General features: G+C 38.4%; 5 protein-coding genes and 1 long non-coding RNA gene across 10 annotated transcripts; 4 read left to right on the top strand and 2 right to left on the bottom strand.

Moving 5' to 3' along the window:
- Positions 1-5,244: 5,244 nt before the first annotated feature.
- On the top strand, positions 5,245-92,159 carry LOC134532765 (activating signal cointegrator 1 complex subunit 3). The gene is made up of 35 exons (XM_063369595.1): positions 5,245-5,385; positions 6,971-7,147; positions 8,775-8,884; positions 10,389-10,540; positions 12,160-12,432; positions 12,706-12,846; positions 13,791-13,911; positions 14,414-14,588; positions 15,567-15,694; positions 17,220-17,365; positions 20,240-20,440; positions 21,798-21,990; positions 25,149-25,261; positions 27,126-27,374; positions 28,242-28,462; positions 29,550-29,655; positions 34,006-34,230; positions 37,220-37,339; positions 40,422-40,536; positions 40,958-41,094; positions 41,455-41,631; positions 42,967-43,192; positions 47,304-47,445; positions 57,805-57,916; positions 58,510-58,678; positions 59,049-59,269; positions 61,858-62,256; positions 63,045-63,164; positions 74,305-74,586; positions 75,015-75,506; positions 76,351-76,541; positions 79,715-79,883; positions 81,326-81,610; positions 82,541-82,898; positions 84,104-92,159. Exons 2-35 carry the CDS (start codon positions 7,014-7,016, stop codon positions 84,247-84,249), a joined length of 6,549 nt encoding a protein of 2,182 aa, XP_063225665.1. The 5' UTR covers positions 5,245-5,385; positions 6,971-7,013; the 3' UTR covers positions 84,250-92,159.
- On the bottom strand, positions 33,345-39,934 carry LOC134532770 (uncharacterized). Its single transcript, XR_010075179.1, has 2 exons — positions 39,188-39,934; positions 33,345-38,731 (listed from the first exon to the last, which is right to left on the bottom strand). It is a non-coding gene; the product is annotated as an uncharacterized LOC134532770 (long non-coding RNA).
- LOC134532767 (uncharacterized) lies at positions 43,200-46,931 on the top strand. The gene is made up of 2 exons (XM_063369602.1): positions 43,200-44,399; positions 44,821-46,931. The coding sequence occupies exons 1-2, from the start codon at positions 44,033-44,035 to the stop codon at positions 46,221-46,223; spliced, it is 1,770 nt and encodes a 589-aa protein (XP_063225672.1). The 5' UTR covers positions 43,200-44,032; the 3' UTR covers positions 46,224-46,931.
- On the bottom strand, positions 90,501-91,957 carry LOC134532769 (alpha-1,3/1,6-mannosyltransferase ALG2). The gene has a single exon (XM_063369604.1). It carries the CDS (start codon positions 91,955-91,957, stop codon positions 90,725-90,727), a length of 1,233 nt encoding a protein of 410 aa, XP_063225674.1. The 3' UTR covers positions 90,501-90,724.
- A 260-nt stretch (positions 92,160-92,419) lies between the features above and the next one.
- Positions 92,420-197,175, top strand: LOC134532768 (small ribosomal subunit protein uS9m). Its single transcript, XM_063369603.1, has 11 exons — positions 92,420-92,685; positions 94,466-94,607; positions 95,186-95,289; positions 95,708-95,881; positions 95,965-96,050; positions 98,722-98,797; positions 100,322-100,447; positions 100,763-100,805; positions 101,980-102,095; positions 194,605-194,767; positions 196,907-197,175. Exons 1-11 carry the CDS (start codon positions 92,581-92,583, stop codon positions 196,996-196,998), a joined length of 1,227 nt encoding a protein of 408 aa, XP_063225673.1. The 5' UTR covers positions 92,420-92,580; the 3' UTR covers positions 196,999-197,175.
- Positions 102,138-191,039, top strand: LOC134532766 (transient receptor potential channel pyrexia). 5 transcript variants are annotated; one of them, XM_063369601.1, is made up of 2 exons: positions 102,138-104,463; positions 186,887-191,039. In XM_063369601.1, exon 2 carries the CDS (start codon positions 186,932-186,934, stop codon positions 189,854-189,856), a length of 2,925 nt encoding a protein of 974 aa, XP_063225671.1. In that variant the 5' UTR covers positions 102,138-104,463; positions 186,887-186,931; the 3' UTR covers positions 189,857-191,039. The 5 variants fall into 5 exon arrangements, with proteins under 5 accessions (XP_063225671.1, XP_063225666.1, XP_063225667.1 ...); XM_063369596.1 differs by lacking the exon at positions 102,138-104,463 and adding an exon at positions 153,545-153,743; XM_063369597.1 differs by lacking the exon at positions 102,138-104,463 and adding an exon at positions 155,293-155,372.
- Positions 197,176-225,350: the final 28,175 nt, after the last annotated feature.

The following is a 225,350-nucleotide window of genomic DNA, read 5'->3' as shown; positions in this document are numbered from 1 at the left end:
ATCCCGTGTTTTGTATTGCTAACGTACGTTACCCGAATAACGAGTGCCACGTAACTTGTGCGCACCACCTTAATTCAGTGTATTTTTGTATCCCGTATTTTGTATTGCTAACTTACGTTACCCGAGTAACGAGTGCCACGTAACCTGTACGCGCCCCCTTAATTCAGTGTATTTTGTGTCCCGCCTTTGTGTTACGAAATTACGTTACCTACGTACCCAGTGAGACGTCTGAGACATAACAGCATCCGAGGCCACGTAACGCGGAACACAAACAATAAGGCGCCACGGAATAACAAGTAAAAACCCCCCGGGGACCTCTGTAGAGTGTTGTATCGTGTACGACTCGCTCCTCTGAATAAAAGGTACGACACCACCACCTCAACTCCACGTCTCTTATTTAAAATCATCTCACGCAACACCGCCGCCGGCCCTAGTGGGCCACGCATGGGCACATACATCCACGACCCCAAATTCACGACTAGAAACGAGCTAGTCTGGCGCCCACCCGGACAACACAGATCAAGAACCGCCTTTTCCCACTAGGAGCCACACCGGGACTCGAGCCCGAGACCCCGGACGACGGCAATTTGAACAGTTGTGCTTATCAGCAGTAGACAGGAACAGTTGCAAGGGGGTAGGGGCAATGGTGATAACCCCCACACACCTAACCATTTTTTAAAGCAAACAGCAGGCAAAGAAGTTCTGTTCCTCTCTCCCTCTTCCCGCCACGAGAAGATAATTACAGATAATATTTGACATAAATTTTGCATAATAATGTAATGAAATGAGAAAGAAGACAGGACAACGCCGATCTTGAAACATCAGCTGTGGAAACCCAACGTGCAGCCACCCTGCCTTATGGAGTCCTGCCTAATGCATTTCCATGCGGGTCGTGCTTGGTAATGGGTCTGGCCATCCACAGGTAAGTGTTACAGGGTTACAAAACCAAGTACAGGAATATATGCAGAAAGGGGGAAGAGAATCAATCCCCCACTGAAATCCTAAAAAAAATCTATTATTCCCACTAACAAATGGACTGATCTGTGTATTTAAAGTTATTATAACACTTTCTTAAACAAATAAAATTTAACAATTGATCCCGCCCGTCGGTGCTCCCTCTGATCGCACAGGCCGTTGTGTGTCCTCAACACCCGACTAGGATGTGTGCAAATAATGCGCCTGCGCGTGTCGTGTAGAGTGAGTTAGGGCAGTGTGCAAAACGCCTGGAAGTAATCCTGGCTTGCGGTGTTGTGTGACGCGCCCAGCCGGGTGTGGCATTGCGCTATCAAAACATAGTGCCCATGTAATTTAATGTCAGAAAAAAACTAAAACTTGTTATATCCTTAAAATTTTAATTAATAAAGAAATGTCGATTCAGACGCGTTTTCGTCATAACACTGGCCGTCACCATCTTCCCGCGTTCCGTATCCTTCCGCGGGAGGTCGAGCCCTCCATGGCCGGGTCGCCAGGGAGCGGTAGTTGGAGTCGAGCACTTATCAGGGCCTGCTGCCCTGTGCGCATGGAGCATTCATTCTCGCGCCAAAACCGACATTTAGTGTTCAATAGGTAAATTTTCTTAATCAGTTTTCATCCGCTCCATAGCTGGCCAAAACTGACCGTACAATGTTTCGTGCGTTTCTTAAATAATTGACTGTGGCTCAGACATGAGCATTTTCTTGTGTTATGTAATTTCACTTTGTTAAGAGTACAACACCAATGGGCCCACACTCCATGCTTTAGTAAATCAGTTAGGAGTCTGCACTTTTCCCATGCGGGGCTGCTCAGTAACTAAAGGCGTTCAGCGACATTTCTTAACGACTCAGTTTCTGGGATGTGCGGCGGTCGTGTGTGAGTTCTCCGTGCCTTCGGTACCGCCACATGTCCGCTACGCCACAGCGAGGACGGAACTCTTGTAACTATTTCCAATCCAACCTGAACTGTACTTTTTTAATGGATTCATTTCGCTCCTCAGAATGCTTCCATGTCAAGCTTTAGTCATACGGTGGTAATTCTATTGTTAGTTTCGGCCATCAGCCACATGCGTTGTCTGCCTGTGCCAAGGGCGTGTTAAGTGTGGAAGCATCCACCACATGTACTGATGTTGTACCGCCTGTGACAGTGAAGCCCGGTCTCCACCCCGCCAGTACCTTACCCCGCTGCGATACCGCACTCCTAGCCTAGCCTATGCAGGCTGACGCTGCCTCTCCCCCCCCCCTCCAAGGCCGGCCGCGGTCAACGACAGTTGACAACGGGTCATCAACTAGGACGGACGTGCCATTCCCCACGTTTCCCATCCGTTCAAAAACGGTCAGGTAATTACGTGCGTGTGTTCATTGTGTTCAGCCACCATATAGCCTAGGAGCTTAGTAGTGCACGCTGGGGCCGACGACCCACCACAACAACGGCTAGATGCTTTAAGACTAGCCTGGCGCCCTCCCGGAGAACAAACACCTCAACAGAAACACCAGCAACTACTAGGCTCACCCCGGGTATCGAGTTCAAGACCCCGGGTGATGGCAGTACTTTGCAAGTCCATAATTCTCTAGGTTAACTTATAGGCATTTTAATTATTTAGTCTTGTGTATTCACCTGCTCCGCCGTCTGATGAGTTCTTAACATTAGCCTCCTGACGCGTCACGCGCCGCTATCTTTCATATTGCTAGTCTCAGGACAGCCTGCAACCCCCTGTTGGGTATTTCGCTGCTTTTCGCAAGACGTTAATCAGTGCCGCCATTAGAGGGCTGCATGATGATGCGGCCAGTTGCATGACGGCTCCATGTACCATGTGAAGTGTTAATACATTCAGTTGTACTCAAGTGTTTTCTCTTAATCATCACAGCATCCTGGGTGGCCTAAACAGCCTGGGGGGTCCGTTTTCGATGCGTCCCTGCCTGCAGCCACGAGGCAAAGAACCCCGCCCTCGAGTTAAAATTCCACATTATAAATTCATTAATTCAGGAATCGGGCAATAGGGACGGCATCACAATATTATTTTCATCGAATACAGTGTTAAAATGTACAAATCATTTATATAAGAAAATTTAAAAAAAAATTTGCAGTCGCCCGGGTTCTCGTGTTCGAGACTCGGCGGTGTTCCTAGCGGGAAGGCTGTTCTCTTGCGGGGAAACGTGTCCGGGAGGGTGCCAGGCTAACGCGGTGGTTAGCCACGAGGTGGGTCGTGAGGTCCGAAAGCCCCTGCGTGGCCCACTAGGAACGGCGGCGGTGGTGATGAAGTGAGGGATCCCTAATGCTTGTTGCCTCACTGGCCCTACACAGCATAGGACGCTGATCCCTAACTGGGTTTTTGAGGTTCAGAAATAACGTACACGGCTTTGCACTGTCGTTCACACGTCGCGCACGGAGTGTGCGGAGTGGACTTTTAATTACGTCGGCAAATTACACTAACAATTACATTCACACGATTTTCCTACATAAAGTACACTGTCAATTATACACTAGGCGCTCTGACGCGCCGTCACTTACGTTACGTCCTCACGCCAGTCGCGGTGGAGGGAGAGTGTTTGATTAGAGTCGGCTAATCCCGTAATTGGTGAAAGACGACGCGCGGGCCCACCTGTGTGGACCGCGGCTCGCTATTAAATTAAGACACGTCTACGATTGGATGTAGCCAGTGCCTGTGCATCTGGCGATTAATTAAAAGTCTGTGGTGGTGGGAGTCGGCCCGTACCGTATATTGCACGGCCCCACGTAATGCGTTGTGTGGGGCGTGTTAAATTGACGCGGCTGGGTTAGGCCCTACACCGGAAAAGGACCGGGCAACACGGGGAGTAGTTAAAAAAAGGTTTCGGTTGTGACTATAATTACCAGATGGAAGTTCAGAGGAGACAAAGAGATTAGGGCTCTCTGTGGGACGTGCGTCCATCCCGGTCCGCGAGTCGCGCTGTACTGGCGTCTGGCCCTGGCGCGAGGGGAGGGGTGAGCTCCCTGTCGCGCCAGAGTTTCTAAAGTTCCGTTATTCGTAAAAAATTATGTTAATAATAAAAAGCAAGTGGCTCTAAATTCATACAATAAAACTTATTGATTAACTTAATATCTATATATGTTTTAGAAATTACATTTAATAAATTTGTATAAAATAAGTTTGAATTATCAGAGTCACACTAGAGACTGTTTGTTGCTTGATAACTACTCCAGTGGCGAATGATAAATGCTAATTTGGGCGGTTTGAGTTACGTAACATATTACACTATTGAATTCAGGCTGAAGGCCGCAAGGGTTGCACTCACAGCTGTTTTAGTAGAAAACTACACGTGAGTGATCCGGGCACTCCTAAGTCGCACTTGTGTTGCACGGTGTTGTTAATTCAAAGTGTCGGGTTCATTAAAGTTTAGTGAATTTACTGTGTACATGACTCGGTTTTCTTGCCGATTACGTTAAGGACGTGGATAATACCTAAGTCCTGCGGCGCTCGTCTGACTCGGGTGGGCTATGGCTAAGGGCGCGTTCCGTTAGCGGGGTCGGATACTGGCGGTTGTAGGTCGGGCTTTTGGGGTGGCCTTCGATCGGACGACGTCAAAATGTAATGAAAAGGGATTTTAACACATGAACTTCAATTAACAGCTACACATAATACCATGCATATGCATATGCATATATACACATATATATATACATAAACATACACACACGCGCGCGCACACACACACACACATACATATATATCAAACTATAAAAATGGCAAAATATTAAGTTATCAATCGTGTGATTCCAAAATTATAATGTATTTTTAAAGTCAAAACTATTTCTTTGTGTGACTATTAAAGTCTATAAAATTTATTCCAGAATATTTTTTATACCACGGAGATTTATTTAGCACACCAATACGCTTGATATGTCCCCCAGTGTTTATGTAAAAGAATGTAAAATAGGTCATTGCCACCACAGGAGATGATTTCGGCACTGACGTGCCTCAAGAATTTTAACTTGCAAAAAGTCTTCTCGATCAGTAAGCAACAGCTTAATTGTTGCAACCAAACATTGCACGAGCTTTCACAGCCATAATAAATAATCACAACGGCATAAAACTAGGGAATAAACGTAAATTCAAAATTGCCGAAATATCCTTATCGCAAATGCGCAACCACGGTAAGATCAGGCGCTGCCGCTAAAAATGCGCTGCTTAATTTGGCTCCCGCTTTTTCGATGTCTTTCCTATATTGGGCTACTATAATATTTTACACAAATTTATGTTTTTCTTGTTTCTAGGGTTAGGAAATTATTTTTAGTATAACGTGTATTTGGCATACCTGTTAGGATTATAGGTTATTTTTTTTGAAGTGCTATTGCTCCCGAAGTTGTAATATGTTAGAATTTTAAGATGATGACTGGTAATTTGATTAATTTTGTGCAGTGAGATATTGAATTGTAGGTATAAAATGTGCTTAATTTTAATTGATCTTTTAATTAGGTTAGAGTGTAAATGAAAATACTTTTTTTTCTGCTCATACTTGTGTCTAGTTTCAAATATAACATAAAAACAGTCCATATCGTTTATTGTGCTGTGTCCTGTTTCTTAAATAACATGTAAACTTATTTTTTTGTGGCAATCATTTTGATGCAATGCATGTAAACGTATAGTTTCTTGAATTTTAAATTTCTTTATACAATTCTTTTCGTTCGTATAACTTTTCAACCCCCCTAACAAGGCTAAAACAAAATTTTTTTTTCTTAACAATTTAAGGGTGGATATATGTGTTTAATTTATCAAATGTTGGGGGAAGACAGGCATTTAAATGGGACCTGGACAGGCTGGAGTGCAGGGCAGATAAGATTTGAATGGGTTTGGATGTCTGGAAGGTGAGTATTACGAAGTATTTTTAAGGAAACAGTCGTAGTGTGAGAAAAGTACTGCTGGTAGGGGTTGATAGGAGGGGAGGTCGATAGCTATAGGTACATATCGGGGGAGGGGCAGGTTGTTTATAAGTATCTGGGGTGGGAAGAGCAATAGTAGATGATGGGGTGCAAGGCAGTAGGACTGCTTGGGAGGGGCAGGTGGTAGAGAAGTAAAACTTACACCAGAGTGGTCTGGCCAATGCTTGAAGATGCAGCTGCAATATGGGACGCATACCTGGTAACAGAGATGAACGAGTTTGAGAAGGTGCAGCCAGAGCAGTAACATGGTATGTGTGGATGTGTGATGCACATACCAACATTGGTTGAGGCCACTGTGTAGGGTAGGAGGCAAATAAAAAGGCTGTTGAGGTTGTTCAGGGTAGTCATGGGTGGGCTGGAGACAGGTTGCAAATGGAGGCTTATAGAGAGAAGAGAGACCATGAATGAAAGCTTCAAAGGGATTCAAGGAAAGATTCAAAGGGAAGTTGGACAGAAAACAGGCCCTTTTTATTGTTGTTCTAGCAGGAAGTAGATCGAGCTTGACGGATAAATGAGAGGCAAAGAGGTGTGGAAGTTAAGGAGGAGATTCAAAGAAGTTTTGATTTTTTTATTGTGGGCACTTTTCTCAAAAAAAAAAAAAACATAATTTTATAATTGCATTTTTGATTTCGTATCATTCCTTTCTGATGATTCTCTTTAATGGCATCTCAGGTTTTAAAGTAGTTTACCATTTTGAACATTTGGTTGGGTTTGGTTAGTTACATTAAAAATATTGTAAAATCATTTGAAGTAGGTTAGGTTAGGTTAGGTTTGGTTTGCTACATTTAAAATACTGTTAAAACATGTGAATTGTTAGGTACATTTTTAAAACTGTAAAATCGTTTGAACTGTCCTTTAGGTTAGGTTAGTGTCATTTCCAATACTATAAATTGGTGTTAACCATTTATTAGGTTAGGTAAGTGATATTTAAAGTACTGAATAGCATTTTTTTTTGACAAGCAGTACTCAGAAAGACATATCCATTCATAAAAAGTTTTCCATTTTTTTTTTTTTTTTTTTAATTTTTAATTTTTAATTTTTAGAGACACTCCTTACAGATGAAATGTTTCTTTTTCAGAGGTTGACTAAATTTCATAGTAGAGTTTCCCAAAGTGGACATCATGGCTTCTGGGGAGCTCCCACGTCTCACGAGGTCAATCCGAGCTTTCTCTGACTTAGATCGCCATAACTTGAGAAAATTGAATGAAATTAATTTGGAACAACTTAAGAAGCAGAAAGCAAAGGAATTCAAAAGGTAACTTTTTTTGGTACTTATAATTTATTTTTTATATGCCAGTTTTTGGAACTTTTGTAATCTGCTTGTTTGTAACTCCATTAGTATCTTTGTTGGTGAACTGTGTAGTTTATGGATGCCATTTTGGTAAAAAGGATAAGTAGCAGAACCTTGGAACTCCTGAATACCCCCGTAATTGAAGCTCAGTGCATCTTTTGCCAACGTCACAATCCTTTTTTTCCCCTCCTCTATGCTTACCCAATTCCTGTAGCTTCAAAGGTGCGCGAGTTAATTCAGGGTTGTGTGGTTTGTATACACTGTTTGTTTTTGGTTAATTGTCCAAACTACATCTTTGACTCTGCTTTATGAAGGAGATCCACCTATTAAACTCCTTTCTTTTGAGAGCTAAGTAATTTTCTTTTCACATAATGCAGTTTTTTAAAACACCATGGTTTGACCAGTTTTGACTCTACAAGGTTCAGGCTATGCCAGCCACTCTAAACAGGAAATCAATGCTTGACTGGTAGACAACTTTTATTAGTGGATTATCAAATTGTAAATTCAACATTTTGATTGCTAGATGTGGTGATTTAAGTAATATAATGTTCAGTTGCATGTATTTATGTTATATTACAAATCAAGATGACATATAATTTTAGTTTGAGGGAAGGGCGAAAAGAAATGATAATGGCCTACAATTATTTTGAAATTTTTGTATTCAGCCCCGTACTATTATTTAAAGGTTGTTTGCCATCAGAGTTGACTGTTAAACCATGGTTTAAACCAAGTGGTTTTTATAAAAAAAGATTTTTTTTTTAATTGGAACATCGTAATTTTTTTAATGATATGTCCAGTTCTACTGTAATAACATATTTTACTTATTAATGTTTCTTGTGAATTACAGGAATTAAAAAAAAACATATAGTAATCAAGATTTTATTATTTAAATTATCTGAATTATCTAAATACATACTTCTCTAAAATTAAATTAATTGAATTAATTGGTCAATTGTAGTCTAAAGTGTAAAAGAAAAGAGGAAATAAATAAATTTATTATTAAAAGAAATCCTATTTTGTGTGAAATCCCTGACTACTGCAAATCCCCTTTGTATGGGGAACACCCATTCTATGGAGAATCCTCCTCCTGTGGGGAAATACCCTTTCTGTGGTTAAGTCCCAGTCAGTTCTTTGATGTTATAACTTTTCTAATTCAACATGAGTGGTATTAAGAGGGTTGTATGGCTTTCATTTGAACATGCTGAGAACCTAAATAACTAACATACATAATAAAAAAATTGGCTCAAACAAAAAAAACAAACAGATTGTTTGGTTTTTTAAAAAAACTAGTTTTTTTTCCCCCCAATCCTGCTGCCCTGAAATAGTTTTTCATTCATCTGAGTATTTAGATTTATAATTTTTTTTCCGTAAATTATGTAATTTGGTGTCAAATGCCATTTATTGTCAGGTCAAATCTAAAATTATCGTGAATCAAAAAAATGTCCATCGCATGTCAACTATGCATTGCAGTTGGCCAATAATCTGTAGATCACATGAAGGTTTGCGATGAAACACAAAATACGAGTACCTAGTAGAAATAGTAAAAACCCTCAATTTTTATGAATGTGGAAATATTCTTGATCTGTTTCAGTTCGCTAACATGGAATGATGTAAGAAATCGTATTGAGAAAGAAGTTGGACCTAAATCACCAGTTATGAAGCAGTTGAATGAAATTCGAAATATGGCAAAGGAGTTGACTGGTAGGTGGATAGTATGTGATTGTAGTTAGTGTCTTTGATGGATCAGCATTTCAATGGATAAAAAAAGTACTCAACTAGAAGTTGAGTTAAATAACTCCGTTTATACTTGAAAATAGAGATTTTCTCTTCATAGCAGTTTTTCATTGAATGCAGTATTCAATTTATGAATGGTTGAAACAGTTATAATTTACTGGCTGATTGTAAAGTTCAAGCTATTAACATTGGCCAGTCACTACATTGTTAGGCTGGCAGTTATTTACCCTACTTGTGAGTCCAAGGTTGTATTTATTTACCCCTAATTAAATAAATATATATATGTGAGCAAGTCTTTGATACTTGCCAGAGGTGTGTAACATATAATCTTCCGAAATGAGCAATTGCATGTGTTCTCATGTTGGAAGTACACTATAATATGAAACTCTGATATAAATTTAACATAAAATTCTATATAATAATGCTGAGTGTGATAAATATATACGCAAATTGTGTTCTCAACTACATTTCTTGACGCGAAATACTCTTAGTTTCCACACCCGCCACTAGAATTCATTGCCGGAGCAGCTACGTTGACTACTTGAGGATTCCATTTTACAGACAAAATTTTAAAGTATATAATGAAACTGCTCTGATAAAAGCGAAAAAGACTTGAAAAAATAGTAAATCCTGGCTTCAGACCTGATTTTCTACAAGGAATTTTATTACAACACTGCCCATCTCATTAATATTTTCTGCTTTTAGCACTGTCCTTGTTTTGGATTGCTGTAGTGTCGCTAGATAATGTCATAGACTACAGACATTTTATACACATGTTTATCAATATAATTTATTATTAAAAATTTTGGCCCTGCTTGAACATAGCAATTAATTTAATGTAATGTTTTGTTACTAATAGAGACCGACTGCTGCAAATAGTTTCTGCTGTGAAGTAGTAATTGGTGTTAAGCATTGAATTTTTTTCTTTCAAAATGAATACGTACAGCTTTAATGATACTGTCAATGGACACTATTTTATGGTCTTAAAATAATCAAAAAATAGCACAACAATAAAATATTAAATTAACTTTCGTCAACAATGGTACGCAAAATAAGATTTAAAATTTTAAACAGTAGGGTGTTATCAATCTAGCAACAGTGGGTGCAATTTACTCTGTTCTGCAAACTAAGAGTGAGAGACAGTGTAGCGAGTGACCATGATGCTATTATAAATCACAACCTTATTACTATTTTCCTGATGTTGTACAAATAGAAGATGACATTTAGAATACATCTGGTGCAGATTTTAAAAATAAAATTAATTTACAATACTTTAGTAGCGAAACTTCCGTAGGAATCGCAGTATAATAAAAATGATGACTCGGAACAGAGATAATCCAACATGCAGTGAAGTCAAACTGTGAGTTAGATTTATCTGAGGATTTTGTCATGAAATATGTAGATACCATAAATGGAATATAGGCTTGTACTTGTTGGATCACGGAGTAAGCTCCGGATGGATGCGTTCCAGGAGGCGACCAAAGCAAAGAGGTAGTCGACGAGGCGGCAGTGTTCCTGTTGCAGTCCTTTCTCGGTGAGAGGGTTGTGTCGCGCAAACTGCACCTTCTGCTGAAGCAGATGTTTGGCACCGTTTCTTCCAACATGGCCAATAAAGTTGTCAGCGTGAGTTAGTAAATAAATATCTTTTAAGTGGTCGTCAAAAATGGTCTTTGTGTCAGTGTGCCAGTTTCCGCAAGTCTGATTTGCAGCAGTATTAATGGCAAGAAATTTCATTTTATCTTCGCTAAACATTTTTTATGGAACTTAATATGTACAGAAATTAAAAAAAATAAAGCATGGCCATTATAAACATAATGAACGTATATGCTGAGGCAAAGCCAGAAAGGATAAAGCTTGAGGAGAGATGATAGCAGGTTATATGAAAATCTTATTTCTATGGTAATACACCTTCAATTTGTTTGTTTTGAGATACAATATTTTTAATTTAAATGAGCTGAAAATTCTGAGATACCTGAAATTGTGCAGTCCATGATTTTTTTAAAGAAATTTACCTTTCTTGCTTATGGATGATTTTATCAGCATGAAAGTTTAGGTAGCTTGAGTGACATGAGCCTCCTTTGTCAGCAATTAATGTGCCACACATCTATGAGTGTGATGTGTTAATTTGGGGATTTAGTTAGTAAATAGAATAAGAGTAAGGGTTTTCCTCTTTTATTTATTAGTAAAAATTCCATGTTAAGTGTAGTGTTGTATAATACGACTAGTTTGATTATTAGTGAAAATAAGTATTTATAAGTGATTGTAATCTAGCGGACAACCATAATGTCTTGTGGATAGAGGCAAGATTATGTGGTGGGTAGAGATAAATCCGAAATAACAATGGAAATTAAGTCAATACACTGCCAAACGCCAAAATAGAAGTCAATAGACAGCATAACAATGAAATGCAATGCAGGAACAATCATCTCATTTACCTCATTTTGTCTATTAAAATTTAGAATTTATTTCATAATTGTTTAGTTTAAGTTTTTATTTTAAAACATTATATTATATGTAATTTGGGAAAAGAAAATATATATATCTATTTTTTTATGTATGATTATTTTTCAAAGTAAAGTAAATGAAAGCAGTCTATAGCTAATGAAACACAGTCATGGCCAAAGGCCTACAGAGAAACTTCATAAGGAAATGTATGAGTTTAATTATTTTGGGCTTTTAACATTGCTTATTGATTGTTTAATTAATATAGTATTTAAATAATTAGGCAGTAACATAAATAAAAAATTGAATATATGTTGGCACCAGAAATAAACATAAACACACAATCAAATTTTTCCCCATTGCTTACAAAGTTATTTGTAGGTTTAGTAATTACAATATACCATTTTTTTGTTTTGATATTTGAGTAATTTTATTTATTAAATACTTGAAAAATAATGATAACAACAAAATGCATCAAAATATAAAATCATAAAATCTTGGTCAGGGTCAGTGCCTGGAACTTGACGACTAGCAGTTTTATTGACAATAGATTGGTCGGTTTTAACTACGTTGCTTTTAAAAATGTGCAGAATGGAAAAGGAGACTATCATAAAGCAAAGTATCACAGGTACACAACACGAACATGTGGAAGTTGTAAGTGTGGATAAAGTGGTAAATAAACAGGCCCAAGCTAGTAAGGCTAGCAGCATTAGTAAAACTGGGTGTGCCGACTCCATGCTAAAGTGACATAAGTACTATGTATTTGCACAAGCTGAAAGTGTTGGTGCTGGTTCCCCCAGTGTGTTTCCCAGGTGACACAGCAGTTGGATGACCAGCTGATCGAACTTCTGAAAAATGGTGAGCAAACCGAGCCTAAGAGGAAAATGTTTGGAGCAGAGATGGAGTATAATCCTGATGACCTTCGTGTCCCCTACATCGACACGAGTTTTCTGATCGACCTGAGTTCTCGCGTGGGTGTGAAAACAGTCAGAGAATTCTCGATGGACTATGACAACATGGCTGCATCTCTGTCTGCGAGGGAGGGGGTGAAGAAGCCACAGAAAAAGAATGGGGTGAGTGATAAAAACCAATAATTTAACAGCCAAAATATTAGTAGAAATATCCCAGATCAGTGTATTTTTGTGGTCTCAAATTTTGAATTTCCCATAAATTTTGTTTTAAATTCTGTGGAAAAAAAAACAATATTTTCTTTGATTAAGTGGAACATCAGTCTCTTTTTATTTTGAATAAATTAATTTCTAATTTCAGAAACTATTTAATGTTCATACTGTTAAGTATGTATCAAGTTAGGATTATTTGTATTAATACTAGTATTTCTTCCCCAGTTTGGGAGAGCGTGGCTTGAAACAGAGCTCACCAAATTCTACAGCACCCACAATCCTGTTGGTTTGTCCGTTGAGGAGTTTCTGGACTCCATCATAACTTTGCTGAAGTCTGGCCGCTCCAACAATGAGCTGCAGAACGAGGTATGAAGATGTGATTTTAGTTCGCTTTTGTGTTGGTGCTAGCAATTAAAAATGTATATTTTGGTACACATAATTGTGAGTATTCATATCAACTCTATTTTTCTAAAAGTGACCTGCATTTTTCTGTTAAGTGTGTACTTTTTATAAGTTTTTTTTCTGTTTGAAATCTAACAGGGAACCCTAGATAGTCTCTTAGCTGTTTGTTAAAATGTTTACAAACCGTAATCAAACATTGTAGTAGAACAATTTCATAAAGTCATAAAAAAAACAGACATGTTATGAAGCACATTCTAGCGGCAGGGTCTGATCTTACAACGTAAGCACATTTGTGAAAAGGTGTTACAGCTAAGTAAATTTGTACTTTCTAAGTGTTCAAAGTCATTTTTGACTCAGGTATTCAAAAATACAATTTTCTGAGTTCTATTCCCCCTCCTTTTATTTTTCCTCCTTCAGATGAGCACCTAGGTATTCTAGGAAATTAACTATTTTATCCTGTCTCATGTAATTATGTACAAAATAAACAATTTACAAAGGTTCAGGTTTAAAGTTAAGTATATTTCACTGTTAACAGTTGTATGATCTTTGTCCGTTTGTCATCATGTTTAAAGTTAGGTCATTTTTTATGATCTTTGTCAATATATTTTTGTAGATTGTGAAAACTTGTTTTGATTTTGAATACACTGTTTTCATACAAATGTATGGACTATAAATGCATTACTCTTTGACAACAATATTTCAATCGACGAGAGAAAATCTGTATCTATATTGCCCATTGTAATACAAGGGAATTTGAATTTCGTGGGTTTCATTCAGGCCTGAGTTTCCTATATTGTTCTACTACAATATTTGCCGTAATGCACACACAAAGATTTAATTTTTCAGTTTTTAAGTATGTGTCAAAATTTCTAGTGTTAGTGCAATTAATATATTTTTTTTTTTTTCAGCTGTTTGACTTACTGGGATTCAACATGTTTGAACTCATCCAGATTCTTTTGGAGCATCGAAATGATATAGTTCTGAGTGCCACAGTGGCAGAGGAGAAGAAGATGGTAGCCGTGAAAGCAGGTCAGAAAAAAACATTGTTTAAACGACGGCTGCCATGAGTTCTTGGCTAAATTCCATGCGTAATAAATGTTTTTGCCGTGTATGTATGAACATGTAATTCTTTAGTTGTTGAGCCTTTTAAATATTCACATGAATATTTAAATCTTAGTTTGTAGCATTTTGAAAGTAATAAATAGTAGTAACAAACAGTTTTGTGAATTGTGGTCACAATGAAGTTAATGTCAAAAACTCAGTAGGAACAAAATCTTTTTATAAATCTTTGTTCTTTATATTTTTGGGTATGTACCTTAGATAATGTATTCATCGTACAAACATCTATTGGAAGGAGAATTTCATCCTTTTTGGTGCTATCACTATCTACACCCTTCAGGAAATTTATTTTTGATGGTAGTACTTATTTTTGTGAACTTTATTTATGCATCGAAGCAGCCATCGTGCGCTGTAAGCTGACGGCGGCAACGCCGTTGGTGGTGGTTGGTAGTGCAGTGGTGTGTCCCGACAGCTTCCGAGACGGTCCAGAGGCCGGCCTGCTTGCAGCAGGTCGTGGTGCAGTCGGAGCAGGAGAAACTGCTCCTGAAGCAGGTGCGCAAGGAAGAGAAGAAGATGAACAAGTTCCTGAACAGAGACGACGGGGACGACGAACTGGAGTTCAACCCGGCCGAGCTGAGAGCTAAAAGGTTTGCCACTTGACCAATGTTTAGCTGTGCTTACGTTCTTCGAACGGTTCTTGCAGTGAGAAAGATCGATTTAACTTTTTTTTTATACAAGCCATTGTTTGTTACCTTACACTTTATGACATAAGAAACCTCAAAATGGACAAAAAAGGATGATCACACTAACACACAGATAAAAAACTGTATTTTCTATGTTGTGTATTTTTTTAATTTTTTGTCATCTACTGATTTTGGCTTGTTTCATCTTTTTGTATGTTCATCTTTTTTTGTCTGTTTTGAGGTTTATGATATATAGTATAACCAACAATGATATATGTCCAAAAAAATCTTAAATTAGCTGTTTTACATTTTTAGGCTTCCCTGATTTCCTTAAAAAGTCCCTTATTTGAATTTTTAGCGTAAGGGCCCTTGTATTTTACAATAGATCCTATAAAATGCCTTTATAAACATGTTATTCCATGAGTTATGAGTTGCATGAATTTTGTTTCCTCTTGTTTTGGGCTCTGCCAGCAAGCAAAGTTCACACAGGCAATATGTGAGTGTTTCGCAGTGCTGTGTGCGTAGCGCCTAAACTACACTTTGTGGCCTGCATTTTTTTGTCAGTGGTGAAGCAAAGGATTTTTGTAAGTGTAATTTTTGAATATTAATGTACATCTAAAGCTATTAAATTCTTAAGGGGCTTTTTTCTTGATATTTTTAATTTTAAGAAATACAAACCATGCTTAAGGTCATGAAAACTACAAGAAAACTCGATCACTTCTCTTTAATCAACACTATTTTGTTGGATGTGTTTTTATTTAATTTACTCACCAAAGGCTGTAAGTAATGGTGTTCTCAGCTAAAATTTAGCAGTTCGTTGTAATTGGTTATGTTGTTGGAGAACCAAAGAAAGTTGAAAGTAACATTAATGATTACACATCAAACACACTGAATGTGTATATATAGGCCATAAGTAAGTGTGTCTAACTCTTTATCTTCCAGAATAGAAGCTCTTTCCAAACCTAGTGGTTCAACGCTAATGCAATCAAAAAAGAAAATGCCTAAAGCGAAAGAGAAGGAAGTGTATCCAAATGTGTATGACTCTCAAAGTCAGGCTCAGAACACGTCAGGTAAGGATTATTTTCAGTTGGATTTAGTTTTGCATGTAAATTTTTTTTTTGTTGCTTGATTTGGTTTTTCATTTGAGAGATTTTTGTCAGTATTTTTTATAATGAGTTTCCATTGACTTAAAGAAAAAGTTAATTTTTTTAGAAGTCTGGTTATAACAACGGTAGATTCAATGAAGTGTTGTACTGTTTCACCTTTTTGTTTTACTATGGTGATACCATCATTTTAAAATAGGTAGGTACTTACTGTAATATTTCTAGGTTTTATATGTACAATTTATGTAATAAAATTGTGATGATGTTGATTAATAATAAAAATGTTTCACTTTGATCCTCAGGTAATTTTTTTTTTAATTTATAGATCAGGGTAAAACTTACATATGAATTTGGAAGGAAAAAAATCTGTCGCTTGATAAGTTTGTCTCTGTATACATAATTCTAAAACTACTGTAGTTATTTTGATAAAACGTTTTCAATCACCACCTTGAAGCGTACCCTAACAATACAATATATGCAATACAGATACCCTAGGTCATCTAATAGTTAATATTGAAATAAAACAAGTTAAATTTTACTACCATTCTTTCTGTGGGCACTGCAGCTTTATGTTCACATCTGTTTTTGTTATTTGCAGCATTTCAATTAAAATTTTGAGTTTAAATTTGTTATTGATTTTAAAATTTATATATAAGTTATTTTTCATATACGAAGAAACAAAGATTAGGTAATGAAAATATAATTTTATATGGCTAAGTTCATTATATCAGTTTGTTACAAAATTGAAACCTTAAGGAGGTAGTAGCCTAAATTATTTAGCTTTTATAATTTAGTGTTTTTTTTTTTCTCAATATTTTAAATAAATTCATATTATAACTATTGTTCATGTGTTAAATATGTTTTATAAATTTAATAAGTATTAATTTACTGGTTTTTAGAAACTTAAAGGCCAATTTTTATATCAACATCGTTTAATACAGTTTTAAATTAATTGTGTGTAGCTTTTTACATGAGAACATAATTTTTTGTATATCATTCATAAATCTATAAAAATAATTTTGTCTCACTCTTAGAAACCATAGTTTTTCAAGGGTTTTTGTGAAATCCAAATTTTTATTTATTTATGTGTGATATACAAAATATTAAGTAATCCATGTCAAAGGCTACACACACATGATACATTTATAACTGTATACAACACAATTGCATGCTCTTAGTTCATCTAGTGGCGACAAAAATTGGCCTTGGAATTTCTAAAAACTATTATATAAATTTTCATTAAATTTATAAAACATTTCATAAACAAGCAACAATAGTTATATTATGAATTTTTTTAAAATAATGAGAAGAAAAAGAAAACAAAAAAAAATTATGGAAGCTAAATAAATTAGGATACCATGAATAATGGTTGCAACTGCTAGCTTCATACATAATAAAACTGCCATTTTAATAAATTTCTGTGTATGCATACTGTAATGGGAAGTCAAATTATTGCACTGTATTTACAATTATGAATTGTGTATGATCATAGGGTTTGTGTCTGGTAAGAAGATGATGCTTCCTGCAAACGTGGATCGAAAGGATTCCAGACTGTGTGAAGAGGTTCATATTCCTGTTTCTGAACCAGCTCCTTTGGAGGTTGGCAACAAACGTGTGCCTATATCTGCGTTGGACGAGGTGGGTTGTGGCCAGTGTCGCCAACCTGGCGTGAGCATTGCGCTATATTCACTACCTGTAAAACAAATGCAATAAAGCAAATGCAAGTTTGTGTGTTAGTTTGTAATACGTTCTTGAAAACTAGTCCAATTTTTGAAATTCTTTCTCTGTCATAAAACTACATTATTCCAAATGGGCATAGGATTTATTCGATTTAAAAAAAAATTATAGTTTGTAAAATTCATAACTAAAATCAGGGAGGGGGGGGAGATCAAGTTTTCAGTGTTCTTGGCATACGCAGCTATAAAATTTCAGATATAACAAAATAACCATGTTAAGCTGGCACTGCCAGGCAGCCGGTTCGTGGTGCAAGTGAACATAATTCTTGAATCTTAATCCAGTCTTTTTGTAGTTATCTTTGCCGTCAGATTAGACATAGAATGATATGCATCAAATTAGGTTTTATATTTTATATGTTGTTTATGGTGCAAAGGGAAAGTTAAATCAAATTTTGTGACCTTGGCAGACAACCGTGTCATTGTCAAAAATCAAGAAAACCTTGAGAAATTATCTACCTTTTTTTAGTTTTTGTTGATTTTGACTCAGGAGGACTAATTTATCGGAAACAACTGTTCCATTTACTTTTGAAGTAGATTAAATTTACAACAATTTGAGACCATAACTGTAATTATATTGTCGCAGTTCTAGTGGTGTTCTCTCCTAGGTCTCCCTTTGGCCCTGGTAGGGTTGCATAGGGTTCCCTAGTGAGACAAGACCTCACTCTACGTCCAAATAATAGCTGAGACTGCCTACTCGGGTGGATGAGTCTGGTTGCTCAAGCTAGTGAATGTTCCGCGGGGGTGTCGGAGGGAAGGGCCTGATTATTTCAGGGGGATATCCCCATCGAGGGATTCCCTTCAGATGGTCCTCGGTGGCTCGTGATGCCTCTTTCTGGGGCTGCAGCCTAGTTGTGGGACTATTTCCCTGGCCAGTTGGAGTGGGGTTACCACCAACTGGGGTGTGGTGCGGAGGTACTGGCTGGAAGGGGGCTACAATGCTCTGGCGGCGGGCCGCTGCTGCTTGGTCTCGAGCCTTCTCGTAGACCCAGGGTGCCTTGTCAAGGGAGTCGCCCTCCACAGGAATGTACCTGGGGTAGCACGGGGGTATCGAGCTATTTCCTGGAGTTTTCCGGGAGCTCTTCTGGGATCCTCTCCGGGAGTAGGGCATTGGCGATGGTCGTCTTACCAGGAGTAGCTGAGATGGCTGCTGCGTCGGCGATGACCTCCTCCGGGTGTTGAAAGTTGTTGTCCAGGTGATGGCGGCAGTGAGGTTTCCCCTGGGATGGTCCCTCTCCCCGAAAGCACAAGTCACTCGGTTTGGAGAAACACCAGTTTATTCGGTACTGGCACGGGCCGACAGCCTTCCCTCTACAAACTATCTCTTATTTATCTGCGGCCTATAGGTAGGCAGATGCTATCACTCTCGCCCTATATACACTCGATTCGGCTGGTTCCGAACTCGCGAGCGACGCGGAAGACAGACTCCCGACGGCCGGCGTGGTTGAATCTTGGCTGGTGTTCGTGGTTAGCGAGGTGAGCCGGAGCTCGTCAACTAGCTGGCTGGAGTGGCGCGGTGAGCAAGCTCGGCAGCCTTGGTGCCTCCAGGACACCAACTGCCCTCCTGCCGCCGATCCATCATATTGCCATCCGGGGCAGTTAGTGTATGCGAGACCAGAAACCGAAGTTTCTATAACTCGCTTAGTGCATTGTAAATCAGGTGCACCCCACACTTTTGTAAAATCACCTGGATCAACGGGCGGGGCATGTGTCTTGTTGGATAAGTTTGGCACACGGGCCTGTGTGTGCGCTGGTAGGTTGTGTAATGCTATATAAATTACGTGTACCTAATTTGGCGGGGGAGAGAAGCTCCCCACCAGCTAGATCGGCTAGCTGGCGTGATGTAGTGTCATGTTGGTGTGCATTAGAGGCTTGATAGTGTGCTGTATTTGCAAGTGAACTAATTAAACTCGGGTGTGGCGTGTACTGTAAAGCTGTGCGGCCGGGCAGGCGGTGGTGGGTGAGGAGGGGGAGGCTGCGCCGCACCCGCTTGGCCTGGAGAGAGAGGGGTAGGTGAGGGGTGGTGGCCAGTAGGCAGCGGAGGGTGAGGAGGGGGAAGCTGCGCGCGCACTCGACTGGCCTGGCGAGAGAGGGGTAGGCGAGGGGTGGCGGCCGGTAGGAGTGTGCGCGCGCATTCGGGTGGTCGGCATGGCAACCAAGGACGCGGACGTGGTTGTCCTGACAACGGCGATGCGGCGGTGACAGCTGTCACGGCCGGCGGCGGCGGCGCGCACACGTGTTTAGGAAGAGAGGGGCTGACGGCTTCGTGATCATAGATGTGCGCGGCACGTCACACGTCAATATGACCGATAGTTTCGGAGATACAGCTTTTCAAAGATTGGCATATTATTTAAGTTACATAATGTTGAGAAAAATTTCATTTTCAGTAGATTTGTATTTCTGAAGGCCTAGATTATTGTTCGAAAACCCCCTCCCACCCATTCATTGTACTCATGTCTAATTTGATTGGACTATCAGTATTGGTTAAATAATTTTGAATTTGAAGGCTCTATACGAAAAAATTAATTGGAACTTATATTCAATTTTGTTATTAGGTTTTTATAGCAATTCTTGAAAGAAAATTCGCTGTGATAGAATTCATTAATTACCTTTGTGAAAAAGAGTACAGGTTGTAAGGAGAAAAATTTTGGTGTTTTAGAGTTGAAAATACATTGTGTTGAATACAGTTTTGATACAGACCTAACATAGAGAAGTTACTTTAATTTTTTTTTAAGGGGATTTAATGTTTTGGGGGCCTTAAATTTGATTCCTTTTACAGGTTGGCCAGATGGTGTTCGAAGGAGTGAAGTCCCTGAACAGGATACAGTCGGTTGTTTTCGAAACGGCGTACCGCACGAACGAGAACCTGCTGATCTGCGCCCCGACGGGAGCCGGCAAGACCAACGTGGCCCTGCTGACGGTGGTGCACCAGATCCGACAGCACATGGAGCACAGCGTCATCAAGAAGGACCAGTTCAAGGTGGGTAGCTGCGTGTGGCACCGCAGCTCTAGTAGTCAGCAGTACGACAGTGTGCCTGATGAAACCCCATGGTTTAGGTTCTTGGTGATGAAAGTACCTTATATTGGAAAGTTAGCATCTTTTCTTTTTGCTGTTTCCACTTTAAATGGAATGTTTTGGTGATTTCTGACAGGGGCTATTTTTGTTAATTTTCTCTTGTCTACCCTTTTAGTTTGTGATTAACTATAAATTAAACCTCTAACGTATTTGTAGATTTTTTTTTTTTTTAAAGTGAAATTTACATTAGTATTTTTTTTGTGGTTCTAATCTGAACAATCATTAACATTTTTTTTGCACAAAACTGTAATAGTGTTATTTGTAAGTATTTGAATATGTGAATATTTAGTTTTAGTTATCAAATATTTGGACTGTAATTATATAGTTTTAAATAAGTCGCATGAAAAAACTATACTTACAGTAATAGACACAAATGTATTATTTCATAGATGCAAATTTTTCAGCCCCTAATTATACTGAAATTTTGGTAAATTACAGAAATCCAAAATATTTACTTGATTTAAAAAATGCTTTAAAGTGAGAAATTTTTTTATTGAGGTACTTCTAGACAGTAGAACCTTGTTATAATGTTCTTGCTTAAAATGTTTTCCTGCTTATAATTTCATATTTTAAAGTCCCAACATTTTCCCCATAAGGGCAATGCATTTATTTCCTGCTGATAATTTTTGCTTTATGAATTTCAATAGAAAAAAACCTAGCTATCCCAACACCAATTAGCAATTCAACTGTGTTCCCAAATTCTGCTTCTATGACCACTTATTTTTTAGCTATGGGTTTCGTATAATTATCATCATTGCACTTACTGTATTAGCAAAATCACCCACGCCCTTGAATAAGCCTCGCAATCTTATTATTTAGACCATGAACAAAAATATTTGTAGTTGCAACAAAATTTTCAAAACAGATCATGTAACCATATCACCTACTATTTGTTTCTATTATATGTTCATTCTGGATTTAATTGTAGATAATTTTTTTTACTGTAAGAGATGTCTTCAGGTTTTGTTATTTAAGTTCACCTTATTGTTGCAATAAAAGTATTATTAGGTATTAATTGTATCAATATTTGCAGTATCATACTTTATATAAACTCGCAACTTTTAGGTTGGTTAGAAATACAGTCTAAGATCACAAAATGTTAATATGTCAGTTTTTGTTGAGGGAAAGGTGTGTATTTAGTTGAATCCCATATATATTTATGCCCATTTATTTATTTATGTAATTATTTGTAAATGTTTACCTTGGCATGTGCTCACCGGACTGGAAAACGAGCATGGAAGTAATGGGAGCGCTGTGGCAGATCGTGTACGTGGCGCCAATGAAAGCTCTGGCGGCGGAGATGACGCAGAACTTCAGCAAGAGGCTGGCCTGCCTGGGCGTGCTGGTGCGGGAGCTGACCGGCGACATGCAGCTCACCAAGACCGAGATCCTGCAGACCCAGATGCTCGTCACGACCCCGGAGAAGTGGGACGTGGTCACCAGGAAAGGGACGGGTGCGCTTCTGACTTACTTTGTCTTTACCTGCTTTTTTTTGTTTAGACCAGATTTTTTTAGATTTAATACAGCTTTTTTTTTTTATTACGTTCGTTATTTTGGTTCTTAGCATGTTCAAGCGAAAGCCATACAACATCCCGCTTTCTGCCACTCTTGTTGAAACAGAAAAGTTCTAACATTAAAGAACTCAAGTCCAGCAAATCTGCACATTTGACGGGACTTAAGAACACAGAAAGGGTATTTCCCCCACAGGAAGAGGATTCTCCATAGAATGTGTGTTTCACACAGAATGTAAATTTACAGTACAGTCAGAGATCTCCCACAGAATATGAATTAACTATTTGATACCTTTAATTTTAGAGGAGTATTTAGCTGGTTATAATTTACAACTTATTCAGAGCTAATTTAAAGGATAAGATCTTGTTTAGTGTATAATTTTTTTTGTTTCTGTAAATCACAAGAAACATTAATGAGCAAGCATCTGATTGATTTCAATTCTATGCATCATATCAATCAAGTTGTATTTGGTACACTCAGACATATGATGCCCTTGTAAGGCAACTTGAGGTTCCGTCCTTTTGCTACAGCATACAACCTTGTTGGAATATGTCATGGTTATCAACAATATTGGGTTTTTAAGAATGTGATTGTTGGATTTGTTGTATAAAGAACATTGTTGACATGAAAATAAACGATTTACTTCCTGAGTATGTTATGAAATAATAGGTGAGCAGTGCCAAAGTACAAAGACCTTAAAATGCATGATTTTACGCGGAAGTGTTCTTAGCATACTTGAGCATTGGTCAATGGTTCATTTAATTTATTGGGGCCTCAAGAATGGGCAGTTTTCATCTACATCAGCTTTCTGTTTTATTTCATATGCCTGCAAGGTTTTTTGCATGAGATAAATTATTGCAGTTAAATGCAGTTAGATTCATGGTGCTGGTGTTACAAATATGTCCGGGTTTTAATTAATTAAATCTCATTAAAGGGACAAGATTGTATGATGAATTGCGAGAAAACTGAAGTACACTAAAAATCATGTCAATACACACAATACTAACACGGAAATGCAAGATAATAAACCAGCTAGCACAGCTCTGCAACTAAAATCATGAAATCATCCAACAATTTTACAAAACTTAAATCAAATCACAAACATGTAAATATTTATTTAGTAAATTCAATTATTGTATTTTATTTAGCTTGAAGTTTGTATAAAAAAAGTTTTACAGAAAATTAATTTTATTTCGTTTGAGCTCACATCTGTTATTAGAAACACGTTTTACATAATGATACTGGCCAATGTTTTAAATTGACTAAACTTAGCCAATTAATTTTAATTTTTCTGAGTATTTCTGACCCAGACATCCTTACTACAAATTATTTTATTGTAAAAGTGCATCATGTAAATGCAGTCAAAATGTGACTATTTTGTTGAAATAGATATTGAGAAACTTTTTATTTTTGTATATGTTGATTAAAATAATACTATTTTGGATAAGGACAATGTATAAAAAAAAATTGCATTAAAATCTCTGGTTATAAAAACATAATTGACCTAAAAATAGACCCCTAAAATCTGGTCCCTACTGAGTTTTCTTTGTGTGATTCAAAACTTACAATATAAAAGTATTAACTCATATCGCTTTATTTATTTATTTATTTTTTTTGAGTTTTTCAATCACAAAAATAAAAAATTTCACGTACTTTTGCTTTAGAAAGTTTTAAGGATACATATACACTAGAGTCCCGTTATAGCGAGGTGTCACGGTTCCAGGTTTGATCCTCGCTATAACCGAATTGGACAAATTTTGGCCCCCAAAAATTAAATTAACTGAAAATAGCATAAAAATTGTGTTTAAACCTGTATAATTGAAAAATAACAGGTTATATTAACGAAATCTTAATTTCTGTGAGGAGATGTGTGAATTCTCTTTAAAACGATACCCCATAAGTACGGATGCGATCACCGATTGCGTCAAAATAACCAAAATACCCTACCACGCCACGTAAGTATAGCATCTCAGCCCGCGGCCGACGCAGCATTGTCCTGCTATCTATTGTCGACGCGGGCAGTCTGCTGGCGGCCATGTTGGTTAGGAATGTTGCTAACAGGTGGTGCTAGTGTAGCGCGACGATTTAATTCCTTACAAAAAAGCATGAGTGCGGCTGCGGCAACGCACGTACGCCTCAAACGAAATAGTCGCTGGAAAACTATACTTTTTTTCATTTAAAGAAACCTGTCAACTTTTTTAGAAAATAAATTTGGGATTAAACTCAAACCATCACCACCCCTTTCCCTGACAGATACCCCAACAACTGACAGAAACAAAAGTTACTCTCCTAGCGATTCGTAAATAAATACGGTAGTGCCTACTAGAGGTGTAAAAGTAACGAAAAAATGTGTACCCGTATGTATTCGTTACTATAACAATTAGTACTCGTTACTATCGTTACGTTTCTCGTTACTTCTGATACCGCATAACATGCTATGTTATGTTGCAGCAACGAATCCAGTCGTATTGAGTACGCGTACACTATGCCGTCGCGTAAATAATAATAAATAGATTATAAACAATTAACAATATTTGATAATTAATAGTTTTTGTTAACCAAGAAACAATTAAATCTCATTAGAGCGGCTTTTTAATATTATCTCTTTTAAGATAACAATAAAATAACGTGAAAATACGCGATTATAAAAACAAAAACATATTTCTAATATGTAAAAAATACTTTCTTACGTTGTTTCTGTTCCAATCTCAAATTTTGTCTACACACGGCAGACGGCACAGATAACTAACGGAAGTTTGATAAAAGAAAGAAAGGATGGGATTCTATTTTTAAAGCCACGCACTTAGGTGGCGACTGCAAGGCTGAAGAATGTGACAGGCGTCAACGGCAAGATGTCTAGTGGCGAGCGAGAGGGGTGGAGATAAAGCAGACAAATAACAAAAGCGCGCTTCAAGCGATCATGCCGTAAATTCCTCAAAAATACCTCGTTATAGCCGTGTTCTCGCTATTACCGTGCTCGCTATAACGAGATTCTACTGTACTTTTATTTAGGAACCATGAAATTAAATGGTTCAATAATAGGTATTTTTTTTCAAAAACATTTATTTGTGGTAGTATTAAGAGTTTTTAATGGTTGCAGGTGATGTTGCACTAACGAATCTTGTGAAACTTCTGATCATTGATGAAGTTCACTTGTTGCATGGTGACAGAGGACCGGTGGTGGAAGCGCTAGTGGCACGTACATTACGTCTGGTAAGTAACTGCATCACTTACATGGAAATTGTATTTTCACTTAAAAGTGGTAATATAACTTACAGCTGTGTTTGATAGTTGTAATTTTCCTAAAGGTTTTGTTTATTTTACTTAAAAAAAAAATTTAAAAAAAAATTCCCATCTTTAATTTTACTAGTTTACGTACTTTAAACTAATCTTCACCTTAAGTTTTTTAGTTTGCAGTATGTGTGATGGACGTAATTGAGTTAGAAGTAGTGGAAACAATAGCTTAATGTAACATGGTATTGTAATTATAAATGTTTTAATTTCAAAGCTCTTGGGAAATTCGCCATGAGATGAGATTGCTAATCATAGTGTGCTTTGATTGTGATTTCGATCTTTGTGAGGTTGTCAATTTATCACACAGTCAATGTTTTAATACTTGGATATTTATATAATTTTTTGAAGTGAAACTTCTTTAATTTTGGTAAGATAAATCGAAGTGATGACTCGTAGATTTTTAGTGAAAAGTTCTACACTTAGGATTGGGGTGCTAGATGGCGATGTATGGGAGAAGACAACAACTGTATGATTTTGCATATTTTTAGACGTAATGTTTGTTACGATTGTGAACATCCAGTGTATATTTAATTGTATTTTTTTTTGTCATTAAGATGATTATTGAAGTGTGAAGTTTTCATTCCAAATGTGTGTGGCGGGCAACCTTCTTTTTCTAACAGTGGAAGTACAAGTAGTTAGCTGTAATAATTGAAAGAATTGGCTGTTACATTTCAGGTTGGCCTGGCCAGGCAACTAAAATTAGTAACAAATTCCTGATACTTGGAAATTTGATCCTGTTGATATGTAATGAAATGACTTTGAAAATTTTTTAAAGTTAGTCTTTTCACCAAAGTTAGGAATAACAATTCATTAAATAAAAAAGTTTTTCCTCGAATTTTTTAAAATAAAATAGTTTTTAAGCGGTGTTTAGTTTTTTTACCCCTGCCAAAACATAGTAGCTCACAATTTATTAAATCCTTCAGTTAAAGTTTTTTTTTTAACTGAAGTACGTGACCTGGGACTCCATGTTCCGGTGGTTATCTCGTTCCCCCTAGACAGACACAGGTGCCAGGGGTAAAATTTCTCACTAGTACTAGCCAAAAATGATGAGAAAAAAAGGTTAGAATTCTACCTGGCTCTGACTAGCAGGTGTTAAATTATCCGTCACAACGTCTTGTGAAGATTTCAGTGAGTGCTGATGACGCAACCACATGCGGTGACAATCGATTGACAACTGGTTGGACGATGCAGCTACCTACCATTTACAAAGGTGGAAACAAAGCGAGGCAGCCCCATGGGCCAACCGACCAATTACAGCACACATGATAATATATGGAAAAAATATGCGCTTCTTCCAGTTTCAAGATCAGCTTTCAAAGTTTAACAGATACGAAAAATGTTCCATGAAATTATGAAGCGTCACATCACCCCACAGCATAGTTTGTCCTGATTAGCTGCCGGAATAGCGCCCATCAAACATTCTACTATATTGCTGCACAATCACATGCCTACGTGAAGGTTTAAAAGAAAAAAAGTCTTCTGGTATTGCAGTATCTCTGTATTTTGAAATACTACCTTCTGGAATTTGGAAGGATAGTAAACCAGAAAATGTCCAAAGGTAATTGACGCACATGTTAATTTAACAGACCAAACAAAGCCTGAAACATTTGACAAAAAAATTTTGAACCTAGCCTCTTAAAAAAATAATTAAATATTAAAACCATTGTAAATCTCACATTAAGAACTGGATTAAAGTCTATTGCTTCTGTGTTTTTCCTTCTTATATGTTATGCTCTCCACCCTAATCGATTAGAGGGGTGTCTGCTGGTGTGTGGCTTTACAGGTGGAGTCCTCGCAGAGCATGATCAGGATAGTCGGCCTGTCCGCCACTCTGCCCAACTACATAGACGTGGCTCGCTTCCTGCGGGTCAACCCGTACATCGGGCTGTTCTTCTTCGACTCGAGGTTCCGGCCGGTGCCCCTCAGCACCACCTTCGTCGGCGTCAAGGCGCTGAAGCCGCTGCAGCAGATGAGCGACATGGACATTGTTTGCTACGAGAAGGTGGTCGAGCAGGTGCAGAAGGGTCATCAGGTGCGTTTTTGCGTTCTGTCTGCGGTTTTCTTCTGGTGGCTCGGGCCGATACGTTGTCCGTCACCCTCTGGGAGGGAAAGGGAATACTTAGGTGTGCACGCTAAGAGTTGCTAAACTTAGATAGAGATGGTGTTGGCATATTGAGAAATAAAAAAATTAAATATATTTGGTTTATTACAGTTGTTACAATTAAATTATGCTTTTGACCATTTTTAAAAAAGTGAACATTAGAAAATTGACTGTATACTATACGTTACAGAAAAATTTTATTGGCTTATTTCAGTTTCCTCAAATTAACCATTAAAACAATAAGAAGTACTAATTTTATATACAAGCATTCTTATTTACCTTGAAATTATTACTAAAATCAAGATTTTTTTTAGTACAAAGCTCGTAAAATATACATGATCACATTCCGATGCTATCCAGTTGTTTGCTGAAGTTTTCAACCTTTTTTCGTGTTAGCATATTTGCAGCCGTCTGAATTATTTTTTTTACATCCCATGCCTTTTACTTTTTACATCTCATAAAAACAATTCCTTAACAGTACCAATACATTCAAACGGAATCCCACTGATGTGAAATGTATTCTTTCCTCATTCAGACCTGAGCTCGAAGACACTTGCAGTGCCAAGCACGAGGCATGACATTGTTGTATATTCCTAATAATGCCAATATTGCATTCTCCAGCTATAGCATTAATATTTAAAAACAGAATGCTGATTCAAATATGATTGAAGACTTGGGATTTTGAATTCCGAAGTTATAATTCACATGCATGTAGCGTCTTTTTTTTAGCAAGTGCTTCGAGACTTGCACACTGCTTTACAGATTGCTTCATTCAGGCCGTGATCATTTTGTTTGCAGGTGATGGTCTTCGTGCATGCGCGGAACGCGACCGTGCGTACCGCCACAGTCCTCAAGGAGATGGCCATGCAGAAGAACCAACTGTCCGTGTTCGAACCAGACACATCCTCTGCTGCTGGACTGGCGAGGAAGGCGTTGGGTAATTCTCGGAACAAGCAGTTGGCAGAACTGTTCCCGTATGGGTTTTCCGTGCATCATGCAGGGATGTTGAGAAGTGACAGGTGAGGTGTGAGGAACTTGTGTGTGTCACGTACTAATAATTAATAAACCATTGGGCACTGTAATAAGTGGCAGATATAAAGGGGAAGGGAGGGGGTGGGGGCTCATTTCCCCCCCTCCCCCAGAAGGGTAACATATGCACTGGATAATACAACTTCTTACACTAGATCCAGACTACCGGTGCCCATCCAGAAGTCAGTCCTGAGTCCGCCCCTGATTGTTATTGTGATGTGGCTTGCATGATAATTTTGGGGCTGTGGGCTTGTAATTGTTGACTTGGGCCATGGTATTATCAGACCACAGAACATATCCATTACTACTGCATGTTTGTGATTTGGGTAACACGCATACATTGCATTAGTATGACCTTGTAATGATAAATTGTAACCACTTATAGCAAAATGTAAGAAAAAAAGTATAGTGCTTCTGCAATGATTTTACTTGACATATCTAAACTATTTTTTTTCCATCGTAAATTGACTTCGAATACATTTCTCTATATAATGCTTAATGGAAGTGCATAGTGAATATGTAAGTATCTAAATATTTTTTTTTAAAACCGTATCATCTGCTCTGGTGTTATAATGTAATGAAAACAATGCTACTGCATAAATTATTTACACCTGTATGCACAATTCTCTCTACTGGTCAAGTTTAAAAAATCAAATAATTAATTCTATCATATTTGAGACTATTTACTTATTTAGGTTATTTACTATTCAGCAAATATGCATCTATGTAATATGAAAAAAATATATTAAAATGAGCAAAGTTTGTTGTTATCATATAATTTTTTTTTAATATGCCACTTAATCTGTACATTCTCAGAAGAAAATCTACTTCTCAATATACAGCAATAAAATGAAAATAATTTGAGACTATAATCAATTGTAATTGTTCCTATATATAAGATATACAAATGAGAATCATCTAAATATGTCCCTCTGTTCAACAGAATTAATTACCTATATCATTATTTATTTACTTATTTTTAGTTAATTATTCATTGAATTATGTATTTTATATTAATTGGTTATACATTTTTGTGACTTGTTTCAAAATTTATTGTAAATTAGTTTTTGCTTGCAGAAACTTGGTAGAGAAGTATTTTGGAAGTGGCCTCATCAAGGTACTGGTGTGTACTTCAACTCTAGCATGGGGTGTTAATCTTCCTGCCCATGCTGTGATTATAAGAGTAAGTAAACACTTATAGTAAACTTTTATTTTATGTGAGTGTGCCCTGTAGTCATATAAAATTAAAAAAACATATACAGTAGAACCCCGATTATCCGCGACTCGATCATCTGATTCGCGGATTAACCGCGATTTATGTCCATCAAGTCCAATTTTTTAGTTACATATAACTAGGGCCCCCTGAAAGTGGTAAATAAAATTTTCAGATTTCGTCATTAAAAATTACCAAAAGCGGTGTTAAAATTCACTTTTAAACACAAAAGCGGTGCTAAAATTCACTTAAAAACACAAAAGCGGTGCTAAAAACTAAAAAAAAAAAAAAAAGTGTGTGTTTTCGTAAATATATCTAAAATTATTTAAGTTAAATAATTTTACTTGAACCTACTCATTACTGAATACCCTAAACAAATAGGTTACATACATTTATATGACAATACTTTTGATTTAGACACTGATTATTAGTTCGTTCCCATAAACTAATCTGGAAAACTATTAATCCCTTTAACAAAATCGAGGACGCACCACAACGCCTAAATGCCAAATTGATCACAACGACGACAGCTAGAAAACTGCTGTGTACCACAACGCCAAAAGATGTCATTACAGGGCTGCCACAAAGGTTGGGTTAGGTTAGACTAGGTTAGGCAGGATAGGATAGGCTAGGTTAGGCTAGGCTAGGTTAGGTTAGGCTAGGTTAGGCTAGGCTAGGTTAGGTAAGGTAAGGTAATGTAGGTAAGGTAAGTAAGGTAAGGTTAGGTTTGATTGTGGTATTTAGGCGTTAAGGTACATTTAAGAAACACACACAAATTCATTCAGTTGTTATTTCGGCTTTGTGGTCAATTTTGACATTTGGCGTTATGTTATTTCCGCGTTGTTGTAAGGACCCAACAAAATCTTAAAAAACTGTTGGCCAACTAATCACCATCGTCACACCATTCGAAAATTAATGTTTGTTTACTTTTTTCCGCTTTTTGGCGCGATTTAATCTGCTTGATACTACGACGCTGTTCCAACTATATGCCAGCGCCCCTGGCTGACGTGATATGGCCACTCACGTAAGGCTGTTACAAACACCGTTCGCCCAATCATCTGCTTGCTTTTGTATTTATCCGGTGTCGCTGTTCCAAGCTGACGTCAGTGCCCCGAGCGGTGTGCGTACGCTTTAAAACTTCGCCTGTTTGTCTTATCTATCCAAACATTATGCCGGAAAGAAAAATAAACGCCGTAGTTTTGCGTATTTTTACAGTATATTTTTGGGTTTAACATTATAACGTGAGCGTGTGTAAGCTTTTGTTTGCTTTAGTGCATTTATGATTGTTTGGCGGCCATGTTGCGGTGTTTGTTTACCATTGACGAGACAAGTATTTTACCCAGTTTTTAAATTTCGCGTAAAAACACTGCGATTTCGCGTTTTAATACAAAATTTCGTGTAAAAACGCTGTGTTATGGCGATTTCGCGTAAAAACTGTATTTAACGGTGATTTCGCGTTTATCATCGTTTAATCGCGATCGCGAAAAGAACAGGCCCCTACATATAACCAATGATTCAAAATGTATGTAAATGTTAAAATACTTTGCAAAATGTATGTTGGTCAAAGTACTTTGACTCAGTTATGTTTATATACACAGAAAGTTAAAAAAAAAAAATACTAGTACATACATACGTATGTACATAATATTTTTGTGTTCCATGTTACGTGAATAGATTATACACTGGTGCGCGATTCCACGTCCGCATGACCGGACTGTACACTCCCGCGCGCAGCACGGCGCCGTGCCACAGAGATTACCCGGCGCATGGAGACAGTCCATTCCATTAGTGTACGTTGTTGAAGCGTCAAGGTGGTGATAATTTTATGTATTGTAACAGTGATCTGCATTCCGACGGATTATACCGTTGTGTTGTGCGGAAGTGTTGAGCGCAACATTTCATCATGTCATCAAATGAACAGAAAAGAAAGAGAGTGGTACTGTCCATCGACAGCAAAACAAAAATTATAGAAAGATTTCAGAGTGGAGAAACGATTGCAAACTTGCGACTGAGTTTAATGTCGGTAACACAACAGTGCGCGACATCATAAAAAATCGCGAAAAAATCCTTCAGTTTGCTTCACAGGCTGACACTTCAAGTGGATTAAATAAACGCAAGACGATGAACGAATCCACATTTAGCAGCTTGGACACTTGTTTGTTTGAATGGTTTCAACAGAAAAGGTCGGAGGGTGTAGCATTAAGTTGCGTAATTTTATCACAGCAGACGTAATTTTTTTAAAAAAACTAGGCTTCACAGAACAACCATTTTCTTGTTATATTACTTCTCCGTTATTTTATGAGCACCGACTGTACGGAAGTGTGTGTGTTGCAACTAGTGCTTGGCACGCAAGATAAATTCAGCCTATCACTTGCTGACGCGGCACAGTGATACGACGGTGTTTGTTTATTTCAAAACTCAGCTAAGAGTAAACGGAGAATAGATATAACGACCCCTCACGGTTCCCGAGATTAGGGTCGTTATAGAGAGGTGGTCGTTATAAGATTTCCGACCCATCTGCAACACTAAGTCATAATAGGCCGTTTTTGCACTAATTCCACGTTCAGCAAACTAAAAATAAAAAATCTAACATTTTAAATTCATAAAGGGGGATAAAAACACCGTGAATTATACGAGACAGAGACACCGTTTCAAAACCATCAAATCAAGTCTCAATGCACTGGTATGAAAAATCTTATCTCGAAAAGAATTTTAAAGGCAGTCGTTCTGTAAAACAATAACCAGCCCGATGGTGTTACTGACAACAGAGCAATGAGCGAAGTGTGGCAGCGTCGCTTACGGGCGATGAAAAGAATGCGTGACCTTGGCAGCTATCAGCTGTCTTGGGCCCTCGGAATGGCGGGCGGCTAGTCACACACCTCGGTGCAACAACGACTCGCGTGCCCACGTCTCCGCACACGAAAGACTTAAAAACCACTGCTGCCCAGCACTAAGCAGTCCGCTTCTATGTCAACAACGCACACGCACACAAAGCATGTGTATATATGTAATCTCCGAATGTCCACAGATGGCTGTCTGTGGGCTAATGACCTTTGAGGCAAGCATGACTCGGTTAATCGCGATTTTCGATTATCCGACTCACTCGTCCCCTTCATTAACACGGATAATCGGGGTTCTACTGTATATAATTTTGTTAATTTGTACATTTCATGGATTTTGTGATCATGCATACAGCTTCTAGACATCGGCTGATTGGGTATTTGTTTGATTTAAATGCTTTGCTCACACTAAATCCATCCAAAAGAATTAGATGGTTGTGTGTTTTTAAAAATTTTCATTATTCCAAATTTGACAAATGCTCTCATAAAGTGTCTTATGCAAATATGTAGTAACAATTGGATATGTAGTGTGTTTCATAATACTTTGTTAATGTTTGAAGTTAACATAACATAACTCTGGTTACTGTTTTAGGTGTTTCTGTTTTGATTCATGTAAAAAAAAAATGCCTTGGAGTTTTAAAGTTATTTACACATATTTGTTACTTTTCTTTGCTTGAAAGCTACCATGATTAATACGTAATACCTAATTTCTTTTAATCAAGCAGTTAAACATCCAGACATTCCTTGAATTTGTTAATACCTTTTATCATTTTCGGTTTTTTTATTTACTTGAAAAATGAAAAGTTGTCCAACACATCATAAGTTTTTTATAAGTTTATTGAGAAATGTTTTGTTAGAATATTTTTATGAAATTCTTACATGATTCATTTGCCTGAAATACACAATAAACTAAACCAAGGAAGTTAAGACATTGAACAAAAAAAAACCATTTACTAAAGAATTAAAATATTTCTGATTCTGTTGCAGCTGTATATTTAAACTTGCATCCTTCAGCAATGCTGACGAGCTATAAATGTTAGGTTGAAAAATTACACTTACAGCGTGAATGCATGCTATTACACTGACAGGAATAAACATTGTATAAATGAGTATGAACCAACATTTTGCAAAACAGGGTCACAAAAATTGAATCATGTTTTAGTAAAAATAACATAACTTGTAGTAAATGATGTTAGGAAGACCAAAAATTTAGGTAAAAAAATAATTCTACCTTGATTTTAACTGTGAAATGATAGCTACAATTTTAAGTGACTACGGTTTTGTAATTGACAAGTCAAAAAAATTGGAAATCCTAAGGCATGCCATAAAACCTTTACTTAGGTAAATTTCAGCTCTTCACCAGCTAACACTGTAGGGCAGCACTTAATATAGCAATTGGGTTACATTCACAATATATAATACAAGTGTTTGCTTTAATGTTACTAGTTTATGAATGCATGAAAATTTTTTTTTGTTACAGGGAACAGAGATTTATGATGCCAAGTATGGGTCCTTCGTGGACCTTGGAATATTGGATGTACTTCAGATATTTGGCCGTGCAGGGCGGCCGCAGTTCGACAAGTCTGGCCACGGCATCATCATCACGAGTCACGACAAACTGAGCCATTACTTGTCGCTTCTCACCAACCAGTTTCCCATCGAGAGCAACTTCATCAAGTTTCTGGCTGACAATCTCAATGCAGAGGTATTTATGTAGCTTTGTAGCAAGGCTTGGCTGATTTAAACCACAATTTAAACCAAGTGGTTTTTATAAAAAAAAAAAACCAAATTAAATTTTTAAATAGAATATCTTAACTTTCTTAATGAAAGTTCTAATTCCACTCTAATAAAAACACAAGTTTGCTAATATTAAGGTGGCTTGTGGTTTACTTAAACAAAATATTGTATACTAATCATGATCTTATCATTTAAATTATTTGACTTAAGTTGTAAATTATATCCAGCTAAATATTCCTCTAAATTTAAAAATATTAAATAGTTAATTCCTATTCTGTGGGAGATCCCAGACTATTGTAAATCCCCATTCCATGGGAAACACCCATTCTGTTGAGAATACTCTTCCAGGGAGGAAAGTACCCTTTCTGTGGTTAAGTCCCATCAGATGTGCAGATTTGCTGGACTTCAGTTCTTTGATGTTATAACTTTTCTGGTTCAGCATGAGTGGCAGAAAGTGGGATGTTGTATGGCTTTCATTTGATCATGATGAGAACCATAATAACTAACATAATAAGAAAATCTGGTTTCAAACCTAATAAACTTGGTTTAAACAAAAAATAACATAGGTGGTTTGGTTTTTTTTTTTTCAACCCCGGAAAAATAAGCCTGTGCTTTGTTGTGCAAGTGTGCCCTACTTAACTAAAACTGTGATGTTACTACTGAGGACCGCTCTTAAGGGCTGCTATCAAGAGTCTTATCACATCCAGGCATCATTGTGATTGCTTGTTGAATCGAATGCTGGTCTGTGCTGTTGAGTGGCGGACATTTGTCGTCATTGGCGGATTTTAGGGGTGAGCCGATGCCGATTGCCGATTATTAAGATCGGCCGATTTTGGTCATTTTGGTCATATGCATGATCGGCTTCATGCATGCCGATCCTTTTTGCCGATTACCGCTTTCTGAAGACAAAAAAATCTCTACGTAACACAAAAGGCGCCGACATATTTTTTGCTTCAGAACTGTTGCTTGACGTTTTAAAGTAACACTTACGTTACTTACGTGTTTTAATCTTTTCTTCAGAAAAAAAATTAAGTAAAGTTATTCTTAAAAAATAAACATATTCATGAAAAGTACGTTTGTTAAAAAATAGTAAACAAAAGCACACCAAATTGTTTAATAAGTCATGCATAGGGGCCTGTTCTTTTCGCGATCGCGATTAAACGACGATAAACGCGAAATCGCCATAACACAGCGTTTTTACACGAAATTTAATATTAAAACGCAAAATCGCAGTGTTTTTAAGCGAAATTTAAAAACTGGGTAAAATACTGTCTCGTCACTGATAAACAAACACCGCAACATGGCCGCCACTGAACATTAGTCATAAATGCACTAAAGCAAACAAAAGCTTACACACGCTCACGTTATAATGTTAAACTCAAAAATATACTGTAAAAATACGTAAAACTACGGCGTTTATTTTCCTTTCCGGCATAATGTTTGGATAGATAAGACAAACAGGCGAAGTTTTAAGGCCTACGTACACCGCTCGGGGCACTGACGTCACCTTGGAACAGCGACACCCGATAAATACAAAAGCACGCAGATGATTGGGCGAACGGTGGCGGTGTTTGGAACAGCCTTACGTGAGTGGCCATACCACGTCAGCTGGGGGCGCTGGCATATAGTTGGAACAGCGTCTTAATATCAAGCAGAAAGCATTTTAAATCGCGCCAAAAAGCGGAAAAATGTAAACAAACATTCATTTTCGAATGGTGTGACGATGATGATTAGTTGGTTAACAGTGTGTTATAGATTTTGTTTAAGGGATTAATAGATTTCCAGATTAGTTTATGGGAACAACTAATAATCAGTGTCTAAATCAAAAGTTTGTCATATAAATATATGTAACCTATTTGTTTAGGGTATTCAGTAATGAGTAGTTTCAAGTAAAATTATTTAACTTAAGTAATTTGGAGCACATTCATTTTCGAATTGTGTGACGATGATTTTTTAGTTGGTCAACAGTGTGTTATAGACTTTGTTAAAGGGGTTAATAGATTTCCAGATTAGTTTATGGGAACAACTAAAAATCAGTGTCTAAATCAAAAGTTTGTCATATAAATATATGTAACCTATTTGTTTAGGGTATTCAGTAATGAGTAGTTTCAAGTAAAATTATTTAACTTAAGTAATTCGGAGCATATTTTACAACCAACTTAAAAAAGCACTAATCGGTCAAAAAAATCGGCATGATCGGTACCACATTTCTGGCATCGGCATGATCGGCAAATGTGGTGATCGGCTCACCCCTAGCGGATTTAGAAGCTTGTGAAAGTTATGTTTTTGTCAGTTACTTTCTTTGGCTGCTTCTTGTAACAGGGAAAAGCGATTGGTCTAAATTATAATATACGATAATTCTATCAAGTGCAATTTGTGGTCAGAAAGGGACAGGATGTCTTTTATCTGCTCGACATGTACTATTGTCGCCTGTAACAAGTTAATATTTGCCATAAACTAAAGGTAGTCAGACATTAAATGCAAGAGCAATAACGAATTTTACAGTAAATAGGTGCTTGTAGCCAGTAAACATATATACTGACACGTAGGTGACCAATCTTTCATCTGTGCAGCTAGGAACTTGTATAAGTCTAATTCTTTGTTAAATGAGTGTTGATATTTGATTGTAAGCTAAAAATTTTAAAAATATTTCCTGTTGCTCTGGGTGTACATCTCACGTTTATCTGCAATCCATGTCTAATATCAGGATGAAATACATCTAGCTCCCCCCTAAAATCCTGAAGTTTGATGTAATATTTATCTGCCACTTCTTTCTATATATGTATAGGTATATTGATTCTATACTCCTTGCAACTCTCTCTTGTATTTTGTCATGAACATTGTTTCTAATTTTTTAGTTCTAAAGCCACTGTACATTTTATACAATAATAAATACAATTCAGTGTAATGTAGTGCTTGGTTACACTAGTTTTTATATACAATATGTGTGTTTCTAGGTCACCTTGGGAACAATTTCGAATGTCGATGAAGCTGTGCAGTGGTTGAGCTATACCTATCTCTTTGTACGAATGAGGATAAACCCCCAGGTGTATGGCTTAAATTACCAAGATGTTGTAGTAAGTAAACATAATAGATACATTTAAAAATTAGTTGTGCACCAAAACGTTTATGCTGATTCAGCAAATGGTGGTTCATAGTAATAGCTAAACAGTGATTCTTTAATAAGTTACTTTACTGTTGTTGGGACACTAATTATTCTTATTCCGGCACTACAATTTGTTTTGTCTATGAGAAGCCATGTTGTTTTGGCATGCTTGAGTTCTGTAAAGTACACAAAGGTTAGTGTTCTAATGGCAGATTACATAGTTGGAAAATGATTATTTTGGTGTGCTTAGTTATAAGTTGTTATTAATGTACTCCTGGCGGTAACGTCTGAATGTAACAATGGGGTACAAAGTTACTTTACACTTTTCAAAATGTAATGCATGTCTTCCATAAAGTTCTTTGCTAGAATAAAATTAACATAATTTAAGTAAATGTCCATTTGCGATACCAATATTTAAATGTAAACCCATATGATGCCAGACTTTACTTTCATATGTGTATACGTTTCTCAGTATAATATTATGTCATGAATCATGACCAAAAATAGTATACAGCATGAGTACAATCAAAATTATATTGTTTTATATGTTAATCAGTAACAAAAAAATAAATAGTAGTTTGGAATTAACTATTTTATGATTTTATGTTAGATCCTGAACATGAAAATTAATAACAACAGTACTAAATTTTAAATCATTGATTAAAGAAAAATGAATGCTTCAACTAGCTTGTAGCGTTTGTACTCTTAAAATCTCATTACTACTGAAATTTATTATATCAAACAAAAAATTTCTGTTCCTGGTGGTTATATTTAAACTATTTATGACATTGAGCAATTTGCATTAAATGTGAAATGCAATTTGCAGTAAACAAGAATAAACAAATTTCAACATACTTTGCCAATCAAAGAATCTAACTCTAAATCCTACAAGTACACGTCATTTGGTATAAGTGGTACTGAAGTTCTTAGAAGGTATGTAGTTAATGCACTCCTCCTGAGTGTATGGGTTCTGTAGTTTGATTATGACGCCGGCCAATGAGATCTCGTAGAGATCCTTCTACTGCTGTCTGCCAGGGATCACAGCAAACCTTGGTTCCTCGTAGCCTTACTTTTCTATGGGTAGTAACCCAATCTCGATGCGGACCCTCTGCTCCTGCGTGTAGCCATCTGCAGTTCTCAGCCGTTTGGGTTTCTAGTTGTTGCTGGATCTAGTTGATGACTCTCTGCTTCTTGATTTAACTGTAGTCACATCAAATCGTATTACGCCGTCATGGTCTGTTTCAAAATTTAATTATAGATTGTTGTATTAATATTTGACCTCTTCTATAGTTTGTTAGTCCTTTTTTTTTTTTTAATGATTTGTCTCAGATTTTAATCAATAAAACTGCAAACCAAAGTTCACCTGCAAAAGATTGTAGTCAATAATTTGGTTTTAATCTTGAGTAGGCTGTAGCCTACATGTTACAAACAGAGCTTGAAAGTGGACGTGAGAAATTATTACTCACATTCACACAAACCAAGTCTATCAGCCCTACTATCTAAACTATTACAAAAAAAAAAAAGATTGTAACTAACATAAACCATGGTTTTTAGGTAAACTTGAACATAATGTGTCAAACATTCAATAAATCCATGGTATTATACTAGGCATGTGCGAGAAAGACTTTTTTGAATTCGAGACGAGATCGAGAAAGCAATTTAAAAATTCTCGAGAATCGAGTCGAGATCGAGAAATCTGTACTTTAGTTAACAGGATAATATGATCCAAAAAAGTAAAACTCAATAATCTGACAAACATACATAATTATTCACTAATTTTATCAAGTATCCACAATTGCAATTGCAATTACAACTTTACCTTTACACTCAAGTTTATTTGCCTACTGTCGTATGTAAACATACGTTTTTGACTCCATAGTCTATACAGTTTTCTTGAGCCATGGACGGTACTTGATCATGAAAGTCTGAACATTCGCCACTATCGATATGTCACTATCGATACGGACCGCAATTTAAACATCATGTTGCTTGTTATATACTGCTGGCCGTGTGTATAACCTAAGGCCATAAAACAAAATGCAATCGCGGAAGAATTCTGCAGTCATGTTTATATTTTTATTTTTTACCGTACCGTTTTACGTTGATACTCTTGATATTGATACCGAAAATGATTTATTTTTAACTTTAATGTTGGTTTTATTAACGGAAAATAATCATTTTCTTCTGTAATTTAATGTGATAACCACAGCACAATTCATTGTTTACGTTTACCGTTTCATGTAGTGACTTGTGAACGGAAGTTGTTCGTTTTTAACTTTTTAATAATTTATCGTGTATACTATCGTAACAAGTATATTTTATTTTATTCGATCTACGTTACGTTGAAGATATGTTAATTATTTCAACACGCAACACAAAATGCTGCCTCAATATATTATATTACCTAACCTATTTCTTGTTTACAAAATTCTCGAAAATTCCGAGCCAAAAAAATTATCTCGAGACGAGATCGAGAAATTTTTTGTCTCGACTCGTTCTCGATGATGCCGAGACTCGCACATCACTATATTATACTGTAGCAATATGATGTATATTTGTGTACAGTAAATTTACAATGATGGATTAACAGCCTGTGAGATTGTAATTTCAAAACTAGGAATCTCACAAGTTGCAACAAGTTAATTTTTTTTATATTTCTATAATATTATAATGTATGATTGAAAGCAATATGTATTTATAAGTATAACAATATATATATATACATATATGTAAACAATTTAACCAAGAGAGTGCTGAAAAATGAAATGTGTACTTACCTCAATGGAAATTAATAACTAGTACTACCAACATAAAAAAAAAATATATTGCCTTATTCTGACATATGAAGGTCCAGCCCTTTGTTTGATTTCACAGAGACTGACCCATAAATGTTCCAATTTGAATGTATTATGGTTATTAATGCACATAGTAGTGTGTCTATTATACATAGAACATTGAGTTTTTACATTGATATAAAACATTTGTGACCAAGGAGTAAGACATGTGCCATAAAACATAAGACACTTAAAGTTGTGTTTTCTTCCCGATGGTAGGACGACCCAAGTTTGGAATTAAAGAGAAGAGAGCTGATAACCGCCGCTGCCCAAGCTCTGGACAAAGCACGCATGATTCGTTTCGACGTGCGCACAGGAAGTCTCAGTGCCACAGGTGAGCAGAAGTGCTGCAAACCAGTCTTGTGACGACTCCATGATTCACATAACTTGAAACATTTATTTTTACTCACTATATTATGGTATATCATGGTATATCATTTAAGCACGTATATTTGGTATACAGATTAGAAATATTTTAAGGTCTGTCCAGAAAGTATATTTCATTTTGACATAAAAAAAAAATTTCACAATTTTTAAGAAAATTATTTTGCGCATACTCAAAACTTTTTTTTGGGTTTAATTCCAACATATTTTATAACCAGTTTTACAAAACCTTCTGCAAAAAAAAAAAAACTACTATCAGAAAAGTGAATCTTTGTTTCATTGTAATCTCATTACGTACTGTCATTGGATACATTTATAAAATCATATTTGTACAGTACTGTTATAGAGTGTTTTATTTTTTTATTTTGCAGATTTGGGACGAACTGCAAGCCATTTCTACATAAAATATGACACCGTTGAAGTTTTCAATGATTTAATGTCTGATTGTTTGGATGACACTCAGATACTGGGAATGGTTTCACAGGCAACAGAGTTTGAACAGTTGAAGGTACTGTTTTGTGTACATTATGAAATTTTTTTTCAATAAATGTATTTAAAAATTACTTGTATAAATTAAGAGGCCTCATTGCTCTTGTAAACTGTTTTTGCTGCTGGAAGTGAATCACAGACTTATGTAGGGCACTGACACGTATTTACACTTTTGTTTAGCATCAGCTCAGTATCGTTTGCTCTCATGTGAGACTTGTAATGTTTACCTACAGTGTATTTTTAATAATAAATTTTTCTACAAGAAATCCAGAGATACTTCACGTAAAGCAGAAATTCTTTTCACTAAAAATGTAAACCTATAAAAAAAATCATGAGTCATTATCATGAGTCTGTCAGTGTTCATCTCCAATTTTTGAAGGTCCGTGATGATGAACTCGAAGAGTTGGATGAACTGCAACATACTAACTGTTCAACATCAGTTGCGGGAGGCAGCGAGAATCTGCATGGGAAAGTGAACATTTTGCTCCAGACTTTCCTGTCTCGTGGAAGAGTAAATTCATTCTCATTGGTGTCAGATTTGTCATACGTCACTCAGGTACATGTCCAATTAAAATTATAATGTTGCTTTGTTTTATAGTGCATTCTGATTGATAAAATGAGTGGGTATAATTTTTTTTTTTACAAAATTAAATTATATTGTGAATTAATTTGTAGACCATGATCAAGTCTTTCTTATAAATCTGTGCATGGGTACTAGTCTACCATTAGGTTATTAATGGTAACAGGTTATTTTTGTCATTGACTTAGAACTAATGTTCAGTACATTCTAATGATGAAGTTTACAAGCAATATTTTCAGAAGCAAAATAAAAGAGATAACATTCATATGAAATAAGGTTTGTTTATTTATTTATATTTGTTACATGCCCACCAATAGTCAGGGAGGGTTTTGGTGGGCACAATACATATAGCACACACAAATAACGACAAATGAGGTACTGCAGGTATGTAGACACATCACCCGCGTTGATACCACTATAGCTGAAAGGAAGTACCACAACAGGTAGGCACTTCTGTGATTGGCCAACATTAGTAAGTAGTGCATACCACATATCTGCAGTGACCACAACCAACATTACCAAACATAGTGACAGGACATATTACAATTACGTCAATATTAAATATAAAATCTGCAAGAAAACATTAAGAGATATAAGAAAGTGTTATATGCTGCAGCTATAGAAATATTATTACGGATATAATAAATTACAGTAACAACATTAGAATAATGAATTAGTAAATCAAAAGAGAGCATATCAAAATTTAATGGTAGATACAAATTAAATTCAATTTAAGATGAAAGTATAAAACATATTTAAACATCTGTAGTGAACTTTCATTACCATGTATCTGAAAAACCAACATTTTTGGTTCAATTTTTTAAAAGTACTTTATACTGAACTGCTTCTAAATATGAAACATCTTGTAGGGATCTGAAAGTATGTGCTTTAAAGTGAAAAATCCTTTGAGCTACTTTGTAATGAAGTTTCACTGTATTGGTAAATTGTCTATTTGCATCACCCTTGTATGTTCTAACAGATCTTACATTGAAACTTTTAAGTCCATTGAAGCCCCATTAATAAGTTTCTCAAGGTATTTGAAATTTTAGACTTATTAACAGAAAAACTTATTAAAATGGTAAAATTGTATGTATGTAAGTATAAGTAAAGTGCTATTTTTTTAAACTTACTATGGTGATTAGAAGGATTTTCTTAAGGTTTTAATGTATATTTGGAGTTTATATTGTCATAAGAGTGAGATTTTTATGTAATTTGATGTGCATCGCCATGACTCAAAATGTGGCATCACATGTGATGACTGAAGGATGTTTTTTTAATGTGTCACTGTTGTGGTTGGTTGGTGTCCTTCAGAATGCCGTGCGTATTGTGCGGGCCCTGTTCGAAGTGTACCTGCGGAGGAACAACCCTCTCGTGGCTGGTCGACTGCTCAAGATGAGCATCATGTTCGAGCAGCAGCAGTGGGCCGAGGAGAGCCCCATGAGACAGTTCCGCATCCTCGGTCCGGACATAATCGACAAGATTGAAAACCATCGCCTGTCTGTGGACAAGCTACGCGACATGGATGTTCGTGAGATAGGTACCAGGACAAGTACTTACTCTCCGGCGTTCGGTGGTTGTGTGGCCCAATCACTCTTCTGCTACTGAGTCGATCTGGGTTCAATTCCCAGCAGGGTTGACCAACACTTTTTTTTTGCCAGTGGAAAACATGGTGGACATTTCAGTTAGCCAGTGGAGTTCCATTTCTGCCACTGCCACAATACTTTCCATCACTCCACACATTATTGTCCTTGATTATAAATAGGGGCAGTGAAAAATGGTGAATGCGAAATCGCGAAATTTTTGTAAAACCCCTTTCAATTATCTGTACTGTATCTAAAAGTGAACTTAACCTATCCACAGCACACCTATACACATTTCGTTTTCGCGAAATCTTATTACCACCGCGAAATATACCGTCAAGGCGCGAAATATACCGTCAAGGCGCGAAATTGGCTACTTGGTAACGAAATTGCGAAATGCCTATCTAATTTAATTCGAAAATACGTTAAAATTATTAGCAGTGCATGAAATAACTTCCGTACATCGATACAATACTCGATGTAGCGGACTGTACACAAATGGGAACAGCTTTCCAGACAAAAGAATAACAAAAATCACGGAGGAATGGTATTGGTTGGAACAGAACTTTTTACGGGCGTGTATACCAAACAGAACAGCCCGCGAGTTGTTACCTTTGTTGTCCCTGTTCACGGGATGTAAAAAAATTAAACGTGTTTGCCAACTGGTTGTTGTGCTACCGCAGAATATTAAAAAAAATCGTAACATAACCTAATATAACGTAACACAACCTAAATGTAAATTATCTTGACTAACTCCTAAACAAACGTTTCGTTGTCAGTAAAAATTGTGCATAAACATGCCAAAGGTTTTAAGTGTATTTGAAAGGGCACGGGAGTATGAAAGTGAAGGGTTTTATGTGTTTGACAAACATAAAAAAGTTATGATGTGCAAGTACTGCAATGTAACAGTTGACTGGAAAAGGAAGGATAGCTGCGAAAAACATTGTAAACAAAGGTCTTCGCACAAAGTCAACAAGGATAATGGTGGCAACGGAGTGAAAAGACAGATAACAATTGTTGAAAATGTGTCTATGAACAAAAAACTCAAGGCCGAAAAAACTAAATTAGCGAAAGACACAGTGCGGGCTTTCGTGCAAGCAAACATCCCGCTTGAAAAACTGGACCATCCAGGACTGCGATCTTGGATGAATGAATACATTCCAGGTAAGTTAAGTAGAAGTGCCTCGTTACCACAATAAAAAATTTTCATGTATTTTGCATTTTTATTTTTTTTTTGAGTTTGCTAACAACCCAATTGTAGGTAATTTAAACTTTACTGCTACTTGTTATCATTCTGTCACATGCAAAATATTCTCAAATCACTTAAGTCTTTAAAATAACACCAACTGGTCATTATTTCATACTTGCTAATAATAAAAACTACTTATCTTTTTTCTATATTTCATCTCTGGTATTTCCATAATTTATTAATGTGCAAGGTAAATACGGGGCCTTTAAATTTCACAAGAGAAGTATGTAGTGCTAGTATCAAAACACATGGAAACAGGATTATTTTTCAAAAGTTTAGTTCAGAATGTGCGAAATCAATACAAATGGAGAAAATAAATATTTTTTTTATTTTTAGGGTCCGGTGACCTTCCACATTCATCTACCTTACGAAGCACTTACCTTGAAAGTTTGAAAGTTGAAGAGGAGGAGAAAATAAAAGAACTGGTGAAAGGGCAAGACATTGTTTTATTGTGTGACGAAACAACCAACAAGAAAGGACAGTGTGTGTTCGTCGTTCTATTTAAGATTATGTCAGCAAGCAGTGAACAAAAATTGCTTGTAGCTGGGACAAAAGTTTTGATGAATGCAAATTCGACAGAATGCTCACGAGCAATTGTTGATATATTGGTGAAATTTGATGTGAAATATGATAACGTAATTTCTTTCACTTGCGACTCGGCGAAGTACATGACAAAATGTGTTGACCTTTTGCACGTTTTGGTAAGTGACAAACTGCTACATATCCAGTGCTGGGCACACAAGCTCTGCCTGGTTGGCAATATTTGGGTGGCACAGCTTTCTGAACTGAATGAGTGTGTAATGAAAACCAAAATGTTTTTCTTGAATTCAAGGAAAAGGAAACACCACTATTTGCAGTTTCTGACGGTATCGTCCATTCACCCCAAATTGTTCCCATCTCCTGTTTTAACACGCTGGAATTCGTGGTTCCGTGCTGTGGAGTACATTGACACATACTTACCCCATCTTTTAGAATACTTCAAGACAGAAGATGCAGAAACTAGTGGAAGTTCAACAGAATATTACATGCAGATGTCTATGGACAAAGTTGCTGTTTTGCAATGTGAAGCAAGATTTGTAGTTGAGCACTGTAAATCAACTGTAGAATTGCTTGAGATTTTAGAGGGTTCGTCATATCCTTTTGCTCACAGGTTGCTAGGAAAACTTTGTGATTTGAAAACCAGTTTCAAATTGGCCAGTGATAATACTTTTCATCCTGCAACAACACAGATGCTGAACTCACAACTTTGCTTGAAATCTGCTGTTAGGGCTACTCTTGTTTCAACAGGACAAAAGTCTCTATTGAAGCTATCATCGTTGATTGCCAGTGATCCTGCCAAGGATTTTGTAGAGAGTATGAGTGCTTTATTTGATCCCAGAGAAATTGCTTGTAAGGGGCTAGAGGTTGACGCTGTTGAGTTGCAGAACAAGATTGAAAAACTTCCTTTCCTATCCCAGGTGCCTTTTCGACTTGTTCTAGAAGGCTACACTCAGACTAAACAGGCAGTCTTAAAATCAATTTCTAAGAACGTCGATATTCTTACCATCCTGCTGTCTTTAAAATCAGATTTCCCAGAGTATGCAACCAATGCTGTGAAGTGCCTGTGGATCCCTGTTTCCAATGTTGACAGTGAGAGGGCTTTTTCCATGTACAGCAACATCATGTCCGACAAGCGAACATCTTTGCGGGCTGATAACATTGAAGTTATGTTGGGAATGTGTTTTGGAGCTAGCCATTGAAGTCAAGGATTTTAAGTTTTTGTGTACTTGTGTTACTACCACAATTCAGTATTTTCACATGTTCTCTATTTCATTTTTGTCAGAAACAATGTAAACAGATTAAGAAGTCCATGTTAAGTTACTTAGTTTACTCTAAAAGTACTTTTGCAAATTATTCAAAAACATTGTAGCAGATTACTTCAAAAAAAATCAAGAGGATCCACAGTCACACTATGCACGCCACAAACCTGTGTTACAAGTTTTGCAAATTTTATAACACAATTTTTTAGATAGACTTTGGCTTATTTTATACCTACTGATAATTGTATTACATTTGGTCAAAAATATTAAGAAATTGTTTGAAATGATATGAAACAATTTTTTGGTAGGTGTACAGACACATCTTTGTTTAAACTGTATTTCGATTTTTCCATACAAATGGAATTATTATAATTTTTCAAAAGTAGTTGAAAAACACTGCAACATGGGCAACATGGCCTTAAAACTGTATACAAAATTTGAGGAAACAGTATGTGGGAAACCACAAAGCAGAGATATGACTAGAAGACTATATTCATTATATTCTTTATAAATTGTATTATAAATCTTAAATGTGTATTATTATGAATGTCTTGTGTAAAAAATTGTTATAATTGAATCTCATCGCTTATGAAATGAATAAAAATTATTCTAAATACATTGATTTTATTCAACGAAATTATCTTATAATACCGAAATTTTATAACGAAATCCTCTAGTTTATTCACCGAAATTGAAACATTTTATTTACCATTTTTCATTGCCCCTAATTATAAATAATGTTCACAAGATTTTAAGTTCCATTAAATATTTATTAGTGCATTATTAATTTAGTCTAATGATCTCAAAACACTCAAATTTAATGAGATATTAAGCATAATTCATTCATACTAAACCATTGCACAAGTATTTAAAAATGTCATTACAATATGTAACTGGATTCTTGTGATACTCAATTTTTTATTTGGGATTATATGGCAGTAAACTTATAACTTCAATTTCGATTTAAATAAATTGTGTGACATGTCCATGGTTCTCTAAATGTGTATTCAATCCTTCAAGGAACCCTGTTGCGCCATCCGAGAATGGGTCAAACGGTGAAGAAATGTGCAGAAGAGCTCCCAATGGTAGAAATGGAAGCCAGTATTCAACCAATCACTCGCTCTGTACTGCGGATAACGCTCCAGATCAGAGCTAATTTCAGGTTTGTTTTTCTTTTTTCTTTTTTTTGTTAGTGGACCTTGTACTGTAGGTTGGCAGAACCAGTTAGTTACCATTTGTGTACTGTTAGTTATTTGAAAAATGTAGACAAGGTATAAATAATTTCTTGCTAAGCTTTTCCACACTGTTATCATGTTATACCAGGGAGAAAATAACTAATTACAGGAAAGCTTCACTATAAAGAACACGAAGGGACCAAAAATAGTTGAGTTTGTTATACTGAAGTTCTTTATACTGAAACATAAGCATTGTTATAAATATGTATACCGTTAATACATGAAACATCTTAAGTGTACTAAGGTTCAGTATCTCAGTCATTAGTCTATGGCCGCTTGAAGAACCTGTTCACATACTCTCTGCTGATGCTTTGTCTATGGTCAGGAGACACATTGTAGGCAGAGCTGCCAACCTCAAATCACACCCATCAGTAATGACAATTATATGGAAAAAGTACATGTACGATAAATTTTTCCTGAGGAATTATGACACACACGAGATAAAATAAGGACAATAATATGCAAAAAAAAAAAGAAAAATGTAGGCCTATGCATATGAATACAATGAAAATTAATGAATCAAAGGAAAAAAAAAACGATTTGAACAATACAATCATCTGAATATGTAAGAAATGTCAATAATTTTACAGGAAATTTTCAACCTTCAATTCAAAGTATGCAAAGTTATACTTTTGAACAATTGTCTTTTTATTTGCTTCTTTTATCCTGGTTGGATAAGAACTGTCTTATAAACAAACAACAGAACTTGTAAACAATAACTCTGCGTTAGTTACTTTCGTTTCTTCAGATGTAGCGAAAAAAATACGATATGGATTTATTGCTCGTCATGACTATAAAATATTCCGCATGTTTATTTAATTCAATGTGCCCTCTACAGTCATCCCTTCCAACGTGTGCAATCGAAAAGTTACACATGCATACATTACAAAACGCATGGTGTTCCAAAACATTTGAAGACGACAAGCATCGTCATTCTTTTGAATATGTAGTTAGGTCTTAGGTCGAAAGTTTTGATGAATTGCGTTATTTTTTCTCTCCCCCATATACACTTTTGTTCTGTCACACGCTTCATTTCTACAACCGGCACTGAAGAACACAACACTATTGAAAAACGTAAAAAATTTCACGCCTGTAGACACGACAAAAACACTATGGACTGTGACCTGTGATGAAAAAAATGACTTTCAAAAAATAAATTAAAACACAGGTTAGCCAAAGTACCATACAAAATTTATCGTAATGTAAGTAGCCAAAAAAACGAAAAATCCGAGAATATGTACTAGTTGTATCGTACAACGGACGTAATACCATTCCAATATTATTTCAAAACACGAGAATTTATCTACTAATTTCGATAGTACGTGCGCACACATACTAGTTCCGTTATTGTTTTTGTTTACGTACACGCTGTTACGTTTGAATAAGAAAATTAAAAATAAAGAACAAGTTTTTGGATGGTAATTTTTTTCATAATTTGCCTCAAGGTTGTTCGTTCAAGTGAATATTTTTGTTTCACGAAGAAACGGACCGTCGTAAAATTCGTTAAGATGAAATAAAATTCAAGGTTATTATATACGTTTTTGGCGGGACCAAACAATGAGTTCGGTTAAGTGAAGTGTTCGTTTAACTGAAGTTCGTTGTACTGGTGCTTTCCTGTAATACACTTGAGTGCTACAGTTGACAAAATAGTTACACTAGATGATGAAGAGTCTTTTGCAAGAGTACTTTAATTTCTCAAGGTGTAAAATTAAATAATTTATCTGTACTGCAAGCTTTGTTGTGAGATATTTTATTATTGTAATATTAATATTTCATTATCATTTCCTGTATAGATATCTTAGTAAACGTCAGACTGTAGAGTTCAACATTAGATATAAATAAAGTAGTCAGGTTGCTTTTGGAACAAATATCTTATTAAAAACCAGTTTCCCATTAATTGTTACAGTTTTATTAGCATAATTGACCAAGTTAGAAATAAACTTTTATTATTTGTACTAAAAGTTAAATGAAGTTTAATGTAGCCAGTGTTTTAGCTATTTGGAACATTGAAATGTTTGCGCATAAAAATTACCATGAAACACAGTAAGTTAACCACATTTCTATAGGATACATAGAGAAAAAAACAGTTCAAAGAATTACCAGAAATATTTAAATACAAAATAGTTTTTAGTTGGTTGTTATGTAAAACATTATTAGCACCTCAATGTTAAATAGTTATCACTATATTGTTGTCATTTCCGATTTTACATAACTTCAAACATTCTATAACTTAAGTGGTATTTGCAATAGTATTATAATTAAATATAAATGTAACTTACTTCAACACACAAATTGCTAGTCAAGTGAGAGCATGAAATAGAGAATTACATCCCGTTATATGTATGTGCTAAATCATGAACACAAAGTAAATTAAATTATTTATTATGTAATTGATATTGAAATTAGAGTTAATTTCAACCAATTGCACACTAAGCAGTTATTTTTAAAAATATTTCCTTGTTCCAATGGTACATACCATTGCAGGTGAATTTTACTTACCGATAAAATATTTCACCTTCAATTGAGTCCTCTTGGTCTCAATGCTGCTGATGCTATCGATCAAACACAGGTGCCTTTCCTCTGTACCTGCTATTTTGAAGTATCAATACTAGGTAGACGATGGATTATTACTATTATTAGTCATTTGGGCGAACAATATTTAACTTTCACTGTCTTCAATTTTTGTACTGGATACAGTCACTGTAAGATTCTTTGTTGAATTCACGGTATCATAGTCGACCCAATATATTACGATTAGTGCCGTGATTGTCCAAATTATTCTCGCTACTTGAGTTCTTCAAGCAGTACTGTGTTTAGACAGACTCTTGCGAAGTACCAGTCAATTCATAATTCACTATTTTCGAATTCAAAACTTATTTAGTATCTGAATATTTCTTGTAAATCAAGTTCACTGTCATTTGATTATTTTATTAGGTAGCAAATTTCCATATAATGAATGTGCTTTCCTTTACAATTAAAACTTATCAATCTTCTTCTATAATGTCTGTTGGAATCTTCTTTAACATTATAAACCTTGAAAATTATTCCAAATGTTGGGGACTGTAATAAAACGTGACATTCTAGTTTGTAAACTGACCATAAACTAAAGTTCAAAACAATTGCTCCTGAATACCTCAATCGTCAGCAGTAAATGCTTGACTAATCAGAGTCCTCGTTACAAATCTTACATAATTCATTAAATACATTAAAATTAAAATTTACCCATGATTTAAAATATAAAAATAATTTATCTCCATGCAACAGTACAAAATTAAATCTCTGTGTGATTTTTATACCTTGATATAGTTTTATAAATTTATAATAAAAAAGTATAATACTTAGAGAATCACACAAATCAATTTCTATTCGTTGTCAATAATGTATTGAAAAAGCAAAGATATTCAGTAGGGCTGATCGGTTCCCACATTTTCAGTTCGGTTCGGCTCGGCTCGGTTTTTTGTTAAAAATGTCGGTTTTCGGTTCGGTTCGGTCACTACTTCAAAATTTTTCTTTGAGCTGTCATACCAAAAAAAAATTCCACTATAGTATTTGATTACTTGCAATATCTTGCAAAAGTTTAATTTCTTAGGGGAGTCACTTTCTCAGCAATATAAAAGTTATTTTCAACTACTATTTGTATTTATAAATAAGTTTATATGCTACTGAAACAACCATATGTGTAAAAAGGAACAGAACAAAACAGTTTAGAACATTAATAATTAGTATTACATTAACCTTGTTGCCAGCTTGAATTTATGAAATGTACTGGAATAAAATTCAATAGCAATAATGTGATTAAAAGCAATATACAAATAAAAACTTCCTACTGTAGCCTCTATGCCGGGAGTTAATGGACAAGCCAACATAAACAAACGTCTTAACCAAGAAAACGTCTTAACCTACCAGTGCATTAAAGGCAGAATGAATCATAATGACCATATTTTCAAAATACACAAGTAAAGTATTCATATTTAGTATGCGGTATTTACTAGGATTTTTTTTCCGTCACGTGCGTAACATCATGATCTTTGCGGAACACGGGCGGTATTATTTTTAATTCCTTCGTCACAGATGTTCATAGTTGCCTCCAATTACCAAGACGTAGTGGCAAAAAAGAATTTTTATTTTACGAGAAATCAAATACTCTAGACTATAACGACGCAAAGCCGCAATAATCACGCGCGAATAGTAAACAAACTACATCTGAAGGGTCTGACGACATGCACATTCATTCTCCCATTTGGAACGGAACTTGGAAGGCAACTAATCGATCCTAGCGCACGTATAGCGCATTCTGTGATGTGAAAATAGAACTGAGTGACGCCATGCGTCGTGAGCGCCCTGCAGAATACGGACGGAACTAAGCAATGCTACGGAACTTCTACCGTTTTAGCTTACGAACCGGAATTAAATAAATATTATTTTAGTAACGGAAGTGATATATCCTTTAAATAAGAAAAAACCATATATTTAAGAGAAAATAGTAGTATTCCGACAGAAACTTCCGACGTTAAACATAGGAAATAGTGAACTGTAAGAAACGCTTAGACTTTACTATCCCATGGTTAAAATGGCGAACATTAAGAGAATAGATGATTTAAACGTTTTATAGTGAAAAACTTAGCATGCGTCTTAAATGTGTTTTGATGTATTATGCAAGCGGTACGTTTTTTATCCAATATGAATGTTAAATACATTATTTGGTAGATACTTGAAGTTAGTTTTTAATGCCCTAATAAAAACCGAATCATCGGTTTTTTCTGGGAATTCGGTTCGGCTTCGGTTTTTACTAAAATGACCGAACCGAACCGAAAATTCGGTCAACCGATCAGCCCTAATATTCAGTATTACTAAGAAGTTAAAATATAGTTCAAACAAACAAATTCATAGAAGTAGTATTTAGGAACGTAAAGAATAATTGGGGGGGGGGGGGGGGGGGGGGTAAATATATATATTAGGGCTGTACGGGATAGGTAATTTTGGTTCGGGAAAAATTCGGGCGGGAAGCTATGATTTCCCTCGGGAAATGGGACGGGAACGGGAATTATTTAAAAGTGCAATTTGTATCCAAGCAAATTTATTTATTTAAAAAATGGGCTATCAAAACCATATCATTTTAACTTTTAAAAGCCATAGTATTAAAATAAAAATTTTGAAAAAATAAACAATACTATGAAATGCCTCCATTTTCGTGTATGAACACCAGTTCCTCTGTATGTTCTGAGGTAAGGGACATACGCTTGGGGGATACAATGTTCCCAGCAGAAGAAAACACACGTTCACTTGCTGTTTCTGTTGCAGGGATGCCTAAATACTGCATTGCAACTTTACACACGTTAGGTAACGCATCTTTTCCTTTTTCTCTCCACCACTTTAGGGGATCATCACTTCTTTGTATAACAGGCATACTGAAATAGCAATCAGTTTCTGATGACATGATCTGGTTACTTGATTCGCTCTCAGCAAGTTCGTCAAAAACACTCCAGAGAGAAGTAGAACTCTGTGCCAACTCACTGGTACCTGCAGTTGTTACTGAAAGAAAAAGAAACACCACATTCTTACACAATGCTATAGTGGCTTTTGTATAAATAAAATAACTAGGCCTACAAATAAATTAAACAATACCTGGTTGTGCCGTTGCCTGTGTGATTTCTTTTACTTTTTTATCCAGGTGGTTACGTGCCAAAAGTTTTTCTTCCGTTGGAATTACAACAGCCTTAAACCTCGGGTCTACTAACATTGCAGTATAGTATGGCTCTTTTCGATCGTAGCATGGAAATCGTGCTTGGAGAGCCAGAAGTACCTCATTTGCAAACTCCCATCCCTGTTTTGCATTGGTGTTGATGTAGGCCTTCAGACAATTTTTTAGAGAAAAAATGACCGGAATGACCATTGATGCTGATGGTGAACGTTCACCACAAAGTTGGGTTGTAGCATCATACAATGGTTGCAATATATTAATGTAAGAGCCAATAAGGTTCCATTCACTCAACTGCAGATTGTCCATGTTCAGTGTTGGTAAGTGACGAGAAAGAGGTATCTTGTTGTCAAACAATCTCTTCAGCATTAAAAACTCTGAATTCCATCTTGTCTGACAGTCTTGAATCAAGTTTAGTACCGGCAGATCTAGTTCTTCTTGAATTCGATGCAACTGTTCAGTTGCTCGCGCACTGTGTTTGTATCGTCCAACAATAGAACGTGACTTTTTCAGTACCTCTTTGATCTCACATGTTACTTTAACAGCATCTTGCAATACAAGCTGCAGTGTATGTGCAAAGCACTGCAGCTGCGTAAACTTAAGTTTGCATAGCGAAAGTCCCAACTTAAGGTTTCGTCCATTATCACTCACAATGTACATGTCCACTTTGTCCCCTGCATTTTCTAAGTCCCATTCATTGAAGCACTCTACTAGTTTCTCACTAATTGCTTCACCAGTGTGTCCACCAGGAAAGCTGTAACACCCTAAACAGTACTTCTTCATGTCAAAATCTTCAATAAAATGACATGTCAGCGACATGAATGCTTCGTTGCTAGCAGATGTCCACAAATCACAAGTGAATGATAAAGAAGCAATTTTGGATAAACTTATTGCATTGGCAATATGTTCAGACATTTTTGCCTTTGTTTTGTTGTACAGTTCAGGTATTACTCTTCTTGAAAAAGTGTTACGAGATGGCACTGAATAAAGTGGTTGAGCTATTTTAAGGACTTTTTGAAATTTATGATTTTCCACTGTACTGTATGGCAACATAGCATCAGCTATCCATTCCCCAATACAGTTCGTCAGTGAAATGGCCCTTTCATGTGTTGAAGGCCATTTGTAAGCTTCGTCTAAGCGAAGTTGCTTCTTTGTTGGTTCTAAAGTTTTTTCCCAAATATTTCCGCCTTTCCGTGTTGCTTCTATCTGTTCAAGTTCTTTTTTCAAATTTGGATGTTGCATCAGATGTCGAAGCAACCCAGATGTGCTACCAAAATTTGTTTTTAAAACCTTTTTGCATTGTTTACACTGTGCAGACACATTATCTGGCATTTTTTGGTAAAAAGACCAGATAGGAGTTTTTAATTTGGTGTGGCGACTTTCCATGATGAAATTCACGTACGTAAACACACACACCTTATGTAAAAAACTTCACACTAAAATACTCGCCAACACAGATAATATCACAATGCTTTTAAAACCGGAGTAAAATACATTGAATATCTTGTTCTGTAGAGAAAGGAACCTGAATCTCTGGCGCTCGGCTTTGTGTGTGGAACAGCATCGGTGACAAACTTTATGATATGTAAATATTTAGAAATAACATTTCACCACAGTTTCTCTCAACGCCTATCTTTGCTTTCACCGTCGTTTGCCCTAAACACCAAAATTATGAACGTTCAAATACATTTCGATGTAATATACATCAGTGTCGCCAACGTCTTTCCGCAATATTTCTTATTTGTTAAAACGAACATCACCGAACATGCACGAAGACGCCATATTTACAAGACTTTGAACGTTCACATCACCAAACGTTTTACTCATGGCCGTATGGTACACCTTGGCAAGTGGCACAAAAAAAAATGTTTACAATGGCAAACGAAGCTGAGAAATTGCCGTGGCCACCAACGCACGTAGTAAAGTAAACTAAATACAGTTTACACAATTCGCTTTACTTTTATTGTTCCGTCTAAACGTGTGTCACGGTTAGCTATAAAATGGAGCGCTAATGCAACATTAATTGCAGGAAATGCTTAGCATTAAACGGGAAAATAATGCATTAAAACTATAGGGAAAATAACGGTGCCAGTAAAAAAAATACGTTAATTACGCAAATTCGTATATCTCAGGTACGTAAAAATGAGGTTCTACTGTCATCACAGAAAACTTATGTTCCGTTACGAAGACACCTAAAGATAGGTTACGCAGTGATTTTATCAGAAAAATTATCAATATAAATTTTCGGGAAATATTACTTTCCCGAATAATTTCGGGAAAAATTCATTCCCGAAATTTCCCGAAAAATCGGGATCCCGCCCAGCTCTAGATATACATGTGTGTGTGTGTGTATATTAGTGATGGGTCGATTCCGATTCCGGAATTGGTCGGTCCCACCGATTCCACCATAATCGCGGGATTCAGAATACAATGATTTTGGAATCGACCATGACCGATTCCTGCATTGTTTTTGTAAGTTTGCAAAATACATCTCCCATGCAACGTAAGAAAATATTAAAATGTATGCAATTATAATTTTTAAACTACATAATAAAATCTTTTTTTACGGAACTGAGATTTACGAATTTCGGTGATTAACGTATTTATTTACTTGCACCGCCATTTTCCCTACAGTACAAATGCAGTATCTACTTTCCCGCTTTCAGCGAAAGCATTTTTCGGAAATTACTTTGCAGCAGCACTGCATTTAATAGTAAACCTTCAAAAATAATTTGACAAAACCATCAAATTTGTTTAAAGAAAATAATGTAAATTTTATTTACTAAACGTTAACTATTTGATCATGGCAGCTACGTTTTCCATTGTAAACAACTTAATTTTTTGTTTGTGCTACCTGCCACGGTAAACCATACGGCCATGAACCAAATCTTTGATGACGTGAACGTGAAAATTAAGATGTTTCACATCTCCGCACTTTAAACTTCAAAGAATTATAAATAAAATAATTTTTAAAGAGATTTTACCAAAATTCACACTGGATTACTGCGACCATATTAAAATAAGTTTAAAAGCAACATATCCAAATTGCTGTAAATCAGCATTATTGTGCGTGTTTAGCGATGCTCGTTTTACATTAGAAATATTTTGGAAAGGCAGTTGTCAAATCTGAATTTCCAAACATTGCTGCTGAAACGTTCGTAAATTTTTATTACTAAACATAAACTATCTTTGAAAGTAGTTGTGTTAGTTTAACAGAATTTTTTCCGATAAATTTCTGGAATGAAAATGTTAGCACGCGATTATTTGAAGAGTTTAAATATTTTGTGTAAGAATAGCTCACCATAAAATTGGAAATTTTGAGATGCTTAAACCTGCACAGATCTTTCTTACTAAAGAACAGAAAATTTATTTTCGTTTTACGGTTGTGAAGAACTGCAAGACTGGATGGATTTATTCTTTTCACCAAGTGAGATAATTAAGTTCTAGTTAATATATTAAAAGTAAGCATCTCTGACATTTTATTTTAGTGTGGTGCATATTTGCTTCCATCATAATGAGATAGTAAAGTTTTATTTTTACATTTCCCTCTTTTTATTTTTTTTCACCCTGGTCCCTTGAAATATGTTAAAACGAGGTTATATTGTCATTTTATTTGGATCATTTATAGTTGTGCTTGAAAATAAAATTCTTAACCTAACCGTACAAAACTTCTTTTTTTTTTACAGTAAATTAATTGAGTTGATAATGTAAAGTATCTAAAGTTGGTTAAGTTACAACATTATTTACAATTTACGTCATACGACATCTTTGATTATTGGCAGTGTTTGAACACGTGTTTTGTCTAATTATATGCAAGGTTAAAAGTCTAAATTGTGCTAGAAATTCAAGGTAGCGTAAACTTGATGGTAATGAACATGCTTTTTAACATTATATAAGCTGTATATAATGTTAATTTCTGCACAGAAAATTAAACACAAAGCAATTACATTTTTAAAAACTTAAACAACTTTTTTTTTCTGAGTATATTACTCTGTTGAACATTGTCAGATAAAAATTAAGGAATCGGAATCGGATTCGAAGAATCGACCCTTTAATTTAAGAATCAAAAATGGAATCGGAATCGGTATATTTTAGGAATCGGCCCAACACTAATATATATATATATACATACATACATACATACATACATACATACATACATACATACATACATACATACATACATACATACATACACACACATTAATACACAGCAAATATCCTGTAGTAACGTGACTAAAGAAATAATATTCCTCACAGTAACATATTTAAAAAAAAAATCCAAGATGACAGGGTACAAACCCCTGAACGTCCATTTTAATGATAAGTCCATACGACTGTTAACTTGGCGTTTCCAACAAAATCAGAAATACTTTGACTGATGAGCCACCCAAAATAATTTGCAACAAATTTGTATGGAAACACGTAGTGCATTTATGAATAGGTAACACCATTTGATCTCAAAATTGCTTACTTACTACTGATAGATTTTTTCTTGGAATGTATCTGCTTTGGTTTTTGAAGGAATTGTCATTTTTGTATTATCAGGTCTATGCTTATGAAGGTGATCTTTGTTTTTTGCTTCTAGGTGGAATGACAGATTTCACGGTAAAACTTCAGAAAATTTTTACATTTGGATTGAAGATCCCGTTACTAACTATATGTATCATTCAGAATTTTTCATTCTTACAAGGAAACAGGTATGCTTGAGTGATTGGTTTTAAAATTATACTGTTCTGAATTTTTTTTTCTTTCCAAAGATGTAATTGAAAGTAATTTAGTGTCACCCACTTGTAAAACAAAACAATGATCTTTTAATATAGGTAACAGGTGAGAGGTTTGTACATATATAGGCTATATAAAGTATTTTATGATCATCATCATGTTGGTTCTGTTAAGTCTGGCCTTTGAGGCCCGTCTACGATTGCAATAACCTATATTGTGTCCGATGGACACTGATCACTGATTGACCCATATCTAGTCCATATACATTGGTCAACTTGAACTTTTTGTCCCAATCTGTCCTTTGGTAGCATAGAAGAATGAACACTCGTAATATTTGCTGTTTCCGGTTCCAGTTTCAAAATATAAATGGAAAATAACAGACATTTATTAGCGTGATTACTTGCATTCTTAAAGATGCGGGCCCAGTGGTAATGATTACTTGCCCCATTAAAATTATGTGGGTTATTTCAGTTTTATTGATTGTCGAACTAAATTAAAAACTTTCTTTGTGGGTGATATACCAATAGATGGGTGCGTTGTTGTTCTAAGGGCAATATGTTTGTGGCAGGTGATGAAGCAAGAGGCCCAGGAGTTGGTTATGACCATCCCGCTGCTGGAGACGTTGCCGTCCCAGTACTACGTGAGAGCCATCAGCGGCAAGTGGCTGGGCTCGGAGACAGTGCTGCCGCTGACGTTTCAGCACCTCATTCTGCCGGAGAGCCACCCGCCACACACAGGTGCTCAGGTTTCCACATTTTCTACCCGGCACTCCTGTTGCCGAGGGCTTCGTCGGCCATCCAACACCTTGAGTTTTTTAATGAAAATTATAGAATTGGATGATTTTCACTTAAGAAAGAAACTGCAATTCTTTGTACTCGTGTTTTTGTACTGATTTTTGCACCTGTTGCTTTTGAATAAATTTTAAAAATTGTATCGAAGTTATTTCGGTTTTATCGTAATTCACTATATAATCTTGTTCGCTACTAATCCGGCATGGCCGTGGTCTCAAATGTGCTGGATTAAAGAACTTTCACTATTAAAAAATTGATGTGTTTGCGAGCTAAAGATGTCATGGCTCACCGAAGGCTGTGGGCATGCTGGTTTCAGATCTGCTGGAGCTGCAGCCTCTTCCGGTGTCGGTCCTGAACGACCCGGCGCTGGAGAAGCTCTACCCGTTCTCCCACTTCAACCCCATCCAGACGCAGATCTTCTTCTGCCTCTACCACACCGACAACAATGTGCTGCTGGGCGCTCCTACCGGCTCGGGCAAGACCATCGCCGCCGAGATAGCCATGTTCAGGGTGTTCAGCAAGTACCCGGGGAGGAAGGTAACAGTGTTGGTCGCCCCAGAGCACGGTAGTCGTGAATGTTGAACTCCTCGCTATTTGAACTTTTGTCCTCGATAGAAAAGAGTAGGAAACCTAAATTAAGTCACCAATCACAGTATAACCATGTTGCAGATTTGCACGAGTCTTCTCTTCGCGGTCCAGTTTACTATTTTTCATAACATTTTTGTCATTGAAGCAAAGAGAAGAGTGGCATTTTTTTGACAAGATTATTGGAATATTGAATAAAATAAAGCAACTTTCAACAGATACTGTTTGTTACATCAATCTCATTTACAGTAAATCCCTGATAAGAAGTTTGTCAAAGTACTTGTTAACAGGGAATTTTTATTGAAAAAGAGAGTTTTTCTGTAAATAGTAGGGATGGGATTTTCGAATCTTGGATTCGTCGAATATACCGAATCCTATGGATTCGAGGATTCGTAGGATCCGAGGTAGGATTCGAGGTGGGATTCGAAGTGGGTTTTTAAGAGTTTTAGGTAGTAATTGAAAATTGTAGTGCTGGCCGAAGTTCGAAAATTTCGAACCGAACCGAACCCTTACGTTCGGTTCGGTTCGAAACCTCTTAAAATATTTTCGAAAAACTGAACGTTCGTTTAAAAAAAAATATATACGTTTTTATAATTTTCTAACCCCCATTTGAGACCATTCACAAAACAACACAACAAAATTCCATTACTTGTAATATTCCGACTTTTATCGCATAATCGTCGCCTCAACAGTTTCAAGCGCAGACAAAATAAAAAAAAAATTTATTAATCGTCGCATAACTCGCATAGCATTTTTTCATATAGGCGCGCTTTGTTTTTTGTTTACTTTAGAGAATTTTGTATGCATTTCTCGTACTACGTAATATAAACTATAGTACAAATGCCAAAGGTATTGTATATTATACCTTTAACTATAGTGCGTGTACGAGAAGTGTTGTAAAATCACCAAAGATTACGTACCCCATACTTTAAACTAAAGCGCATGTACGAGAACACTCGTATTTCGGTAAAACTAACGTGATCAAGTTAACACAAGACAAATGCGGTAGAAAATGATTACGTAAATTAGGTACGTATTTTAAATTACTGGGATGTATTTATTTTCTTTGGCCTTTTTGGTTATAACAGTCAGGTACTGAAAATATTAATTTAATCTTGTTTATTAAAATTACTGGTCCAGTAAATTTTACAGTACGGTACTAAGTTGACTAGCGTAGTCGCGGCAGCCATCATTATTTCTCGTGTTTTCTTTTTTCCGACGCAAATTTCTATAACCACACTTCTTACGTTACGTTTACAATATAATTGTTCTTGAGGTGATTTGCGATGAGCAGGCTTACGTCGTTTAAGTTTTCCAAATGGAGAAAAGATAATGACGATCCAGATGACCCAGAACCACCCCAAAAAATGTCTAAGTTTCTTCTGACGAGCAGCATTCTTCCAAGAAAACAGCAACTGCAGTCAGCGGGTTTAGTAATGTAGGTAGATAGGTAACTTAATTCACATTTGACTTTTTTTTATGTCCTATTAAAAAGTTTTACTTATTAAAAATGTTAGGTTATGTCTACCACAAAAATATGTTATGTGGCCTTATGCTGAATGTTCGTCATCTTTATAATAATATATTTTTTTAAATGAAGGTTGGTGTACACTGAAAAAGGAAGATAGTCTTTTGGAAATTTAGATGGAACTTCTTCATGAATTAAAAGTATATGATTTTCTCTAAACTGTTTTCTTTCCTTCATTATTTTTTGTATAAACTTTACTTATAAAATGTTTAACAATGTTTTAATAAAGCTAAGCTATATAATGTTTTAATTTTACATATGGCTGGAGAACCTTTCTTTCTCACCATTCAGTTAAAGACCAAAATGCTGGTGGTCGGTTCATTTTAATTCAAAACAATTATTTATGTATGAGGTTCGGTTCGGCACGGTTCGAAATTTTTTTGCTATGGTTCGGTTCGAAACCAGAGAACTGAGGTTCATCCAGCTCTAGAAAATTGTATACCTAAACTATATTGTAAAGGTAACGGAAATAGCACAAACATAGATAAACTACGCTGTATTTTGTCAATTAGCATAACTACTCGATCATTTCCAACCTTCAATGATATAACATTGCAGAAAAAAACGTAACTTTTTTTAAATAGTGTCTGTTATACAAACATATTTTATTGAAAACATAGGAAGGATTAATTTAACAGAGAATTAGACCGATGAAAACTTACATGTGTGGTTTTTGAGGTTATTTGTCTCTATTTTATATCAGGCGTATACACTATGCACTTATTTTATAATTTTTATAAATACACATGTGCTTTTTTTAATACATAGGCCTATGTATTTTTTAAAATAAATGTGTGATTTTTTTAATAACATGTGAAGTTTAGTGTGGGACTGGGATTCGAGATTCGATGACAAACACTGAGGATTCGAACAAGGATTCGGATTCGACCAAAATGTGGATTCGTCCCATCCCTAGTAAATAGACAAAAATTTGTAAACTCTAGAGCCACTGTTACACTGCAATAGCGTGTAACAGTAGAGTTACGTTGCGAGAGCTTGTTCTTGTCGCCAGGTGGTGTACATAGCGCCTCTGAAGGCTCTGGTGCGGGAGCGCATCCAGGACTGGAAGGTGAAGCTGGAGCAGAAGCTGGGGCGCAAGGTGGTCGAGCTGACGGGAGACGTGAGTCCCGACGTGCGCGCCATCGCGGGCGCGGACGTGATCGTGACGACCCCGGAGAAGTGGGACGGCATCAGCCGCAGCTGGCAGACCCGCAGCTACGTGCAGGACGTGGCCCTGATAGTGATAGACGAGATCCACCTGCTCGGGGAGGACCGCGGGCCCGTGCTGGAGGTGATAGTGTCCCGCACCAACTTCATCGCGTCCCACACCTCGCGCTGCCTGCGGGTCGTCGGCCTTTCCACGGCGCTGGCCAACGCCAAGGACCTGGCCAACTGGCTGGGAATAGGACAGGTGAAAAGTTCGTTTTTAATGTGTTGCGACATATTTTATTGAAAATCATCATCATCTGAGTTTTACAACTTTTACTTTCACAATTACAGTTGTGAAGTGTGGTTACTGTCAGATTGGTGTCTCGACAATAAACATCAAAATATCACAATCCTAATGCTATTGCTGTAATTTTTTCACATAAATATGAAAGCCATTTTAAATTTAAAAAAACAAAAGATTCACAGGTTCAATCTGGACATTACAAATTCCCATTTGCCTGAGATCTATATGTTAGTGCACCAAAAATGTTTAGCTAAATTGTATTTGTTTTGATTTCTTATTATCTTAACAGCAAAAAATTTATATTTTTATAAAATTTTATTTTATTATTTGAAAAAATAAAATAAAAAATTTTAGATTTTAGTTTTTACTTAAAAATGTAGTTGTAAATACAAAATATATTTTAATTTTTATAATATGTTTGTGACTTTTTGTACTCTAAAAATGGGGTAAGTCTAACAATTGTTGACATTTTCTAGATTGACTTGATTTTTAGGGGCACCTTTGTTGTGACTTTAAAATTTGTTAATTTTAAATTCACTGATAAATTTATTTGTAGGAATTAAGACCAAACGACAAGCACAACTTAGAATCAAGTGAATAATGAAATGTGAAATTTTCAGCACTTATCAGAATTGGGAATTTCACATTGCTGTTTGTGATCTAGTGTTGTACATATATAACAAGCATCATGAGTTTTTTTTTCCTAATATTTGATTAGTTTGTTTATAAAAAGTGAATTGTTACAGATGGGTTTGTACAACTTCAGACCATCAGTACGTCCTGTCTCTCTTGAAGTTCATGTGCAAGGATTTCCTGGGAAGCATTACTGTCCTCGTATGGCCACCATGAACAAACCAACCTTTCAGGTATGAAAGCCTGAGAATGGTTTGTGTTATTGCAGACCTGCCAACTTGTACGATTCTGCCGTAATTTGTACGGGTAATTGCAGTTCTTACGTTTTTACGGGGAGCAGCATTAATTTTACGCATTTACGTTTCTGCTGGCCTGAAATTCTACATTGACTCACGGGCTAGCGTTTTCAATCTTGTGCCATAAAATAGTGTACTTGCATCGGTAAATACCATATTTACAGTTTATGTACCGTATTTGTGTTAGAACAGTGCCGTAAATGTCACGTACAATACCACAGTTTTGTAATGGTTTTTATGGCAAGAAGAAAGGAAGTACCGATTTTAACGTGCTGCAGGATTGTTTTAAACGCATTTTGTGGTACATGTACTGTAGTTTACAGTACAGAATACCATATATTTGCACTGACCCGGCGACATTTTTTTGCCGCACTTCCACAGTACTGTGTGCTGTGGTAAATACTTTCGAAATCGTTAGATTCAGACATCAGACATCGTAATTGTATACTGGAAAGTTGTATATGTGACAATGTGACGTCATTCATTCACTTTAAGTTAGTAACCTTTATCTATGGGATAAGGACACGGACCGCCCAGAGGCCACATGTTCGGACTGTTGTAGACGGGCCCGTCGTGTATGAGATTGCAGGTTATGCTCCACGCGTGTAGTGTTGTGTGTGATAACAAATAGTGGTTTGGTTTACATTAATTAAAAAACTATAGTGGTTCTGTGAAAGCAAAATATTTACGATACAGTTATGTTTGGTAGTGTATTTGAGTTTCACATACATTTCGTTGTGTAGTGAAGCAAGAAAAAAATAAAGTTGTTTGAGTCAAGACGTCGATTATTTTTCTTTTTTGTTGCATAAATATAGTACTTATGTGCCAACAAAAGGTATAAAATGTGTGATAAAAAGAAACAGTACGTTCAAGTGTTTAGATCGGCATACTCTACACAGTTTTCATGTATTCTGAAGTCGGAGAAAGGTGAGAAGCATGCGTTTTGTTCCGTCTGTCGCTGTGATATTAATATTTCTCATGGGGGCAAAAATGATATCACTAACCATATCAAGTGTGCGAAACATGTAAGCAATTTCAAATACCAACAGGAAAATAAAAAGATTAACACTTACTTTGGCACAAATAGTGTTGAAAATGAGGTTATTCAGGCTGAGTGTTTGTTCACTGGTTTTCTAGTAGAACACAACATACCCTTCAGTGTTGCAGATCATGTTGGCCCACTGCTTAGAAAAATGTTTCCTAAGTGTGATGTGGCTAAGCAATATAGCTGTGGTAGAACTAAGACAACTGCCATTGTGAATGAAATGGCTTTAGATGCAGTTTCTAATATTGTTGACTGTTTGCAAAATGGGCCATTTTGCCTTTCTACAGATGGTAGCACAGATTCTTGTTCCAAACTTTATCCCCTTGTGGTGACATATTTCGATCCAAAGAGCCAGTTAATTGTGAGTTCTTTGCTGTCGATTCCTACATTGCAGGGGGATTCCACAGGGAAAAATATTGGTGAACTGTTGCTCACAGAGCTCAAACGTTTGGAGGTGCCTTTTGAACATTGTGTAGCCTTTTGCTCTGATAATGCCCCTGTAATGGTTGTCGCTAAAAATGGTGTTGTTGCACTGTTAAAACAAAAACAGCAAAATTTAATATCAATTGGCTGCCTTTGTCATTTAGTTAACCTGGCAGCAGAGAAAGCATCAGCCAGCATTCCTGTGAAACTTGACGAGATAGTTGTAGATACCGTATTGGTCCGAATATAAGGCGACCATTTTTACATAAACGAGAGATGCAAAAATTGGAAGTCGCCTTATTTTCGCACCCAAGACGTCAGAACCGCAAACATTAGTTCCAAGCTGAAAGCTACAGTAGAAACATTGTTTAACAAAACGTTCACAATTTTTTATATTAACTAAAACTTTGTTACCTCACACGGGGAAAAACAATAAATCCACCTAATATTGCAGTAATTTACAATTGTTTGAAGTTGAAAATTAAAATATTTGTTCTTGAGTAAAAACGTGAATGTTGAAGCATCTCAAAATGGCAACCTTTTATTTCACAATTCATATTTGTACTTTGTGTACAATCGCGTGTTAACATTTACGGTAATTTATCTTCAGATTTTTAACTGAAATATTTGTACTAAAATATCACAGTTATTTTCAGAACGATTGTTTACGTTTACAAACATTTCGGATGTAATGTATGGAAATTCACGGCTGCCAACTGTCTTTCCACAATATTTCTTTGTTGTAAAACGAACATTGCCGAACACGCTCGAAGACGCCATATTAACAGGAATTTGGTACGTTGCTTCAAAAGCTATTTTAATAATCCACTCTTTATTTATGTAAAAACCTTTCATAATTATAATAGATTATTCTTTCAAATTCATAGAACAGACTCTCTCTGTCAGAGAGTAATATGGACAAATATACGCGGTCACGTAACCGAAGTTATTCATGGCCGTATGCTTCTTCATGTCAGCTAGCCACTTGTTTTGTTCCGGCAAGATGCATTCTTTGTTTGCTTTTTTTACGTTAAACACACTACTAAATAGTAATACACCTTGTTCTGTGGTAATACGTAGCTTAAGTCAAACGGAAAGTTAAATGCTGTATTTTAAGAGTGATTAATAGCCATTGTAAAAATTTTAAATTCGTAGATACAGTAAACTGTGAAAAATGAACAATCACACATCGGTGGAACGGCGGGGAACGAGCTCTAGACAAATAAACAGCTCTGAAGATGACAATTATGCAGCTTCATTAGAGTAAACACGAAAAAAATTCTAGTGTAATATTTAAAAGTGTAAATATTTTCTAATTGTTTTCTTTTGACTTTTAGGGTAGGCCATTCAAACTTATTTTAAATAAGTAAAGTGATAAATATAAATTAATTGTTATACATAAATGCAAAAACGATTTATCAACACAAAATGTATGTCTAATGAATTTTCACATTAATTTCTACCAAAAATTATTTTTACATTTGTTTGGCCTCCTGAAACTGCAGGTCGCCTTATATTCGGGGTCGCCTTATATTCGGGCCAATACGGTATTTACTACTATCTGGAAAAAAGTTCCAAGAGAAAGGACAAGCTTCAAAAATTCCAAGAGCTGCACAATAAGGAAACTAGAAAAATTTTGAAACATGTTTGCACGAGGTGGTTGACATTAGTTTCAAGTTTGGCAAGAGTTGTGGAGCAGTGGGAGCCACTTCTTAGTTTTTTCAACGAGGAAGTTAAGGTTACGAAATCTCAAAACTCTTTGTCATCATATAGAATTCCAAAGAAAGCTGCAATCTGCGATGCCAATCCTGGCCTAAGCACAAAGAAAATAAGCAAAAGAAAACCAGAAAGTGACGAGGGTACAAGTATGAAGAGGCAAAAATGTTCAACTGAAAAAAAATTGAAATCATCACCAAAAAGCACTATGACCATTCTCTCACGAGAAGAAAAACTTTTCATGTTCCTGTCATCGTCGTTAAACAAATCCTTTTGCATGTTTGTGTTAAGTGTCACTCCATTGTTTGACAAACTCAACTTAACTTTGCAGTCAGTCAGTCCACAAATTCACATATTGCAGAAGTTATTGTTGGATTTTTTGAAAGAGTTGTACTCAAGATTTGTGAAACCAAGTGCAGTAAAGAACATTAATTTGCTGGAAGTAAATTACCATGAAGAGACCAATCTGAAAGAAAGTGGTGACTTAGTTGTTGGATGTTCAACAGAAAGGATTGTCGCTACACTACCAGAAAAAGAAAAGAAAATATTTTTTTCTACAGTTCACAAATACTACATTTCTGCTTGTGATTATATAATTCACAAATTTCCGTTGAGAAATGAAATTCTTAAAAAGGCACAAGTTACTCAAATAGAGAATATTGAAAGAGCCAACTTCTGTGATGTTAAGTATTTCATTGACTTGTTCCCAATCATTTTACCTGTAAATGGTGGTGAATGCAGAGATGTTGCTGTAGATGAGTTGCAAAAACAGTTCACATCTTTGCAACTGGAAGATTTGTCAGCTGTTATTTCCAAGCAAGACAGAATTGATGCTGTTTGGTCACACATTGGTAGCATGAAGTCTGCAGACACGTCGTTGAAGTATGACAAGATTTCCAAAGTTATGTTGGCTGTTCTGTTAGTTCCACACAGTAATGCCGAATGTGAAAGAATTTTTAGTGTTGTTAAAAAAAATAAAACTTCATTCAGGTCATCTTTAAGTAATAATACAGTTCAAAACATCTCTGTTCTTAAGAGCACTTCATCTGAGTGTTACAACAGAAGTTATAGTGAAGACTTTGTGAAAAGAGCTAAGAGAGCAACAACACGTTATTTACAGAGCCAAAAGGAAAAACCAGCAGTTTGATTTTTGACATGTGAAATTTGTGCAATTACTTACTTATATGTGATGTTTTATGACTTGTGTAGGGTTATTTCAAATTTCAATTTTAAACTGTTTTCAGAAATTTTATAGTGTGCTAAGTTTGTTAAGGTTTTACAAGTGTTTGCAGTGGCATAATTTTAACTTGAGTGTGGCAAAATTCAGGGGGAAAAATAACAAACATCAACCAAAAGAGTGGTAGGTAAGTTGGTTTTCAAGAATTTTTAAAAGAAAAAGTGAATTTTATGTTAAGCATAAGAAAATTAAGTTTTTAAAATTATTTTTCATCTTGTTTGTTTAAATTATGGAGAATAGCATTCATTTGCATGATATGTGATGTTTGTGTGTAAATATGTGTTTTACATATGTTTCCCACTTATTTATGGTGAACAACTGGTGTGTATAACTGACATAAATGCCGCGACCTATTTACGCACTTTTTGGAAAATTTTAAAATCTTACTGATAAGCAACTTTACAAGTTGGCAGGTCTGTTATTGTTATTTTGCCGTGCAATTTAGCCTTCCTCGCTTTGCACTTTTTTAGTGATAGTTTATTTATTTGGAAAGGTTTCACTTACTCGTAAGGTTGCTTTTTTTTAAAACTTATTATCAGTGAAACGTAAATAATGCACGAAAGGTAACATACATTTTTAGTCTGCTTAAAACAAATTTGAGTTTTTTTCATTAATAACATTTAAAAAATTGGAAATCTGTGACATTAGAATTAAATTAGCTAATTGCACATTTCAAAATGCTATTGCTATTGGCAGATGAAAAAAAAAAAATATTTTTTTGACTTAGTACACAGTAATTTATACATTAAATTAATGTTTAATATGTGGTCATTTGTTTGCGACAGTTGTGAACTTTAAAATATAGTGCAAGAAATGCTTCATCTTATTTGGATGATGAGTCAACCTGAGGTTGAGAATCACAGAAAAAAATAAATAAATTTGCTGTCATATAATTGTTATTAAGATAAAATTATTTCATGTGTAAAGAATATTTTGGTTTTGTGGTGACATTTAACCACTTTCAGTAAAACAGTCTTGTGAGTTTCTCACTTTTTATATTAAAATTTTGGGATAGCTTCTGTGTTTGCCAGATACTTTAAGTTTTTATGGACTTACTTGTGCCCCAAAAATGATAACGTATTGTATGAGTTACCAGTTGAATTTGTCACTTAGCAGCGCAGTTTGACTATAATTTATTTTAAGGTCAAAGATGTGTAGCTCTTATATGTTTTATTAGTTGTGTACATCAACCATGATTCTAAAAATATATTTGTATTTAAAGTTGATTGTACAGAAATTTTCCTCAGTGTTTATGACATATTTCAAACATCTTAGTTTGTGTTTTATGAACATTTTACCATGGCCCTTTGTTTATGATTAATTTTGTTGATTTTATAACATCTAGAAATGAACACATGGAATAGGTTCTGTCGTGGTTATGTCAGAAAATAGTGGCAGTGCTCCAGTATTTAGTGCATACAAAGTGTCACTATGATTATACAATAATGTATCTTGGTTGGTTAAATTTTATGATGGTTCATATTGATGATATGTAGATGTAGGCTTTTTTTTTTCCAAGAATTTTTTAGGGATGGTTTTTTTACTTAAAACTTATTACCAAAAGGGGTGTGCGAAGCTTCGAGTATTCGAAGTCGAATCGAAGATATTTTTTTCCTTAGACTTTGGCTTCGACAAAAATAAACTTCGAGTGGAAAAGTCGAAGATTTTTGCCAGAAACGTTTGGCCCACTATTAGGATCAATATGTATATACTGCCAAAATATATTTGCGGCGGGTAATTTCCCGTTTATGTATACAGCAAATTCTCTCTAGTACGTCCCTCTTGTTAACGTACAATCCAGTATAACGTATAAAGCCGCCGGTCCCTTGTAACACCATGCAAATTAATAGGCATAATAAATATATAACGTACGTTTTTCAAAGCCCTGGATGGTAATTTCTCGTTAATATGTATCGTTTTGCCGATATTAATACACAAAATATTAAATATTTTCTCATTTCATTCACAATTCTATAGCTTTTTTAAACGACAGGTCTTGTGGAAATAGTTTACAGACTTTTCTTTAATTCGTTGAGTAAAATGGCAGTTGCAGTGCTGGTAACTGTGCGGATAGAAATTTCATTTGTATAAAAAAAATGTCCGTTTTTTGTGTGATTGGTGTAACAACATAACATTTATGCGGAATAATCAAGAGTTATAAATAAAAAAAACTTTTTTCAATTAAGAAAAAAATGATTAGATTATAATAATTATCCTACAAAATGTGTATTTTCGCATTTGAATTTGTAGCAATGGATATTGGCCGATGGCGGCCATATCTGGCTAGGTACATAAAACGTGGATTATATGATGGCCAACGACTACCTACTAATGCGTTTTTGTTACCGTTTGTTTTCTGTTACGATGACCTAACCTATAATTTGTTTGTAAACATCATTTCAGATTGACATCTTTCGCAATCGTACACATATGTAATACGTATAAAACATTTATTTAACAGATCTAGTGGCACGTTTCCGACGCTAGTGAACTTTTTGTGATGTTTCGTGAAGCTTGTTTAATGACAACGTGGATAACCTGTTTATATTTTTATATTTAGTGTATTACTGCAGCATATGTAGGTAGGCCTACCCGTGGAAGTTATGAGTACCTAAAAGCTTGTGGGTATCAGCATTGCAAAAAACTAGAGATTCTTACAGCTGTTGACAACTGCAAGAAAAAGTGTGATGTTGCAAAACGCTTTAATATTGCACCTACAACTCTGTCCACAATAGTAAAAGACAGAGCAAAAATTGAAGAAAATGCTGCAAAACTGCACCAGAAGAGGAAAATATATAGCAAATGTATCGATAGTGACCTTGACAAAAATCTTTTTGATTGGATTGTGCAAGCACGCTCTAATAACATACCCATCTCGGGCACAGCACTGCAAGAAAAAGCACGAATGGAGGCACTAAGGCTTGGAATTGACAATTTTCAAGCCTCAAATGGCTGGCTCACACGTTTCAAAGCCAGGTGGAATTTAACTTTACTAACCAAAACCAGATGAATGAATTTTACAAATTTTAAATAAATGAAAAGTACTTATTTTTCCTGTAGATTAAGACATTTAACAGTACACCAATCCCTCGCATAGCACGTCTTCAATTGATGCGAATTCAGTTAGCACGATGTAAATTATACTGCCCTAGTCTCGAATAGCACGTCTGTAAATTTCAGTTAGCACGAAATCGCCACAGGCTAAAAAAAATCTCGGAAACGACGCGACGTCAGGTATGGAATTCGAGGGGGGAAGAGTGGTTTGGAATGCGAGGGGAAAGAGATGCGCACGCAGATAAACAAACACCGGGCCGTACTGTTGATGCCCGGCCGCAGACCAGGCCCTACCGTTGATGCCCGGCTGCAGACCAGGCCGTACCGTACAGAAACCAAAGCAGATGAAATTGGACACGTTTTTTAAAAAAAAGCAAGATGATAGTGTTAATTTCACCCCAGAAAATATTTAACTAACTTTTATGTTTTGTATATGTACATATTGTACATACAGTAAACTCCCGGTATATCGCGCCCCGATTGATCGCAGAATCGGGTATATCGCGGGTCAAACCATGTCCCCCAGTCAGAAATGAATAATAATAATAATGGAATAAATGGTTGACAGCCGATTAGGATAATTTTGCGTTGTAACTAACAAACTAAGCATCGGGCAGAAAAAAGCCTAGGCGTAGAAAATGTCCGCAGTAAAATTCTAAACAAGATATCTCCGTACATTATTCCTCTATCTTGTAGGGTTTTCAAATTATGGTCCAATCCAGCCCAGTGATATTTTCTGAAACACTAGTTCTTAACGTCGCTTTATCTCACAAATGAAGCATCGGACAGGGGACCTGATAAAGCCCACCATCCAGCGACATTGTCCAGCGTGACTCGGCTAGGGATTGATGTTGGATAGGCTTGGTTGTCGGCAAGCGCTGGGTAGGGAGAGGCGAGCCGAGAACATGGAGAGAGGTAGAGATTAGAGCGGGCAGAAACACCAGGGGGAGTGGGGGAGGGAATGTGTTCACGCAGCACACAGGCAGAGCATGAGTCACTTGACTGAGCAGCGTCGCTGCGTAAAAGGCAAAATCAGGTAGTCCGGTGTTTAAAATTCCACTCCAGAATCTTAATTGGTACTTTACTGGACATCTGTATATAAATGTTTTGTTACAACTTAAACCTACAGACGTAATATTATTGGGTAATTCATTGTATTATACAAGTTCATCTTTTTACTTTGGTATAATGTTTTAACATTAAATAGTAAAGTAAATCGGCTAGCGTATTTTTAATCTTTGCCCAGGAATTCCCAGTGGTCCAATATTTACGTGAACCATACTGTACCACTTTTGCCGTGAGGTAGTAAACAAGTCCCGGAAATGTTTATGTGTAGCGGTCTCCCGACCTTTAAACAGAGGATGGGGAATATAACACTTGCCGATCCGAGCCACACACACTCAGCAACTCGACACAGCGTTTGGTGAAATAAGTAAAGACAAAGTTTAACACGGTTTTTAATACGGCGTCACTGATTGCGCTAAAATTAAATTGGCACAATTTTTGTTTCCCACATGTGACCATTTATAATTTACTGTAAGCATGGATAATAAAGTTTAACCACTTGACATGATAGACGATTCTTTATTTTTTATTGTACGAATGCTAGAATCGTTTTTTTCCTGTATCTGCGGCCTGCTTCTACAAAAGACAAGCTATCTGTAAGTAAATCTAGAATTTTTATTTTGTCAATCAAACTCGGTACTTTGCGATTCATATTCGGTTTGAAGTATCACTACGGCCTTTCTTTTTAGAAGACTTTGACCACAGAATCGTGTGTAACCGCACACACTGCACTTACTTTGTTACGGACACTGACGAAGCAGATACAGTGGCTAACACCACGAGACTGGCAGCAGCAGCTTGTGTGCCGCACGTGTGTATGGCGGCGTGTGGCGCGCTCGTAGGCCGTGCGACAAACTGTGCGCGGCACGCGGAAAAATAAAAACAATTCAACATTTAATATTTATCTTTAAAATTTATTATTTTTATTTTTTCACTCGTGTTTAGTGGAAACTGCGGATGCAAAGTCCGCACAAAGGCGGGCCGTCTATACTGTGCGTGCTTGCCGACCTATTAGAACACATGCGGTGTTTTATGCCTTTTGACCTTGGTCACATCGAAACATCGCGGTTATGCAACAACGCGGGTAAAAGTTATGTCCCCCGACAACCGCGTTAAATAGGGAGTGTACCCGTATTTTAATGTTATGTTTGTGCTCTAGGGAAAATCTAAATCTGTTTATCTGTTAACTGATTTGTTTACATAGCCGCTTTTATAAGAGGTGTGCATAACAAATTAAATGTTTACATATGGCTGTGTGTTTTAAAGTTATATAAAACCGGTTCTTAATTTCATAAAAGTGTTTTAATTTTGTTAAGTTTTAAACGTAATAACAAAGGATCCAGCTGCTTGCAACAGCAGGCAGACAGACACGCGCGCGTGTTGAAGGTCACGCCTGGGCGGGCAAGCCAACCTGCTGACTGACGGTAAATATGTTACCACTTATCTCCCGTTACACTGTGCCATGTTTTCTTTATCTAACCTATTCGGTGGTAGGCTTAAAAAGATAAATGATATGACATATGCATTTTCAAGTATTATTCTACGCATTTATATTATGTAAAGATTACTTCCCTACACATCTTGGAACACATTAAATAATTTAGCCTTATATTTATGGGGACTAATGCTTCAGAATACGCGATTTCGATTAACACGAACATTTTTAGGAACGAATTAGTCGTGCTAAGTGAGGGATTGGTGTACTTATGTAGTATACATACCTTTTTTAAAGATGTTTGGTACAATGGAATTTTCTTTAGTCTATATAATCATGATGAAACATATGTAACATTTTTTTAATATTAAAAATTATGTTATTTCAAATCCTTCGACTTCGATTTTCCTTCGACATTCCTTCGCACAATATAAGCTTCGCTTCGACTTCGCTTCGACTTCGCTTTGCATTTAAAAAGAGACCTTCGCACATGCCTACCAAATAAAACATTCTTGTTTTGTTGCATAGCTATAAAGTGAAAATATAGGATAAAAGGAGGGGAAAAAAAGAACATTTGCTACAGTATTTTAGAACTATGTAACATATTTTTTAAAACCTATTTTTTGCACTATTTTATCACTGCTTTTGGTCAGTTTTATTCACATTTTTTGTGGTGTTTACTAAAAAGCCTTAAGGTAATTCTTTTCCAAATGTTGTGGGTTTCTGTCTCTTATTGCTGCGGATGAGATATTAAAGATCAATTGTAGTGAGACCTCATTATAAATACATGACTTTCAAAGGATTTTTCACTTTCAAATTATGTATTTTTAGACTCCAAGATTTTTACATTTATTTACAGTTCAATCTAAAGTACTTTCATTATTAGGACTTAAAAATGTAGTTTTTTCCAGGTCTTGTATTCTTTGTTTATAAATGAGTTGAAGGAAAATTCATCTTAATTATGCTGAAAATTGATTGAAACCATGTTTATTGAAATTTCACACACAAAAAGTAACTTTGTGTATTTATTTATTTATTCACAGCTTGTGAGGGTGGTGTAAGCATGGCTCTTAATTTGGTATTTTTCTCTATGGTGGTGCAGGCCATTAGACAGTACTCGCCCTGCCAGCCGGTCCTGGTGTTCGTGTCGTCCCGGCGGCAGACCCGCCTCACGGCCCAGGACCTGGTGGCCTACCTCGCGGCGGAGGACAACCCCAAGCAGTGGCTGCACATGGACGACCACGAGATGGACCAGATACTCGGCAACATCCGCGACTCCTCTCTGAAGCTCTTCCTGGCCTTCGGGATAGGCATCCACCACGCCGGCCTGCAGGAGAAGGACCGCAAAACTGTTGAGGAACTGTTTGTCAACCAGAAAATTCAAGTGAGCCTTGCTTTTTTTATTAATTAATTTTTTATTTTTTTTTTTTTTTTTTTTTAAATATTTTAAAGCAGCTTGCCACTACCATTTAGGCATTTAAATTGATGTATATCTTCTTCTGGCACTGTGGTTTGAGACTGGATTCACATTCCAAAAGAGATGGTTTCAGATTCTGGTCCGGGCTTCCTGATTCCGGTTTTCCAAAGCCATTCGAGGCAAATACTGGGATGATTCTTTACAGTAGATTATGAATGATCCCTGTTGTAACATTGGTGGTGTGAGTGATGTTACAGTCTCTATTGAACTCATTGACAAGATACAAAATTATCAAATTCTGCTTTTGCTTGGACATCAGTGGATTGCTTTAATTTTCCTCTTTGTTTCACAGTAGTGTGTTAGCCTTGACAGGACGTGCTGTATGTTTGCCGCAGGTTCTGATCGCCACCGCCACCTTGGCGTGGGGCGTGAACTTCCCTGCGCACCTGGTGGTGGTCAAGGGCACGGAGTACTACGACGGCAAGACGCACCGCTACGCGGACATGCCCATCACGGACGTGCTGCAGATGATCGGCCGGGCGGGGCGGCCGCAGTACGACGACAGCGGCATCGCGGTGGTCCTGGTGCACGATGTCAAGAAGAACTTCTACAAGAAGTTCCTGTACGAACCGTTCCCGGTCGAGTCCAGCCTGCTGGAGGTGCTGCCCGACCACCTCAACGCGGAGATAGTGGCGGGCACCGTGCGCACGAAGCAGGCCCTGCTCAGCTACCTCACGTGGACGTACTTCTTCCGGCGGCTGCTCCGGAACCCCACCTACTACCACCTGGAGAGCCTGGACGAGACGCACATCCACTCCTTCCTGTCCGGCCTGGTCGACAGAGCCCTCGGGTCCCTGCTCGAGGCCTATTGCGTGACCATCGATGAGGTGAGCGCATCGAGGAAGGCCAAGACTGAAGGCTACAGTACTATCTACTCTACCTTACTTGGCTACAGCAGATAATAATAATAATAATAATCATCCATATATTAGTCTTAATATTATAACTTTTTTAATGTAAACTAAATTATGGTTTCTGTTGCACGAAGAGATGTGGACTGAAATAATTAGTGGATGCAACATTTGTAAACAACTATAGTTCGATTGAAAACGAGTCGCGATCGTAACCAACGTCCACTCACCACCATGTTGATTATGAGACTGTCCTCTTCCTGTGCGCAGGTGCACCAACCTACTTCCTGGCCACTCCAGAGTGACCATCCAAAATGCCCTGCAGGGCGGGAAGTTTGAAATGTTCAAAGTCTATTACACTAAACATTTTCAAACTAGTATATACACAACAAGTCGGAACAGTTTCAATAAACTTAAAATCAACTATTTTTGAAAACTTTCAATGTATTTTTTTTTTTAAACTTCTCCAGGCAAATTTTGTACTTTGAGCAGTCCATAGCTAATTATTTTCCCACAGTCCCTGGATTGTATTGTGTGTGTCTGTGTGTGTATGGAAAGAAAGAAGTAAATAAAGTTAAATTTGGCTTAATTTGTCTGAAAATTGATTAGCCCGGTCTTTGATTGTCCTAATATGTAAATGTTTTGTGAGTATACATAGTTTGTTATTTGTTCTCTGTTTTGTGAGTTTAAATAGTTCAAGTTTTGTGAAAATTTCAATAGGATGATTCTAATGTTATTTGTTTTCTTTAGTCATTGGTTTGCTCACTACACGTACTTTTTAATCTCAGCTGACACGTATTACTGATGTGTTTTCTTGCAGGATGAGCGAGGTATCCTGCCAACATCGATGGGCAAGATAGCATCTTTCTACTACCTGTCACATAAGACCATGTTGCACTTCCAAGAGAATTTGTCTCCGGATCTTAGCTTGGAGCAATTGCTACGTGTTTTGAGTGATGTGTATGAGTATGACCAGTTGCCTGTTCGGCACAATGAGGACATTCTCAATGGGTGAGTAATATACATGTTAGGCCTGTACGAAGCATCCACTGATTGAATCAAATCCAAGCTCTTTTTAATATTTGGTTTGACGTCACCATTAAATTTGCTATTCTTTTTATTTGAAGCTTCAAATGTGATGCAAAACTTCGAGATTGATGTGAAGCTTCACATTTGTTGTGTAGCTTTAAAACTCTGGATGCCTAAAATTCCCTGCTTCTCAATTATAAACCTGAATTTTATAATATGGAAACTGTGCTTTTTAATTTTGAAAGTGCAGATAATCGTAACTAAAGTAAAGAGTTGTTTGGTTGATATGATCAGCCACACTAATACAAGGAAACCCATTCACTATTGATTTTTACATTTTCCAGCGATTTTGATAATTTTTTGAAGGTACATTTGACATTTAAATCACTGTTAAAAATTCCATAAAGTATACTTCACATAACATTTTTTTTTTTACGTTTCTAAACTTTTGAGAGTATCGAAGATTTAGGATAATTGTCGCATGGTTAGTCATAGATGTGTAACACAAGGAAATTTATAAAAGCAATTAATTAGATATCAATTTCTTTCTGTTAGATCAACGATAGATAGTATCAGAGTACTTGGCCAAAGTAGTAATGTGGTGTGTGTAACAGCAAGTAGGTCTGTGCGAAGCTTCGACTAGGTCAGGGGTCGGCAACCTGCGGCTCGCGAGCCACATGCGGCTCTTTGGATGTGAAGCTGCGGCTCTTTAGTTCCATACACAAATATTATTTATTTTATAAAAAACATTTAAAAATCGTTATAAATCGATGAACGAGGATTAGGCACCATTTCTATCTGTCAGCCACTTGTACTCGCTTTCAACCGCACCCCTCCCCCGTGACACGCGTCGTCACTGTCGCCAGTCCGGCGGAAGCTCCGAATGACGCCGTCGTCGGATGTTTCTATGTAGGTTTGAATTTGCTTTCGACGCAAGACAGTTTGGCGTCTTCTGCAGTGCTTTGGCTGTGACGTATAGTTTGTTGTTTCAAGTAGAAGAATTACAAGTAAATTATCTTCTCAAAGGTATGTATGTACATATATATAATAATAAAAAAACCGAAGTAAAGGTAAGAAAAAATAGTTATTTTTGCAGAAGATATTCAGAGCGGTAAATTACTTCATTTTCAATTTCTAAAGCAATATCGCGATAAAACCAGTGCAACTGTTGACACGAATTACTTCATCACAGTTATAAAAAAAATTAAAGATGAATTTGCTGACAGATTTCAGCAATTCAAAAGCAACGAAACCGCTCTAGCATTCATAGTAAATCCTCTCAACACAAATAGTAACGAAATTCACATTGAGCCATTTGGAGTTGATACTGGATCTCTATAAATGCAATTGATCGATTTAAAAAGTAAAGCTTTGTGGAGTGGAAAATTTACAGAATTGAAAAGCAAGTTGGAAGAGTTGGAGGTCCAGAAATGTATGTACGTAACGCAACAAACGTGGACAGCTTTAAAAGAAATGCCGCGAGTTGAGGCACTTATATTCGACGCATGGAATAGTCTTCCAGATTGCTACAGTAAGATGAAGTTGGCATATGGAATGCTGACTATCTTTGGATCGACATATTCGTGCGAGCAAGCGTTCTCTTGCATTAATATATAATTAAAAGTAAACTAAGAAGCCAACTAACAAATGAAAATTTAGAGTCGTGTTTGAAACTTAAAACAACAAGTTATGAGCCAAATTTATCCAAACTTTCTAAAACCATGCAAAGCCAACGCTCCCATTGAATTTGTTTGTTCAAATGTATGCTATTGTTTTTTTTTTGTACAAATTACATTGTTTAGTAAAATTTAAATTTTCTACTTGAATAACCATGCAAAGCCATCGCCCCAATTGAATTTGTTTGCTCAATTGTTTGTTATTGAAGTACAAGTTAGTGTTGTAAGTAAATATTTAATTGTTTTAACTTCTTACTTAAATAATAAGTGATTATCTAATAATACCATATATATATTATCTAATTTGTTGTGAAAAAACACAACTTATATATGTATAAGTATATATTTTTCTTATGAATCAAAAGATTAGTTTTTTCATAAAAAAGCTTTATTTATGCAAGTACTAGCCTATTTATTGTTGGCAAGAAAAATATTTGTGGCTCTTCAAAAATTTTGAAATTTTGTAAATTGTATTTTTTGACTCTTCCGACTCAAAAGGTCGCCGACCCCTGGACTAGGTGAATTAATCAAAGGTCGTTTTAACACTTGCTTTGACTTTATCCGGAAATTTGATATTCTTTTTACTTGAAGATACCGTTGTGGTGCAAAGTTTCACTTCTGATGTGAATGCTCACATTTGTTGCAAAGCTTTATTAGAAGCCTAAGATTTGTTCATGAAAATATTTAGTTTTTTTTTTTTGTGTTGTATGTATATGTTTTGATTGACTAAAATTGGTTACTTAAAAAAATTAAAAGTTGACACTCCATTTGCTTTTATGAATGTTCTATATTAATATTATGAATAATTATTTTATAATTTTTATTGAATAATATACATAGGGCCCAATTAGTTAATCACTGAATCAGTTCATACATTACAGATGTTAAACAATTTTTTTAAACTTCAATCCTGTATTTTATAAGATAGTGTAATACAGCTTCATCCAGAACAGTATTTACAATTATGTATATTTGACTTATTGGTTATTTTAAAAATTCTGTTTGATGTTTGTTTTGCTTCATAAACTGTATTCACACAGGCAAAACAACAAGAAAGTGTTTCATCTAATTTTTTTTTATATTTTAGTATTTATTTTTTATAATGGGCTAGCTTTTTGTTCATTACAAATGTCAGTATGAATTTCACAACAAACTTTATGATGGTTTTAGTAATTCACATGACATTTGAAAATGCCTTAGTATTGTTATTTTTGAAATGGGCATAAATCTATGTTAGTCACATTTTTTATGGTTTGAAAATAATTATTTTTTGTGTGTTATTTTTTATTGCGTGAATAAAGTGGTTTACTTAAAAAATGGGAAGGGGGTACTCGGGTCTGCTTTTATGAATGCATAAAATTAATTTTATGCTTAGTATTTTATCATTTCTATTGAATGGTGTCTAACATAGGGTCCAGTTGGTTTTATCATCATTACAAATGTTAAAATTATATTCTGTACCTGCAACTTGTTTACCAGGGAGCTGGCGAAGCTGTGCCCCTTGCCGGTCGACTCTTACACGCTCGACTCGCCGCACACCAAGACTCTGCTCCTGCTGCAGGCCCACTTCTCGCGCCTGCAGCTGCCCATCACGGACTACTACACCGACCTCAAGTCCGTGCTCGACCAGTCAATGCGGATCATACAGGTGGGCTGGCCGGCGTAGGGCTTCCCTCCTGGGAGCTGAGTTGTAAGGTCATGCCGCTTCCTTCTCACCCAGGCAGCCCGGGTTTCATTTCCTGCAGGGTTGAAACGTGGTGGACATCGCATCCCCCACTCGTTCATTCCACCGATACTTTATTCTCGTCTCATCCTGCACCCGGACGTTGGTGAGATATTGAGGAGCCCGCCTAGACAGAGGTGTATTTGTGCTAGTAAGGCGGGATGATAAGTCCGACTGGTGCTTCTAGCGCGGTATCGCTTCTAAATGCAAGGGTGTGGATTGGCGGCATTCTGTATTCCTGTCGTGCATAGGACAACTATGAGATTTGAGTGGTAACTTTAACATATGTGGTGGAGAACTGACGATAAAGGTGTAATGCAAGTCTCTTCAGTGCTTTTAAGAATCTGTACCGGTTGTTTCATGCCTAATAATTATTTTGAAAATATGCATTTTAGTGATTTTCACTCTACTAATAATACAGTTTGAAACCGAAAACCAGAAACAACTACTCATCTTCCCTCAGCATAATCTGGAATACCTTTTTGTAAACGGATGCCATTGGTATATCTTGAACAGTTTTCAATTGGCGTGATTTTTTTTCTGAACCTCAGCATGTATTATTTGTGCCCAGGCAGGCAGGGTTGTTAAGTCATTAATACTTAAAAAATTCAAAAATATTTTCTTATTAACACTTGAGAAGTCAGGTAAATGGGTAATTATGATTTGTATTCAAAAATAAATAACCACGCTTATTGAAATATTGCAAAGTGAAAATGAAAGCTTTTTTTCTCATTGGTCCAATTTACTTTCCTTTTCAACACAATATGTCAGTGTAATTTTTTGAGAAAACTTCCGAAAAAGAATTGGGTATGTGGATCTGTAGTGAAGAAACATTTTTTTGTTTGTTTTTTTAAGAATTTTGACTTTCGTGACTTCCAAATATAAAATTTATGTTCTTTGGCAAGAAACAACAAAAGTTTCTTCATGTGTTTTAGTTCCAAGTTTGAGTGAAGAACAGCATTTAGTTGTGAGATGTCTTTTATTGCAAGTATTCAACAATTCATCTTTCAATTAGCACTTGTAATGATCATCTGTAAAATGCTGTGTACATAATGTGAGATTTTTTGTATTCCTCTTAACATCTCATCTGAATGTTTAAACCCATAATTGCAACAAATTCACGTCCTTCGGGAGTCAATGATCTTTGCTGTGGTGTTTCATTTTTACCAAACTATTTTTACACAATGTGTACCGGGCATAGCAGTCATTAAATATAATTTTAAACAGCAACTTCAATCAAAAAAATTTCACTTCAAATTCCCATATTAATCGTTATTTCTTAATGAAGGAATGGTCGATGCAGTTGCAGATGGTAGTTTTGAAGTAGGAACACTGATCGTTACCGCACAGTGTGGGTTGTGCGGCAGGCGATGATAGACACGTGCGCGGAGCGGGGCTGGCTGCCGGCGACGCTGCGCATGCAGCTGGTGATGCAGATGGTGGTCCAGGCGAGCTGGCACGACCAGTCGCCCCTGCTGACCCTGCCCCACCTGCAGTCCCACCACGCCCGCCTGCTGGAGCGGTCCCGGGAGCCGGCGCTCAGGGGCGCAGACGTCCGCACCCTGCCGGGCCTGCGCCACGCCTGCCAGAGGAACTACGAGGCCCTGGCCCGCGTCCTGCGGCCCGAGCTTGACGAGGGGCAGATAGAGCAGGTACAAGGGACAAGATCATACGTAGAGACCTGAAAAATTCGCGGGTTCATTACGTTTTATGCTAAAATTCAAATAATTATACCTTAGTGCTGCTTCTGCAATTGGTCCACTGTTAATCTGAGGACTTCGGGCCAATAAGTGTCGAATCACAGGCCACCCAGTCGAGACGACCCACAAGTCAGCAGCCAATGAACAGTTGGCATTTGCCCGTGTGTGTAGAGGATATTGGACTCGATCCTGGAGGTCATTGAACCCGCGATTTTTTCCGGCCTCTAATTATACGGTTTTATTTTTGGGCTGATTTCATTTTTTAAAAACAGGAGATTTCGGTGTTGTTAATTAATTTTTTTATGAATTCTGTAGGATATTGCTAAACAAGTATAGCACCTAAGTGATTTTAACTTTTTCAATATAATAGTTTTTAATAAGAATGTTTAACTATTCGGAACTATAAAAATTAAAAAAAAAAAAAGAAATTTGTGTGTTTGATAAATGTACAGTAATAATGTAAAACCGAGTTCCTAATAACAAATGCAAGATACATTTTGGTACAAATTTCCTGCTAAATAAATTACATTTATAGAATTAACTGTATTAGATTATTAGGCTTTTGTTATAAATGCTAATTAATTTAATGATTTTATTAACTTGCATTTTGATACGTGGTGCATTGACACTCTTTTAGTGTTATTTCAGTTTTTTTGCAATCCACTATTTGTGTAAACTTTTTCCTACGTATATAGTTGTATTGGAAATGCCAGGCTCGAAACAGAATAACCATCTGAACAAACAAAACGTTTGGCAGCACAGCCATGCAACCTGGCGGCCCAGGTTGACAGCTGGAATCCGCCTCGCCCTGACTGTGAAAGGAGAATGAACCGTGGATGTAGGAGCGGAGTCTGCAAGGATGTGTGTGCCGCGTGCCGACAGGTGCACAAGGTGCTGTGCGACATGCCGGTGGTGCACGTGGAGCTGAGCGTGCAGGGGGTGTGGGTGGACGGCAGCGCCCCCGAGCAGCGTCGCCTCGCCCTGCCCCAGGACAGGGACGACTGGCTGCCCCTGTGCCCGGACCAGGAGTACACGCTGCTGGTGGGGCTCTCGCGGGGCGGCCGCCGGCCCGACGGCTCGCGGGCGCACTGCCCCTTCTTCCCCCGCGGCAAGGACGAGGGCTGGTTCCTCACGCTGGGCAGCGTCGAGAGGGCGGAGCTGCTGGCCATGAAGCGGGTGCCCGCCTGGAGGGCCGGGCGCACCACGCAGCAGCTCTCCTTCTACACGCCCTTCAGGACGGGTGAGCCAACTCTTCGCGTGCAGACTACAAGCCCGGTGCACAACTGTTATTTCTAGATCAGTGTTTTTCAGATTAACTCTTTGAGGTCCAGATATCATTTTGGAAACTAATCCAATGGCCAAACTTATTAATATGAATAAATACTAAATTTCTTAGAAAGCTTTTTTAATGTGTAGGATAAAGTAGGATAACAAATAAACACAAATGTTGCATGTGCTGAAGAAACAAAAAAAAATAACTATCTTAAAACAGATTTAGAATTATTCTACATTTTCAAACAAAGCTGGATAGTACACAACTGTTTACCGGATAATATTTCTGTGTTGATAGACTGTTGAGGTATTCCGTACGAAACAATGCCACAGGCCGCCAATTACTCATACTTTTCTAGATAAGGCTCATTTCAAACAACTTTTGTGTTTGATCTTATTGTATATACAGTAACTCCCGATTATCCGCGAAATTTAGTGGCAGGGCCACCGCGGATATTGAAAATCGAGGATAATCTGCAAAAGAGCCGAAAATGGGAAACAAAACAGGAAACATTAATTTCAACTTAAAAATCTAAAAATTGATGTACAATAAAAATTACAATTAACAGTAAAATTTTTTAAATGATGCTAAAATTATAGTATTTTACTGAATAATTAACATACAATACATTTCAGTAATGTAAACAACATAAAAGTGCTTGGTACTTGCTTCGTAACAAGGATACAGTACTGTACGTACTCAGAGACTTCATTAGACACTGCGTGAGTTTCAAGAAGGCCTGTGGCGTTTTACTGCATACTGCACTCAATACACTCGACAGTAGAGTTCAAATTTGCTCACTTGTAATAAAATACAGATTTACATATGTGCTGTAGTTTTTCGTAGCATGCGCGGATAATCCACACCGCGGATCATCCGCCCGCGGATAATATGGAGTTTACTGTACTATGTACTGAAACATACTGTAGGATTAATTACTCATTTTGCGTCTGCCACCACATTGGTTATTTCTGGTATTCGAAAGACTGCTGGGAATTTCTGGTATTTGTAAATAACTACAGTTGGATTCACCCACTGTTAAATTACAAAAAACATGAAGCAGCTATAAATGAGTTCAGTAGGCAGTATGTTACGTTTCTTTGAATCAAGGCTAAAACTTTGCTAGTGCTCGTCGCACGGCAGCCAGAGTGAATGTGGGTGCGTTCCGGCAGGGCGAACGGTCCTCACGCTGTACCTGATGTCGGACTGCTACCTGGGCTGGGATCAGCAGTACAGCTTGCAGCTGGACGTTGTCCCTCCGTGTCTCTCGCGCGACTCGGTCAAGAGCCTCGGCCTGCCGTCTCCCGACAAGTGGTGAGCCGACGCCCGCTCGCTGCGATAGCAACTTGTGATAAAAGTTCCTGCCGTGTCACACTGACACGTTCTACGTGGCCTGTGAACCATGGTTCTAGCTGTGAAGCGTTTGCTCGTTGACTGCGATCCACAAAGATGTAAATTACCAAATTATTATTATTATTATTATTTACCTTTTGGGATAGCAATTTTTACAGCGGTTTAAGTATGTGCCCTTTTTCTAAAATAAATGTCGTGCAGAAAACGTGTTTTTTTTTTATGACTTCGCTGCAATATAATTTATGTTTAGAGCTGTTCAAATGGTGACTACAAGTCAGTTTCCAAAGTGTTCGATTTTAAATAGTGTATCATAAATTCAGAGTTGGTCGTTGTTGCAGGCAAAGTGATTTAATATGGAAACCCTTGCAGCATTCTATAAGCCAGTTACTGTATTTCCTCTACTAAGCCGCGACCATGGGTAAGCTTGGCATCCTTAATATTTATGTTATAACCAAAAATTTTGTTATGTAGAATAAGCCTTGTACTAACCTTTTCAAAACAGTACTTGGCAACCATATTTTAACATTTTTATTAAATGTTTATTCTGGACTAAAGCGTAGAAAATTTTAAGTCTCTTTAAGGTTTTCTTTAAAACAAATAGCATTATTGGTACTTGTGCTGGCGTCTGCGTGTTATTTTTTTCAGTATCCTGTATTATTGCAATCGTAAGAATCAATATTTACACTAAAACATTTAATGTTTAAGAACCAACTCTAAAAATATCTGGAAGTAAATATTTTATTAATGGATGAGCTGTGAATAACGTGTTTATTACGATAATAGGAGAACAAGTTTCTCAAATGTAAAATGGCTACCAACAGCTGTTGTTTTGTTTAATGCAGTGAACCACCTTAACATCTCTGCCACTAATGACCAATATCAGTGTTATGTTACAAAGATTATGAGCTAAATAAATTGTAAAATTGCTTTAGAAACAGACACTAAAATTCTCACCTTTAAAATACATTTTCATTGCAATACCACCTACATATATTCAAAAACAAATTTTGTTTCCCTACAGCCATGTATCAAATTCCAAGACAACATACTTCTTTCCCGCAGCACAATTTCCCATTTTCTCCGCTTCTTTAATCATTTTAAGTTATTCAGCTACCGTAAATGATTGAAACCACAATCCTTTAGTAATCATTGCAATGTCTTTCTTACAGATGCACTCTCTTAAACCACATGCAATGTTTCCACTTCCCGATAAACAACAGGAGATTTTAACCTTCGAGTTTGACAGAACTTATGGTATGCAGTATTGCCATGTGGCATTGTCAAGATTTGAATAAGCAGCGCACCATGCTTTTTCAACACACATTTTACAAAAAAATTGTGCGTGGCTTATTCTGGTGTTCTGTTAGTTAAATCTTTAGAAAGGACTAAAATTTTAGAGTGCAGTCAAAGGGGCAAAAGAAGAGGCTAATGACAATGAACCCAATGTGAAAATGGGAATGAAACTATGAGCAAATGGATGCCAAATTAGTTAAATTACTAATTATATAATTCTAATTCAGAATGTAGTGTTTTCAAACATAAAAAATGATAAGACTGTAAGTTTTGATATAATTATAACAAAAAACTTGAAATTATGGATACATGTTTGCAACTACTATTACAATACTAAAGTGCTAGCACATGTTAAACTAGCATTTGTTTTTGTGTACAGCAATTGTTCTTAATAAATACAAGTTTTTATATAGCAGTTTTTCAGGGGTATTAAATGAAATTCCATTAACATAAATTATTAGTCAATAGCCAATGTTTTTTGTAAGTTGCACAGTTGTAGTGTTCAATTGTGTTGGATATATGTATATCAGTTTGTTGAAAGTTCATATTTTATCATATTTTCAATGATAGTGGTCTCATTTACTGATACCTTTGGTTTTATTTTCTTGTCTTGCATTTAACATTTTATTGTTTATAATATATGTATATATGTTTCTTTTTAATATACTCATATTGGAAACCTGCAGAAAATGTTCCATTGCTAGAGGCAAGATTATAATTATGGTGAATAGTGATAAAACTGAATTAACCGAGAAATGGAAGTCAATATACCGCCAAACCGCAAAATGGAAGACAATACTACGCACTGAAATGGAAGGCAAAAACAAAATGCAGAATAATTCACCCCAATAACTTAATTTGTTTGTAAAATAATACAGAATTCATTAAATATATCTTTAACTTAGGCCTAAATACCGTATTGGTCCGAATATAAGGCGACCATTTTTACATAAACGAGAGATGCGAAAATTGGAAGTCGCCTTATTTTCGCACCCAAGACGTCAGCACCGCAAGCATTAGTTCCGAGCTGAAAGCTACAGTAGAAACATTGTTAAACAAAATGTTCACAATTTTTTATATTAACTAAAACCCACCCAATATTGCAGTAATTCACAATTGTTTAAAGTTGAAAATTAAAATATTTGTTCTTGAGTAAAAATGTGAATGTTGAAGCATCTCAAAATGGCAACCTTTTATTACACAATTCATATTTGTACTTTGTGTACAATTGCGTGTTAATATTTACGGTAATTTATTTTCAGATTTTTAACGAAATATTTGTACTAAAATATCACAGCTATTTTCAGAACAATTGTTTACATTTACAAACAGAAAATGTTAAGAACATTTCAGATGTAATGTTTGGAAATTCACGGCTGCCAACTGTCTTTCCACAATATTTCTTTGTTGTAAAACGAACATTGCCGAACACGCACGAAGACGCCATATTTACAGGAATTTGGTACGTTGCTTCAAAAGCTATTTTAATAGTTTCACAGTAATCCACTCTTTATTTATGTAAAAACCTTTCAAACAACATAATTATCATAGATTATTCTTTAAAATTCATAGGACAGAGACTCTGTCAGAGAGTAATATGGACAAATATTCGTGGTCACGTCACCGAAGTTATTCATGGCTGTATGCTTCACCATGGCAGCTAGCCACTTGTTTTGTTCCGGCAAGCTGCATTCTTTGTTTGCTTACTTACGTTTAACACACTACTAAATAGTAATACGTAGATTAAGTGTGTAATACTTAAAAATGTAAATATTTTCTAATTGTTTTCTTTTGACTTTTAGGGTAGGCCGTTCAAACCTTTTTTTAAATAAGTAATGTGATAAATATAAATTAATTGTTATACATAAATGCAAAAAGGATTTATCAACACAAAATGTATGTCTAATGAATTTTCACATTAATTTCGGCCAAAATTATTTTTACATTTGTTTGGCCTCCTGAAACTGCAGTTCGCCTTATATTTGGGCCAATACGGTATTATGTACAATGTAGTCTTCAAGCAATCAGTTTATTTCAGGGAATAAAATATATATGGTGATATTGTGGTTTTTTTTTCTTCTTCTAAATATATATAAAATTAATAGATTTTACAGTTATTATTCTATGAAAATGTTTGTTCTGAATAGTAGTGTATTTTACATTCACTTTGTTCTTTCAGCAGGTTTGTTTAAATATTTGCTTATAAAATTTTAAAATATCTTTTTTGGAATGTGTTTAAAAAAAGTGTCTATTTCAAACATAGTTTTTTTTAAATATTTATTTTTATTATTATTGTGCTGCCTAAAAAAATCAAGGCATGTGATGTAGTGTTGGGTCAATTTGAAGTCTTTGTTTGAGTTAATATGAGTTTTGTTCAGTTAACAGGATAGGTAGGATTTTTTTTTTTTTTTTCATTTTAAGGCCAAATTTTGTAGTTTCTTTTTGCTATGTTATTTTGATGAATGTTGCAATGAAATTACCATTCTATGTAAAATGAATATCCGAGTATCAGAGAAAAAAGGCGTTTTTTCTAAGAAACAAATCTTGATTTAGAGCATGCAAATTTTTAGCAATCAATTTTAATTTTTAAATGTTAAAATATTCTACCTGCTTGAAAGTATTTAGTGTTACTGTCTTGAATACAAGTGTGTTGTGTTGTGTTGTTGTCGTTTTTATTTTTAATTATTTTTTTTTTTTTAGAAAGAAGGAAAATTTAAGTATTTTGTAAACAATTTTCTTTAAGAATTGGATGTTATAAAAAATTTTCATTTGATTATAGAATATTTTTAAACATAAAGTTACAGTTCTTTATAGTGTACCTGAAAAATGAACCATTGAACGTAAGTTGCAGCCACAGTTTTGACAAGGTTGTTTCATTGATGTTCAGTAATCCAGAATGAGCACAATTTTTTAATCCTTGTCTGTACCTTGAGTGGTGTTTTCCTCATTTCATGGAACTTCCCATTTGTATGGAAGAAAGTGATAAACCATACGTCTATATGTTTGAGATTCCTGCACAATGATTTGGCATTCAAGTTTAATGTATGCAACATTGTGAGATGTTTAACATGAATACGACTGCCATGCTTATATTATTATTTTTGCTGTATAATTTTTGGAATAAGTTACTTCATGTATAACAATGTAATTGTTTGCAAGTAAAATTTTTCAAGAATAAATATATATTTCATTTTAATTTTGCTTAATGGGTTTGATTTTTGAATTCTGTTAAATTACCAGATATCACTGTAAGCATAATTTATTAAAAGTTATAACAGTTTAACTTTGTTCCCTCCACCTCACACTAAATGTCAACAAATCCACATGATGAAACTAATATGTTCATTGTCAAGATCGTTCTCAAGATAAAGAGCTTTGCTCATTTGTAAGTGTTGGTATATTTAGAGGCCTCTGTTATTTCAAACTGTAGCAATTATATTGAATGTTATAATCGTACTGTGTGTTGCGTGAAATACGTTGCTTCAAACATTTCAACAGATGAAGCAAAGTGAAGTTTAGTTGTGGGATAAGAAATCAAGGCGCCTGGCGCCCCTGCTAACCGTGGCAGGTTGTGTCCGATGCTGTGAACACCAACGTGGGCTGGAATGGCGAAGGCTGGACCAAGTGTCGGTCAAAACAAAGCAGGGTAGCCCTTAAAAAGGGGGTATTATTTTTAAATGCTATATGCGGAAAAATATCCAGCATGTAAATGAAATTGTTAACTTAACAGCTGAATTCAGCGGTATATCAAGAAGCCGTTTCTTTACCTTAATTTTTAAAAAAAAGTATCATGAAGAGATTGAAGCCAGTAAAAAAAAAAGGGAACATAAACTCAGTGTGTTATAAACACGTGATGGTTTACATAATGTCTGCTAAATGGTATAGTGTTGCATTGACAAATTATGATTAATAAGTAATAAAATAACTAATAGGTACATTGTAAATTCGACTGCTATTATGCCACGTCCTGAATATCTTGAGCGAGTACCAACTGCTGTGATATATTTGATTTGCAGTACACATTTTTGAATTAAAAGAAAACTGTAGAAATACTATTTGCTAGCACAAAAATTTGGTTTTGGTTGAAATAAATTGTTGCAAGATTTATTTGACTTGATTTATTACCCACCGTTATTACACAAATGATCTACAGAATCTAATTTCATCTACTGAAAATATTCCAATATAATTTATTGGTAAATGCTTGTAGTGCTTGTCGTAGGTTGCGAATGGTGCGTAGGCATGGCCACTTTGCGTCTGTAACCTGCTGGCCACGTACGGGTGTGTTCGTTTGAGAGGTCCGGTAAGGTAGAGAGAGCAAAGTATAGAGATATGTAGGCTGTAAACAGGCTCTAGACAGTGGAGAGGACTAGAGCCTAAAGCTTTCTGTTCAGCCTAATGTTTTAGAGGCCTCTGGGGCAAGGATTGGCTCAAAAAAATTTGGAAAATTTCCATTGCAAGGTAAACTAAATTATAGAATTGCAGGTTTTGAGGGGCAGAAATTATATGCAGGCAACAACTGGAAACTTGTTTTCTTAAAAATATTAATTCAGTAATTAAGAATTTTTTTTTATCATGAGAACCTACAGTTGCGAGAAAATTTTTTTTTAAAAATAAATACTAGTGCATAGTAAGTAAAAGATAAATGTAGAAAGGAGAGAGAATTAGCTGAGGTCACATGCTTTAATCAGCCATTTGGAGATCTTGCATTTAGACTTTTGCACTTTGTCAGAAGGTTCAAATGCATTAAGGTGACAGGTACTTGCTTTAAAATAAAGTAATTTACTAGTTATCAAACACCTTAAGGTCACCTTTGCTTGAAAATTTAGTTACATACCTAAAATCAACAGTTAATAGAATGTGCATACACCTTATGCATGTGATGTAAGGGTCTCCAGCTTTTAAAATTTATTAAAGATGTAGTTATCACTTAATGGTATAAATTTTATTGTTTTACATAAATGAATAACTATGACAAACACAACAATATTAACACTGCAACACGGTTTACAAATGTACATCCACAAATTAAAGTGACTTATCTCCAACAATTTCACATGGGTTTGTTAAAACACTATATCAAAAGATAACATTTTCAGTCATTTACCGGTAAAGGATTATTTTGGTAATTTAGGTTTTTCACATAGTTATTCACCTTTAGATTTCTTCTCCATTAAGCTTCCTACGACAGAATCCAACTTGTCTGTGAAAGCAGTAAAAGAGAAGAGAGACAACATCTTCTGTTTGCCTGCAGATCCCAACCTGGTACACAATTTCTCATCACGAGTACATTTCAACATGGCTGCAGAAAAACTGTCTTTCGAGGGATTGCACAGAAATCCTGTCTCACCATCTACGATGGTCTCTGTGGGTCCGCCACTGTTCACTGCAATGACTGGCTTTCCATAATACATGGCTTCCAGTGGTACAATTCCAAAGTGTTCATTAGATGGTGTGTACAGCAGACAGTCGCAACCACTGAGAAGGGAAACTTTTTCTGCATCAGAAGGTGACCTTAAGAAAGTGATGCTATCCTGAACATTAAGTTTCTCTGCATGGCTCAGCAACTCTTCGTAATATTCCACGTTTTCAGTAACTAGGGGATCATACCCTCCAGCCATAATCAAATGCACAAAGCTCTCCGAATCTTGTTGCCCTGTAGCCTCACTTTTCAAGGCATGAATTGCATCAATGGCCAGACCCAAGTTTTTCTTTCTCTCATAACGATTAATAGATAAAAATATAAAGGCATTCCCCAAGCTTTCATCATGAAGAACTGTTGCTAATGGTGAAGGTGTACACCTTTCAAAAAAGTCAGTGTTAATGGAAGGATATAGAATTTCTGGTGTGACTTTGATGCGCTTGAAAGTCTGCTTAAACACTTGTGCTGTAAATTTGCTGTTTACGAAAATTTTGCTTGCTTGGCCAGTTGTAACTTCCTCTAACCAGTTGAGTGGCGCTCTATATGCAGACTTCAATACACTTCCTGGCTGACTCAGCAGCTGGTCTGGAAAATGGCAATAAAACATAATGTGGGGCACCCACAGTTTTAAAATTGGCACGCAAACAGAAATGAGATCACAAAAAACGATGTCAGGTCGCAGATCACTGAAGAATAAATATATTGACACGTACAGCATGCGCAAGTAAGCGCACAGCGCAAAGAACTTTCCGAACAGGTGCCGTGGTAGCCAGTCTCCCACAACTGTAACATCGAGGGTGCCATCTTTTGTTTCGGTGAAACAATGGCTTGGGTCGTGGTGTGAAGTAACGAAATGTACAAAATGCCCTTTTTTCTTTAGAGCAAGAGCCGCGTCTACTACTAGCCTTTCGGCGCCCCCGATCCCCAGATCAGGGTGAAGAAATACAATGCGGGGCATCGTAACTAAACCAATCAACTGAAAATGCAAAAATAAATTAAATACATTCTTTTCAACTACGTAAAAATTAACTGCTTCCACAGTACTCTTCACAAAATGCACCTTGTGATCAGCAATGATACACGTCAACCGGTGATTAGGTGGCGAACTGACGTAAACAGTTTAACACGTCATGTTTACTTTAAAACAAAAGAAAACAAAAGACAAACTCGACAGCCGATACCATAGAACGAGAATTATGTAGACTGTTCAATTCTTTACCACAAACGTAAAGCTTTCAAAATAAGCTGACTGCCACACAGTTGCCCATCCAATCGCAAAGTAACTTTTCACTTGTCACGTATTAGCCTATATGAATATGTGTCACAAATATCGTAATAACATAATATGGGAAACACTGGACAATTAGAATTAGCACTACTGTTGTTTTCCACTTCACGCCGCCAGTTTCGCTAACATCACATGTTTAGCGTCTTTCTTACGAGTTTCCCATATTGTCCCTATTTCTATTACAATATTTGGTATCAATGGTGCGTTATAGTTCGTCGGCTGTTTTTTAATACCTAACCTTTAGTTAAATAAAAGCACAATGTATAAATAAATGTTTTTGAAACACAATTATAATGGCTTTGGTGAGCCGAAACTTTCTGAAAGCTGTGTCAAAGGCTGGGACATTTATGAATAGTGAAACAAGTTTAAAATGCATATCATCTTTAACACGTTTTAAGGTTTGTATTTGGGTTTTGTGTTTATGTGAAAGTAGATATTGTTTTGTAAATTCCGAGGTTATGTTACTTCTGACTGGACGCTTCAAAACCTACATTACTAACATCCAAACAAGCAGTGCATTTTAGAATTTTGGTAAAATTCTTGTGTCGCGGCTTTTACTTAAATTAAATAATAAAATTCGAAAAATACTTTTCTGGAACATTAAAGACGTTTATTTGTTCATCCTGAAAACGGCGGTTCTAAATTCCTACCGTTTTCTGGGAAAAAAAAAAAAATACAATATCTGTGCACTGACACGGCTGTCGCAATTTTTTGCTTTCGCATGTGGGTCAGTGTGTTTATGTTTTGGAGAATGGTTGATTAGGTTAGGTTAGCTACTTAAAAAAAAACTAAAACAATGACGATTAGTTAAGTTAGCATAACTACATTAAAAATACTCTCAAATATTTTTTATGGTTGCTTAGGAATTATGAATTGATGATATAGCAATCCTGACATTTCTTCCCAACCAAAAATACACACATGCTGCTTACCGTTATTGAAATGTAGACTTGGCCCAACTAATATTTTAATCTCAGGAGACATTATGTATCTGGGATTATTGGAGTAAAATAATTGGTTCTCTAGCGAAGAATACAACATTGCCTTTGGGCAGTTAAGTTCCTGGAATGAAGGTGGCGGGCTAAGTAAGATATAAATAGTAATTAGCCTGTCATGGGTCATAAAAGTCTATAGCAACCAGCTTAAAACAATGCATTTAATATGTAACAATTTGAATCCTTGGGTTTAACATCAATTCAACAATATAGTCAACATAATTTGGAGTCCAGCTCTGATATTGACCTTACTCTTCACACCAATAGATGGGGTGGGTGAGAATTATTCGTAAGAGCATTGTTATTACACAGGAGATGTTCAAATATTTTGTATTTGTCTGTGTAGAGATTAGACATAATGTGTGTCAGTTACAATGATATATGCTGTTGTGAAGACCAGTAAACATTTAACAAGTAGGGAACGCCACTAAGGTTTTTGGCTCTGACAGTACATTAGTTACCTGGTGTCTTTCTTGTAAGCTATAATGCCAATTCATTAGGTTGTGTGTCAGAAAAATAATATTATGACCTACCTATGTGGAAAATCCTAGCCAGATTTGTGAGATTCAATTTCGAAAAGTAAGAAATATTTACTATTTTTACATTTAATAAACAATGTACTTATGTACTTTAAAATCAATTTATAATTTATCTGAAAATAAATTTATTCTAAATGGGATCAAAGGTGGATTATTTGAATGTGGTAAACATAGCAGACATTGTTATGAACAGGTGCATTCTGTTAGTACTCCATTCTCATCTTATACCTTCACCATTTCTAATGACTTTATGTCAGAAAATCCTTGAGCTCTAATTCAATTACTAATTTGAAAAGAGTAATCAAGAAATATTTGTAGTTGTTTCTGAAAATTACTGGCGTGTCTGAAATAAATTAAAAAAAAAAAATCTTTTCAGGTATTTACTAAGAGTTGCCAGTCTAGAATATTTTCGATAGATAACTCTCGGCTCCTATTTTGTTTTTACTGTATCATTCTTAATGTAGGTAGCCTGCCTAATATATCGCTGTGTTTGTTTTGCTGGAATGTGACTCACAACAACATAATGCTAGTTATCATACAGTTTTGTTTATTAAATACTTTTTTTTATGTTGCAAGATATGCTGGGTACGTACTTTGACACAGGTTCTTTGTAGGTATCTGCTTGTGTTGTTTTTTTTTCCTAGGCTGGCCAGGATGTTTCGACATACAGCACGAAAGCTACTACCAAAGGTGACGAAAGCAAAATATTGCAGGACGAACCAGTCTTGAGGCAGGAGAAGACCAGCAAGGCCATGCGAGTCTATTTGGAACGAGCCAGTAAACACGGTAAAGCTCATTAAATAATTTGGATAGTAGCAGCTTTTTTGAAACAAGGCATATAATAACTTAAATAGGGAGAAAAAAATTCATTTGTTTAGAGAATTTGAATATTTTAAAAATGATATTACATGTTATAAGGTAATGCACAGTGTTTGGTGTTTTAAAATTTAAGATTGTAAAGTAACAACTGGGTGTGAAGGTGTAATAATTCATTATTTGTGTAGTAGATAGCCTAAGTATGTATTTTGTGCATTAGGTAGTCAATTTATAAACAGTATTTGTTTATTAGGTCTGTATCTTCAAAATTAATTTATGTAAAGACCTTTAGTTCTTACCTTGCTGATTATTTATTTGTTTATCTGTAGCTAGTGTACTTATTTAATGCAATTTCAGTACATAACATGTTGTCTTTTAAGAGACTGAACAGGTAGTGTAAAAAATCAACAATTACATTATTTCTAGCATCTATACATTTGTAATGTGAATTAATGCAGTGTTAGTTCGTACAATTGATTTATTTGTTAATTTTATTAACACTTACAATTTTTAACATTGTTTATACCATAATAAATTTAAAATTCCAGATGAATTCCTGAAACAGCAGTTGACAGATTACAATATTGGCAAACGGCACTTGGCCAATATGATGGGTGAAGATCCTGAAACTTTCACGCAAGAGGACATTGATGTAAGTCTAATGCTGTGATCACGCGAGTCTCTTAAATTTACATATTAGTTGGATAATTATATGCTACTTGTTTTAAACCATTTTATTTTATTGGAAGGGTAGAAATTTTATCATTGTTTTGCAATATTTTTTTGTCGTACGTTAAGTAATTTTTTTGGTTCTTTTGTAAGAAATTCTCTGTAGTATATTATCAGGGACATTTTTCTTCTCTGCTGAATTTTTGATGATATAAACACTCAATACAGACTTGAACTTGATACATTTGGCTTCTTTTGTTTAATATACTGGTAATTTTTAGTTATAATATAATCTCAGAAGGAGGGAGGCTATGATTGCTACTTACAGAATAATTTTGTTGTTTTCAGCATAGAAAACCACTTTCTACAAGTGGGCTGATGGGTGTTGTTTTGTGTTGCAGCGAGCCATACAGTACTTGTTCCCTTCTGGCTTGTTCGACCCACGGGCCAGGCCGCTGATGAAGCACCCCGATGTCGTCTTCCCGAAGAGGAAGGCGGCGGAGTTTGACGAGAGCGGGCGGCCGTTCCACTTCCTCTTCTACACCATCACGCCGGTCTACTACCAGCTGTTCCACGTGAGTTGCGGAACACTCCGTCTGCGAGCTGCGTGTGTGTCTTGTTTGCTGCTGATACCACACGCAGTGGCGCCTGCTTGCAGGATGTTGCCTGCCTCTTGGAAGAGCTGGACGACTTTGAAGACACCATGATACGGAAGCGGCTGCTCCCCGACCCAACCCAGACATTGTAAGTTCACAGTTTCATTGCCTGTCTCCCTCAATAACGAATGTGAGTGATAATTGACAAATAAAATTGGATGTTCACAACAAAACATTGCAGAGTAAACTGTTAAATAAGCACTTGCATTGAAAATAGATGTAGTAAGCAAATGCTCACATATTTTTTTTTTTTTACGTCATGGCACAGTTATTCTTTACACCCTGCATTCTGACCTGGATCAATGTTTAGCTGCGATGTATAAGAATTACTATTTTGTACTTAACAGCAGGATGTGTAGAGGTCAGGAAAGTCCTGAAAGTTACGGCAAAAAATCTAAACTGAAGGACTGGTCATGAAAGTCACGATAAATACTACCTGGAATAAGCAGTAACGGAGCTGGCATTAACGGAGTGGGAAGTTGCATTACTAATTTCCAGCTGCCTTTTGCTTATTTGCATTATTTTTTATGTCTCACTTCAGTTTATAGTGGCACATTCAGTATTATTTGTTGGAGTCTGTCCACTTACGGCTCTGTCTGACTCGCCACATTAATCCCCCCCCCCCCCTTCCTTTTTTTCCATTGTTTCTTTCATTCAAGGGCTATTTATAAAATTTTAACTCTTTACCTCTCTTTCATTTGTTGATCTGCCATAAATATTTTCAGCATACATTCACTTATTGTAATATCATCTACGTTGAAATGCATGCAAGTGATGATAATTAAGAAGATTTGCATGATATTTTACACCTAATTAATCACACTTGGTGAAATACTTCAGAATACGCAATTTCGGATATCACAAACAGTTTTAGGATTATATTAGTTGTGCTAAGTGAGGGATTGGTGTGCCTGTTATTCAAAATTGATGCATCTACGCTCATTTTAACTCAAGAGTGGTGTTATGTGTAGCCACATAAAATGAAAAAGCAAGGAGTTTGTAAGTATATAATGTTAGTATGTATTTTTGTTTTCTGATTTTTGATAATAGTTAGGAACAACATTATATAGTGAAGTGCAATAAAACTGAAATAACCCCGAAAAGCAACGTAAAACATGGCATAACACCCAAATGCAAGTTAATACACCCTAAACTAGCTTCGAAATGCAATAGTGTAGCATAAAATGAAGTAGCATTTAACCAAAAATTAAATCAAACCATAAAAAAAGGAATTTTTTGACAACTGAAGTTCAAGGTAGCCTATATCGTTATTTTGGAAAACAAATTGTACCAAAATAAATGGACAAGAAAAATTTTTTAATAATTTTATTTCGCATCTCATTGAATCACTTTTAAACCACAAATGCTCACTACTTTATTTAATTGTTCTGACCATTTGTTTTATACTACTTTATTAAAAATTAATGATATAATATAAATGTAAATTTTACCACTATTTTGATGGAGTAAGTACGTATTGCAAAATAGCTTTTACAAAAATAGAAACTATAACACTGAAATCCACTATTTTAAAAATGAAATAGGACTAGAAAAAAACCCATTAAATCATGTCTGTACTACTAATAGTACATAGTTCTGCATGCTGTTGGTACCCGGTTAGTTGATCACTGAGTATAGAGGGCTCTCTGTGAATCAAACTCTTATTTGTTCACCAGTCCGCAACAAACAAAAAACACTGACCTCAGCTTTTAAGGAAAGCAGCAGTTAGTAGAATGTCGTTAATACCTTTCATGCATTTATTTTAGTGTGGTTGTAATTTACTTTGTGTAAGCTATTATTTCTATACATTAATTATCTTTACATAAAGTATAATAATAATAATTTTAAAAAACTCTAATTTTTGCAATGAAAAGTATTTCTTGACAATGGATTACGTGCGGACATTTTAAAAATTAACATCTGACAGGTTGGTCATGAAAATATATTGATGTAAGTAACAAACACCCATGACCATGATTCTATTTTACTAATCTCTTTGTTTCTGAACTGTTTCTGTTCTGTCATTTGTCCACATTTCATGTAATGTTTTGGAGTTACAGATCAACTGGGTGCCACTCATTGGTTTGTATTTCACACTGAGTTTCACCCCATTCAACACAGCATTAGACTGAAGCATACACAGAATATTTTTTTTTTTTTTTTTAAAAAGGTTGGGGAGATTGGCTCACTTTGTCCACTGTTTGGTTGGTGGTAATGATAGATGTTTTAGGATTTCGGGGGAGGGGAGGAATATTTTCTCCCCCCTACCCTTCCCACTTGTACACTTCTGGCAATGGGTTGTGGAACCTTCACTAAAAAAAACACCTGTTTGACATAAGAACGTCATCTACACAAAGAAAGTTTTCACAGTCTCTTCGAAATAAGTAGTTTGGGACACAACTATTTGGCTAAAAGTTAGTCCACTTTTCCTGTTGCATGCTTGTGCTTAGTACTTTCATATGGCCAGTTAAAGTGGGTAGACAGAAAACTAATTGTTTTAGGATACACTTGTTGGAAAAATAAAAGAAAGGTTCAATAGCTTGGGTTATACATTACAAGTTTGTTTAATACTACGTGTCAAAAATACAGTATTTTTGGGTTTGTATCATTTTAATTTTACTGTACATGTATTGTTGAATTGCAGAACTACATGTATAGCTGGTACACACCAGACATGAAGAATGTATCTACAGCAGACAAATAGGTGTTTGTTCCCGTGTGATATGTAAGTACTCTGTTGTGTCTTTCTCTTGATTCAGGAATCTGTCTGGCTCACAGTGGGCTACGAGGGAACAGCTTGAAGTTATTCTGATTGAGCAGGTTTCAGAAAGAGCTGTGAGTAAAATTAAATGTGTAAATTTTATAGCTAATTTTGTATATATTTTTGGATGTGATTGTGGCGAAATGTTGAACTTTGTTAATGATTTGAATTCTATAAGTTATGTTCAGTAACTTCTGCTGTATGTGTCATGACCTGTTCACTAGCTAGTTGTTTGAAAATGATAAAGATAAAGAACACTGCCTAATTAGCTGTAAGATGAACTACGAACAGTTTGTTTTTTCATGTCATGACATTTCTTATGAATCATCAAACTAGTGTTTAAAAATGTGATTTGTATATGCCAACATTGAGAGAGATTGAGATAGAACATGAGTGGGACAGAGAAGGAGAGAGATTGTCAGTGAGAGAAATAAGTGTATGCAAAGAGAGATATGTCCAGGTTCAGGCACAAAAATTGAGACAGAAAGACATATAGAAAAATATTGACAGGTAATGAGAGTATCACTACAGATTAAGTGGTAGGCAGTTATATAAAAAACACCATGATTGTGGAATGCCACACTGTATGATTCTGTTTACTAAATTACAAAATAGTTTGGTGCACTGTTGAGTGATATTATATATGTACTGTGAAATCAAAAATAATATAAATTAAAAAACTAACCTAAAACATGAAGTATGGTTTAATGTACACACTTGAAGTTTCTTGCTGCAAATTGTTGAAGCATTTGATAAATGTATTTGTGCTTGATATGCACTTATTATTACATGTGTTTTAATTTTTTATGAAGGTAAAGATTAAATTCACTATTTGTAATGATGAATTTTGCTTTTTTATGCCACCATGAAATCTTGGCTATAATTATTTGTAAACTTAATGATGAAATTAGCTGATCTTTTTTTCCACTTGCTCAAGCTTTCTCCCTGTGTCAGCTTCTGGTAGTTTTTTTTTACTTACTGGTGATAGTAAACTGAAGTAAAAAATCAGATTAAATTGAGTAGCAATTCCAGTAACACACATGCTGCAGATAGTTGTGTGCGTTTGATGTCCGAACTCGAATAGCGTACCAATACGCCTGTTTCCACCCACCAGCATTCCTTTATCCTCCATGGACTCTATGCAGGCATGCCACGCAAACTCACTAGAGACTGATAATAAAGATATACATTAAATAAAAAAAAAAGATCTTTCATAAAGAGCACACATAAACAAAATATTGGTAGCTCTTGTATAGATATTAATATTTTGAATTCACCTTTCATTTCACATATTTTGTAGTCTACAAGAAAATTTGTTGGCCTATTCTGCACTCCCTCTAACACGGTGCTTGGGGAAAGATTCTCTCCCCCCCCCCCCCCCCCCCGCCATTGCCCCTTCAATCTTTCAGATCCGTCTCTGAGCGCATGATGAATCATATGAATAAATGTGATTACTGATGGGTGTGTTTGGTTGTTGGCAGCCCTGTGTTACTTTATTGAGAGTGATGTACTACCTTAAAAGTTATTTGCATTATATGACATTAATATTTTGCTTGTGTTTTACACTTATTCTGTTTTCTTTGTATTTTTTGTTTCAGTATAAAAACTTTGTGACTGTAATGGAACGCCTGTGTGAACACCCATATGCGTATCGGGTGAAAGACTTCATAGAGAAGTATAGGAAACCACTGATAAGCCAGGCGACCACACTCGACATCCCAAAAGTAAATATTAAATTTAAATAATAATGAATAGTGAATTCAGGTGCAGCTGGCTTTTCTTTATGACAAGAGTACTTATTACAGTGATTTATGTTTAAAATTTTATAAAATTATAAAACTTTTGACCAGGACTGCTGCATAAATGAGCTACTACAGGGAGGTTTGAAGTTAGCAAGTTCCCGGCTTGGTTGGTTGGGAAATAAGAATTCTCCAACTTGTTTGTATTGAACCAACTTGCAATTTTTTAATTAATAAATAATTTATGCTTGTAGTTAAAATTTTGCGAGACTGATAATTTCATTTATTTCTTTATTTTAGCCCCAATATGATGCAGATGGAAGGTCTTTTGTTACAATAAAAGGTGAGTGACCTAATTTTTTTCAAAACATTATCTGTACTATTCAGTAATTAACATATTCATATTCCTGACTAATGCAGTCAGAAGATTGTAAATCATTTCACTTAATGTTAATGTGTAGGTACCGTACCAAATTTCAACATATGTAAATGAATTCTTTTCATTAATTCAAGCAGATTTTAATGTTGTCCTTACTTTTATTAGTACTGATTACAGTTTTTACTACCGTCAAATTGTGTTAAGATAACCAATAATAAATTTAAAATATAAAACAGTCATGGGTGGTGCTGACGGGAAGAAAATTTTGTCATGGCTGATTCGGGAGAAGACTGTCTGCCCAACTCAAAGAGCAGGCCCATTACTTCTTGGCCAGCCAGACAGTCTGAACAGTGTGCGGCGAAGTGACACATGGATTGCACTGTATTGGGAACAAGGGGGAATGACAGGAGCATCCTGGGAGAAACTTACACAACGGTTGTGTCCATGCCACTCTCCGTTAAAAAAAAATTGTGGGCACATTCTTGCTTTTCCACTTGTTTGTTTTCTCACATATTCTCAGTATCTTGTCATTCCTTTTTTGTAATTATTTAAAGTCACTTAAGCCTCATATACCTATTTTTTTGCAGTAAAGCATTTATTAACATACTAATTGAAGTTTTTAAAATTATAATTTAATTAAATATTGTTAATCTTAAAATTTAAAATACTCAAGTTATTTAACACTTGCTTTGTAAATAAATTTTAGGTTGGTATCAAAATACATTTTGATTGATACTTAAATAGTGGTTCATATACTAGTTTTATTTTTCTGTTGTTTCTGTTATTTATTATGTGTTGTTTTTTGCTGTTATGATTTTGAAAATTGGTTTGAGTTGACATTAATGATAAATTTGTATACTTAATAAATGTATAATTAATTCAAATAAAGTTACGTACCTAGAAATAAAAATTTCAAATTAATACCAAACTGGGAAATATATTTGTCAAGTTGATAAATTAAATGTTCAGTTAAAAAAAAACACTGGTTAAAAAAATTCAATTACTTTTAACCACCCCTGAAATATAATACGTAGTTTATTGTGCTGTGAGTGGTTTATGTGTTGTGAATGTATTCTTGACTATACCTGCTAAACAAGCCTACTGTTGCAATGAGTTCATCAGTTTTGTTTGGATGCAGAGTGCCTTAGGAAGCGAGCGCGGGGAGAAGTGACTATGAGGTCTCCAGGCACGGGAAAGGTTGTCATTAACAATCGAGGTATAGATTATTTTGAAGATGACCAGCCAAGAGAACAGGTAAGACATTGTCCTGTTAGCTGATAGTGACTTGTATCTTAAATGATATTGTATCCTGTTGGTCAGCAGAGGTAACTTTATCAATCTGTGAACTTTCAGACTTAGTCTTACAAAAATAATAAATTAAATTAATATTGATACACATTGCCTGGTCTAGCGATACATTAATATTATTTGTGTGTTTTTTAAATCACTATATTAAGCTGTCAAAGTCTGAAAGTTTGCTGAAGGACCTGTCAAAAACATTTCTCTTTATCTTGAAAACAGTGTAAGTTGTGATAGATATGGTGTTAAGGCAACATCTGGAAGAGTCTTAATCCAGGCAAGATTGGGGGAAACTGGTATACATGGTTTCCAAATTGCTCCTTAGGTGACAGTGCAGCGGTGCATTAGTTGTGGTCACTATGCTTGCCACTAAATTACAGATCAATTCTTTTTGGACCTCAAGAGTTGTCTAGATGAAGGGGCATTTTTAGTCTATTAAATCAGTGGTTTGTTCGCTCTTGTGCAATCAAAAGTAAGGATTTTTTACAGACCCCGTTACTTCATCACCTTCGCCACTATCAGAAGGAAGAAAATTATTTGAATTATCACAAAATACCTCAAGAAAATTTTAAACAGTTAATGTACAAAAAAATTCTTTAATTCGTTAACTGTTACTAGTGTCCAGAATTATTTCTGGAAGCACATATCTAACCCAAGTTTAGTGTCACATCTGAAATTTGTAGCCCCAACATTTAATTTGATCACACATAACATTTACTATATTAGTTCAAATTAAGAGATTAAAGGTGAGATACAAAATATGAAAAATAAATTCCAAACGTTTTTTATTTATTAAATATAGTCACATGGCCCAAAATGTGCCAGTTGAACTGCACATGCACGAAGCATTGTTTGCTGCCAAGTCGGAAACATAAAACTTTCAAATACCCTCATTTTATCATTACTTACACACTATCAATTTTTATTGTTAGTGAAATTTAAGGACTTTTAAAGGTCCTTATTCAAATAAAGGCAAATAAAGGACCTTTTAAAAGGATATTAGGGAAGCTTACGAAGTGCCAATTGCTGGGAAGTAAGGAGTTTGGGTGAAGAGTGTCACACAACATTGGCCAGTGAAAGAGTCTTGTCTGTGCATCGGGCTGGCTGGTGTGCAAGTGGAAGGTGTTCGTGGAGTTTACTGCACAGTCTGTGCAACTGTGACTGTAGAACAAATAAATACTCTACTGCAAATGTTTCTGATAATAGTACTGATTGTGTTAGCTATTTAGTAAGTTGAGTAGTATCTGTATATCTTTTTCTGGAAATCACTCCATGGAAATTATGGATTGGTTTCTCCTTCATTCAAGACAAATGTTCGTTATCAAAGCATTCAAGCTCTTTGATTTGTGTGTATGTGTAGCCAATATTTGAAGACCTCACTGTCCGAGATGTGCAATAGGTAACTAAGGGATTCCATCCCATGGGGTAGAAATTGTAACTGCAGAGACTGAGACCTAGTTTTTTGAAGTAGTTTTGGCTCATCTGCTAGATAGTAGCGTTTACTTATGTAGCTACATTGATTTTGAAAAGTTATCAGGAATATATCCCAGTGAGAATTAATTTATTTTATTTTGATGGCCACATATTTTTGTGGTGTGGCATACCAGAAATTTTGCATATCATACAAATTTATATATTCACTCATTTTTTTTTTTTAAATTACAAAAACGCATTAAGTGCCTCTCACACAGTTAAATCTCTGTTTCTAAGCAATTAGTCAAGTAGTTAAATTAAATTTTTTTTAACACTTTGGATTTGAACCTCGAACTTTGAAGCTGTGTTTGCTCTGGTCTTGAACTACACTGTAGGACATGGCCAACTCATTTCCCAATAGTTTGTGTGTGATGCGCCTACAACGACAACGAAAGAGGCATAAATTACAATTAAAACTGCATATTTCTTTTTCACTCTCACGGTAGCGGTAGAGGAATTCGTAAACAATCGACTTTTGTTATGTATTCAATTGTGCGGCGAACAATAGATTGATTCGTTGAGGCAACTGTGGCCGGGAAGCGCAGTTGAAGAGGTTATTTGCAACAACGGAGTGAGTATTCTGGATGCCAGCGACTGTCCGCGTGTGCGTGGCGTCGCGCGTATCGACTAGCGACTATCGAGAGTCGCCGCGCGAGATCGACTCGGCGTCGGCTTGCGGCGCTGCCCGACGGGGACCGCGCTCGGGCAGTCGTGCGTTCGTCTCGCCCGAGAGAGCGTCTGTTGCCTGGGAGTCCACGCGTCCTGGCTGTCAATGAACCGACCTGGTGTCGACCGGCGGGGAAGATGAGGCGGTGTTGGCGCGGCTCCAGCGAAGTGATCGCTCGTTCAGGTAAGTGGATTAGTGTGCCGTGTGCCGATTGTGCACCGCGATTGCGTTTGATCATAAGTGTTTGGTGTTTTTTTTTTTTTGTATTCTCAAATGCGTGCACTTTAAAACATTCCTACCTAGCCGATTCTTTAATTTGCGGAAGGCAAAATATAGCGAATCTGGCATATATTTTTATTTTTAATAACCGATCCTTCGTTGTATATCTTTATTCTTGTTTAGTGATTCCCGAAAAGGGAAGAAAAAACTGACATGCACAAAAAAAGTTTTCGTTGAATTTTGTTTGCTATTGTTATAACTTACGTAAACGGAGAATATTATCTTTTGGTTGGTGGTAATATGTCACTGTCATAAGAAAATATCATTGTTACTTCTAGGATTACGAATATAATGCATAATACGCAATGAAAATTCACGAACGTGTATGATTTTTTTTTATAAATACACTCGTAAATTTTTGTCAAGTATAAGTTTGATACCTTATCATGACGAGGCCTTCTGTTAAGGTAAACACGTTGTGTATCTTCTAGTTGAGAGGTAAACAAAACAGGGTTGATTAATGAACACGCGATAATGAAGGCGGTAATGCGACTAAAAGGTTCGTGGCTAATCTGTCCAGCGCGGGTGCTTGTGGTTGTTGTGTGTTGACGCAGGCTTCTCGCGCGAGATCCGACGTGGCGTGAGCCTGGAAAGGAAGACGATAGTCGTTACAGAAGCGCGTGTTAACTTTTTGGCAGAGAGCACGCGCACTTTTCTTCCCCGCGGGCGCCGACCTGCGCGTCTATTGCAATTTTTCCGTTTATTCCGTCGTGACCTTTCGATGTCGATTCTGACATAGTGCCCGTTCGGCAATCAAAACAAATCAGTTTTACCGACAAGTGTTTGGAATGCTATTCCAAGTGCTCTATCGATACGATTCCCCATCACTTTTTCTTCTCCTTCCTTCTCCCGGTTCATCCGGACAAACAACATGGCGACACTAAACAACCGTCACATCTTCGTAATTTATCAGCTATTTATTTAAACTCTGCCTTTGCAAAACGGTAAGATACTGGAAAAAAAAAAAAAAAAAACGCGGAACAACATATGTTTATGAATAATTCCGTGTCGCAAACGATAGAAACATCTTGTGTTTGTTCAGCACGTAACAAGGGAAATTTAGAGTGAAGTTTCCCGCTGTATGCCGATAAATTATTCTACGTATGCGCACGTGTACATTTGGGTTGGAGGAAAATGGTATTCGTCGTACGAAAAATCTCGCGCAATTCACACAATGAGCATCTTGCAAGATTAAATGTTACACATTCACTTTATTATTTTTTGTGTCTAAATGTTATTAAAGTATAACAGTGTTTTGACGGTTACAAGGTGAATTCGTCGGATTAGCTTTTTAAAATTAAAAATAATAATAATACCGATGAACCAAAAATAAATATAAATATACACTTATTCTCAAGTTTTTTTCTGCATTTTATATAATAGTATATTATACTAACGAAAAGTATATCGACTGATTTAGCTCAGTTGATATGGTAACAGCATAACATGCTATAACTAATTTGTGAGATTGTCTTGGGTTAGATTCTTCAACAATTGTTTTTTTTATTCTATAAAATGGTTCAGGAAGTATTCATTTTCATTCACAAAAATAAAAACGAGAAAAAATGTATGTAAATAATATATACATTTTTCTCGTCTTTTAACCCCCCCCCCCCCCCTGAAATTTTAATGACGCAGTCTGCGTCGTTACCCCCCTTGTGGGCACCCCTGCTTTATCAATGCAATCTCAGGTAATCTCGCATAAAAAAAAACTCTTAACTTAATTGTTTTGAATAAATATGAAGACTTTTGAGCACAGTTTGAAACAAGAAATAATATTTTTAAATGTAAGTTTTGAAAATATTAATTAAAATATCAAATACGAAAATAATCGCTCTAAAAATATGAGTATGCTGATAAAGATATGCAATACAAGGTTAAAACTTTAACTTCTAGGTAGGTACCTTAAAATAATTTGAAGTCTTTAATTGTTTGAACAGAAATGAAACTTATTTAATTTCGAAAGAAAAAAAAAATTAAGGGGAGATTTGAACTTGCAAAACTATTTGTTGTGGTTACAACGCCATGAACCACTCTGCGACTTCTTAGGACGATGGAATGAGAAAACTATAGCTAATGCACGGAGTCGTTTACATTGGAATCATAGGTACGTAAACAGAAAATCGTAGGTGTATTTAAAATTTACTTTAAGAATGATGCAATTTAGCGTCTAAACAGTGAATGAGTGTACATCCAGCTTATAATGTAACCGTTGCAAACCACGCTCCGAAGCCGCCATGTTTGAAAGCGAGTTGGCGATCGTGAAGTCAAGATTCCGAGAGCCCAGTAGCAGTCGGGCCCCACACGCAACTTTGAATACCGAGCATGTGAAAAAAATGTTCCGAGAAATCGTCATTTCGCGATCGGGAACTCCTTTAAGAGAGAGCGACTCGGAACATAAACCCCCCTACCCCTCCTTCCCCCCTGGCCCCCTGGGACTTGCTCGGGTCGCGGGAGTCGAAAGAAGTCGCGCCTGTTAGGGCAATCACTCGCCAAATTGTCCATCACGCGTATAGTCCAGTGCAAAAGACGGTGCGAACCCTCGTGTTGCGGTGCGTGGGGAGGGCTGCTGCAGCTGTTGCTCCGTGTGTCGACGACCCCCTGTCGAGCCCCGGGCCGACTGGGGACCATGCACCACCTGAGAACAGGCGGCAAATTGAAAGAAGGAAAAAAAATTGGTTGTCTGTAAAGTCGGTTTACGGACGATAGTTTTAACGTGACAACGCCACAACAAAACATTGATGAAATGATCACATACTTTTATGAATAAAATTGAATCATTTTTTATTGAATTATCACTATTTCGTATGGATACAATGAAGGAGTGAAATGAAATCTACAATTTAATTGATAAATTTACTTTTATTTGCACTCATTAATTTAAAATGTTTAAGACTTTAACGAAGAGATTATTTTAACTATAACTTTTGTACATGTTTGCTATTTAACTTCTTCCAATCTGTGTTATTCTGTTAAGGATAGGACGATGATAGGAAAAGTAGGAAACGAATGGGAGTGTTTCAAGTTTAATGTGCCTCGAAAAAGTCAAAATCGATGGTGGTTCCAATCGAGTGGAAGAGAGATAGATGCGGCGCAAGCGTACAATGAGCGTAACGGGACAATGTGCGTAACAGGACACTTTTTCGTTCGTGCAGATGGAGTTCATAGATTTATTAGACGTCACGTCAAAAAAAAAAAAGCAGTTTTAACAACTTATTTATGTCAACCACGACCTTGCGTTTTCAACGATGGTCATGTTAAATTATTTAGAAATGATTAGAATATAAAAAATAAATAAGTACGAGAAGTTTCTTGTAACTAAATCGTAGTAAATTACGTTTTAAGTTGAATGACAAACATGTTATGTTACAAGAGCGTCGGTGGTAGAAGGGCTGGGACGGGGTCGTCGGCGGTTGCCCGGCTTGCCTGCCCTGGAACAGCCCCTGTTCACTCGAAAGCCAGCTTGTCCAGATTCTGGAAAGCCAGGGAATATACTTGAAATCCCCCGATTTGTGGTAATTTGTTGGAGAAATGTCATGCCCCAGCCTGCCATCAACCTGAATGTAAAAAAGTTTTTTTTTCCCCTTCAGATGGTGTTTTAGTCAATATTCATACACACTAAAAAATTGCATATGCGAAGTAATGTTAGATACTAAAAAAAAATTAAGTAGATGGTGAACTAAGCCAGCTATGGGTTGGCGGAGGTGGTTTTTTATTTATTTCTGAAATTTGCAAAATAAGTAAATCAATTAAATAAATTAACAGGAAAATTTGAAATTTTAGTCAAGGAAAGTCGGACAAGTTTTATTATTACAGAGTTGCGGGGCCGCCGTGTTAACGAACTCCATAATGTAAAAAGCAAACTTCCACTATTTGCCTGGCAACATTACGGTTTGTTAGGCTTCACTGCCGCTAAAACTATCGCCGCCGCCGTTAGTTGGAACTTTTCGAAAACAACGCCTAAAGTCTCAGTCTCACGCACCATGTTTATTCATTTCGTTATCTTGCTATTGCCAATATTTAAGGGCTTCACTGCAGATTCATGCCGCTATCTCTCTGGCAGTCCGTGTTTCGTCTCAAATGTTCTATTTCTGTTATCTGATAGCGGTAAAACGTCACGCAAGAGTTAGTGTCTACGAACACTTGCTTGACCTTCTTCAGCTCGAAGATATCGCTTGTTGAATATCTGGTTGAAATGTTGCTGCTCATCATGAAATGCGATGCGATAAGAGCGGTCATAATAAATGTACGGTAAAAATCCTTAAGCTAATAGCAGTTGGAAATGTAACTACCGCTGCCAGGGTCGGTTCCAGGGTAAGCCCAGCGCCCCGCGCTGCCATTTTTTAATTTTTCTTTGTCTAGTGTTATTTTAAAAAATATGGACATTAATGGGAAAAGAAAAATTAAAGTTTTGTTTTCTTGTAACTTAGTGTGCTGACACCCATTTCAATTTATAATTTCGTATTAGAAAAGAAAAAAAAACTCAAGATTTTTATTGCCACGTATAATGATGTGATTATACCGGAATTTCTATCTTAAGCATTTATAAAACTGACCTCAGAAAAATTTGCCAGGAAAGAATATTAAAAAAATCACAAGATAAATTGGCGGAAACATTATCAAAATTTAAGTTCCGGGTTGGGTTAAACATGTTTGAAAGAGTAATTTTTTTCTTCGATTTTCTAGAGGATGGCCTTCAAAAAGAGTCTAGGACTACTACTGACCGTCTGCGCTATGTATGCAATCGTTGTCTGCACGCCTGTCATCTAGACATCCCGCAATGCTTGCAACAGCATCTTGCTGCCTACCTTCCGGGAAAAGTATTTGTTTCACATCTGTATTTTATTTATTTTATTATTTTTTTTTAACTTCTTTAAGTGCCGTTTTCGTTCATACTTCCGCAGAAGATTGTTCAAACTTGTGATCCCCAGTCCGCAAACATTTCGACGTCGACGAATCGATTGGCCAATACTTTTCGAACATGTCGGGAGTTTATCTTCTGACTTGGTCGCACTTTTAAAGTTCTGTCTCCACACGAGTGGTCTAACTTTCGGACTTTGATGCAGCTGTACAGGAAGTAATCTATTGAAGTTTGGTCAGCATTGGTTGGTTATGCATGTCTTCATTAATTTTTTTTTTAAAATCAAGTTTATTACAATCTATCTGTCTTTGTCGAGGCACAAATTTAATTGTTTTGTCTCATCTGTAACTGGCCATTTTTTTAAAATCTTTTACGACATAAACTACAGAAACACAAGCAGTACCAGTATGAGATAATTTTAGGGTAATGTGCATGCCATCATATTTAATTTATGATATTTTATCTAAATTACAATAATTAAAAATAAGCGACACCTTGAGTCGTTTGGCCTGGCAGGCAGGCAGGCAGGCAAAGGTGGTTGTTGCATGCATGCTTCGTGGCATGCCTGCACACCAGCGTTGATGGGCTGTTGAGATAACTATGCGTCTATGTTTCCGACGAAGGTTGTTTTCTCGTAACACGATCTATCACGCCCAGCGGTTCGTCACAATGGCCGGGTACTCCCGGCAATGCTGCGGACCCTTGTTTAAAAGAATACACAGTATTTGTGGAATTATTTCCTATATTTGCAGTACGCAGCTGTATAGCACGCGGCATATCAGGATTACCGAGTTCCCACTTAAAAAGGAGAATGAAAAATTCCACGAGATAATTGATAGATAAAAAATATGTTCAATCGCACGAGAAAATTACATAAGGCGTGACTCGACTACTTCTATCTCTATGGTCTCGGGAAAAGTAAACATATAACAAGATTTACTGAATTCTATTTTCTATTAACTAAGCCAATCGCTGAAACAGCGTTTTTATTGTATTTAATTTTTTTTTAATTTTAGTTCAAATATGTGAAAGAATATTGCCGATCAGTTACACGTATTTTGTTATATGTCCACGAGTGACTTTTAATAAATAAATAAGTATTATAATGCGTCGTTAGAAAAAAAACCTATAGCATCTTAACAGTGTTTTCGTGATATTAGGAAATTGAAGAAAAAAATTGTCTACTTAAGCAATTGATTTCTTAGTTTAATTTTCGTGACATTTCTTAAAAAAAAAAAGAATATTATATATGTATACCTAATGATATCCGGTAGGCTGTTGTAAAAAAAATAAAGGTGGAGGCTCGATTTCCTTCTGAAACAAGATGAGCCTCAGTTAAGGCCATGTGGGTAGATACTAGCAGGCACTGGCCAGTAAACAGGAGGGATACTACATTTTTGCTTTCTTGGAGATGGAACAATAAAGTAAGTTAATGGTGACTTTAACAATAACCAAAGGAAGCACTATACATTTATAACGGGTTTCGCTTGGATTACAATACGAGCTAAACAATGCAAGGTTGGTTTAAGTGTTTGTTTATTGGAGGATGACCTTTTTCCACTGCGTTCATATGTTACATTGAAAAATACTTGAAGTTGTGAAGTTTTATTACAGCATAAGATTATAAGTAGCGATTAAAATACCTTTACAGCCTTACTAAGAACATTATACATTCAACTAGAACTTATGACCTTCTTATGACCTTGATGCATTAGGGGACAAGGGCACAAACTGGTGGTATGGATTAAAAACCTATATTACAATTTATATTGTCCAATGTTTAAGTTTTAAATTATTTATTTTTATCAAACACAGTTAAGAATGTAAAAAATGCTTTTAGTGAATTATTCTCTTGACATACTTTCAAACGTGGTGCTGGGATAGACATTGGTTAAAGCAAATAAAATTTACAATTTCAAAAGCTGATCCTAGAGAAGAAATAAGTGTGCAATTACTATGATTTTTCATCTAATTAAAATTATTTCTTCGTGCAAAAATATGTTGTTATGGCAAAACTAAAAGAACAAACGGTATAACAACTCTATGTTGTACAAATTTTGACAGTGATTGTTATCACGATGATTTTAACATTCGGTGTAGTGTTCTCAAGGCCAAGCCATTATTTGCAGGCGAAACACTTAAAAATGTGTTTCATAATATGTAACGTAAGTATTTAACAGGGTGATGGACTCGTATACTGTACCCATATCGTAATCTGATGGAAATTTCGAATGCATGAAATCCATGCACTTAATCTGCGTGTTTAAGTTTTTTTTTAATTGACGCTCCATTATTTATTTATTATGTCGTAATATAATGTCGAGAGGTGATGCAGTAAAACAACAGCGTAAATAAAGTTGAAACGTGCATTTTCTATGGTCCTATACATGGCTTAAACCTGCCTTGACGCTACCTTCCGTTTCTGCAAACGAATGATTGCATTTAAGTACCAATTTTTGTCTCGACGATATTTAAAGATGATTAAATTATCATGAGCAGCACCTGAAATATTTCAGACGAAAAATATTTGTCAAAAGTAATTTAACGATAGTAGTAAATGATGATAGCTTACGTCAGTTCAAATATAAGCATATAAACAGAATAAAGAATGTTTCCGTAACATTTACCACGAGAAACAATATAGTTAGACAATTATGCTTTTAAAATTAAGTAATGGTTGTTATATTTTAAAATTTCAGGCCAGTTTAAAAAACCAAAAAAAAATATATATATTATAATTTTCTGAATCGTTTTCGTTTACATTTGTTTATATACAATTGTGTCTCACAGGGCCTTGCCAACAAGTTTCTAAAAGGTTTCATGTTGGTGAGTTTTCTGAAAATGATTTTTTAAAACAATAAATGGTTTGAATTAAGTCCGTCGAAAACCCTCTGTTTTGTTTTCTACACTATTATTTTTTTTTGAAATATTATTTCTCTATCTACTTATTAAAACTTTTAACACTTGACTTAACTGAAAGACAACGCACAGCTTAAACCATTGGGTCTATAAGCATGAAATTTGGAGGAAATATTCCTTGAGTACCGTACCCTGGGGGTTGCACTAAAGAAGGCTCTTTTTTTTCTTTTTTTTTAAGTTACATCCCTAAAGGGATGAAAAGCGGTGGTAAAATTTGAATGAAGAAACTTTTTCTTTTTAGGTACAACGGTGACATTTTATAAATATACTCCTCAAAATAAATAAAATAACACGTGTTTCATTAGTTTTGAAAATTCATCTCCCAATGGAGGGTTTCGGGGGCTTTACAGATGAAAATTCCCCCCCCCCCCCTTTTTTTTTTCTTCAAGTAAATGCTCCACGGACTTTAAACTCGGCAGTGACGTTCCTTATATCACATATCCATCAACTGGGGGTGAGGATTTCCGAATATCAGCTCACAAGGGTAGTTTAACCCGGGCAAAGCTGAGAACTTCAGCTAGTTACTCTACTTGTATGAATTTTTTTAAGGAGTTAGTTATAATAAACTGAAATCGTACGTGTGTTTAGTACTTTTGGACGCGTATTTGTGTAAAAAAAGAATTGCAATAAAACATTTAATTTTTTGTAATGGAATTTTTTTTATTTATATTGATATTGAAAAATACCAAGTGGGCCATGAACTGGGTGTTGAAAAATGAAAAAAGCCATCCCGAAGGCCGCGGGTCGGGGGGCACCTGGTTGCCAGCCCTGTGTAGCACGTGCGAGGCAGCTGGCAACACCGGCGCCCCCCCCCCCCTCTCTTCACCCCGGGGATCTCTCCCTCCCCCCCTCGTGTGTCTTGTCTCCCTCGCTCCATGCACCGGGGTCCGGGCTGGGAACCACAGCGTGGGAAGTGCGCCCTCTATGCCTTGCTGAGTGCCGCGGTTCCGCCCCCCCCCCCCCCCCTCTTTAGCTCCTGTTCTCGTTTCCGCTGCGCCTCGCCTCCCCGCCCGAGAAGGTAACGAGTCGCAACTCAAATTCCCCCCCCCCCCTCATCCCTTAACCTAACCGAAACTAAGTGAATTTTTTGGGAGGGGTCAATGTTATGGAAAACTCCAGGTGCGTCCCAAGGTCGGAAGCCATGCAGAAAACGGCCACATGCTTTTGTTCAGCGATTGGCCAGCCACGGCAGCAATTGGTGCCATGACTCGACTCTCCTATCTTGGATCTAGGCCACGATTAGTTAAAGTTGGGCCGAGGTGAAACCTTCAGACACTGGGGAAAACCCTGGGCTCATTCATGCACGGTTAATTAAGCAAGCAGGTTCAATACAGGACGTGAAGAAGAGATGTTCAGGGCCTGAAAAGTTCCAACTAAGCTGGGGTCGGGAGCTCGCGTGTGGGTTGGTACCAGTGGCGTATGCGCCCCTGGCGGCGAGCCCAACCACTGGCAGTCGGCTCGTTTCGCAACTCAGTGCTTTAATTAGCGCTCTTATTTTCTATGAAATTCGGCGAGCATTGCGGTATTTATAGGCAACCTAACAACCTAAAAGTCGTTAACGTTGGCAACCTTGATTTTTTTTGTGGTCGTTCTTTGCTGGAAATATTCACTATAAATGTTTAAGATTATCTATTTTGCAATATTTATACATCATTCCATAAATTCTGAACTAAAAATGTTTGTAAAATTTCTTTTTTTATTTAAGAAACGATGTTTAAGAAATTTCAATTTTTTTCTTTATATTTAAATCTTAATTTATGATATTGGCATTTCGCAATCGCACAGTTTTTTTAGTGACCATATTATGTACATTCAGTTGCTCCCCTCTGTCCATGATAAGTCTTCCCGTAGAACGAATTTTTCACAGCCGAACTAAACATGTCGTCCTCATTTAATCATTCGACAGCTTTCGGGAAACGTTATTGTCTCAATTTTACGCAAACAAATTTTTTTAAACAGTTTGCAAAGAAAATTAGTTTTTTTTTTTTCACTTAAAGGCCGGATTCACAGTCTTAACGCAATAGAAAAGAAAAATTCCGTTAAGGTCCAAGTTATCTATGGATTATGCGACAGTCACATTTTGCCAAGAACATTATGTACCTCAGTAGATTGTTAGTTTATCGAGTTGAATCCGCTAAACTTCCTAGTTTGCTCCATAAAGTATTTTCATTGGAACAATGACGTAACACATTAGCATACGACTAAATAAAAAGATTAAAATAAAGAAATGGTACATTTTTTAAATAGGGAGTACGTCGAGGAAATTTGTTATAGCCTGTTCATCCCAAAAGTTATTACTGAAAGAAATTATTTTGAGTTGTGTGCACGGTGGAAAACTCTCACTATTGTATGAAGACATAACCTTTAGTTAAAATATTTATCGTGATATAAAAATATCTCGATTTTTTTTCCAGGCTTGTAAGTGATCCTAGTCGTGAGATCCCACTAATTGAACACTGCGATATTTGTTTGTGGTTGCATATCGTGATCTGGTTGTCTATACGTGTAGTACCTCAGCTGGAGAAATAAGACACGTGACATAACAATAGTTAACCTTGTCTCATTACTCAGAGCGATGGGCGTATATTCCCTGAAGGGGGAGGGGGTAGAGCCCCCCCCCCCCTGAAATTAAGAAGCCCTCCACTGTAGGGGTCTCGCTGGCCCTCTTATGCTTGCAAAATTCGGACCATGAAAAAGGGTTGATAAACAAAGTAATGTCAAAACTATATTCCACGTAAAACTTTCTGTACCTATATTTTTAATTTTTTTTTTTTGCGTATTGCATTTATATAGGTCAAAATAAGGGCAGCATACGACGTGAAAGCACCGTATCCAGAGACGTCGTGTCGGTTTACCCCTCGCATTTCCGTTGACCCTCCCTTGCAAATACTACCTATTTACGCCCCTGCCCAGAGCCGTAGAAGGGTGGTGGCAAAATCCCCGTCGTTCCGGGCACCAGAGCTGGCCGTTTGAATCACTAGATTCCTTTTTTTTAAATGCATGAGTTTACCCTGATAGTAGTACAAGTTTATTGCTGATATAGAAAAGTTCACGCAGTTCGCATTCACAGTCATGGCCACGGTAACGTTTACAATCTTTAATTTTTTTTTGAAATTGTATTTTTGAGAAATTTTTCATTAAACAGAAGGGAGGACGCCTAACAAAATTATCGGCCACCGGACCTTGGTTTCTCTCGATGACTCTGCTGGTGTCATTGGTGTTTGAGAATGTGGTGATGTAATCGCGCAATTCCAGTAGATTGTGGGTTAGGGTGGAGGGGAAGGGAGAGAGGTGGTTAATTTGATCGCTTTGTTTCCTCGTAGCGTACGTAGCCTGCGCATTGCTTCCTTCGTCGGCGTACGTAGCAATTTGTGCTCCTCGAATGTCCCTGAGCAGGAAACAAAGCCGCTTTTTCGGGGAAAAAGGCTGCCGTTATTCTCCTTCGTTCTTGTTGTTGTTTTTTTGCAGTTCCCCGGACATTGTTTTGCGACCATTACATCGTAACTCTAAATATTTAGACGTTTTGCGTGTGTTTGCGTCGGTAAACACTGTCGCCACACTGTGATTTCGCAACCTTCGGTGGTAACTCACAAGATTGTTCCTAGACATTGCAAGTCTGAAATTCATGCACTGTGTACTACACTCATGCAGTATTCTCCGCTTATTACCTGTGTTTTTTTTTTGTTTCAGCCATTCGTTGGCTCACTCATAAATAAATATGTCGCTTTAAAAAATTACAGTGTCCGCGATCGATGGTGTACCCCTATCAAATATCACACTGACAAATATCCCTGTAAATCATTCTTTCGGTGTTTTTGCTAGCTTGGGTATTATTCATTGATGATATCCAAATTATTTCAGTATGTCTTGAAATATATATTTTTTCATTTTCATCAGCGATCTACGGCGTGTGTCTTACGATAAAGAGAGACAGGAATTAACTCACTATAGCCCGTCCCACTCTTAGATTGCAGTACACGGCTTATGGCGCGCGCTGTTGCAATATCTCTAACACATTACGAATTTCAGGAGATGCGTGTCTTTGTATCTAATTTGGATCGAACAAGAAGCATTTTAAGAAATCATATCGTAATTTATAATATTTTATACTATTACACATATAAATTTGTAATAATGCCACTTTTATGTAAATTTCAAATAAAAACTACCTATTGTAGACGAAAATTTCTTATAGTTTTCTTTTCTGTTCTAAAAATCCCATATATAATTATATATATATCACATTTTCATGGGCCCGATAAATGCCGTATTTTTGGACAAGTCATGTCCAAAATGACAAATAAAATACGGTAATGGAAATTCTCGGTCGAGTAAGTTATGGGAAAAATCCGAACAGTTGGTTCGAAATGGGGAAGATTTTTTGAAAAACAGAAGAATCGCAACAACTCCCATAATATGAATAATATCGAATCCGTTTTAACGTATGATAACTCGGATTACCTAATTCCGAAAAATGTTTTCTAAATACATTTTTGATACGACCAGGCATAACTGCATGGGTTCAAAAAAATTTTCACCGGACAAAAAAACGTAACTGCCTTAGTAGACACCTTATAAAATCTGTTTAAATTGTTTGTAATAATATCATAATTATTTTCCAAAACTTTGTCTAAAACAATGTTTGATAAGATGCTTGGTGTTGAGAAGGATAGAAAAATAATTCAAAATTTTGTACCATTATCGCTATTGAATTCCTTCGTATTTATTTCATACATTTTACATATTATGTTAAAGAATCGATTATAATATTTTTTCTTGACTAAGGAAGCCATGTATTTGAAATTGCTTGTAGGACAGAACCCCACTTATCTAAACACACGACCCTGTTTCCTCTTACGACGGCAGCGCGCGCTCTTGTACTGATAAGACACATCTTTAACAGCTATTTCCACGGAAACTGTAGAAGCAATTGAGATGGGGCTGCTTTTAAAAACTAATTCAATTCATTGTGAACATTTTTCTCGCTTTCGTCCCCCATCTATCTTTAATAGAAAAATTTTTTTCCGCCGGTCAACTTTTTGATGTGTCAGTTTGTGAGAAAATGCATTTCAATATATTAAAAAAATTATTTAAGTGAAACCTGTACAGTTTTTGTCTTAACATTTGTTCGGTGGCGTCCTAAGGCATTAATTTACTAATAAAAAAAATCTGAATGAAATACACATGTAGGTTTTCTTTTTTTGATGTGAAACATATCGGAATACTTCAAAACAGTTCGCAGCGAATAAGTTATGTTTTTTAATTTTTTCGGACACTTAAAATATTGTTAAGTATTCAAAATAAGCATTACCTGATGCGTATTTTGATTCTATACAATATGAAAAAAAGCTTGGTCCAAAAATTAAAATTTTAAATTTCGTTTGATATTTGGCAACAACGCACGAAGAAACAAGGACAGTGCTAACGGCAATCGGCGTGTGTTAGAGAGAGAGAGAGAATGCGCCCATTTACTTCCACACTGCAATCTAAGAGTGGGATGCTCTATAGGCGAACTTTTTATAATTCAGTCTCATTTGTTATCCGTAATTATTACTTTTTTACTGTATCAATTTTAGGGTGCTGTAGTGCCTTACAAATTACTAGATAGATGGTGTTCTATCTAACGGCATAAATGAAGGCGGGTGTAGGGTTGTGGAAGTGTGGCCACGTTTTTGAAACCTGAAAATACCACTCAATTTTATTGAGAGAGAAAAAAAAATACTAGAAGTAAGGTTATAACTTTTTTAAAATGTATATTAGCTTGAATTTCAAGACTTTAACATCATATATGATGAAAAAACAAATATATATTTATTTATCATAACCTTTTTCATGTATATTTAAAGTGTGATTACAATTGTTAAAATTGTTGTTTTGCTAAGATGATTTTAAGAGAGAGAAAAATTAAAAAGTTCATCGAAAGATTTATTTCAGTAACGTTTTCATCCTCATTCTCAGTATGAAAAAAAAATGAGTTGCCTGAGCGTGCCAGTGCATTGTCACGTGAATGCCAGACTTAACCAGATCAAGGATCACGTCTCGTCCAGTCAATGAGATGTTAAAAATCAACACTCGTGTCGTATTGACATATAGGCTGTAACGTTACGCTGTAAACGAGAAAATTAAGTTAGAACGGTTAATTTTTTTTTATGGATATTTCCATTGGTGTTAGTGTGTGTATTTTTTTGAACTTTTTTTATTGTGTTTTTATTCTTAAGTTTTGTTTTAGATTGATATTTATCGTTGAAATGAATTATTGAAGTGCGAAGTTTCACTGCTAACGCGCGTGGTGACCACTCACCGATTTGTAATATTTTTTTAAGTTTTCCTTTTTTTAGTCGCGTTATGAAAAAACTATGAGAGTGAATTTTTACGATGCGCGTGCACCATGTAACTAAATTTACACAGGATGAAAAAAAAAAGTTACATACAAATAACAATTATATGTATACTTTTAAATCTTATACTTTAGTGATTGATGTTGATACTGGTCCATATAATTCAAAACCTTTATTTATTCTAAATATTAATTATATAAATTGTGTGTTTATAAACTTATTGAAGTGTATTTATGTGAGGTTATATCCCCGTATGCATAATTTATTTGCGTTATAAATTATTACATTAATATTTTATAAATAATTAAAATTAATAATTAGAATAAACTTTCAGTATATTTTATCTATATTCATTATTATTTTACTAAATATATAATTAATTTTATACACTTGTTCATATTGATTTTGAATCCTGAGATATAATTAATTTTTATTTGATAGAATTTATACTTTACCAACCGTAATTATATCACTTCAGTCCTATTATTTTATTTCTATTATATTTTATTTGCATTCAAAATTAAGGTTAGTTTTCGTTACGCCAAGTGGGTATAACTTATAGCGCGCGCGCCTGCCTCTTCATTGGGCGTGTACCAACCCCTGAGAACGAACTGCAGACGTGACGCATCGCCCGACTCGGGAAGTGCCGAAAGTACAGCTCGCGGCCGCCAGCGGCGCGACAATCGCCGGAAGCGGCCCGGCCATTGACATTGAGGGAGGGCCTGGGTCGGCAAGTGGCGGTGCCTTCCTGACCTCGCCACCCGCTAACAGTAGCAGGTCATACCGCCGACCTGCGCGTGCGCGCACGCAGCACCTGCGCCCGTCTGCATCGTGACGTCACGGGTGGCTCCAGGGCAGGGACCCCGCGCCAGATTATTTTTTATTCTATTTTACTTGTTTGTATAGTGTTCTCTTTAAAATTTTTGGGGAAAAAAAATTGGTTGTCTGTAAAGTCGGTTTACGGACGATAGTTTAACGTGACAACGTCATAACAAAACATTGATGAAATGATTGCATAGTTTTATGAATAAAATTGAATAATTTTTATTGAATTATCACTATTTTGTATGGATACAAAGAATGAGTGAAATGAAATCTACAATTTAATTGATAAATTTACTTTTATTTGCACTCATTAATTCAAATATGTTTATTACTTTAACGAAAGGATTATTTTATCTATAACATTTATTCATGTTTGTTATTTAACTTCTTCCAATCTGTGTTATTCTGTTAAGGATAGGAAAAGTAGGAAACGAATGGGAGTGTTTCAAGTTTAATGTGCCTCGAAAAAGTCAAATCGATGGTTGTTACAATCGAGTGGAAGAGAGATAGATGCGGCGCAAGCGTACAATGAGCGTAACGGAGCACATCGTAACGGGACAATGGGCATAACGGGACAATGTGCGTAACGGGACAATGTGCGTAACGGGACCATGTGCGTAACGGGACACTTTCGTGCGTGCAACCGGCGTTCATCGATTTATTAGATGTCACTTCAAAAAGAAAATTAAAAATGTATTAGCTTGTAAATTAAAGTGCTCCTCTTCAATAACCAGGTTGGCTTGAAAGTTCTGTTTGAAAGAGTAAAGATTTTTAATTTTCTTGGGGAGGCCCTCCCAGGGCCCCCGCAAAGCTCGGGCTGTTACTGCATTGCGTTTTTTGAATGATTCTTGCAGTGGGCAAGTTTCACCGCTGCGTTCGTCTGTTTGTCGCTGTATTGTTATCTGTTCTGGTTACTACTGTCTCGTCAGCGCGCTGTGTTCGTCTGTGTTGTAATTTTTTTTATGGCTAAATTGCTTCCACGGAATTTTAACAGTTAACATCAGATGGATTTGGTTTGTTCTCTGTGCGTTTATGTATTCATCTTTGTTGTCTATTCTTAATGGGTTTTATTCCTTTTCGTACAGTGTAAATAGCGCCATAACATTGTTTTAAATTGACATTATTGATGTGTAAACATCTTAGCTCACGGTATACGGCATTTGGCAGGAGTAATTTAGTGAAAAATGACAGTTGATGAACGGAAATTTGTCAAATATGGTGGACCCACGTGTAGCAACATAATAATGTGTATTGTTGCTTTCATAAACATTATGGGACATACCAAACATATTGGTATGCCAAACGATGGTGACAAGCAACGTTTACGATTCAGGCAGCAAATTCTAGCGGCGAGCGCAGAAAGTATGTGTGTGTGATTCGGATCCAGAATTTTTATTTTATTTAAAAGCTATTTTTTTTCCCTCAGTTTATTTGTAATGCTCGGCATTGTTTTAAAGTATTCTACGTTAAATTTCGTGCCCTAGTTTCGTATTATAAGTTTATTTGCAACATGAACAACATGAGAAGACATGAGATTGCTCGTTACCTAGGTTAGATGTGTACACATCACTGGCGACTGTTGAAAGACACGCTAGCATATTTTTCCCCGTCGTATTTCTCCTCTTGGGGGGCAGCGGTGGCGAGCGGTCTGACAACCCGTCTCCCACCCAGGCGATCCAAGGTTCGAACCTGGATTTTTCGTAAGGAGGCATCGTGCTTGTTTGCCGATGGGTTTTCGGAGGTTATTACTTTTCCCTCCCTCTCCTTTTGCTGCTTTGTAGTATGTGCCATCTACTTCTCATATGTCTATAACGAGCTCGGTTCCTACGATAGTTAAACCTTACTTAATTTGCAATTACATAGTGTGTTGTCTGGATGGCGAAGAACACACACAACCTGTATATTTGCTTTGTCGCACCATCTTCCCGTCTTGCTTTTCCGGCGGAGGCCATGGTCTGCTACCGTTACTGCTTCGTTCCCCAGGATCATGGCCTAGGCTAGCGCGGGCGCGAGTGAGTGCTCGGAGGAAATAACTTAGGAAAATACAACTTAGAACAGTCATAACTTAGAATTCTCGAGAAAAAAAAATTCTCATAACATTAGACCTGTCATAAGTTAGAAATACACGGCGTAGAACTGGCATAAGAAACACGTAACTTGGAAACACACATTTTTAAAACAGGCATAAGTTAGAAATTTATGTATTGTGTGTTTCTAAGTTACGACAGCAACCCAGTGCTCGGTCACGAGGTGTGAGTTTTGAGGTCGGAGGTGGTGGGATGTGTTAGGGAGAGGGCGAATGCGTCATCTCCTCCGGTAGCCGTAACCGTTTGCCACGCGGCGTTGGCCCGGCAGACCGCAAACCTGCCTGCTGGCTCTCACGGAAACACGCGCCACACACTTGACACCATTCAGGGGTCTCCTGGGCGTTCCTTTGTTCCCAGTAGCTCGGAAACTACTGTCATCCCGACGGAACTTCCAACTTACGGCGCACGTGTCAACACCCTTCATCACCCCAGAGATGATATTAGGTTGATAATTTAACGGCTCTATGTATTTTCTCTTACTCAGTGCATACTCTGTTCGAACTTGATGTATTGTTATAAGTTTCTTACTGCGTGGTTGATTCTTTCTGCCCCGTCCAACTCTTCTTACCTGGACCTTTTTCCCCTCTTGTCCAGTAGTTTTCTTGCTTGCTTTAATGCATGATTAATTAATCCCCGCATGGCCCGGCCCAGTGTTTTTCCTGGGTCACTTCAGTCTAGGCAACCTAAAGGGCGCCAGTCATGGCGCAGCCATGACAGGTCGATAAACCCCAATCAGAACATAATGCACGCGCCATTGTTCTGCATGGTTAAAACCCCGCATGCTAGAGAGTACAGACTTCGGCCTGAAACACACTTAGGTCCTCCTCTAACCTGGACCCCTCCCACACACACGTAGATTAACTTAGGCTAGGAAAAAAAAAATAATGAAAATTTTTTAATCAAGCTTCCCCATTGCAAGAACCATTCAAAGAAAACTGCATTTTCGTTATTTTTTTTTGGAGAAAACCGCAAAATAGGAAAATTTTGGTAAATTATCAAATTTTGATAATGTAAAATCAGGGGAAAGTTTGGGAAATTCGATTGCAGAGTTGCGTGAACAATCTGAAATGCAGTCCGTCGGGGACGGGCTTGGACTAGGCCGTTGCGCGGCACACGTCCGAGGGTGTCGACAGGAAATGAGACGCGGGGTCACGTCCGGGCGGGGCGGCGGTGGCCGCGAGAGCCCCCCGTCGACCCCTCCTTCGCCCCCGGGCGGGGTGTTAGCTCGTGCTCCGCGGTGGGTCGTCACCACAACGCCGAAATACCATAACGCCGAATGTCAAAATTGACCACAACGCCGACAGCTAGAAAACTGCTGTGTACCACAACGCCGAAATAACAACTGAATGAATTTGTGTGTTGTGTTTCTTAAATGTACCTTAACGCCGAAATACCACAATCAAACCTAACCTTACCTAACCTAAACTAACCTAACCTAACGTAATATAACCTAACCTAGCCTAGCCTAACCTAGTCTAACCTAGTCTAACCTAACCTAGTCTAACATTACCTAACCTTTGTGACAGTCCTGCAATGATATTTTTCGGCGATGTGGTAATTCGGCGTTGTGGTACACAGCAGTTTTTTAGCTGTCGGCGTTGTGGTCAATTTGGCATTTCGGCGTTGTGGTGCGTCCCCCTCCGCGGTTACCCGCGGTCCAGTGAGGTCATGCGCCTTAATAGCCCTATGTTGTGCTTCTTCTGATTTATTTTTCTGTTGGAAAAAAAATGTTGTTAGGTAGGTTAGGTGTATTACATAAATACATTTCTCGCAAAAATTTGTTCTTTGTTTTTCTCTTGGGAGTGTATGTTTTCTGACGTCTTGGGGATTTGTAATTAAAAATTAAAGTTTGGTAAGGTTTAAGTAAGTTAGCTAAATAATACTTTAAATAGTCGTTAAAGTATTATAATTCTCGCATGAAATAGTTGATATTAACTACCAAATTAATTGTTTGGTTGGATTAGGTGAGCAACATTTCAAATTATTAAAAAAATCGTGCTGTTCAACGTCTGTATGCCACACACAGAACGTTTGTTTGCCAATAGCAGTGCCATAAATATGTCATGGCGGACGCTGGTGAGGTTATTACCATTCTTATAGTTCTTATAGTACTTTGTATATGTGCGAGTTTCAATCCAGTTAAGTGTTTGATACTTCCTGACTAATTCATCAAAGTATGTACTGCATCCAACTACCGCTACGTTACAACTAATAATTTTTGAAGGAAAAAAAAAAGTATGTCTTCTGAAGTGAAAATTGTATTCATAGTGGGTTCGTATTCTTGACCGGACATACGCTGTGTCGTTAATTTGTAAACCGTCCCCTGATTAGTTTTCCAGGTATTAACTGCTCACATTAATAAGCATAATTAAACAAAATGAAGTCCAATTATTAAATATTTTATTATAAATTCCGTGGTTTAAAAAAATGTTATGTTTGTATGAAACATCAATCAAAATTTAAAATTATGAGCCAGTTTTCGTAAGCGTGAGAAGAAATATTCAGTTTTGTTTCTAAAACGAGTTTCAACATGCAGAAATAACTAGAGCAGTGTGTTGTTCATGTATTTCTCGGCCACTGGTTTTCCAAAGGATTATTTTGTAAAAGTACAAAAAAATTGGTTGTCTGTAAAGTCGGTTTACGGACGATAGTTTAACGTAACGTCGTAACACAACATTGATGAAATGATTGCATAGTTTTATGAATAAAATAGAATCATTTTTATTGAATTATCACTATTTTGTATGGATACAAAGAGAAATCTACAATTTAATTGATAAATTTACTTTTATTTGTACTCATTAATTCAAATTTCAAATATGTTTATTACTTTAACGAAGAGATTATTTTTACTATAACTTGTATACATGTTTTCTATTTAACATCTTACAATCTGTGTTATTCTGTTAAGGATACGAATGGGAGTGTTTCAAGTTTAATGTGCCTCGAAAAAGTCAAATCGATGGTTGTTCCAATCGAGTGGAAGAGAGATAGATGCGGCGCAAGCGTACAGTGAGCATAACGGGACACTTTTTCCGTGCGTACAGCCGGCGTTCATCGATTTATCAGACGTTGTCACGTCAATATTAAAACCACGTCTGTGCATTGGCGGGAGACGCGAGACGTGCAGCAGTGTAGCAGCGGCGGGGGTCGGCTCTTGCGCGCGCCCGGGCCCACCAGGTCACGGCCCTGGGCAGCCTCGCGCCTCATTGTGGCCGCAGAGTGCGCCTCAAGGCGACCCGGGGCGGCCGCCCGCCGAAGGTCTGGCGGCCACGTAGGACACGGCCAGCCCCTTGCTTCTAGGGAACGTAGCCCGAATTATCTACTCTCTTTCCCGTTTGATTTCGTCCGGACGGCGGGAACCGCGTCAGGCGACATTTAACTCGTATGTTAGTCATTTTTTTTTTGTGATCTTCGGAGGGGACATACCAAGCGTGTTGGTGTGATGAAACTTTATGATAGCGAAACCATCGCCTTAATGGTCACAACAATAAACAATTGCGACTTAAAACGTGCTTGACAACATTATAAGAAGAAAAAAAAGTTTTATGCGGATGTGCTTCTATCTCTAGTAGTTTTTTTTTCCCGTGAGAATTGTATCGATGGTTGCGAAACGTCCTCTAGAATGCGTTGGAACTAGTTTCTAGCCTAGCGCAGGGCACCGTTTGTTAAAAAGGTTGCCGATTTTTTTTCTTTTTTTTTTTTCTTCTTCTGGGATTCGGTTCGGACACGTCCCTTGATCCTTCGCCATCTTGATGGTTTGCATTACGAGTTGATCGTCCCAAGTTTTATCTCCTCAATCCTTTGCTCCTTGTGGCACGGTCTATACCTTCGGAGAAATTGCTGATGAATCACCGCGGGTCATTACGACCGCCATAATAAATTTTACAGTATGCAAATACCGACTGAAAAACGTGCCCTAAGCTACGTTATATGCCCCGTAGTACGAAATGTGTAACGCAGCCGGACTATGGCCCGCAGTGGCTATCACAACCCCCCCTCTCCCTTAAGAGCTATGGAAAAGATGCGATGATGCTGGCGATGGGTGGCGCCAGGCGGGCTGTGGTAGATCAGGATGTGGACCATTCGACAGTAGGCTAAGTCAGTTTGTGTTGCGGTATGCCGTGCAACGGAAGTGAAGGAATTTTGAATCCACGTGGAAACACCTCCAAATGACAAAGCTTTGAATCGGTGGCTGAATTATTTCATTTATTTTTTTAAATTTTGTAACCGTATAGCTTTTAACATTTTGTGCAAACATTTTGAATTTATGGTATATATTATGATTAAACTATACGAAAAATTGATTTCTTTCGGCAGGAACGACGTATGTGTTCCACTTCTTCCTCCGATGTTCTTCATCGGCCAGATAATTTTCTTTTCGCAACACTACCAGTTTCTCTGAATTTTTTTTTTCATTCACTGATTCAAGCCTTTTTCATCTGGAGGTTTTCTTCACTTGGTTACACCTTTAATCTTCATTTCTCCGCCATCTTGTGTTATAGTCACCGCTCAAGTTTCACAGTTGTCCTATGCACGACGCGACGAGAAGACTGCGCGCCAGTTCAGAGCTCGTACCGCGCTAGAAGCACCAGCGAGCGTCGCACTTGTCATCCCGTCTCGCCGACACAGATTCACTCCTGACTAGGCGGGCCCCTTGAAAACACTACGTACGCTGAGAAGATAATGAACATCCAGCACCTTGATGTCAGGGCCGCTGCAGGAACTGGCAGTTTAATTGTGGACACGAATCCGAAATCGTGTAATCGTGTAATCATCACCGGAGCTGAAATGGCGCCCATATCAAAGTTCACTCAGCTAATGTCTAAAGCTTTAAACTTTGTTTTAACATATTAAGATGCCACAGGTTTATATTCATTAAATACTAATTTTACGTTAACAGCTTAAGAAACCCAAATTGTGAAAATTAAAGGTTAGTAAATTATTGTGGTCTAAAAAAAGGCTGAAACCAAGATGGCTTCTTTACTCATACCAACGTGCTGGGGTTGGCCTAGATGGTGTGAAGGGGAAGAGGGAGGTGGGATGTAACATCATGCTTCACTGCTTCGTCTGCCCACCTCCATGAAGCACTCGGAGAGTGTTTGTAGTACTAGACTTCCCAAAAATACTCGAGGTGCCCGTTGAATTTTTGGGAGTTTGCATCGCCTTAAAGGCGTTTTGCTCACCATGATCTCGCCTTCCCGAGTATAAAAAAAAAAGGCAGCGAGAAGTGTTCGCTGTAAAAGCATTGTAAATGAAGTGTACATAGAGCTTTGAAAAAACTAAGCAAACAGACTTTTAGCGCGTCGTCATTTAGCTATTTGCTCAGGCCGGTGTTCTTTTATGGTGCTAGTGGCGGAAAACAGCTGAAAGGCAGAGGCGGAACTCTTGCGTCCCAAGGTCATAGTGGACTCCGCGAACAACTTGGACCACGAACCGGTGGACATGAATCGAGTCGGGCTACGGCTGCAGTGGACCCGTGTTCCGACGAGCTCGCCAGAACGACCAAACAACGCGAATGAAATGGAAGTGTTTACGCTGCCTGCAACCGCGACTCTGCAGATTACGCACGAACACGCCAGAACTTGTCTGTCGTTCAGACCAGTTCGATTTTTCGCATTTAGTTGTGACGTCCACGAGCTTGTTGTAAGTAAACCAATATGTCATAACAATGGACGTAGAAAAGTTAATTAGTCTTGTATTTCAAAACCTGTGTCTTGTGTGATATGCAAGAAAAATAAATTATATATTTGAACGTTTTATATGTGTTATTCTGAAATACTCATAAAACTTTAATGGTTGACTCGAAAGATCGTGAAAGAGCATTTGATACTCTTCTTTATCGTCTCTCGCAGCAAACATTCCGTTTACATGTTGTTTTTTTTCACTACTCATAAATAAGTACTTAAATATCGGACTTTCAAGGAAATGCGCATCGTCTATGGGTTCCATAATCGCTGGTAGATATAGTCGCCGCACGGTAAGTTCATACTTTTAGGAAGCCATGCTTCAAGCTGGGATCTATTTTCAAGGTGACTATGTATCCTTCCGCCAAATATCAACAATAACATTGCCATGTGGAAAACCATGTGACTACCACATGGCAATGTTTTGGTTGGGTAACTGTCAAATAGGGATGTAATTAATGGATAATAAAATTACACTGCAGTTTTTATAATTGGTTAAATGTCTGTAGAAAATGTCATAACACCATGTTTAATAATTCAAATATTAAATATAAAAAAATCTAAGCAAATTTTTATAGTTTAGAGTTTAAACCCAGCGTGGTGCTGTGTCTTCACATAATATCTATAAAAATTGATGTTAAGTTTTACTAAATAAATTTTGCTGCTTCGAGATTACTTTATCACAAAGTGCTATGGTTGAAAGCATGAAAATTATGTCAGTATCATTTATGAAGAATTTAACTTTAAGAAATTATTCAGTATGAGGTAGCTATGTAAACTGTTAGTTTCCAAAAGCCGTGAGTGCCAGGCACATCACTGCCATTACATCAAGAGGTCATTTGTGAATAGAAAATAACAAGTTAGGGTAAATATGTAGTTGGGCGGTATTTGCGAAAAAAAAATGTTAAAAATCCGAAAATACCTTTATTGTATGCTCTTCAACTTCCTCTTTTCATTAAAAGAGGCGGAGGTAAGAAATTCCAAATACTTTAGGAGATATAGAATTTTTAAATTTCATCACAATACCAGTGCATTGATGTGGCGATTATCATTGTTTCTTGTTTACGTACGAGTATCTACTTTTTTTTTTATTGGATAATGATGTCACGTGATTGTTCGTGATAGGCCAGAATTCAAACGAACCAATACGTGATTCTTTAGTTCATTTATTGTTTAAAACGGTGTTTAATTACCGCCTCCAACTTAGGTGGGTTTTTAACGTTTCTAATTTTAAAGTCTTATTTGTTATTTTGATATTGTTGCGCAGGTAATAAGTAACAAAAAAAAAACGTGAGTTATTACTGTGCATCCTTTGTTACGGGTTTGTTAGGTAAGGTCAGTTACATTATAAATAATTTAAAACTAAAGAATAATTAAAATTAATTCACATTATTTTTAAAGTCGGCTTAGTTTGAAAGTATTAGTAATGTAACTGACCTGACCTAATCAACCATTTTATTAATTACGCATTGACGATTCGCGTATTCACGAACACACGGCAAAATAACAAAAATGGCGTCGCTCGAATGGTTCCACAGGTCTTGTATTGCAAAATTAAAATTTTTTATATCTCCTAAAGTATTTGGAATTTCTTATCTCCGCCGCTTTTAATGAAAAGAGGAAGTTGAAGAGCATATAATAAAGGTATTTTCGGATTTTTAACATTTTTTTTTTCGCAAATACCACTCAACTACATATGATGAAATTTAAAAATTCTATATCTCCTAAATTATTTGGAATTTCTTACCGCCGCCACTTTTAATGAAAAGAGGACGTTGAAGAGCATAAAATAAAGGTATTTTCGGATTTTTAACTTTTTTTTTTCGCAAATACCGCCCAACTACATATTTACCGTTTTGTAATTAGAGGCATTATTTTCTATCAAGCAGAATAAATTTTAAATTCTAATTCTAAGTTATACATTAAACATTTCTGTAAGTGTGTATTTTTATGTGTCTATGTGGTTTGTCTCATATAAAAACTATATCACTTAAGTATGTACAATGCAGAAAAGAAATTGTTGCCATAAAAAACTTAACTTAAGAATCTGTAATAAAATAAATATATTAAATAAATCGAAACTCAGCAATAAATTATCACTACCATCAATATTATGTTATATCCTTAATGAAACTAATGTTTAAGAATCACATATAAACACAGCAGAGAAATTACATATCACTAAACACGTTATCCAGAACACCTGTAATTAAAAAGCATACATTAGCACATTTACCCTGAGCATATATTCAAATGCTGTATTTTTTTATGGTTACAGGTGTTAACAAAAAGTCATGACAACAACCTACGTAGAGTTGAATTTCTACTCAAGTTTTTTAAAATGCATTCTAATTATTGACAATTATGTTTCATAACCTAACCAAAATTTACCAAACCTAATTTCATGTAAATAAACCTCATTTGGGTTGGGTTGGGTTGGGTTAGGTTACATTATGTTGGTTGAGGATAGGTTATGTTAGGTTAGTATCTGTGTACATGCCCTTACATTTAAGATGTTTTGCTTGTGGGACATTATATACCTAATATATAAACGAAAATATAATAACGTGTCTGTTTGTAATTTGCCCGACATTCAAAACAAGAAAGCTGCGAGGAAGGTACTTTTACACTATTTTACAAACACGCCCCAACCTAACGGAACGTTTTCACGCACATACTTTCATAACGTGTTAATTAGTCACTCACTTTTTCACAGTCGTGACGCCCAGATCTAGAAGAAATGCTGTCATTTCTGCGACATCACCCTGTTCCAGTTGACCTGTATTCATTAACATCGTAACTCTTCGTGCCACGTTGATAATATCGTGCTGTTTCCTTCTTTACATTCAATTTAATAACCTAACAAACCGTAATAACTAACACAAAGTTACACTGTAAAAGTAATAGTTCACTACAAGTTACAATTAAGACAACCCTTTAAAATTAGAAAATTAATTAGTACACAAATACACTGGATGTTTTCGGAAAATCAGAAGTCGTTTTGAGCAAACAAGCGTTCAACATGGCTCGGGCCGACACACAGTTACGTAGGCGATTCATCCGCAACAGCTTGCAACGTCATCTGTAAACAAAATAACTTAACTTTCGTATATATTAAACAATATTACTCCAGGATCTGGAAGTAAACATATGTGAAACATTTTAAGCAATATTTATCGTTATTTCAGCTGTTCAAAATTACATACTAAGGAACTATTTCTTCAAGTGTGTAGCCAACATACCGATAAATATCGTTGCCACGCGTGTTTAAAAACTTACATATAAAATTAACAAATACAAATTATTTCAGTATTCATACACACGTACGGAAACGTAATAGCTTGATAAATTATGTCGTCCTATTTTGTTTATTTATTTGTCAAACAAATTGCACAATAGTAAACCAAATATTCTTAGTTCCATTTTTCAACAGTTCTTCCCAAAAGTACGAACTTACCGTGCGGCGACTATAGAAGCGAACTGATATCAGAACACGCCTGCACTGAAACCACTATGTTCTGACGAACAGATCTGAGCTATTCTGACGAACTCATTTTCGTGGAACACGCACCCACTGTAGCTGTAGCCTAACGAATGGCTTGGTGCTCGAACTCGCGATCATCGCCACATTATAGTAATGCCAGGGTATTGCTAGACGTATTGAACAATAGTTCTGATATTTAGTGTTTATTTTTTAACCTCTTGAACTTTTTTTCCAGCGAAGTTAATGCGAGTTGGATTAGCCTACGTGTTATTAACTACACTGTAAAAACTTTGTGAAAATTTATACATTCGTTTTTAGTGTATTTTTACATTTTGGTCGTGTAACTCGGAAAATATATACAATTTGTGTTTTTCTTACACATTCCTTGTGCAAAATTACTACTACCACATGTAATTTTACACCAAATGTAGGTTGATATACTAAAAGCTTAGCATTGGTGTAAAAATACGCATTTGTCGTGTAAATTAATAACTTTTCTGAAGTACTACACCCACAATTTCCTAGTAATATTTTACTCACATAAAGTAATATAACATGTTATGTTTTGATGATAATGCACCAACGAGGTGTTTGCAATTTCACTTATACTTCAAAACTCCTATATTTGCTCACTTTTATATCTGTAAAACATTCCTTGTGAAAAATTACATAACATCGTGTAGTTATACACCAAATGAAGGTGGATAATTTTTTTGTAGCGTCATTTTAAAAGACATTTTTTTTTGTAATTTTACAGCGATTCTTCTAGACAACCTAATTGTGATACAGGCACAAAATAAACAAATATAAATATTTTATTTCACTAACTTATGTGTTACGTAACACATTTTGATGCACGTGTGAAATTTCACATACAAGTTTTAAATTTATCAATGTCATATTTTTCTTTCAGTGCACTGTAGTTTTATTCACACATACAGAATTTCATTTCAAATTGAATAACATTTTTCTTCAGTTTAAATTTACAGCGAACAAGGAACTGCTAAAAAATACGATTTTATTTTATTATTCTGAAGGGGGGAAATTACATTTAATTTAAATATGTTACGAAAGTCATCTTCTCATTTCTTCGTTATATATATCGTGTTAAATGGTCTTGAGTTTAAGATGCTTGTCTCTTAAAGAAGGTTGTGGTTACGATCCTTCGATAGGTCACTCAGAGTATAGCTCAGATTATAGGAAGTGATTACTTAATCATCTAAAGCTATAAAATTTTTAAAAAAATGTGGAAGTAGTAAAAATTAACACGTTCATGGTTAGTGTAAATTTAATAAGTGCTGCCGTAAAATGAACTGACAGTTGTGGTACATTTACTAATACATGCAATTTTAAACTTCTATGAGTAGCCTACACAAACAGCTAGGCATATTTACCTAACGATAGCAATTGTAATTTTAGACTAAAATAATGCGGCAATTATTGTAATTTTTGTACCTACACCTGTTGGTGTATTTTTATTCTTGCACTTTTTATTTTTTTTATTTTTTTACGGTGCTGATATCAAGCAGGTTCCTACCTTTGCAGAGAATCGAACCGGTGCAGTTGGCCTGAGCGAGTGGATTGACCCGCCTCGTCAGGGGTGTATGTGTGTTAGTGAGGCGGGATGATAAGCGCGACGCTCGCTGGTGCTTCTAGCGCGGTATCGCCTCTAAGCACAAGGCTGTGAACTGACGCGCATTCTCCTCGTCGTCACAGGATAATTGTGAAATTTGAGCGGTGACCGTAACATTATATGGCCGGGAAATGAAGATAAAGGTTTATTGCAAGTCCCTTAAGTGCTTTCAAGAATCTGTACCGGTTGTTTCACGCCTAAAAATTACTCTGGAAAAATGCGTTTTAGCCATTTTAACTCTTCTAGAAATACAGTTCAAAAACTTAATCCGAAATCAAAAGAACTTTTCTGCCCTCAGGGAACTCTTAAATGCTTTTCGTAAACGGACCCCACTCTGGTATCTTGAGTAGTTTTGGAAATCGCGTTTTTCCTGAAGCTCTGCTCGCCGCGTGTGTGCCCGGGCGGGCGGGGGCCTTAGGACTCGGTCCCTGTTCAGGCGTGAGATCACAATAGGGCGAGTGGGGCGCGGGCAACAGTGTTGTGCCGCGACTTCCCGGTGAAGGCGACGACACGAAATCACGGGGCCAGCGCAGTTCGGTCCCCGCTCCTGCCCTTGGACCGCTTACGCGAGGTGGCCATTAACTGCCTGCTCCTTCCGGTTCCTTCTTCCCCTTCCCTTCTCCCGCCTGTCTTCTCTCGAGAAGCCTAAGATGTCCATCAAGTTCTGTCCCTGCCCGAACACGCCCGAATATTCACCTTCGGCCAACCTCGGGATTTGTTTTATTTTTGCGCGGGAAAAATGAATATCAAATATTAAAGGTGGTCGGTTAGGTTAGCTACATTAACCCTTTATCACCCAGCGTCCTATTTATAGGACACACTATCTTTGTCCTTGAATCTTAAACACCAGGAAACATGAGACAGCGTGCTGAGTCACATGAGTTCTAGAGACCTTAGTCATCATGTTTTCCACCCTTTGTTCCATATAGTTCGCAGTATTGTGCTGACAGTGAGGAAGTGAAGTCGCTCCTTTTTCTTATCGTGCACGCTCTTCTCTTAGGTATTATTTTTTGCTGATGTATTGGAGGTACGTTTATCTTTTTTTATTACTGATGTACTTATTATTGATGTAACTGTTTAAGAAAATGTGTAATTAATTTTTATTGGTTTTTATTTTCTGTAGATTTGAATATAAATACCAGTGTCCTATAAATATGATGCTGGGCGTTGCACATATTTTACACTTCACGGTGTCAAAATGGAAAAAATATATTTTTTTGTATTTTTTGCAGGGCAAAGTTACGAAAATGAGTCGCCAACAGTTTCGATCTATTGAAGAAGCGCTAGAGTATTTCTATTCCGATAAAATAGAAGAGGATTTAGCCGCTCTTCCTCCAGATGTTGACGAACTGACAGACGAAGAGACAATTGATGATGAAAATCTAGAAGCACCTTTTATTCAGGATATTGCAGGTAATATAGAAGTAATTATTCCGGAGGTAGAAGGGGAAAATGACATACCAACTGCTTTTTCGCCACAAGAGTCAAAAACAAAAAAGAAAAAGTTTGACAACCTAAACATAACTTGGGAAAAAAAGATTCCAGAATACACAAAGCTGCCTGAAGCAGGAAATTCATTTTTCAGACTTATTGAGTTAGTGAAGACTGACTTAGCAAATGCAACACCTTTAGAAATTTTTGAAAAGTTTTTTACAGAGGAAATCTTTGATTTTATTGTCGAAGAAACAATAAGGTATGCATGATTTAAGTATATCAACACAGGATAGAAAAATCTTTCTTGGGTTTCTTGTGTTGTCTGGGTACCATACGTTACCCAGTGAGTGGGATTACTGGCGTGAAGAAGAAGACTTAGGGTTAGATGTTGTTCGGAATGCTTTTAGCAGAAATGCATATTGCACAATCAAATCTCTCATTCACTTCCAGGATAATTCTAAAGCTGAGGACAACAAACATGATAAATCGTTCAAGGTAAAACCCCTTATTGATAAAATCAATGACAAATTCCAGCAGTATGGTATTTTCGAGAAATACTTGTCTATCGATGAAATGATAGTCAGATATTATGGCCACAATCCACTAAAGCAGTTTATAAGGTCAAAACCGATACGATTTGGTTACAAGTTATGGGCATTGTGTGGTGAAAGTGGATACTGTTATAAGTTTAGCCTTTACTGTGGCAAAGAACCTTCGGAAACATCTTCTGTTGGTCCACTCGGAAGTAAAGTTGTTATGAGTTTGTTATCTGCAGTTGAAGATCCTTCAAGTCACGTAGTTTTCTTTGACAACTTTTTCACAAGCCATTCACTTTTGATAGAGCTGCGGGAGAAAGGCTTTAGAGCTACTGGCACAATACGTGACAACAGAACAGCAAAGTGCCCTATAAAATCTACAAAGGAAATAGAGAAATCAGTACGAGGCTCATACGATTACCGTTTTGATACCAGTAATGAAATACTAGTTCTTCGTTGGAATGATAACAGATCTGTGACCTTGGCAACCAACTATGACACAGTAGAACCAATTTCATCTGCTTTACGGTGGAGTCGAGAAGCCAAGGAACGACGGCCTATTCCACAGCCTCTCCTGATAAAGTCTTATAATAAATACATGGAGGGAGTTGATCACCATGACTGGCTGTTGGAAAAGCATGGAATTGCTATACGAGGCAAGAAGTGGTATTGGTGCCTTGTAACTCGAGTAATTGATATGACAATCGTCAATGCTTTCATACTTTACCGTCTCATACATGGATCAAAGTCAATCTCAATAAAAGACTTCAGAAGATCTATAGCAGTAAAGTATCTAAAGCTAGGCCATGGGCAAAATGTCATGAAAGGTAGGCCATACTCCTTTCCCTCTACATCTAAGCCAGCAGTATCAGAGGATATTCGATTTGACAGGGAAGACCACATTATAGGGAAGAGAGAAAAGCAAAGACGTTGCCAATTCAGGGGATGCAAAGGAAAACCACTTACATTTTGTACAAAATGTGATGTTACATTATGTACAAGATGTTTTCCAAAATTTCACAACAAAAAGGAAAGCAGTAAGCCTAATTGACATTTTTCAGTGTACATGAACACACATGTTTTTTATGAACTAATCTGATGCTATAGGTCCTATATCTTGGAACACTTATCTGTATAAAGTTCAAAATATAAATGGTAAACTAATTCTGTCCAAACCAATTTTTGAAAAATTCATAAACAAATAAAAATTCTTATTTTTGGTACATTGTCACTCACTCTCTCTGTGTAATGCATTATTACTGTGATTCCATATTGTTGATGCACTTTTATTTATGTGAATTTGTACAAAATTATATGATTAGAATTTTTGTTATATTTTATATAGCTTAGTTTTTCGTATGTCGACTTTGTGTGCACAATGTGTATAAAATGTAATTTAAAACATTATTGTAGTTCCATAAAAGTGTAAAAAATATATATTTTTCACAGTTCTCCATAATTAGACTTAGTACAGCAAATTTTATAATGGACACATAAATTATTTTCTTATAGTATACGTAAAATTGTGTGCTTGAAATTGTTATTTAAAAAATTAGTTATACAAATAAAATAAATAATTTAAATGTTATAAGATTATTTTGTGAAAAAAAAAAATTACTGTGACTCACTTAAACCCAGCGTCATATTTATAGGACACCACTTTTTTCAAAAACTATAGCATATAATTTTTTTTTGTAAATTTATTCATGCTTAGGGGTGTAAATTATACCAGATATGTAAATTTTATAACTAATTTTCAAAAATAATTAATTTGGGCATTAATGGGTTAAAACACTTTAAAACACTATGGACGGTTAGTTAGGTTAGTATAGCTACATTAAAATAAACAGAGAAATATAAATATATATAAATGAACCCGAGGTTGGCCGAAGGTGAATATTCGGGCGTGTTCGGGCAGGGACAGAACTTGATGTACATCTTAGGCTTCCCGTCTTCTCTCACGCTCGCATGGTAACAGAGTCCTAGACCTCGCCATGAAACAATGTGCCAACATTTTTTGGGCAAATCATGCGCAACTGGTATGGTTGCACATGGCCGACTCCACTCATTGTGAAGGCCAGACGTCACTTTTGGAACTAGTACGAGGGCCAGATGTGTGTTCTGTTTAGTGATGTGTTTCATATATGTGGCAAGCGATAAAATAACAAAATAATAAGTCTTTAAAAAAGTTGTAATTACAAACAAGTATAAATAATTTAAAAAATCTCTTTCGGCATAGTTTACAGACGTAGGTAGATTTCGAAGTTCCTACTTATTCAAAAATGATCTGGAAACTTCTGGAATAATTAAAAAACTTAAATGTACATAAAATCGTAAATGTTCTCCAATATAAAAGAAAAATTCTCTTATCTTACACTGACCTTAACAGCTGTTGAATTGATTAAAATTAACTTAAACTTTTAGGCCCAACTTGTTTATTTTAAATCTACTTATCAGAATTAATTGAAGAGAATTTGGCGGCCTATGACTAGAAAATTGGAATTTTGATAAATCTGATCAGTCCGTAGGCTGGTTGGGGCATACACACTAGAGACTAATACCGAACAGCTTCATGATTTTTGTGTAAAAAAATCCGCAATCGTCACACAATTTAGGTAGATGGTAGCATGTATGTACAATATTAACTCTGTGTTTGTTTAAAATGTACGATACCAACTTTATACCAAGTATATTTTTTCTCCTCACAATTTTTTTCGCTATACAACATTATTGAGAAAATAAACCTCCAGTTCTTGAAATTTCCTAATAGAATTTATAAAAATAAAGGAAGAAAAAAAACTCTGCCCAATTTGTATTCCAGCCTTGAGAACTCACAGTTAATGTGTAAGAATGATCAAGGACGGATCTAGGCCTGCCTTTACCCAGAGCAGAAATTGTGATTAGAACCTCTCTCTCTTTCTCTGCCTTTCTCTTTCTCTCTTTCTCTCGCTTCCCCCTCCCCCTCCCCCTCCCCCTCCCCCTCCCCTTCCCCCCGTCCTTTTTACACATAAATATATGTACCAAGCATTTTTTTTGCATTCGTTTACATTTTTACATGTAAGATTTTAATTTTAATATTGTCAAATATCTCTGTTCAATTCATGATTTTTGATAATGAGCAAATCTGAATACTAGTAGATATTATATAATTATTTGTTTCTGTTTGCTTTCCATTTCACACATTTTGCAGACTACAAATAATTTTTCGGCCCATCCGGCCAACATTCCCCCTCCCCCCCTTCTTTGAGAATGATTAGAACTTCGCCGGGTTTTTCTTTCAATATATATATTTACATGCTTCAATGTCTACAGATTTCTTGCTGCTGATAAAAACTGAGATGGTGCAGTAAAAAAAAAAAAGATCTTACTAAGCTAATACCACGTATAAAAGCGATTATAATTACACGGACTAACTATTAACCAATTTATACATAACAGAAAGCGATTTTTTAGTATTATAATTAGATAACGAAGTAAATAATCCTGTATTTGAAATGAACTTTGCAGTGGTTGGTGACATTTTAGCGACTTTGTTAGGACTTTTTGAGCTGCAGTTGGCGTGTTGTTGGCAACCCTAGCGCACAGAGAGCGGCAAACATCCCCAGGCGGCCGCAAGGGAGCGCAGTGCGGCGCCTGTGCCCGCGGTTGTTTGCACGGAGACCATTGACAATATCCACAATATGTTTGCCTGCCAATTGAAAAACACGTTTCCGGCGGTTTCGGAAGACAACTTTCAAAATATCACGCACTTCACAAAATATTATTTCGAAACCTCTCGACATGGCCAAAAACACCCGTTTTTCAAGATGCTGTACACTGTAAAAAAAATTTAAATCACATAAAAAGATGTAGTAGTTTAAAATTTTTTGTCCTGTTATTTAAACAAACGTACTAAAAATTGTACTTTTTATTTTATTTATAAAATTGGCACATGCATTTTATACGTAAATTTACACAAAACAAGAGTAAAAATGCACCAGCAGCTATGACAATGTTACAAAATCCTAGCGATTAGTATTTTACCATTTCGAAATTATTTTTACTTAAAAAACGGTTTTGAAATAACTCTAACCTTATTGAGCTGATTTAACATATTACGTAATATTACATTATAATGTTATTAAAAACTGTAAGAATTTTGTTTTTGGTTGTACCCCGGTTTGGTTCGACAGCTGAACCACCGTGAGGTACATTGTGTTTCCGAGTGTGTACGGACATGCCATTTTCCTCAGATGAAAGGTGGGCTGGCGATGTGGAGTCACTCGTGTTTTCTCCTCGTAGTCTGTTTCGAGTTCCGTTCGCCCCGTTCTAGTTCCCTCGCGGGGAGAGCTACTTCTAGGAGGCCGCGGATAAAAGGTGGGGGGGGGGGGGGGAGGAAGAGATTCTCAAGGAGCTGGCGGATATTGCGGACCACGAGAGAGAGAGAGAGATGAAGAGATAAAGGAGAACCGAGAGAGGAGAGGAGAGAGAGAGAAAGCGGCGCGCCTGGCTGCAGTGGGGCCGTGGTCGCGCGCTTTTTGGCTATCCGCGACTAGGATTGTCGGACGTATACCATTATCTCGATGCTTGTGCCATTATCTCGAGCCTTGGGTGCCATGTATCCCAATGAAGCAGATTGGACTTCGCTGTAAACTATACAGGTATTTTTATTTATTTAATGAAATCTTTTTTATAGTAATGTAGGCTTTTTTTTCCCAGTTTGTTTTAGCCTGTGTGTTCTTAAGCCAAGGAGAGTGTCTCTTTTTAATACATTTTATTTGCATCTATGGTCAGCAGTATAACTTTCGACTATGAGCTTTGTTGTGTGCCGCTGTACCATCAATTAAGATGTCCTGTACTGTGATTGTAGTGACGACCTAACATCCTCGGTCCACAACATCATGGCCCCGTGAAAAAAAGAAAATAAGGGGGGGGGGGGGGGAAGTACAATACCCCAGGGGCCGGAAGTCAGGTGTGTCCGCTTGAGTTTCGAAGCGTTTTTTTTTTTTAATGTAGGACGAGTAGACGAAATGACACGGGTAAGGTTTGCAGTTATGGCAACTGTAACGTTTAACTGCGGGGTTTAGGAAATGGGGCTTGAAGCTCGGGGAAAATGTTTTGCCCCCGGGTCCGTAGTTTCTCTCGGCGGCCCTGCGACGACATCCACCACAGACGCACCAAGTCCTCTGGAGCCCGGGCCCGGCGGTGGCCCCTCGGCTTCCGGAACCTCGCACCGGGTCTCGCCCCGCGGCGGGATCGTGTGTGCGCTCGCGGCGCACCAAAGGCTGCGGCCGCCGCGTGGTCGTCGCCGCTCCTCGCCTCTCCTCCTAGCCTCTCCTCTCCTCGCCTCTCCTCTCCTCGCCTCTCTTCTCCTCGCATCTCCTCGCCTCTCCTCTCCTCGCCTCTCCTCTCCTCGCCTCTCCTCTCCTCGCCTCTCCTGCTCGCCTCTCCTTCCTCGCCTCTCCTCTCCTCGCCTTTCCCGCTCGCCTCTCCTCTCCTCGCCTCTCTTCTCCTCGCATCTCCTCGCCTCTCCTGCTCGCCTCTCCTCTCCTCGCCTTTCCTGCTCGCCTATCCTCTCCTCGCCTTTCCTGCTCGCCTATCCTCTCCTCGCCTCTCTTCTCCTCGCATCTCCTCGCCTCTCCTGCTCGCCTCTCCTCTCCTCGCCTCTCTTCTCCTCGCATCTCCTCGCCTCTCTTCTCCTCGCCTCTCCTCGCCTCTCCTCTCCTCGCCTCTCTTCTCCTCGCCTCTCCTCGCCTCTCCTCTCCTCGCCTCTCTTCTCCTCGAATCTCCTCGCCTCTCCTGCTCGCCTCTCCTCTCCTCGCCTCACCTCGCCTTTCCTGCTCGCCTCGCCTCGCCTCGCCTCTCCTCGCCTTTCCTGCTCGCCTATCCTCTCCTCGCCTCTCTTCTCCTCGCATCTCCTCGCCTCTCCTCGCCTCTCCTATCCTCGCCTCTCCTATCCTCGCCTCTCTTCTCCTCGCATCTCCTCGCCTCTCCTCGCCTCTCCTCGCCTCTCCTCGCCTCTCCTATCCTCGCCTCTCCTGCTCGCCTCTCCTCTCCTCGCCTCTCTTCTCCTCGCCTCTCCTGCTCGCCTCTCCTGCTCGCCTCTCCTCTCCTCGCCTTTCCTGCTCGCCTATCCTCTCCTCGCCTTTCTTCTCCTCGCATCTCCTCGCCTCTCCTCGCTTCTCCTGCTCGCCTCTCCGTGCCACACCGCGAGGCCGTCGACCACACCAGCTCGTCACAGCTCGACGGCGGGCGGAGGGGATAACGAATACAGAAGAGTTTCCTTTCGCATCGTGTCTTACAATTGTAGACCTCTACCGTGTACATTATTGCTAAGTTTTTATATTTATTTTTCCTGTTCAACTTAATTATTGAATATTTTGTTTTATCGTCAAGCGGATTATTTAAGTATTGAGTTTCACTTCTAACGTGTGTAGGGGGGTCAAGCACATATATATATATATATATATATATATATATATATATATATATATATACACGCTGGTGTTTGTGTGCAAAACCACAAAACCTGCGTGTGGACAGCTCGCAAGTTGTTGGCTCTTCTTTCGTTGTCTTTCTAACTGCGTGAGACGTGTGTCAACGTTGCGTTGCAGAAATTTCCAAAACCTTTGAATTAATGCGAAGTAGCTCTACAGCCCACGAGTCCAAGTTGAAGAAACACTTATTGCGACGTGACAGAGGGACGTGGGAAATTACAGGAGTGTCCTTCTGCAGGGCAGCTTGAGTGGTCGTATTCATACTACTGTAGCTTAACACATAGGTACTAATGGTGTAGCTACGTACGAAATAAAAGGTGGGTGCGGTTTGAAACATAACTTACTTGCCCACACCCGTGGAATGACTGGCTCTTTAACTCTCGGGTGTGGTATCGCAGTAAACGCGCAAGTCAGTTTTCACCCGTATCGTCTCATTAATTCTGCGTCTATTATTAAGTTTGTCCGTGCAGACGGGTTGTTCCAGGGCGCGCTCCTTTTCGCTGCCATGTTCACTCACCTGGAGACTTCGAGGGGGAGAATAGGTACCGTGGACGCCATATTGGTTTCAACAATTTTATGTCATTACTTTTTAATCGTTTAATATTTAGAGATATAAAAATACCATAACATAGTTTTATCAACATTAATAGTAATACACAACAAATATAAATACTAGAAGCCAATTACTTCCCAGCGTAGACCATTTGTAGCAGCCAGTGAATTAGCTTCAATTATTCAATTATTTATCTAAGTTCTTTGCATTTTCGAAGCCAAATTTTGTAAATCGATTCATAGAAAATTGTAATGGCCTACAAACTGATGATAGCAATATTGCGTCTCGGGTGTAAACTTGCCATCATTACACTTGTCTGTACAAAATTCTTCTATGATTTTTTAAATAAAGTTTACTTTTAGGGTGAAGGCTAAAAAGAACTTTTTAATGTATAAAAAATTCTTAACTGTTGCAAAGAGGTATAGGGAAGTGAGGGAGCCTTTATCTTTAATATTCAAGCATAATATGATAGGCTTGCCGCTTAAAGTTCCATACAGGTGCGCTTATCAACGCAAAGAATGCTCGTCAGTTGGATGCCCGGCGTTTAGAAGCTGTAAGGCGTGTGTTTTGCGAGCCAGTGTCGCACTTAGCGCCCCCTCGCTTGTAGAGCTCGTGCAACCAGGGAACTGTGTCCAACCCTAGCCGTCTGTGTCCAGCCCAAGGCGTCAGTTTCCAGCCCGAGGCATCTTGTGTCCAGCCCGAGGCATCTTGTGTCCAGCCCGAGGCATCTTGTGTCCAGCCCGAGGCATCTTGTGTCCAGCCCGAGGCATCTTGTGTCCAGCCCGAGGCATCTTGTGTCCAGCCCGAGGCATCTTGTGTCCAGCCCGAGGCATCTTGTGTCCAGCCCGAGGCATCTTGTGTCCAGCCCGAGGCATCTTGTGTCCAGCCCGAGGAATCTTGTGTCCAGCCCGAGGCATCTTGTGTCCAGCCCGAGGCGTCTTGTGTCCAGCCCGAGGCGTCTTGTGTCCAGCCCGAGGCGTCTTGTGTCCAGCCCGAGGCGTCTAGTGTCCAGCCCGAGGCGTCTAGTGTCCAGCCCGAGGCATCTTGTGTCCAGCCCGAGGAATCTTGTGTCCAGCCCGAGGCGTCTTGTGTCCAGCCCGAGGCGTCTTGTGTCCAGCCCGAGGCGTCTTGTGTCCAGCCCGAGGCGTCTTGTGTCCAGCCCAAGGCGTCTTGTGTCCAGCCCGAGGCATCTTGTGTCCAGCCCGAGGCATCTTGTGTCCAGCCCGAGGCGTCTTGTGTCCAGCCCGAGGCGTCTAGTGTCCAGCCCGAGACGTCTAGTGTCCAGCCCGAGGCGTCTAGTGTCCAGCCCGAGGCGTCTTGTGTCCAGCCCGAGGCGTCTTGTGTCCAGCCCGAGGCGTCTTGTGTCCAGCCCGAGGCGTCTTGTGTCCAGCCCGAGGCGTCTTGTGTCCAGCCCGAGGCATCTTGTGTCCAGCCCGAGGCGTCTTGTGTCCAGCCCGAGGCGTCTAGTGTCCAGCCCGAGGCATCTTGTGTCCAGCCCGAGGAATCTTGTGTCCAGCCCGAGGCATCTTGTGTCCAGCCCGAGGCGTCTTGTCTCCAGCCCGAGGCATCTTGTGTCCAGCCCGAGGCGTCTAGTGTCCAGCCCGAGACGTCTAGTGTCCAGCCCGAGGCGTCTAGTGTCCAGCCCGAGGCATCTTGTGTCCAGCCCAAGGCGTCTAGTGTCCAGTCCGAGGCGTCTAGTGTCCAGCCCGAGGCGTCTAGTGTCCAGCCCGAGGCGTCTTGTGTCCAGCCCGAGGAATCTTGTGTCCAGCCCGAGGCATCTTGTGTCCAGCCCGAGGCGTCTTGTGTCCAGCCCGAGGCATCTTGTGTCCAGCCCGAGGCGTCTAGTGTCCAGCCCGAGACGTCTAGTGTCCAGCCCGAGACGTCTAGTGTCCAGCCCGAGGCGTCTAGTGTCCAGCCCGAGGCATCTTGTGTCCAGCCCGAGGCGTCTTGTGTCCAGCCCGAGGCGTCTTGGGTCCAGCCCGAGGCGTCTTGTGTCCAGCCCGAGGCGTCTTGTGTCCAGCCCGAGGCGTCTAGTGTCCAGTCCGAGGCGTCTTGTGTCCAGTCCGAGGCGTCTAGTGTCCAGCCCGAGGCGTCTAGTGTCCAGCCCGAGGCGTCTAGTGTCCAGCCCGAGGCCTCTAGTGTCCAGCCCGAGGCGTCTAGTGTCCAGCCCGAGGCGTCTAGTGTCCAGTCCGAGGCGTCAGTGTCCAGTCCGAGGCGTCCGTGTCCAGCCCAAGGCATCTTGTGTCCAGCCCGAGGCGTCTAGTGTCCAGCCCGAGGCGTCTTGTGTCCAGCCCGAGGCGTCTAGTGTCCAGCCCGAGGCGTCTAGTGTCCAGTCCGAGGCGTCTAGTGTCCAGCCCGAGGCGTCTAGTGTCCAGCCCGAGGCATCTTGTGTCCAGCCCGAGGCGTCTAGTGTCCAGCCCGAGGCGTCTTGTGTCCAGCCCGAGGCGTCTAGTGTCCAGCCCGAGGCGTCTAGTGTCCAGCCCGAGTCATCTTGTGTCCAGCCCGAGGCGTCTAGTGTCCAGCCCGAGGCGTCTAGTGTCCAGCCCGAGGCGTCTAGTGTCCAGTCCGAGGCGTCTTGTGTCCGGCCCGAGGCGTCTAGTGTCCAGCCCGAGGCGTCTTGTGTCCTGCCCGAGGCGTCTTGTGTCCGTCCCGAGGCGTCTAGTGTCCAGCCCGAGGCGTCTAGTGTCCAGCCCGAGGCGTCTTGTGTCCGGCCCGAGGCGTCTTGTGTCCGGCCCGAGGCGTCTTGTGTCCGGCCCGAGGCGTCTTGTGTCCGGCCCGAGGCGTCTTGTGTCCGGCCCGAGGCGTCTTGTGTCCGGCCCGAGGCGTCTTGTGTCCGGCCCGAGGCGTCTTGTGTCCAGCCCGAGGCGTCTTGTGTCCAGCCCGAGGCGTCTTGTGTCCAGCCCGAGGCGTCTTGTGTCCAGCCCGAGGCATCTTGTGTCCAGCCCGAGGCATCTTGTGTCCAGCCCGAGGCATCTTGTGTCCAGCCCGAGGCATCTTGTGTCCAGCCCGAGGCATCTTGTGTCCAGCCCGAGGCGTCTTGTGTCCAGCCCGAGGCGTCTAGTGTCCAGCCCGAGGCGTCTAGTGTCCAGCCCGAGGCATCTTGTGTCCAGCCCGAGGAATCTTGTGTCCAGCCTGAGGCGTCTTGTGTCCAGCCCGAGGCGTCTTGTGTCCAGCCCGAGGCGTCTTGTGTCCAGCCCGAGGCGTCTTGTGTCCAGCCCGAGGCATCTTGTGTCCAGCCCGAGGCATCTTGTGTCCAGCCCGAGGCGTCTTGTGTCCAGCCCGAGGCGTCTTGTAACCAGCCCGAGGCGTCTAGTGTCCAGCCCGAGACGTCTAGTGTCCAGCCCGAGGCGTCTAGTGTCCAGCCCGAGGTGTCTTGTGTCCAGCCCGAGGCGTCTTGTGTCCAGCCCGAGGCGTCTTGTGTCCAGCCCGAGGCGTCTTGTGTCCAGCCCGAGGCATCTTGTGTCCAGCCCGAGGCGTCTTGTGTCCAGCCCGAGGCGTCTAGTGTCCAGCCCGAGGCATCTTGTGTCCAGCCCGAGGAATCTTGTGTCCAGCCCGAGGCATCTTGTGTCCAGCCCGAGGCGTCTTGTGTCCAGCCCGAGGCATCTTGTGTCCAGCCCGAGGCGTCTAGTGTCCAGCCCGAGACGTCTAGTGTCCAGCCCGAGGCGTCTAGTGTCCAGCCCGAGGCATCTTGTGTCCAGCCCGAGGCGTCTTGTGTCCAGCCCGAGGCGTCTAGTGTCCAGCCCGAGGCGTCTAGTGTCCAGCCCGAGGCCTCTAGTGTCCAGCCCGAGGCGTCTAGTGTCCAGCCCGAGGTGTCTAGTGTCCAGTCCGAGGCGTCAGTATCCAGTCCGAGGCGTCCGTGTCCAGCCCGAGGCATCTTGTGTCCAGCCCGAGGCGTCTTGTGTCCAGCCCGAGGCGTCTTGTGTCCAGCCCGAGGCGTCTAGTGTCCAGTCCGAGGCGTCTAGTGTCCAGTCCGAGGCGTCTAGTGTCCAGCCCGAGGCGTCTAGTGTCCAGCCCGAGGCGTCTTGTGTCCAGCCCGAGGCGTCTAGTGTCCAGCCCGAGGCGTCTAGTGTCCAGCCCGAGGCATCTTGTGTCCAGCCCGAGGAATCTTGTGTCCAGCCCGAGGCATCTTGTGTCCAGCCCGAGGCGTCTTGTGTCCAGCCCGAGGCATCTTGTGTCCAGCCCGAGGCGTCTAGTGTCCAGCCCGAGACGTCTAGTGTCCAGCCCGAGGCGTCTAGTGTCCAGCCCGAGGCATCTTGTGTCCAGCCCGAGGCGTCTTGTGTCCAGCCCGAGGCGTCTTGTGTCCAGCCCGAGGCGTCTTGTGTCCAGCCCGAGGCGTCTTGTGTCCAGTCCGAGGCGTCTAGTGTCCAGTCCGAGGCGTCTTGTGTCCAGTCCGAGGCGTCTAGTGTCCAGCCCGAGGCGTCTAGTGTCCAGCCCGAGGCGTCTAGTGTCCAGCCCGAGGCGTCTAGTGTCCAGCCCGAGGCCTCTAGTGTCCAGCCCGATATGTCTAGTGTCCAGTCCGAGGCGTCAGTATCCAGTCCGAGGCGTCCGTGTCCAGCCCGAGGCATCTTGTGTCCAGCCCGAGGCGTCTTGTGTCCAGCCCGAGGCGTCTTGTGTCCAGCCCGAGGCGTCTAGTGTCCAGCCCGAGGCGTCTAGTGTCCAGTCCGAGGCGTCTAGTGTCCAGCCCGAGGCGTCTAGTGTCCAGCCCGAGGCGTCTTGTGTCCAGCCCGAGGCGTCTAGTGTCCAGCCCGAGGCGTCTTGTGTCCAGCCCGAGGCGTCTAGTGTCCAGCCCGAGGCGTCTTGTGTCCAGCCCGAGTCATCTTGTGTCCAGCCCGAGGCATCTTGTGTCCAGCCCGAGGCGTCTTGTGTCCAGCCCGAGGCGTCTTGTGTCCAGCCCGAGGCGTCTGGTGTCCAGCCCGAGGCGTCTAGTGTCCAGCCCGAGACGTCTAGTGTCCAGCCCGAGGCATCTTGTGTCCAGCCCGAGGCGTCTTGTGTCCAGCCCGAGGCGTCTTGTGTCCAGCCCGAGGCGTCTTGTGTCCAGCCCGAGGCGTCTTGTGTCCAGCCCGAGGCGTCTTGTGTCCAGCCCGAGGCGTCTTGTGTCCAGCCCGAGGCGTCTTGTGTCCAGCCCGAGGCGTCTTGTGTCCAGCCCGAGGCGTCTTGTGTCCAGCCCGAGGCGTCTTGTGTCCAGCCCGAGGCGTCTTGTGTCCAGCCCGAGGCGTCTTGTGTCCAGCCCGAGGCGTCTTGTGTCCAGCCCGAGGCGTCTTGTGTCCAGCCCGAGGCGTCTAGTGTCCAGCCCGAGGCGTCTAGTGTCCAGCCCGAGGCGTCTAGTGTCCAGCCCGAGGCGTCTTGTGTCCAGCCCGAGGCGTCTAGTGTCCAGTCCGAGGCGTCTAGTGTCCAGCCCGAGGCGTCTAGTGTCCAGCCCGAGGCGTCTAGTGTCCAGCCCGTGGCGTCTAGTGTCCAGCCCGAGGCGTCTAGTGTCCAGCCCGAGGCGTCTAGTGTCCAGCCCGAGGCGTCTAGTGTCCAGCCCGAGGCGCCAGTGTCCAGTCCGAGGCGTCCGTGTCCAGCCCGAGGCGTCCGTGTCCAGCCCGAGGCGTCTTGTGTCCAGCCCGAGGCGTCTAGTGTCCAGTCCGAGGCGTCTAGTGTCCAGCCCGAGGCGTCTAGTGTCCAGCCCGAGGCGTCTTGTGTCCAGCCCGAGGCGTCTAGTGTCCAGCCCGAGGCGTCTTGTGTCCAGCCCGAGGCGTCTAGTGTCCAGCCCGAGGCGTCTAGTGTCCAGCCCGAGGCGTCTAGTGTCCAGTCCGAGGCGTCTTGTGTCCAGTCCGAGGCGTCTAGTGTCCAGCCCGAGGCGTCTAGTGTCCAGCCCTAGGCGTCTAGTGTCCAGCCCGAGGCCTCTAGTGTCCAGCCCGAGGCGTCTAGTGTCCAGCCCGAGGCGTCTAGTGTCCAGTCCGAGGCGTCAGTATCCAGTCCGAGGCGTCCGTGTCCAGCCCGAGGCATCTTGTGTCCAGCCCGAGGCGTCTTGTGTCCAGCCCGAGGCGTCTTGTGTCCAGCCCGAGGCGTCTAGTGTCCAGTCCGAGGCGTCTAGTGTCCAGCCCGAGGCGTCTAGTGTCCAGCCCGAGGCATCTTGTGTCCAGCCCGAGGCGTCTAGTGTCCAGCCCGAGGCGTCTTGTGTCCAGCCCGAGGCGTCTAGTGTCCAGCCCGAGGCGTCTTGTGTCCAGCCCGAGTCATCTTGTGTCCAGCCCGAGGCATCTTGTGTCCAGCCCGAGGCGTCTTGTGTCCAGCCCGAGGCATCTTGTGTCCAGCCCGAGGCGTCTAGTGTCCAGCCCGAGACGTCTAGTGTCCAGCCCGAGGCGTCTAGTGTCCAGCCCGAGGCATCTTGTGTCCAGCCCGAGGCGTCTTGTGTCCAGCCCGAGGCGTCTTGTGTCCAGCCCGAGGCGTCTTGTGTCCAGCCCGAGGCGTCTTGTGTCCAGCCCGAGGCGTAATGTGTCCAGCCCGAGGCGTCTTGTGTCCAGCCCGAGGCGTCTTGTGTCCAGCCCGAGGCCTCTTGTGTCCAGCCCGAGGCGTCTTGTGTCCAGCCCGAGGCGTCTTGTGTCCAGCCCGAGGCGTCTAGTGTCCAGCCCGAGGCGTCTAGTGTCCAGCCCGAGGCGTCTAGTGTCCAGCCCGAGGCGTCTTGTGTCCAGCCCGAGGCGTCTAGTGTCCAGTCCGAGGCGTCTTGTATCCAGTCCGAGGCGTCTAGTGTCCAGCCCGAGGCGTCTAGTGTCCAGCCCGTGGCGTCTAGTGTCCAGCCCGAGGCGTCTAGTGTCCAGCCCGAGGCGTCTAGTGTCCGGCCCGAGGCGTCTAGTGTCCGGCCCGAGGCGTCTTGTGTCCGGCCCGAGGCGTCTTGTGTCCGGCCCGAGGCGTCTAGTGTCCAGCCCGAGGCGTCTTGTGTCCAGCCCGAGGCGTCTTGTGTCCAGCCCGAGGCGTCTTGTGTCCGGCCCGAGGCGTCTTGTGTCCGGCCCGAGGCGTCTTGTGTCCGGCCCGAGGCGTCTTGTGTCCGGCCCGAGGCGTCTTGTGTCCGGCCCGAGGCGTCTTGTGTCCGGCCCGAGGCGTCTAGTGTCCAGCCCGAGGCGTCTTGTGTCCAGCCCGAGGCGTCTTGTGTCCAGCCCGAGGCGTCTTGTGTCCAGCCCGAGGCGTCTTGTGTCCAGCCCGAGGCGTCTTGTGTCCGGCCCGAGGCGTCTAGTGTCCGGCCCGAGGCGTCTTGTGTCCAGCCCGAGGCGTCTTGTGTCCAGCCCGAGGCGTCTTGTGTCCAGCCCGAGGCGTCTTGTGTCCAGCCCGAGGCGTCTTGTGTCCAGTCCGAGGCGTCTAGTGTCCAGTCCGAGGCGTCTTGTGTCCGGCCCGAGGCGTCTTGTGTCCGGCCCGAGGCGTCTTGTGTCCGGCCCGAGGCGTCTAGTGTCCAGCCCGAGGCGTCTAGTGTCCAGCCCGAGGCGTCTAGTGTCCGGCCCGAGGCGTCTTGTGTCCGGCCCGAGGCGTCTTGTGTCCGGCCCGAGGCGTCTTGAGTCCAGCCCGAGGCGTCTAGTGTCCAGCCCGAGGCGTCTAGTGTCCAGCCCGAGGCGTCTAGTGTCCAGCCCGAGGCGTCTAGTGTCCAGCCCGAGGCGTCTAGTGTCCAGCCCGAGGCGTCTTGTGTCCAGCCCGAGGCGTCTTGTGTCCGGCCCGAGGCGTCTAGTGTCCAGCCCGAGGCGTCTTGTGTCCAGCCCGAGGCGTCTTGTGTCCAGCCCGAGGCGTCTTGTGTCCAGCCCGAGGCGTCTTGTGTCCAGCCCGAGGCGTCTTGTGTCCAGCCCGAGGCGTCTTGTGTCCGGCCCGAGGCGTCTTGTGTCCGGCCCGAGGCGTCTAGTGTCCAGCCCGAGGCGTCTAGTGTCCAGCCCGAGGCGTCTTGTGTCCGGCCCGAGGCGTCTTGTGTCCATCCCAAGGCGTCGTGTGTCCATCCCAAGGCGTCGTGTGTCCATCCCAAGGCGTCGTGTGTCCATCCCAAGGCGTCTAGTGTCCAGCCCAAGGCGTCGTGTGAAACTGGCCTGGCTCCTCGGTGCTGCCGGCTCTGCCGAATCTCCCCGGCATGTGCGGGAACCTGGCGTGGCGGAGGAGGCCAGTCATCCCGGCCTCCTTCAACCCATTGCGCCGGGTTCTCTCTCCGCCGCGTGTTGCGTCACGGCGAGATGCCAGGTGCGCGTGCTGGCTGCCAGGAGGTCCGCGCTACGCACGATGATCGCACGGAATAATTGTGTACGTGATTTAATTTTTTTCTTTACATACGCCGTTGCTGGTTTGCACTGTATGTCATTGAGAAACCTCAATAACGGACTTAAAACTGAACATTTTACTACTGGCTCGCTGTAGGAAAGGTTTTGATGGAGATTAAAAACTGACGAAAACTAGCTTCTACTGCGCAGCTTAGGTCCCCCCCCCCCTCCCTTTTCCATCTTTGCGCCAGAGAGGGGAGTGACGGAACTTCTCTGTCGCAAAGAAGGGAGGGGGAAACCTAAGCTGCGCAGTAGAAGCTAGTTTTCGTCAGTTTTTAATCTCCATCAAAACCTTTCCTACAGCGAGCTAGTAGTACTTGTGCCCGGAACGTCGCAACTGTTCTGTGTTCGTTTGTGCTGTCGTCTGTTTAGTCGCATCGCTGTGTGTTCGCCTGTGGGTCTCTGTGTTGTTGTTTTGTCCTGATTATTTGTTTGGTATATCATTGTTGGGTTGTCCATTTTTTTTGTTTGTTTTAATTTATTGTATCGTCGTTACCATCCCACTAGATTCGTCTGTACTTGATATTTTTTTCTGATTAATTCATTCAATGGAATTAATTCTCTGTGCTATATATGCATTTAAATTTGTTTAAAGTTATTTTGTTTGGTTTTTTGCGTGTTTGCGTAATTGAACTTTTTGTCTGTTACTGAGGTTTCTCGATGGCGTACAGTGTAACCAGCAATGGCGTATGTAAAATAAAAGCGTGTTAATAAAAGGCGAACGAGTATTTCATTATTCGCCAGTGATCTGTAACATCTAAACTCGGTCACGAGTAAATTCGTGTGTTCTCATGTTGGAAATACACTTATAATACGAAACTCGGTCACGAAATTTAACGTACAATTTTTTTAAAATATAGCCGAGCTTGATAAATATACGCATATTATTTTCAACTATATCTTTGGAGGCGAATCAAACATTGTTTCCGCACCTACCGCTAGAATTCGCTGTCGGAGTAGTTACGTCGACTATCGAATCATTCGATTAGCATACCGAAAATTAAATTATATAACTACACGGTTCCAATTAAAACGAAGGAAAAAAAACCACTTGAAAAAATTGTAAACCCTGGCTTTGGACCTTATTTGCGACAAAGGAAGTTTAGTAAAATTCTGTCGATCTTGTCAAAATTCACTAAACAGTTAATACTGTTAAGTTTCCCTTTGTTTTGTGAACATTGGTTCGTACCATCCGCCACAGATGGCAGCGCCGTAGTTGTTACACATATTCATTCCTTGAAATCCGTAGCATTCATGAAACTACTCGCACCAAATGCCGTACCACCGAGAGCTAACAGATTGGTTGTCTGTAAAGTCGGTTTACGGACGATAGTTTAACGTGACAACGTCATAACAAAACATTGATGAAATGATTGCATACTTTTATGAATAAAATTGAATCATTTTTATTGAATTATCACTATTTTGTATGGATACAAAGAAGAAGTGAAATGAAATCTACAATTTAATTGATAAATTTACTTTTATTTGCACTCATTAATTCAAATATGTTTATTACTTTAACGAAGAGATTATTATTAAAACTATAACTTTTATACATGTTTGCTATTTAACTTTTTCCAATCTGTGTTATTCTGTTAAGGATAGGACGATGATAGGAAAAGTAGGAAACGAATGGGAGTGTTTCAAGTTTAATGTGCCTCGAAAAAGTCAAATCGATGATTGTTCCAATCGAGTGGAAGAGAGATAGATGCGGCGCAAGCGTACAATGAGCGTAACGGGACATAGCGTAAAGGGTCAATGTGCGTAACGGGACACTTTTTCGTGCGTGCAGCCGGCGTTCATCAATTTATTAGACGTCACGTCAAAAAAAAAATCTTCTCCATCGCAAGAACCATTTAAAGAGTGTTGCACGCGGATTGTCGGCTGTGTACCTGCAAGTCAGCAACCGCAACACCGTCGAGATTGTAAGAAAGTTCTTCCGACCTTTTTCAGTTCCATTGTGTAGTCTCTGTTGTGTCGACAGTTGACGTAACGACGTGGTGCCCCGTCATGACGACATGTGCTGACAGGGATCGTATACATTGCGGAGTTATGTCTCGACGTGTTGCGCTTGCATAGTGAGAGCACAGCTTTTTCGAGAACATGAACTTAAGTCTTTCTAATGACCGCTGATGAAAAAAAAAAAGCTATGAAACAAACGCGTTTCCGGCATGCTCGTCGCTGTAAACAAATAAACAAATCATTACTATTATTAATCATAATGCGCCAACCACCCGTCATTGTCTGTCACTCATTGAGTATCGGTCAACCAGCCATCCATCAACTGTCGTCACTAATCATTACTGCACATTACAAGCTGCAAACATCTGTCTCAGTCTTGATTTAGGAAGGACTGGAGAAAAATAATGGAGTTTTGAAGAAATAATTGTAATTTTACACCAATGCATGTGCGATATTGAATTTATATTTTACAAATAACTTAAAATAAATTGACACGTAGGGTAATATATAATAGGGGCTTCTGGGACAGGATTTGATGTGTGAATGGTGGATGGTTTCAATGACCGACCACCATGACTGCACGGCGGTCATATTGGATGAATTTGACATTTGACCTTTGACCTTGACCTTCATAATTTGCCTAAAATGGTATAAGAAGACTCATAATAGCCAAAAATTGTCAAAATTTGCCAAAAATTCGCCAAAATTTTCAGTTTTTAGGGGGAAAAAGCTATAAAAAAATTTCAAACCATCAAAATCTCACTATTTTGAGGGTCAAATTCCCATTTTGAGAGAAAATTTCCCGTTTTTATTCCCAAAAATTAATATTCGAATTGCCTTAAAAAAAACTAAAATCCCCCAAAGCGTTTTAAATTCCCCTTCGGCAGCCGCCCTAAGCCGCTGAGGCTATGATTTTGACCTTGGCCGCCATTGTTGAACTTTTCGTTACGGCCGACATCTTGAAAATCCGTATTTTTTAGGCTAAAAATTCGGGGGAAAAAAATTATCATAAAAAATCTAAAAACTTTAATAAAAAATCATTTTTCAATTTTAAAACTCGTCCGCCATCTCAAAATCCGTAATTTTTATCAATAGTTAAACTGTTTATCAACTAAAAAACACACACACCAACATCAACACATGCTCACGCACATATGCACATTAGCTGGCTCAGGAATTGATTTTTATAAAGACTTACACATATTAAAACCACTCAATAACTCACCCCAAAATAGCCCAGAATAATGTCTTTTTTTCCGTCGGAATTCTGGGGTTAAGATAACACAAATGCATTTAACCATCACCACCCCATGGCCAGTAGCTGCTGATTCGAATGCTGACCTACCCGTCACCGTTAATTCGTAAACACCAGTATATTCGAGAATTGAAATCGAGTCTAAAATAAATTTTGTCGGATGTTGTGATCCGTGTGGCATGAGTGGTGGCATCACGCTACCTCGAACACAATGAGCGCAGTTATCTATATCGACGTGCCTTCGAGTGGATATTTCAGCGTCATTTTGGTCGAAACGCTGCAATCGGGGTTAACAGCTCACACATAGCTGACAAATTTTTTCGCTTGCCTCCGCAAGTTTTTTTTTTTTTTTTATATTTGGAACGCAGACTTGTTAGCGTTATCGTCGTGCTTTTAGGTTATCGATGGAGAGAAAAAGAAAGATGACGTCAATCAAATTTTTTTTCCCTCCCATTCGGCCCGTGGTTGTTAATACGAGAACCATTCAGAATTTGTATCATTTCAGACTATGTTGAAAGAAAACTTTTGCAAAAAAAGAAGAAAAAAATGATTGGGTGTGGTGGTGGGGGGGGGGGGGAGTAAAATGACGTAACCGCCGCAGAAAGTCCCGGCGAGGGAAGTAGACGTCGGTCGGAGATACAGCAGCAGTTCTGTCGAGCGCGTAGAGGCGATACTGCCGCAGACGCGCCGGCTAGCCGTCGCCGTACAAGCCGCGACTCGCCGGCACCGCGACTCACCTTGGGTCGGGGAAGGGGAACGACCGCTGGGGGGCGCGTGTGTCCCCCGAGGGGGCGAAGCCCCGGGGTCGGAGGTCGGGGGGCTGACCGTCCGAGAGCGCGGAGTTAACGACCCGCCATCTCCGAGCGGGTGAGAGAAAAAAAATTTATGTTCATTGTTAAACCATTCGTCAAGAAATAATTTATAAACCTACAAAAAATATATTGTATCTTTGTACCTACAACGTATGGTTATGGTTTTTTTTTTGCATATATCAAATACGTTTTCAGATATAATACTGAGTATTACTTAACGGAGATTGGCGCATAATTTTTGTACTTTAATTGATCTTTCATTCCAGCATATTTTTTTTAAAAAACCCATGGAAAAGATGAATGAATATTCATTAATTGGATTATTTTGTTTTATTATGCTTATAAATGTGTGCAGTTAAAACTGGAAAGATATTCAGGGAAAGGTTTACAAATAATGTCTAACTTTTGGAGGTACTGGGACAACACAAAAGCATAAATGCGTGGGTAAGAATCGGAACCCAAAATTACTGCGAACATTATTTTATAGTGATAAAGTTGTTTTTTTACGTAAATGTAAAAATTTACAAATATCTGTAATTTTACGTGAATATTTATGTTCCATATACAAAAAAAAATATTACAGTGCATCGCTCAACAGGTGCGCTACCGTAGACCAGGGCTTATTTAACTTCTAACAGGATGTATGCAGATGACAAAAGACACGGAGACGTCCCAAAATAAACAGCAATGTTGCTGGAAGTCGCAAAACTTATATCTCCAACAGCCTTGTGTAACTCATATTTAAGGGCAAGCATATTTCGGCCAAAAGATACCGAGACTAGCTGTAAGTTAACATATTGTTACGATTTACCGTGGGTTCATAAAGGATAGCCCAATTAAAGATTTTATTACACACACAGTTTTATTGATGGCCACTTCTTATGTCACTTACAATTAATCTTATAAAATTGCCTAATAATCAATTGCACTTAAAAATGTTGCTTCACTAGTCACTCGTTTCTTATTACAATTATTATTACAATTATTATTACAATCCACACACCTCGCTGGGCTGCACCTCTGGCGCAACTCTTGCCGCAGTGCCCCTCGTGGATCTCAGCCGCGGGACTCCGTCGCCGCACTCCGCCGCCGCCGACGCACTTGCCTTCGCCGTGATCCCACTCGACGCCTCGCTCGGAACTTCGCTTGGAACTCCGCCGCGCCCGCGACACTATCGCCCGGAACTGAACTCTTCGCCCTGGAACCTTCGTCCAAGGACTTCGCCACTCTGCCGCACCCGCGGCACTATCGCCCCGAAAGCTCCGCTGCGGGAAGGTTCCCGCCTGAACTATCTCTCTGAACTCCACTCACTCACTCACTCACTCACTCACTGCACTAACGTCCTCGGGCATATATTTAGGCCCCGGCACAATTCCAGAACTCACGAGAGCGGCCGGGGCCAGTCGCGTCAATCCGCGCCGACACGATGGTAGAAATCTCTCGAAACACGTGTCGGCGCCTCGCGTAACTCCCAGCTGTCCGGTGTCAGTTACGTGTCAAAGGCAGGGCGCCGCGCGGGGAGGGGTGGGAAGGAGGGGGGGAAAGCGACAATCCATGTTATCTTCCAGGCGCGCGCGGCGCATATCTTGTTGCGGCAGTCGCCAGCCAGCTCTGCACCTGCATGTGTCCCGGCCAATGTCACGTTCGTAACTATATTGTAGCATAGTCTATGCTCCGTGATTGGGTGAGTTTGTTGCAGGTACTGCTCGGTCAGATAAGGCAATGGCTTCTCTCGCAGACGGCCGCCGATCACAAGGGAGAAACCGCTGGTGCGGATGTGCCTTGTTGCAATCTAATTGTCGTTCAGATTTTTTTTTTGATCCGTACTTCAGTTCATAGTCGTACGTTAATTATAAATAATAGTGGGAAGTGGGAAACTGTCCATCTTAAATCATGTTGAAACTATTTCTAAAAAGATCTTAGCAAAATGAATGTTTTTTTTTGTTAGAAGGTTATGAAAAAGTCCTGAAATTGGTTCACTAGTTATTTGTAGACATACTTTATCTTTCTTATTTATGTGTGTGTGTGTGTGTGTGTTGATTACATCATATTCCCGGCGGCTTCTCTAGTACCAACCAATTTGAAGCTGGTCACAAAAATCGTTAAAAGCATTTTTATAGCCCAAACCACAAACTGTAATGTCTAAATTGAATTGTTAATGTGTTTTTTTATTTAAATTTGTGATTAAAATTAAAAAAAATAATCCTTTAAATAACATGAGGTGGTAGAAATGATCTAGCTGTACTGTGAAGACCGTGTCGGGTTGCTAGTCAAGTGCGCACAGGTCAGTCGGTCGAGCGGGCGCCCCCCCCCCCCCCCTTCCCCTTGTGGCTGGTGGCGACGCGCTCTTTGGGAACCCCTGCTGTAGACTAACGATCAGATGGACTGTTTCTCGTATTCCGCGCGTGTTCCTATCAGTCACGTATGCGATGGAGCGAGGTGACGTGGAGGCGACTCTAATGGATTCGCGTTCTCATGGGACCGCTATCACGCTTTCGGTTTTTTTTTTTTTTTCCGTGGCTTACCTACCTCACCCCAGCAGGATTTGTTGAAAGATGGAGTCCAGTTGAATCATTATATATATATATATATATTTATGAGTAAGTGGTTTATAATTGGATTCAAAAATTACGATTGTCACATTAGTATCCCGGGGGATAGTGGACTTTTAGAACTCCGAAGTTTACACACAGCAATTTAAGAAATTATTGGGCTTGAGAAAATAAAACTGAACATTTTATATTTTGGTTTTTATTTGATTGTTTTAATACTTTGTCTTAAGTCAATTATTCGAAGAATACGTTAAAACAAGTCATAAATACGTATGATTAAGTATTTGAAGCACTCATGTCAAGTTTGTTTAAAATAAATGCTTACAAAAACATGTGTGCAAATCGTAATTAAATATAGAATACTTGGAAACACAATGCCGTATGATTTTGTGTGTGTGTGTGCAGTGCCGTGCACAGCCTTAAAAAGTGGGGGGTGAGGTTATAAAATTTCGCCCCCCCCCTTAACCACGTCATTATTAGGCTATTGAAGAAAAAAAATCAATAATAGACAAAAAGTTTTATTTTTAATATCAATACTTCAGTAATTTGACCATGTTGTTTGGTGTAAATTGTAAACATACACGTGTTGACAATTTTCCAATTTCTCCTATTGAAAAAGTAAGTTTTAAATATATTTTACAACGTTTAACCCTTTTTCAATAGTGTTAATAGTCCCAAAAGCAGAAATAGTATACTTTTAGCATATAATAATATTCTTCAATAAAATAAATTTATTTAAAAAAAATCCAACTTAACATTCTTCACTGTACTTATTTTTAAATCTTACAATGAAAATATTTTATGGATCATACCCCAAAATAAGATATAAATAAAAATTTCTTTTTGCAGAAGAACTGTATACATAAACTGAGAAATGTTTTCAGTGCAGGCGACGTGTCTTAATAGCAGCAAATTGCTCTATAACTGTATCAAAAGATAGGTTGCGAGCAATGTCACTTTCTATTGAGAGTATTGCCAGTCCAGATAACCGTTCTTGGGCAATGGTGGATCGCAAGTAGTTTTTGATGAGTTTCAGCTTGCTGAAACTTCTTTCGCACGTGGCTATTGAAACTGGAATAGTCAATAACAATTTACATGCCGTAAAGGATTCTGTGAAAGCTTCCTGCAAGTCATTGTTTACAATTATTTGAATTACATCTTTGGGTTTAGATTTTGGTGGAAGTTTGTCAGCCAGGATGTTTCTTAAAGAAATAAGCTCGGAATAGAGGCCACTGTCCAAGTCCCGCTCGTAATGTCTCGTCAGCTGTTCACAGGATTTCTGTAAATCATTGCTACTTAGTTTCATGAGTCGGCAGGGATACATGAATGAAAACATGTTTGCTACGTCTCTAAGGCCTTCAAATCTTTTGGAAAGGCTTACAATGATCCTGTCCAACATTCTGTTTTAGATATTAACTTCGAAAGCTTTATTATTGTCTGTAATTGGCTCATCTTTAGCTAACTCATCCGAAAATGATACCTTTCTACTTTGTCGTTTTTCGGAGAGTTGCACGGATACTCCCAATTTACTTGCAAGTTGTATGGCTTTAGCCATGAAACTGCTGAACTCATTTGCTTTCATATTCTGTATATTCTTGGTCGAAGACTGGAGAAGATCAGCCAGGGATGCCAACTTGGGGGTTTCCCCCCCCCAAATTTAGGGGGAACCAAGATGTAATGGGGTTTTTTAGGGGGTACATTTATTTAGGGGGCTTCTTTAAGGGGATTTTTTAGTGGGTACATTATTTAAGAATTTTTTTTAGGGCGTGAAATTTAAAGTGTATGTCTTGAAAACAAAGTGAAAAAAAGAACAGCAACACAAGTGGCGCTGGTGGCTGAATTTCGCACTACGACCAACAACAACTTGCTGGTCAAGAGAATTCATTTTTTTTACTTTTACCGTTCAACCGTTGTCTGGTTGAGGTTGTGTCCGTTAGTTTTTTTTGTACTCGCGAGTTTTATTGGATTGCAAAGTAAGTCGTTTGTTTTTCTGTGATGCCAAGGAATAAAAATAGAATAATAATTAATTATTCGTGTTCAAATATTTTCGAGAATGCCAAAAAAAAAAAAAACATCAATAAATATATACGAAATGTTAGGAGACCGATCCAGAACTTAAAGGTTAGTATACCTACATGTATTCTTTAAACTGAAATTAAATTCGTACATATATAAAATTGTAGATACTGATGTTAATTTTTCCAAATAATAATGCTCTGTTTGGGCAGAAAAAATAAGGAAATGTAAGGTTGAAAGGAAAATAATTTTAGCTCTCAAACAGGGTGTGCAATGAAAACTTTAGGGGTTTTTAATCGAAATCTATGGGGATTTGAAGTTGGTCCTAGGAGGGAACACTCTGTAGGAGTTGGCATCACTGAGATCAGCTGCAGTCAAAATATCACAATCTGCCTTTTGCAAGTATTTGCTTGTTATATTCAGCAACGTTAGGATGTTTTCCCATATAACAAGCATCACAATGAAATCAAATTTTGATATATGACTCAAAAGACCATCACAGTCACATTTCTCACTACCATCATTACTTTCTGACTTGGTGCACTTGAGAACATCAATGATTTTCGGCAGGGATTTTCGGAGATTGCGAATTGGAGCAAGTCGGCCTTCCCAACGTGTGGTGCAGACTTGTGCTCTGTTGTTGGAAGTGAGAGTTACCAGTATGGTGAATTACGTATGTGACGATGTAGAGAGACGTAATTAATATTAGTATTTGTTCTGTTGAGATGAGGTGGTTGTTGACTTTTAGTGCTTACAATGATTACTTTATCAGTTATTACATTAAATGAAACAGTTTTACAAAACTAATTAATTATCAAATTTATTATGAAAAGAAATAAAAAAGATAGCCATATGTACATACCTCCTTAATTTTTCGCCTCCTGTAGAAAATTTCGCCCCCTCTGTCGATTTGTGTGGGGGGAGAAAACACCCCCCAACCCCCCCACTAAGCACGGCACTGTGTGTGTGTGAGGCATGTCGGGCTATGATGGGGAGGATTATACATTATTGTAACCCACTAACGATAAAAAAAAATCCTTCCAAAATAATATCTCGGTAACCTATTGTAGTTAATTTGCTATAATTATTTTTCTGTTAGCGTTTTTTTTTTTTTTTTTTAAATCTTGGAATGGAGTCGTCGGGACTCCCCAGGTTACGTCCTTGACCCCAGGCAAATGCTGTGATATTAACTTGCTATATGCCATAGGACTCCTTTCTCAATATCCCCGGAACTGTATGGTCGAATGTTTCTGTATGTAATGAATGGCCTCGCAGTGAACGATACGTGTAGCACAACTGAAACACAATATATTACGAACCATGTAATCTTTGTAACCGGATCACGTGTTATTTGACGCGCCCTGAAGAACGAGAAAATCAATAGCAAAGGTATAAAAAGTGAGCTAGTCTTTCAGCACTCGCAAGAGATGTCAAACATCTAACCTCAGTGACGAGCAAATGCATGTGCTATCATGTTGCAAATTGACTTATAATACGAAACTCTGACACGATATTCAACGTAGAATTCTTTAAAACAATGCTGAGCGTGATAAATATACAATTGTTTTTTCAACTAAATGTTTGGTCGGACGCGAATCACACGTAGTTTCTCCACCCGCCGCTAGAATTCGTTGCCGGAGCAGCTACGTAGATTATAAAATCATTGGATTTGCAGAGCGAAAGGTTAAACTATATAATGGAACGGGGCTCTGGTAAAAGCTCAAAATAAATTTGAAAAAAATTGCTGAATCCCGTGTCTGGACCTGTTTTTCGACAGTAATTTTTATAAAAATACTGCCCATTTTTATAAAATTCACTAAACAGTTAATACTTTAAAAGTTTCCCTTTGGCTTTGTGAACTTTGGTTCGCGCCGTCCGCCACACATGGCATCACCGTGGTTACACATTTCCGTTCCACGAGACTTCTGTCACAGTCACTAAATGGCTCCCACCAAATGACATATTCCGAGAGCTAAGATGTTACACGTCAAAATGACACGAGCCAATCACGTGCTGTCCGGACAGGAGGTTCGTAAATCTGACGAGCAGCGGAGGAACTAAATGCGCCGACTTGTGTGTAGTCCCCCGCCCCTCCACCGAGCCGGGCTTTTCATTTTTTACTGTGAAAAGGATGGGCAACAATGGGGAAAATGAAGGATTAAACTTAAAGATTCTTGTGAAAATTAATTTTTTATCATAAAACCATATGATACAGTCGATAATTTTGGTTAAAAAAAATGTGATTTTCTTTTACTGTGCGAAATTTTATCGAGTGAAAAAGTGTTGTATGTAATAAAAAAAACATCATCGGGGCCTTCTGTGCACTTACCTTCTGGTGTTTTAAAAAGTTTTCGGAACACCACTTGGGAGCACGGGAGGCGGAAACGCAAGCCGAAGCGCGCGAGAAGTGTGTAGTTGGCCGACGTCAGGGTCGCGTGGTCGGTGACCCCAGCCACGTCCCAGACAACCACCCTGCCGAGCGGGACCACGGGGCCTGTTGCGCCCACGCCGAGTGGCGCGGGGCGATGTGGGCCGCGCGCCGTCTTCCCGCGCCGTCACCACACACACACGGCCAGTCGGTCGAGAGCTCTCAGTCCATCAGCCGAGTGTCGTGGCAGATGGCAGACATCATCGTTACACTCTTCGGTTGCTTTGCTATTTTTTTATTTTTTTTTTCTAACTAAAAAGTGCAACTGAAGTTGCAACACCCAAAGTTTCTTCCACATTCTACGATGGAACGATACATTCGACAGCAACAGGAAACCAGAAAAAAAAAACTGATCGTGTGTGGGGAAGGCTTCAGCACAGCCCAAAACTGAGAGTAGTTCTGACTGCTGTTCGTTCCTATCTGAGCATCTGGGCTGATCGTGTGTGCAGAGGGCCTCAATTCATTCCAAGCTGTCAGTTCGGACTGAGCAGTCCGTACTAGGAGGTGGACTGACCGGGGGGGGGGGGGGGGGGGGCTTTAGGTACCCACGTTTTGCTCTTGGCGTTCACGCAGCGTTACCTCAGGGTCTGCGGCAGTTATTTGAGAGGTCACTAACCAAACAAAAATATATTATAAATAGTTTTATCTCCAGTTTTTTTATTGTTTCCTTTATAAATATATAAACCTTTTTGTTCATACTTTCGTATACGTATCGTGTTTAATATGCCTAGTGTACAACATTAATACAGATGGAACTAAACACTAAACATTTCATGGGAATCCACGAGAAAGTTGTGCTTCAAGAAGGGACAGGGTGGCGCTGAAGTCAAAAGCAGTGGGAATATTGAAAACACTATTTTTTTCTTTTTCTTCTGGCCACAAGGAAGCATTGTTGGGAATATTGAGTTAGGAATTATAAGGAGACGGCTTGCTGTTACGTGGGTGAAGTCACTTATTAACCTCGCCGTCGCCATGTGGTTTCGCCCAAAACATTGCGGAAATGGTGCTTGACCATGACCAATGATGGTTAGAAAGCATGGATTAGAACTTTCGTTAAAAAAAACACAGTAACGTCAATAAACAAAGTAATTTAAAACTGTTTCCACACTGAAAACCCTGCACTTCAGCCAATGTTTTGGGCGTGTGAGCAATATGTCGCAATAATTAGCCGAAGGAATGAAAGGGGTTCACGCACTCACCATGTAACCATGCAGACATAGCTACCCCCTATTCGAAAGAGAAATGGCCTGGTCGTTGCTTGGCAACGGACCGGTTTGTTTGGACTCTCCCATTATCTCTGCATAAACCCATAAACCCGAGTCGGCATGCGCGGAAGTCCTGGGCAGACAACGGACAGAACCGATTCTTACCGCAGATTATCTGCTGTTTCCGCGTAGCCACAGTTCCAGTGATCGGCATTGTGCTCGGTTGTGGCTTTGAATATATATACTGTATAGAAGTCGCGAGTGGATAGGATTTACTCTACGTTTTTCAGGAGCGTATGATGAGCAGCTTGGGAACTTCACCGCTGCAGTGCGCTGCCGTAACGCCCTGTATCGTCTTAGTTGTTATTTACACGTTAGAGCGCAGCGCTGTCGCCTGCTGTCATACCCCGCACCCCTCATCCATCATTCACTGCAGCTCAACGTCGTTCAACGGGAGGGGGAAGGGGTGTTTGAATAGTTCGACACTTGTCCGCTAGGGACCACCACAAGTCGATGCCCTAGAGATGGTGGCGATTGCGGCGGTGAATTAACCAACTACCTCAAAACCGTATTAGAAATTTTAACCTGGGCTGGCGACTTCTATACAGTATATATATTCAAAGGTTGTGGCGTCGGTTTTCTCCGGTTGAAACACAGCCCGAGCACTCAACACAACACCACACCACACCACACCACACCACACCACACCACACATACAGGATGAGTCTTTGATTCGACCGACGAACTCCGGCTGCATAAGTTGAAAACCTCTATAGGATTTATGTTTTAAAGTGCTTCTCGAGTCTGGTATACGTCTTTTAAAGTTGGGCGTAGTAACGTGTCATTAAAGTATGTGGGAAATAAAGGTGTTACCCCCTAATTATTTCAATGAAATAATTTATCTGCAACTACAAATTTCGCGGTGGTTATCATCATTCGATTATACATAATTCGGACGCACAGTGTTCCATCTTAAATAATTTCTCTATTTTTACAATAAAATTTATGTTCAGCCTCAACTTCAAAGCAAGGCTCTTATATATATATTTTATCTGTTGAACCTGCAGCCGAAGTTGGATGGTTGAATTCAGATTCACCCTGTATTTAATGTAATACATATGTTCCTTTTACAAACATATTATTGAAAACTACTCTATTTAAATTGTGACTAGCGAATATAATTTTGTTTTGAATTTTTGAATTAATATTTAACTAATCTGTGGGCGTACATATGTTAAAATCTTACGTTAACGAACGTGTTACATTAAAAATAGGGTTGTTCTAAAATAATCAAATTCGTTAAACTTTTATTTTATGATCGTGCAAATATGTATTGTAATTTTTAGAATTTATATGTTTGTGATAAATCTGTAACTGTGGATGTCTCAGTCAAATCGGCATTGTTTGATTTATGGGTGTTTTCCGTGGTTTCCCGAGATCAGCTGCTGTGATGGCGTGGCGGATTCTTTCACAGTATCCCTGTTCTGTTACGAGGGTGTACCCGTGTTGGTTAGGCGCTCGCATGTGCTTCTAGCGCGGTGTCGCACCTGAACTGGCGTGCAGTCTTCTCGTCGTGCATGGAGCTATTGTGAAATTGTAGCGATGAGCATATCGTTATTTGGCGGAGAAATGAAGATAAATGTGTAATGCAAGTCCCTTGGGTGCTTTAAAGATCTTTAAGGGTGTTTCATTTCTAAAAAAAATTATTCTGAAAACACGTGTTATTAGCCTTTTTTCACTCTTCTAAAAATACATTTTCCCCCCCTCACAAATATTTATGTGCTCTTCGTAAACAGATGACACTCGGATATCTTGAGAAAATTTTAAATCGCGTGTGTTGTTTCTTCCGGAGCTCTGCACACCGCATGTGTGCCCGGGTAGGCGGGGGCTTTAAGCTGAGGAGTAGGAATCAAAGCGGGTGTTTGAACAGTGTTCGCGTGACGGTTACGCCCTACCCCGCGTTGCCAGGTACTGCAGCTGAAGAGGGCCGCTGCAGATGTGCAGTAGAGCGCTCACGAAGCGCGGCTGCAGAAGTGGCCCTCATTGGTGATTCCAGATTCTGTGCTGCGAATTAACAGGCCGACTGTGTGTCGGGGCGGTAGATAAAAGTGGAGGGGGAATTGCGCGGAAGGAATGCATCAGACCGGCAGTAATCTTTCAGTGATTATGGTTTAATAAGAAGAGACAACGAATGTTAATTTGACGTGCTTTAAAGCGCCCTTTTTTCTCTTTGATTTGAAAAAGAGAAAATAGCTGTCGTTAAGTCTCAATTGTCAAATGGAAGAGACAGGCACCGAAAGATACCATTTTGGTTTCAACAGTTCTTATGCCATAACAGATTTCTGTATATTCGTTTTCAATATGTGGTTTCGTTAAAGCATAGTAGGAATATAATTTAGTGGAATGCCTGAAGTTAAATAAAGTAAATTGTTTTCTCTGTGAAATCAGTGGCTTAGTATTGAAATGATTTTTAGCAACTGTAATATATATATACATATATATGTGTGTATATGTATATATAAACGTAATGTTATTTTATTTAATTCTTCATCAACAATAATGATTCAAACATCATTTTAAAGCTTATGTTCCCAGCTATCGACGAAAAATAAACAAATAATTTAAAATATATTTTCGTTAAAACATTGATTAAATATATATTATTTCTCAAATGTGTTTTCTTTTTGTGGAAATGCCATAACCCCCTTAATTCCTCATCAAAATTAATTATTCAAACATTTTATAGCCTTTGTTCTCCATTATTGACGAAAAATAGACAAATAGTTTAAAATTAATGTTTTCGTTAAAAAAAACGATTAAAAAACTTTTAATAAAAAGCATATTTTTGTTAGGAAAGCCATCTTGTTATGGAATTCCTAATGAAAATATTTTCAACTAATATGTGGGAGGCGCCATCTATTAAAAATATGTTTAGTTAACATAACATCTGTTATATTTTTTACATTCTATATGCAAGTGTAATCAATCACGCAAATCATTAAAATTAAATCAACGTATAGCATTATAAATTGTTATTTATAAACTATTTTATATTACTATTCGGTGTTTGATCACGATACTGGGCGAAATATTCGCACGGGTCAGCTAGTTGCTATTAATATAGACACTATGTTATGGTATCCTGTTAGGCCTTCTACATTAGTCTCATGAACTGTGAAAAATTCTGTCCATAGCCGGAATCAAGTGACGTCATTTTCGTACGCGAAGCAGCCTCGTGTAAAATCGCAGTGTTTGAAACAGCACGTTACCAAACTTATTCACCAGGAAACAGTGATCTTCAGTTGTCTTTGAACTTCCTGATTTAGAAGTGTGTGTGTAGTTTACAGTCACATGTATCTCTTTAGGGTCTCTGTGCAGGGGCAGACATTTATAGGATTATCTGAAGGAAAGGTTTGCGGTATTACATTTATCATTTCCGTTTCACAGTTACGATTTTGCAAGGGCAAGTAAGCCCCCTCGGTGAGGGGTTTTGAAATATATATATATAAAAAAAAGGGGGGGGGGCTGCCCCCCAAGATTTTACTCTCATATTTCTGTGTAGCGATGTAGGGACCGGAAAAATTCGTGGGTTCAATGACCTGCAGGATGAACTCCATAGTTCTACGTACACTCGGTCAAATGTCACCCACTCATTGGCTGCTGTCTTGTGAGACGTCCCAGCGAAGCAGCCTGTGATTCGATAAAGCTTTGGTTGGGTGTTTCTCATTGGCCCAGCGTCATCCAGGTGAGTTGTGAGCCAATAGCAGAGGCAGCACTGAGGTATAACTATTTGTATTTTAGCTTATCGCGAAATGAATTCGCGAATTTTTCCGGTCTCTACCAATCGCTGATAAATAAACAATGACCTGAGTTACGGCGTTTTAAATAAAGATAACACGTGATAGTTTCTCAATAAATATTCTTTAATATCATCTGCATTATTATCGATGCTCGCCTAGAAATTGCTGAAATATTTTTTTTTAACTGCTAGATTTGTCGAAGAAGCCACATGTATCACAGTCCAACCACAAAGTTTCAATCATGACTCAGCTCTTTTGGAATGAATGTACGTTTTGTCGTTATCGCTGTCATTAAGAGACGACCTGGGTGTTGACGTTTTTTTTTGTTAGTGTACGCATTCCTTTGTCTTCCCAGAAACAAGCAATGCGCTACCAGTGAAACTTAACACGCACCTGTTTATGATCAAATTAGCATGTCGCTCATTGCCAAACGTTTGCTTAAGCATTTCACGCAACGTAGCTACTTCGGCCATGAAGTGAATGAAAGGAACCGCAAGTTCATGGTCATTAGACTTGCGTCCAACAATAAAATGCTCCTCGAATGGACAGCGACATTTTTGGAATCACTCACACCCATCCGTGTCATGGGCGTCGCAACCGGGGGGGATGGGGGGGACACGTCCCCCCCAATAATAAAAGTCTTCAATTTCGTCCCCTCCAATAATATATTTAGTTTCTTAGTTATATTAAAAATATGATTTCTGTGATATAACCCATATGTTGCGCATGGTGCATTTAGTCCAATCGTGGTAATGTGAGCACTGTGTTTTTACAAATTTGTTCTCTAAAAATATTTTTTATAAAAAATATATTATATATTGCTACCAACTATAATTAGAATATTTAGGAAAGAAAAATGCCTAAAAACCACCTTTTTGCACCTTCAAACTCAAATTTTCCCGGGGGATATTCCTCAACAACTTAATCAATTGAAGTCCCCCCAAAAAATATATCCTTGCGACGCCCATACGTGTCGTAACGCGATGCGAGGATGGTGAAGTTTCGTATTGCACTAGGCTGTTTTCGTGGAAGTCCCTAATTCATCTTTTGGCCTGAGATGTGACTTAATTTTTAACAGAGCTTGTTCTTTTGCACTGTTTTGATGTATAACATCTAGCTCTCGGTATACGGCATACGGTAGTAAGACATGCATTCTGAAATTCCTACAAGTACGTAATAATTCCGAAATCCATTTGGAATTTTTCAGGTATTTTGATATAATTTTAAAATGTTGTGCTAGTTATTGAATTTTTTTGACAATAAAAATAAATAATATATATTCTAAATTTATGTACATATTTAAGTTTATTTGAATCTCTTTCAGAAAAATTTAATTATTTTACATTTTGCTGTCGAAATCCACACAGTTCCGAGAATTTTGAAAACCTGGCTAAAATTGAATAAATGTTCTGAAATAAATTAAATCCATATCATGTAGTAGCCAATAGCATTGCCTTGAAATCTTAAAAGTTTCAGTTCTGTTATCCATGTAATTCTTCTTTGAACAAAAATGTTAAAATGTATAAAACAATAATGTTGAAATGTATCTTTGGCAGCTAATTATGCCAAAAAAAAATTATAAATACAATGTTGTGAACACTAAGCTACTCATAAAGACTACAAGTTTAACAGTTAGTGTATAATTATATACTTTTTAAAATACCTGTAACAAATCAAACCGCCTAAGGTATCTTTTAAACGAATGCTAATTGTTCTAACACTAGGTAAAATTGGTATCTATGTAACTTTTATATATTCAAATGTGAAGGATATTAATTACACTATTTATCCTTGTATTGAAAAAAAATACATACGTGTGCTAACTAAATTTTTTATTGTCATTTACGTAACCCCTGTGACTGTTAGGCTCAGTTCATATAACATGCGGGCGGCTGACGAAGAAATTAATGTTGTAAGGCACAGTAAATAAATACTTGGAAAAATGACAGTTCCGTACTAAAAAAAAATATAACAAGAGTTTCCCGTTTGAGACAACGTCTGATAAATTTCTAACGGAAGTTGACGACATTACTTTTTTTTTTAGTTTTGTTATCGCGTCATTGTTTATAACGGGACCGGCGGTGACACATGGGGAACCGCCGGAACTGGACTGCCATCGATGAAAGAAAACGGCTTTCACACCAGTCACATAGCAGACACGACGAGGTCACGGCACATCATCGGCAAAGGAGTATGTGAGCTAATTTATCAGTACCAACTTAATAAAGAAACTACAGGGACTTGCCGACTAAAATCGAAGGAGTGCGCAAACAAACTTCACAGAATGGAAGTAAGTATTTAATTTAGAAATTGAGATTGAAACTTAAAAGTTTGAGATTGCTCGGACAAAAAAAATTGATAGTGTAACATATTTGAGGTTATCTGACCAAATTTATTTAATGGGGAAAATTGGAAGCCGTTTTCCGTCCGACTCTAGTGTCAAATATTGTTGGAGACAGATATATGACAAGTGTGCTAGGCCCTTAACTTCAAGTAGTGGTACATCACATTAACATGAGAAGTTCTTATGAAGAAGTAGAAGATATTGCGAATGATATTCCGTGTGACGAGTTTCAACTAAAATTTTGTCCACATGCTGGGTTCATAATATTAATATTATAAATCTGGGTATAAATTATACCTACAACTTGTTCCCTTATTAAACACGTAACTTCATATGAGATAATAAAATTAAAATCTGTTTATTTTATATTCGATTACGTTCAAGAAAAATACATTTTGAGTATGATCGCAATTATTAAATTAAAGACTTTAATTTGCATATTGTCAGTGTCCTGTGCTGCCACGCCAACTCACCGGTATTACTCAGATTGGTGAACACCGAGTGGCGGCTCGGAATGCAAATAACCGTCGAGATCCCAACGCCTGTATCAGGGTCGTACATTCCGAAGGGTTTCTTTTAAATGAAAAAAACTCACTGATGACGTGTTGGTCAAACCCACCCGCTAAATCCTAGGGCCTCATATTCCGCGGGTCCCTGATTGCGAACCTACAGATTTGGGCCCCTGACCTGAAGTTTTGAAGTTCAGTGTAAATTTTATTTGCGTTTATATTGAGTTTCACCCTACATGCATATCATTAGCGCGATATATATATATATATATATATATATATATATATATATATATATATATATATATAGAAAGTGAATAATAACGCTCTATAAGCGGGTTGAGTGTATGTAGTAGAGGACAGACATTATAATCTCATATCTTGTTCCCTTTTATACTGTTGCTGAAAATCCATTTTGTGATACCAACGCGGAATGTTTATAGCGGTATCCGGTTTCACGTTACTATTGCGTAATGTTTGATGTTTTTATTTTTAAAAAAATATTCAACTTGTACAGTATTGTCCAGTAGGCATGTTTCTGTTCTTAAAAAAATGTGTCAAAATATATAAATTAATGATTAGTCGCTAATCAGACAAAATTACGTGGGGAACTAATATGGTAAGAAGGGGTAGGCAAGAAATAATACGCAGAAAAACAAAAGAACGCGATTTGTTTTTGCTACTTCCTAAAACCATGTTCCCCGAAACTGTTTGCTCGTCCTAACACCAGTGCGTGAAAACCCGAGTTCGTAAAATTTCGCAGTGCTGGGAAAGAATTGTCTCTTCTGTTCGCGTAATTAGTGTTCCAAGTCGGTTGGCATAACCTGTGAGAGCGTTGATACGCAGAATCCCACTGTCCGTGTACACCTGCCGGCTTTGTCCTGAAGGGTAACTGCTACGTAATCTGCTAATATAGCTTCGGAATGTTGGGGTTGTTGGAGAGGGAGGCTCTTATGAGCCGAACCACCGTGTTTATTCTCGCCGCGAGTAGTTCCTGGAACAAGAGCCGCCGGCCTTGAGGGTCCGGGGATTCACCCGCCTCCTTGCCAGTCACGCTGTCGCCGGGTCTCGGGCATCGTCGACAGTCCCTCTCTCGCACACACTCAATCACACCTTTGAATATATATACTGTATAGAAGTCGCGAGTGGATAGGATTTACTCTACGTTTTTCAGAAGCGTATAATGAGCAGCTTGGGAACTTCACCGCTGCAGTGCGCTGTCGTAACGCCCTGTATCGTCTTAGTTGTTATTTACACGTTAGAGCGCAGCACTGTCGCCTGCTGTCATACCCCGCACCCCTCATCCATCATTCACTGCAGCTCAAGCTCGTTCAACGGGAGGGGGAAGGGGTGTTTGAAGAGTTCGACACTTGTCCGCTAGGGACCACCACAAGTCGATGCCCTAGAGATGGTGGCGATTGCGGCGGTGAATTAACCAACTACCTCAAAACCGTATTAGAAATTTTAACCTGGGCTGGCGTCTTCTATACAGTATATATATTCAAAGATCACACTCACTCTCTCTCACACTCACACTCTCTCACTCACACAATTTCTCTAACTCGCTGTCTCTCACTAACTCACTCTTACCCTCACACACTCTCTCACTAACTCACTCTTACCCTCACACACTCTCTCACTAACTCACTCTTATTCTCTCTCGAACTATCTCACACACACACTCACTCATTCACACATACTCATTCACAGATACTCATTCGCACTCATTCTCACACTCACTCTCACACACTCACTCACACACTCACACTCACTCTCACACACTCACTCTCACACACTCACTCTCACACACTCACTCTCACACACTCACTCTCACACACTCACTCTCACACACTCACTCTCACACACTCACTCTCACACACTCACTCTCACACACTCACTCTCACACACTCACTCTCACACTCTCACTCTCACACTCTCACACTCTCACTCTCACACTCTCACTCTCACACACTCTCTCATACTCTCTCTCTCATACTCTCTCATACTCACTCTCTCATACTCACTCTCACACTCACTCACTCTCACACTCACTCACTCTCACTCACTCTCACACTCACTCTCACACATTCACTCTCACCTCACACACATATATACATACATACACGTATATAATTTTCAGTATACTTCCGCCACACGCCTCGCCACGAACAGGGAGTGGCCACGGCTGCACGACTACGTGGTAACTAGGTGAAGCCGTTTTTTTTCTTTTCCTTCAACTAATTGTTGCGCCATATTGGTTACATGACAAAACATTGGGTGAAGTGTAATGTCTGCATGTGGAAACAGTTTTAAATTACTTTAAAAAAAATGAAATTGACTTTTTAACGATGGAGATTCTAATTCGTACTTACTAACCACCATCCGATGTTATCAAGCACCATTTCCGCAATGTTTCTTGGGATGAACAACGTGGCGATGGCGAGGTTAAAAAGTGACTTCAACTACGTCACAGCATGCCGTCTCCTGGCAATTCCCTACTCCAGAGCCACGAATCTAGTGACTAGTTAGACATGCGTCTAGCGAGGCGAAAACTAAAATTAAAAAAAATTAAGGTATTACCGTTTTCATATACAAAGCTTTTTATATCACGTTAAGCCAAGCCTCGGGCCTACCTAATTGTATGCCAGAGTTCTTTTATTCATTGATTATTTTTATTTATATATATTTTTACTGGTCTAATTTTTACATTTGGTTGACCATTTAAACCTTACTGTTAAATACATTAAAATGCAATTATTTACTTTTACTAATTAAAAAAATGGGTGTGTACTTATGTACGCGCGTGAGAAGTTATACTTCTTTGGCATCATTAAAAAATAGTTTTTAATTGTGTGCAAAGAATTAATTACAATAAAATAATAAAAGGGCTGGAAAAAGATAGTCACCACAGTCAATAAAGTTCAGTTTAAATTTGAAAAATTAAAAAAATAAAATTTAGAGAATAATAAATATACCTATGACATAATTTGTACTCAATATTATAAAATTCTTAGTTTTAAATATTTATTATTGATTATTTAATATTTTAAAAGAAAATAAATAATTGAATAATAAACTAAAAAAATTAATTTCAGTTTATTCATTTTTTAAATATTTATTATTTATTCAATTTAATAATATTAAAAATTAATATTTTAATTTGATGTTCGAATTTAATTTTTATCACATTTTTTTTATTAAATGTTTTTATTACATTTATTTCTTTATTTTGTAAATATTAAATAATAATATTTTAATTTATATCAATAAATAATACATACGGATAGTTAACCTCAATTATATTAGAGCACTGGAAAAAGTATATAAGCACAATTGTTTTTACTAATATTTACGAACAGTAAATAATATTAATCAAAATATTCCAGTTAAATCACTACTGAATATAATTTATTAGCACATATATAATTCGCACTTTTATGAAACTAAAACACGTGTTGTGAATGTAGAAACTAGAAACATGTGGATAAATATTATAAATATGAAAACAGTTATCAAATGCGACGAGCGTGCCAACATGCGCGACTAATAGAGGTTCTATTTCTATTTTGTTGGTAGCTTTTTTTCGAGACTTATTGAGCGGTTTAGCGGGCAGCTTCAACATGTTAATTTTGTGTTACAGTGATGCGTGCGCATCTTAAAATTTCACTTATCATTTTTTTCATAACGCGGCTAAAGAAGTATAACTTCAAAAATCATTTTATATTTTTATTTATATTTATTTGGCTTTAGGTGTTATCCAAAAGTTGAGGGCCATTAACAAAATGACATACATAATGCAAACATATGCAATAATATACAAAACACTATTACACAAAAAGCACGCTGTTAAAACAAACATGCAATTAAAAATTATACATATGATGACAATGCATTTGAATACCGAACAAACTGATGAACACATATGTATGAACAAAGTTCATAACACCAATTGTTTTAGTTTTTTTTACAGCTTTCCCAATATTATGAATAAAATTATATTTTATATTTTTTCAACGACACATACTAAAATAATTTATTATAATAGTTTTGAAATATCTTTGTTTATATTTTATTTCCAGTGAAAGGATCTAGATTTTAACAGTACCTAAGTATTATAATTTCCACACACCTATTTACTAAGTTATTATGTTTACTAATAATATTTAAAGTTACATTTATTATAGTATTATAATTTGGAATAATTAAGTCAGTCAGAGATATTATTTCTGAGCAGTCAAAATATTATAGAAAACAATCAGAAATAGTACATTGTTGGGAGAATACCTAATCGATAGAGAATTTATTTTAAAATCAGATAAAAATGTAGCATAGTCAAAAAGGATGTGAGTCTGAAATTTTTCATATATCAATGCAATTTCTTTCCTGTATATTTTCTAGTCTATTGGAGTCAGTAGTTGTAATTGAATTCCAGATTACAGAGCAGAATACAGAGATTAAGGTGAAGAATAAGTACCTACAGCAGAGAGTCAGATGTTGTTGCATAAAAAAGTAATGAATTTGTTAAGTCATAAAGTTCTTTATGTACTTCTAAGAAATCCAAATGCTGATGAAAATAAAAGTTTTGTTTCTAATATGACTCCTAGACTTTTATGTTGTACACACGCTTAATGCCTTTACTTGCGATATGATAGTTAATGGTAATTAAATATTTTTTTCTGGTGAAGATAATACAAAATAGTATTTTCATAGTTGACTAACTATGTTATAGCACCAGGCCTGAACAGCTGAAATATGTTGAAGGGCTACACAGTCATCTTTACTGCTTATGGTTTTGTACATTTTAGTGTCATCAGCGTACAGTAATACCTATATTTGAAATTTGTAATTGCACTTGTAATATCATTTATAAAAATAAATATTAAGGAGAGGTGGACATAGAGTACCGCCTTGCGGAATACCCGATGTTAACAGAAAATCTTGATGGTACCTAATCCATTAGCGACTCTATCTGAAAAAATATCGATTTGTGAGATAATGAGAGACCAGGCTAAGTGCTGCTGGTCAAAACCTAAACTGCATAATTTTTTAAGAATTATTTTTTTTGGCATGTATAAAATGCTTTATTCATATAAAATATATATAGCATTAGTTTGTTGTCTGGATGTTACATTATCGTTAACATAACTAGAAAAATTTGTTAGTGGATATTCCAGAATGAAACCCATGTTGTTTTTTTCAGAAATAATATTTTTCAGATGAAACTTAATTTGCCTTAATGTATTTTTTCCTAAAACTTTTTAAAAACTACACAACAAAGAATTAGGTCTGTAATTTATGTTTTTTTTTTTTTAAAGATAGGTATATTGCAATTTTCCATGCAGAGGGAAAAGTGGTATTTTGAAGACTATTGTTTCAAATGTGTTAATATTGGCGTGAACATGTTAATCCATCCTTTGATTATAAAATTAGTATACTATCAGATTTTTAATGGCCCACAATACTATACTTAGAGTAACTGTTGGAACCGATATATTGATAGACTGAAATAGTTGTGTCTTTTTGTTTGATGAATTTTGTGAACAAAGTGTTTACAAAAAAAATATTTTTGTAGTATTAGAATCTTGAATGATTCAGTAGTAGGTTTAAATTTTCCCGATGAACATTTTTCATAAAGTTTATATGTTTCCAGAATCTGTTATAGTAAATATACTCAAGAGTAACCCTATCAGCGTGCCACTATTTTTTGTCTGATTTTATTTTGTGTTTAACAAGTTTCTTATACATTTAATGAAAATGTTATTTAGGTTTAATTAGTTTACTTATTTAGTTTGAAAACCATATCGGATATTTTTTATGGTAGTATTTGGTCAGGAGTACATACTGGTTGATGATTGTTTGTGTGTTACTAGTTAAAAATGTAACAGTGAACAGTTTGGTTAAAAATATAAATCAATATAATAGCTCACATCTAATAAACTTATCCTAAGAGGTCTTATTATTTAATTAATAAATTACCAGTGTTTCATAAATGACCATATATGCTGGTCTAATTTTTTACTAGAATACACTGGTTTCATATATTAATTAATAAGAACATAAACCCTGACTTACAAAATAGAACTTACGTACACTACTATGCATTACTGCATTAGTTTGACTTTGTTTTCCAGCGGTTGGTTTCAGAAGTGTCCAGCTAAGCCTAGACCGACGGAGGTGCTCGTGGACTATACTTACGTCGGGGGTTTTCCACCTCTCTGTAGTCAACCAACCTTTGTTTTTCTTCAATCTTTGCATCCGTATTCTCCCATCTCGGATGTTAAACAGTCGAACTCTTCTGATTGTTTACTCAACTTCCTCCTAATGGTTTGTACAGAAAACAGTGCCGTCAAAATGACCCCGAGGACGCAGATCACACACAAATATATGTCTTTCCGAGTTCTATTTGTGTTTTTTTTTTTTGGTGGTGCTATGAACATACGCAAAGAAAAAGGAGTTGTGAAGGCCAAATAGTTTTAATCTGTTATGTTTTTGAAAGTAAATATTGGCGAAATCAAATACTAATTTGCTTGTAGGTTTTTTTTTGGGGCATGGTTATATTAATTATATGCAACGCTTGTTTAAATTAAATTATTAAATTTGATCTCATAGTCATTGTTTTAACAGTACGAATTACTTAGGGTATAATTAACATTTAGTTATCCCTACGATATTTATTACTCAAAATATATAATTTTTCATCGCTATAACTTTTTTTAATAATCGGTTATGTTCAGCAATATGTATATTTGAGCATTAAATGCCATTTATTTGGGTTAATAATGTTAACGAATGTTAATTTTTAATAAATAATATAGCTAAGTCAAACAAATCATTAGTTTATAATATCAGTCTTTGAATTATATCAATTGTTTTATTTATGCTACACTAACTATATCTATAGTACTTTATTTTATGAAATTTTATAACATTAGATTTTAGGATTCTCTCTTGCAGCTAACTACCTACCTACCTTGATAGAAAACATGCCTATATATTCTTGGTAGTTCACTGTGTTTACCATCAAAACAATTGCCTAACTAAAGCAGGCTACTAAATATCTCTGGTGTATGATACCTGGAATATAAAATACAGTTTAAGCACGTTTCAACTGGAAAGAGAAAGTTGGGAAGTGTGTTTAAATCCACTTAATATAGACGCCAGTCGGTAAAGGTTCGATCAGGATCCTGACACCACCAGAGTAAATCCTGGGAGAAAGGGGACGAGGAAGGGCGGGATTGTATCGGGCTGGATTCTGTGTCCACGCACTTATCGAGTAGGTATTTGGCATGGTCGTAAGGTGTACCTACTCAGCTAATACTGCATACTCGTTCTGTTCATTAAACGCTCTGTTCATTGTCTTCGCACGTATCTGCACTTGCACGGACCCGGTCGCGGGTTGCCTCTACTCTCTCTGGCTGCGAACCGGGGACTCCCAGCCCGAGTGCAGTGCTATAGGACATGCAGCCCGCTCTACGCTTGAAGCAACTAACAGTTGTACTAGCGCCCCAGGTGTCCACCAGGTGAGCTCCCGTCACTGCCTGCCCGACACGCCTCTATCGGCGACCAACACACACTCGCACTCACTCGCACACACTGCCTCACAATCAGTGGCGGATCCAGGATTTTGGTTTGGGAGGGGCTTGACCCAGCTGAGGCTAGGCTTTATCAAGGCAAACACTAAAACAACAGTGGACCCAGATGCTTTAGGAGGGGGCATGAGCCCCTTAGCCCCCCCCCCCTTCTGGATCCGCTACTGCTTACAATGAAACACCGTATTAGGCTAGGTTCCCTTACACCTGCTATTTTATTGCGCTCCGAAATTCACCAGATAAAAATAGCCAACAACGAATTCTAAAATTTGCAAAAATGCTACAAGCAAAATTAATCGATACCTTTTAAAAGCGTGTGCTTAAAAAAATTAACTCTTTCCATTTTTGTTTGAAAATCCTATCAGTACTGTATGTCCTCGCGACGCGATTAGACTAACGCAAACCACAACTGAATAAACGGTTTTCTTACTACGGCGCAATGTATTATATAATATATAGTAGTATAGTTTGGTTCCTCCTGGCACATGGCGCTGGTGCCGGGTGCTGACCGAGCTCTGACGTCACAGCGGCCATCTTGGATGACCTTGACTTTTGACCTTCAAAATTAGCCAAAATTTAGCCAAAAATCGCCAAAAATTTACTTTAAAAAAAAAAATTCCTCCAGAAATTCTCAAAAAATTCCACAATTCAAAAATTAGGATTTCGAAAAACCTCAAAATACTTTTTTGCCTTAGAAAGAACACGATGTCCTAAAAAAACGGCTTAAGCATCCATGTCTAAAGCCTCCGATAAGCCATTTCTAGGAATAAGGATACCATGACCGCCATCTTGGATTATGACGTCACAGTTGCAATTGAAATTGTTGCCCCCCTCAATAAAGAAGTTTCACTTCAAAAAACGTCAGTTAAGAAACACAATTCCCTATTAAAAAGTATTTATAATTCAGCTCTGAATGATAATGATAATGACATTGTGTTGTTGGTAGAGGAGGAATCCTTAGTGTGCAATGAGCGCATCGTAGGCCCTGTCCAGTGCTAGCTGGCCGGGCGGGTGTGCGGGAGCGCTCGTCCAGAAGGTTCCGGTTTCCGGGGCGTGGCGGTTGGCGACATTGCGGCGGTCACGTGACCCAGCCGGGCGGATCGCCGCCCGACCACACGTTACCTGCCGGCGGCAGACTGTTGCTATACCGTGAACCCGCGGTCTTTACCCGCGCGACGAACAAAAACAAACCATTGCATGCTCTCACGCTCACCAAACATACGGCAGCCATCGGTGCTTGCTGGTTTTATTTTTAATAGATATGTTTGAGAGGGTAATTTTTATATTCATTTTTTTTGACGTGACGTCTAATAAATCGATGAACGCCGGCTGCACGCACGAAAAAGTGTCCCGTTACGCTCATTGTACGCTTGCGCCGCATCTATCTCTCTTCCACTAGACTATTTATAAAGTGAAGTGCTTATTACAACAACAATTTCGGCAATAAAGGTTAATTATTCTTCCATTTTAAAAATCTGATTACTAGTATATTATCAAGTATTTATTCTTTTATTATTAAAATAAAATGATTCAATTTTATTCATAAGGTATGTAATCATTTCATCAATGTTTTGTTATGACGTCACGTTAAACTATCGTCCGTAAACCGACTTTACAGACAACCAATTTTTTTTTTTTTTAAACTTTCAATCACTGTGCGTAAACACATTTCAGAGTTTTCACAGTTGAATTTAGTAAACATAACCTTAAAAATACAAGATTAACGATATAATTACAAGCAGTTTAACCATCTTTTGAAAACAAACGACGCGTCTGTGACGCGATTGGAATAGTATTTCTAATCGTGAATTATGTTAAGTCCGCCATTTTTGTCGCGCTGACGTCATAGATTTTTTTTAACGAGGTTTTGTGAGAATTCACCAGTGTTTCGGTCGACGTCGCAGTTGCCATCTTCACAGTAGTAGTCTCCTGCACTGAGTGTCTTGGCCGTTTCTCGTAAGTTGGGTGGTCTGATCAGTGACTTCGTTTGCCAAACCGCCCAGCCAATCAGGAAACACTCATCTCTCTGCCAAGGTGATGATGACGACTGCAATTTCTACCGAAACGTTGGTGAACTCAGTCACTTTTGACGCGGCTTAAACACACAAGTCAAGAAACTTCTGGAATCTGAAAGTGAGCCACAGTTTTCTTAATTATTATTTATTTTATTGAGACGAGGTGACAAGAGACGGTAACTCACAGCAACATAGCCATGGTGCGTCGGGAAAAGTAATCGTCCGAAGCCTACTGCAGTGAATCATGTCAGCATTAGCCGTGATTCCAGATAACCGCGGAAAGCAGAAATTTATTTTATCCTACTTCATCGGCTAATTTTGTGTGAGTAAGATAAGGGGCCCGCCTCGTCAGGGGTGTATGTGTGTCAGTGAGGCGGGATAAGCGCGACGCTCCTTGATTCTTCTAGTGCGGTATCGCCTCTAAGCGCAAGACTCTGAACTGGCACAGTCTTATCGTCACAGGATAACTGTGAAACTTGAGCGTTGACCGTGACATTATATGGCGTAGAAATGAAGATAAAGGTATAATGCAAGGCCTTTAAGCGCTTTCAAGAATCTGTACCGGTTGTTTTACGCCCAAAAATTACTCTGAAACACGCTTTTTAGCCATTTTAACTCTTCTAAAAATACAGTTATAACTTAGTCAGAAATCGAAAGTTCTTTGCGGCCCTCAGCGAATTCTTAAATGTTTCTCGTAAGCAGACCCCACTCGGATAACTTGAGTAGTTTTGAAATCGCGTTTTTCCTGAAGCTCTGCACAACGTGTGTGTGCCCGGGTGGGCGGAGCCTTTAAGGCGTGCCCCCTGGTCTTCCACTTAACCACGTTACTCAGTGATTTAACGTAGCCTATGAGATATTAAAAACAATTACTGTCATTATTAAGCTTAAATTCATACCAAAGGAAAATATTTTTTTTAAAATTTACCTGATACTATAATTCTAATAACAATGTAACTAAAAAATGCATAAACTATTCTAAAAATACTAATACTTCTAATAATAAATCAGGTTGTCTTAAAGGGACTCGAACCCGCGTCGACCGGCGTGTGAGTCCAGTGTGTTACCACTGCGTCGCCTTGCTCCGTCCTGACACGAGAGACTACACTGTTTACGGTTGTGCGGGGGGAGACTTTTTTTTTTTTTTTTTTTTTTAGTTTTCTCACGCGCCATGTTCATTTTTTTTTCTTTCATTTTTTTCGACATTACTTTTGTTTAAGTGTTATTTATATTAAAAAAATTGACTTGATACCACCCTTGCATTTGCTGTTCTGCCACTAATGGGTATTTTCAACAGATATTCACTTGGTGTAATATCACGGGTGTAAAAAAGGCGCGCAAGTCTTTGTGGTTATCATCACCCATATTATGTTTCCGTAGATCGTTTTTTTTTTTTTTTTTTTTTTTTTTAGAGAGAGAGTTATAAGGTCTGAAACGCGTGTTTTAAATTTAAAATACCCGTAGAGATTCTTGCAAAGCACTCGAGAAATCTGCATTGCAGTTTTTCTAGGTTTCCCCGCTGTGTAGTATATAATGGCCACCGCTGAGATGTCAGAGTAGCGACGAGGAGACAGCGTGCCAGAAGCACCGCCTCACGGACACAGACACACCCCTGGCTGGGGGACAGCCTCTGCACTGACCAGTGGCGGATCCAGAGGTTCACCTCTAGGATTTCAGAATAGCCATAGAAACAATGTCTTAAAATTACTAAATTTGTATTTAATCTACTCAACACTACACATAACATCCAACCACCAGATTTTATGATCCTACAAGAAATGCATTAATAATGTTAAAATATGTTATTGGTTTCAGAAACAATCATTTTTGTCGGCAATATTAATGTAGCAGACAACTGGTTTTTCGGGGGAGGGAAAGGGGGGGGGGAGGGAGGGCACTTGCCTCTGCGAGTGAGAGAGTGTTTGGGTCTGGCTCCTCCGCCTACTGGAGGCGGGATTTCAGATTCAATAGGTTTTTTATTAATCACAAATTTTTCTCTTTACAGTTTTGGTATTTACAACAAGACACTCAAGCACCCAGTGCTCTTTTGCCTAATCTAAGTTTACATATATACACACACGCACACATATACATTTCTGATATGTTAGTTTAAAAAAAAACATGATTTTAATTAAAGGAAAATTTAAAAAACCTTTAGTGACAAGTGCGACTCTCGCAGGTGCATCGTTGCGCGCGCAGTCTTCTCGTCGTGGTGCGCGAGGGCAGCTCTGACGTTTTAGCGGTGACCTTAGCATTATAAAGCGGGGGGGAATGAACGTAAAGGTGTGATGCAAGTCCCTTTGAGAGCTCTCAATAATCTGTACCTGGTGTTTCCATGCCTAGAAAATTATTTTGAAAACTCGCGTTTTAGCAACTGTCACTCTTCTAAAAATACAGTTCAAAACTGTTTACGGAAACGTAATGGCTCGTCCGCTCTCAGCGTGTTGTCAAATGATTTTCGTAAACACACCCCGCTCCAATACCTTTAGCAATTTTTTTTAAATCGCGTTTTCTTTTTAATTTTATTTCTGAAACTCTGCACGTGTGTGCCCGGGTAGGCGCTCAAATGCGACTTGAAACACTCGGTCGGCGCCGTGCAAACTTTCACGCTCGGCATGTTTGAATACATAACTACAAATTTAATTTCATAATAACTTTATTTAATTACGTTTTAATTACAAGATTAGTTTCTGAAGAAAAAAAAAGGAATTGAGAAGGGGATGAAAAAAATTTCGGTAGAATTGTTTTGGTGATTTATTAAAAATGTTTTTAAAAGAAAGTAGAAGGAACATGAAGATAACTTTATGGCATTCTTTTTGCAGCGAGGTTTCTTGTATATCTGAAGACTACATTTTAAGTATTCCGTACCATGCCCAAGAGTATAGAATCCTTTCGTCTGTCCAAGGCTTCGATCCCGCAAGCCTGGGTAGTAATGGGCTACATGAAATTAAAATTTACACAGATAATGTATTGCCTTTACCCAAAACTAAAAATAGTACCTAAAATCTTGTAGAATTATTTAGCAATTCTATAACATTTTTATGCCCGTCATATGCCATATAACTAGGAACACTTTCATATTAAATGGTTTTCAAGGTTTATTTTTGTGTTCCACAACTGACGTATACAACTAACGGCATTGGTATTTTTTTTTTTTTAACAAATACATGATAGCAAAAAGATGGAAAATATGACTGGCGCTGAAGGAGCGACTACGGACGTGTATAGGACCTGGGCTTACGCTATTGGTGGGGGAAGTGGGAATTGCCTCCCCTCCCCCCTTTTCCGAAATTCTAAGAAATTTAAAAAATCAATGAGATTCACCGACAGAAGGAAATAATTTAAAAGTAAACAGCAGGGGAAAAGGTTCAACACCCCCCCCCCCCAGCTTTTTCGTGAATTAATTCTGCGTACTGAGACGCCGTGCCTTCTTCCAATCGACCTCCGTCTCTCGCGCCCGGACTAGGAAGAGAGAGAGAGAGAGAGAGAGAGAGAGAGAGAAACTGGTTGGCACGTAATCTCCCAGAATGTCGGCGTTCGTGTCGAAATGGCGGCCGCGCAGAGAGCGACAAAGTCGCTTGCGGCACGTGTGTTGTTTCTGGCCTTCGCCCCCCCCCCCCCCCCAACCCCCCTCGGATGCGATCAGGTATATCCATTACCAGGGCACTGCAATTCGCGGCCGTCTGCAAGAGAAGCCATTGCGCTACTTGTCTGAGCCGTTCACTGTTCATTTTTTGGTTATTTTACTTATTTTTCCATTTTAATGTGTAACTGTGTACATTAATGGAAAAAGAAAGACTTTAGTTCTTCCTGGGATGCATTTTAAAGAGTTGGTCTATACATTTCGGATTCTTAAAAAAAAAAAAAAAAAACTTTAAATATTTTGTTTCTTCATATGACGCGATTCATTCGGAATTTGATCGTTAACATTTATAAAACTAGTCCAAGTATAATTTATAGGGAAATAATACAAATATTACTTTAGATTAATCGAGAAAACTATCTTCAAGATTGAAAGTTCTAGGTTGGGTTAAAATGTTTCAAAGAAATTATATTTTTTAATTTTCCAGAGGAAACCCCCCCCCCTTACCCCCGAACCTTCCTCCCCCCCCCCCCCCCTCCTTTTCTATCCCATACTCAGTGTGTCGCCCGGTAAGGCCCCTCTCCCAAGTATTAGGGTCCCGCAAAGTCTAGAGCCGCCACTGGGCTGCCAACCACGAGACACAACACACGGCCGATCGGGAAATAATTTTCGCGAAAAATGCACGGTCCTACGTAGCCAGGGGCGCAAGTCTGTAAGATTCTCATGATTTCCCCGGGGGGAGGGGGGGGGGGAGTTTGGCGCTCGGGGTTAACCGACACGTCATCTATTAATGCGGTGCTTTTTACATGCTTTATATTAGCTTCGCCTGTATGTTTGTCTGTCCGTCTGTAACTCTGTCTGTCCGTCTGTAACTCTTTCGACTAAGAGTGAGTGACTCATCACTGTAATATGTCCCACCCATTTCATTACGTTCGTTAGCCGAGCGGTCTAAGGCGCGCGACTTCTGTGACGTCAGCTTTCGGATTCAGCGATCGTGGGTTCTACTCCCGGCCACGCCGAAAAAAAAAATGTTTTTTTTTTTTTTTTTTTTTTCCCCGGTAAATTCTAATATTATATCCATACATCTAACTGCAAATGATTCGTAGAGACTTTACCATTTCTTTGTGACGTTGCAACTCCAAATAGTTATCTCAGATGGTAATAGGTAGTGTCGGTAACTCATTTCCCTATGATAATTATACATAAATATAGTTTAAAAAACTAAAAAAACATGCTTTTAAAGAATATCAAACTAAAAAGTTAAAAATAAATATAGTTTAAAAAACTAAAAAACATGCTTTTAAAGAATATCAAACTAAAAAGTTAAAAATAAATATAGTTTAAAAAACTAAAGAAACATGCTTTTAAAGATTATCAAACTAAACAGTAAAAAAAATAATTTTAAAATTAAATTTATGACAATAGTATATAAGCAATACTAGTATAAATGAGAAAAAAGCATGGGGCGCTTAATATTCAAAAAATATGGCACAAAGCGCCTCAAGCTTTTTCCTCATTAATACTAGTATTGCTTATATACTATTGTCATAAATTTAATTTTAAAATTATTTTTTACTTTTTAGTTTGATAATCTTTAAAAGCATGTTTCTTTAGTTTTTTAAACTATATTTATGTGTTGTATACTTCCCATATCTTTGTCCTGCATGCATGTAATAAGCAGAAAACTTAAAATAAACAGAAAGTTTTCCATGATACGTAGTTTTTTTTACGTCGAACCCGTTTCACAATCATTTTGCAAGTGAAGCTACTTAACTACTACTACTGGGGGGGGGGGGGGCATGGCTCCCTTGAAATTAAGGAGCCCCTCGAGGGGGACTCGCTTACGCTTGCAAAATGGTGTCTGCGAAACTGGGTTGATAAACATAAAAGTCTAAACTACGTTTTGTGAAGAATTTTTTTTTTTTTTTTTTTTTTTTTTTTTTTTTTTTTTTTAAAGTTTTCTGCTTATTCTATGCATGCAGGCCAAAATAACGGCAGTACACAGTATACGAGCACCCAGTCCAGATATGACTTTGTGTCGGTTGGAAGCCACGCGCAGCTCTCTCGGGCCGCGCGGACTCCCTGGCCAATACCTTTGAATATATATACTGTATAGAAGTCGCGAGTGGATAGGATTTACTCTACGTTTTTCAGAAGCTTATGATGAGCAGCTTGGGAACTTCACCTGCTGCAGGGCGCTGCCGTAACGCCCTGTATCGTCTTAGTTGTTATTTACACGTTAGAGCGCAGCACTGTCGCCCGCTGTAATTCCCCGCTCCCCCCACCCATCATTCACTTCAGCTCGTGGTCGTTCAGCAGGAGGGGGAAGGGGTGTGTGAAGAGTTGGACACTTGTCCGCTAGGGACCACCACAAGTCGATGCCCTAGAGATGGTGGCGATTGCGGTGGTGAATTAACCAACCACCTCAAACCGTATTAGAAATGTTAACCTGGGCTGGCGACTTCTATACAGTATATATATTCAAAGCCAATACTACAGACTAGAGCCCCTCGGGTCCCGTCAACACTCCGGTCTCATCTCGCCTCTATCACCTCGACGTCATCGCACCGTCGAAATACGTCCACTGTGTTCCCTAGGCCCGTGCCGTGACCTCGGGAGAGAGGTACAAACCAAAAGACGCCATGTTGGTTAAAACAGTTTTTTTTTTTTTAGCCACAAAAATTTTCTGTCTGTCGCTCGATTTTCAAACTTGGCTTCGATAAAGCATAGCATAAAGATTGTATAAAATGCCTGAAGCTGGTATGAGTTGCTACTTACATATATAGTTTACACTGCGAAATTATTGGCGTTGGTTAGAAAATTTAAGTTTGGAAATCACTGAAAGTTAAATAATACTGATAATACATTCTCAATTATGGTATTTTTAAAATATAATAATGTGTAATCTATGCTTTAACGAAGGAAAGCGCTCAATATTGAACGTTAAAAACTGTTTGTGGCATTAAAACGGTTTAATTAATGTGGAATATTTCGGGCCCCTCTAATAACTACTTACCTTAGCGTTTGATGTTTTCAATTTTTTTTTTATTCCACCCGTGATGCGATTTCAGCTCGTGTAACTGATTGCAAGCAGGAAAAGCTAGCAACTTAATTACGTCTGCATTGGAATTATAGTGCTCCCAAGGCTTCAGTAAAGATAACTTTGGAATGTTTGATGCTGTCTTACGTCACTCGTGCAATTGTGTTACGATCGTAATAAGTCAGATGTGTCGTTAATGTCGTCGTGCACAAGAAGTTAAGTACCGTGAATGTGAGACGGGGGAATGTGCCTCAGCAACATGTTCTGCTTTGCGTCTAGCCCGAGGAATAGGGTCTGTCGAGAGCCACCAGACTAGCTCTGGCCGTGTCGAATTCGCCTGAAGTGTATACTTGTGTGTACTTGTGTGTACTTGTCCCCGGAAGTGACATCACAAGGGCTGTACGAACCGGAAGTGAAGTATGCGAACATTCGAATATGCGTACTTTGCGCATACTGCCGAGTTTTAAAGAAACGTCACCATTAAAAAAAAAGTTTTGAAGGTTATCTTTGATATATCATTTAAAGTAATGTTAAAGACTTATAAAAACCTTTTCCACTGTATGGTATAATAAATTGATAAAAAAAAAGAAATATTAAAATATGTTTATAATCAAGTTTCAACAAATACATGCACATACATACCGATTGTAACTACGAAACAAATGTAGAACCATAAAGTAAATTTCCGCGAATTCGTGTGACATTAATTGTTAAAAATTACTCATTTCAGTTAAACATTGTTTTTACAAAAAAATTATTTGTTAAAAGAAAAAGTAAGCAAACTGTTCGACTGGCAAATACTGTTGAGGCGGTGCCGCATCCGAACTGGCGCGCAGTCTTCTCGTGCACAGGGCAGCTGCGAGATCTAAGCGGCAACCGTAAAGAGAAATGAAGATACAGGTGAAATGCAAATACCTTGAGTGCTTTCAAGAATCTGTGCCAGGTGTTCCGTGCCTAAATATTCTGAAGACACGCATTTTAGCCTTTTTTTCACTATTCAAAAAATACATTTTAGTAACGAAGTCCAAAAACAGTACAACTCATCCGCTCAGCCTATGCTTAAATGCTTTTCGTAATCAGATCCCACTCGGATATATTGGGCAGTTTTCAAATCCCGTGGTTATTCCTGAAGCTCTGCACATCGTATGTATGTGCGGCCGGGTAGGCGGGAGGCCTTAATCACACACTGTTCAAGATATGGCAAGAAGTTTTTTTGACAGTTTTTGCAATAAAAGTTTAGACTTTTGACAGCTGGATATTGTGGTATAACAAACAAAACGAACACAAGATTCGTTTAGCACCACGCTAGTTATTGGTGTGTCAATAACTATGTTGTTGATTTTATGGAAAAATGCAGCAGTCAAAGTCTGAATGTTTCTTATAGCATCTGTTACGTTATCTTGAACAGTGTGTACATATTTTTTCTCCGCGCCATTTCGTTACCTGATCACCTTATGCAGACATAACTGGCGGTGGCATTTTATTATTTTTTATACCTTATCATTGTATGTTGTGGCTATCTAGGAATGTATACTTATTTTTATGAATGAATGCGTTTCATGAGGACGGGTTTGTGTATTAGAGGATTTTTTCAATGCCAGATATTTCCTTTAGTTTCTATGTGTTTAGTTACATAATGAATTTGATTCAACACCAAACATTTATCGATCATATTTAATGATAATGTAAAGAAAACTACTGTTTCAAGTGTAAGAGGGCATTGGATTCTATTGGTAAAAAAGTGTTGCACAAATATTAGGTCATAAAATTGGTTTATTTTAATAATGTATTAATTTTATAACTGTAATTCTCAAGTAGCACTAATACTATTTGCTGACTTTATCATTAAATATCTCTGCTTACCTTTTTATTTACTAGTAGGAATTATTTTTTCTACTGCTTGATATGCCAACACTTGAATTTGCTTTTGAACTATAAGATGACTTTTGAAGTTACAGTGGCATTATGCGAGGATATTTTTCTCTGTATTTCTGTGCAAGAATTTTGTAGCCACCTGTAGCAACATCGTTTCTTTCTAGATAACTTTGTCAGTTGTTGTTAAACACTTAGAAAAAAAATGTCACTGCAAATTTAGGTAATATGTTTTATTATGTTTTCAGGTACCAGTGTTCCAGTTTTGAGGGACTGACGTTTATCAAACGATAATGGATTTAACTCCTAAGATTACTGACATCAACATGGCAGATCAAAAGAAAGCTAAGATCGAGCGTGCTGTTAGCATGAATGTGGATAAGATCCCACTAACAGTGAGGACCAAGTACAAGACAGCCTCAGCATCCCTCAGAACTCGGTGGAAGACTCTGAGGATGGACCAAGGTTTCCGTGACTCTGTGATTTCAAGAAAGGATGACACTATACACGATTACCACTGTGTTAAGCATGGTCGCTCGCCGCCAGTAGATGACATTGTTTTTTTTGAGAGTCTGGAAGATATTTCCACAGTTCCAGAGGTTACAATGCAGATTTGTGCAGACTACATTCGTCAAAATATTATTGACCAAATGAGATTTGTCTCTGACCATGAAGAGTTGCTGTCGAGGATAGAACGAGGCGAGTTAACTGATGCCAATGTTGAAGAAGTTCTCCGTGGCTGTACAGTAACAGAGAAGAACTTGTGTCTGTTATGGGCAGCATTTCTGAAGCGAGAAGATCTTTTGGAAGGCTTGCTTAGGTGTGGTGCAGATGTCAATTATACTGAGCCTGTAGAGGGTTTCAGTGCTCTCCACTTGGGTGCTTTTGTTGGGTGTATCAACACTTGCCAGTTTCTAATCTCAAATGGTGCTTCAGTCAATCTTGCTCCAAAAAGTTACTCCCCATTGCACAGTGCAGCCTTTGGGAACTCTCATAGAGTATTGAAGTTGTTACTTGATAATGGTGCAAAAGTTGACAACATACCTGGCAAGGGATTAGGAGGTAATCTGTATGGAAGCCCATTGCACTCAGCAGTTAAGGCCAATGCTATCGACTGTGTTGAGTTGTTGGTGACTGAAGGTGGAGGGATAAATGCTTTGGGACCAGGTGGGTACACACCGCTGCACATTGCTGCTGATCTTGGCCACGCCGGCTGCATGAAGATCCTTCTGGAAATTGCTCATGCCAATCCAAATGTCAAGACTGCGGAGAAGCGTGCATCAGCACTGCATCTGGCAGCAGAAGGTGGCTTTCACGAATGTGTGTGCATGTTGCTGGAGCATGGGGCGGAAGCTGACGTGAGGAATATCCGGGGACAGACTCCCCTCCATCTCGCAGCGAAAGCACAGTCTGTTGATTGTGTGGAGACTTTGCTCAAGGTGGGAGGCTGTGATGTGAACACTCTAGATGTTGATAAGCGGAGCCCATTACATGCTGCAGTCTGTAGAACGTTGCTTGCTTTTGAAGTTGTAGAGGTGCTGATTTCCTGGCGAGCAGATGTTAATGCTCAAGACAAGTATGGGTATACACCTCTTCATGTTGCTGCTCTTAATGAGTTAGCACAATGTGTAGAGACACTCATTTACCATGGAGCAGACATCACTGCTAGGAGCAAGAATGGGACCACAGCTTTGAGCATAATCACTCGAAAAACTCCAGGTTCAATTAGCATGCTTTATCAGAAACTGGATTCATCTATTTCTCTTCATGATCCAGAAGCTACTAATAGAGAAGTGGAGCTGAAATTGGACTTTAGAGTTCTTCTTCAACACAGCAGGAGAGGTGAAATATCTTTTTTGAAGACTTTGGTAGATGAAGGACAAAAGGAGGTACTACAACATCCGCTTTGTGAGGCTTTTCTTCATTTGAAATGGCAGAAGATACGTAAATACTATGTCAGTAGGTTGTTGTTCAATTTCATTTTTGTTGTGGCTCTAACCCTTTATGTTTGGATGGCTCTCGCACACAATTGTTTCAATGAAACCAAACGTGACCTTAATGCAACACAAGAATCAAATGACCTTTGTCAAAACAATTCGGTCGTCAGTAAACTTATTCAGAAACATCCCTTTATTGTTGAGATCGAGTGGTTTGTGCTAGTTTTCATCACGGTGTGCGAGACAGTACGGAAGGTTTATGGCATAGCGGGTTATAGGTACTCTTCTGTATGGCATTATTTGTCACAGCTGGACAACATTGTAGAGTGGTTAGTAATTATCTGTGTGTTTGTAATATCCTTCATTTATACAGGACGCACATACAGTTGGCAGAATCACATAGGAGCTTTGGCTGTTTTGTGTGCCTGGACAAACCTAATGGTGATGATAGGACAGTTGCCAATGTTGGGTTCTTATGTTGCTATGTACACAAGGGTTCAAAAAGAATTTTTGAAGTTGCTAACTGCTTACGTCTGTTTGCTGATTGGGTTCACCATAACTTTCTGCGTAATTTTCCCCACGTCGTCAGCTTTTGCAAACCCTTTCATCGGACTCATTAAAGTGTTGGTGATGATGACCGGTGAACTCGACTTGGATCTTGTGCTCGAAGGCAGTGGGAAGAAACCGGCTTTCCTACTGGAGATCAGTGCACAGGTTACCTTCATTCTGTTCCTTCTTTTCGTGACGGTGATCCTCATGAATCTGCTGGTGGGCATAGCTGTCCACGACATTCAGGGACTCCAGAAAACTGCGGGGCTGTTGAAGCTGGTCCGCCAGACCAACCTGATAGCCTACACGGAGTTGGCGCTGTTCTGTGGCTACCTGCCGCGGTATTGCCTCGGCCTGCTGCAGTCGACGGCGCTCGTCTCGCCGTCTGCGTACCGGGTGGTGCTGCACGTGAAGCCCCTCAACCCCCAAGAGAAGAGGCTGCCGTTCGACGTCCTGCAGAATGCCTACGATGTGGCCAAACGAAGGAAACACAATGGCCACACCATATCGTCGCGCGGCTCCACCAATACCACGTCATCCGCCTGCACGAGGTTTCGCACTTCCGTTTACGACCCTAACATTCAAGCTCTGTACGCCAATTTGGATGAAAACTCTAGAACTATAAACCATCTAATGGGAGATATTGTTGAGATTAAAAAACTAATGAAGTTAAATGAAATACTAATGCAGGATATATTAGATTCTTTAAATAAAAAAACTAGTAGCTGTTAGCTCCTATTTTTTTTTTTAAATTTTAAATAAATTAGTTTATATTTTAACTTTAATTTATGTGACGTTTATACAGTTAAGCCTTCCAATCAAATTTAGCTTTGAATTTCATTCAGTAAAAGCAATGTGTGTAACCTCCTTTTTAGCTTAAGATTGTGATGAAGCAAAGTAAATTCATTTTTAGAATAAATAATTATGCATACATTTAACTATAAGTTACCAGCCTTTTCATTGAAACAAGTAGCTATAACTATTTTGGTAAACCATTATTTCAATGGCAATGTTAATGGCTTCATAAAATTATTAGGTTGGTTTTTAATGAATGGTTAGTTTTTTGAAGCTCTAGTTTGTTGACAGTATCATTCATCTATTATGTTAAATAGTTTATATTTTTGATGTAATTAGGCATGACCAAACTGAGGAATAAAGATCAAACTTAAGCTTTCATTCTAAGATGTGATCTCCTAATGTCTATTACACTCACAAACGTTTTTGGTATAGTTTTTAAAGAAATAATTTCAAGTCTTGGTGGCATAATGTTTAGAAATTAAAATTTTGCTTAAATGTAACTATCCAAAACAGTCGTAACTGTGCTTTTTTTTATATATTTTTCATTGAGAGTAGATAAAAACATGTAATACAAGTAAAAGCTTCTTGGGATTGTTTGTCACAATCAGCTCTTCATATAAGGTGTAATTTTTTTTTTGGTATTTGGAAAGTATGTCTATGTAAAACACTGAAAAATAAGTTTATCACATCTGGATAAGAACCAATGATTGAAACAGTGTTACATTAAAATTCCGTTTGTGATATGGTTTTTTTTAGTGTTGTACTAGAGATTTAATTACAGGTTATTAATTTATGTATAGATTTTTCTGTGTTTGTAATTGATATTGTTGGTGTGCAAAAGTATTAAAATTGCCTGTTAGCAGGAGAACTGACTTTGTGCATTGTGTAATAAAACGTATGATATATTTTATGTGTACCGGTGCTCATGTAATTGAATTGGTACAGGGCCGTAGAGAGAAATTTTGGGCCAGGGGGCTGAAAATGTTACCGGCCATAACTGTACGTGTGACCTGTGCATTTAGCATAACTTGTAAGGTTTATAATGAACTCTATTAGCAATAGAATTGTAATTCTGTCATACTATTAGATTAAACTCATGCGTGTAAAAAAAAAAAAATCTCAAAACTGAACCAAACTTTTCTAGTGGCCGGGCCTCAGGAATTTTGCCCCCCTCCTCCTGATGGCCCTGAATAGGTGGGTGGCTTGTTATCTGGTGATGTAGTTTGTGAATTTTTTCAATTGTGAAGAAGTGGGGTGCATATTACCTCTGTTCCCCCACCATTTTTTTTTTGGTGGTGAACGTTACATACCACTCAGTGATGATTGTTGTCGTCTGAAGTACACCTTTTATAAGGCTGTTGATTTAGTAGGTTTTATCTCGCCTTGATGTGTGTTTCTGTTACAGTGATTCAGAAACATGAGTCATTATGTTTTGACTGAGAGTTTACTTTGTGAGACCACGCAGAATGTGTTTTATTGTCTGCGAAACTATTTTTTGTCAGGTATTTTTGTTTTCGTGTAGAAGTTGTAACATGTTTACAGAATATCTCATCTTTTTTTGGCATTGTAGTGATGGTGTTAGTATGTGATGGTATAGCGGTAGGCTGTGATACTAATTAGTTAACTGTGTTAACATGCTTGCTGTCAGAATTTATACTTTACCATAATTGTAGTCTAACAGTTCTAAATTGGGTTTTTTTATTAACTTGTAACACCTTTAAAATTATATAATTCAATTGGGTACATACTTATTCTGTGGTTAGCAGTTTTAAAGACTTTTCAATAATAGTGAGTTATAGGTAGGGCTACCAGTCAATGTTATGCCACAAGAAGTTCTAACACAGATTGACACCCAAAAAGTCGCTCGAAAATTAAAATTTGGCTCCATTGCTTTGTAGCTTGAAACCAATTGTACTGAGAACACAAATACACACAGGCAAATTAGACCTTCCTGCACAATGTCTGAACTTATTTCAGATTTTTACAGCCATTACAAGAAGAATAAAAGAAATTAAATAAGTTTTACAAGACATTATTAACATGTTGGTTGCCATATTAAAATGTGTGTTCTGATGTGTTTATGCTTTTGAAGTTTTGTCACAATGGCAAGTTTTATTGAATTTAAGAGTCATTGACTGAATAAAAATAATTAATGTAATATTTATTTGACTATTTTTTTAGCCTTCCAACAAAATCCGTACAGAAATACTGCACAGTATTACTTATCATTAAAGTGAACTTAGAAGAGAAATGTAATACATTGAGAATCTTTTACTGTGTGTAATTTTTCTTGGTACTTTGACACATGGTTGACGTTGCCACTATAATGCGACAGCTAGCCAAAGAAATTGCTCAGACACCAGTGTCATTGTCCAAGAAGGCATTTTTGTTTCTTGTCGCACTATGGTATGAGGATTTTCTTGAAGTACGCTTTTTTTTCTCCCACCAATGCATTAAAGTGCTGCCAACCCACGTTTTACCCTTCATCCATCTCTAATTACCTTGATGTATACTCTTTTGAGATTCTTAGAAGAAAAATATTATATTATATTGTTTCTTTAAATGTTAAATAAATATCCTATGACATTTATTGAAGTAAATATTATATGCCTTTGAAAGTGACACACAATATGTAATTAAAACTGTCTTAATTTTTGTAGGAAAAAAAAGGTTGAATGGTTAAAAAAAACCATTATAGTGCCTATTAGTAAAAATAATACCTCTAAAATTAGACATTAATAAAATCTACACCAATTAAGTAAATTTTTTTTGGTAAAAATGAAAGTATGTGCAGAATTTTTTAAGAAATTGAGATACATATATATAGTGAAAAATTATACACATACTTAAAATCAAACACAGATTAGTTTCACCGTTGGTAAGTTATTTACTTGTAAAGTATACATATTTTTCCATGTGACATTTTTGTGTGATAGAATTCAATTTAAAGTGTAGAAATATATGTGCATGTTTGAATTATGGTGTGGATCGTGTCTGTTTTTGTCATCTGTATTTCTTTTAGTTCACCTTTGCTCAAAGTTTATTGTGGTCAACCTTTCAACCTTTGCAATGTTTTTTTTAATGGTATCTGTTCACAAATAATGATATTTTTTGTACTGATATATTTAATGGGTTACAGTAAAAACCTTCAGAGATATGAAGAATGACAAAAGTTAATTAACACCATATTTACATACATTATGTTACTAAGTGAGAACTCTCGCAGCTGTGTTGTTGCTAAAGGATAAAAGTGGCTTAAAATTTTGAAATGAAATTGGAGTTTTTTACTTCACCACATCATCAATTTGTGTGTATCTTAATGTTCCCGAATTCAGTATTATCGGGTGTTGTGTATTTCCCTTCTCCATGGTGCATAAGGTAACGGACCACTGAGAATGAACTCCCCTAGCTTTTCTTGGTTTTGCGCCGTGGCTGTCTCCACGTGGCAACGGCTGGGGGTAACTACCCTCCGTAATGATCACAATATGAATTGGCGCAGTGGTAAGATCCTGGAGTCTTTTTCCAGAACACCTGTTTTCGAATCCCGGTCTGACCATCCTGTTCATTCCAGATAAATGCTATAAATGCTGGAATGGTTCATTACTATAAGCCAGTGCCGAGACCTTCCCCAATGTCTCTGGTATGTGTTGCTTGTTTTAGTCTCCAGTGACAATCGATGTCAGTGAGACAATAAGCCTAAATATAAAAAAAATCACTCTCATTGTACTGTAGAGTCCTGCTAAGGGTCCGGACATCCGGTTAATCCGGGCAGAATTAAAAAAAATAATAATTTTAGTCACAAAATTGTTTTAATCACAAAATTGTTTTGTTCAGTTAGTACTACATCAGTTCTTAGGTTAAAACATTAGTATTAAATTAAGCTGCAGGATAAGTTGTATTTATGAAAAAAACATGTGAGCTAGTCTTTTAGTACTCAGCAGTTATGTGTAACATCTAACCTCAGTAAAGAGCAAATTTATGCATTCTCATGTTGCAAATACACATATTATACAAAAATTGGATATAGAATTTAACGTAGAATTCTTTAAATTAATACTTAACATAATAATATATGCAAATTTTGTTTTTGACTAAATTTCTGAATGTGAATCAAGTTAATTTCTACACCTGCCACTAGAATTCACTGCCAGAGCAGCTACGTTCTTTATTGAATCATTCAATTCGTAGAGTGAAATCTTGATATATATATAATGAAACTGCTCTGATAAAAGCAAAAAATATGTGAAAAAATACTAAACCATGGCTTTGAACCTGATATTCGACCATAAGTTATATTAAAATACTGCCCATCTTGTTAAAATTTACTAAACAGTTAATACTATAAAGTTTCACTTTGCCTTTGTGAAATTTGGTTTGCGCCATCCACCATAGATAGCAGCACCGTCTGTTACACAATTTCAATCCTTTACTTCCTTCACATTCACGAAATTACTCCAACCAGATGCAGTGTACAGAGACCTAAAATTTACACATCAAACACATACATTTTATAGTTTTACCCATCTAAAACTTGCATTACGTACATTGTAAGGCAAATTCTTTTGTAATCCAGGTTTTCTGTGTAGCGGACAGGGTCCGGTTCCTGTAATTATATTCCTTTAGAAAGCATGCTGTATTCGTGCGAAGAGGTACAATCCAGCAGTGTGAGCTCTGTGTTTCAGCTGTTGTTCCCACTCATCTTCACGGGCATGGTGGGCAAAGTGGACGTGGAGGCCACAGTTGACGGTGGGGGTCCGTCAGGCCAGGCCGGAGCCCTGAGGTGGGGCATAGCCATGTGCCTTCGCAGCTACGTCGACAAGGACACCGTGGAGAAGATGAGGATAGGTAACATTGACGCACACGCAGTTCTGGTGCTTTCACTGCCTTGTGGCGTGTTGGCAAACTACTTTTTCCAACAAATTTTCCTCTTGGGCTAGAATATGATAAAAGCTAGAAACTTTGTATTTTAGCCTTTAAATATATTTAAATTAAAAAAAACTTTTATTTTCAGACGACCATATTTTCAAATATTCATATTAGATACATGCAAAAGTACAGTAGAAGACTGCATTGTCGACCAAACAAAGCAAGGTCTCTGTAACAACTAGATCGTTTGTATGTATATATGTTTGTATGTGACTTTGTCCGCTGATAACTTTCGAACTGTTGTTTGGATTTTCATAAAATTTGGTTTGTAGGAAGGTATGGCCAATAGAATTTTTATGTTCATGTTTGAGAAAAAACGGTGTACAGGTTTTTGATACGTTTAATAAATACACATGTAGCTTTCCAAATCAAATGCATTTATTTAATATCTAACTTGGAATCCTAGTGTCCATAGAGATTTTAACACTGCTACCTCAAATTAAACTAAAGAAAATAACATACAATCAAATGTAACTGAATTATATCTACTACTTCTGTAAGAATTTATTTGTTGTTTTAACTTTAAAACAATTTGCACAAATATCTACATTTTAATTTATTTAATTGCTTGGTAATCAATTACATTGCAAAAAAAAAGTTATTAGTTACGGGGTTAAAATTTTAATTCACTAAAAACGGAATATGGCACAGTTCCAGGCGAAATACTTCAGACTTATTATCTTTGAATTTGCGTAGCTTATTGTCAAAAGTCATGTAGTTGCACACTGCATGGCAGAAGCACCGCATACTACCTGGGAGACATGCAAGTAGATGCAATATTGTAGTACATGTCCCAGCAAGCATTATAGTTCTCCATTGGTTGTATGTATCTCTCACGTTACCAGACCTTCAATTTGGCAAATCTCTTAAAGGATCAGCGTCTTCGATATATCTTACACACACATTCAGCTTTAGACTTACTAAAAGAGATGTCCATGAAACACTTTTTTCCTGTTACCATCAGTGATATCAAAGTCGATACCTCGATACCCTAAATTTCAAGGAATCAAAGAATTGATGAATAAGATGACCAAGAAACAAAACATTTAAAATCAATTTCTTGGATGGAAACTAAGCTGTTAACTTTTAAATGGTTTAGTTCAGTATTTATACAAGTACTTATTCTTTATAGTAGTAATATTGAACCTTGGTGAAGATTACTGGAAATCATCATAAAAAAATTTTACTCATCTCATAATTTTTTACAAACTAAACAAATGTTGTAATGCAACTTATTCAGAATTCACAATTTCTGTTCTCGAGAATGATATAGGCATTGAAATCAAGAATTGAAAAATGTGGTATTGTGACATCCATAGTTCCCATATCTATTGTTGTGAATAAAAACATAAGACAGTGCCCTAATGTTTATTATCTGTGCTTTGTTGAACAATTAACGGCTGGAAGGTTTTCTGGTATTTTTTTGTACGCTCACATTTCCTCCAGTTGTTAATGTGAAAAGAAAACAATAATTTCTGCTTCAGCAGAATGTGAGGTGAAGTTTGTTACAGAAATTTCCTGCCATTGCATGACATACATAGCCATTGGAGCTAAAATATACCTGACAATAAAGAGAAAACAGTTACAAATACACTAGGTGTGTGAAAATTGTTTTCATGTTTGCAAACTGTATATAGCTACTGGCAGTATGTGATTATATTTCAGTAGTTAGCACCACACAGCTTTTTTTTTTTTTTTTGGAGTTTGTTTTCTAGGAAGTCCTCAAAATTATCAAAACATTTTTACATTTTCAGTTTAGGTTTTCAGGTGTATAACATGTAATTACACCCCTGTGTAACTTATTGAGGATTTCATACTAATGTGACTTAATATACAACTTAAGCTAGTATACCATATTCATACATAAACCAGTTAACAATTATTCTGAGGTGTTGTTTTCAAAAGTTTTAATGTTAACGTATTTAAACACCCAAAAATAAAACCATAAAATTGTGTGTCTACTGATTCCATCTAGAATTGTGTGCAGGTTAACCCTTTGTGCGATGTGCTTGTAATTCTCGGTGCACACTCACCGAGTGTGGGTTACTGTTGTTGCAGCCGGCTTGCTGACCAGAGACTACCGGAAGAGGGAGCGTAAGAAGCCCGGACAGCCGAAAGCGAGGAAGAAGGCCACGTGGAAGAAGAGATGAATCATTCTCCTTTTATTTGACATGCACAGTTTGTTTTTGAATTATTTGTTGGGTCACAACAGTTAATCAATGGTGCAAACATTCTGTTGAATACACTGCAATGATACAATTTTGTAGTTAGCAGTTTTGTGTTGTCATCATGCGAGATGTTAGTCAAATAAAAATACAGTGTGTGTATATGATATCAGTCATGCATGTCTACATATAGGCAAGTATTGTAGATATGAATTCCATGGTGGCAAAGTTTATGCTAGCGCTACTAGGCTTTTCAGTGTGCAAACAACAGCATACAGTTTGAAATGCAGTATTTCAAATGGTTTGTAAACACAATTTATTTGGAACAGAGTTCTATTATACCTAAAAATATCTAATTTTAGAAAACTTAATTCTACACAGTACAACTGATATTATCACATCTTTGAAATAAATATTTAAAATAATCCATATAGTACTGTATAATTCATAAATTCTATTAACAGTAAATAATGTTTGTAGATAAACAATCATAATTTTTTTGTGTTATTACTAATGAAAGTTATGGAGCCAGAGGAAGTAAATGGTTTCTGTAAAATTGTCCTAATAGATCAAGGGATAGCTAGTGCTTTCCCTTAAAAAATAATTACAGTGAAAAGCTATGCTGAAACATCAGGAGACTCGTGAAATTCAAAAAAACTAATGGATCACAAAATATTGCCTACATCAATTTTGCTACACCTAACCACATTGTTTAGCAAAAAGAACTGTTCGCACATTATGGATAGATATTTTTTGTATCCGTTAGATTTTTGTATACAAGTTCACACAAAGACATTGGACAATTAATGTTATTCAAAAATACAATAATACAATGAACACAAATTAAATAAGCCAATAAAAAAATATTTCTTGTAATCATTATATATATTAAATTATTAAAGCACCACTGGCTTTCAGTGATGTTAGTCGATCAGCAAGCTCTACTGTAGTAATTGGGGTTATGAAAAAGGGGGAGGTGGGAGGAAAGAAAATCATGCATTGAATGTAGTTTACTGTTACATGTATATATTTTTAGTGATCATAAATTATTCATTCATCGAATAAAAATACTGGCCAGTTATGTATTTTGTGCAGGGCCGAATATTCAATGTAAGCAATGTAAGCAGTGCTTAAAGTATTAAAAAAATATTATATACATGTTTGCTAAACCTACTACATTCTGACAAGGCTCATTTAATTGATACACGCTTGAAAGGCGAGCACATGGTAACTCCCATACCGCGTCTCTCTCTTCCGTCCTGACACTTCATCTTTGATTGGAACTGCAGTACACGCCTGTCTCTAACCGCTCATCACTGCAAACTGGCTGTAGCCGGCCGAGCTGCCTGCTCACTCTCCTGCCTTGTGGGGCAGTGCGAAGAAATGGCTGTTTCCCCGTCGTTGTGGAAACATTGCAGCATGGGCAGTCTCATCAAACTGGTTGAAGCATTTCTAGGGGCACCTGGATTATAAAGTATTCAATACAAGTAGGCATTTTTTAGTATGGTATGTGTCTATAGAGTCCACTAGGGGGTGCAAAAAATTGTAGCTTGAAAACTAATTGAGCCAGCTACATGCATTCTTCGGTAGGTCAAAGTGAGACTCTGGAAATTTTTACTACTTTAGTAGACCTCAATGTGAGCCCCCATGGCAGCACGTAGAAAGTTCAGATGATATTGCAGCGCTTGCCGTGTTCTGCGGAACATGTCTTCTGGAGTACTCGAGACCACATTCCTGAAATGGGTCAGGGCGTCATGTCCATTAATCGGTGTTAGGAACACATTGCTCTTGACGTAACCCCACCAGAAAAAATCCAGAGTTCTTATTTGTGGCTAACGGGGTTGGGGGGCGGAGCAGTTATGGAAGCATCTCTGCCAAATCATATTCCTGAAAACGTGCTGTCTAGATACGTGCCTACTGCGACCTGCAGTCCTCAATAAGGTGGGGCATCGTCCTGTTTTAGAATAAAGTTTGGGTTGAAAGGGCTGAATTTGTGGTTCAGCATACAATTGCAGCATGTCGAGGTAATTATTAATTTGTCTTCACCGTCTGCTCTTGAAAATGAAGGCTCCAATAACATTGTCATGTATAACCTCACACCACAGATTCACTTGCAGACTCTCGTGTATGTACTCCCTAACCGCATGTGAGTTTTCAGTGCTCTAATTCTGTATGGACTTTACCCGACAAATGAAATGTTGCTTCACCTGTGTAAATATTTTTTTTCAAGAACTCTTTATCAAAGTAGATGCAATCCAGCACTTTTGTTGTAAATTGTGCAAATTGTTGACTGGTAATGTGGTCACCAGGTTTTAATTGTTGCACTAACTGAACCTTGTGCACATAACCTCAACTTCTTAAGTAGAACTCTGTGTAATGATGTACTTGAAATTGCCAGTTCTTGCAAAGCTCTGATTGTGGATTTTGTAGAACTTTGTCTCAATGTCTCACAGAGTCTTTCAACACATTCATCACTAACACCCAGACTACAACTTCTTTTGCGATCGTGGTTGCCACCAGTTTATAGGAAATGTCGTTGCCAGTCTTGTAGCTCATAGTCACAAACAGATTGCTTAATTAACTGTTTACGGAAATTTTGTTAAGTCTGGGTGACTGATTTTATGTTGAAAAGCCATTCCACACAGCACGCTCGCTCGCTCTTAAATAGTTGCCGTTTCACAAACAATTGACTGAAACAAATTAAAACTGCAACTAATGCCATTTGTTTGTGCAAATAAAACTTCTACAGTTTTACTTCAATGTACTTCAAACTGCATGTAGTTACCTCAATACGTTTTCAAATTCCCTAGCGGAATTTAGACATACCGTATAATTTATTTTGAAGTTTTCTAAATTTTATATAGCAGAGAAACAGACACAATATCAATACAGGATCATTGAAAATTATTGCCGGGATTCTAAACTGTTATTATAAAAAAAAAGTTCTTGACCAGTGCTGTACCCCAGGAGGGGCAACACCAGGCGTAGTTTTTGATTAACAAGCAAGAAAAGTACCAAGCATAAATATTCTTTTATTTCAACTTCATATGCTTCACAAACATAGCAGTGCACATGTTCACTGGTTCAATAAACTTGATCTTTCTTTATATCCAGTCTCATAAGGCTCTGAACTGCTGTAACATAAAATTTTCATAAAATGAATTACAGAAATACCACAACTTTAAAACACTTGTTAAATAAAGCCTTCTCTATGATTAAAGAAAACAATTTAAAAAGCCTTCAGGGCTCAGAAATATTATACCACTACTCAATTTAAATTAATTAAAATATTTATCCAAATACATACTACTATAATTTAAGAATGAATTCAAAATTGTACTGTTGCCCAAAGTTACTTCAAAACATACATACAAACAAATATTATAGTAATATTGCTCATTGACTTAACATTTAATGATTTAACAGAAACTTTTATCTATAAATGTTATTGTAGCATAGACTATAATCAGTTCTGCTGCCTGCCTCTGAGCCAACTGACCTATATTTATGTGTGTACCTTATTTTTTGATGTTAGTTTTACTTCAGACGTTCCTCTTTAAACATATTTGTTATAGTTTTTCCTTAATTATTACTGTAACGACTCTGGTACCATACATTCCCAACTAGTATAATTATTTTTCATGATGCTTGTTACCTTTTCAATGGATGTGTTTTATGTTACAAGTTCTGCAGTAATCCGGCTCGAAGATCGGCTGAGTCCATCTTTTAAAAATTGCATTCGTGTCCTACCAGAAGATAGGCTAAGTCCAGTAGATATGGCAGCGGCACTTCTTTGGGCGGCAAAACATTCTGCAACTTCGGCTCAGCGGCGGTCGGGGCAACATGAACGCAGCTTTCAACGACGGGGCAGCACCAGCTGCATGGCGGCACATCGACTCCAGTAGCTAGTAGACTCCTATTGGCTTGTGGGGTCCTCTATTTATTCTCCAGCGAAGTAACCACTTTTTTTTCTGGATTCTTCTCTGCTGTATTCGCCACTTGATCACGTGATGATGTCAGGCCAAAAGCACGCAGCCTAAACGGCGCTAGTAAAAAAAGAGCGGGTGGCTCGCCACCAGGCGGCAAAATAAAGCGGGTAGCCGGCCACATCGCCACCAGGTGGCATCTGGCTCAAACTTGAGTCTCATATCAAAAAGTTTATGAAGAAAGTTACGCACGTAACAAAGCAATTAATTTATATGCATGTGTTGGGTCTTGAAATGTTCAGAAAAGTTTGAAGTTTTAGACTGAATATAGTAAATTTTTATATCGGTGCCATTTTAGCTTTGGTGATGTCTAATGTTATTTAATCTCCTGCCAACTCTTTTGAATCGTGTTCACAATTACAGTTTGCAATTGCAGCAGCGACCCTCTCTTTAAAGTGCTGGATGGTATTTACCTTCTCAGTGCACACAATGTTTTCAAGTATCCCACAAACGAGAATAAAATTTTTTGTGACCTTGGGTGACAATGAGGCTTAAAAGCTACGATACGAGTCTTCCGTGATCACTCCGCCTTAGTGTGAGGCAGCGTGTGGCAGTATGTGGACCATTCAACAGACATGTATTTGTGTTTTGGTCTACCCAATTGAAACAGGCTGTCACAGTGCAATGAGGGTGGTGCCAAGTGCAGAGTAAACAGGATAGTCTCGCAGCCCCAATCCCGCTCCCCACTGTGCTTTAAGCCTCATGGTCACATAAGGTCACACAAAAAAATTAACTTTCTTCTGTGAGAATACATTAAAAACATTGTGTATGCTAAGTAGATAACGACTAACATTCAGCACCTTAAAGAGATGGTGTGCTGCAGCATTTTCAACTATATCTGTGGACACAATTTAGAAAACGTGGCAGGAGATTGAATACCATCTAGACATCACCAGAGCTAAAATGGCGCCCACATCAAAGTGTACTAAATTAAGTTTAAGGCTTAAAGCTTTATTTTGGACATTTTAAGATACCAAACGTGAATATGCATGGAATACTTATTTTTTAATACGTAAAAGTTTAGAATCCTGGCAATAATTCACAATGACCCTGTTCTTTAAAGCTTGTAGCAAAAATGCAACACTAACACCTTGCTTAAAATTAATTTTAAATAGCATAAGAATGCTTATTCCACAAACCTGCATTAGACTGTGTACAAACAAGCCTTTAATATGTAGTATAATAAAAATTTATTTTCATCCTTATGTTCAGCCAAGCAATATTTTGCTGCCAAACATGATTTTACAGATGTATTTGCTCTACAACTTAGCGTTTAGCAATTGCAGGAGGTACCGCCTGATTATCCAGCATTTTCTGTAATCTGGTACCCAGGGCCACTGAGAGAGGGGAATAAAGGGGGCAAATGCCCAGGACCCCAGTAGCCTAAAGGATTCGGCTGGTAAGATGGAAAAAATTGGCTGAGAAAACATTTTGAACTCTTGAGTATTATACCTCTACTCAATTTAACTTAATTAAAATATTTATTCAAATACTACTACGTTTTTGTTAATTAGGAATTTGTTAGCTATGTTCAAATAAATGAAAGAAGAAATGTTACAACATTATTCACATACATGTTTATTGTAAGGTGATAGTATTATGTGAAGAAGAAAAAAAAGGAGGGGGGGGGGGGTGGGCTACCACCCCATTTGCCCAGTGGCCCATAAATTCTCTCGGCTGCCCTGCTGGCACCTACAAAGTCCGTAATGTGCTGGATCACTGGAGGTTAACTGTACCCAGGTCCAGGATTCCAGTCTGTAATCAAATAGAACGAAGGGATTTTGTTTGTGTGCACCATGTTGTAACAGTCGAATCAAGACCTTTGTGAGACAGAAATAAATGTAGCTATAGTAAATAAAAACACAGTTAACTCAAAATGGCTATTTGTATTGCTCAGGTCATTTTTTTTACAAGTCATTCAGTAATTGTTTTATGAAAACTACGTGAACTGTTTATATGAGTTCTGAATTTATGCCAAGGGGAAGTGGTGATCTTTTTAGAAAAAAAAGTCTTAAAAAGTTGTCTTACCTAATTGTTTATATGATTACCTCACATGGTAGGTTCCTTTTTTTATTTTATTGATCAGGGTTTTTTAGGTTGGTATTTTTTAATGTTTATTATAGTTCAGATAAAATTTAATAACCATAAGGTATTCATCAATGTTTCAATATAATAAAACTGCTGATAATGTGATCATGTGGAAATTGGAATCACTCGCAATAATTAGATCTCCACAAAACAATGGAGGTAATCCGTGGCAGTAGTTACGGCCAGTTGCACCATTAAGAGTTCAAGCATGATATACTGCCAGAAACAGTGGTGCCAATGTGAGGTAATTCCCCGAATTTCAGGTTTTTTAAACTGTGATTATTCTCTGGTTTCGGGTAAAATGAGGGTTTTGTATCACAAGAAATAACACACCTGACATTAGAAATAAAGGACAAAGTTTTGCTACAAGTACCTGTGTGTTCTAGATCTAACTTTGTTCAATATGCATAGTCTGATAATTTTATCAGTTCATGGCAGCAAAGGAGGTAATTATTTATATAAATATATCTACCTACTTAACCTCAAGCTATATGAACTAACATTTTGATGCCGACAGCTTTCATTACTTGTAAAACAAAGGAAACAATTTCACATGGTTAGCTAGGCTAATGCTACATGTAGAAATTTTTTTAAATGTTTGATACATATATTCAGCTATCAAAGCAGAAATTTCAGTTCAAAAACTGTCAAAATCAGTGCACAGTTAATTTTATTCCCTTTTTTGCATTAAGCAATCATAAAGTTATAACTCCAGAAAAATTTAGTTTCACTGCTCTTTTGTTCCATTTTGCCTGGCATAGAAGTATACTACTGCTTTTGTAGAAGTGTGAGTAAAAGCAGGTATTTTGCCTCTCATAAGGGTAAAAAAAAAAAATGAACTGCATTGGCCACACTGGCCAGAAAATGATTTGATCTTGGTTTGACCACATTTTCTGTTGAACCATTGTGTTTTGAGCACTCAATGAAGATCTTTGGGAATTTCAAAATGAACAGACAAGTAGTGGTTCATAGCAATGATCTCGATTCGAAACTACACAAGCAGACATGTCTGGAATTTTTACAAACTTTTTGCACGTTAATTTTGTCAGACGTAAATATTAGAGCGTTAATAACAAATTTTCATTTCCTCATATTACATGTATCAAAACTGTGACTTATTCTAATGTTACAACCACTTCTTACATGAAATACTCATATTTTAATTGTTTGGAATGTTTATTTGTTTCGTTGTCTTAATATGGCCTTTATTTCATCATAATTACTTTCCATATTAATAGAGACATTTTTAGTCAAAATATATTAATATTTTAGACTGTTTTCATTTACAATAATTTTTAAATACCAGTATGTTTCTTCAGTCTTTATTAAAAATTGACACATTAGGCAGCGTCCGTAATTTCTGCTGGCTTGTGGCAATTACATTAAATTGGCTTGCCTTTTCACAATCGATTGAAGCGACTTTATATCATTCCAGCTGACCAATAGAAACACACCGTGCATTTCTTCGACACTGCTACTGCACGTTGTCGCAGATTGCAACTTTGGTTCTTGCATGGAACAAAAATGTGTAACCACAGTGCTGCCACCTGTGGTGGATGGCGCGGACCAAAGTTCACATAGGCAAGTTAAAACTTCATAGTACTAACTGTGTAGTGAATTATAACAGGATGGGGAAGTATTTTAATAAAATTCCATGTCGAAAATTAGGTTCAAAGCCGGGGTTTAGTATTTTTTAAAGTCTTTTTCAATTATATTGGAACAGTTTTGTTATATAGTTTGAAATTTTGGTCTGTAAATCAAATGATTCAATAGTCGATATAGCTGTTCCGGCAACAAATTCTAGTGGGAGGTGCAGAAATAACGTGTGCTTTGCGTCAACCAATGTAGTTGAATAACATAATTTGTGTATATTACGCAAGACATCATTTTAAAGAATTCTATGTTAAATGTCATGTTCAAGTTTCATATAAGTGTATCTGCAACATGAGAACACATGAATTTGCTGGTTACTAAGGTTAGATGTTGCACATCTCTGGCAAACACTGAAAGACCCTCACTTTTTTTTATTACAATCTGAAACAAGATAATCAGAGAATCAAATTGTTTTTCGTTTGCTATTGTTGAGATCTATACATGGAAATGGCTTTTCTTTGTATTTCAAGTTGACTAGCTCTGAGAAAAGTGATGCTTCTTCAGTTTTTCATCATTCATAAAACTTTATAAGTAACTAGACTACTTTTCTCTATGCCAATAATCTCATTGTTTCGGACATCCTAGCAGAAATACTTTAATCAAAAATAGAAGACTAAGTGCAAAGATGAAGAGACATAGCATCCCATCAAATGTCCAGTGTTTTTTAAGCCAGCTCACGGAGGCCCTACCTACAACTGAATCGTTTGTTTAAGTACAATATCCTTACTTATAATTTTGTATTAAAAAACATGAGAATATAGTTCCAGTAAAATGCAGTGTGCTGGGAACAAAATGTAAGCTAATTTTTTCCAACTGTGAGATCCATCTTTTACTGAAATTAGTTTTAAGTTTGTTATAATTGAGGAACGCTTGCATAAAAATATACTGCTTGTTATTTGGCCATTTAAATTTTATTTTGAGAAAACAAGCCTGATTTTAGTTATTTACTGTGTCTAAAAAAATTTACAATTCCAATCTATCTCCACCATATTTCAGTGTATAAGATGATGGAGCTGGCAAGGGTTTGAAAGGATTTGAGATCGGGGCCAGGTAGGCAATCTGAAAGACGTATGCTTAGCGGCCGCCAGAGGGAAGGTCAGAACAGATGGCATGTAGATTAACAGCTGTCCTATCATTTTCTCCGAAAGTCCGGAGGGCAAGGAATTATATCCAAGGAAATAGGATTTTTTATTTTTTAATAAGCCCAAAGGCTAATTGAGATTCAACTAGACTTGATGAAGTAGGGGCTGTCAGTGTTCCACAGGAAATAAGATACAAATCCAAGATTTTTTTCCATTTGTTATGGCGATGAATAATACCCCTCCCCCCCCCCCCCCTCTTTCCCGTCATTTTATTACTGTCAGCAGTGGCAGTGATATTTTCTCTAGCAAATGTATTCTCAGAATTTCTGTTTTTTTTTGTTTTTTTTCTGTTGTGTTGTAATACAAGCAGTTCCTCCTCCAGTCATAATGACATTACCGAAGTAAATCAACACAATATTAAAAATAAAATTTACAGAATTGTTTTGCCACCACAACATAAATTAAAAAGTTTGATATTTATATATACTATTTAAATTAATTTAATATGCAGCTTGGCTATGAACATCTGCAGTAAATGCTTTGTCTCGTAAATACACAGTAAAAAAAAAATTATTTGTGTGATGTGAAGGTCAGGTGGTTGTGACGAAGCAAATATCAATCGCCGCTCGCGAGTTTATTTTTCTCTTTTTTTTTGGCGTCGGATGTGGTTACTTACGTTCTCTCACACACGCCCTCTTGCGAAATAACGAGTGGTCATACAGTAACCCGAGCCGGTGGAGGCTGTTGCATCTGGTTATTCTCGAATGTCATGATGCCCGAGGCTGGTGCTCGTGACAAGGCGTTGTTCCATCAGGGGTGCGCAACTGAGCAGACGGAATATGGCCACTAAAAAATATCTGTGGAGTTGAGAAATGCTAGCATCAAAAATAAGTATTAAATATAAATAAAACATTGGAATTTCGTAAACATAACTTAAATAAAAATGAATGGGGTATTAACGGAGTAGCGTACTGAGTATGACAAAATATACTTTGGAATAATATTTGACAAGGTTGAATTATCTTGGTAACAATGACTGCCATGTACATGTGGAGACGTATGTGAACGTGTGTATTTTATTTTTTATTTTTTTCCGCAAATGAAAATGAGGTTATGGTTTTCATCACTCATACCTACTTTGCAGCAATTCAATGCAGTTTTTAGTTATTGAAACAAAATATAAAGCAATTAAATTTAGTATTTTGGTTCCGTATTGCAAAATAGACAGTCTTAGACATTTAGGGCCTATAGTGAATATTCCCAGCAACGAACGACTACCAAAAATAATCAGGGATGCCAGCATTTACTTTCTTAACGTTAACGACTTTTAGGTTACCTATTAGGTTGCATATTATACCAGCACATCTCCCTGATTTCCAAAGAAAATAAGAGCGTAAGTTAAAGCACTGAGTTGCGACTCATCTTCCTCGCTTTTCGGTCGAGATGCTCTTCCTTGGGCGTGGTTGGCGTCAGCAGCAGCTGAAACCCTCGGGCCGATATCTCTTAGGTCCGTTCTACATCGCGAATACCCTTGAATTAGCCTTTCAACCTAATATCGAACCCTGTGACCCGCAATTTAATGCCGGAATATACAGAGACCTTGCAATTAAACTTAATCAGCCTTTAACTTCAAAACCTTACTTAACTCAATATCAGGAAGTTAAACAGGCTATCAGGCGTATGAAACCACGTAAGGCACCGGGAAACGATGGCATTCAGGCAGTAGTCCTTAAGAAACTGCCCGACGAAATTTTGGAATACCTAGCTCAATTAATAAATGGAATACTTAAACTACAGTATTTTCCATTGCAGTGGAAAGAAGCGAATGTGATAGTTTTTCATAAATCCGGAAAAGATAAGACACTGCCCCAAAATTATAGGCCCATTAGTCTGCTGAGTACATTGTCAAAAGTAGCTGAATGCATAATTCTGCAGCGACTAAATGCTCACATTAAAGAAAATAACGTACTGCCGGACGAACAATTTGGTTTTCGCAGCGCGCATTCAACAACGCATCAACTGGTCCGTATGACAGAACAAATAATAACTGCGTTCAATCAGAATAGCTATAATCTCGCAGCGTTTTTGGACATAGAAAAAGCCTTTGATAGAGTACTTCACGAAGGCTTAATTTATAAATTATATAAAACTGGCTTCCCCGATTGTTATATTAAATTACTGGCCTCGTATTTGGAAAATCGATCGTTTAGAGTCACGACAGAAGGAGCACAGTCCGATTTAAAAATAATTAAAGCAGGAGTCCCACAAGACAGCGTTTTGGGGCCGGTTTTATTCAATATTTATATCCATGATATGCCTAAGCCCGCACACCGATCAGTTCAGTTTGGCTGCTACGCGGACGATACGGTATTGTTTACCAGATATAGTATTCTAGAACTCGCAGCAGACAGATTGCAAACCGCGTTAAATTCAATAGAACAGTGGTGCACAAAATGGCAAATTAAGGTAAACCCTACTAAATCAGAAGCTATAGTTTTTACGCGTAAACATCTCCCGCCACTCGAAGATAGACCACGACTAACACTTTTCAATGAGCAAATTCCTCACAAAAATGATGTTAAATATTTAGGCGTGCACATGGATAGGAAACTACTATGGCGCGATCATATAGAGGCGAAAAGAAAAACAGCTTTCACTAGGCTCATGGCCCTCTACCCCGTCATGAGCAGACGTTTAGGTAGCTCTGTTAAAAACGGAATAATAATTTATAACGCACTAATAAAACCAATAATCACGTATGCAGCGCCGGTGTGGGCAACAGCAGCGGAATCTCACTTAACCAAGCTACAGAGAATTCAGAATAAGAGTATTCGTATTGCGACAGATGCGCCTGTGTATTGCCCCGTAAGGGCTATGCACAGAGAGCTCAAACTCGAACTTTTAAAACATTATTATTTCCGAACTACGCAAAAATTCTATGATAAATGTGCCATAAGCAGAAACCCATATATTTCATCACTGGGCGAACAAGATCCAGAGTTGCATGGAAAATATAATATCCCAAATTCAATCTTGGCTCACAGACCTCCGTAGTGTGCTGTGGCTGGCTGAGCGACCGGCCAATCAGTCTCCCGCGAGTTGAAACTTAAATTATTGACATTAATGAAATAATTTGCTAATTCAAAATGGTCCGAAGCACGCAGGTGTAGGTTTGGCTCCCGGGAGTTCCACTGCCTGTGCTGTTAGGGCTGACTCCCTATGTCCGATGGGCATGGCCCGCCTGGCAGGCTTCACCTCCAGTGCCGGTTGTGTTTCTGAAAGACATGGGATTTTGAATTGCAAGCTTGCAACAAATACCAAAATGCGATTAGGTCTTGACTTAATTCACCTGTAACTTTATACACCGACAGTTCCTCTATATTTAACTAGTAGTAGGGATAGTAGTAGATATAGAGATTTGTAAATTAGTAATAAGTCCTAGATACTAAGTAATAGTCATAAAAAAATATATATTTCTAAAATAATAATCAAACAAAACTAAAAAAAATAAAAAAAATAAAAATAATATTTATAGTTATTATTTTAGTTTTATCTTAAGCAATGCACGTCCATCCCTGAGTTGGGTGTTTGCATATATCGTAACGAAATGCCTAGTTTGTAAGTCATTTATCTGTTTTCTGTCTTAGTTTCTTAGTTTTTTAGGTGCTGACTGGCGGCGGAGTGAGTGGTCAGTGCAACCACTCACCACCAGGGGCGCTTGCGTCCCAGGTCACTAAATCCAGTACTGGACAATTAGCAAGGCGGACCACGAGTCCAAGTGCCCAACCCCCGCATGGTAGACTCTTTTCTTCTCTGTCCAACACTTCACCCAGACCATCCTCTGTCTCCTGTAAATTCCTACACGTAATGCATGCCAATTTGCATCCCGCATGAATGTCCCAGGGTTTTCCCTGTGTCTATGCAGGTTTTACCTGGGCCCAACCTATCTCTAGTTATAGTCAAGATTTAAGAGTGAGGGGAGTTGGTCATGGCGCCAATCGTTGCCATGGCTGGCCAATCCCCTCCTATAGCCCGTCCCACTCTTATATTGCAGTGCACAGCTTATGGCGCGCGCTGTTGCCAAATCTCTAACACATTACGAATTTCAGGAGATGTGTGTCTTTGTAATTTGGATCGAACAAGAAGCATTTTAAGAAATCATATCGTAATTTATAATATTTTATACTATTACACATATACATTTGTAATAATGCCACTTTTATGTAAATTTCAAATAAAAACTACCTATTGTAGACGAAAATTTCTTATAGTTTTCTTTTATGTTCTAAAAATCATATATATATATATATATATATAAAAAAATTTCATGGGCCCGATAAATGCCGTATTTTTGGACAAGTCATGTCCAAAATGATAAATAAAATACGGTAATGGAAATTCTCGGTCGAGTAGTTATGGGAAAAATCCGAACAATTGGGTCGAAATGGGGAAGATTTTTTGAAAAACAGAAAAATCGCAACAACTCCCATAATATGAATAATATCGCATCCATTTTAACGCATGATAACTCGGAGTACCTAATGCCAAAAAATGTTTTCTAAATAAATTTTTGATACGACCAGCCATAACTGCATGGATTCGAAAAATATTTTCACCGGACAAAAAAAAACGTAACTGCCTTAGTAGACACCTTATCAAATCTGTTTAACTTGTTTGTAAATATCATAATTATTTTCCAAAACTTTGTCAAAAACAATGTTTGATAAGATGCTTGGTGTTGAGAAGGATAGAAAAATAATTCAAAATTTTGTACCATCATCGCTATTAAATTCCTTCGTATTTATTTGATAACTTTTACATATTATGTTCAAGATTCGATTAAAATATATTTTGTAACAACCATTACTGCAAGGGGAAGAAAAAATATGGGTTTAAGGATATAAAAATCCCTTTTTGTTCTAATGTAAAGAAATATAATCATCAAAATCTTCCTGCGCCTTTAGGCTGTGCCGATAAGGAATTTTTTTTTAACTTTAACTTACAACAAGAATCTGTTCACACACATTTCATTCATAGGAATTTATACGATAAATGTAACGTTAACTTGATTAAGAAATTAATAACATCACATACCTTTTAATCACTATCGCTACCGCTGACCAATGTTGATACCCCTTCCATAAGAGTAGCACAGAGCTGACCAGAAGAATGGTAAGCTTCCTTAATTGCATTGCACACACTCATATTTTTTGAAAAATACTCTAATACATTCAACACAATCTTGCTCTCCCTCCCGCGTAGCCTACCGATATAATTTTTTTTCGGTGTTCTAACTTCCATATTTTATATGTACGTAATAAAAATAAATGCAGAAAATAAAATCACGTATGTTAATATATAATTTGTTTGTCAAAATTATAACTGTAACGAGTCACCGGACACAACGCGTTGCTTCGTCGCGAGACGCGATACTAACTGGCAGGCGGGTTTTCAGAAATGCGTGTCTAAGGAAATACATGGTTGACTAAGGAAGCCATGTATTTGAAATTGCTTGCAGGACTGAACCCCACTTATCTAAACACACGACCCTGTTTCCTCTTACGACGGCAGCTTGTGAGAGAAACCTCTATTGCAGCGCGCTCTTGTACTGATAAGACACATCTTTAACAGCTATTTCCATGGAAACTGTAGAAGCAATTGAGATGGAGCTGCTTTTAAAAACTAATTCAATTCATTGTGAACATTTTTCACGCTTTCGTCCCCCATCTATCTTTAATAGAAAAAAAGTTTTCCGCTGGTCAACTTTTTGATGTGTCAGTTTGTGAGAAAATGCATTTCAATATATTAAAAAAATTATTTAAGTGAAACCTGTATAGTTTTTGTCTTAACATTTGTTCGGTGGCGTCCTAAGGCATTAATTTATTAACAAAAAAAATATGAATGGAATACACATGTAGGTTTTTTTTTTTTGATGTGAAACATCTCGGAATACTTCAAAACAGTTCGCAGTGAATAAGTTATGTTTTTTTAATTTTTTCGGACTCTTAAAATATTGTTAAGTATTCAAAATAAGCATTGACTGATGCGTATTTCGATGCTATACAATGTGAAAAAAAGCTTGGTACAAAAAATTTTTAATTTCGTTTGATATTTGGCAACAACGCACGAAGAAACAAGGACAGCGCTAACGGCAATAGGCGTGTGTTAGAGAGAGAGAGAATGCGCCCATTTACTTCCACACTGCAATCTAAGAGTGAGATGCTCATAGCACACGATGCATGCGACCCTCTCCCTGCATGGCTAATCCCAGCATGACTAGGCGTATAGGCTTCGACCTGAGACGCACCTAGGTCCCTCCCTAACCCGGACCCCTCCAAAATACACTTAATTTTAGCTTTGAATATATATATACTGTATAGAAGTCGCCAGCCCAAGTTAAAATTTCTAATACGGTTTTGAGGTAGTTGGTTAATTCACCGCCGCAATCGCCACCATCTCTAGGGCATCGACTTGTGGTGGTCCCTAGCGGACAAGTGTCGAACTCTTCAAACACCCCTTCCCCCTCCTGTTGAACGACGTTGAGTTGCAGTGAATGATAGATGAGGGGTGCGGGGAATGACAGCGGGCGACAGCGCTGCGCTCTAACGTGTAAATAACAACTAAGACGATACAGGACGTTACGGCAGCGCACTGCAGCGGTGAAGTTCCCAAGCTGCTCATCATACACTTCTGAAAAACGTAGAGTAAATCCTATCCACTCGCGACTTCCATACAGTATATATATTCAAAGGTTTTAGTTAGGTTAGGGGGAAAAAAATGGAAAGCGGAAATGGCGCTCACCATACGCGGCTGTCCAGGTTGGTTTGTTCGTTTCTACGGGGGTATCGAAATAGTCAGCTCGTTCAAGGAGCAGCAGCAGCCTCAGTGGACGACACCGGAGACCGCCACGCTGCCAGAACACCTCGCGAGCTACACCGTCAGCAGGCTGACCTCTGCCACCGCCCTTCAGATGACGTCAGGAGAAGTTGGGTTTGGAGTTTTCTCGGCTTCAGGTAATAGTGTCTAAGCAGCTGAAAAAGAAATAGGAAAAATTCCGCGTCCGGGAGAATGTGTATCAATATTCAAAAGCGGGGATATTTTATGTGTAAAAGTCATATAAGTTAGGTTATGTGTAGATATAATGCTATCTATTTATAAGATCATATTAACATATGTTACTGTGTAACTTAGCACCCATTCATGTATTAGTAACTTTAGTTAACCTAAACATAAAATTTATACTAGGATTAAAAGAGGAGAAAACAAACCTTTCCGCTGACGTTATTTGAAAATTAACAAATTAGAATATATGTTGGATCTGTTTCAAGGATACTTCGAACACTCAAATGATATAGCCAAGTAATACCATTTATTTGAATATTTGTTTTACATTCCACCAGCCAGACTATAATTTAGACGTGATAGCACGGGGACAATGACAGCGGGGCGGGGCTCAGGCGGAGGCGGGGGCGGGGGCGGAGTCCCCCGGCAGGCCGCCCGCCGACAGCAGCCCCAGGCGCGCGTGCAGGTCCTGCAGGGCCACCATCTTGCGCAGCGCGTCGCCGGGCGCGTGGAAGATGCGCCTGAGGTTGAGGCGCACCAGCTCCACCTCCGACTCCACCAGCTCGCGCAGCTGCTCGCCCGCCTGGCCGCCGCCGGCCAGCGACGAGCGCAGCGCCTCGGCGCGACAGCGCTGCGCCGCGTACTCGCCCTCCGCGTCGCCCTCGTAGAAGGCCAGGTGGTGGTACAGCTCGCCCATCTGCACCATGGCGTCGGCGAAGTCCTCGCGCGGACCCTCGGCCTGGCGCCAGTGCGCCTGCGCGAAGCGGAACAGCTCGCGGGCCTGCTGCGCCGTCTCGATGTACGTGGCGAGCACCGTGTCCTCCAGGAAGTCCGTGTCCAGCCCCGGGAAGGTGAACTCGGGCGGCTCGGCGGCGCAGGACTTCTTCGCGTCGTCGCCGTCGCCCTGCGCCGCCTCGTCAGCTGCCACCTCGCCCTTCCCCGCCTCGTCCTTGTCCTTCTCCTTGTCCGCCCTCCCGCGCTCGCCCTCCGCGTCGCCCTGCGCCGCCTCGTGGCCCTCGGGGCCCGCCTTCTGCGCCTCCTTCCTCGGCGCGCCGACCAGCTCCTCCAGGATCTCGCTGACCACCGCGTGGCTGGACGGCCCGGCGGCCTCGTGCACGAACTGCTCCACGCAGGGCGGCGCCTCCCACAGCTTGCCCAGGCACCGCTCGTCGAACACCTGCTCCAGCACGCTGCCGCGCGACACGCTGAACAGCCCCAGCACGTACTTGACCCAGCACCAGGACACGCTGCGGCGCGCCCGCAGAGCCTCGGCGGCCTCGCTCGCCTCCCCGCGGCGGTCCAGCACGGCCGAGGCGGCCGCCAGGTGGCGCCGCGCCTCGCCGAAGCGGTTCTCGTCCAGGAAGTGCGACGCCAGGCGCGCCACCTTGCAGGCCCAGGCCGGCGCGTCCAGGTCGTCGCTCGCCAGCTGCCGGCGCAGCACGGCGTGGTGGCAGCGCACGAAGGCGTCCAGGTCTCCCAGCTTGTTGTGCACGTAGCCCAGCATCTGCAGGTTGCTGGTCTGCAGGCTGTCCAGTCGCGCTTCGGCGTCCTCCCCGGGCCGCGCCTCGTCGGCCTCCTGCAGCAGGTCGTCTCCCGTGAAGGGCGGCCTCGCCAGCCCCTGGAACTCGTCGTGGATCCGGCTGCCCAGCTCCAGCACGGCGCGAGACCCCTCCAGGTCGCCGCTCTTGGTCAGCAGGTAGGCGAGGTAGTTGACGACGCGCAGCGCCACGTACACCAGCTCCGGCTCGGCGGCGCGCGGCTCCGCCTCCTCCAGCAGCCGGCGCAGCTCCGCCGCCGCCGCCGCCTCGTCGCTCGCCGCCCCCAGCTTGGCGCGCTCGAAGCGCAGCGCGGTTCGCGCCCCCCACAGGCGGCGGCAGTCGGGCGAGGCCTTGAGCAGCTCGTCGACGGCCTCCGCCGCCTCCTCGAGGAACAGCCGCGCCTCGCCGGCCGCCTGGCCCCTGGCCCGCGCGTGCAGCCCGGCGATGGGCACGAAGCTGCCCGCGGGGAGGTCGGACATGTCGGGCGAGCTGTCTTGCTGGTCCACTCGCCGAGGTCGCTTCACCTATACTCTGCCACGAACCCGCCTGATCGTAAAGTCAAACCTTTTAAACTTTATTGTTATTCTTCTTGTGAATTAAAATGTATTCCAGGAAATATTATGTTTCGAACAAAAAAAAAAAACAAATTCTTGTTTAAAGCTGGCTTATGTCATAGATAAAGCATACGCATACTAATGATAACTGTTCTCTGTTGTTTCCATGGAGGTAAGAAGTAAGAAAGTCGGTGTGTATAATTTTTGCCGTGTTAATACTCCAAGTCAAAATGAGCGGTTATTATTATTATCATCTTTGAATATATATACTGTATAGAAGTCGCCAGCCCAGGTTAAAATTTCTAATACGGTTTTGAGGTAGTTGGTTAATTCACCGCCGCAATCGCCACCATCTCTAGGGCATCGACTTGTGGTGGTCCCTAGCGGAAAAGTGTCGAACTCTTCAAACACCCCTTCCCCCTCCTGTTGAACGACCTTGAGCTGCAGAGAATGATGGATGAGGGGTGCGGGGTATGACAGCAGGCGACAGCGCTGCGCTCTAACAGTAAATAACAACTAAGACGATACAGGGCGTTACGACAGCGCACTGCAGCGGTGAAGTTCCCAAGCTGCTCATCATACACTTCTGAAAAACGTAGAGTAAATCCTATCCACTCGCGACTTCTATACAGTATATATATTCAAAGTTATCATCTCGATGTTTGTTGGTCGCGTGGGTGGCACACGGCGCTTGAAGTGGTTCCAGCATCTCGCCACAGAGAGCGAACTGGCCGCGGTGGAACGAGTTTTTCACGTCACTGCATTTCTCGCGCGGCCTTGACCTAGAACCCGGCTACCTCCTTCCCTTCCTCCAGGTTTGTCTGCCGGTCGATGAACTTTCCCCGGCGTCCACCCGCTGGTTTCTGCTCCGAGACCGGTTCTGAAAACTCGTCGAATGCCTGTGAAAAGACTGCGTGTTTATGTAGGGCCCTGCTGCACACGTTAAAGTTGCTGTATATCTAGACGAACGATCAGTTTTGAACTTGTATTCCTTAGCTAATTCAAAAGACACGTTAATTGCAGCGACAGCGGCGTATTAAATTGAAACTTTCAGTACAATATATATTTAAAAATGTTTCTTAAAACCTTTTTAAAATGCTCGATTATTTATTTATTTCCTGTTTTTTTTTACATTTTATACACAATGACATTAAGTTTTTCAGGAAATTATTTAACACCATCGAAAAGCCAGCTTGGATGTGAGTAGGCCTACTGCTAGTTTTTTAATGCTACGTGCGGTACCCTTTCCTTTTTTATGCATATGATGAGAAATAAATATTACAAACATTGAGAAAAAAAATTATAAAAAAATTAAGCCAAACAAAAACATAACTATTTGAAATCCTAATTTTTTTTAAGAGCAAATAATTTTAGGTTAGATTAAAATTATATATAAACTAAAATCACGATTAAAATAAAAATACCTGTAGGCTATTGTAGACTCAAGTTAGATCAACTACGTCTTTAAACGTAAGATTTAAGGTTTATAACGTCACAGTATGTTTATCGGAGTAAAATCGTGGTAAATTAATTTTTGTTGCTATGTTTATTAACTTATTTCCTAATTTCATGGATTTTAAAGACTTTGTGATTTTTTAATGATAATAAATTATAATTGTGCCCACGGCAGTTTTAGTTTGGCTGAGGGTAGGCATCACAGAGAAAAAAAGGTTTGTTTGAATCAAACAAATATTTGTTTATATATGGCGAAACAAATATTTACTTGGTGGAACAAAATATTTTGTTAGCTTAACCAAACTCCGTAAGTTATAAAAATGATTTGTTACACCTAACCAAATATATATTTGAGTTGATAAATCATTTTGTTGGGTCAACAGAATCTTTCCTACTACAAAATATTTCTTTTAATTAACAAAATATATTTGTTTCGCCACATACAAACACATATTTTGTTGAAGCAAACAAACCTTTATCTCGGTGGCATCGCGGATCCGTGGTTCGGAGCCCCCCGCGCCACCGCCGGGCGCGGGCTTCCCACGTCGCGCCGAACAGACGCCGCGGCTGACGTCACGCGGAGTGTGATTGGCGCCTCGCAATCACGCCCGTGACGCGCGCCCCCCTCTGGGTCACGCACGCGCCCGCTCCGGTCCGTCCTTGCGCTGCGCGACTTCTCCGAGTCAGTTCTGACGAGCGTCTGTGATTCCCCCTGCCATTACACCTGATTACACCCCCCTTCCCCACACCCCTCTACCACCACCTGGCTCATGAGCATTGTCTTGGACGGGCGCGAGGTCAGCCGAACAGACAAAAAAAAAAAACTTAGAAATTAGATAAATGAATGAATTAGGTGATATTATGCTAATTTTTTTTTACTTCTAATAATTCATGTTTTGTATATGATCTAAAATAAATTCATAATATACTAAAAAGTTGTTTACGACAGTTTTTTTTTTTTACTAAAACAAGTCCTTATTTAATGGTTTTTAATCAGTCCTAGCATGGACTGAATGCATGAAATCATGTGGTTAACAGTTTTGGATTAATCATTCACTTGATTTTTATTATGTCATTCATAAATCAATAAAAATATGGTTTCACAAAACCCCTGAAAAACTTAAGTATTATAAAGTTGTGGGAAAACTTAACGCTGTTGAGCAAATTTTTTTAATTTAATTATTTGTTATTTTTTGGATTATACACCAATAAAACGTATTTTTACATTTTTAATCATAATTTTATTTGATAGTAGACGTGTGCGTGATGGGAAAGTATTTGATCCTCATTTTTGATGAATTACCAAAAAATTGCTGATACAACTGACTTTTATTTATAAACGGAAGCATTAACACCATCTTCCATATTTATAACTTCAAAAAATAACCAACTTTCATCCCCTACTTAACCCCCTTAAGGGATGAATTTTCAAAAAATCCTTTCTCAGTGTCCACGTACATCATATATGGAACTCCTATGCAAAATTCCATTCTTCTAGACCCATCTGTGTATTGTCAGTCAGTCAGTCAGTGTTAGAGTTTTATTAAGTATATGCTTTACATTGAACAATTATAAAATATTTAGCATGGTCATAACACACAAGGCATTTTCAATTTGAAAGCTTTGAGAAAGTAATTTCAAATATTGCCACGTAGTTTTTTATTTGATGTTTGTAAGGCGCTGTTCTCTTATTAAGACCCATGCAAAAGGTGTCCGATACTTTTGGTCGATATGTTATGTTCGGTGAACTCCCAGCGTGCCAAGCGGCGGTGTGGAGCGTCTCTCTGATCAACCAGTCATGTTGTGTGAGAGGTGTCCCCAGTAGCCACGGCGCCACATTTGTCGATCTCTTGGGAAAAGATTATACCGGATGCATATTGAATCATCATTGAATAAGTCCACAACTGATGCATTCATCACTGTCGCTATTCTAGTTTGTGTCCATTTCCACACTTTTTGAGACACTGTGCAACTAACGACTCTATGCCAAGCCGCGTCTCCGCGTTTCCGCACCACTGGCATACATCGTCCTGATACAAACCACTTTCCCTTAATTTTATGTGCTGTCGGGGTAACGTCGTTGTAAAATTCATATATAGACGCTCTTAGTTGTAGGGGTACATTAGTGAGATATTTCCTTACAGAATTAAGAAAGAAAGGTCACATTTTTACGGGGTCGTCTCAAAAGGTGTTCTTTCTTGTGCATCATTGTGCATGGGCTTTTAGAGGTAGTTTTTTCTGCTACTGGGAGATCTTGAATAATAACACATGTTTCGGCGAGTTTCTCTCAATAAATTACATGTATTCATATTATCTTACTCCCTCATTCCCGTGAATAAAGGTTTTGGTAATGTTGACTGGGAAAAAAAGATTCTTTCACTTTAGCTTGGCTGTCTACTAAACCTAGTCTTCCTGCGCTTGTTAGGAGAAATAGTTGTGTCCTCACTACTCGAAACAAAAAATGATTTCCAAATGAACCATCCAACATACATTGCAATTTGCGCATGTAAATTCCTGGGTAAGGGCAATATTATGCGCTACGTACCACATTTTATACAGTACAATAACATTTACGACCTGCACTCGATGAAGTAAATTCAATTTTTCTGGTCCCGGAATCTACCATGCAACCTCGACATTTTATTACAGCATCGTTCCAATTCATTTGTATTGTTTTGTGAATATGATATGATATGTGAATATGATGCCCAGAATGTTCTTTTGTTGTACTGTTGGGAACCGTTGTTGCGCAGTTGTTGGATACCGACTCTGTGAAGATGGAGGCGTGCAGTCTTTTGGTAATTTACTTTCCATGATCAGAACCTCGTGACACTCCGCAAGGCAATTTGGGATGGCCAGGATTTCTTGGTCTGATCTTACCACGCATGTCACGTCTTCTGCAAGTGCGTCACTCCTCGCTGACGTGCGTGGCTTCCATGCAATCGGAGAGGGTAAATCACAAAATTGTCCAAGTCCTATTGCGAAAAGGATTACAACAACGGACGACCCTGACTGCCAGATCGTTGAATATGCATGGGCTTCGAGCTGCGTCCGTTCACGTGTATTCTAGATGTGACTCCTGTGAAAGACATCTGAACCCACGCGATGACGCCATCGGGACAATCCGTCCGCCGCAACACTGCAATCAGATATTCATGGTCGAGGCTTTCAAAGGCCTAATCAAAGTACAAATTGAGAAAGCCACCATAACTACTTTATTTTTTTACGTTTGCAATAATTTGTTAGTCTTTGAGCAATGGTATGCCTTGAATTATTGTACGTCCTGGCACTGCACAATTCTGTCCCGGTCATATGATCTTCCCTAGGACTTTTCTGATTTGGTGTGCCACCACCCGTATGCGTTTAGCAGCGTTATTGGCCATAATCTGCTACTGTCACTCGTGTGCGAACCTTCGGTATTAAAACAACTAAGCCATTACGTTGTGATGGGCTTAGAATTTTCTTATGGGGTTTCACTTCGCATCATGGCACAAACTTCGGGTCCAATAACGTACCGGAAGTGCACATAAAACTCACACGGAATGCCGTCTGGCCCAGGTGATTTTTTGGATGAAAGTTTTTTACAATTGCTAAAAATTTCTTCTTCACTGGTATTTGCGGTCATATTTTCTTTATCTTCTTTTTCCAAGGTCACTGGGCAGTTTTGTGGAATAGCAGGTAGTTTATCCCGTCGAATGACATACATAACTGTGTGTAGTATTCTACAAAAGCATGGGCTACCGAATGTTGATCTGTACGTTCTGACCTATACATGTCACATATTTTAGAAATACCTAGTTGTTTTTTTATCGTCATGTACAAATTAAGTTTCTCCCATTTGCTGTAAACATGTCATCTAGTGAATATTTAGAGCTACTCCGTTTTATTCGCATGCAAGTCTTTTTTTACTCGACGTACACATTCTATCTAACAAATCTTGATCGTTGAAAGGAGAAATTTTCCATTCATTTCAAATTTTCTTATAGAAGTGCATTGTTTCGGATCTTTGTACCGCTATTTGTAGGGAAATATTTTGAAATATTCTGCCTATACTTGGTTTGACAAGTTTGCCCAACCCTGTAGCCACATCTGCGAACTGTGTTTTTTTTTTTTTTTTTTTTTTTTCGCACAGTCTACCCGCGCCAAACATTCAGAAATTGTGCCGTTATTTCCTTTTCATATATAAGTTGAGAGTTAATTTCCCAGTATTTATATCCTCTATACCATAATTTGTGAAATATATAATTTATTTTTACCATATAATGGTCAATGATTGTGGATACAATCTGTCCAGACGTGTTTTTGCGATTGTAGTGATACACGTGAAATGCAGTTTTATGGCGTGCACTGCATCTGTGACATCAGTTAGCTTTAACCACGTAACTACTTCCAGTAAAGGGGAATTAATTGGGTAGCTACCGCGTTCATGGTAAAAAAAAAAAGTCTATGGTAAAGTTCAAATCTCCGCCAAATAGGTCTCTCTCACGCTTTTTTGGGATCGTGGTGGTGCATATATATTTACTAGTTCGACATCTTGTAAGTATGTCCCCTGTGATTATACAATAGGTAGGATGTGTAATATGTTGGTTCGTTCGAATCCTCGTCTTGTGACAACTGCCGTTCCACTACATTGTGCACCGACGTTCGCGCATACGTTGACCGTCTTGAATAATGGAATAAATGGTACAATACCTATTACTGGCTGGTCCGTAACATGCAGGATTCCTTCGATTTTATAACGTTATTTGAAACTTGACATGTGTTTAAAGTTGCTATGGTGCGAACCTTTTCAGCATTAGTTATTTAGCTAGGATTTATTTTTGGGGGTTTAGAAAATGTTTTGGGGGTTGTACAGGGCCGGTGCAAGGTAAATTGGCGCCCTAGGCGAAAAACCTTAATTCCCCCCCCCCCTCCCCGGCTGGACACCCCAAAAAAAATTTCCTTGCCTCAAAATACATCACGTAAGCCTAAGATTTTGTCAACAATCAAATGAAAGCAGGCTTGTGTTTTTTTTTTTTACTTTCTTACTTATTACAAATCATAAACAGGTCACCGTGGACTTTAAATAATTACTTATATCAATATAAACATTCCAAACTGTTACAAAAATCCATTTTCATCTAGTTTCAATAATCGTTAAACATATTATATGAGCTGTTATGTGTCGTGCTGCGCCGCCCCCAGCTACTTGGTGCCCTAGGCGGTTGCCTAGTTCGCCTGTATGGATGCGCCGGCCCTGGGGTTGTATTTCTTTGGGATTTTATTGCTTTCTTTGGTAATTCTAGTTACTTTTTGCCGTTCGCGAGCGCGCGGGCTCCACGGCTCTCGCTTTCACTTCATGTGCGCTCCGTCGCCGGCCCCGGGGCTTGCAGCCTGGGTCGCCCGCGTCACCTGGTCTCTAGGGCATCGACTTGTGGTGGTCCCTAGCGGACAAGTCTAGAACTCTTCAAACACCCCTTCCCCCTCCCGTTGAACGACGTTGAGCTGCAATGAATGATGGATGAGGGGAGCGGGGAATGACAGCGGGCGACAGCGCTGCGCTCTAACGTGTAAATAACAACTAAGACGATACAGTGCGTTACGGCAGCGCACTGCAGCGGTGAAGTTCCCAAGCTGCTCATCATAAGCTTCTGAAAAACGTAGAGTAAATCCTATCCACTCGCGACTTCTATACAGTATATATATTCAAAGGTGGCGCTTGCGGCGGTGAATTAACCAACTACCTCAAACCGTATTAGAAATTTTAACCTGGACTGGCGACTTCTATACAGTATATATATATTCAAAGCCTAAAGTAACCAACCATCCACAATGTTTTAAAGTATTTATAATGTAGCTAACCTATCCGAATCGACCGCCAAAATGTAATGCCACACCGGTTTTATACAATGAGATAGAACGGGGGGAAGCGAGCATGAACTTCGGGGAACTTCGGGCGTGTCTCTCTCGTCTGTGAAAAGAGGGCTTCCCCTCCGCGGTTGTCGACACGCCCTCTGGAGGCGGCTCCTCGCTGGTCGACGACACCGCAGACCTCGGCGGTCCCTCGCGCTCCCGCTGGGCCGTCTTCTCTCCGTGGTCGAGCTGGCCTCATCTTCGGTGTTCTTCTTCTGTGTCCCGTCGGTGCTTCAGCCGCCGCGCGATCCTGTCACCGTCGGTTTGCTCAGCAGTGATTGTAGCTAAAGATCAGTAATATTGTCACACGGATGCTAGAGACGGGGCCGGCCAGCCAGACTGGCCCAACACCCTCCCTCTAACACCACATTGATCCCCTTTGTAGGGCTTCTTTCTGTCCCGTGGAACCCTCACAACTTTCCAGCTGTGTTGAGTTAAAGTAAAGGTTTTAAGCCCTTCCTGCTTTTTTTTAGCATCAAAATTTCAAAATTTTAAAATTTTGCTAATTTCAAGGTCAAATATCTTAAAAAGGGGACCGGATAAAAATTTTCTGTTCATGCCTTCTTGGTGACCTCTAGCTTTCCTGTTTCATCTTCTTCTGCGTCGTCGCTCCTGCTAGGGGATTACACATTCTGATCGATGTTATCTTGCCGACTTGTGTTTCAACACTCTTTGTGCCTCAAGGATATTTTTATTTACCTTTTATATTCTGACTTGTTTTTTTTTGTTTTGTTTTTGAGCTGGATACCACTGTTAATACACTCTGGAAATCCTGGGTATTATTCTACCCCATGTCTAATCCTCACCGAGTGGATTGTTTCTACATCTGACATTTCAGTTTCATTAGTATACTTTCTTGACGCATTTCCCATGGTCGTTTATGGTGTGTTTTTTTTTTTCATTTGTTCTAAAGCAGGGCATGTTCCCAAAAATTGATCTTGGGCGTCACAATGACTATTTCTGTTATTTGGCTGGTTTTAGTAGCTGATAAAACTGCGTTCGCCATCAATATGCATGTAAGACGGAGTATATCGTTTGATTCCCATTTTAATCAGCCTGACTCCTGTTTTTCCACGATACAACAAATGTCTCAATTACGACGGCAAATATGTTGGAAAATAGCTGAACACTTGCTGTAGGCTATATGTTGCAATAAATATTTTCATGAAATGGTTTTTTTTTTGTAAAAGGCTCCCAAAGAAATTAATTCAGGGACTCGCCTCGTATTCTGACATAGTTCGTTCTTATTTTAATAGCTTATCTATAATTTACATAACAGTATTTTGAAACTTAAAAACGTTTAATGTCACAATTTACATTTCGTAAAAAAACGTTGCAGGAAAAATTGTAGAAAAAACCCGCTCACTCACATTTTATTTGATAATTATTTCGAATTTTTTTTCTTACTGCAACATCATTTAAAAAATCTTTTTAAAAAAGCTAGCTAAATTATGAAGGTTATATTTGTTGCAGAAAGGAAGGTTTTATTATAGCACCTCAAGATACTTCCGGAACAATTCCAAAGGCCTTTTATTAAAAAAATATATAACTACTAAAATACTGCGTATATATCGAAAAAAATTCGTGTTGAGTAAAGGAAATTATCCAACCTTTTTTTTTGCAGACATGGTATTACAGAATTTACTGATGTTTTAATGAGAAAAAAATTTAATTTATTATAAAAAAATTCGCACAGTTTCCTAGATTTATTCTGAATTCACCGTAAATAAAATATGATTCGGTTTTTTCTTTGAAGAATAAAACATACATGGAAAATACCAGACACGTTAAAATATTTTTCATTAATTTTGTTATGTACGTACGTTAGTAATCGTCTATTTTAGCTGCATGAAAATTAAAAATAATATATTCACGCATTTACTGGCAGATCTGTTTCGTAATTTAATGCAGTTTTTTTTTGGACATACGCCATTGCTGTTTTGCACTGTTTTTCATGGAAAATTTCCGAAAATCAAAAATAAATAAAAATATGAACATAAAAAATTCACAGAAAACAAGACTGAATCAGCTGATGTCGTACGAACGGATCCAACGATGAAACTAAACAAATATTATGGAAAACACAACGACGACAGCACGGACAAAAAATGTTCAACATACAAATTTCATACAGCACAGGAATTCCGTTTGAAGGAACTTAGTCATGGAAAAAATAATATAACAACACAGACGAGCACACTAGGCTAACAACGACAATTTTTTTTTTGTGTGGTTAACGGCCTGCGTCCACAACCAGATCTATATTAGTCGAATCTTTATCATATCGTATCAATCAAATCTCTTTATGTAAATCAACACCCATGCCTTATCCGTGACTCGAACCCAGAAACCCTCGCACCGTAAGCCGATGTGCATCCGACTACGCTACGGAGGTCGGCCTAACAACGATAAGACATTAAATGCAGGCAGACAACATGCCTGGGCAGTGCAGCAAACATGGACTACTGGACATCATGGACAGCAAACTATGGACAACACAATGAAGATAGCACTGACGAACATAGAACATTTCCAATGACAACAGTATTTCGTAATGTTCACTCATTCATACGTGCATCTCGCCTCGTGGCAAAAAATAAAAAAAAAATGGCGGTGCTACGAACAGGAAAGTGCATGTCAACATTTCTGCTGTGTGGCTATGTCATTACTTAGGTCCATTTATGAAAGCGGGTGAAAGTACGTGACGTTTACGTAACTAGGAAACTCGCGATTCATCTCACTGGTGGCTACTTATACATTTTTTTTCAAACAGGTTTTTTCTAACAATTACTAACAAGAGTGACTAAAAAAACATGTGCAGTTAAAGCTCAGTCAATTATAGTAACAATTATGTCTAATAGAACATGTTTCTCTGAGTAGAGTTTTTTTTTTTTTTTTTTTTTAACAGATTTTAGTCTCTCATGGTGGAAAAAAATTTGTTTTCTGAGAATTCTTTCCTCTAATAACAACACGCAAAACTCCCGATAAGAACTTCAGTGCAAATTATATAAGTAGTTATGATCTCGA

The sequence above is a fragment of the Bacillus rossius genome, chromosome 6, assembly GCF_032445375.1.
Source record: "Bacillus rossius redtenbacheri isolate Brsri chromosome 6, Brsri_v3, whole genome shotgun sequence".
NCBI classification, from domain to species: domain Eukaryota; kingdom Metazoa; phylum Arthropoda; class Insecta; order Phasmatodea; family Bacillidae; genus Bacillus; species Bacillus rossius.
This window is presented reverse-complemented; position numbering and strand designations above follow the sequence as displayed.

Coding starts and splice junctions, on each gene's coding strand:
- LOC134532765 (XM_063369595.1), top strand. CDS start 7,014: ATGGCTTCTGGGGAGCTCCCACGTCTCACGAGGTCAATCCGAGCTTTC. Junction 40,537..40,957: donor AGGAAGTCTCAGTGCCACAG/GTGAGCAGAAGT, acceptor TTTATTTTGCAG/ATTTGGGACGAACTGCAAGC. Junction 63,165..74,304: donor TGAACAAACCAACCTTTCAG/GTATGAAAGCCT, acceptor ATGGTGGTGCAG/GCCATTAGACAGTACTCGCC.
- LOC134532768 (XM_063369603.1), top strand. CDS start 92,581: ATGGCTTTGGTGAGCCGAAACTTTCTGAAAGCTGTGTCAAAGGCTGGG. Junction 98,798..100,321: donor AGCAGGTTTCAGAAAGAGCT/GTGAGTAAAATT, acceptor TTTTTGTTTCAG/TATAAAAACTTTGTGACTGT. Junction 102,096..194,604: donor ATGACCAGCCAAGAGAACAG/GTAAGACATTGT, acceptor TCTGTGTTTCAG/CTGTTGTTCCCACTCATCTT.
- LOC134532766 (XM_063369601.1), top strand. CDS start 186,932: ATGGATTTAACTCCTAAGATTACTGACATCAACATGGCAGATCAAAAG.
- LOC134532769 (XM_063369604.1), bottom strand. CDS start 91,957: ATGCCCCGCATTGTATTTCTTCACCCTGATCTGGGGATCGGGGGCGCC.
- LOC134532767 (XM_063369602.1), top strand. CDS start 44,033: ATGCCAAAGGTTTTAAGTGTATTTGAAAGGGCACGGGAGTATGAAAGT. Junction 44,400..44,820: donor GATGAATGAATACATTCCAG/GTAAGTTAAGTA, acceptor TTTTATTTTTAG/GGTCCGGTGACCTTCCACAT.